A 245560-nucleotide genomic window follows, 5' to 3' on the forward strand; every position below is an offset into this window, starting at 1 on the left:
TTCCTAGGAAAACCTTTCTCATGGGAAATTTATGCCCTGCTTTTAGGTAGAAATGGGAAGAGCAGACAGCCCTTTCTGAATCTGCTGTTTTTCAGTTCCCTTCAGATCAAAATAATGAACATGCTTAAGTGGCATATTTTGGTGTGGCGTGTTCAGATGCCCATGCCTTTCAATCTCAAGAATGAGTTCTGTACAAAACTCTCATGCACTTTTGGTGAGAATGTAAAATATTACAACCAGTTTATTATTAGTATTATTTTAGAGACAGAGTCTTGTTCTGTTGCCCCGGGGTGGAGTGCAGTGGTGCCATCATAGCTCACTGCAGCTTCCAACTCCAGAGCTCAAGCCATATTACTGTTTCAGCTTCCCAAGTAGCTGAAACTACAGGCACGCACCATCACACTGAACTCATTGATCTGACAGTTTCTTGTAAAGTTAAGCACTCCCTGTCCTATGACTTAGCCATTCCATGCCTAGGTATTTACCCCAGAAGAAAGAAAACATACGTCTTCACAAAGAATTCTACACAAACGTTCCAAAGAGCGTTATTCATAACAGTTGAAAATCTGAAACAAATCAAGTATTCATCAACAAGTGAGTGGAAAAACAAGTTATAGTACATTCATACAATAAAATATTACTCAGCGATGAACCATTTGATAGACACAATGCATTGATAAATTTTACAATTGTATTGTGTGAAAGGAGCAGACACAAAGAATTCAAGTTGTTTCCTAGCTGCTGGTTGTAAAAAAAAAAAAGAATTCAAATTTTATTATTCCATTTATATGAAATTCTACAATAGGAAAACTAGTCTGTCATAATGCAGAGCAGTGGTTGCCCATGGCCAGGTATGACATGGGGTACTACAAAGGAGCCCATGGCACTTTTGGAGTGAGGAAATGTTCCATGTCTTGACTGTGGTGGTGGATACATAGGCCAAGACTTTCTCGACACTCACTAAACTCTACACTTTTTTTTTTTTTTGAGACAGAGTCTCACTCTGTCACCCAAGCTGGAGTGCAATAGCACGATCTCAGCTCACTGCAACCTCCGCCTCCCGGGTTCAAGTGATTCTCCTGCCTCAATCTCCTAAGTAGCTAGGATTATAGGCATGTGCCACCACACCTGAGTAATTTTTGTATTTTTAGTGGAGACGGGGTTTCACCATGTTGGCCAGGCTGATCTTGAACTCCTGACCTCAGGTAATCCGCCTGTCTCGGCCTCCCAAATTGCTGGGATTACAGGTGTAAACCACCACGCCCAGCCTGAACTATACACTTTAAATGGAGGCAGTTTGTTGTATTATAAATTATACCTCAGTATATATCCAAAGGATTATAAATCATGCTGCTATAAAGACACATGCACAAGTATGTTTATTGCGGCACTATTCACAATAGCAAAGACTTGGAACTAACCCAAATGTCCAACAATGATAGACTGGATTAAGAAAATGTGGCACATATACCCCATGGAATACTATGCAGCCATAAAAAATGGTGAGTTCATGTCCTTTGTAAGGACATGGATGAAGCTGGAAACCATGATTCTCAGCCAACTATCGCAAGGACAAAAAAACCAAACACTGCATGTTCTCACTCATAAGTGGGAAGTGAACAATGAGAATACATGGACACAGGAAGGGGAACATTACACACTGGGGACTGTTGTGGGGTGGGGGGAAGGGGAGAGGGATAGCATTAGGAGATATACCTAATGCTAAATGACGAGTTAATGGGTGCAGCACACCAACATGGCACATGTATACATATGTAACAAACCTGCACGTTGTGCACATGTACCCTAAAACTTAAAGTATAATAATAATAAAATTTAAAATATATATATTAGTCAGTGATTGAGCTAGAACTCAAACCTAATTCTACTCTATACTGCATATTGTTTCAGTTTACAATAAAAATATTTATGCTTAAAAAAATAAATAAATTATACCTCAGTAATGTTGATTAATTAAAAAAAGAATGAGCTCTGATAACTAAACTGTTAATCTTACAAACCTAAGAGAAGTCTGCAAGGACCACTTACTCCCGCAACCAAACAGATAATTGTGAGCTAGTCCTGGAATGTGCAAGGCCAGTAGAGAGGAGACACACCTCTTCATGGATAGGAATCAGGGAGGGACCACACAGGAGCCTGGGAAGGAATGTCCTTGCCAGGGTGAGGTGGCCAGGAGCTGAGCCTGCAGAGAGGGGGAACCTGGGGGCTGAAAACAGGGTAGCAGGCAGCCAGCTTTGCAGGGAGGGAAGAAGGGAGAGGAGAGGTGCCCCTGAGGCCAGAGTTCTCTAGCAACACTGATGTGGGTATCAGAACTTCAGAACTGCAGAGAAGTCGTAAAGCTAAGCATGACCACCCTTTCTTAGTCAAAGTCTTCTAAAAAGTCTAAAGTGACTCCATCCAAGAGAAGAAAGAGAAGCAAACTGTCTCTGGGGGAAAGCCTCCCCAATTTAGGCCTCAACAACTATCGCTCAAAAACCAAGAAATGAACTCATAGCCTTGAAAGTCTGAATAAGAATAAATAAAAACAAGAAACATAGATTCAGGCCAGGCAAGGTGGCTCACGCCTGTAATCCCAGCACTTTGGGAGGCCAAGGCAGGTGGATCACTTAAGCTCAGGAGTTCAAGACCAACCTGGGCAACATGGTGAAGGCTCATCTCTACAAAAATTAGCCAGGCGTGATGACACATGCCTGTAGTCTCAGCTACTCAGGAGGCTGAGGTGAGATGATCACTTGAGCCTGGGAGGTCCAGGCTACAGTGAGCCGAGATCATGCCACTGCGCTCCAGCCTCGGCAAGAGTGAAACCCTGTCTCAAAAAAAAAAAAAAAAGAAAAGAAAAGAAAGAAAGAAAGAAGAGACACAGATTCAGACCACTAAGAATTATAGATGTTACATTTATCAGCTTCGTATGAAAATGTTTTTAAAATTTAAGGATGTAATTACAAAAATAAGCTTATAAGAAATAAGAAAAAATAGATTTGTTTTAAAAATCCTTTTATATGAAAAAGAAAGAAAATAAAATAGAACTTCTACAGATGAAGAATATAATTATTGAAATCTAAAATTCAATATACAGAACAGATAGCAGCTGAAGTCAGAATTAGAGAGCTGAAGCTATGGCCAAAGAATTTATCCAGACAGCAGCATAAACGGATAGCAGATTGAAAATATGAAAGCTTAAGAGACATGGAGAATAAGGTCAGGAGAGGCAATATTAAGAGCAAATGGGCCGGGCGCAATGGCTGATGCCTGTAATCCTAGCACTCTGGGAGGTCAAGGCAGGTGGATCACTCGAGGTCAGGAGTTCGAGAGCAGCTTGGCCAACATGGCTAAACCCTGTCTCTACTAAAAGTACAAAAATTAGCCAGGCATGGTGGTGCATGTCTGTAATCCCAGCTATTCAGGAGACTGAGGTGGGAGACTTGCTTGAACCCAGGGAGCAGAGGTTGCAGTGAGCTGAGATCACACCACTGCACTCCAGCCTGGCAACAGAAACTCTGTCTCAAAAAAAAAAAAAAAAAAGCAAATGGCTGTAAATTTCCCGAACCAAAAAAAAAAAACAAAACCACGAATCTATAGATCCAAGAAGAACAATTTATCCCAAGCAGAATACATAAAAAGAAAGCCACCTTAAAATACATCACAATGGAACAGCAGACTCTAAAGACAAACAGATCTTGAAGCATCCAGAAAGAAAGGACCACAAAGAAACAACAAAGCAAAAAAGAAGCCAGAGATGGCAGAATGTTTTGAAAGTACTAAGATATTATAACTGCTAATTTAGAATTGTACATCCAGGAAAACTGTTTTTCAAAAATGAAATCAAGCCAGGCACAGTGGCATGTGCATGTAATTCCAGCTACTCAGGAGGCTGGGGCGGGAGGTTCCCTTGAGCCCAGGCAATACAGCGAAAACTTGTCCCTTAAAAAAAAAAAAAAAATGAATGAATGAATGAAAGCAAACCACTTTCACAGTTTTTAAAAATGTGGACTACCAAGGGAACTGCTCTAAAAAAAAAAGAGAGAAAAAGCTTTACTTCAAGTAGGTGAAAAGATTTCAGAAGAAAGTCTTAGAACAGGCTGTGCATGGTGGCTCACGCCTGTAATCCCAGCACTTTGGGAGGCTGAGGTGGGCGGATCATGAGGTCAGGAGATCAAGACCATCCTGGTCAACATGGTGAAACCCTGTCTCTACTAAAATAAAAAATAAAAAAAATTAGCTGGGCATGGTGTGTACCTGTAGTCCCAGCTACTCAGGAGGCTGAGGCATGAGAATGGCTTGAACCCAGGAGGCTGAGGTTGCAGTGAGCCAAGATCGCCCCACTGCACTCCAGCCTAGTGACAGAGTGAGACTCCATCTCAAAAAAAAAAAAAAAAAAAAGGTCTTAGAATAAAGTCTTGTCCTAGAAAGACAAGAAGAAATAGTGTACAGAGAAAGTGGTAAACAGGTAAGCAAATTGAAACATACTGGGTGTTAGCCTTATAAATATAATACTAATAGTGTTTACATCATGTGGCTAGTTCCTCCACCCACGGGAAATAATGAACAACAGTGTATAAATCAGAACGGGAAATACCAAAGTGAAAGCATTTTAAAGTCCTTTTAACATCATCGGTGCCGTTCTTTAAACAGAGTTAATGCATTAAAAATGCATAATAACTTCTGCACCTGCATGCAGCTGGTGCAATAGCAATGCCTATTTCTCTGTCCATCTGGAAGGAACTTGCAGAGGATGATGCAATACCATGACTATCATAGCTTCCAGTGCCTTGATGAAACCTCAAGGTTTTTGGCCTTTTGGCCAAGCATCTGCCATTTCATACTGTTGCAGCATTTGTTGTGTCCTAGGAGTTGCAACTATCTATAAGTTTGTTGTGGCTAAACCATGAAATAAGGCATATATAGATTTCTGCAGAAATTATAATTCTACAAATGATTTTGAAGAGATGAAAAAGGTTGGTATCTTTTGGAATGCAAAGTGATATTGGAATGTAAAGAATTTCTGGGGATTGTGTTCCATGGAAGTTTGTCACTGGCCTACGTTCCTGAACTGTGAAACATGAATATGTGGGCAAAGGAATAGTTTGTTTTGATAGATTAACAAATATGAAAAAAATGCATGATAAAATCAAGAGCTATAATTAAAACACTAAAATTGGAATATGTGCTTCCTAAGTAGTAGAGAAACAGGAAAAATAAGAACATGCAATCAATCAATAACCCCATTTAAAGGCCAAATATAAGGAATGGAGACAACACAGGGGCTGGGCACAGTGGCTCACATCTGTAATCCCAGCATTTTGGGAGGCCAAGTTGGGTGGATCACTTGAGGTCAGGAGTTTGAGACCAGCCTGGACAACATGGTGAAACCACATCTCCACTAAAAATACAAAAATTAAAAATTAAAAAGAACACAGAAAAGTGAACCAAATAAAAATCAAAAATTAAATGTAAGAAATTAGTCCAAATACTCAACATAGAAAATGCTAATGGACTAGACTTGCCAATGCAAAGAGAGAAACAGATCAAATTGTTTAAATATTTAGCTATATGTGTTTATAAGAGTTACACCTCAAGCATAAAGATATGGAATGGTTGAAAGTAAAAAAAAATATGAGGAAAATATATGTGAGAAAATGCTAATCAAGGGAAATCTAGTGTAGCTATATATATTTTTATTTATTTACTTTTAAATAAATAAACTATGAGGTAGGTACTAGAAGGTCAAATATGAAAACAACGTGATCCATGCCTGAAAAGATGTAGAGTTTAGTAAGGATAACAAACAAAGAAATGGATCATTTATTCCACTTTAGAACCAGACAAAAGAGGAAATTCACATTTTAGGAAGAATGTATAGTCCTGAAATATAACCAGTCTATTTTTATTTATTTTTCAAGACAGGGTAACCCTGTTGCCCAGGCTGGAGTGCAGTGGTGCAATCATAGCTCACTGCAGCCTCAAACACCTAGGCTCAAGCCCTCCTTCCACCTCAGCCTGTGAGTAGCTGGGTCTACAGGTACACACCACTACACGTGACTATGATGTAGCTATACTAATTTCAGCAAAATAGATTTTAAGACAAAAGCATCGGCCGGGCACAATGGCTCATGCCTGTAATCCCAGCATTTTGGGAGGCCAAGGCGGGCGGATCACGAGGTCAGGAGATCGAGACTATCCTGGCTAACACGGTGAAACCCCATCTCTACTAAAAATACAAAAAATTAGCTGGGCGTGGTGGCACGTGCCCGTAATCCTAGCTACTCGGGAGGCTGAGGCAGGAGAATTGCTTGAACCCGAGAGGCAGACGTTGCAGTGAGCCGAGATCGTACCGCTGCACTCCAGCCTGGGTGACGGAGTGAGACTCCCTCAAAAAAAAAAAAGACAAAAGCATCATTAGAGTTGAAGACAGTCAACACACAATGGTAAAGGTCCAATTCACTAGAAAATTTTAACAGTTCTAAGCATGTAATAACCTAATTAGATTCAAAATAACTCAGTATGTGGTAAAACAAAAACTGACAAAGTTACAGAGAGAAACTAACAACTCCATCATTACATTGAGAAGATACTAAACTTCCTCTCTCAATTGTTGCTAGGTCAAACAAATAAAAAAAGATCAATTATATATAGGTTAAAGATCAGAATTAGCAAGCTTTACATAACAGACTTATAGAGTTCTGTGTCCTAAATTTAAATGATAAACATTCTTCTAAGGTACACCTGGACCACTTGATAACATACTTGGCTATAAAGTAAGACAATTAATTTTTTAAAATAGGTATTGTATAGATATATTCTCTGGAAAAAAACAAAATTAAATTGGAAGTTATTAATAAAAAGATAAAGAAAGATGAATTATAGCTTTTGTTTATGAATAGGAAAACTGAATATCACAAAAATATCAGTTCAGCTCAGTACGTCTTTAGAATCAATGCAACCTAATCCATCAGGTTTCACAAACTTATTCTAAAATGTACAGGAAAGAGCAAAGGGCCAAGAATAACCAAGACTTTTTTTTTTTTTTTTTTTTTGAGACGGAGTCTTGCTCTGTCGCCCAGCCTGGAGTGCAGTGGCGCGATCTCGGCTCACTGCAAGCTCTGCCTCCCAGGTTCACGCCATTCCCCTGCCTCAGTCTCCCAAGTAGCTGGGACTACAGGCGCCCGCCACCACGCCCGGCTAATTTTTTGTATTTTTAGTGGAGACCGGGTTTCACCGTGTTAGCCAGGATGGTCTGATTTCCTGACCTCGTGATCCACCCTCCTCAGCCTCCCAGAGTGCTGGGATTACAGGCATGAGCCACCGCCTGGCCTAACCAAGACACTTTTGAAGAAAAAGATGGTAGACAAGAGGGAGAGGCTGCCCTGGATATATTCTAAAACTAAGGTAATTAAGACAACATAATATTGCACCTGCTCTACCACGTTTCAAAACTAATTCTAAAACTAGAGATGTGGGCGGATCACGAGGTCAGGAGATGGAGACCCTCCTGGCTAACACAGTGAAACCCCATCTCTACTAAAAATACAAAAAAAAAAAAAAACTTAGCCAGGCGTGGTGGTGGGCGCCTGTAGTCCCAGGTACTCGGGAGGCTGAGGCAGGAGAATGGCGCGAATCTGAGAGGCGGAGCTTGCAGTGAGCTGAGATCGAGCCACTGCACTCCAGCCTGGGTGACAGAGCAAGACTCTGTCTCAAAAAAAAAAAAAAAATTAAAATTAAACTAGAGATGTAGCCATTAATATGGCACAGCAATGGTTCAGAGTGGACAAAATAGAAACAAGAGCCAGAAACACTACCAGACACTATGAAACTGTGATACACTGTCATGCATTGCCTAATGATGGTGATACATTCTGAGATATTCATTATTAGGTAATTTTGTTGTTGTGTGAACATCATAGAGTACTTTCGCAGACCTAGATGGTATAGCCTACCACACACCTAGACTTTATGGCATAGCCTATTGCTCCCACGCTACAAACCTGTACAGCATGTTACAGGAAAGAGCAAAGGGCCAAGAATAACCAAGACTTTTTTTTTTTTTGAGACAGAGTCTTGCTCTGTCGTCCAGGCTGGAGTGCAGTGGCTCGATCTCGGCTCACTGCAAGCTCCGCCTCCTGGGTTCACGCCATTCTCCTGCCTCGGCCTCCCGAGTAGCTGGGACTAGAGGTGCCCACCACCACGCCCGGCTAATTTTTTTGTATTTTTAGTAGAGACGGGGTTTTACCATGTTAGCCAGGATGGCCTCAATCTCCTGGCCTCATGATCCGCCCACCTCGGCCTCCCAAAGTGCTGGGATTACAGGCATGAGCCACCACGCCCAGTCCATCATTGACCTAAACATCACTATGTGGTGAACAATTGTATTTTTCTTTTAATGGCACGGTAGATGAATAGGGAAAGGAAGGACAATTCAAAAAATAGAATTTAAAAATCCCACATAGATTGAAGGATAAAAACAATACTTTAAAAAACATCAAAAATACGTAGATAAAATGCCTGTCTCTGGTATTCATATAGGAAGAATTTCTTAAACAAGACCCATAAAAGTCCTAGCCATAAGATAAAGGATTGGTAAATTTAACTACATTAAAATTAAGATCTGTTCTTCAAAATACACCTTAAGGAAAGTGAAAGGAAAAGCTGAAAAGTTAGAGCATATATTTGTAACATTTATGACTGATAAAGGATTGGTATAAAAATATGTACTGAAGTCTTTAAAAAAAAAAGTCCCTCTCAAAAATAAATAATAAATAGAAAACAACCTATAGAACCTAGTAGAAAACAACCTAATAGTAAAGCATATGGAGAGATTTTTTTTAACAGGATTCAAATACATATGGCCACTAAACATATGAAGTGATTTCAACCTCATTAGTAATCAGGAAAATGCAAATTAAGCACACAAATAGATACCATTAACTATCCATCCATTTTTTACAGTTGAGGGAAAAACTAAAACATGACAGAGTTTATTCATCAATGGGAACTTTTATATACTGTTAGAAGGCATGTAAATTGGAACAGCCTCTTTGGAAAACAAGTCTGCATTATCTTGTAAGTATGAATATTCACATATCTTACAACCCAGTTGTCTTAGTCTGTTCAGACTGACACATTGAAATGAGACACAAAATATCACTGACTGGGTGATTTAAACAACAGAAGTTTATTTTCCCACAGTTCTGGAAGGTGGAAGTCTGGCAGCAGTTGACAGCATGGTCAGGTTCAGTGAGGGCTCTGTTCCTGCCTTGCACATGGCCACCTTCTCATCGTGTCCTCACATGAGACACACAGAAAGACTCTTCTTATAAGGCCACAGGCTTATTGGATTAGGGCCCCACTCTTAACAACCTCATTTAACCTTAATTACCTCCTAAAGACCCTATCTCAGATACAGTCATATTGGGGGTTAGAACTCAACACAGAATTTTGAGGAGACAAAATTCAGCCCATACCACTAACTCCCAGGTGCCCAAGAATACATATATAAAAGGATGTTTAAAGCACCAATTTTCATAATATCAACAAATTTAAGCAAGCCACATGTCCACCAACAATAAAATGGAAAATAAATTGTGGTATATTTATACAAAATACTATTATACATCAGTGAAAATGAAGAATGAGCTGCAGTTCTATGCAACAACATGAATACACATCAGTAAACTAAGGTTGAAAAGAAAAAAGAAAGTTCAAAAAATTACTACTTTCAGTATGATACACTTTTTATTGAGCTCAAAAACTAGCAAAATTCAACAATGTATTGTTTAGTCATGCATATATATTTGAAATAAAACTATCATTTTTATGCAAATGATGGATACAAAATTCAGGTGAGTAGTTATTTCTAGGGGTGGGGCAGTAAGGCAGTGAAATATTGATGGATATAACTCATAGTGTCTCAAAAGCCAATTGTTAAATTTTTTAGGACTTTCAAGAGCCCCTTGTCAAACCACTGGTAGCCTGAAATCAGCCATGGTGGGAGTATTTACACCATGGAAACTGGCAAATACTGAAACCAAGAGGCTGGTTGTTAAACATTTACCAGTATACCACTGAATGTAAGCTGTTGCTAGTGTTCCAGTTCTTGGTTTGAGTAGTAAGTTCTGTTCATTATTTTTTAAATGAACAAGGTTCTTAGTTTAGGTAGTAATGTCTGCTCATTATATTATTTAAAAAGAATGAATGAATGTAAACAAAGAGGTTCATGACTGGACCCAAAAAGTCAGCATATCACGAACCAAGGTGTATGATTGTTACAACTGTGTGCACCTACAGTAGGAAAAAAACAAAAAAAGCATTAAGTTCCCTCCATCTGGGCATATCAAGTGTCAAAAGAATCTCTACTAATAAATGAGGTCAATATATACCTGGAAGGTACTATCCCACTCTCTGAGAGCAACACACAGGCTTCCAGGAATGAGAGGATGGGCCCATCCAGTCCCATGGAGGTGAGTCTCCCTAGTTCCCTCACCAAGCAAGCCTCTCAATGATCAGGCTCTAGGCCAGAAAAACTAGATGGTATAACCCATGCGACAGTCACAGAAGGAGCTGGGGCCACACTATCAGCACCCACAATGTGGTCATGGTTCTTGAGCCAAACTGGGTCCAGCCTCTAAAGTAGCTCAGGCAAGAGGGGAAGCTAACACCAGTAACTCACGTTGTTTTCCACCCCACCTTGCCATAACGTCAAGGAGGCTGGCCAGGCCCTCTGCTGTTAGAATCGAAGGAACCTGAAGGGGAAACAGTTAGGGATAGACTAAAGTTAGCAAGCCAGAGAAAGAAGCAGCAGTGACTAGCAAAACAAGGGGAAGGGAGGAAAGGCTAGAAGTGGGTGTAGAAACGAACATATGGAGGTCAGAAATCAGAGAGCTGAGAGAAGGGAATCTCATGCCAAGTCAGCCAGAATGAGAGTGGTCTCGGGGACCCTGGCTCTTGGCAGCCCTGGAGACGGACAGATGCTACATGTGACAGGTAGCCTGGTCAGGTTGGCTCCCTCAAAAGGGGCATCGGACAGGGTGGCCAACTAGTTGGTGGGGCCAGGTTCCCTTGATAACATATACCACGCAGAAAGCAGGTCTGAAGCTTGAGGTCTGTGACACTGTTGCTTTCAAGTTGTGTGGCAGCCGTTCCTTACCACCCTGGTCTGAAAGAGCCTCCAGGCAGAGGGGCCTTAATTGTGCTAAATTCCACGTAGAAAAGGAGTGAGACTCATAAAGCCTAAGTAAGGTGCTCGGCTTCCTGAAAACAGCTGACATTGCCAGAGAAAAACTGTGGGAGGCAGCCCACAAGCCTGCCCATGCCAGGCCATCTGCAGAAGGATGGGGCGGCAGCATCAGAGGGTGGGCGGCAGCATCACAGTGCATGCGGCAGCTCTGCCCCATGAGGGAAGCCTTAGTAAGTTCCAAGTCACACTTGCTGCAGAGTTATGGTAGTGTGGGCTCCCCTTGGTGGTCCCCCCACAGTTTAAGCTGTAGCTGAGCTACCCTCATGCCAGCTGATCACCGAGGAGGTGGGATGGATACATCAAACTGCAGGTCTCAACTTTAATATGACCCTGGCATATGTGGCCCTGGTCTTTTCAGGCAGGACTGTCAAGCATGTTGCCAGGACAGCCAGGAACCCACATGTGAAGGTTAATCCTATGGGTCAACTTGACTGGGCCACAGGGTGCCCAGACATTTGGTCAAACATTATTCTGGGATTGTGAGGGTATTTGGAGATGAGATTAACATTTGAATGAGTAAACTGGGTAAAGTGATTGCCTTCCCTAAGAGTGGCCTCATCCAATCAGTTGAGAACCTGAATAGAACAAAAAGGCTGACCCTCCTGTGAATAACAGGGACCTCTTCTTGCCTAACTGCTTCGAACTGGGACATAGGCCTTTTCCAGCCTTTTGACTTGAATGGAAACATCAGCTCTTCTTGGGGTCTCAAGCCTGTCAGCTTTCAGTCTGGAACTTACACCACTGGCTCTCCTGGGTCTCCAGATTGTTCACTGCAGATCTTGAGACTTCTTCCATAATTACAAAAGCCAATTCCTTATAATAAATCTCTTTCTATATATATCCTGTTGGTTCTGTTTTTCTGTAGAACCCTAATACACTCGTACAATACATTGCCCATCTACATGGGTACAGTCTATTTTCTCTCTTCCCATACCTCTGCCCTTTCCCTGATGAACCCAGGCCCCAGATATCTCTCAGACAGCCACTGAAAAGCCAGCATTTGGGATATACACACTCTCATCCTGGCCAGTCAGCCTCCCAGAAAGACCACACCAACCATCTGTACTCTCCTGCTCCTGGGCTATGTTGCTAGAGAAAAACCACAAGAGTTGGCCAGATTCTCGAGCTCTCCAGGCTCAGGGGGTGCTCCCATAATTGATCAATGCCTTCAATAGCTCACTCTCAGACCCTCCTCCAAACACTGTCCATTCCCCCGAGGCTTATCCCTGCCCTTGCATTGCCATTCACAGCAGATCACCTTGCCTCAACTTACCTGAGAAAAATGTCATTTGCAGGAGGTCCTGCAACTTCCCTCTCTCCCCAATTCATCTCTGCTTCTTCATCCATCCCCTTCTCTTTTCTCCCAGAGAGAAATGTCTTTAAGACATCAATATAAAGGCAAAGTTATTGAAGGCAAAGTGTCCACACCAACCCAGATTAACACATAGATAGGAGGTCTCAAAGGTGTGCATGGTCAGTTGGGGGCAGCAACACTTCTTCAACTGGGTTCTGTCCTCTGGCCTTTTTCCCATGAGATGATCTCAATGGACTGACCTTGACTCAGGCAGACCCCTACTAAGCACCCAAAAGGGAGGCCAGGGCCCTGGGCAGTCTCTCCAGCATGCCTCTCAGCCTGTGCAAGACCATCTAGGCTTCTCAGTGTGGGTCCACCTTTTGCCCGTTTCATTAGATATTTTTTCACACTTGTATATTTAATATTTCTCTCTCGTCTATATTCTTATCCTCAGTTTAAAATATACTTGAAACACTGCCATCCTAAATTGGCTGCCTCTCAATCCTGCTGTTTCCCTGGCTATTTCCTTAAATGTCTCCTTTCCTTCCCAGAAAACTTCCTGAAAGAAAAGCTGGCACTTGCTGCTTTCAGTTCAGACTGGCCATTCTCTCACACCAGATTTCTAGTTTCTGTGCCCACCCCACCCTCAGTCCCACTGACGTTGCTCTACTAGGGTTGCTAAAGACTCCAGGTCATCAAATCCAAGAGTTACTTTTCAATCTTCTTCTGTTTGGCTGTTCACCTTTGTTTTGGTGAAAGAAAGAATGCATGTCTACACAGAGCATTTACAGGGGAGCAGCGTCATGTGAATTCTAATAATGGAAGATTTCTCCAAGGAGAAATCAACTCTTGGGCACAGAATCAGGGATAAGAAGTTCAACCTCACCTATCCACTTGCCAGCTGGACACTAGGACTTGACCTAATTAAGGGAGTTGACAGTTTTTTTGGTGTTTTGTTTTGTCTTTACAAGCAGATGTTATCACCCCATTATACCAAGAAGGAAATTGAGGCTCAGAAAAAACTTGTAGATTGCCCCAAGTTACACAGTGGGTTATGGTCAGAGCTCCCTCCATCACATAGTGATAATAGCTATGACTTAATAACTACTGTATATCAGGCATGTGCTAAGAGCTTTACAAGGCAATACCTCATATAATCCTCTCCTAAAGTACAGACTAGTTTATACACCTTATTACAACTCCACTTGAATGTGTAATGGACATCTCAAAGGTGACACATTCAGAAATGAAATCAGGATCTTTTCCCCAAAACCTGCTCTACCTACAGCTTTTGCTATCTCAATTGATGGTGACTTCATCCTACTAATCGCTCAGTACAAAAAAAAAAAAAAAAAATTGCAGTCCTCCTTGACTCCTCTCTTTCACACCTCATATACAATTTCTCAGGAAACCCTATTGAAACTACCTTCAAAATATATCCATAATCTTCCCACTTCTCAGAACTTCTACTGCTACCAGCCTGGTCCCAGCCACCATCATCTCTCACTTAGATTACCTAGTGGCCTCCCAGCAGGTCTCCCTGCTTTTCCCTCTCTCGCCTCCCTCTCCTCACCTCCCCTCACCCTCCAGTCTCTTCTCAAAGCAGCAGGAGAAATCCAGCTAAGTTCTCCTTCTCGCCCATTGCAGCCTCGAGCTTCTGGGCTCAAACGATCCTTCCGCCTCGGTCTCCCGAAGTGCTGAGATTACAGGCGTGAGCCACCGCGCCTGGCCTTAAAATCCTTTTTAAAGGCACTTTGACATCCATTATCTCATTTAAGTCTAAAACACGAATTTCGACCTCCGCGCTGCTTTCTGGTTCCACCTGGCGGCAGCTGCACAAAGTGTTTCTCTTCGAACGCCGTCCCAAGTTTTACCCGGAACTACTTAGCCCAGGGTTTCCTGAGTGCTCCTCGGGCCAAAAGCAGAGCGCACAAATTCCAGAAGAAATTACCAACGGCGGGACTATTTCAGTGCTCCGAGAAGTATCACCAGTAACCAATCAGCAAAAAGCTCTAGCTCACGTGGTGTATATTCAGCCTATCAAGCTCCTGATATTCATGAATGCTGTCATTTCCGCTTCCGCCTCCTTCTTTCTCGACAAGATGGCCACACCGGCGGTACCAGTAAGTGCTCCTCCGGCCACGCCAACCCCAGTCCCGGCGGCGGCCCCAGCCTCAGTTCCAGCGCCAACGCCAGCACCGGCTGCGGCTCCGGTTCCCGCTGCGGCTCCAGCCTCATCCTCAGACCCTGCGGCAGCAGCGGCTGCAACTGCGGCTCCTGGCCAGACCCCGGCCTCAGCGCAAGCTCCAGCGCAGACCCCAGCGCCCGCTCTGCCTGGTCCTGCTCTTCCAGGGCCCTTCCCCGGCGGCCGCGTGGTCAGGCTGCACCCAGTCATTTTGGCCTCCATTGTGGACAGCTACGAGAGACGCAACGAGGGTGCTGCCCGAGTTATCGGGACCCTGTTGGGTGAGTGGTCAGAGAAAGTTAACATTCTTTTCTTCCTCCCACTTCTCATTTATCTCACTCCCCTAACTCATTAATTCTTTAATTCCTGGTGTCCTACCGTCCTTTCCTCCCATCCCCAATGACCTCTTAATCTATATCTGCATCCTACCTTTTGCTGTGACTTATCTTCTCAAGCACTTGCATCTCTCCTCTCTCTCCTGCCGGATTGCTGTCACTTTAAGCGACATAAAATACACAAGGAGTAGTTGTGTCATTTACTGAATATTTTATGCCAGTGGTTTACATTTATGCCAGTGGTTTACATTTTACATAAACAGCAGTTTATGGCAAGTATGATGGGCTGCATCTACCAAAAATGAGTTCACACGCCGAGTGGGAAGTCAGGAACCCTTGACTCCCTATACCAGTGACCACATATTTCTCCCTTATCCACTGACTAAATGTCATCGTTTTCCAGGTATTGACAAAGTTTTCTAACCAGTTGTCAAAGGAGTGGGGACGTTTGTAAAAAAACATTCCTCCCAACAAGTAAACCGGTTTGGTTGGAACCCGCTTGGGATTTTATAGTGTTCTGCTGTCCTAAACGTCTGAGCCTGATCTGTGTCCCTCAGTGTCCCCTAATATTAGTACCTAATGTGAGAAACCCTGTTCCCCCATTTTGCATTTGGACGCAAACAGTTGTATTATCTGTTTATATTTCTGCCCTTAACCTTCAGGTCGAAAAATGACCCATTCTCTGCCTGTGTTCCAAATTTGGGGAATAGATATTTTATGTTAAAGTAGTTTGTAAAATGGAAAAGCACTAAAGAGGGATTGTTGATAATAAATTCCTTTCTGGAGACTATGCTGGTCCCATGAAATTCGTTTCCATTCCATCTTAGTGCCAGATTTTAAATAGCTTTGTGAATCCACTTTATTTACAAGCATTCTTTCTCTTTCATACTCTTGAACATCTACTAGTTCTTACACCATAGAAGACAGTTGGTATATTGCAAAGCAGACAAGATTTGTAAGCAGACCTCACAAAACATTTGCCATGTGACTTGGGGCAGATTACCTAAAATCTGTTCTGTCAGGAGCTACTTTAGACTTAGTCTTTGTGAGAGCTAAATTAAAAACTTCTGACTATGCTGGCACACATTAGGTACAGCTGTTAGTTGCCATTCACATCAGGCCTGGACCACCCCAATGCATACAGACACACATTTTCTCTCCTTTATCTATCTTTGACGGTATAGCATTTTACAGAAACTTAAATTCATATCTTCTGAACATTGCTTGTCTTTTCTCAGACCAAGCTTTTGCGTTCTCTTTGCCACAAGTGCTTTTCCTGCTGTCCTTCATTTGTTTAAGCTCTACCTACCTTCCACGTTCCCAGCAACAGCATTAAGTGCCGGTCCTCCATCCCATACCCGGACCCTCACTCCATTCTTAACCTTCCACAGCATGATGGTGTTCTGTAACTGTGCCCTGCTCTGAGCTTCTGTAATAAATTATTTTTGCATCACTGACTTGACACTCAGCAAATACTTACTCTTTTGGCTGCACTTTCTAATTTTCCAAGCTCGCTAAAGCTATTTAAAGAAACTAATTCATTACCCATGATTTATGCTTTAGCGCCCCAAATATTCCAGTGATCCAGTCAGACCAGGTATAATCTAATCTACATCCTCAGATCCTCTTCCAGACTGGAATCATGGTACAGTGCTATAGGTGTTATAGAGGCAATACTTACAGAAGAATAAAGAATAGATTCTGCTTGCTATGAACTTATTTCCTTAGATATACACAAAACATTTCATTTGTCTAAATGAAGTCATTGGTGCTTTTTTTGTACCATAAAACTGTTAAGGTATTTAGAATTCAAAGTGTAATAAAGTGAGCTCTCCTGTAACCTTAAACTCAAGATAGAAGTGTACTCTTAAATGCAAATAATTAGAATGTAATATGATAAATGTTCCAATAGAAGGGTGTCATGGTGGCATGGAAATGCAGAAGACTTAACTATTTCAGAAGGTTGGGGAAAAGTTCACAAAAAAGATGACGTTTGAGCTGGGCATTAAAGCAACTACAAGAAGTATAAAAAAGCCTGGTAAATCCACTGTCTGAAACATTCAGTATTACAGGAATGTAGGTGACAGGAGGTAGAGCAGGAAATGAAGCTAGCAGAGGGCAGAGCCCTAAGAAGTATTAAATAATTACAAATGTAAAGTGCTGTGAAGGGAATTACCTGGATCCCTGAGAAGACAAAATGAAAGTCTAACCTCATTTGAAGCTCTTTGGGGAAGCTCCTGAGCATTTCAGCTAACACTGAATAGGAATTAAAAATCACTCTGGAATGAGTGAGTTGAGAGATAGGAAATAAAGTTGACAGGACATGGTGTGATCAGAAGTGAGGGATTAGAAGAAAATATCAGGGATGACTTCTACATCTTTGGTTAAGTGTGAAAGAAGAAAGGGAAGGTAGGGGTTGACTAAAGGTCTGGAGTGCAAAAGAGATGTGGGCAAGTATGTCAGGTTAGGAATTATGTCATTGGAATATAGAAGGTAATTGAACCCATAAAATTGGATGAGATCACCTAAAGCAGGGGTTGGCAAACTTTCTATAAAGGTCCAGACGGTAAATATTTTAGGCTTTGTGTGCAGTCTCTATCACAACTACTTAATTCTGCCTTTGTAGCAAGAAAGCAGCCATAAAAAAATTGGCGTGTAAACTTTATTCACAAAAAACATTTCTAGATCAGGGCCTGGCCTAGAAAAGGAACATTGAATAAAAAGACAAGAGAACAGAGACAAAACCCTAAAAACCTAAAAAGTCAGGAAGAAGTAGCCAACAAGATTAGAAAGGTAGGAAGAAAACTAGAAGGAAAGTTTTAAGATGGGAAGTAAGTGGTCAAGTCTGTTCAACGCTGATGAGAGGTCAAATAAGATAAAGGATATATGTGCATTTGGTTTAGGGACATAGTTTCAGTGAAGGGAGCAGAAACCATAGTGAGTTGGAATTAGATAAACACTGGTAGATATAGACAACACTGTGGTTTCTGGTGGAGAGGGAAACTTTTAAATCCTGGGGTAGGAGGTTCCAATAGATTAGAAGAGAATGGAAAACTCAACGTAGTGGTCTTAGGTCAAGAAACAAATGTAGTGGGAATAAATAAATAAATAAATAAATAAATAAATAAATAAAAGAAATACAGCCTGGGCACCATGGCTCACACTTGTAATCCCAGCACTTTGGGAGGCTGAGGCAGGCAGATCACTTGAGGTCAGTAGTTCAAGACCAGCCTGGCCAACATGGTGAAACCCCGTCTCTAGTAAAAATACAAAAATTAGCTGGGCGTGGTGATGCGCACCTGTAGTCTCAGCTACTCGGGAAGCTGAGGCAGGAGAATCACTTGAACCCTGGAGGCAGAGGTTGCAGTGAGCCGAGATTGCACCACTGCACTCTAGCCTGGGCGACAGCAAGATTTCGTCTCAGAAAAAAAAAAAAGAAAAAAAGAAATATGGAAGTAAAGGTATCAGAACTAGAACAAAAGTTTGTGGTAAAAGACTGACTTCTAAGGTTCGCAGATAGATTTCTGGATGATGATAAGGTTAAGACTGACCATGGGACCAGATGGCTAAAGGGAGGTACAGATGAAGCTCCTGACGTCTCAGTGTCTGAAACTTGGCCACTATATTAGCAGTCTATGTAACCATTAAAATATTCCAGGTAGCTCTGCAGATTAAATTACAGGGAGAAAGTGTAGAGGCTGAAAAAAAAGGCCGTAGAGTGAAGGTCTGGAATAGGCTAGTAGTGGAGAGTAACAGGCAAAAGGAGACCTTGTAAAGGAAGAATAAACCCTATTTGGTGATGATTAGAGGGAGAAGTTGGCGATCACACCACAGTTTCAGTTCCCTGGAGAATTCTGGTCCCATCGATGCACCGGACTAAACTTGGAGCTAATGAGTTCAGTTAGGTGTTCATTGACATTGAAGAGATCATCAAAAGCATTTCAAAAGTAGTCAGAGGTTGTTGGGAGCCCTAGGATTATATAACACATGGACGATTCTCTCTTTCACAGGAACTGTCGACAAACACTCAGTGGAGGTCACCAATTGCTTTTCAGTGCCGCACAATGAGTCAGAAGATGAAGTGAGTGGGAATCCAAGCTGTCCCTCTGCAGTTTTTAGCTGTTCATTTGCTCGGCTCCCCTCACGGTCCCTCCCACACTCATAACTAGAGCTCCTGTAGCCAAGGAGCTTCTTCCCATTTGTACGTACTTCCTGGGCCTCTTCTGTTTATTGGGGGTGGCCTCTTGTCCTTTTTAACCAATTTTTCTTTGGACTTCTGGCTTCTTAGCTTGCTTTCCTGCCTTCCCTCTTAGGTGGCTGTTGACATGGAATTTGCTAAGAATATGTATGAACTGCATAAAAAAGTTTCTCCAAATGAGCTCATCCTGGGCTGGTAAGTTGGGGAGGTGGGGGCTGGGGTTAATGGAAGGTCTCTTCGTGATTGCCGGTGTCTTTTGCTACTGGACTGGATCTTATACTCTTCCTTTTGGAGGCAAGAGTATTGCAAGTGTATTACTGACTGTGAGCAGTGGCTCAATGCCTGTAATCCCAGCTGGGAGGCTGAGGCAGGAGGATCACTTGAGCCCAGTAGTTCAAGATCAGCCTGAACAAAATAGTGAGACCCTGTCTCTACAAAAACATTTTTTAAAAACTTAGCCAGGCATGATGACACACACCTATAGTCCTAGCTATTCAGGAGGCTGAGGCTAGAGGATCACTTGAGGCCAGGAATTTGAAGTTGCAGTGAGCTATGATCATGCCTTGCCACTGCATTCCAGCCTGAGTGACAGAGTGCGACCCTGTCTCTAAAAAACAAAAGGAAAGTGTGTTACCTGTAGGAACTGTGAATTCAGTGGGTTTTGCTGGTGGTTCTGATCCTGTGGGGCCAGGATATTTCGAATTACCTTGTAAGTGACTTGGAATTTTTCATCAGCACTAAGTCAGCCTTTGATTTTATTTGACATAGTTTTCGGTGTGTGTATTGCTCTTGGCAGTTGGTGTCACTAGGTGTCCTACCGTAGAAGTGTCCGGTACCCTGAAGACACCCATGCCACTGTTGTGTTTGATATTGACGCCACATATAGACAGGAGTCCACCACTGTGTTCCATTTCACAGGTACGCTACGGGCCATGACATCACAGAGCACTCTGTGCTGATCCACGAGTACTACAGCCGAGAGGCCCCCAACCCCATCCACCTCACTGTGGACACAAGTCTCCAGAACGGCCGCATGAGCATCAAAGCCTACGTCAGGTGACCACAGTCTTGGGCTACAAGGGCATAAAACCATGCCCAGATGCCATCCCTCCCCCACCCCAAGCAAGGTTAATTCCTTCCATGTGTAACTTGCTGTGTCCTTAGGAAGCCTGTTCCTCTCTCTCAACAGTTATTCTAAAGGTTTCACTCTGAAACAAAATCTGTTCCTGTAATTTCTACCGCTGATCCTAGTTGTACTCCAGTTTCTACTCATTGCCCTTTTAAGTATTTGAGCAAGCTGTCAAGTCATCTTTTGTAGGACCTAACTATTCCATAGTTCCTACAGCCAATCATCACATGGTATTCTTGTCATGATCCTTCACCACATTCATTACTTTTCTGAATTACCCATTAGTTTGTCATTATCTCTAGAACTCAGCACAGCGCTCAGGGTAATACAGATTATAAGGATGACTGTCCTTATTTTGAACACATTTATTAACCCAGGATTGAGTGCAGTTTTAATGACAATGACATTACAGTGAACACGTTGAGCTTGCAGGTGGTTAAAATGCCAGTTATGGGGGATGTTGGGAAAGGCCCTGGTGGCATGCTGAGGAAGCAGCTGTGGTAGTTGGAAAGACCATGGTCAAAGGGAAGGCAGCTGTTAGTGCATCTGTCAGGCTGTTGATTTTGTGCTGGTTCTGTGTCTGACACTGACATAGCCAGTTAACTCTTACACAGTACACAGTAAGACAAAGATGGTGGATGCCAAGTCTTTATGAGCCAGTTGGCATACCACTAAGCACTAGCCATTGCCTGACTTCTTAACCTTCCCAGGTATTTCAGACTCCTCAAGATCCAGTATATATATATATATGGATCCAGTATATACAATATATATATAAGATCCAACTATATATATGTATATATATGTAGATAGAGAAAGATATATATAGTTGACATAGTAAAGTATAGATCCAGGTATATAATTGACATAGTAAAAAGAATACCTTTAGTGAGATGACTTATAGCACCCAATGTAATTTGGTGGGCAGGAGTTGGTTTCCTTTTTCAATGCTGATGAAGGGCGTAGTCCCCGAAAAGATTTGTCTCTGTCTCCTTTCCATGGTAGGTAGCTGTCTAGACAGCCAGCTCTACGGGGTAATTGAGTCCTGTCCTCTCGTCACTGACACTGCACCGTGTGTGAAGTAATCCTCTAAAGGGACCAGGCCAAATGCAAAGGCCCCCCTTACAGATCAAGGGTTTGGTATGTGGGAAAAGCTAAGGGGAGAAAGTAACTTTTGCTCCCATGAGACCTCTGGGGTTCATTTGGTCCCACCCTTTCTATCAGAACCTTGAGAGCCATATTCCTGCTGTATCTGCTTTCTCAGCCCAGAATAGACATGGAAACCCTCTCCCAAGGCCATCTGTTTACTTTGGCTTCTCCTTCCGCAGCACTTTAATGGGAGTCCCTGGGAGGACCATGGGAGTGATGTTCACGCCTCTGACAGTGAAATACGCGTACTACGACACTGAACGCATCGGAGGTGAGTAACCTTTCCATACACTCGCGAGAGGCCATAGGCATTTTCAGGGAAGGGGGCTGCTAGTCTGCAACATGGACGGAGGCCTTGGGTGGTTTGAAAAGGGACTATTGATCTAAGGTTTGTGAAGACTAGAAGTCACAGTCATCTCTTGTATAAATGGGATTTAAGGAGTTATTTGAGAAACTGTTAAAGGTGGGAAATGATCAGCACCAGAGGCCACATACCATTCACATGAGATCAAAACCGGTGATGAGCATACCAGGTAAAAGGAGTTGAGCTCTATTAGGAGGAAGAAAAGCTGATAAGGGCACAGCAGGAAGTGTGACTGAGCAGACTGAGTCTAAGGGGAGTTGGGAAACAGAGTTAGTAGGACGTTAAGACCATCTCTTTCCTGGTGGGATGACTGAATTCTCTCTCTTACTGCCCACCACTGCCGCTGCCACCCTGCCAACCAACTTCCATAGTTGACCTGATCATGAAGACCTGCTTTAGCCCCAACAGAGTGATTGGACTCTCAAGTGACTTGCAGCAAGTAGGAGGGGCATCAGCTCGCATCCAGGATGCCCTGAGTACAGTGTTGCAATATGCAGAGGATGTACTGGTGAGAGGGGAAAGAAAAAACAAAGGGGGAGGACATAGTTCTCTATCCTGGGATCACTGAGGCATGTGCTGATGAAATGGTAGGGCTCAGTGGTTATAATTAACTGCCTCATCGAGTCTTTGTTTTGGTACTCAGTCTGGAAAGGTGTCAGCTGACAATACTGTGGGCCGCTTCCTGATGAGCCTGGTTAACCAAGTACCGAAAATAGTTCCCGATGACTTTGAGACCATGCTCAACAGCAACATCAATGTGAGTGCCCTTCCTGAGCCCCTTCTTGCCTGGTTTCTTCCCCCACCTCAGCACATACACTCAAATGTGAAAAGAGTTGGGTGAGGTGACCTGGAGTAGGATAGAGACAGGGCTTCACCTATAGCCCCACTGAAGTCCAGGTTGGGAGGAAGGAAGAGGTGTGTTATGCGTGGTTGGAGACTTCCTTCCTTCTCCCATGATTCCATTGTCTCATTTACTGCTGATACTACTGTGACTTACTGTCTAAATTCGTGATGGAAAGAAACACTAAAATTCAGAGGTTAATGAAAATGCAATTACTTATTTCCCCCATCTGAGTTCACAGACCCCCTATATTCCATCCATGGGTTTCAGCTAAGGCACCCCTAGTCTATAAGTGTATCAGTAGAGATAAGAAAGCCTTCTCAAGCATTTCCTTTCTGTCTTCTACCTTTTTGACTTTTATTCAGTCTCTCCTAGCTGTCATTTATCCACAGCTGTCCTCATACCCAGTGTCTACCATAGAGCTGGCCAAAGCCAGCCTTTTTGCTCCCTTTCCACCCAACCCCCCACTCATTGTGTATTCTTTGTCTTCCAGGACCTTTTGATGGTGACCTACCTGGCCAACCTCACACAGTCACAGATTGCACTCAATGAAAAACTTGTAAACCTGTGAATGGACCCCAAGCAGTACACTTGCTGGTCTAGGTATTAACCCCAGGACTCAGAAGTGAAGGAGAAATGGGTTTTTTGTGGTCTTGAGTCACACTGAGATAGTCAGTTGTGTGTGACTCTAATAAACGGAGCCTACCTTTTGTAAATTAATTTCATCTTATGTGAGTTTATTGCCGGGTGGAAGGGAGGAAAATGTTTTAGATCACACAGAAACTAGGAAGTGAATATTGTAGGTAGAGAAGTTGGTTATGTGTTTGGCATGTTACTGTTTTACCAAACTGTTCTTTTGGTTTTCAATATGGAAAGGTGTCCATTGGCAAAACAACCTTTTCTTGAGGATTCATGTGATTTCTACAGGAAATGAAAATAAGAATCCATGGAGAAAAAATAGCTAAGAAAATTGGATGCTTAATCTGAACTAAAAGAGTAGAGTGTGTAGTCACTATCTTAAAATACATTAATAGTAAGATGGAGCTCTTTGCCACTTTGGTTCGGGGAGGCAGAATTAAGATCTGTGGGTTAAAGATTAAAGAGGTTTCCCCAAAACTTCAGAAAATTCTTAGGTGCTATCTGTAACTCGAGGATAGAGCCTTGAGTTATACTGAGGTCTGCCAGTGGCTCAATTTAAGCAAAGACTAGATGGCATTTCCCAGAGGCCTTGTAGGCTAGAGTACTTGCCTGTGTAACTTCAGACATCCATTTCCTCTGGTATCCTGGAGTTCCGCCTCGCCACTGTGTGTCTTAGAAATAAGTCATTATTCAAGAACTCAGGAAATTATACGTTGGAGTGAAAAGGTGAGTGAAGGCAATGGGGAATCAAAAAGGCCTGGATCCTAGTTCTGAGGTATGTGTAGCCTTAGGAAAGATAAATTATAAGAGTCATAAGATATGGATCATAAACATACATAGTCCATTAGGGTATTATGAGGATTCCATGAATTAATAAATGTCAGGTTAATCAACACTTGTGGAGAATATCACCTGGTATGTAGTAAGCACAGATAAGTGGTAGATACTATGATGCCTAAAGGTGAATAGTTTGAAAGTAATAAGCAACATGAACCCCAGCCTGGAACTCAGTTCTGAGATATGTACCTCAGGAAATATAAGTTATGGGAGTCATAAAGTGTGGATAGTAATGATAGATAATTTCTTACAGGTAGGGAAATGTAAACAGATCTTATCGGCAAAATGATAATGACAGGCCAAATTGTTAAAGGTAGGTTAAAAGTAGACAGCATGGTGGGAAGGTTAATCAGAGTCAAAATGTTTCAGTGTTCTTACATTTTTGGGAGTAGCCAGTTAATATCAACTTAGTCTTTTTAAGTATGCATGATAAAATTCCGAGGTTAATTGCTAGAAGTATATATAATCTCTCAATGAATAGTGATGAGAGATGGTGGGATAATAGGGAAGAAACAAAATTTTAAATTTGAGAAATAAGCATAGAAAAGGTGGATAAAACAAAAGATGGCAAAACAAGTCCAAATAGATCAGTAATTACAATAAATGTATAAGTATTAAACTAGCCCAAGGAAAAATTGAATATTAAAACAAACCCCAATCATATGCTGTTTACAGGAGACACATCTAAAACAAGGACATAAAGTTGTCCTGCAGCTGTGAGTAACAATATAGGTGAATGTTAATAATAATGTTGAATGAAAAAAGCTGGTGTCAGAAGACATGTACATTATGATACTCCAGAAGTTCAAAAACAAGTGAAACTTGTTTAGACATGCGGTTGGCTGTCTGTATATGTGGGTTCCACATCTATGGACTCAACCAACTACAGGTTGAAAATATTGAGGGGGAAAATTGTGTCTGGACTAAACCTGTACAGACATTTTTCCTTGTCATTTTTCCCTAAACAATACAAAGTATTAGATGGTGTTTATACTGTATTCGGTATTATAAGTAATCTAGAGATGACTTAAAAGTATATGAGAAGGTATGCACAGGTTATATCCAAATACTTCATATTAGGGACTTGAGCATCAGAGGATTTTTATATCCAAGGAAGGTTCTGGAACCAATCCTCCACGGATACTAAACGGTGACTGTGTGTGTATATATATATGTATAGTCTGTTCTCATTATCTATAGTAGTTATGTTTTATAAAGTCACCATGAACACTGAATTAGAGAGTACTGAACCATTATTCCCAAGGGAAATACAGGGTTGGGTTCCTATGAACCTCTGGGCACAGTTTCATCAACCCATCAGTACATAAACTTGTTACATGTGTTTCTGTTTGAAGACACCTTAGTATATATGGTTGACCCATTAACACTGAACTTAGCCCACGACACTTATTCCTGAATGAAGCTTACCTCAGTTTCTCCAGGCGGCACATCACAGTCTTCTTGCACTTAGGAACACTTGGCACTGTGCGTGGGGGTCACTTTAAGCAGCAAAATCCACAAAAATGCAAAAGACATGGCACTAAATAGACTGAAAAGGATACTTGTTTATAAGAACTGAAACAAGAAGGCCTTGTTCCACCTCAGCTGGGAACATGGAGAGCAGGCAATTCAAATTTTTTCACATGCTGCATGTCCGCAAATGGCTGCAAAAGCCCAGCAAGTACTGATACTGGAGTTAGAAATAAATTTTAGCAAGAGGTAAATTCACACATACGGAGTCTGCAAAAAATGAGAATTGACTATTATGTGTGTGTATATTATATATATGATAAAAAACAAAAGAATGATAAAAATTCCCAATAATGTTTACTTTGGTGGTGAGAAGAGGATGGCAAGTAAAATAAGTCTGTATTGTTATCAGCAATTATCTAGTTTGAGGTTGGACAGTGGTTTCATCATAGGTATTGATTATATTATAAATAGCCCAACCTGAACTCATGACCATAGTGTGGTGTTATTACTTAGCGTTATTCTAGACTTATTAGCCATTGTATTTAAACAAGAGGAAATAGAGACATTGAAGATAAAGTGGAGCCAGGCACAGTGGCTCATGCCTGTAATCCCAGCACTTTGGCAGGCTGAGATGGGTTAATCAAGACCAGAAGTTCAAGACCAGCGTGGCCAACATGGCAAAACCCCGTCTCTACTAAAAAAAAACAAAAAATACAAAAATTAGCCAGGCGTGGTGGCACGCACCTGTAGTCCCAGCTACTTGGGAAGCTGAGGCAGGAGAATCTCGAACCCAGGAGGTAGGGGTTGCAGTGAGCTGAGATCGCACCACTGCACCCCAGCCTGGGTGACAGCAAGATCCTTTCTCAAGAAAAAAAGTGAAAAGGAGGAGGGTTTTTAAAAAATTAGTACTACCCAGTTGATACGGTGGAAGAAAACTTGAAAATGCTAATGAGAAACATGAGATGTAATCACTTGAAGGCATATCATGTTCTTGAATAAGAAGACTCAACATTATTTTAACAGGTGTTAATTTTCCCTGTTAAACTACATATTTGTCATAATTACAATAAAATACAAAGAGCTATTTTGGAACTGGGCAAGCTGTTTCTAAATGTATATGGAAAAATAAAAATGTCTCCAAAAAATCCCTGCAGAGGGAAACTAGCCCTTCCAGATATAAAATATATTATAGAACTGTGTAATTAAAGCAATATGGTACTGGTCCATAAAAGAACATAAAACCAAATAGTTCAGTAGACTCAAAATGCAAGCGTTGGTGAGGGTATGGAGAAAAGGGAACCCTTTTACACTTGGTGTGAATGTAAATTAGTACAGACATTGTGGAAAACAGTTTGTAGAGCTTCCTCAATAAAAACACATATGATCCAGCAATCCCACTACTGGGTATATATCCAAAGGAAATGAAATCAGTATGTTGAAGAGATACTTCCACGTTCACTGAAGCATTGTTCACAATCGCCAAGACATCAACCTAAGTGTCCATCAACAGAAGATAGATAGGGCTGAGCGCGGTGGCCCACGCCTGTAATCCCAGCACTTTGGGAGGCCAAGGCAGGTGGATCATTTGAGGTCAGAAGTTCTTGACCAGCCTGGCCAACATGATGAAACCCCGTCTCTACAAAAGATACAAAAATTAGCCAGGCATCTTGGAGGGCGCCTGTAATCCCACCTACTCGGGCTGAAGTGAGAATGGCTTGAACCCAGGAAGTGGAGATTTCAGTGAGCTGAGATTCCGCCACTGCAGTCCAGCCTGAGCGACAAGAGTGAGAAGAGTGAGACTTCATCTCAAAAAAAAAAAAGGTACATCTACACAATGGAATATTATTAACCTTAAAAGAAGGAAATAACTGATTTACAACAACATGGATGGACCTGGAGGACACTATGCTAGTGAAATAAGCCATGATCTCACTTGGATATGGAATCACAAAATTGAACTCACAAGCAGAGTGTAGAAAGGTGGTTTCATGGACTGGAGGGAGGGGATAAATGGGGAGATGTTGGTCAAGGGTACAAAGTTTCAGTTAAACAGGAGTAGTACGTTCCGGAGACCTGTTGTGCAGCAGGGTGACTAGTTAATGTATACTTGAAAATTGCTAGGAGTAGATCTCACCAGGAGAAATGAATATGTGAGGTGATGGATGTAACTAGCTTGATTGTGGTAATCAATTTCGCAATGTGTACATATATCAAAACATCACATTGTACAAAATACATACAGTTTTTGTCAATTTAAAGATATCAGAATTCTAGAATATGATAAAGTTGTGTTTTCAAGCAAGTAAAGATAGATTACTTAAGAGCGAATGAGTGGTAATTTGGAAACAATGTTGGATTCCTACTTCGTTACCTGCACCAAAATAAGTTGCTCATGGAATAAAAACTTGTCTGAAAAAAAAACCATAAATATGAGGGAAAAAACACAGCAATGTGTTTTTAATGATTTATGAGTGAGGAAGAACTTTCTAAGAACTGAGAATCCAGGAGTTATTTTAAAAGACTGACAAATTTAGCAACATTTTTAAAATCTGAGTGTCAAATTACACACATACACAAATAGTCAATACAAATATAAAACTGGGAAAATATTTGCAGTTCATATCAAAAAAAGGGCTAATATTCTTGTCCCAGAATTCCTACAGTTTTTTAAGGCCAGTAATTTGATACATTAGTGTGTAAAGGATATGACCAGACAGCTCACACACAGACACACAAATGTGAAAAGATGCTTGATCTCACTGATAAAGCATAAATTAAAACGATGTCATTTTTAAAAATCAGATTCGCAAATTTTAAAAGTTGCTAACACTGGAATGGCCAGAGTAAGAGGAAACGTGACACAGGCACAGATTGCTGGTAGACATATAAGTTGGTACAGCCCTCTCTATGTAATTTTGTGTTTGTCAAAATTACAAATATGCATGCCCTTAACCCAGGAATTCCACTCCTCATTATATATCCTACAAATAAACTGGTCTCGTTATGACACAATGTAATGAATACATAGATAAGTACTGAAATACTTGGTTATCATAGCGTAAAGATGGTAATCAACCCAAATGACTATTACCAGAATAGAAATTAAACAAAGTATGATATATCCATAAAACACAATACTATGCAGCTGTTAAGCAGAATGAGACAGTCCTCTATATATCAATATGGATAAAGAGTAAGTGAAAAAAGCCAGGAGAGAATGTTGTCTATAATATGCTGTTGTTGTGTACGGGAAAATAAATAATATAAATACCTAGAATATTTGTGAAGGTACAGCCAAGAAACTACTATCACTGATTGTCTTAAGGTACTAGATGGGGCACAGGACAGGACGAAAGATTTACTTCTTATTGTTTCTTCTGTATAACTTTTGAATTTTATGCTGTTAATGTAATTTTTCAAAAAAATATATAAAAATATAAAAACATGAAAAACATGAAACAATACCTTATATTTTTACATATACTATAAAAAGTAGGAAATATTGGGAGGCCGAGGTGGGCAGATCACCTGAGGTCAGGAGTTTGAGACCAGCCTGACCAACATGGAGAAACCCCATCTCTACTAAAAATACAAAAATTAGCCAGGTGTGGTGGCGCATGCCTGTACTCTCAGCTACTTGGGAGGCTGAGGCAGGAGAATCGTTTGAACCCAGGAGGTGGAGGTTGCGGTGAGCCAAGATCACGCCACTGCACTCCAGCCTGGGCAACAAGGGCAAAACTCCGTCTCAAAAAAAAAGTAGGAAACATGCGAAAAATGATAAAATCAAATTTAAGATACTACTTCTGGAGAGTAAAAGAGGAAGAGAGGGAACAGTATTGGCAAGGGATGCAGACGTGGTTTCAATTATATCTGTAATGGCTTTCCTTTAAAAAATAAGATATGGCCAGGAGCAGTGGTGCACACCTGTAGTCCCAGAGACTGGGGAGGCTGAGGACGGAGGATCCTTTGAGCCCAGGAGTTCAAGGCTGTGGTGCACAATGTTTACGCCTGTGAATAGCCACTGCACTCCAACCTAGGCCACTTAGCAAGACCCTGTCTATAAAAAATAAGATATGAAGTAAATATGACGTAATATTAAGTACATAAGTACTTGTTATTATTTATAATTTTCTGTAAGCATATATAATATTTCATTAAAAATTAGAGGGTAGACCTTTATCTTGGGAAGATGTACATACTAATTTACCATGTGCCCAGAAAATTAGGCCTCCACATGGGTTTTCATTTGTATATGAAATGGCTCAGAAATGAACAAGAACTAGGAGTCACCCAATTTATCTGCTTCCAGAGTGCCCCATGCTCCATCATGGGGCTGCTCCCAGGCCTCAACCCCTCCACTTCACAGCTCTTTACCCTGCCTCCTCCACTCCCTGTTCAACCTCCTGAGTAACACTTCAGGGCCCCAGTGCAAAATCCAACCCTGCCTTCTTTCCTTAGAGGCTGCTCAGAGCCTGGAGGCTTTGACCCTCTTCTGAGAAGTGAAGGACAGAAGAACTGAGACCCTGACCACCTCTCAGGAAGCTTAACTTGTTCAAGTCAAAGCCAAAAGCAGGACGTCTTTTCTGGAACTGAGATTGTAAACTGCTATAAGAGCCTAGAGAAGGCATTTCACTGAGGAAATGGAACCAGAGCCCTGGAATAGAGCTTACAGGATGCCCAAGAGGTATACCTGGAAGTGAGACTAGGCTGAACAAGGCAGAGGTAAGCTGTGGCCCAGACACAATGAAGAGACCAAGAGAATGGTCTGTGAAGACATGTTGGTACCAAGATAGCTGAAGGAGCATCCAGAAGCTTCAGAAGAGAGGGCAGGGGTGCCTTTCAGGGTGATCACACCACTGGCAGTCTGAAAGATGGATTGGAGTCGTCCAAATGAGCAGTAAAGGTGTCCTAGGGCGGGATGAGGCCCAGGAAATGGAGAGGCAGAAACACACAAGAGAAACTGGCCCAGTGCTCCTGAGACAGGCTGTCCCACCACCTGCCCGACCTGGAGTACAGGCTGAGCAGGAAGTGAAGTGGAAGCAGTGACCATTGACAGCGCTTAGGAAGTTACGGCTGAGATGGAATTTCCACAGTATATGGAAAATTAGAACAAGCCCACAACACCTATAACTAAGGTATCGTTTCAAAGTTCCCCGCCCCCAGCTGCCTGCCCACCCTACCACAGTAATTTCCCTTTTTGAGGCTGTCGACAATTTTACCCAAATCTCTTTCTACCCAGCCCTTCAAACAGCTTCCCAAGAACTCCCTAGCCGATCATTTTCCTGACTAGAACCCTCAAATTACTAATCCATTTTATTCCTAAAATTATATCACATCATTCTACTGACCAGAGCCACCTAAATTAACTGATCCTTTCAACCAGTCCCACATACCATGCCAACCACCCTGCCCTACTAAGCCATGGGCCCACCACCCCACCATTTCTCACTTACTCTCTATTCCCCTGAGAATCTGTTCAGCACCAGTTACCCAGTGGTAGTGAACTTGGTTTTGATGGTTGCTTTGACAGAGAACATTAGCTTCATAGGCATAAATTGTATGTTCCTGTACCTTCTCAGATGGGCTTCAATTTACACTGAGATCATGAGCATTTTTACCTTAGGGGAATCTTTATCCAGTGGACAACCTGACACCAAACCCATGGATGCACTGATCCTATGGAACCCCAACCTCAAGGGCACCTTGATCACTTGACTCAGAAGGGAACATGGCAACCCCGAGGGAACACATCATCCCCAGGAACACTGACTCTCTGTGCATACTGGCTGTGTAAGAACTCTGTCTCTGTGGGCCCCCTGACCCAGCAAGCAGATTAATCTCAGGTGGCAATGAGTCCCTAAAGCATCTCACTGGCCCGCTGACCCCAGGTACACTAACAGCATTTGCTCCATAGGCATCATTCATTCATTTAGCATTCACTGGGCTTCTATTATTTGCCAAATATTATGTTAGCATTGAATGAAGAAATATACACTTTATGATAACTGGGGGGTAGAGGAGAAGGGGAAACAGGCAGTTTTGGAGGCTGTGTCTATCTCCAGCTGGTGGGCGGAGGGAGGGATTGAGGCCCCTTTCCTCTTAGCGGCAGCTCAGGAGGGATCCCAGGATCTGTGCTTCCATCTGGATCAGGTGAAGCACACACAGTGAGACTGTCTTTTTGCTCTCTGCAGGGGTGGGCACAGGATCCCTCTGTTCCTGTTGCTAAATTGGTCTGCTGGAGGACTGCACTATATTCTGACCACCTCTGTAAGGGACAAGGGATATGTATGACCTTACAATGACTTTGGTGTGCTCTCTATTAGGGCCAGACAGGGAGGGCAAACCAGCTCACAAAAATCTCAGTCTCCTTTTTTGAACAATGATATTTTTATTGTTATGAGTAACATTTATCTTTAAGGATTGGAAAATATAGAAAAAAGAGAAAGAAAAAAATAGAAATAATTCAAATTTGCCCTCAACGATCATTATTGTTAACATGTTGTGCCAATCCCTTTTCTCTACAAACAACTTTTTTTAAAACAGTGTTTTGAATTTTCTATTTTGGCTTTTTTTAAACTAAACATTTTAGAATGATTATTATCCAGGTCATTAAATCTTCAAAAACCTTATTTTAAATAGTTTTATAGGTTCCTGTTATACGGGTAAACTATGATTTACTTAAGTGATTTTTTAGTGTTGGGCATATGGGTTCTTTCTGATTTTGTGCTAATAGATATCTTCCATGGTCGACAACTGTGTGCAGACATAAATGTCTGAGTTTCTGCTTCTTTAGGTCAATCTCTCTTCCCTGCTGTGTGTCATACTTTGTGTCCTGGGAAGCCCATGTCGTGCTGCTCAACTTCTGGGTTTGAAGGAGACCATCAGGAAAATGCACCTGTGGCTCTGCATGCCCCCTTTCCACAGGATTCAGACACTACGGACGGAGGGCATGGGAAACTGAGAAGGGACCAGAGACAATATTATTCCACTTTTTGCCCTCCAAGGCCCATACCATAAACCTCCCCAACTCCTCCATTGCCCAAGCCAGAGCCCTCATGAAAATGAACTCAATCAAATTAACTTTTGAAGAGTAAACGAGATTCTAGGGACGTGGGAACCTGATCGCACTTCCTTTTTCCCACCCACAATCTATGGCCACTCCTGAGCCTGTGGGCTGCTTGAAGGCAAGTGAGGCCTTGACCTCTGCTGGAATCCTAAGAGAGAGAATTATTTAGAGTCTCATGGGTCAGGAGAGTCCTGGGAGGCCAGTACAGAGGGTTTCTAGCAAGGACCAGAAAGCTATAAAGCTGGGAAGAATGTGGCCCACAGAGATCTTTGGACCCATGAAGGGAAGCAAGTGTGGGGGTCTTGCTGGATTCTTGCTCTGGCAAGAAGGATTGAACAGGTAAACTGAGTCTTCCCTGCCCTGACACAGGACAGTGTAATGAGACAAGGGCTTCAGCAGGGCACTGGTGTCTTACCTGGTTCTGCCCCATCCATCCCAGATAGACTATTTCCCCTCCCAGCACCCACAGAGCTGCCAACAACAGCCAGACTCAACCCCAACAAGCTTCACTCCACTCTCCTTAGAACATCGAGGAATCAGTTCTTACTGAAAGTTTACTTGGTGCAGCCTATAACTGTGACTTCAGGTTCTGAGCATATCTGATGAAGAAATTAGCATTTTCCCCACATACTAGATATAGTCAGCATTTCCAGGAGTGTTCAAAGAGAACCCAGGTTGTTTAAGATAGAAATCTAATTGCCAGCACTGACTTGCTTCTCGTTGCAGAGTCTAGGAATCCATGCATGCTCAGTAATGCAAGTACTTGCAAGCTGACAAAATTCCATTTGTTTGTCCCCCTTATTCCCCTTATCACCAGCGAAGTCTCCCAGAAGGCAAGCAGTTGCCTATGGCGATGATCTAAGCTGTGAATTAGATGTTTGTCCCACAATAGTTTGTCTGATCCATCTTGTCTGTCAGTCCTGTGAAGGTATTTTCTGTCTCATTAGGGTCTTCCAGTACTTTGCTTAAGTTTTGTCCCATGATGATGGTCATCAATTTTATAATGGTCTCTGTCCCACAATGTTGGTCCCAACTATAACAGGCCACCAGTCTCAGGAGCATTGCTCTATGCCAGAGGCTTTCTGAGTCATGGCCACTAGAGGACACCCTTACACCACTTAAAGGCCAAAGGTTGCCAGTGGCATTCCCTTAGTTCCTGAGCTGTTTTCTGAGGGCCTGCCCAGAGAAAGCACCTTCTGCTTTGGAGAGGTCAGGATGGTGCCAAAAAAGTGACCAAAGCTTTTGGAGCTGCTTCCCTTGGCCACCTTTGAGCCACAGAGTGATGAAACCAAACCATCTTCCTCTATCCCCACCCCCAAAATCACTCCAAATAAACACATAGTATTTCTAAACTTGGTTTGATAACACAGTTTCAAGTAAATCTATGGCCCACTCCCCTTCCAATCAGATTATAATCTGCAAACCCCTCTATACAGAAATTCTGGAGCTGCTGTTGCCCAGGAGAAACCCTAGCTCAGGACCTGACAACCAAAATGAGGTTCCTGGAGCTTTCCTTCCAGGGAAAGGGTGATGCTTATAAGAGAACCTGGACTTTCCACATGGTACTAGAGTTCTGGACAGGAAAGTGAGGGACTCTTGCCAAATTCTGGAGGTTAGAGAAGTGAGAGGTACAAGATAGGATCCTGTCCAATGGTCCCAGTAAAATTGCTTTGTTGATTGGAAGTGCAAGGGATAGACAGAGGTAATGGTTAGCTGACAATGGGAGCCCCAGATTTAGATATAAAAATTCAGCTGGAGGGAGGACATAGTTTGGGTCCCCTTGCAACAGAACATGTGGCAAAGACTTGGGGAAAAATAGTTTACGTGTGAGGTGATCTGCATTTGATTCCTATGGTTACCATAATAAGTACAACAGTTCACCCTTATCCATGCGGGATACATTCCAAGACCCCCAGTGGATACCTGAAGCCATGGATGGTATCGAACTCTATATATACTGTGTTTTTTCATAAACATACATACCTATGATAAAGTTTAATTTATAAATTAGGCACAGTAAGACATTAACAACAATAACTAATATAAAACAGAACAATTATAACAATATACTGTAATAAAAGTTATGTGGATGTAGTGTCTCTCTTTCTCCCCCCCCCCCAGCCTCTCAAAATAACTGTACTGTACTGCATGTAACTGAAACTGCAGAAAGCAAAACCATGGATAAAACCATGAATAAGAGGGGGCTGTTGTATCATAAATTTGGTGGCTTAAGACAACAGAAATCTATTTTTTCAGTCTTGGAGGCTAGAAGTCTGAGATCAAGGAACGGTCTTTGATACTGCCCCCAAAGCCTTTATTTTTTTTTATTTTATCTATTTATTTTTTTGAGATGGAGTTTCACTCTTGTTGCCCAGGCTGGAGTGCAATGGCACAATCTCAGCTCACCACAACCTCTGCCTCCTGGGTTCAAGCGATTCTCCTGGCTCAGCCTCCTGAGTAGCTGGGATTACAGGCATGTGTCACCATGCCTGGCTAATTTCTTGTGTTTTTAGTAGGGATGGGGTTTCTCCATGTTGGTCAGGCTGGTCTCAAACTCCCAACCTCAGGTGATCCGCCCGCCTCAGCCTCCCAAAGTGCTGGGATTATAGGCATGAGCCACCGCGCCCAGCCAGGACTTCAACATATCTTTTAAGGGGGACAAAACTAACCCATAATATGATCTTAGAAGTAAAAGCAAATGGAGACTAGGATGGGAAGAACTTAATGCAACTGAAGGTATCAAGCTGGTTATTTCTGCAGCAACAGGGACTCAGTCCCACTGAGGAACCTCCAAGGAGCCATGTGACATACCCCTCAGAATTCTCCCACTGAGGGACTGGAAGGCTGGGGAATTTAGCCTGTTACCCCACTGGCTGAAGAATTCTCCTGGGAGGCTGGCTAACTTCCTCATATTTAGAGGCTACAACTACAGTAGGGCTGCATCCTTCCCTAGCTAATTAAGAGAGATTGAGGTGCGATGTGAGCCCTGCGTGTGGGGCTGTCCACCGCCACAGTGCTGAAATCAAGGAGGCACCCCCAGTGTTAGAGAGGGTACCCCCCTTACACTGCTCAGATCTGCTCCTCCCCCACAGCAAGTCCACACTATCACTGACTCTTTTAGAGTGTGGACTCTTTACGAGTATGCAAGCTCTTAAAAAAAGAAAAGGGACTTTCAGGAGTAGAATTAGTGGAATAAACTATAGTCGCCTGTGGCAGCTGGTCCTCAGCCACAATTAATATTCATCATCTCCCCGCTCCCCCTCCAACCCACCAATTCCAGATTTCTTTCATGCCTGGTCAACACTAAAGTTGGTCTGGGCTGCTCTTCCTGAGGGCCTGGGCCCTTGACTGTCTTGCCACTACCCTACTTTGTTGGCTGTGGTTGGCTATGCACCATTATCCCTCAGCATGAAGGCACCAAAAGACACTCCAGCGACCAAGTTTCAGATGAATCCTCCCTGCCTCATTATGCAACAGCCACTTTAGCTTCTCAGAATGGGGGTTGATTGCCAGCTCCAATATGGTAACTTTTCTTATCTGATGGTCCACTCGCAGGAGGAGCCCAAAGTGACCCAGCAATAGAGTCAATGGAAAACTTCTCATGTTAACCAGTGGAAGATTTCTTCCTGAGAATCAGGACCTCTGTTGCAATGAAGCCTGCTGCAGAAATGGGAAGCACAGTTTCTGCAAGGAGCTGGCTGGGGTGATGATGAAAGGGGCCAGTACTATTTCTACCTGTTGGTTACTCTGGCCCTGTGTGTTCCAACACAGCACTGTATATCATCTGATAGTTTAGTGCATATACTACAACTTGGAGGACAGTGACCCAACCCACAGGGTGTCATCCCAAAGCTGGCTCCTTCCCTGGGCTTTAATAAGCCACTCCCACTTTCTACCCCTTGTTTACAAATAATCCAATATATTAGAAGACTCATTTTTTTTTTACAAGACCATTTTCATGATCCTTTATCATAAAATAGACACTTGAGCTGAGACTTCATTATGCAGGATCCCATGCCGATAAATTAGATACTCTATAGCCGGGCGCAGTGGCTCACGCCTGTAATCCCAGCACTTTGGGAGGCCGAGGCGGGTGAATCACGAGGTCGGAAGATCGAGACCATCCTGGCTAACACGGTGAAACCCCGTCTTTACTAAAAATACAAAAAATTAGCCGGGCGTGGTGGCGGGCGCCTGTAGTCCCAGCTACTCAGGAGGCTGAGGCAGGAGAATGGCATGAACCCGGGAGGCGGAGCTTGCAGTGAGCCGAGACGGTGCCACTGCACTTCAGCCTGGGCGACAGAGTGAGACTCCGTCTCAAAAAAAAAAAAAAAAAAAATTAGACACTCTATAAACCACTAGTGAAGCACAACAAGAAAGGAAGATAAATCAGAAAAGGTGTCCATCTTTTCTTTGTCAATAAGGACAAACTGTGCCCCCTCAGGGTGGAAGGAATCTGATGTCATTAACTTATCACCAAGTGCTGGGGCAGTCCCATCAAGGAATGACACCATAACCAGGATCCAGTCTCTCTGCTGCATTCAGCAGCAATGGCAGGTAAATAAGCCTTGGTAAGAGGGAGTCCCTGTGGCTGGGCCTGTACAGAGCTTTCATCTCTGCCTTGTTCCCGCTGCGTTCATGGGCCCAAGCTCTTAGTTGGTTGAGAATTGAAACTGACTGATAATCACCAGACAAATCCTTCTTCCTACCTGCTCATTGAGTGCCCCCTGCACAGCCGATGCTCTCTGATGGGCATTGACAGGAGGCATAAAGCTCTGCACAGTCTTGTCCCACTCCCATTAGTCCATCCACTTGCATCTCCCCTATACCTCCTTCTCCAATATTCCAGTCTTGCTTCGTACAGGCCTGTGACCTCCCAAGTGAGTTGTTCTCCAGTGCCTAGAAGTCCATGTGTACTATTGCCTCAGGCCATGCCTCCCTACATACAAAGTGGATGGCCAAGTGTACTGCCCAAGTCTCTTCCCCCAGGAGGATGTCCCTCTCCACTCAGCTTAAGAACCTCTCCTGAGTGGGTGTGTGGTACAGCTGGAATTCATTTTTGTTTCACACTACCGTATCCAGCCAACCCCTCCATACATCAGGCTCAGAGTTTTTCCTCCTACAGCAGTGGTGGTATGGGACACTCCCACAGGAAGGAGGTTGGAGCAACAGGGATAGATGACAGAGTTTGAATCGTGTCTTCATATAGTTTACTTGTGCCTTCGGCACCTGTCTGGATCCAACACCAAATCATTGTCATCATACAATCATACAATGAATTGCTAGTTTCTGACTGGTGAACTGGTAAACATAAAACACCCAGTTCATGCCTGGGTGAATTTATGACTGGTGTCCCAGATTACTATGTGCAGATCTAGTCACATAGTGTCTTGATGTCCCACATCAGGTATTCAAGCTCTATTAGGGCCCAGGAGCACACTAGAAGCTCTCTCTTTGCAAATATGAGTAGTTCTCTGCTGCAGAAGGCAGGGTCCAGCTCCAAACCTAAAAGCTCCACATGACCTTCCAGAGACTCAGCACAGGGCTGTTATCTAACACAGATACGTCTGGCACTATTGGACTTGCAGGTCATCAAGCCCAAGAGTCAGAGCAGCCGGCACCTCAGCTTCAATCCATTGAAGGTGCCTTTCTTGCCTTAGTCCACTTAGAAATCAAATAAATAGTGGATCATCTGGCCTCATATAATAAATATATTTCAACCTACGTCTCTGAGCCTCCTGACTCTCAAAAAACTGCCAAGGTAGTTTCTTTCTTAGGTTGGGTTTGCAGAAGTAGACACTGAAACAAACATTCATATTCAAGTGATTTATTAAGGAAGTGCTCAGTGGTGTGATAGTAAATGAGTAACAACTGGCTTTATGGAAAGAAAATAAATAAGCTTGATAAATAAATCAAGCATTCAACAATTTCCACAAATACTCTATAGTGAGTACTTCCACCATGACCAGTTTAAAGCTACCAACAGGATATCTCTGAATATGGAGTTGGGAAGAGTTGCTAACAATCAGCTTTTGGAACTAGCCAGTGTCAGCACATCACTGAATGCTGCTAGGGAGACCAGTAAAAGAGTGGGTGTAGGAGGACAAGAAAAAAAAAGGAAGTCAAGCAAGAGAGTGATTTCAGGCAAAGTCTCATAGAGGTCAGAGTTAACACTATCCTACAGGGAAACCCTGGAATACAAGCTACACCTCAACGTTGTCTACACACAAGGCAAGGTTGCTTCGCTCTTTCACTCCTGCACCTGTCAGGCTTAGGCAAGGGCCATCCCAGCATGGAGGCAGATCCTAGGTACCTATGGCTCTTTTTAAAGGTGAGCAAAGTGGTTCCAGCTGTGTGAAGGCAGTCCTTGGAGAAGAGGTGCAGGTGCTTGAGTTTTGGGGGCCCTTGGAATATTCTGACTGATGAATGTTTTTGTATCCCTGGGGCCTTGGGAGAGGCTATATCAGTTTGACCCAATAAGTTTATCCTAATAAAATGACTTAAGATGAACTCTTAGTTTGGCTCTGGGGGTGGGGGAGAGGGAGTTATTGGGGCAGCGAGGCCAGTTACACAGGCTTTGTATGTCTCCATGACTGACTCCTCATTAAGAGCTTTGGACAACAAGGCTTGGGTGAGCTTTTCCAATTGGCAACACCACCATGGGTTGTCACACACTGTTGCTGGGAGAATGAAGTGAGTCCTCATGCAACTCCACCGGGAGGGTTCACTTGGAAGCCTGTGGTTTCTCCTGGCTTTGCTCCAAAGCCTTTCTTCTTTGCTGACTTTACTCTGTATCCTTTCACTGTAATAAGAGATAATGGTGAGTATAACAGCCGCTTCTGAGACCTATGAGTTATTCTAGTGAATCATGGAGCCTGAGCTGGATCTTGGAGACACTGACACAGAATCCTTTCACCATAATAAATCACAGTCATGAATACAATTCTGTGCTGAGCCCTGCGAGTCCTCCTAGTGAATCATCAAATCTAGGGATGGTTTGGGGGACCCCTGACACTTCATTTCCTAAACTCCTGATAAAGAGGGATTTCTGTGTCATCCTGCTACCTAGAGAAAGGAAAGTATCTGATCCCTGATCATCTTCTCCATAAGAACTACCTTGTCTCACCTGGTCCTCGTTGGCATGCCATATACCTCTACTCATGTTTGCCATCCCGGCATCATCTCTCTACTCACCTGGCTCATGTGCTTTGCATCTTCCTCACCCAAACATTGAAGCCCATTTGGGTCCATCTGTCCTCTTAGCCCTTTAATCGGCCTCAAGGGGAGCCCAGAACTTTCTATGGCATTTTCTGACACCAAGCTAAGGAAATGAAACACTGTGAGGACCCTGCCTTCAGGACCATTAGCATTGGTTGACTGGCCCACTTCTGGCTCCAAGCAGGGATGCCCACTGACTTCCCTCGGGCTTCTATTATCCCAGCTCTTCCTATTTGCTGCCTTTTATTATTTACATCATTATAAATATTTGTGGCTTCAGAAAGAATGTGATGTTCTTTCTAAAGTTACCTGGGTAACTCTCTCTTAATACTTACTTGAATTAACTGCCCATCTATTTTCAGATTTAACTGTTTGAAAATTCTTAATAATACATTAAATTAAAAACTCACAATTATACAGACTGCAGCATACAGTCATGCAACTATAAATAGATATGGTAGAATTTCAACTTGCAAAGCACAAAAGGCATTTTTTTTCCTCCAAATTCTACCTAAAATATGCTTGCTTGGCCTGGCATGGTGGCTCACGCCTGTAATCCCAGCACTTTGGGAGGCCAAGGCAGGCGGATCACCTGAGGTCAGGAGTTCAAGACCAGCCTGACCAACATGGAGAAATCCCATCTCTACTGAAAATACAAAATTAGCCAGGGGTGGTGGTGCATGCCTGTAATTCCACCTACTCGGGAGGCTGAGGCAGGAGAATCGCTTGAACCCGGGAGGCAGAGGTTGTGGTGAGCAGAGATTGCGCCATTGCACTCCAGCCTGGGCAACAAGAGCAAAACTCCATCTCAAAAAAAAAAAAAAAAAAAAAGGTTGCCTATATTTGAGAGCAAATATTCAAATATTAATAATAAATTTAAATAACATACCTAATTCATGCTGTGGCAGTTGTACACAGGTTAGAGATGATAGTAACTCACATGATCATATGATCATTGGTCATTCACAAGTTCAGGGATGCCAGAAATGGCATTTAGTGACCTGAACTGAAACCAAATTATAGTTTATAGTTTCTGTCTCTTCTGTCTACAGTAGGAAAAAAAAAAAAACACAGAACAACAACAACAAAAAGCATATAAGTAAATCTTTTTCCAAATTTTTTAAACGCCAGAACCTTAACTCCTGATACTCAATAAACCTTTTCACTGCATAAACAGTCCCACTCTTGCGATTGTCCTTAAAATCTATGGCTTTCAAAAATGGTTGATTCTACCATGAATTTTAAGAGCTTCCCCCACCCCACCCCATCTTAGGAACAAATGGCTGAACATTCACACTGATGACTATCTTTGCCCACGCAGCTTCCAGCTCCCCCCGCCCCTTGCTCAGACTTCCAAATAGCCCACAGCAGGCATCTCCACCATTCACTGAGAGCTGGAGCTATCGAGTGTGGTGCTACATACCTATCTACGATATATGAAGGCCTGCTCCTTCCTCTGGCAGCAGAGTGAGGGATGTTAAGAAAAGTTACCTGTCACTTCTCAGAACTTCTCAGATCCCTATCTGTACTCCTTTCTTCACTTGCAGAAAGACTTGAGGACTCATAGAAGGGCTGAGAGGGTGCTCTATGTGAAGAATCTCCTGCCACTGTGTGTTTGGCAGGCAGAGATAGGAGTGGGGGTTGTCTTAGTCTAGTTAGGCTGCTATAACAAAAATACCATAAACTGGTTGGCTTAAAAACAACAGAAACGGCTGTAATCCCAGCACTTTGGGAGGCCAAGGCAGGTGGATCACCTGAGCTCAGGAGTTCGAGACCAGCCTGGCCAACATGGTGAAACCTTGTCTCTACTAATAATACAAAAATTAGCTGGGCGTGGTGGCGGGCATCTGTAATCCCAGCTACTTGGGAGGCTGAGGCAGGAGAATTGCTTGAACCCAGGAGGTGGAGGTTGCAGTGAACTGAGATCGCGCCATTGCACTCCAGCCTGGGTGACAAGGGCGAAACTCTGTCTCAACAACAACAAAAAACTCAAAAAACCAGAAATTGACTTCTCACAGTGTAGAGGCTGGGAAGTCCAAGATCAAGGTGCCAGCACCATTCAGTGTCTGGTGAAGGCCTGCTTCCTGGTTCATAGATGTTGATCTTCTCACTGTATCCTCACTTGGTGGAAGGGGATTCTCAGGCCTCTTTTATAAAGGGGACTAATCCCATTTCCACCCTCATGACCTAATCACCTCCCACAGGCCCCACCTCCTAATACCATCGCTTTGGGATTTAGGTTTCAACATGTCACTCCGGAGGAGACACAAACATTCAGTCCATAGCAGGAGTGATTTGATTGCAATGTGGTTATTCAGCTGGGCTTCTGAAGATGAAGCCACGCTCTGTGAGTGTGAGAGTAGGGACGGACCATTGGTTGGTGAGGTTATTCAAGGTGCTAGTCATCTGGACGTGAAGCCTGTCTCTCAGAACAGAAATGAGCTTCTTCACCTCTTGACTTTGGGGATTGTCAGGATGTCTAGGAAAGAAATCCGGTAGCAAGTCCACCTTTTGGAATCAGAGTATAGATATCTGCAGATGGCCAGTGGAATGGTGCAGGGTCCCGGGCCCTGCATTTATACATTGCATGTGATAACTCTTTATTTTCCTGAATCTTTCCTCTAAAATTAATGAAGCTAGTCCTTCCTAGCTGCAGTAGAGGATCACAGGGATTGTGCTAATGGGAATGTTAAACACAGAATGTTAAAGGGAAACCATTGCTGCTTGGGGTAAAATGTGGTGGCAGTGGGAATGGAAACTAAAGGGAAAGGGTGGGTCTTAGGAGCACATTGGTTCTAGCTAGCAGAATTTTTTTTCCAGAGTTTTACTCTGGAGATAATGGACCATGTTTTAGCCTGGGAAGTGGTTTCTCTTTATAACTCTCCATCTCTGCTGCAACAAGGGATCTTTCCTTCCAGGTTTTATTCTCTGAGGACATACATTCCCAGGTCCCTGTTCCCCGTTTTGCCATGGTAAGCCCTTGGTCCTAGGTCCTGGTTTTGGGTTTCTTCATTGCTTGCTTGCTTACTGCAGAGTAGCCAGACCCCTAGTTCCAGGACCACTGGCCACACATCTTCACAGTCTGAAGCTTCCAGCCTTCTAAGGTTACAATTTCCTTTAAAATCCAGATAGACTATCTCTAGTCTGTCACCTTTCATCTGGGGAAGTCTAGTATGCTCACTGACATGCCCAGGGATTCTTGGGAAGGGGCATGCCCTCCTGGTCTCCTCTGCATGTGCATTCCTGCTCCTAACTTCTCAGTCTCCAACAAGCTGCCAGGGTTGCCGTCCTCCCACTACACTTTATCCCACAAAGTGTCCCACTGTGGACAGTGCCCCACCTTCTGCATTCCCTAAGCATCATTCATAGGAGGTGGTGGTATATACATACCAGACTTTTTCTGAAAGTTTCGAGGTAATAGAGCAGCACCAAGGAGCAGGAACCAACTTAAAATAGAACATTAGACATCTCCATTCCTCGAGTTCCTTGGCCATCCGTCAGAATTTCTCACCAGTTACTTTCCTTCTTAGAGTCCAGCTTTCTACCATTTCACCTTCTTTTTACTCAAGCTTTTCTCCTGTATCCTCTCTTCTCCCAGTTCCAATCTTACCCCTACAACTCATCATTTAGCTACAAGAAGACAACTCCTGAATTCCTATCGCTCCTCTGTGCAGAGCAGCTCATCTCTGCAGATGAACTGGGACCCTTCCTGCCATAACCAAAGGGCCATGAATCAGCTTTCAAGGAAAAAGAACCAGTTCCTCGGAGATGAATTCTGCCTGCCTGGTTATCTACGGTGTAAAACAACAACCGTTTCACAGTGTTCACAGATTCTCTGGGTCAGGTCAGGGCGGAGCAAGGATGACTTGTCTCTCCTTTGTGATGTATAGGGCTCAGCTGGAAGGCTCAAGCAGTTGGGGATGACTTAAAGGGCTAGGGGCTGTAATCATCTGAAGGCTTCTTCAGTCCTATGTCTGGTGCCTGGCTGTGGGGACTTGAAGGCTGGGCTCAGCTGGGACTGTCAATTGAAGCACCCACATATGACCTTTCCTTGTAGCTTGGGCTTTCTCACAGCATGGCAGCATCACAGTAGTCAGACTTCTAACATGTCAGCCCAGGGGTCCAGTGAACAGGGGATGTTGAAGGGCCTTTCATTACTTAACCTCAGAAGTTACATAGCATCCAGATTAAAGGGGAGGTAACATAGAACTTGTTTCTCAACGAGAGGAATGGAAAGATTTTGTGGCCATGCTTTCATATTGCCAAACGTCCTCCTCCTACAGATTGCTGACGCACCGCTCCTGGCATTGATAAGGCTCAAAAGGTCCTACCTCTACAGCTTCGTTGGGCTTCTCCATCTGCTTAGCCCAGAGTTCTCCTAAGGATGTCTGGGGTGTAGCTTCTCTACAGCTTTCAGCCTTGGTTCAGGACACCTGGCCTTGGGCTTCTTGTTTGTACTTCTAGAGGGTATCAGGATTCGGAAGCGGGGGCTATAAGAGCCAATAGCAGGTTTACTGGCTTTTGTAGCTACAGTGGCCTCACCAAGGCAGGCTGCAGGGGGCTGGCAGCCAGTGCCTAAATGTCAGCCTCAGGAGGCCTCTGTGACTGCTGGTTCTGAGCCAGCATGGATTGGGATGGGGTAGCCAGTCCTTTGGAGAAGGGACATCCTTAGGACTTGTCTTATGACATATGGATCAGGAGCAGTAGCCTCTGGTCCTGCAGTTTCTGTGGGGGACCCCACAAACTCCCACACATTCTCCAGAGGGGGAAGCTCACCTCTGACCCCTACCCCTAAACAATGAAATAACTGTGTTCAAACAGTTGCAACAAGTTGATTCTGGAGTTCCAATCCACTACTGCTGAGGTCATGGGTATGCCAAGAGCCTCACTATCAAGATGTGGTTCAGGAATACTGGCTTTTTGGGGGAGTCAGTCCTTGCACACCAGTCTGTAAACTCCACGAGAGACAGTAACAGTGTCTACCTGGTACATAAAGCATTTTGCTCAGTACCTGGCCCTTGGTAAATATTGGTTAATGATGCGTTTGGGTAGCTCTATGAGCAAGTTGGGTACTTCAGTGGTTATAGAGATGGCTGTATTGCACAGAAATGGTAAACTTAAAAGCTATAAGGACCAAGCAAGTCATGTAAGAGAAAAGCTGGCCAGCTAGGGCCAGAGGCTTATAGAACAACATATTCCCTGCTCCCGGTGCAGAGGACAGCCACTACTGCGCTCTATGCCTGCCATGCTGAAGACAGGCCCAGCACTGGCAGACATTCTTAGTTTTCAAGAGAGGATAAAAAGCTAGATCTATTAAATCTCCCAATTTTTAAGTGTTGTCCATTTATTCAGTGAAAAGCATTTTTTCCCTGTGATTGTGGGCTGGATGCAACAGGTGCACTGCCAGTTGCAACCTCTGTAACCCATAGGGTTAGCTCTAGTTCACAGGAGTTGTCAGGATCCTTGGATTAGCGTAGCGCAAACCCTACCTCCCCCTCCTCGCGCTCCAGCCTCCTGGCACCTCCACCCCACCCTGACCCTGGCGTGAAGTTAGCCAGCCACCCCACAGCAACTGCCCGAAAGGTCCTTCTTAGGCTCTTGTGACCTCTGCAAGAAGATTATACCTGTAAATCCCTAAAGCCATCAGCCTAAGATGGGGGATGGGAAGGGACTGGGGGCCCGGGGCAGACAAGAAGGCGCGAGCTGGCTCTCCCTGCCCCACCCCTCCCCACCCCGCCCCACCCAGGCGGGCTTTCTCGCCATAGCCTTCCCTGGGTCACTGTCAGACAAGCTCTTCCCTGGCTGAGCCAAGACACTTGGACTTTTTCCAAAGGATTTTTAGTAGTAATGAAGAGAAAGCACAAGGGACATAAACAGAACAAGGTGGCCTAGAAATGGGAGTGTTTACAGAGCTTGGTCTTCGGAACCCAAGAGGGCCGTAATAGACCAGATAGCAGGGCCGAGGGAATCCACCCGGGAGAGAGGGAGGGAGTAGTGGATTTCCATTCTCAGTAAGGAGGGAGGCAGTTGGAAGAGAGGAGGGGACGGTGGTTTCAAGACTTCCACCCTGGGGAAGAAGGGACGGGGAGACGGCGGGAATCTAGGAAATTGGGGGATGGCTATTTCCATTCCTGAGAAGGGGGGAACTTGATTGTGGGAGGTTGGCTGAAGACTCCCACGCCGGAAAGGAGGGCGCCTCTGCGGAAGGGCCCCGAGTGGCGACAGCGGATCCGGGACTCCCAAGCAAGCAGGAGCCGGAGCAGCCTCTTAGCAACCCCTGTCCCGGGAAGGTTTGAAAGCAGCGGTGCCCTAGTGACGCCGGAAAAGATGGAGCGGTTGTCATGGCGACGCGGAGCACACCTCGGAAATAAATAAATAAGCGCCCAGGCTGCCGCAGCCGCGCCCCCGCGGGACCCGAGCGAGGGGGAGGGGGCCTCACGGGCCCGGGTCCCCGCAGTCGCGCGTCCCCGCCATTGGCAGAGCCGGAGGGGGTCACCCCCCGGGGGGCGAATGGTACAGTCCTCCGCCCGCGCCTCGGCCGGGCCCGCAGCCTGCGAGCCAGCCCCAAGCCCAGCGCCGCCGCCGCCCGCGGAGCCCCGAGCGGAGCCGGAGGCGGCGATGGAGGGAGTCAGCAGCCACCGGACCCTGTCTTACAGCCGCTGGAGCTATGACAGGTAGGGCGCCCGAAGGGTGGCCCTGCGTGAGCGCCTGCTGACCCTCGATCTCCTGCGGGAGAAGCGGGCCTCCGGGGGCTAGGACTGGCGCGAGCGCCCGACCCCCAGGGTGGGCTTGGGCACCCGGACCCTCGGGCATCCGGGACCCAGAGCCTCGGGTACGGCGCAGCGGAGCTCCAGCGAGGGTAGTGTCCCCACACCCACGGGGCAGAGCTGTCGGAGGAGGGCACGCGGCCACTGGGACTAGCGAGCTGGCACCTCTGCCCCCACCCCAGCTGCCCCGCCAGGGTCGCTCCGCCGGGGGACCCCGAGAAAGGGCGCGGAGGGGGCGCCGGGAGGGGCGGGGCAGGGGCCGGGGTGGGCCCCTGGCGGGCGGGGCGAGGAGGGGGCGCCTTCGGCTCTGGGATGCGCCCGCCGGCGTCTGCGCCCCGCCGGCCCTCCGCAGGGACCGAGGCTGGCCCCGGGCGGAGTGTCCCGCTGGCTGCCGGGGACCCGCGAGTCGCTGCCTGTTCCGCGGGGCGAGATGGCAGCCTGGGCCGGCTGTCTGGGCGCAGGAGCGGCGCTCTCGAGTTGCCAGGCTCCGCGCCCGCCCCGCGGGGATGGCGAGCGGCTGCCGGCGTGGGCGGTTTGGAGCTGCGCTCCCCACGCACTCGTCCTGGAGGAAGGAGTCATCCTCCCAGGCGAAATGAAAAAAATAAGAACGGAGTGAGTTGGTCATAAAGCCGAGTACATTTATTCCTAGGTTATGCCTGTTCTACCTTTTGTTGGTGTGTTAAATGCCACCCTTGTATTTAAAATGAAACCATGATGATAGTAGATAGTAGTTTGTTTGTTTGTTGTTTTTAAGTTTCGTAACCCCAAGTCCATCTGCAGAATTCTGGAGTTAAATTTCCTGACCCATGACCCTAGATGGTGAGGGCTGGAAGACAAACTTCATTTACTGGGCTGCTCTCATCTCCGTGAAGTCCTGCTTCCTGTGCTCTCCTTCCCTTAACTCTGCCAAAAACCTCCCTGCATCTTCGACAGCCCTTGTTTGCCTAGATTCAGAGGAACAGGTGTCCCTCCTGCCTAAGGCTAGTTTGCCTAGGACCCCTCCTCACCTTCCCTGAGTCTCGCCCCGTATTAATCCCATCTGTCTCCTCCATCTGCACCTTCGCCTCTTTACTAGTGATCTCTCTTCAGCCTGTAAACTTATTCACCTGTGTCTTGTTTACCTCCTCGAGATGGGCGCAACTGATCCACGTCTGTTTTTTTCCTTTCATTGCCTTCTTTGGGGAAATATATCGTCTGAATTGGTTAATTCTGTTTCTTCATCAGCCCTTCCTTGCACAGCCCCAGCAAATCTCCTGTCCACCTCATGATTCCAGTGCACCTGCCTTTTTGAAAAGTGGTGCTCTCCACGGAGAAGAACTCTATTATTGGAGTATTAAACTTAAAATAACAAAACCTACAAACTTTGGTTCAGATCCCAAATTCACACATTCATTCATTTATTCAACAAACATGTATTGAGTGCGAACTATATCCTGGGCCCTGGAAATAAGGCGATAAAAAGATAGAATTTCCTCCGGGAGATGAGCTCACAGTCTAGATTATATTAGAAATAAGCAGTGACATATTCTGGGAGAAAAACTTAAAGTTGAGCTAATTCCATATAGTAAATAATTTTTCCCTGCAAAAGCAAACCTATAAAAGCAGAAAGACTTTGGAATTAGATAACCTGCATTCAAATCCTGACTCCACCTAGCTAACTTTGGACAAATTACTTCTCCCTGGGCCACAGTTTCTTGGGGAAGTGTTGTGAGTATTAAATGAGGTAATAGGCCTGGCGCAGTGGCTCACACCTGTAATCCCAGTACTTTGGGAAGCTGAGGTGGGCAGATCACTTGAGATCAGTTTGAGACCAGCCTGGCCAACATGGTGAAACCCCGTCTGTACTACAAATACAAAAAACAAAAACCATTAGCTGGGCATGGAGGTGCACGCCTGTAATCCCAGCTACTTGGGAGGCTGAGGCTGGAGGATTGCTTGAGCCGGGGAGGCGGAGCTTGCAGTGAGCCGAGATTGTGTCACTGCACTCCAGCCTGGACGACAGAGCTAGACTCTGTCTCAAAAAATAAAAATAAATAAATGAGGTAATAAATATAAAGGGCCTATCATATTGCCTGGGACTTAGTAATCATGCAACAAGTGGTATAAATTGCTGTTTTATTAATGCATATTGTAAACGTTTCTGGAACTCTAGTCTTCCACAGAAGCTTGGTTTGAAAATCTTGGCCAGGCGTGGTGGCTCACGCCTGTAATCCCAACACTTTGGGAGGCTGAGGCAAGCAGATCACGAGGTCAGGAGATCGAGATCCTCCTGGCTAACACGGTGAAACCCCGTCTCTAATAAAAATACAAAAAAATTAGCTGGGCGTGGTGTCGGGCGCCTGTAGTCCCAGCTACTCAGGAGGCTGAGGCAGGAGAATGGCGTGAACCCGGCAGGTGGAGCTTGCAGTGAGCCGAGATCACGCCACTGGACTCTAGCCTGGGCAACAGAGCGAGACTCCAGCTCAAAAAAAAAAAAAAAAAGAAAATTATTTTTCTGCTTTCAGACCCCTACATAAAGACATTTACTGGGTTTCTGTCTTCAGAACTCTTTTCTTCTCACCCTGACAATCTCAGTACCTGGGGAGCTATGTGAAGAAAACAACTCACCTGGCCCTTGACCAAACTAACTGAATCAGAATATCCAGGGGTAGGACCTGGGCTCAATGTTTGTTTAAAACTTCGCAGTTGATTGTGCTGCAGCTGGTTTGTCTACTCTCCAAAAGCACTAGTCCACACCACCTCCTCTATGTTCTCATCAGTACTTGTTTTTTAAGACATAAATATTGAATTATTCAAAAATTACACAATACTCAATCAAGCTGTTAAAACCATTACACAAGCAACACATACATTGGGTACATAGCATTAAAAGTGAAAATCTGTGTTCTGCTGACCTCATCCCCATCCTAACTCTATAAGGAACCATTGTTAATAGTTAACTTTCACTTTCCAGCACTGTTCTCTGGTTGCTGCCCCCATCACATCTTTGAACCTGGCAAACACCTTTCCTTCAAGTCCTCACCCAAGTTGACCTCTCCTCCGTGTGTTTATGTAAGCTGTTGTCCGCCTTGCTTCTGGGCCATGTGCATGTCAGTTATCTATTGCCATGTTAACAAGTGACTCCTAAATTTAGTGACTTAAAATAACAACTGTTTTGGCCAGGCGCGGTGGCTCAGGCCTGTAATCCCAGCACTTTATGAGGCCAAGGCGGGCGGATTACCTGAAGTCAGGAGTTCAAAACCAGCCTGGCCAACATGGTGAAACCCTGTCTCTACTAAAAATACAAAAATTAGCCAGGTGTGGTGGCACATACCTGTAATCCTAGCTACTCGGGAGGCTGAGGCAGGAGAATTGCTTGAACCCGGGAGACGGAGGTTGCAGTCAGTGCAGTGGAGATCGTGCCACTGCACTCCAGCCTGGCCGACAGAGCAAGACTGTGTCTCAAAAACAAAACAAAACAAAACAAAAAACACACAAACAAAAACAAAACAACAACAACAAAACAACTGTTTGAGTTAGCACAAGATTCTGTGGATCAGCAATTTGGGCTGGGCTTAGCTGGGCAGTTTTGTGGTCTGGGCCAGGCTCAGCTTTTCTGGGTTGGGCTTGCTCACATATCTGGTGCTCCGGCTGGGAAGGCTAGAGCAGCTGGGCCTTCTCTCCACGTGCCTTCTCATCTTGCAGCAGTCTCACTCAGGTTGGCACACATGGTGGTGGAAGGGATTCCAGTGAGACAGCAGAAGCTGCAGGGTCTCTTGAGGCCTAGGTTTAGAACTTGCACATCACTCTGCTGCCTTGTATTAGTCAAAGTCAGTCAAAATGCCAGCCCACATTTCAGGGGTGGGGAAACAGGCCTTACCTCTTGGAGGCAGGAGCTGAAAATCTATGGCCATTTTTCCAACCTACCAAAATATGATGCCTACATTTTTACAATTTCTGGCTCCTCTTAGGTCCCCACTGTCCACATCTGAGCACATGCCAAAGTGCTCCTCTTTTCCAGTTCACTCTATTCCATTCTATTCTCAGGCTACACCCTGGTCTCAGTTATCAACGCAATGCTTCTAACACAGAAATCTATATCTTCAACTCCAGCCTTTTTGCCAAGACTTAGTCCCACATCTCTAAATGCCTGTAGACGTCTCCATCTAGACATTCAGCCAACAGCTTTAACGCAATAGGTTTAAAATCAGACCTTTCACTGATAACTGTATTCTCTAGTCAGCATCCACAAGCCAAACGGACTCCTCAAAACTTGGACATTGACCTTGACCTCTCCAAATCTCCTTATCTATACCACTGATTGTGATGAAGATAAAAGGAAAAGATCTATGTAAAATGACTGGCACAAAGTGGGTATCATGAAGTCCATTTTTTTCCACAGCTTGGCACCCCATTAACCATTTTGTCTCCACTCAAGCTTCAGTCGTTATCCTCAAAGGCTTCAGTGCCCATATCAGTGACCAAACTAGCACTCTTCACTCCCAATTTCTGGACCTTCCCATTCTAGACCCTTCTCTTCAGTTATTCACAGGATAAATTCCTAGATGATGACAGCTGGAATTGCTTCACTTCTAATCTCATACACATGAATTGCCAGCTCTCTGACCTCAGGCATGTTCCTTATACATTACTCCTGCCATAACACGAAGGTGTCTGCCTTCATGGCCTACCAGCCTTTTCCCGGCCTCTCTTCTCTTCCCAGCTTGTATTACATGGTAGATTATTTCAGTCACTCACTCCAGCACTTTTTATTCCCTCACGTATGCTCAGCACGACTCTAGCCCGGCGTGGATCAATGTTAAAATCTCTATCCCCTTTCTTCTTATAACACTAGAATCCTACAACAAAAATGACTTGCCTGTGCAGGATGTCACCACTTTCATGGTCTTCATCTTCGGCCGGGCCACCAATGCCATCTCTCAGTCTTTCTGCTTCTCCCTGATGAACTTCACTCCCATTGCCCACAACAGCCCTTCCAAACCTTCCGCACTCTCAAGACCCCTCTCTGCTTGACCCTTATCTGCACCCCGTGTGTTATGTAAATGGCCCTGCCTCCTGCTCCTTGGAGAAAAATTGATCACATCAGGCATCATCTTCTGTCACGTCCTGACTCCACTTCATTTCCACTCTACTTCAATCACTCCCTTGTGGGGACTTTGTTGTTCTTCCCAGTTCTTTGCTATTATAAATAATTTTGTGTTGAACATCTTGTATATATGACATTCTCCCCTCATGTTTGATTATTCAATTAAAACAAACTTCTGAAGAAGGATTGTTAGTTTCCAATGTTGGCTACTGTCAGATTGTCCTCCAGGAGGGGTGAATTGATTTCTTTTTCCACAGGCAGTCACTGACTGCATTGTTTTGCAATTATGTTTGTGTGTGTGAGTGTGACCTCTCAGACTCTGAGACAAAGTAGCATCACTGCGCAGAACTTGGATTTTGGGGTCAAAGTGACCTGGCTTTGCAGCCCAGGTCCTTAAATTATTGCTTATATGGCTTTAGACAAGTGACTTAACCTCCATCAGCAAATAGACAATAATAATGGTAGCTACGTCTTAAGGTGGGTCCATTCACTCAATATGCATTTACTGAACACCTTCTAAATGCCAGGCAACATTTTAGGCAGTGGAGACAGAATGAAACAAAGTCTGTGGTCTCGTAGTTCTTACCATCTAGTTGGGGGAGATATGGACAAATATATTTAATGTATCAGTGCTAAGAGGCTTATATAATATGATAAAGTGCAAAGCAGAAAAAGCAGAGTCTGGAGGAGAGAGTCTGACAGCATGGGCATGCTGGGGGTGGTGTGTGTGCTGTGTCATATAGTGTGGTCAGGGAAACTCTGAGGAGGGGGTATTTCATCCAAGAGCTGAAAGAGGCGAGGGAATGAGTCATGTGGTTAATGGGAAGAATGTTCCATGGAAAGGAGCAGCAAGTGACAACGTCCTGAGGTAGGAGTGTGCCTAGTGTGTTTGGGAACAGCATGGAAACCTGTGTGTCCTCTGCCTCTTTGTAAAACTTCCTTATTGCTCTTCTCCCAACTCCCCGCACCCACTCCACCCATCCTCAGGGAACCACTGATCTGATTCGTTTCCTAGAGTTTTGTATAAATGGAATAATCAGTATGAACCTTTTATTGTTTGGCCGTTTTCAGACAGTGTAATTATTGTGATATTCTTCAATACTGTTGCATAAATTAGTAGAGCATTTCCTTTTATTGCTGAGTAGTATTCATGGATATATCACAGTTTGTTTATCCCATCACCTGTTGATGTTCCCACTTTTTGGCTATTACAAATAAAGCTTTTGTGAATATTCATGTACAGGTCTTTGTATGGACGTATACTTTTGTTTCTCTTAGGCAAATACCTAGCAAAGCAGTGGAATGGCTGAATCATATAATAGGTCTACATTTAATCTTTTAAGAAACTGCCCAACTTTTCCAAAGAGGTTGGACCATTTTATATTCTCATGAGCATTGTATGAGAGTTCCAATTCCTCTGCGTTTTTGTGACAGTTGGCACAGCCAGTCTTTTTCATTTAAGCATTCTAACAGTTATGCAGTGGTATGCCATTGTGGTTTCATTTTGCATTGCCTTGATGACTAATGATGTCGAGCATCTTTTCATGTGCTTATTTGCTATCCATATCTCTTCTTTGGAGAAGTTTCTGTTAAAATATTTCCCCATCTTTAAGTTGGATTGTTTTCTTTTTGAGTTTTGAGAGTTCTTTGTATGCTGTGGATGCATCTCCTTTATCAGATATATGACTTGCAATATTTTCTCCAAGTCTGTGGCTTTCTTTTCATTTTCTTATGTATTTTCAAGAGAAGTTTTTGCTTTTGATGAAATCCAGTTTATCAGTTTTTTTATAGATTGTTCTTCTGATGTTGTATCTAAGAAATCATTGCCTACTTTGCGGTGACAAAGGTTTTTCTAGGAATTTTCTAATTTTACATTTTAAATTTAGATCTTTGCTACATTTTGAGTTAACTTTTTGCATATGGTATGAGATTCATTAAAAAAAAAAATGGGTATCTAATTGTTCCAGCAGCATTCATTGAAAAAAACCTTTCTTTTTTCTGCTAAATTGCCTTTGTACCTTTATGGAAAATCAGTTGATTATTGTTTGTAAGTTTATACTCTCTACTCTGTTATCTTGATCTATGTGTCTTTATTGATGCCAATAACAAAAAATACTTATAAGTATTGAAATCTGGCAGTTCAGGACTTTCAGCCTTGTCTTTCTTTTACAAAGTTGTTTTGACTATTCTAGGGCCTTTTCAATTTCACATTAATTTAACAATCAGTTTTTCAAGTTCTAACCCCCATCCCCCCAAAAAACCTGCTGGAATTTTGATTGGGATTTTGTTGACTTTATAGATCAATTTGGGGAGAGTTACATCTTAGTAACATCGGGCCTTCCAATTCATGAACATGGTATCTATATATTTATATCTGTTGAGGGGATAGATCATCTTAATTTCTCTCAGTCATATTTGTAGCTTTCAGTGTATAGGTCTTTAACCTCTTTTGTAAGATGTATCCCTAAATTCTGCATATTTTTCAATGATATTATAAAAGGGTTTATAAAATTCAGTTTCTGATTTTTCATTCCTAGTGTATAGCCTGTATTGGGATTCTTAATTGTGGTAAAATGTGTATGACATAAAATGAGCTATTTCAATGATTTCTGAGTATACAAGTCCGTGGCATCAGTTACATTCACAGTATTGTGCAACCATCACCACTATCTATTTTCAGAGCCTTTTTATTATCCTAAACTGAAACTCTCTACCCATTAAGAAATAATTTCTAATTCATCACCATCCTGGCCCCTGGTAACCTCTAATCTACTTTCTGTCTCTATAAATTGCCTATTTTAGATATTTCGTATAACGAAATCATACAGTATTTTTCCTTTTGTGTCTGGCTTATTTTGCTTAGCATAATGTTTTCAAGATTCATTCATGTTGTAGCATATATTTTTTGGCTGAATAATTCCATTGTTTGCATAAACCACATTTTGTTTATTTTTAAAATTTTTTAAATTTAAATTTTATTGATTTATTTATTTTTGAGATGGAGTCTTGCTCTGTCTCCCAGGCTGGAGGGCAGTGGCGCGACCTCAGCTCACTGCAACCTCTGCCTCTCGGGTTCAAGCAATTCTCCTGCCTCAGCCTCCCCAGTAGCTGGGATTACAGGTACCCACCACAACGCCTGGCTATTTTTTGTATTTTTAGTAGAGACGGGGTTTCTCCATGTTGGCCAGGCTGGTCTTGAACTCCTGACCTCAAGTGATCCGCCCATCTCAGCCTCCCCAGGTGCTGGGATTACAGGCGTGAGCCACTGTGCACAGCCAGCATTTTGTTTATACATTCATCTGTTGATGGACACTTGGATTGTTTCTACCTTTTGGCTATTGTGAAAATGCTCCAGTGAACATTGGTGCGCGCATATCTATTTGAGTCCGTCTTAGATTCTTTTGGGTAGTATAAACCTAGGAGTAGAATTGCTGTTTGGTAATGATAATTCTATCTTTAGCTTTTTGAGAAACCGTGAAACTGTTTTCTACAAAGACTGCACCATTTTACATTTCCACCAGCAATGTACAAGGGTTCCCATTTCTTCACCTTCTCACCAATAACCTGTTAATTTCTGGGTTGTTATTATAATTATTATTATAGCCATCCTAGTATAGTCTAGGAAGTGGTATCTTATCATGGTTTTGATTTGCATTTCCTCAGTGACAAATGATTAGTATTATTTCTTGTGCTTATCTGACCATTTATGTCTTAGAGAAATGTCTAAGTTCTTATCATTTTTAATTAGGTTGTTTGTCTTTTTGTTGTTGAGTTATAGGAGTTCTTTACATATTTTCAATATTAAATTCTTCTCAGATGTATGATTTGCAAATGTTTTTCCCCATTGTTGTCTTCTCACTTTCTTGATAAGGTCCTTTGAAGCACAAGCTTTAATTTTGATGAAGTCCAATTTGTCTTTTTTCTGTTGGTTATGCTTATAGTGTCATATCTAAGAATCCATTGCCAAATCCAGGACCATGAAGATTTACCTGTTTTCTTCAGTGTTTTGTAGTTTTAGAGCTTGTATCTATGTCAGTGATCCATTTTGAGTTAATTTCTGTATATAGTATGAGTTGTGGTCCAATTTCATTCTTTTGCATGAAAGAAAATCCAGTTGTCTCAGCACTATTTGTTTCTACTTTTTCTCTCACTGAATGGACTTGGCACCCTGGTCAAAAATCAACTGGTGAGTCGGGCACAGTGGCTCATGCCTGTAATCCCAGCATTTTGGGAGGCTCGGGTAGGAGGATTGCTTGGAGTCTAGGAGTTTGAGACCAGCCTGGACAACGTAGTGAGACCCTGTCTCCATAAAATTTATTTTTTAATTAGCTGGGCGTTGTGGCACATGCCTATAGTACCAGCTGCTTGGGAGGCTGAGGTGAGAAGATCACCTGAGCCTGGAAGGTTGAGGTTGCAGTGAACCGTGATCACACCACTGCATGCCAGCCTGGGCAACAGACCAAGACCTGTCTCAAGAAACAAAAACAAAACAAAACAAAAAACAAACCCCAAAATTAGCCATAAATGTATGGGTTTATTTCTGGACTCTTGACTCTTGTTTTACACTATATCTGTGACCAAAGGTGGATTCTGGCCCACACTGGTCTCTTCTGCAACATATCTTCTTGTGGCTTTTTTCTGGCCCCGGGTTCCCAAACAAAGCATGCAGTTGCTGGTGATATTCTCTGCACAGTTAGGTTTTTGTTGAGTTGAAGAAGTAGCCAAATTCTTATTGTAAAAGTAGCCTTTCGTACTAAGCTGACTTTACCTTTCGAGGAGAACTTAACAAAATATGTGCTTCTTCCACTTTTAAAGTTTGGGCCCTCAGGTTCTTTTCTTTTTCTTTCTTTCTTTTTTTTTTTTTTTTTTGAGACAGAGTCTCGCTCTTTCTCCCAGGCTGGAGTGCAGTGGTGCGACCTCGGCTCACTGCAACCTCTGCCTCTCAGGTTCAGGTAATTCTCCTGCCTCAGCCTCCTGAGTAGCTGGGATGACAGGTGCCCACCACAATGCCTGGCTAATCTTTGTATTTTTGGTATTGACGAGTTTTCACCAATTTGGTCAGGCTGGTCTCAAACTCCTGACCTCAGGTGATCTGCCCGCCTCAGCCTCCCAAAGTGCTGGGATTACAGGTATGAGCCACCACACCCAGCCTGTCTGAGCACTCTCTAGTTCTGACATTCTGTGAGTATATGACCTATGGCCTCGGTGTGTGTTCTGTGATAGGAAAGGCCAGGGTGGAGGGATGAGAACAGGACAGCTGGGATTGGAGGTCCTGGCCGTGGCAGTGCCAGCTTAGGGGTTGCTGGCCAGAGGAGTCGGGTGGCTACCAGAGGCAGGGGGCTGGAGGCTCTGCTTTGTTTTAGAACTTTTTGAGTGCAGCTACTTCTCTTTTGATGGATTTATAGCAGTACAGTACCAAGACAGCTGGACTGGATGGGGCAAATGAGGGCAGTGTACAGAGGGTCGATGAGGAATGGCGTTAGAGGGCAGTGAGTGGGGGGTGGTCTGTTTCCCATCCAGCTGGTGTAACTGGGGCTCAGGGTGATTTATGGTGGAGAGGGGAGTCGGGTATGGAGGTGGGGCATGGACTTTTCAGATCCCTTGGGACTTGCCCGCGCTGAAGTTTGACATCATCAGGCACTGTGGTTTTCCAGATAGGGTCACTGGATGCAGTCCAACAAATGCAAAAAGACCTTGGGCAGGGACATTGTATCTGTGACCAAAAGTGGAAGGAAGCTCCAGCTATGCCTACAGTCTGGAGAACAGTTGCCAAGTAGGGGCTCATGGGTATCTGTTGATACTTACTGCCTTCACTCTGGAAAATCCTGAGCCTGAGTCTCAGCTGGGAGATTCTGGCCCAGCATGTGCTTGGGGGAGATTCACACCTTTGCTGTCTATCCTAAGCCATGTAGTTTGTCCTGAAGGTGCAGCAGTTAGATCTCTGGGCTCAGGTGTGTGTTCCTCTGCAGCCTTGGGCAGGTGTCCTGGTCTTCTGATCTGAATATGAACAAAGACAACCCTAGATATGTATGTGTGTTGGGGAGTGGGGTTCAGAAGTCAGCAGGCCTTAGGGAACAGCCTGTCCATGCTTTTGTCCTGGGGAGAGGCAGATTTCTGCAGGTGAACAATGCTAGAGAACTGTGCCAGCAGATGGGACCCTAGTGTCAGAATGAGGAGCACAGAGCTGAGGTCCGGGGGAAGCGGTCCCTGGATCTGGGGAGGCTTTGGAGTCAGGGAGGGCTGGCACCAGGATAACAGCAGCCTAGGATTATCTCTTTGCAAGGTCACGTTCCTCTACAAAGATTCAATCCCAGCCTGGCTCTGCCTCCATGCCCCCTTAGACACTGCAGACCAACTAAATACCATGCCAGGAACACCACAGTGTCCCGAAAGGACACTGTCTCCTGACACCAGCCCCTCTTTCCACAGTCTGACATTTTGGGTGTTATTTCGTCCTCTCCATCACCAAGTGTTCAGACAACAGAGGCAATGACGGGTTGGGCTCTGAGAGAAGGCGTCTGTGTGCACATCTGAGTGTGTGCATCAGTAAGAGTGTATCTGGGTGGGGTGTGTGCACAGGGGTGTGCCTGCCACCAAGGGCAGCCATGTAGATGTGTCCCAGTTGTGTGTGCTTCTATGGAAGCAGGTATGTATGGTGGAATTGACTGTGTGAACGGGGTGGGACTGGGGGGATCCTCTCTTTTGCCCTGCATTTGGTGGGGTCAAGAGGTAGGATTGGGAAGTGGAAGGAGGTCAGGTACACTGGCCCTTTCCTGGGCCCAAGATTACACTTAATGGGGGGCCACAGGCCTGCTTTCACAGGCACCTTGCCTGGGCAGTTTCTGGGAGGCTGGTGAGCTCTAAAAGCCCTAAAAGCACTCAAGGATTAAGCAGGAGCCCCTGTGCCTAGAGCTCCGCTTAGGTCGCTGAGCCAAAGAGACCCTGTGTGACCCTGGGCAGTGAGCTGTGGTGGGGTAGAGGACCCTTCCCTCCCTGCCAGGCCCAACCCATGGGAGTTGAGAGCGGGGACCTCGGTCTGCCGTGAGGTGAGGGGCTGTGGGGCAATCCGGGGCCGCATCAATGTTGGATGAGCCTGCACCTCCTCGATACCATCTTCCTTGGTCTCACTTTTAGTGTAACTGGAGAGCCCAGGGACCAGTCCGAGCTGGCCATGCGCGATCTGCTGGCAGTGGCCGCACCTGCGAGGGGACAGGAGCTGGGGTAGGGAGGCTGGCGCAGGCCCACGGCGTGTCCTGGAACAGCTTGGGGGCCACAGGGCCAGTCTCGCAGGGCAGGGGTCGATTCCAGTCTGGCCTCTGCTCGGGCCCTGGGTCCCGGTGCAGGGTTACTCCCCCGCCCCCCTCGGGCCACTTCGCCTTCCGCGGGGTGTCATCTGTCTGGCGGCGTGTCCTTGGGCCAGTTCGGTCCCATCCCCCTGCCTAGCTCTGGGAGTTTCCTGCTCGGGAAGGGGCTGGAGGGGCAGCAGCTGGACAGAGAGAGACCCCCTGGGGTAAGGAAGGGGAGCAGCCGCGACTGCACAGAGCCTCCCACTGCAGGTGAGTGTCCCGCCTGGGGAAAGGCCGGGAGCGCCTGGGGAAAGGCCTGGGGAAAGGCCGGGAGCGCAGGAGTGAGATTGGGGGTCCACAGTGGCCAAGCTTCTCCCCACCCTGGACTTTCCTACTCCAGTCCTGACCCTTTATAGCCTTGTGACACCACAAGTGCCGCCCCCACCCCCAACTACCACCAAGTATCGCCCTACAAGGCAGCAGTGAAGTAGGCTCGTAGCCGGTGAACACCTGGTACTTGTTGGCAGATGTTGGGATGAAGTTATTACTGCACTGTGGCCTCCATGATCAGCATGGACGGACACTCCTGTGGGCAGCAAGTTTGGATTGGATCAGTGAGCCATGGCGAGTGGGCAGCAGCCTGTTTTAAAAAACTGTTTATTGGAAAACAGACACATCTATCGGCTTAAATGTTGTCTATGGCTGCTTTCACACTACAACCTCAGATCTGGCCCTTCAAGAAAAAATTTTGCCGATGCCTGAGATATTCTCCCAGGGCATACTTCCCTTTAACCTACACGTGTTCATTCTCTTCCTCTCCCTCACACCTGGGCACCTATCCTCCCTCCTCCCTTTGCACCTCCCGCACATCTGGCTCACGCCAGGCTCTCCACACCTGGGAACATTTCTTTGGGGACCATTCACCTCACATCTGGTCACTATTCCTTCCTCTGGCAAGAGAGGAAATGACTGGGGCAACAATTTCAGAATCTAACAGGACAGCCGAGGGCTGAGGGAGGACCTTTGCCTGACCCCAAGTTGTCAGTGAGCCCCTCCCTAGGCTACAGGAGCAAGGCGAGTTAACTGCCGATGAGCACAGCTGCTCTGGGCCCCCAAATCTGTTTTGTCACCCGAGAGACTAAGCAGGCCAGTTCTGGGCATGGGCTTTCTGTCACTCCCTCTGTTGGCTGGTGACAGTGCTGAGGTCCCGATAGAGTGGTAGGGAGACCCTGCCGAACAGATAATTAGAGGGTGCCAATATGATCTGGGGGGGAACCTGGGAGACAGGGAGCTCCAGAGGCACCGCCCCTCGCCTGCCCGCTTCCCTGTCGCTTCCACACCCTGGGGCCCATCGTGCCCCACTTCCTCCAAGCCCCAAGCCTTTGCAAACAGAACAAAAGCCGTTTCCTTGGTTCCCTTTTGTACGTCTGAGTTCAGGGGTCCGTTTCAGGGCCTGGACTCCGGGAGACTCCGGGAAACTCCGGCGCCCGAAGACAGAGCTGCATTCCTGCTGTGCCGCCACAAGATGGCACTCTCTAGGTGTCCGCCCCAGTTTGAGCACTCCGGGAGTTTCTGACACTTGCTGGCCTTTCGCCCAGTTTCAGCCTGAAGATTGTGGTCAGACACACTCTGAATCCCACCAGGCTTGATTAGCTTTGCCTGCCCCCTGAGGCAGCTCATGGACTTCTTCAGACTCTGTAGTTCAGGACATATTGACCCCTTCTGAAGGGGCCCTCAGGAACTGCCTGCAGTGTAATTACCTGCCTGCTTATACTCCTCCCCACCAGGCACTCCTGAGAGCGGGACCGTCTTATTCTCCTCGGGGCCACCTGCCCCAACCCAGGGCCTGGCACGGCAGAGATGGCAGAGGTGTTTGGTGGGGTGTAATGTGTAAACAGCAGAGTGCTGCTGTCGTCATTCATCCCACCATAGTTTGTCTGGTGAATGCATTTTTAGTGTCAAGCTGCCTGAAGGAGAAGCCAGGGATAAAGACCCAAGCTCAGAATGTATCCTGGGGAGAGGGATTGGTTCACAGAGAGAAGCTGTCTTGCAGCCTTTCCCCCTCTGGCCTGGTTCTGGCTGTTGCCAGCATTCTAGGAGTTCTCTAGACGGGCTGAAACGCACCGCAGGGATACAGGGAGGGCCGGAGAATAGGCGTTTGTTTCCAGGTAGAATTTTGGGGCATACCCGGCCTTGTCTGGGAGCAATCAGGGACCAGAGGCAAGGGCTGCGATGGGCTCTGGGGCCTACTGTGGCCTCATCCCTCTCACCTGGCCCCAGCTCAGGCCATTCCAAGAGCCTCCCAGCCTAACAGCAACGTGTGGCTATCCAAGGGTCCCAGACAGAGGATTGGAGGGCTGCACCTGTGTTTAGGGGACAGCCACCCCTCCCCCTAAGCACCTGCTCTGACAGCATGGGATGATGTCAACAAGGGACTTCCATGAAGCCCAAGGGGGAAGGACAGTGGGAGTGGGGTCTGAGGTCTGGACTCTGCTTGAAGATTGACAATGATGGGTGGGAGTCCCTCACCCACTGTAAGCTCTAGGAAGAGGGTGAGCATTCCTGTTGATACTGTGGCCCATTGTGTTGGCAGAGTCCAGGCCAGTTTGTGCTCTTGGTGTGACCCCAGGAGGGAGTCCTTTGCTGGATCATCTACCTCATGGGCTGGTACTGACATGCAGGTGCGATTTCCCTGCCTAAAACAGGCTCCAGAGTAAGACTGGCATCGCTCACCAGGGTAATTATTGGTTTGGGTTCAATTTCCATTCAAAACAGTAATCCCAGCCTGAGCTGGGTGTCAGATCTGAAGGTTGATTATTAGTAACATTTATCAACAGCCTCTCTCAGCTTCAGGCAATTACAGCTCATCTGCCATTCCTGCTCCCAGTCATGCAAACTTGCCAGCTTCTTCCCTGCCCACCCCCTCCATTCCCCTCTCCCCTTCTTCTCCCATCTCCTCCCCTTAGCAGACAACCTGACGGAGGGCAGGAGGTGGGTGCCACCTTATGACTCACTATCACCCTGTATGGAGGGGGTCCATGTGCATGCTAGGCACCTGTGCTCCCCAGCAGCAATATTCATGTTGCAGTCTTGTGAAATCTGAATCTGATTCTATCAGAACTGAGGAGAATCTGTGAAGGGGACAGATGGGAACCCATGTCTCCCGGCTCCTTGTCGCATGATGCGTTTTCAATGGCACTGTGCTCCTTCCTGCTCCTGACTCAGTCTGTCCCTCCCCTCCAGGGCTGAGACTAGGGTGAGGCTAGAAAGACATTGACCTCAAGTGCAACATTCAAAGGACCTCGAACAAGCTCAGTAATTAAGATAAATGATATTTCAATATAGTATTTTTTTAAATCAAAATGAATGCAAAGCACATACAACAAAATCAAACCTTTAATAAAGACAAGATACAACACTGGATTTGCGGGCCTTGTATTGGCCTCACTTGCCTTACCCTAACTCCAGTCTTGTTTATCATGGACAGTTTTGCTTTGATTTGCTGGAAGTATTAAATTTCTTGGCTGCTGAGTTTTTTGGCAAATCTTTAAATTCTGCGCCTCAGGCGAGAGCTTTATTCAGCTTACCCTGGTGCTGGCCCCACTGCTCTCACTTCCCGCTGGGCCCTAACCTCCTGCTCCCTTCAGCTCTTACTGCCTACTGCCTCAGGCAGGGTGGCTCAGCTTCTCTCTTCGCAGGTGCCCAGGGCAGCAGGGGACCCAAAGGGCCCCTCCATGGGCTGTCTTCCAGGGTGCCCATCCTTCATTCCATCCCACTGGACCCTGCTTCAGCCGTCAGACACCTCAGGGAGGGCCTGCAGGTTGCCAGAGTAACTGCTGTGATAACTGGAGGACAGAACATGCTGGTCTTGCTCTGCTCGTAGAATCACATCCAGCCAGGGCTGGATGAGTGCAAGCAGGCACGCCTGACAGCGTCCCTGACACGCTGATCCAAAACGTCACTGGACATGCATGGAGGTGGAGAACATTCCATGTACCCACATTCCTCTAGGGGGAGGACAGCATGAGGCTGGAGGAAAACTGTGGTGATCTGTTTGTGACAGGGAGGTGAGACGCTGAAGTAGACATGGATGCTTCCTAACCAGCCTTCCGCAGAGGGTAGGTCTCATTCGCTGAAGGGCTTCTGTTCTGCTGAGCAGGGTCTGTCAGTAGGGGGGCACACCTGTCTCCAGAGAATACCCTCCTCCTGTCCTCCCCTGGCTGTGCTCCACTAGCCTAAAAGGTAAACAGACATTTTAGAAAGATCAGTGTTGAAGGGGTACCCAAGATGCCAAATTATATCTGGGACTTGAGACACTGTTATGTCGAGGTCCAGGCCTAGGCCAGCTGGTCACAGTGTCCAGATGCCTGTCACGGTGGGAGGCCTGAGGGTCTCAGGGGACATGTATCAGAAGCACCTCTGCCCTGCCTGTTCCACTCTGTAATCTCCCTTCTGAGCCCCTACTGCAGCACAGAGCCAGCTGGTCATCTAGCCTGGCAGTAGTAAGTCATTCTATTTTCCTGCAGATAGGAATACATGGTTCCTGTTCCTCCTATGCACTCTGCCACTTAAATTCCCCTCTCTGAGTCCTAGGTTCCCCTTTTGTGAAATATCAATGATAGCATCCTTCTTAGAAGGCTGTGCTCACCATTCAGTGCACTAATGCAAAGCACTGTGACCGACTGAAGAGTCATGTTCTGTGGGGCCATGGAGGACAGAACTAGGACTGAAGGGAGGTGTGTTTGAGCTTTAGGTGAAGCAGCAATGGCCAACTACAAAGATGGAGGGACCGCTCTGGGAAGAGCAAACACCCTGATGCTCAGAGTGTGCATGAGGAGGTTTCATAATCACCATCCAGCAGCTTAGCCTCAAAAGGGCTGCCTGCCCCAGGGAGCTATGACCCTTGAGAGATGCAGTTTATCCAGCCCTGAGGTTCTGTTTGACCATCTTTCCCCGGTTGTCCTCCAGGGGGTCATGGCACAAGTCTCAGTAGCACGGGCCCCATGGTCCAGCCTTAAGGTAAGAATGGACCTCCCTGGAGGAAGCTGGCTTCATCTACAGTTGATAAGTTCACCTTTTTTCCTGGTCCACTTTCCTTGGTTTAACCCTGTGACCAAACCTGAGAGCTTTGGCAGGAAGGAAACCAGGGAGGATGTTGTGCTTGAGAAAGTGCTGGCCTGAGCATTGGCTTTGAGATGTCCTTTTACTCTGACTGGAGGGTCTCATTCCACCTGTAGCAAGACTAAAGACACCTGAAAGAGAGTTTCTGGGAGATGGAGGATGAGGTCTCCAGTTGCAGGTGCATGCACACGTCCACTTCCCCACCTGGCAGGTGCCGGCATGCAGGATGTCTGTGCGTGTGCCCCTTGCACTGACTCCCTTGAGGCTGGCTGTGCAGCTTTGGGGCATGTGTCCAAGCAGAGAGAATGGAAGACTCCATATTGGGAGCCTTGGCTTTGACCTTTCCTTTCTCTGAGCCTGATTTTCCCAACAGTGTTATGGGAGGGGAAGGATGAGATGCGCTTCTCAGCTGATGTCCGTGATTCTTCTGTTTTCTGGAGGCCATGAGTGTTAACAGAATGTGTTCACTTTTGCACCCTTCTTCCATGACCACTTACAGTCTGTCTGCTTAGCAGATGAGGGGTCTGGGTCTCCAGCGTCCATTTGGGGTGGGGTCAGCAATGTCCAGCTTTGCATCTGGGTATCACTTTTCCTTCTGATACTTGAAATTGGATTCTGAAGATTCCTAATTATTGTTCCAAGTTCTCATTGAAAATCTGGGTGTAATTTTTACAAGAGCATGGCTGAGGATGGACATGGAGGGGAAGTAGTGGGGCTGGAGGGAGGGAAGGGACAGACAGAAGGTGATGTTGTCATTAGGAGTTAAAGCCAGGGCCTGGTAGTAGATAAGGCTGGACAGTTGGCAGGATCATCGGGCGGACTAAAGTAGCTTAGATTCTGTCCAGAGGAAGTGGGGGTCTTCTGAAGGGTTTAAGTAGGCTGGGAGGACATGATCTTAGGAAGCTCACTCTGGTGTCAGTTGCAGGATGGATTTGAGAGGAGCAAGTTAGGTGTAGATGCCCATGATGATGCCAAGATCTGGGCAACAGACAGGAAGGCCCTAGCTCAGAAGTGGCTCTAGGGAAGGTGAGGTGCATAGAATTGAGAGATGCTCAGTAGATGGCATGAGCAGTGCTTGATGATTGTCTGGGTTGGTGGAGGAAGGTGGACAGGGAAAAGCAGAAAGCTACGATGGTGCCTCAAGGGGCTGAGTGATGTCACTCACAGAGACAGAATGTATAGAGTGAATGTTCAGACTCACAGGAAGTCCAAAACTACATACCCCAACGTGAGGTGCTGTGGGACATCCGGGGTGCAGGGTCCAGAGAGCAGGTAGGTAGAGTTTAGAAGAGGGCTGGGTCCACAATGCAGCCTTGGATGTTCTCAATGTAAGAGTTGTGGGAGATGAAGCCTTGTGAGTGGATGGGAACACCCAGGTGCATTTCAGGTGAAGCAAGGGGACAAGAGGCTGAGGACACAGACAAGCAAATCCTAGATCTTCCATCAGTCCCTAGAAGGCACGATGTGTGCCCCTCCCAGCACACAGCCTGAGCCCTAGCACAGAGCTGGCCGCAGAGAGGGCAGCAGTGAATGTGTCCTCGGTGGTTCCTCCAGATGGGGCCTTTGTCCGCAGTGCACTTGTCTCTGCCTGGGTTGCTATAGTAACCCACAGATGCAGAGAGACTTGGCCTCCGTGTTGCCATGGAAACCAGCAATTGGGTGTCCCTGTGTGGCATGGCCACTGAGACCTTGAGGATTCAGTCTGGTCCTGAAGGGTTTGGGGGGAGACTGCGACCAGAAGATGTTTCCATGTCCTAATTAATGGGTGATGGTGGTTGTTAGTCTGACTGTTGCCACGGTGATGAAGGGAGACATCCAAGTGCTGGTTTCAGTACTGAGGCGAATACAGGGAATTTCAACAGGCTCCAGGTCTTACTATGCAGCCTGAAGTGGGACCATCCCTTAAACCCACTCCATCCTGTGGCCACGATGGGGGCCAGGACACCTTTGCCTTCTTTCTGGGTTTCTTTCTTTGCCGAGACAGGGATTTTGTTCCCAGGAGGCACTCCCTGGCCCATGGGATCTCAGCATTCAAAGCAGCACAGGAAACCTGGGCCCCTGAAACGGGGCCACCGAAGAGATCGGTAAGCTTTCAACATCCTGCCTTTAGCCCATGGGCCCAACCATTGCGTCAGCTCCACCCACCCACCCTCACTGACCTCAACCCTTTACAGTCCCAAGGCCTCCCCTTCCTGATGGTGCTGCTCCCCTATCACCACGTGGAGCCCCACAGGTATATCCCCGCAAACCCCTCTTGCTCCAGACAGGTGATCAGGGAGGCTTCATTACTCCAGGAGCTGCCCAGGACCTCAGGGAGGTCCCCCACCATGGGAGTAAGGGCCTCTCCCCCAGCCTCCAGGGCTCCGGCAGCTCCACACTCCGGCCCTCTGCCTCTTCTGGAGGGCTCCTCCTTCCAGCTTCTGCCTGTCTCCCCACCCCCCAGTGCTTCATTCCCATGGCTCAGGTCATCACTGCCCTCATCTGGACTGCCTGCCTGCCTGCCTGCCATCCGGGGCCCACAGAGTGAGCACTCTATGGAAGTCCCTCTACCCTGATCCATCACGTAACTCACCTACTGAGGCAGCTGAGACCAGGGCACTGAAGGAGGCCTTGAGTGACCAGGTGTGGCCAGGCAGCAGGCAGGGATGATGAGGTGAGGCTGCAAGGATGTGGAGAGTCACCCCTTCTTTTCCTCCTCAGGAGAACAACCAGGAGGAAGTACTGGAAGGAAGGAAGGGAGATCGCTCGGTGAGCTGGAGGGGAGGAGGGCGTGCCGGCCCTGGGAAAGGGCCAACCACAGGAGACTGTGAGGGAGGTGGGCGGAAGACGTGGGTGGCTCAGGGGCCATGAACCCCATATGCGCCTGGGAGTGTGTGTGTGAAATGGGGTTTAGGGGAGGGTGTGACCACTGGACAAAGCCTGCTCTTATTGTGTGTGACTATTGTGGCCTTGGGTTTGTCCCTCTTGGATCCTCCTGTGGTCTTTTTGCCTTGACTCTAACCGGGTGATGCTGATGAGCAGGTCCAGAGGCCTGGGCTCTGTTCACTAGCCTGTGCTGGGACTCTCAGCCAAGCCTTCTCAGAAAGGAGGTGTCCTCTACATGTGGTCACACCATAGCCTAGGACCACAGAGGGAATCATGGTGGCAGAGCCTCCAGCCCCCCTGCCCTCCCATTGCCCAAACACCCAGATGTGGAGATGCCCTGCCCCGGGGTGCCGTCCCAAGCCTGCTTTCTAACATCAGGAGGTGGGTCTTGCCTAAGGCTCCTAACCAGGACCTCATTTGTTGTTTACACATGTTGGGGTCCCAAGGATATGTTTCTTGGCCCACAGAATGGTCATAAACAACTGCCCTGTGAAGGAGGGGGTGCTGTCTTGTGTACAGATGAGGCAAAATGACAGGATCCTGTCCCCAGCTGCAGAGTGTCTGCTGGGCGTCCCCAACACCTGGGAAGTCTGTCTGTCCTTCCAAGGGACCAGGCCAGAGAAATGGGGGGCACCTGGGGCTCTGCTTTGCCTCCTCATGGATGTCAGTCCCGGGTTTCTGATGGGGTTTGTGATGATGGCGCCCTAAAGGGAAGCTCTGTGGAGAGCCAGGGGTCTCGAGTATGGCCTTCATGGCAGGGACCCCATTGCTCTCCTTTTTTACACATGGCCTCAAACCAGGTTGACTTTTTAGCCTAAAGAAAATCTCATGAAGAGAAAGACAGTGGTGTGGGGGAGGGTGTATCACTTGAGCCTACTTCACAGGCTCTTGGGAAGGAGCAGTAGGAGGAGGAGGGGTGCAAGTAGTGAACCCCAGAGGGATGACTCTGCTGTGATGACTGTTAATGAGGCTTGAGACTTCAGCTCATTTGTCATGTGCAGCTGGTGTATTTTGAGTGATATAAGTTGATGACAGCCTCCTTCCTGAACCCACTGTCAAGGCTGCAAGAAATTTTTGAGATCCCACATCCAACCCCTTGTGTAACAGGCAAAACAGGCCTCAGGTTCTGAACCAAGGTCACACTGCAAGTTTGTGGTAGACTCAGAATTAGAACGCAGGCCACCTGCTCAGGGTTCTTTCTCTGTACTGCAGGAGAGGGAACCAGCATCACTGTGTGGGAGTCAAGGGGCTTCTCAGGAGTGAGTAGTCCTTTGGCCATGACCTTGCCTTATGTGAATGGAAGTTCTGAGCATAGTGTGAACTGTATGTCTACAGCTGATGGCTGCCTGGCAGGGACTCTTGGCCATACTGGGTTTCTGGGCTGGCTCATTTCTGGTGTTTGGTATCTCTCTACTTCACGTTGAATGGCTCTTCCCTGTTGAAAGGCTCTGCCAGTATCCCTTAATATCAGGTAAAACTGCACAATTCAAGATGGTGCCAGCAAGCATGATGTTTCCCCCATGGTGACACAGGGCTGTAAGTAGGGAGATGAGGAGCCAGGCATCTTTGGAATTGAGGGCTGACTTATAGGGCTGACTTATCTCCGTAGGTTTGGAATAGTCATAATTAATGGCAAAGTTAATGGTCCAGCCACTTAGGGATATAGCAAAGCAAGAGAATCTTGGCTTGTTGTCTTCAACTTGTTGAAGAATATCATCTCCATTTCATCCACCCATTACTTGGCATCTTGGGATCATTTGAAACTGTTCCACCTGTGAAACCTTAATCTTTGTGTACCTCGTATGCATTCTGCCTCCCATATCTCCACCATGTCTGTTCATAGAGACCTCAGGCCCCTGAGCCCTAGTTTTTCTCCTCACTCTGAATCAACTCTTGTTCCTATTCTATCTGAGCTCTGTTGCTTGTCACTTCAACTGCCCACCATTCACCACCTGGCCTCTTAGTCTCCTACCTCAACCTTAGAGCAGGGTCACTGCCTGCTTTCTCTAGTCCTGGTTTAAAGGTGTGGGGGGAATTCCTTCGTGAATTGACATTGGTCCAAATTCATGGCCCGCAGCCTCCAGCGAGCCCCCAGCAATGCCCAGCAGTCCTGTGACCTGGGCCTGCTCCAATTCCTCCACAACTATTTCAAAGCTCTCACATTACCCACTTATTGGGATATAATTCATATACCATACAAGTTGCCTGTTTATAGTGTACAGTTCAATGGTTTTAAGTTGTATGACCATCACTACAATTTATTTTAGAACATTTTCATTACTCCCCCCAATGAAAACCCATACCCATTTGCAGTCTCCCCCTTTTCCTACACCCCCCAGCCTTAGGCAGCCACTAATCTATTTTCTATCTTTATAGATTTGCCTATTCTGGACATTTCATGTAAATGGAATCACATAATATGTGGTCTTTTGTAACTGGCTTCTTTCCTTAGTATAATATTTTCTAGGTTCATCTGTGTCATAGCATTTATCAATACTTCATTTCTTTTTATTGCTGAATAATATTCAATTGTATGGATATACCACATTTTCTTTATCTATTCATCAATTGATGAACATTTGGGTGTTTCCACATTTTAGCTATTATAAATAATGCTGATATAAACTCTTGTGTCCAGGTTTTTATAGGGACATATGTTTTCACTCCTTGGGTATATGCCTAGGATCTATGTTCAACCTTTTGAGGAACTGTCAGAGTGTTTTCCCAAGTGGTTGCTGCATTTTACATCCCCACCAGTAGTATATGAGGGTCTCAGTTTTTTCATATTCTTGCCAATACATGTTATTATCTGCAATTTTAAGTATAGTCATCCTAGTAAGTGTGAAGTAGTATCTCATTGTGGTTTGGCTTACATTTCCCTGATCACTAATGATGACTAACAATGTGCTTATGGACCATTTGTATATCTTCCTTGGAAAAATGTCTATTCATATCTCTTATCCATTTTTTAAATTGGGTTGCCTTTTTATTATTGAGTTGAAGCATTCTTTATATATTCTAGGTAAAAACAAGACCCTTATCAGATATATGGTTTGCAGATATTTTATTCTATTCTGTGGTTGTCTTCACTTTCTTGATGGTGTCTTTTGCAACACCAATATTTTACATTTTTATGAAGTCTAATTTATCTAGTTTCCTTTTGTTGCTTGTGCTTTTGGTGTCACATGTAAGAAACTGTAGGATTTTTTACAAAGATTTTTGCCTATGTTTTCTTCTAAGAGCTTTATAGTTTTGGCTCTTTCATTTAGGTCTTTGAATCATTTTGAGTTAATTTTGTTATTGGTGTGAGGTAGGGGTCCCAACTCATTCATTTGAATATGGATATTCAGTTGTCCCAGCACCATTTGGTGAAAAAACCATTTTACCTCCATTGAATGGTCTCGCTATCCTGTTGTAAATCAGTTGACTGTAAATGTAAGTTTATTTCTGGGCTCTCAATTCCACTGCTTTGACCTATATGTCTATCTTTATACCAGTACCACATTACCTTGATTACTGGAGCTTTGTGGTAAGTTTTGAGATCAGGATGAGTTCTCCACCTTTGTTCTTTTTCAAGGTTGTTTGGCTATTCTGTATCCCTTAATTTTTTCTTACAAATTTTAGAATCTGCTTGTCAATTTCCACAAAGAAGCCAGCCAGTATTCTAATGGAGATTGGACCGAATCTGTAGATCAGTTTGGAGAGTATTGCCATCTTAATAGTATATAGTCTTTTGATCCATAAATACAGGATGTCTTCTTGTTTATTATTTAGGTCTTCTTTAATTTCTTTCAAAGAAGTTTATAGTTTTCAATGTATAATATTGCACTTATTTTTAGCAGTTTATTCCTCAGTGTTTTATTCTTCTTGATGCTTTTGTAAATTGAATTGCTTTCTTAATGCAAGTGTATAGAACTATGTATAACTGATTTTGTGTAATGATCTTGTATCCTGCAAACTTGCTGAACTTGTTTATTAGTTACAATCATTTTTTAGTGGATAACTTAGATTTTTATTACACAAGATTATGTCTTGTATGAGTAGAGATAGTTTTATTTGTTCCTTTCTAATCTGGATGCCTTTTGTTTCATTTTCTTGCCTAATCATCTTGGCTAAAACCTCCAGTACAATGTTGAATACATTTGTCTAGAATGAGCATCTGCCCCACCCCACCCCCCTTCTTCTGGCTGCTCTTAAGATTTTTCTCTTTATCGTTGGCTTTCAACAATTGATTATGTGATGTCTTGGTATAGTTTTCTTCACGTTTCTTCCACTGAATGTCTTTTGAGTTTCTTGGATATATGGGTATATGGTGTTCATTAAATTTGAAGAAACATTGGGCATTATTTCTTCTAATATTTTTTCTGACTTTTCCCCTGAAACTCCAACTATGTGTATGTTAGCTTGCTTAATATTGTTCCAGAGTTTTTCATTTTTCAGTATTTTTCTGTGTTTTATTTTGAAATATTTCTACCTATGCCTTTGAATTTACGAATCTTTGCTTTGCAGTGTCTAATTCCATGAAGTATATATTTTATTTTAGATACTATGTTTTTCATCTCTTGAAGCTTGACTTGCATCTTAATTATGTATTTCATTTCTCTCCTCATCATAGTCATATTTTTCTCTATCTTTTTTACGTGGAGTGAGTTTATCATAGCTCTTTTAACATTTATGTCTGCTAATTCTGTCATCTGTGTCTTCCTACTTGTACTGTTTTTACCCACAACACTTCTAACACTAAATGTGTGGTTTCTTTCCACACCAACAACCAATTTGGCAACTCTCTAGATGCCAACTGAGGGTCCTGCAATTTAATTTGATTCTGGTACTAATTATTATAACTGAAGTTAATGCAGACCCCACAGTTTAAGGGCTCAGTCCCGCAAGACTTCCCCCATTTCATAAGTCCCAGGTTGTCACCTATACTTCTGGCCAACCAGCTATAAATTGGGGGTTCCTAGGACCCCTGCTCAGGTATGAACATTTGCTAGAATGGCTAACAGAACTCAGGAAAGCACTTTATTTACTCTTTACTGATTTATTATAAAGGATACAACTCAGGAACAGCCAAATGGAAGAGACACCTAGGGCAAGGTATGCAATGGCGTGGAGCTTCCATGACTTCTCCAGGTGTGCCACCTCCCCAGCACCCCGATATGTTTACCTGCCAGGAACTCTCCAAACTCTGTCATTTAGGGTTTTATGGAGGTCCTGTTACATAGGTACAACTGATTAAATCATTGACCATTGGTGAGTGAACTCAATCTCTAGCCCTTCTCCTTTCCCCAGTGGCTTAGGGGTGAGCTGCAAGTTCTAATCCTCTAATCACATGGTTGGTTCCTTTGGCAGCCAGCCTCCATCATTAAGCTATCTAGGAGCCCACCAAGAGTCACCTCATTAGAATAAACTCAGGTATGGTTGAAAGTGGCTTATTGAGAATAAAAAAGATGTTCCTATCATGCAAGAATTTCCAAGGGTTTTAGAAGCTCTGTGTCAAGAACTGGGGACAAAGACCAAATATATATTTCTTCTTGTGTGCACTGGTGATTGATTTTTCTCCTAGTTATGCATCTTCTCCTCCTCCTTTTTTGAATGCCTGGGTAATTTTTGATTAGATGATAAATGTTTTGGATTTTACAATGTTGGGCTTTGTTTTATCCTTTAATAGTTAATGGTGGGCTTTGTTCTGACAAACAATTAAGTTACAGGTTGAGTATCCGGAATATCCGAAACCTGAAACGCTCCAAAATCTGAAACTTTTTGAGAGCCAAATGACACTCAAAGGAAGGGCTCATTGGAGCATTTCAGATTAGGGATGCTGAACCAGTAAGTATAATACAAATATTCCAAAACTTGAAAAAATCCAAAATCTGAAACACTTCTGGTCTCAGGCATTTTGGATAAGGGATATTCATCCTATACTTGGAATCAGTTGGATCCTTCTGGGGTTTTCTTTTAGGCTTTGTTAGGGCAGGTCCAGAGCAGCCCTTGGCCGAGGGCTAAGTTGGCCTCACTACTAAAGAGTGCTCTTCTGAGGACCCTCCCTGATCTGATGTTCTGTGTATTAGGAGGTCTTTCTGCTCGGACTGGTGGGAACACAGAGTATTTCCACCCTTCTGTGAATTTCTGAGATTGCTCTGCTTACTTCTCTCTGTGGTTCATTCCCCAGCCTTGGGTCGTTTTCTCACAAGCATGTGCAGATCAGTACTCAGCCAGAGATAAGGGAAGCCCTCTACAGGCCTCCGAAGCACATTTGTGCGTTATCTCCCTCCCCTCCCTCCATCCCTCCTTCTCTTTCTCAGTCTCTTGCTCTCTCACTCTCTAGCTCTTCCTTCTGGAAACCCTTTCCAGGGAATAATCAGGGCACTTGCAGGGTTCACTTTGTTTGTTCTCTTTCCTCAGGATCATTGCCTTGCACCACCTTTTGTCCAATGTCTGAACTGTCGTTTCATCTATTTCACCGGTTTTTAAATGTTAAGGCAGAAATGTAAATCTAGGCCCTGTTACTCCATTGTGACTGAAGGCAGAAGTCTCTCCTTAGTTTTAGGCTCACCATTTTAAGTGCTTACTCTACATTCCCAACTGGATATCACACAGACCCCTCAAACTCAATGCATCCAAACTAACATCTTCTCTCACCAACCTGTCCCTCGTCTTCTATTTCCTATCTCCTGGGGGAAACCCAGCCCCAAATCTTAAAGGCCACTGTGACCTCTTTTTCACCATTCCCTGATATTTAATTAAATAAAATCCTTTCAATTTCATATTCTTTGTTAGGCCCAAATCTGTGCATCTCTTTCTTTTCTCTCTGACCACCAGATTACCTAGGTCCTCACGGTATTTAGTCTAAGTGACTATATAGCAGCCTGCAAACTGCCTCTTTGCCTCCAGCCTATCTTACTCCAAGCCATGGGCCACACTGAAGCCAGAGTCAGTTTTCCAAAGCATAGATAGGATCCTATCATCCCCCACTTAATGTATTTCAGTGGATTCTCTGAAGCAGGGCTGTCCAATTTTTTGGCTTCCTTGGGCCACATTGGAAGAAGAAAAATTGTCTTGGGCCACACATAAAATACACTAGCACTAACGACAGCTGCTTCACTTTTTTAAAATTCGCAAAAAATTTTCATAATATTTTAAGAAAGTTTACAAATTTATGTTGGGCCACACTCAAAGCCATCCTGGGCTACGTGCAGCCTGCAGGCTGCAGGGTGGACAAGCTTGCTCTAAAGCTTTAGCACAGAGCACTGCATTCTTAGTGGAGACAAAAGGCTGTTTACTATCTGGTTCCTGTTATATTCTCCAGCATCGTCTCCTCTCCTGCCTCTCCCCACTGCCAGCTGCACCAGCCCCCCAAACTCATGTACTCTTTTCCATTTCTGGGCTTCACCTGTGACTCCTTCCATATGTAGTGCTCTTCCCTGTCTTCACCTGGTAGACTTCTCACCAGCCTTCAAGACTTGGTATCACCTCCTCCAGGAAGCCTACTCAGATGTCCTCAATCACATGCAGTGCTAAACTCTATCACAAGTCTTAGTAAATTTATATCAATCATGATTCCATCCAAATCTACTACTGGGCTGTGATCTCTCTGAGGGTAAGAACGTATCTTGCTTAGCTCAGTACCCTCAGTGGAAAGCCATGCACAGAATAGGTACTCATTATAAGTGCACTGGATGAAGGAATGGAGGTGTGGAGCCATGGCTGGTGGAAATGAGATCCAAGGCCAGATGCCCTCGAGTGGCCTGGAGTCCCAATAGCAGAAGGGCTCTGTGCAGCAGGGCCTTCCTCCTAGATTCAGGCAATATTGAGCTTGAGGGTTTGTGCTGCCTCCCTGCTCTACTGCACAGGGGCTAGACTTAAGGAACTTGCCATTGCTGCATTTATACCTTTTGTTTCAAAGGGATCCCTGATGAATCATCCAAACCTGCACGGAGCCTGAGCCCCAGGGAGGGTCCTTGGGGTGGCTGGGCCATCTCCTGCATGTGACTTAGAAACTGTGCCACAAAGAGCCTGATGCATCACAGGACATTTTTCTTGAAAAGAGATTTTAGAATAGGATGTGATGAAGGTCTTTGATGACTGTGATGTGCCACCATGCAATATAACTCTGCTAGAAAGGGTCCCATTTGCTCATCCATTTTAATAATTATTTATATCCTTCACTGTCATTTGATTACAAGCACCATGAAGGCAGGGCTGTATCTTTTTTTTTTCATTGTTGTGTCCTCAGCCTACAGTGCATGTACACAGTGAGCACTCAGTAAATAATTTTCAAATGAATAATAATAGCTAACATTTGTTGAGGACTTATACCACACATGAGTCTAGGCCATTTACACACATTAACTCATTTCATAGTCACAGTAACCCTATGAGGTGAGTACTGTTATCATTCTCATTTTGTGGAAGAAAAATTAGACACATAGTGGTTAAGTAAATTGCCTGAGGTCACATAGTTAATAACTGGTGAGGAAAGCTTTCAAAGACTTCATGAATGAATGAATAAGTGAATGAATGTTTTAATTTAGAGTGTCCACAAAAAGGGACTACAATAGATGAAGGTGCTTTTTGTTTTGTTTGTTTTCTTTTTTAGATTTTTTTAATGAGATGAGGTCTTGTTCTGTCACTCAGGCTGGAACATGGTGATGCGATCATGGCTCACTGCAGCCCAGAAGTCCTGGGCTCAAGTGATCCTCCCACCTCAATCTACTGAGGACCTGGAACTGTAGGAATATGCTGCCAGACCCAGCTAAATCTTTGTTTTCTTTTTTGTGGAGACAGGGCCTCATTATGTTGCCCAGGCCAGTCTGGAACTCCTGGTCTCAAGCAATCCTCCCAACTTGGCCTCCTAAAGTGCTGGGATTACAGGCATGAGCCACTATGCCTGGCTGAAAGCTGTATTTTTTAAAACAATCATCAGAGCATCAGACTTTCCATAATTTGGACTATTCATACTCAATATCAATTAATATATTTCTCTATATAATATGTAATGTTGTAATGTTATGTAATTATATGTAAGATTAAATATATGCAATTAAGTATAATATTACATATAGCATATATCATTTGACATTACTGCATGCCAGACTCTGTATTGTTTTACATAAATTATCATATTTAATATTCGTAATTCTGTCAAAGAGATATGAGAATCCCTATGAATTCCCATGGTACAGCTAAAGCTCAAAGTGGTTAACCTCAAACATAGAGAGCTTACTGCAAGGCAGGATTTGAACCCAAGTCTATTTGACTCCATATTCGTGCTCTTACCTGCTTTGCCATCCTCTCTCTTCTGTAGTCGGCCCAAAGCATGGGCTACCTTGTGCTTTCCAAACCCTTGCCCTTCTAGGAAGCTACCAAACCCTATGGCATAGTCTTCATTTCACAGCCTAACCCAAGGGGACTTTCAGTGCCCCAGGCAGGTTTTCCCAACCCCCATCCAGTAGGAAGAGCTGAGGCTTCCACAGCTCAGACCCCATGGTGTGTCATCCTGCTATTTTAGAACTTGAAGGGTGCCGTATTGGAGGCCATCCTAGACCAACTAAATCAGAGTCATTGAGAGTAGGGCCCAAGAATCTGAATTTTAAATAGATCTCCAGGTGATTCTGATGTCCAGGCAGATTTGAGAACCACTGGCCGAGGCCCAGCAAAGAGACAATGCATACCCCTCAGGAAAAGAAGTAGTGGCTTATTGCCCAGGCCACCTTCACAGCACCTTTTAGAACCATGGTGGTATTATGTGGTATATATATATATATATATAGATAGATAGATAGATAGATAGATACACACACACATACATATAAAATAAAATCACATTACTTTTATTGTGTAATTTTATTATGTAATTTTATTATATAACCATAATAACATATGTATGTAATCACTACATATTCATTGTAGTAAATTTGGAATACATAAAACAATATAAGGAAGAAAAATAAGATGACCTATAGTTCCAACACCCAGAGGTAATTCCTACTGACATTTTGATTAATTTTCATCTTTAAATTTTTAATTGAAGTATATATAGTAACATGGAAATACACAAATTATAAGTGGACAGCTTATGATGAATTTGCACAGCTGAACACAGACAGTCATGTTAACACTACCCAGACCAAGAAACACAACATTTGCCAGCCCCCTAGAAGCCCACGTTGAGCCCTTTTCTGATAAATGCACCCTCCCAAAGTAGTGATCCCGACTTTTAACATCATAGATTAATTTTGCCTGTGTTTGACATTTATATAAGTGGGATAATTTATTATCTACTCTTTGAGGCTGGTTTATTTTGTTCAATATTAATTTGCAAGATGCATGTATGTCAGGTATGTAGTTATACGGTAGTTCATTTATTATTGCTGTATAGTATTCAATTGTGTGACTGTTGTAGTTTGTATATGCATTCTACCGTTCATGGACATTTGGAAAGTTTAAAGTATTTGGCAGTTACGAATAGTGCTGCTATAAGCATTCTTGTACATATCTTTTGGTGCATGCGTCTGTGTTTCCATGAGGTGCGTACCTAGGAGTGGAACTGCTGAATCTTATGTTCCATTCTAGTGGATGCTGCCAAAGTTTTCCAGAATTGTTGTACCAGTACACTTTCACCAGCAATATATGAATCCCAGCTGTCCCATATCTCCACCAACACTTGGTCTTTTCTGTCTTTTTATTTTAGCTGTTCTGGTGAGTGTGTTGCATGTGGTCTTGTGGTTTTACTTTACATTTTCCTGGTGAATAATGAAGTTGAGCATCTTTTCATTCATGTATTTCTTTTTAATCTTTTACTTATTCACCCACTCCTGGTAATCCTTAATTCATTTTTTTTAAAAAAGTGAATAAGGCCAAAAAGCTTTCCATAAATAAAACGGCCTGGTTAAAGTACTATTTTATTTTTCCCTTCAGCGAAGTCTGTCATCTTAAAAATAAGTGCCATCTAACTAGAAGATATTAAAGAAAATGTGTTTTCTGCTCTTCTGTCTCTTAGCTCTTTTTTCCTATGCTTTCAATAATCTTTTAACTTTTACTGGTTCCACAATAAAATTGCATCCTTTTGAGGGATGTAATCTTATGAGACAATTGCACACATATTCTCCAAAGAAAGACTAGTAGGACCATTAAAACAGAGGAAAAGCTTAAAGTCAAGGTGAGACAGGAAGCTTTCAAGTAGCTAACGGCCAGGACCAGTTGTTCCACTGGGAACCGTCAGGAGGGGAGCCCGGGGAGTGGAGTAGTGAGCATCTCAGAGTGGATGCTGAAAATGAAGTTGTTTCTTTTATTTGCTTTGTGTTTTGCTCTTTGTTACTGAAAAAAAAATGGGCTTAAATTCTTAGGTGCTACTTTGAAAATGATCTCGGGTGTTACCTGAAAAAAATGTGCAGTATGAGTTTGTTCACAAGTGGCAATTACATATGTTTGTGTGTGCCTATATCCTAATGACATTGTGTAAACTGTTTTGTCATCTAAATTTTTCATGTAACATACTTTCCCATATTGTTAAATATTATCGGGAAAATACTGTTTTTAATGGCTATATAATAGCTCTTTTATGGATTTGTTGAAATTTAATCATTCCTTTATTTTGGTTATTTCCATAATTTCTAAATTCTCAATGATGAATATATTTGTACATAAATCTCTGTACTCTTGTGATCACTTTCTTAGAATAGCTTCAGAGAAATGAAATTAATGGCTCAAAAAGAATGAATCTCTTTAAAGTTCTTTGATACATTCATATTATCACATTTCTTTCCAGAAAGGCTATCAATCCACTCTCTCCGCACAGTATCTGAAGGGCCACCCTCACTGCATATTCGCCAGCTTTGCACTCACTTCAATTACAGTGTCTCTTGCCATATAGAAGACGGTGATTTTTACCTAATAAACTTTTATGGCTTCTGGATTTAGGAACATGCTTAGAAAAGCTCCCCCACTCCCTGCACATGACTAGAAGAATACTCTCTAACATGTTCTACTTAACAGTTTTCTTTTTTGTAATAAACCTTTAATCCTCTGTTATTTGTTTTTGTATGTGATGTGAAATAGGGATATAGCTTTATTTGCCCCAAATGGATAGCAAGTTGATCTCTAAGCCACTTACTAAATAATCCAATGTTTCTTCAGTATTTTGAAAGGCCATCTTTATTGTAAACCAATTTCCTCTATATACATGGTACTATTTCTGTACTGCATTGGTCCATTGGTCATTCTCACGTCGATACCACTGTTTTTGGTACAGTTTCCTAGTACAGATGATTTATTGGAGATTCATAGCACAGTTTGATAACTGGCATGGCAAATGCCTCCTCATTCTTTTACGGTTACAAAATTGTCTTGGCTAACTTGGAAAACTGGCTTATTTCTCCAGATGAATTTTGGAATAAATTTGTCCAGTTGAAAAAAAATTCTGCTGCATTTATGATTAGAATGGGATCACACCTGTCAATTTATTTGACAAAATTGCAGTTCCATACAGGAACAGGGGATGCATCTCCTTTTATCAAGGATGTTAATATAAGTAAAATTTTATAGTTTGTTTTATTATTAATAGAATTGTAGTTTGTTTTCATGTATGTCGAAGGCATTTCTTGTGAAGCTTCCCTAGATAGGTTATTTTTTCTATTGCTTGTGTGAATAGGACCTTTTTTTTTTTTTTTTTTTTTTGAGACGGAGTCTCGCTCTGTCTCCCAGGCTGGAGTGCAGTGGTGCAATCTCGGCTCACTGCAAGCTCTGCCTCCTGGGTTCATGCCATTCTCCTGCCTCAGCCTCTCATGTAGCCGGGACTACAGGTGCCCACCACCACGCCCTGCTAATTTTTTGTTTTTGTATTTTTAGTAGAGATGAGGTTTCACCGTGTTAGCCAGGATGATCTCGATCTCCTGACCTCGTGATCCGGCCACCTTGGCCTCACAAAGTGCTGGGATTACAGGCGTGAGCCACTGTGCCCGGCCGGACCTTTTTAATTATATTTTTAAATTGGATGTTTCTGATATGTAGAAAAGCCATTTATTTACAGGTAGTTATTCTGTATTAATCAATGCCACTGACTTATTTATTAATTCTAATAGTTTTTCAGTTAATTTTCTTAGATTTTGCTAGGTAGACAGTTGGATATGCAAATAATGATCAGTTTATCTTCTTTTCTAATAATTATGTGAAAAAATAAATTATTGCATTGGCTAGAACTTATAAAACAATGCTTAGTTATATTCTTTATCCTGTCAACTATACTTCTGTTCCTAGTTTACTAATAAATTTCTTTTAACCAAAAATGAGTGCTGAGTTTTATCCAAGACCTCTTTGGTATCTGTTAAAACTTACGACATTTATCATTAGGCTTATTAATGTGATGTATTAGATTAATAGGGTTACTCATATATAAACCATCTTTCCATTTCCGGAAATGGAATGAGCTCTATATGGTGCATGTTACATTTTTCATTCAACTTACTTCTAGGTTTGATTTGTTAATCTTTTATTGAGAATGCTAAATATATTTTTAATAAGTAAGGCTATTAAGTATTGGAGTTTTAGGTTTCTGGGGAGTTAGATTTTTATATCAGGGTTTGATTAACCTTGCAGAATTAGTTGGTTGCATCTCATCTTTTTTTATGTATTGCTGAGTGATTCCTCTAACTCAATAATTGTCTGTTTTTATTTATTTATCTTTATTTATTAATTTATCTATTTATTTTGAGACAGAGTCTCGCTCTGTCGCCCAGGCTGGAGTGCAGTTGCACGATCTCGGCTCACTGCAAGCTCCGCCTCCTGAGTTCACGCCATTCTCCTGCCTCAGTCTCCGGAGTAGCTGGGACTACCGGCGCCCGCCACGACGCCCGGCGAATTTTTTTGTATTTTTAATAGAGACGGGGTTTCACCGTGTTAGCCAGGATGGTCTCGATCTCCTGACCTCGCGATCCGCCTGCCTTGGCCTCCCAAAGTGCTGGGATTACAGGCGTGAGCCACCGTGCCCGGCCAATAATTGTCGTTTTTAAAAGTTTGAAATACTTGGCCGGGCGCAGTGGCTCACGCCTGTAATCCCAGCACTTTGGGAGGCCAAGGCAGGCAGATCAAGAGGTCAGGAGATCGAGACCATCCTGGCTAACACGGTGAAACCCCGTCTCTACTAAAAATACAAAAATATTAGCCAGACGTGGTGGCGGGCCCTGTAGTCCCAGCTACTCGGGAGGCTGAGGCAGGAGAATGGTGTGAACCCGGGAGGCGGAGCTTGCAGTGAGCCGAGATCTCACCACTGTACTCCAGCCGGGGCGACAGAGCGAGACTCTGTCTCAAAAAGAAAAAAAAGTTTGAAATACTTGTCCCAAAATTCATCTTGGTCTGGCACCTTTCTTGTCTGGAGCTGTTTAGCAACATTTCCAGTTTCTTCTATGGTTATTAATCTAATCAACTTTTCTACTTCTTTTTAAGTTTAGAGATTTATATTTTCTAGAAAGTTCATTGTGTTGAGATTTTTAATTTATTAGTCTAGAAATATAGTAAGATTCAGATGTGTACAGTCTCATCTGTATCTTTGATTACAGCCCTTTCTTAAGGGTTTGATTCTTTTATGGTCCTCTGACTTTCCACATGCCCCTCCTTGGGCCTGGCAGGGGCAAGGGCTGGAGAGAGAGAGAGAGAGAGAGACAGAGAGAGAGCACAAGTGGGAGTAGGGAACAGTTGTGGGCCCATGTCCATTTCCATCAATTGGAATGGATATGTGTGAGCCTGTAGACATGTCCTCACCTGCATGCCATGTCATCTCCCAGCCCGAATGTCTGTTGTGGCATATCTATGCATACACCTTGATGTGTGTCCTGGCATATGTATGTGTGTATGTGTTCCTCCATATATGTGTCAGCATGCATGCACACATGGTCTCTGCAGCCATGGAGATTTCCACTTTGTGTGAATATTGTGTACATGTTCCTGTGTGTACTGTACCTGTGTTCATACATGTGCATGGGTGTATGTTCCTGTGTTACTGTCACTGGGAGGCACATGGCACATCTGGCTAAAGGGATGGTAGAGTAGCTCAGCACAGCCTTGGTGCTTACATGGCTTATTCTCTGCCATTTTAAACAATCTCTCAAAGGGCCAGAAGGTGAAGAGGAGGTGGGCTTGGGCAAGATGGGGTGTGGAGGCTGGCCCGTCCTAGAGTCACTCTGTCATGACTAACCCAAGTCTGGAGCCCAGGCCTAGATGCTCAGCCTGTGTCCCCTGGAAACCCCCTCAGCTAGACAGAGAGGAGAGGGTTTACTGTAACTCATCAGTCAGGGCAGCTGTCTGCTGTTGCCATGGAAATCTGAAGGCAGCATCTTCTGCAAGGACCAGGATGTAGAGTCTAGAGAGGACAGGCTGCATCAGCCTGGTGGGATCAGTCTGGAGTGGCCTGTGTGTGTGCGTGTGTGAGAGAGAGAGAGGTGGGAGGAGAATGCAAGATAGTGAGTGAGCTTTCTGAAGTGGGTGGCGCATACCTCACCATTGCTCTCTAAGGCCTCAGCCATTACTCTGGATTATCGCTGGGTGGCGCTGTAAGAAGGGGTGTACCCCTGAGATGGCTTCCCTGTGCCCATCAGGACCCGGTCTGGCCTGAGGCTGCTCTTAGAGTGTCCTGGGACCACCTAGACAGATGTGCTGGCATCTGCCCATCATGGGCCCCAGAGCCCACCCAGCATCTGCTGCACACTGGCTCCTCCTTGCTCAGATGATGGGGTGGTCCAGGAGGCAGGCCCTTACCCTGGCCGCACAGATGCTGGGTGATGGGAGCAGACAGACAGAGGCCCCTCACCCCAGGACTCAGCTCTGCTGCTGATGGGCTGGGGGTGGGGGCAAGGACAGGGCAAGAGTACAGGATGATGACTGGGGGACAGGATAGAGTCCAACCTTCAGGTGGAGCTGAGGGCTGGGACAGCCAATGACAGTGTGTGCCTCTGCCACCGCCTCAGTCTGGCAAGGCATAGGAAAGGAGCACCCCCTTGGAGTCCTGACAGCACCTGTGGAGTTGGAAGCAGGAGCCCTGGCCTCCCTGCTCACCTTCCCACTAGCCCCTTCGCTCAGGGCCCTGTGACTTCTGATCCCTCCCTGTGACAGGGGAGCCTGGGCTCAGCGTTCACTGCAGCCTGGGCAAGGCCCTTAAGCCCCCAAGAGTCCCGCTCTCACAGGGCATGGGAGGAGCTTCCAGAAGCAGATGGGTGTCCTTGTTTGGGTTGGGGGTGCTGGGGAGAGCAGGAAGGAGCTGGCTGCTGGAGCCGCCTGAGGCTGGATCTGGAGGACACAGAGGTGTTTAGCCAACAGTTCTGTCCTATCCCTTCTCAGCTCTCTGAAGTCCTCCCTGCACCTCAAGCCAGGGCCTGACCTCCAGGGAAGCAAGCTGTCACCACGAGGAAGTGCACCCTAGCTTTCCCACCTCGTGCTACCAGGATGCCCCTCACTCTCCTTAATCCAGGGCATGGGCTCAGAGGGCTGGCTGGGGTCTCCTGTCCTGGAATGTGCGGCCATATGGGAATGCCTTGAGTGTGTGAGGGCCATATGGGAATGCCTGTGCGTGGGGGTGGCATGAGTGTGTGCTGTGAGGTGTGAGTTTGGAGAGAAGTATAAATAAATGATGGGCACATGTGTGTGGTGCGCATGCTTGTGCTGACAGGGGAAGGCAGGGGGACGTCTGGAGTGTCAGTGGGTTGTGGTGGGCAGGGTGAGGCATCCATTTCTGTGAAATGCCTGGGGGGAGGGAAAAGGTATTTGGCACAGTACATGTGGGTACAAAGCACACGAAGGAATTTTGGGTACATATGCGCATGGGAGCCTTTGTGGGGTGTGGTTTGGGTATGCAGGTAGGCTGTGTGTGAGGTAGAGCTGGAGGAAAATCTATCTGTGGAGTGTCTGAGGTGATGTGTGGGAGGCAGCTGTCTACAGGTGAGCTTGTCTCTGAGTGGTATATGGGGTGACATGTTGTTGTGTGTGATGTGGTTTGGGAGGGTGAGGGGTGTGCAGGCATGTCCCCAAAACAAGCACATGGTGTGTCTCAAGTAAGGTGTGGGGGCAGTGATGGGAACGAACTACAGTATGTAGGCCAAGTGTGTGGGGGAAGGGCAAGTGGGCGTTTCATTCTCTCCACACGTCACGAGTTAGGAGGCACCATTTTCCCCCTCAAAGTTGAGGAAACTGAGGCCCACAGAGTGGAAACAAGCTGGCTGGATCACACAGCAGGGTCTGTTAGACTCTCAGGATCCCAGCTCTGGCAGCTCACAAGCTAGGCTCTGGAGGGCTGGGGAGGGGACTGGCCCTCTGGGTAATGGCAGTAATGGAGGGTCCCATTCAGTTCTTTAGGGTGACTCTCCTGGAACTGGCCCACAGACAGCTCATGAGAATCGATTGCGCAATAAAGGAAAATGTTTGTAAGCCCTTTGCTCAACATAGCTGTTATTAAGCATCAAACTGGCCGGGCACAGTTACTCGCGCCTGTAATCCCAGTGTTCCTGGACCAAACCGAGGGTCAGCTGCTTATTCTCAAGGCCCAGTAACGAGATGCAGATGAACTGGGAGAGAGGGGAGTTTTTATTTCTGTAACCGGTCACAGGGAGAAGGCCTGGAAATTATTGCCAGACCAACTCAAAATTACAAAGTTTTCCAGAGCTTATATATCTTCTAAACTATATGTCTATGTGTAAGTGTGCATTCGTCTAAAGACATAAGTGATTAACTTCTTTTAATCTATAACTAAGATTCGAGTCCTGAAGACCTTCCTCTGGGGCCTCAGTAAATTTACTTAATCTAGATGGGTCCAGGTGCCAGGGGTAATTACCCTCCTTATCTTGTCCCCTGCGAAGTCACGGAGGTTTGGGGAGTTCCTTCAGCCCTCCAATAAAACTTATTTGTGGAGGCCTGGGGAGTTTCTTCAGACCCCCAATAAAACTTGTTTAACCTTAAACGAGGCCTGTTAAGAATTCCTTCATTATTTTGTCATGCTTTAAGGCCCAGGAAAGGCCTAGGCAAAACTCTTGGTGGGCTTTTGTTACATCCCAGCCTTTGTATAAGGGCACTGGTTCTGTCAGCTTTTAATATTTGACTTAACCACTCAGTCAGTACTGAAACAGTTGTTATGGAGGCCTGTGTTAGTGATGCCTGGCCTGCCGCACCAGCACTTTGGGAGGCCGAGGCAGGAGGATTGCTTGAGGCCAGGAGTTCGAGACCAGCCTGGGCAACATGGTGAGACCCCCATCTCTACAAAAAAATACAAAAATTAGCCAGGCATGGTGGTACATGCCTGTAGTCCCAGCTACTCAGGAGGCTGAGGTGGGAGGATCACTTGAGCCTAGGAGGTCAAGGCCACAGTGAGCCGAGATCACACCACTGCACTCCAGCCTGGGCTACAGAGCAAGATCCTCTCTCTCAAAAATTAAAAAAAAAAAAAAAAAGAAGCGGTATAAATTTAACATTAAACAAGTTATGTTTACAAAGGTAATATACTGAAAACTCACCACTTCGTATTCATTTTACTGCCTTTCCCTGCGCTTGTCTGTTGTGTCTGCGGGGTGGAACTGCCACGTGACCGTGCACTGCTGAGCATCTCCTCGCACTTCGATGCTCAGTCACATCACAGATTGGCCATGGCGAGGGTGGCTAGACCAGGGGAGTCAACAGGTGCTGCACATTAAGACCTGGTTTATTGTTTTGTTGATTGTCTAGACCTGAGAAAGTGATGGGAAAAAATACTACTAATGCAGATTACATTTTAAAGGGTGTCATGTTTATAGTTGCTCCATGGTGAATAGCAGAAAACAAAGATTTTTCCAGTATTCAGAAACTATTAACCTATTCAGCAAAGAAGTCACTCCGACCACCAGTGAAGGAGTGAAGTTCTGACATGTCTTTGTTGTTTCACTTTCAACTTACTTGTTAACATAAATGAAAATATCAAGCAGCATTAAGCTGGAACTACAGTAATTTGTCATTGCAACCGTAGGTTGGCTACAGATAAAGAGTTAGGCGAAACTCATTGAATGGGTTGATTTCTGGGACAGTCATCTGGCTATATGGAATTTACAATAAAGAATATTGGATATTTCATTAGTATTTGTAAATTATGTGCTATACATCCTTTGTGTCAGTAAAATTTATAATAAACTTATTGAGTCTACGCATGCAGACATTTTCTGGAGAGCTTGTTGTTAAATGTCACTGTTAACACCCCGTAGGCCCTCCATTACACATAGTCCCAACATGTCTCCTTACTGTGCAGACGGTGAGGTAGGGTGGGGTGGAGGGACAGATGTAACTTGCAGAGACCCTGGGAGCAGTGTCTTAGGTTTCCAGACAAGCTGTGGCTTGTCACTAGATCAGCCTGACCTCCTCCTGGCCGGGGGCACTGGGGCTCAGGTGGGGGTCCCGTTCATTGGTCCCTTCTCTGTAGCAGGCTCAGGGATTTACAGGTCAGAGGAAGAAGACGTGGTCACTGCCTGTATGGAGCTCACAGCCCAGCAGAGGAGACATCCAGTCGCAGTTAGTTACACCCTGGAGAGTACAGGGGCAAAAAAAGAAGAAATTGCCCAGCTGAGGCAGGAGCGAGGCTGGGACAAGAGGAGCTGCTCAGCGGAACAGTGCCTCTCGACATTTAGTGTGCAGCATCCACAGATTTGTGTTAAAAATGCGGAGATTCTCTTTTGGCAGGTCTGGGCAGGGTGGTGCCCGGGAGTATGCTAGGGGATGGTGAAGCAGGTACCCAAGGGCACACTGGGAAAAGCCTTGATCTGAGGAGACGAGAGGGTGTGTGCTGAGGCAGGAGATGAGAAAGAAGTTCTGCGGGGAGATCTGCCGGGAGTTTAGGAGTGGCTGGAGCTAAGCCAGCCTGGAGGGGAGACAGCAGAGCAAGGCAGGAGAGGGGTCAGGGGGCAGGTCCTGCAGCCTCGTAAGCCTCATGGAAGAGCTTGGTTTGTATCCTTTGGAACGAGGAGCAGTGGAAAGAGCCTTGTCAGCAGACAAGTGACATGCTCGGGTTGGCTTTTAAAAGTGTAATGTTCCTGGAGCAGGCAGAACTGCAGTCAAGGAGACCAGAAGGAGGCTGGGGACATGTGAGGCCTCGATCCGGGCAGAGGCACTGGGGACAGGGGAGGGGACCGATAGGAGGGCTTCATGGGTGGAGCCACAGGCGAGATGAGGAGGGTTAGGGTGGGGCCTGGGTTTCTGGGGTGATGACTGAGCGAATGGCAGGACTATGCACATTGCCAGAAAACAGGAGGAAGAGCAGGTCTGGAGTAAGGTGAGTTGCTTTGAACCTGGAGACTTAGAGGTATCCCTGGAGGGGCCCAGAGGCATTTGGGGCTCAGGGGAGCCATCAGGAAGTAGATTTGGGAGCCCCATGGATAGGTGGGAAAGCCAAGAGAGTGAAGAGGTCACCTGCGGAGAACACAGTCACAAGGGTCCAGAACTAGTGCTGAAGGGCCAAGAACTCAGGCCTGCCTGGACCTTGTTTCTGGAAGGGGTGCCAGATGCCAGGTCCCTCCGTACAGGAAAACCAGAGAGTGGGCAGGAGAAGGTTGGAGGAGGTCAGAACCATGGGTCGGGTTGCTGGCCACCTCTGACTTAGGAGTTGGAGGCCACAGTGGTTAGGAGTCATGGGGCCTCAGTTCTAGCTCCAGCCCTGGCTCTGCTACCAACTTGCTGTGTGACCTTTGGCAGATCTCTACCCACTCTGGGCCTCAGCTTCTTCATCTGAAAATAAGAAAGCTGGACCATACCAGTGATTTTCAAATGACATTTGGAGCCCCAGGGTCACCCAGAAGCATCTCCAGGAAGCAGGAGTTGAGGGTGATGGGGAGGGAGAGACTGAGAGTGTGGAAATCTAGTCCCACCCTGTCCCCAGCTTCATCCAGAGCCACTTGCATTTATGTTTTCTGTTAGCCTCTTCATGAAAGGATGTTTTCCAACTGATAACTACTGGGCCAGAGGATCCCTTATACTGTTGTACGTATTTGGGGTCTGTGAATCCTTGCCAACATAGAAGCTGATGGAGTCTGAGGAATGACACACACTGAGAAAACCAAGCATCATCATTACAGACACTGTGTGAACTCCCTGCCTGCCACCCACACAGCACAGTCATGGTTATGTCCATGCTTATGTAGGCCTGGGCTCTGCCTAGCTGCGGGTGATTTCATCAGTGGATGCCGCTCAGTTTGCCCCTGCCTGCTGGCTGGCTCGTCCCCAGCCCCAGGCATCAGGGTGCCCCATGGTGGGGCCTGTGTGGCCCTGGCCCTTCTCTGCTGCCCCAGGGCTGTGAAGCCACAGGTCGGCCCCCTCGTTCCTTGATGCTCTCTGTCCATTGTCTCTACAAATACAAAGAGAGTCTCTGAACAGGACAAAGCACATTTCCTCCTTCCTTGGGCCTGGCATCAGCGACGATGCCACCTGTGTGGGGGAGGACTCAGTGGGTAGTGTCCTGGCTTCCCTTCAGCCCCACAGAGCTTCCCTCAAACCTTGCTGACAGCTGGGCGCTCTCAGTAAACTGAGGCAAGCCTGGGCCTAGACCAGTGTGTGGGGGCGTGTGCTGTGGGCAGGGAGGATGAGAGAGCTGGCCTCAGGATGGGGGTGGAAACACCCTGCGGTGCCTCTACAGGGAAAACCAGGTCCTTCAAGTCTGTGTGACCTCAGATCCCAAATAAGTCAATGCCGGCCTCCCCTCCCCGTCCCTCAGAGCAGGGCCTAGGAGTTGGGGAGGGGCAGCTTTGCACACCCCTTGCCCTGGGATCCTGGGGTGCAAGAGTAGGACGAGGACAGTCGGCTCAGAGGGGACAGAGATCTTGCTAGTTTGCTCTGTGCCCCTTTAGCCCACACTCATGTCCCTGCATACACTGGACCCTCCTATTGCCTGGAAGTTGTCCTGCCTCCTGCCGCTGCCCCTACCCGCTAAGAGATCCAGATCCCCAAATAAAGCCACACTGGACCCCAGGATCCCAGGCTTGGAGACAGTGCTTTTGGGGAACTCCAAGGTCCCCCAGCTCTCTTGCTACTTCAGGAACAGTTTGGAGGGGGGCCCAGTAGAAGTGACCCCCTCCCTGTCACCTACTCAACATCCCAGATAGGGCTCAGAAAGTTGCTCCAAAACTCCTGGGAAGAGACCCCACCCCTGGAGTTCCTTCCTGCTCCTCCTCCTCTGTTCTCGCTCCCCCAGGACTATGGAGGCTTCAGCCCGTTCTCACTCGGCAGGGTGGTTGGTGGGGCAGGGTGACGACTCTCGGTGTTTCCTGACAACAGGCTGGGGGACTCAAGCGCCAATGTGAAGCTGAAGAGCGTCCTGGAGACAGGGGGCGGTGAGACGGAGTCTGCCCAGGCCACACCAGTGGCCGGGGTTTGGACCTGGGCCTGGGGAGGGTCGCTGTTTGAGAGGAGGACGCAGCTTTATAAAATGACTCCGTAAGTATGGCCTGGGCAGGTGGGGGCCGCGGGCCCCCACTGCCCCACCTGGGACCACGGGCATGGACCAAGAGCTCCTGCAGCAGGAGACCCTGCCACAGGACGTGGGGAACCAGAAAGCTTGGGAGGTTGCAGTCCTGGGGAGATACACATGCTTGGGCTGAGGCGGAGGCTGGCTCTTGGCCTCTAGGGATCTAGGGAGCCAGGCGCTGTCAGGGGCCTGTGGAGGGCTCTCCCAGATGCTCTAGGCTACTGGGCAGGGCCTTCCTCTGAAGGTTTGTGTGCGTGTGTGTGTGTGTGTGTGTGTGTACACATGAGGGGTTGCAGTTTCTACCATGGCTGCTGGCTCATGATAAGAGCCTTTTGAACCCAAGACCCCAGGAAGGCAGGCTCACAACCTTCTTTCTTAGGCATCAAAGGCTCTAGAACAGTGGTTTGCATCATGAGAAGCCCTAGGAATATTTTTAAAATGCACATTCCCAGGCTCTGCCCACAGGGACTCTAGGGCAGGGCCCAGGAATCTTTATTTTAGAAAGCTCCCTGGGTGATTCTGACAGGCTGCAGCTGGGGGAGGAAACCACTGCTCTTGGCGGACACCTACCCGGGGCCAGGAAGCCCAGGCTCTGCCTACAGGGCCACCTTAGACACTCAGACGTTGTCTCTGGAAGGTGTTCAGGTCATCTGCACTCTCGTGGGAAGGAGAGGCCGACATACTCTTCGGTAACCTTTTCCTGAGGCACAGGAGAAAGCATGGAGCACAGAGTGGGCCCCAGAGGAAGGAAGGCTCAGGAAGGGGTGCGACAGAGCATCAGGGCCAGGGACTGCCCCATCACAGTGTCTGGGCCTGCTGAGGCCGGGGACCCTCACATCTGTCTCAGGGCCCAGCGCCTCCGGTCCACAGCAGCCCCTGTCCAGCCACGTGTGTGAGCCCAGGTCCTCCTGCATAGACACGAGGAAAGAGAGATGAGATGTCAGAAAGGACTCCCTGGAGATGAGCGCACACAAGGACAGTTATGAAATCTCCTCCACGGAGTTCCTTGTGAGCATTTTAAATGTCTTCTTAAAAAAGAATTCAGTTAATTCAAAATGACCTTTAGAAAAAGAAAGTAAAATAAATGACCTTTAAAACCCTCATAATTGACATGAAGTTTACTGACTTAACTGAATTAACATGAAGGCAGCATGAAGTAGCCGACTGCACGTTTGCTTCCATGGTTGAAGCTGGAGTCAGGCCATCTGATTCGGTTTATTTCCCGTCTTGCCGGCCCAAGGATGCACATTCATTTTGCCCCAGACTGCACATGTCCACACCTCCTGGCTGTAAAGCATCCGGGAGTGTTCACTCGACCCAGTTTGCTTTAGTCAATCCCCAAGTGCTGAACCTTTGGGCTCCTTCCAATTTCTTGCTATTATAAATATCATGGCTATGAATATCTCTGTACAAATTACTTTCTTAGTATTTTACTGGGAGGCATTCCCCAAGTGGAACTACTAGGTTAAAGGGCATGAACAATTTTATAGTTCTTGTCACATATTACTAGATGGTTCTCCAGAAATATTGAGCCCGTTTACTGTGACACCAATTATGTATAGCTGTCCCCACAGCCCTCCAGTATAAAGGTTCATCATTTTTATTTATTTATAGCTGTTTTATTTACTTTCTTTTTTCTCATTTTGCGATTTTGGTCAGGAGTGGTGTGGCGAGTTGTTTTAATGCCGTTGTTTCAATGATTGGTGACATTGGACATTCTCTGAAGGACTTTGAGAACCTCATAGGCGTCATTTGTCCCACAGGGATATGGCAGGATCGGTTCTGAGTCTAAGAGCTGGATCAGGACTGGAAAATGGATAGCTCTGAGTTTTCAGACTTACTCAGTTCTCAGTCTCCCACCAATAGGCCAGAATGTACGTCAGGGCCATAGTTTCCAAAGCTCTGAGGCTGAACGATGAATATGGTTTTAAAACAGCATCACTTGCCCCAGGGAGAAGACTGAGATGAAGGGGAGAAGGAGAACCCGTGGCCCCATGCTTGTCCCCACCTTGATGGACTGTGCCTGAGCTCCACTGGACAGGCTGCACAGCCTCTTACCCCAGATGTGACCTTCTGGGTACACAGATTACCATGTTATGCTTGTGGCTGTGGCCATAGGGATAAACCAAATTTGGGGCTTGTAGTACACTTGCCTGTTGATCCTAATGAGCATCCAGGAGCTGCACCAAGAGTTTACCCAGTACCTGTAAAACCAGGGCTCTGATGGTGGCTAGAGAGGCCTGGCTGGGTAAGATCAGTAACATTTGCTGGGGTCTGGGCCCTCATGTCTTGGCTGAGGTCTAAGCATGGGGAGTTGTGGAAAAGGAGACTGTTAGGGAACTTTGACGTAAGTGGGGTCGAAGACTGTGGCCTTCAGATAATGACAGGGGCCTCCTCAGTGATACCAGGAACTCAAGGCAGAGACAGTGAGGGTCAGGGGCATGAAACCCAGTGATAGAAACTAGGTGCCATGGCTGTTGCAGACAGGGCCACAGGGCCTCCTGGGATCTCAGAGCAAAGAGGCCAGATGATGAGGACAGTAAGTCAGGGCAGACATGGCTGGTGGGGCAGGAGGAACTAGCATAGGATTTGAAGTCAGCAATTTAAATCGTGGTATCAAAGGACTCCGCAAACTTGGGAACAAATAAGCAGTTATGGATACTCAAAGATATTGTTGGTAGGAGCAGAAGAGTGATTTGTGCAACCAAAGGAGGTCTTGGAGTCCCAGGGGCCTCTCCATGTTGAAGCAGGATGCTAGGGGATGAGAGGACACAGGGCCAATGTATAATATAGGTAGCAAGGCCCAGCCTCTTGGAGGAGAATTGGTGGAAGCTGGCTGGGGGATCATCACTCCAGACTACACCTGGACTTGGGAAGGACCCTGTCTACAGAGGCCAAGCCAGGATCATGACCATCAGGCTAAGGAGGAAGTGTGCATGTTGCTGGGGTAGCAGGTGTCTTGGGCCCACTAAGGTCCTCCAGGCTTTGGGAAGGAAGCAGACTCCCTTTCCCTCTCATTCCTGGCCTGCTCCCCATGGGGCCAGGGCATTGGTGGTGCTGGAGCGGGTGGTAATGGACAGAGGAGACATGGTGTGTGCCCCAGGTTCAACAATGGGAGTGACACAGAGTTAAGAAGTGGTTTCGTGTGAGTCTTAGATTCAGGTAGACCTATACCTTACTGTGTGACCTCAGTTCTTGAGCCTCACTTTCTTTTCTCTAAAATGGGGATAGTCGTACCTGCCTTATAGGGCAGTCAAGAAGATTGAATGAGAAAATAATACATGACAGCACTCAGCAAGAATAGTTGTTAACAAATGTCAGTTTCTTTCCATTTGCCTCTTTTAGTACCTAGAGCAGAGTTGAGTGTATCTGTGGGCCCAAATAGGCCTCCACTCTAGACGAGGTGGAGGGTAAAGGAAGGGGCAGCATGCCCTCTGGTAAGCCTAGGAGCAGAGCTGGAAGAGCAGCTCTGCTTCAGGGTTTATCTGACCCAAGGGTAATGATGAATTTGGTGACGTGGAATAGTTAAAGTCTGGCAAGTTTCTGAGCCTCGATTTCCTTATCTGAAAAATAAGTTGTGTGTGGCCTTGTGACAGTGCATGGAAAGCCCCTAGCACCACTCCTGCACATAGTAGGAGGTCCACACATACATGACAGTGTGGATTCTGTGGTTGCAGACACTCCTCTTGCCCTCAGAGTCATATCGCGGTGAAGCGTTTCTCTCTGTGAGCTCAGAGTCCAGCCTGGGATTGGTCAGACATGAAATAGGTTGTGCATGGTGGTCAGTGCTTGGGCGGTGGCTAATCATGTCACCCCAGAGTTGGCCGAGGAGGAAGGGGCCCGGGGGGAGGCTGCCCTGAGGCTGTGGGGGCTCCAAGGGTACTGCCAGGGGAAGAATGGGCACTCTGCAGTTCTCTCCTCTAGCCCAGGGTGTTCTGAGAGTGTCCAGAACCAACAGGTCTGCTCAGACGCTGGACATGAGGTTCCACTTGGCACACAGCATGACAGCCTTTTCCCCTGCAGGAGCGTTACCAGAGGCAGGCAGGCAGCATGGAGGTGAAGGGAATTGGAAGGGCCTGGCATGAGTCAGGAATGAGTGAGGATGGGGGCGAAAGCAACTCCGTGCAGTCCAGAGGGAGCTGGCTCTGGGTTCAGCCCCTGTACAGCTCCACAGCCTGTGCCCTGACCCGGATCCCAGTCCCAGCCAGTTACTGTGCACAGGGGACTAAGTGATGAACCTCGTTCTCTGGAGGCAGCAGGGCTGTACAGAGGGTCCAGACAACCTGGAGAGAGAGAGGCTGAAGCTGCCTCAGACTTCCCTGGGCAGCCACCCTGCTTGGGGCAACACCGCTCAGCAGCTAGAGGAGTTCAGGGTTCTGAATCCCAATCTGTCGCCTGCGAGCTGGAGACCTGGGGCAAGCCTAGCCTGTCTGACTCCTCCTGCCCTCTTCAGAGCTCACGTCTAGGAGAGGTGTAATAACTGCGGGTGTTTGACGACTTCAGCACTGGTTATGGAAGCAGGTTGAAGAGTTGTGACGAGACCTGCATGAACAGCCTACCAGGCGTGCAGCCCCTGCACTTTGCAAATGACCTCTAGTCCTTGTCACCCTGGGACAACCCTGGATCTTTCTGGACCTGCCTGAATCCTCTGGATAACCTTTGCAGCCCATTACCTCCCCCAAATGCACACACATTCACACACACAGCCATCACCGTGTACAGATGGAGCTCCTTCCTCTCAGTAAGTTTCTGACCTCCATCCTGCCCCTCCCGCTCCAGGCAGCTCCACTCCCGGCTCCTGATCTGCTCCCATTCCTCCACCGTCTGGCCTCACCAAATACTGGTCTGTGAATGGCCTCACTCCGTAAGTCTGACGCCAATGAGGTCCAGCTTCTCCAGCTCATTCTTCTGGCTCCCCACCTCCTCCAGCAAGATTTAAAAATACTGCGCATATGAGAGCCGGCACAGGGCATTGTTGCTCCCCGTTTCCTTTCTTGCTGAGTCAGGGTCTAGGAGAGCACCCACAGGGAGTCCTGCAGCCCCAGGTTTGGCCCCTGGCTCTGCTCCTCATGAGGTGTGTGAACTCAGCCAGTTGTTTTACCTTTTGAGACCTGCTTCCTGATCTATAAACTGGAAATAATAATAGTACCTTCCCTCCAGGCTGTCGTAAAGATTAAATGGGACCCTATATGCTGTTAGCATGGTGCCTGGCACAGGGTAAGCATTTAATAAATGTTAGCTACTGTTATTATTTTGTGCCTAACAAAATACTTAGAGTGAATGACAGGAAAAATTCTCCTCATGTATTCACCCGACAAATATTTATTAAACTCCTGTTTTCTTCCAGGCACTGTACTAGGCACTGGGGATACAGCAGGGAGCAAAACAGTGAAAACCCCTGTCCTCAAGGAGCTTCTATGCTGGATTCCACAGCCACACACTCAAGTCTTTGTTGTCAGCCCTCCTCTCCCTTAGTCTGCACCCTCCCCTGAGCCTCTGCCTCAGCCTCCTCCCGGGCTCAGGATTCCCTGAATTTCCCTCTCCTCACACATCCTGTCTCTAAGCTCCAGATGCGCTTTTCCAGTCACTTGCAATGGGGTGACCTGCAGACGCTCAAACCTGGCACATCTGAATAGTAACTCACAATGCCCAACCCCTTCTCAAACCTGCTATTCCCACTGGGTTCCCTGAGGAGCCACTGTCCAGACCCCTCTTCCTCCAACATGCAGCTCTTCTATCGCCATCGCCACCATGAATAGAGCACTTAGTGCAGGCACCATGCTAAAAGCTTTTATTTATTAAATCATGGAATCCCCTGACGTCCCTAAAAACCATTCCACTTGTTTGCAGATAAGAAAACCGAGGCGGAAATCGTTAAACAGCCTTAGGTTACACAGTTAGGCAGAGCCCGGACAAAGAGCCCAGGCTGTCTGGCCTCAGTTGTGCTTTTCCTGCCGCTGTGCTGTCCTGCCTCGGGTCCCATGGGCTTGCCTCAGCTGTACCACTGACCTCAGGCCCCTCCTGGGCCGCATCTAGCTCTGCCCTGGGCTATTGAAGAGCCTGCTCACTGGTATCTCTAATTCCCTCTGGCTTCACCACAGACCCTGCTGCCAGGGCTGCCTATGATCCCCTCCCTTACAGGCGGGATCACTTCCCCAGCACCACCACACCCCTGCACCCCTGCAATTTTCCATTGTTTACAGGCAGCCTGGCCCTGTTCCAGACCAACTTCCCCAGTCCCATATAACCTCTCCAAGACCCTTCTTCTCCCTACTCATTCCCCACGTGTTACAGCCAGGCAGGCCGTCCACCCCAATGCTTTCCTAACTCCCGTGGCTTCCTCACCCCGTCTACCTTTACTGAGCTCTGTATCCTTTAATACCCAGCCTCAAAGGCCGTCTCTGCTGCAAAGCCCTGCCTGGTTCCCTGTCAGACTCCTCTGGCTCTCTCTGCTGTGCCCCCACGGGTCTTCACCTCTGGCTGGGTTGACTTCATACCACCTGGGATTATTGTTTGTTATCTGTGTCCATCTGTGTCCTCCAGTAACCCATGATCTTCACAGGCCAGTGCCCTGTGTTAGTCATCTCTGGGTCCCCGTGACTGACGGGGCTGGGTGCAGTGCGAGCCTCAGTACTGAAATGAACAGGGCCGGCCTACGAGGTCACTCCGCGATTTGGGGCAGGAAAGATCTGAGTTTCTTTCTGCACTCCCGTCGAGTCCTGCTGTAGAAACCACAAATGGGGAATGATCGTTGAATCCCAGAAGACTGAGCAGGAAGGGCCGCTGCAGGTCATCTGTGTTAATTCTTTATCTTTGAAATGTTGGAGTGAGGCCCAGAAATGAGAAAGACCTAGCCCACGATCACTCCACAGGGAGGAGTTGTGGTTGGAATTCAGACCCCTGGCTTCTAGCCCAGTGTGCTTTCTGCTTTGCTGAACCATTCCATCTTTGCTTTTTCTCTACACAAACCACCTACTACAATAACAACAATTGCTTATGCTGAAAATCAGCCCAGTCTCATAGCTCTGGAACCTCTCTTTGTCCCCTTCCAGATAACCACAGGACACTTTATTTTACACTTTTGTCATAATGATTTTACACTCTCATTTTTAAATTTAGTATTCTTTGTATTCTTTCGGGGGGGGGGGGTAATTAACCCTAAATTCTTGTAGAGAAATTAAGTTCTTAGAGTAGATTTCTGGGTTGCTTGTTTTCTTCCATTGACGTTTCACATGACATTCCTGTCCACCGTCACACTGCTTCAGTTGTTGCAGATGTGTATTTTCCTATCTAATGGGATTGGTGCTCCTCTCATTAGCCGTCATCAGAAATGTCTTTTATTTTCCTATCTAATGGGATTGGCGCTCCTCTCATTAGCCGTCATCGGAAATGTCTTTGCTTTTCTTACCTGTTTTGTTTGTTTTTGTTTTTTGCTGTTGTTTTTTTTTCCTTCCAGATAATCTATACCTGGGTTATCTAGAGGAATTAGGGGCAGACGAGTAGCTTATCCCAGTCTGCCCTAATCATGGGCATCCACACAGGTCAGCTGAATTGGCCACTCTTAATTCATGGCTCTGAAAATGGTAAAAACGGCCATTGATTGAGAGAAACAGGCAAAAAAGAGAGTAGTGGGGGCACCAATGCCCTGACTACCCCAAACTCTCACTGCTGCCCACTAATCTGCCATCCTGGGATGTGGGGCAGGATGGCCGCACCGTGTGGGCATGCTCTCACGGGAAAATGGAGGTGGTGTTGCTGATCGACACTAGCCAGCGAGGCAACATGGCCACACTGGCTTTCTTATCACAGAGCCCACGTTCACAAACCATCTTGGGGCTCGCCCTCCTTTCCTTAAATCATCACCACAGGGAAGCATAAAAAAATCTCTGTACATTATCAAGTTTCAGAATCCCCTTGGAATTTTGCTTTGAACTAAATGAAGTCTCATTTAGGAAGAATGACTGTCTTTAAAACAGTCTTCCTATCATATAGAAATACATTAGGAATCTCCATTTCTTCAAGTTCTTTTTATAAATCTCAGTTGCATTTTATAATCTTCTTTATATGAATCACAAATCAGTCTCATTGGTATTATTTTAAAACTTTTCATATGTAGTCTTGTACCACTGTAAATGAGATCTTTTTCATTCTCATTTTGCAAATGATAATTTTTTTATAGAAATGTTCTTGGCTATTTTTCCATCTTTTTATCTGGCAACTTTACTCAACTTTCTGATTCTGGGGGTTTTCTTGTTGATTCCCTTACATTTTCTCAGGTCCAGTACAGTAATCATGTGCAATAATATAAACCATGAGTCCTTTCTAACATAGTAGACTAATAACTGTTCATCAATGCCCCCCTCAGGAACTTTAAAGAAATACAAGTAGTTGGGCCCTCCTCGGTCCCCACTGAACCATAACTTCAGTCTCAGCCATAGGGCTTTGGCTTGCGGGGCAGGGATGGGAAGTGGATTCCAGACCCAAAAGTCTGCAAAGGTGGAGAAAGCCTGGCTTCTCTAAAAGCATACCAGTATAGCTACAGACCAGAAACTTCATTGCTTTGTAGGAACTTTTTAAAATTTTGGTCTGTGAGCAAGGGAAGTGAGTGAAGGATTTGAAGCAGCAGGTGCAAGGATAGATTTGCATTATGAAAAAATCACTCTCACTGCCATGTGAGAACAGACTGCAGGGGGGCTGGAGGGAAAGGGGGTGCAGATCATTATGTAACCACAGCTAACTCTTACCGCCTGTTTTAAGTGGTTTATATATATTAACTATTAAGTCCCCAGGACAGCCCAAGGCATACAGGTGGTTCATGGCAGAGCACATTTGAATTGTTCCTAAGCACTCATCACCTCGACTCTTTTTCACGGAGAGGGTGGGAGGGACTTCAGACCCACTTACGGAGTGCATCCTGCGCTGCCATCTGTCTTCTGGGTGTGTGACTGGGTGAGGGTGGGTCTGTACTCACCGTGCCTTTTTCATAGGGGTAGGTCTAGCCTGAGTGTTCTGTACACTGCTCTCCCAGGGAAGTGGGAGCGGGAGGTGAGAAATGTGTATCCTTTTAACATAAATTATCAGATGGGGCCCATGATGATGGAGCTCTAGTGATGTTGGGTGCCTTGGACCTTATCTAATCCAACCCCCTCATCTTATACACTGACACACTAAGGCCAAGGAAATTGGGAAGGCACTTCTTTATGGTCATATAGGAGGCTGGGGACTTAGGCCTAAACTTGGGATTCCTGACATCCAAGACACTAATGGTGTTTTTAGATCAAGTGAGAACATGGGCCTACAACATCAGCAAATGTCTGGTCACCTGTAAGGAGCAAGGGAAGTTTTATATGAGATTCATGTCCTTCACCAAACCGCTTCAGTTGTCTGTCAGAGCCAGGAGGATGGGGTGGAATACAGTTCAGAATAGGCAGGCTGAGATGCAGATATGGGGAGCCACAGCATGACAGAGAGAGCTGGGGTGTGTGCGGTGCAGGGCCAGGAGGCTGGGGCCAAGCAGAGGATGACCTGAGCTAGAGGAACACACAGTGGCCCGAGGCCCCTCCCACTGGGGAAGAGAGACCTCTGAAGTCCATCTGAGGGCCAACCCAACTTGCCTGTCTCCAGGGAGACCCCAGAAATCCTCAGAAGTGTAAGGGCTGGGACAGGGCCACCTGGCATGAGATGCCCAGCTCAGAATCCCAGGGCCTCGTCCTGCTAAGCTGAGCCCCCATCCTCAGAGCTCCCACCTGTGCCTTCCTCAGGATGGAGGTACAGGAAGGGGCCACTCTGCAGCAGCGGAGAGGGTGGTGACAGCTCAGCAGACACAGAGACATGGAGAGCAGGTGGGCTGTGATCGGACCAGGAGTCGGGAGAGAGACACAGTGATGCAAAGGACGCAGAGGGGGAAGGAGGCAGAGGCGGGTACTGCCCCACAGCCCCACCACCCCTGGGCGTGATCTCACCTGAGGAAGCCTAGAAGGAGTCTTCACGCGTCGCCTCCTCCAGGCCAGAGCTCAGCTTGGAGATGCAGAGGGGGAAGGGACCCTCTCCCTTCCTTCCCTTCCTCCCTCCTAGAGCCTAGGCAGGGCAGCAGTGGTGGGACCACCTGTTCTCACCCTCATCTGCGGTGGGCGGCGGAGGCCCCATGCCACAGGCTTGGTGAGGCTGAGTAAATCCTTGCTGCTGTGACCACCCACAGTGCTTCTGCTTCCTTCTGTATAATAGCTCCTCGGGGAGCTGCCAGCAATCAATGAGACAATACAAGCGAGCACTTAGCACAGTGCTGGCCCTGTGTGAGGGCTCAGTGAGTGGGAGCTCTAAGTACTAAATGTTGTCCCATCTCCGTGGTGCTTTGGACTTCCAGCACAGCATTCACAGACACACGTCCCTTCTCAGTTCATCCTCACACACTATGTGCAGTAGGCAAGGAATACGTTGTCTCCAATCAACAGATGAGGAAACTGAGGCGAGCCTGGGGAAAGTGGTCTCTGGTCACCCAGTGAGTTAGCAGCAGAGAGGATAAGAATTCAGCTCCCCTCAGTCTTGTGTGTTTTCACAGCTGTGTTTCTTACATAAAATACAAGAATGCTAACACAAAAAACAATAAAGCGAGAATTCTCACCTTATTTCAGAGTTGAGTAAACTATAATCATCTTCTTTTGTCTCCTAACAGCCCTGCTTTAAAGAGTCAAAGTATCAGAGAACGTTTAGTGCTAAAAGGAGCCTTAGAGACAGTCCCACTCTCTTTCATGAAGCACAGAGAGAGGACATCCTCACTTAAGGTCACACAGCACATTAGCAACTTAGCCAGGATTGGAACCTGGCACTGGTGTTCTTTCCTCTATAGCTGCTGCCTCCATAGGTCTTGGAACTTTTATCCCCACTTCAGAGTCTGGAAAACTCAGCTCACAGCTTGACTCCAATCCCATAGCACCACCTTTTTTGGGACTCTGCCTCCTCAGTGGTGGCTCTAGAGTCTGATATTTAGAATCAGCAGCAGCAAAAGGGAAGGGCCATGGAGCAAAAAGGTGGTGTGTTGGGAGTAATAAATTTTCAAAGAGTTTAAATTGCATTTCAGGGACTGATTCCTCTTGTTGGAGAGATTGGTTTGTGAATTCAGAATAGGATTGTTTAATATGCATTTCACATTTTAAATAATCATGGTTTTCTTAGAGCAGGGAGAAAAACAGGTCAAAAACACAAACTCATAGGCTTTTCTGAAAGGTTACAAAATAAAATGTTCTTTGCTGGAGGATATAAAGGAAATGGCTCTTGTTTGACAAAGGAGAGGGCTCTGCTAGATAAATTCTGCATTTATGAATAAATGAAAGCTCTCTCCCGCTCTTCCTGATCACCTTAATTCCTTGTTGCCTATCTGCAAATCCAATAATGCTGGTGAAACAAACCCCTCCTGGAGGCTGAGCACAGGGGCCTGAGCGCTCAGCCTCAGAACCACTCTTTCTATTTATAATCTCAGCCTGTGCTCCCCAGAGAGCTGGGCTTAGATGCCCCCTGGGCAAGTGGGCAAGAGGACTTGCTGGGAACAGAACCTTCCCCGGGTCAGAGACCCTGTACTCCAGCCCTGGGTCTCCCTGCCTAGGAAGCACTCAGCAAATGCCTCAGAATAGGTAAAGAGCAGGTAAAGAGCAGAACCGTAGTTCAGCATCATCCTTCCTGCACTTCCTCTGCTCCCTTCCAAGATAAATAACCAGGCTAAGAATTGCAGGTGTTTCTTGCAGCCAGTTGGCTATTGTCTTAGTGACACACCATATTACACTAGGCAACTGAGGATATGTCAACTCGTAAGGCGTTACTATATATATGGGTTTTTGTGGTTTTTTTTTTTACCAAATCTATTTTGTACCAATAGTGTGTGTTTATCGTCTGTCTTCTCTTAACATTGGGGGTGGGGATGTTGTCTGCACTGTTCAGGGATCACTAGGAGGTCTTAGGGGCCAAAGCTGGAGCTAAGAGGAGGTTCAAACACCTGGAAGAAGGGGCCACCTGGAATGGAGGATGTGGCCCCTAGGGTGGCAAAGCTGAGACACTGGACTGTGTCTCTCACTCTAGGCATCTTTGTATGAAACCACATATGTGTCAGCTGGTGGGGCTTTTTTATAGAGCATTATACTCACCTAAAATATTGTATTCCATCTGATAAATCCATTACTTTGTCATTAAAAATTCTCTATAAGGCTGGGTGCGATGGCTCACACCTGTAATCCTAATGCTGTGGGAGGCTGAGGCAGGAGGGTTGTTTGACTGAGGAGTCCAAGACCAGCCTGGGAGACATAGCAATACTCAATCTCTACAAAAGATTTTTTAAAATTAGCCAGGTGTGGTGGTTCACACCTGTAGTCCCAGCTACTCTGGAGGCTGAGGCAGGAGGATCACTTGAGCCCAGGAGTTCAAGGCTGCAGTGAGCTACAATAGCGCCACTTATACTCCAGCCTGGGTGATAGAGTGAGACCTCGTGTCTTTTTTTTTTTTTTTTTTTTTTTTTGAGACGGAGTCTCGCTCTGTCACCGAGACTGGAGTGCAGTGGCACAATCTTGGCTCACTACAACCTCCGCCTCCCGGGTTCAAGTGATTCTCCTGCCTCAGCCTCCCAAGTAGCTGGGATTACAGGTGCCCACCACCACGCCCAGCTAATTTTTGTAATTTTAGTAGAGACGGGTTTGCCATGTTGCCCAGGCTGCTCTTGAACTCCTGGCCTCATGTGATCCACCCACCTCAGCCTCCCAAAGTGCTGGGGTTACAGGCAGGAGCCACTGTGCCAGGCCAACCCTGTCTCATAAAAACAAAAATTCCCCATAAAGGATGCTTAGTGATCCATCCTATGAACACTGAATTATTTACTTAAAGGAGTCCTAATTAATAGACATTTTGTTTATCTTCCCCCAGCCAATTTCCCCTATTAGCAATAAAGTTTCCATCAGTATCTTTGTACATAAACTTTTGACTTCGTTTTCAATTTCCTTTGACTAGTTTTCTAGAATAGGAATTAATGAGTCAAAGGGCTAAGGCGCCCATCATCTGGTTTTCTCTGGAGGAAGGTAGTTCTCTGGGCTCTACAATGCTCATCTGCCTGAATCTGAATTTGAACTCTATCACTTCTTATCAGTGTGACTTTCAGCAGATTATATATAACCTTTTAGTTGCTTCATTTGTAAAATGGGGATTATAATAGTACCTACCTTGAAGTGTTGCTCTGAGGATTAAATGGGAGAAGTGATGTGTAATTGTTAAGTTGAATAGGCATAGGCATGACTCATGAGATGTAATCATAAAGCAAACTTTATTTTTGTCTCCCACAGTCTCTTTAAATTTATTCTATAGGGCTGTTTTCCCTTCTAAAATTATATTAAATTTAGGGTAAGTCCCATGACTTTTCTGACCATTTTCAGGTAACCAGAGGTTGTCTTGTCAGTAATTAATGCATCCTGTCTGCTGTAATAAAAAAAAAAATCTTGAAACGTCAGAGTTACACCATCTCTTTCCCAGCACGGTCTGCTGTAGGCCAGCTGCCTGTGGGGACCTTGCACATGACAGTCCTGACCCTTTCCAGGGTCCAAGGTGGAGGGGCAGGTAGGTAGGAGAGGAGATGGTTGGGAAAGGTCTTCAACGACTGTACTCTGATGAGTTGCTGTCCCGTTGTTCTCTGGGCCCTTTCTCTCACTGGGCTGTTTTTGTGGGTTGGTGGAGACCACCCCATCGCTGGAGTCTCACCCTGCACCTCCCTTGATGAGGGTGATACTTTCTCCCCGTAGCCGATCCTATGGTTTCTTTCTCAGGCTCTGGGAAACCTGGTCTCCCTCAGTGTCACCTCCTCCCTTGGAGGAGCCCTCTTGTCCTGGATCTAAGACAGTCACATCTGGCTCTCTTGCTGGGTGCTACCTCTGTCCACAAGAGACACTCATGTGTGCTTTGCCCTGCAAACCAGGGAGCACAGGCTGGTCCTGAAGCAGCAGCACTCTTGCTGCTCTTTGGATTTCTCCACTGTGGCACCAAGACCATTTTGGCCACATATCAACTGACTTAGGGGTCTCCTCAAGGCCCCACTGTCTGGCTTTGAGGTGAAGGTGATAGCACCCTGTACCCCTCCCATTTATTTGGGATCACTGGACCCCAAAGGCTGTCTCTGAAATTCATTCTAAACCTCCAACAACCTTTTTTCAACCTCTCTCCCATTTTGTATGCATTAGAGATGGGTGTCAGCTAATGGCATGGACCCAGGTTTTCGCCACCTCTTTTCCAAGAGGTGTATCCCACTTCACTTTGGAATGTGGTATCTGTTCATTTGGAGCCCCAAGTGGATCCTAGACTGGAAGCATCCCATCTCATCCTCCCATTGCCATATTTGTCTTTATGAAACACACAGAGGAGCACCTGGCATAGAGCATGCACTCAACAAATGATAGCTGTGTATGATCCAGGCTCACGGACTCTCTAGTTACATTCACCTCATAACCATTCGATCTGGTTTTATTCCTATTACTTTGTTTTATGCCCTATGCATTTTATGTTTCCTGTAGATTATGCTTTTGTGTGTTTGTGTGTGTGGAAATGATTTGCTATTATTTTCAGCAGTGATTTGGAAAATAGACATTGCTTTTAATTTTACTAGTGGTTGACCTACATTTTTTTTCAGACATTGTAAGCCTATTTATCTCAATCATCAACAGTGGTGCAATGGTCTTTGTATATTCTGCAGTTATTTAAATGGGAATTACAGAGGGCTTTATCTGGCCACCCATAGTTATGCTACCATCTTGCCATGATGTCTACCCACAGCTTCAAAATGGCACTTGACTCTGTTTTAGGGCTGGCTCATCTTTGTCCTGGACTTTACTCATAGCTGTCTAGCAGTTTGCCATACCACTAGCCTTTCTCCCGCAATCCTCCATTCTGCTCCCAATTATTTCTTTCTAAAGGTTACATCTGGGCAGATTATTCTTGGCTTAAAACCCTCTAGTGGTCCCCCACTGGGAACCACATCCTTAGAACAGAGTCTATAGGATATTTCCAAATTATAGGATAATTGCAAACGCCCTAGCTTGATGTTCAGGATGACATATGACCTGGCCCTGCCTTAACTTTCTAGGCCCATTTCCTGCCACACCGAACCATTCACCTATTGGTTGAATGCTGCCATGCTGGTTTGCACCTTGGTTTTCAAGTGCATTGGGCATGTACTCTCATGTCTGCGTAACTTTGCTCATGTCATCCTCTGTCTGTATGGCCCTTTGGTAAAAGACCCTAGCACAGTGCCCGGTCAATTGTAGAATCTCAGTAACTGTTACGTTTCCCTCTTCCTTTGTTATCAGCTTATCAATATCCTATTCATCTTTCAGGGCCCAACACAACTATCATCCTTTTCCACTCTTGGGAAGGCTTGTCCTAACCTTATCTCCCCCCTTCTAGGGACTTCCATTGACTGCCTCTTTTCTGTGTCCCCTTGCCCCCAGCACATTGTACACTTGTGTTGTAACACCAACACCTTAATGTAGGGTACAGTCATTATTTCTTCCTATCTCCCTTGCCAGACCGAAAGCTCCCTGAGAGCAGCCATGCACCTGACCCCCACTAAGGCCACTGCAGCCCTGCATCAGCCTTTGAGGGGCTAGTTGATGTTTGATTGATTTGAATTGCCTTCCTCAGACTGCAAGGTCACAATGCCAAGCCAACAGACAGGGCCCAATTTGAATGGATATCATTTATCATTCATATCCCTTTGCTTCCAAAATTGACTAGAGATGGCCCACACTCAATAAAAATGTCACCTTAAGTATAGCACATATAAGACTCCATATAGGTGGCTAAGTCCCAAAATGCTAACCTTCTTCCCTGGGTGAACTGATTCTGCTTGGGAGAGGGGGTGGCCCTGGGGTCCTCAAGCTCAGGTGGCAGATGTGAGGGTCTCTGTTGGGCTGCTTCACTCCCCATGCATTCCTTCACTCCCCCTCACAAACATTTCATCACCACGTTTGAAAATGCCTAAAATGCAAACAGGATGATTTAAATTCATAGCAAATATCTTACCCTTGCAGGATTTGGGCAGGTGGTGAGGGAGGCATGTTGGGATTGCTGTGTGGTGGTGTTTCAGTCCAGATAACCTTGTTCCTGGGGCTAAATTTGAAAAGCTTATGCCCTTCTTCGAGGGTCATGGTTATAGTGCAGTTGTAAAAATATAACTTTTGATCATGGCCTAGTATAATATACATCATATGACTTTCTGGAGTAGCTTTTTGATGGAAGCCAAGGACGTAAACTTAAAATGTCAACCACGGAAGTCATTTGAGTGGAAAAAGCCATCATGCATTCTGAGTAGAATGTTAACACTCATGCACTCCATAGAACTCGAAGAAGCACACACGTCATTCTCCTGCACGCGTACCATCCAACAAATGTTCTTGTGCAGTCCTGTTCAGACTGCAGGGCCATCTCTCACACACATACACACATTGCTGCGTACACTGAAACAGTCCTGCTGCCCCCAACTTCCCATGCACACACACACTCAAGGCATACACTGGCACACAGTCCCTTGTGTGCCAGTGTATGGGACTCACACAACCCATGTGCATACACACATGTACACACATACACACTCATATTCATGCGTACACTGGCGCTCAGTCCCACTGGCTCCCCCACATGTACACACACTCACACTCATGCATACACTGGCGCTCAGTCCCATGGTTCCCCCACATCCCATGTACCTATGTAACTTCTGCAGAAAGAGACTTGGAAAGCCATCTTACTTCTGCACCTCACTCTGCCTCCAGATTTTGCTCCCTTAGGACAGAGCCTAAACTGTCTATTTAATAGATTCAATTACTCCAGGCTCCTGAGACCTTCCAACTAAATTCTGATTGCTTTAAGGTGTCAGGTAATTTGGGAATAAAGGGAGGAAAACAGCTTCAAATTCTTGAAGGGAAAGTCTTTTAGACTCTAGCTGTCTCTGACATGGTAGCTACTAATTGCAACTCAGGAAGGGGTGGCCTGGAGGGCGCGGCCTCCAGGGGTCAAAGCTTCTGATCTCTAGGCAAGGTTCTGCCCTGAAGGACAGAGGCCTCTGGGGCAATGCTTTGCTGCTCTGCTGCGGTCTCCAGGGTAGGGACCAATCTCTGCTGCCCTTCCTGGAAGGCCAGCAGAGTCCAGGCCAAGCATCCCAGCAGGCAACAAAACAGCCCTGCTTTCTGCCTTCTGCACCCCACTCCCAGGTGTTTTATTTTGTCTGCTCTCTGTCCCCAGTGACAGTGACAGCTCTTGGAGGTTGATAAATAATCAGAGGTCATAGTGTTCAGAGAGCATCAATGTTGTGCCCGACAGAGATGGATCTGACCTGTCCTGAGCTCCAGAAGCCTGGAGAGAGAGGCCATGTGTGTGTGCATGCATGTGTGTAGGTGTGTGTAGGTGTGCGTGTGTGTGTGCATGTGTGTAGGGGTGTGTGTGTGTGCACTACATGAACTGTGATTGGCCAAAAGGAGGCTGAGGGTAAGTGCTGTAGACCCAGACCTTTTGTGTGTGAATGCTAGCTTCATCATTGACCAGCTGTGTGACTTTGGGCAAGATCCTTGCCTTCTCTGTGACTCAGTTCCTCTGCTGTGAAATGGGTATGCTAATGGTGCCTACCTTCTAGGGTGGCTATGAGGATTAAACGAATTATAATATGTACGTAGCACCTAACACAGCTCCTGACGCCCAGCAAATAATCCAAATATTGTGGGTTATTGTGTTTTATAATTAATGGGCAAGAGAAGGCAAGGCTGAAGGGCTGGGAGAGCCCTGGGGTGGGGGTCTGGCTGTAGCCCCAGGGCAGCAGGATGAGCCCCCTCCCTCAGCCCCCTTGGCTGTTCTCACACTCTCTGCGGGGCAGTCCTGACCGCCTATTTATCATCAGAAGATCCCCGCACAACACTCTTCTGGCGCGGTTGGCGCGGCAGAATCCAGGATGCACACGAGGACGCCCACGGGGCGTGTGGGGACCGTGCCCCTCCGCAGACCTCTCCCGGATCACCTGCTCCACACGCAGGCCTTGGTGACCCCTCAGCCTGCTGCTCCTTGCTTCCGCCCGCCCTGCTGTGGGTCCCGCACCTTCTCAGTGTGCCATGCCTTGCATTCAAGCTGGTCCTAGTCACAGCCAGGACCTCCTCAGCGCGCAGAGACTTTCAGATGATCTTTGTAGGGGTTTTTGCCTCCGGTCAACTGCGCCCCTTAGGAAGGGCTTTGGAGGACACAGATCACAGAACAGTTTCAGCTCCACCACTTCCTAGCTTTACGGCCTTGGGCATCTCAGCATTCCTATTCTCTGGGTTATAGGGATATGATGTTTGTCTCTCAAGGCTACTGTGGAGATTACATACTAGAAATTTGCAAGGGCTGGGAATGCAATAGACCGTAAATGTTCCCCTTCCCTTGACGCTATAGCTTAGATGGGAGGGAGCCACTGCTGAGGAAACACCTCCTTAACCCAAAGACAGAGGGTTCCCCAGGCGGGGGTGTGGGAACTCGGAGGTGGGGGTGAGGGAAGGCCAACCTCCACGCTTCGGCCCGGAGGTTCCCCCGCCTCTTCCTGCACGACTGGATTCCTTCTCCATCCGCGCCTCCGGCCCGGTCCCTGCCCCGCCAAATCCGCGCATCGGTTTCCCATCCCATAGCGCAGATAGGTAGGGCAGGTACACAGGGAGGTGTTCGAATGATCCCCGTTTCACAGAAGACGAAACTGAGGCTGGGAGGCCTGGGGACTGGCCCGGCTGCAGCGCCGCCGTTAGCCGAAGGTGGGAGCCGGCGCGGTCACGCGCATGGAGCGTGGATCGCGACGATTTCGGGGGAGGGGGCAAGGGCGCTCCGCAGGCCCTGAGCCGGCCGGGGGGTGGGGTCTCTGCGGGGCGGGGCGGGGCGGGGCGAGGGAGAAGGGGCAGGCCGCCGCTGCCACGCAGTACTCCCGCCTTGGCGCCAGAGGGGCGCGGGACGGTGCGGTCGGCCTCCCCGCCTCCACGCGCGCGCACGACCCGCGCACTCCCGGAGCTTCGCCCATCTCGCCTCGCCGCGCCGCGCAGGCAGCCGCTCGCAGAGCCAGCAGCCGGGGCCCTGGCGTGCAGCGCGGGCCTCGGCGGGGCCCAGCGCCCCGGCCCGGGAGGATGCGGCCCGGGGCGGCCCGGGAGCTGAGCAGGGCCCCCGCGCCGGCCCCTCCGGGCCCCGGCCTCCAGAGCCGCAGCCACCGCCCCGCCCCCGAGAGACATGACTTCCAAGCCGCATTCCGACTGGATTCCCTACAGGTACGCGGGCGCCGGGCCGGGGCGCCCACCACTCCCGACTCGGGACGTGAGCTGGCTGGGGATACGCGGCCGGGGCGCAGGGCACCGCTGCCCTCCCCACCTATCCCAGCACTGGGGCGCGGGTTGGAGTCGCTGGTCCTTCCTCCCTCAACTTTGAGGGCCCCTGCGGACTGCTCCCGCCTGCCCCGCTCCACCCCCTTATCTGCCAGGGTTGCTGGAAGGGGCCTGTGTGGGCCTTGTTGGGTCAGGCAGCACCATGTGGCCGCCTGGGGAAGGAGTCCACACTGCTCTGAGCCCCCTCCTAGGCCCAGAACCCCAGTCACACGCCTGTGCAGGGTGCGCGCACACGCTCATACATCTGCACGCATGCACCCACAGGACGTCCCTGCCTTGGGCCAAAGACGCTCCTGCTGGTCGGTTCACACTCTCAAAGCATGGATCCGTGAAGACAGTTATTCTGAACCAAGAGCACACCAGTGGTCATGTGGACATGCACCCGTATATTCTACACACAAGAATTCTTGGGCTCACAAAGACACATGCCTGCATATCTGTGCACGTCCACCTCCTGTATCTGGAGAATAACTGACACCTGCTTCTCACTCACAAGTGCTACTCAGTCTCTTTCAGACACTGAATAATCTACTTGCTAGCAGGTCTATACCTAGACACACACCAGCTCACAGTACATAGAACTGCCCTCACATGCAGAAAGGCACTCAAGAATCCAGGCACACTCAGGGAAGCCCCCCACCCTCTGCTGCCAGGCACTGTGGTCTATCTCAAGGATGGCTGGGCTTTCCCATTTGCCTGGGAAGGGGGCGGGGAGGTGGTCTCTGGGGGGCCCCTCACAGGTGCAGGTCTTTCCCTATCCACTCTACTCCATTCTATTACCAGGGAAGGGAGCTCATCGCCATGGCAGCGCCAGATTCTTGGCCACCCATTGGCTCCTTGGTTGCCATGGGCTACGGGGCTGTCTCTGTGGAAAATGGGTGCTGGACTCCTAAGGCCCACTGTGTTATTGTCGACCCAGGTGCACGTGCTAGCGGACGGCAGGATGAGATCCTCAGGTCCCGCCTTGTAACACAGCTTGCTCTCTGTTAGAGCCTCATACCAGTCACTGATAGAAAATAGTTCTGACAGGGCTCTTCTCTGAGTCTGTCCAGACAGCGTCCCAAATGGAAACCAGCTGAAACCGCCCAAGGCTTCTTAAAAGCAGATCCTTCTGAAAACAGGCACGTGGCCTGGGAACTCAGGGTTTCTCTTGAGAATTGTTACCTCTAATCTCAGCTCCTGTGGGGGATTCAGGGGTTTCCAGGTTATTTTGTGTCTCTCCCCACAACCACCAGCAACACCCTCACACGTGCGCACATACAGGTCACCCACAGGCTCTCCTGCAGACACATGTAGTCACACTTCAGTCTCACATGGATTAGGGAGCTGTTTCCATCATGGAACCAGGGACTGGGGCTGTGCTGACTGAGAAGAGCTGCTGCGCCAGACAGACGTCCAGGCTGGGGCACAGGTAGTTTCTGGAGGATCCTGGCCTTTCTTGGCACATGTGGGCTGAGGACCTTCTAGAAGACAGTGCAGCCCCATGGAGCGTCATCAACCTTTTCTAGCCACGCGGCAGAGGTGCCTGGGCGGTGCTTGTGGGCTGAGTGGACTCCGGTGCTGTGGAAGTACCTGTGTGCGGGGGTCCAGATGGCAGGGTGGTGGCCATGGACCGAGGAGGGTGGGAGGGGCAGCACTTACGGCTGTGGAGATTATGACGTGGTTAGGATCTGGCAAACTGGAGGTTGGGCCAGGCCAAGACATGGTTCTAGAAAGCTTCTCCCAGGGAGCCAGGGACTAAAGCCACTTGTAGAGAGTGTGCAGGGGTCTTAGAGAAAATATGCCTCAAACGGAATGGCTTAAGCCTGTTCCTGGGAAAGGTGGCCCAGGAAGGTAGAACTGTCTCTAGGAAATGATCCTGTTCTAGCAAGTGCCTAGGGCCCTGGCATCCTGCAAGGAGTGATTTGGCACTTGCCTCAGCCCAGGTCCAACTACTATCTCCCCTCCACCGCCACCCCTCCAATTCCTTTCCTGGGCCGCAGACTCAGCCCTGAAGCATAGAATCCTGCCTCCCTGGAAGCCTGGCCCCGAGGAGCGTCTCAACACCCTTATAGCCCTGCACTGCTTGCTTTCCCCATGCCTGTCACTCCACCTCCTCGTTCTGTTGTAGAGAGGGGGGTGTGTAGCTGGAGGCAGGCTATGTCAGCAGTTGCCAGGATCCCCCCTGCCCTGCTGGGGTCTTTCTGGGCACGCACTGAGTGTGGCAAAGTACTGGAACTGGGGTGCAGACTTCCAAAATGGGAGACTTGGGCTGAGAGGAGGAGATTCAAATTGCCTCTTGCATTAACTGGGCTGCTGATTGCAGTCAAAGCCACATGCTGTCTGATCACAGAGAAAACTGGGGCAGAAGACAGACAAAGCATTTTACTTGCAGATGGGAGTGGGGGCAGGGGGTGGCATGCACGTGCTTTGACTGGTGTGAGGTTTCCCTAATGTCACAGCATGTCAGAGCTGGAATGTGGCATTTGGTTTGGGAGAGAGGGGTTGGCTGGCTTCTTGCTGGTTCTGCTGGTGAGGGTTTTACTCCCTCTCTAATGGTTACACCTTGCATTCCCTGGGCCCAGCTTATTTTCTTTAGAGAAATGATAGTTGGTGATAATCTTCTTATGGGTAATTTTGGCTCAGTGTATAATGATCATGGATTAATCTCACATTCTGAGTTCAAAGGGAGCCATTGAGTTTATAAAGTTTAACAATTGGAATGTTTTTGTCTTTTGTTTCTGTTAGTACTAATAATTTCTAATTCTGCCAGTTTCTCTTTACCTGTGTTCTTGAGGAATATTAAATGCCCTTAGTACATTTACAGCCTTTTATAAGTTGTAAGTGGAGCAGTGAGAGTCAGGAAGGACTGCGGCCCACGGCGTATTGGAGGACTATGCTGGGTGGGATTGGGGTGGCCCCGTCCTCAGTGCCCTTGTCCTCATGGTCCTGAGGCCATTGCCTGGTGTTTCTCTCACTTGGTCATGAACTAATTGAGATCAGGGAACTTATCTGGTTCCTGGTCATGTCCCCAGCACAGACAAGACGTCCACTTCTTTGAATCAAAGTGGCATCCCGGGATAGCCTCTAGGGCTTCCTTGGCTTTCCCAGCCCCACACCTGGGTTCTAAGCACACCTGAGGGATACAGTACTCTCACATCACCATGGGACCTCCTGGAGCACTGCTTGAAAAGCATTCTGTAGGTCACAGAAAGAGAATCTCAGACTGGAAGAGCCTTTACAGGTCATCTAGTTCTCCGTGTGGATGCTCCCTGTAGCATCCCTGCCACACGGCCTCCCATCAGATGGCTGTGATTTCTTTCAAGTTCTTCCTTAGGTTGAACCTAAGCAAGTCTCCGGGTTCCCCCTCCTCCTGGCCCTTGTTAGGATCCTCCCACCACTTCCTTTGTTTTGTAGGGAGTAGTGGGACTCCTGACGCCTTCCGTTCTGCTGCTAGGTTCGGCCTCCGAGGTGCCCTGGGCACTTGGACCCACCACTTTACTTCTGGCAGCCTTATAACGACTCCCTGATTTTCTTGTTGTTCTTTAGAGATCACCAGCTGTGGCTCGTGGTCGCATTTGCATGGCTGAGCATTAGAATCACCCATGGCACTTGCTTTTACAAAGAGAGAGAGGAGTGGGTTGATTCTGGGGGATGTTCCCCAGCAGTTCTGAATGACCAAGTCAGGGCTTAGTCCCGCCAGCAGTTTGAATGCACCTGATACATTTGGGAACTGCTGGCTGGAATGGGGACGGCACATCCTGGGAGGCTGGAACTCCTGTGAGCAGTGTGGTCCTCTGCCTTCTGGAGCTGCACTGGTTCCCACTGTGTCCCAGTAAGCTGCCAGGCGACAGAAGCCACAGATCTGGACTTGCCGGGGGTCCAGGGTTGCAGCCAGGGGCACAGGGTTGCAGCCAGATGCCCTGGTGGCCTTTCCTCTCCTGACAGCCCACATCTGTGATTTCCTGGGTCCAGCAGGGGTAGCTTCCACTGTGACTGAGGGGAAAGAATGAGGGCAGGAAGAGGAGAAGGTGAAGTCAACATGGAAAGTGTGGCCAGAGGGTTGGGTCTGTCCCTAGATTCCCTGACCCCTGGGCCTCTGGTTAGCACTGATGGAGTAGCTGGAGCATGTAAGGTAGAGTCTCTGAAGAGAGGGAGTTCGGAAACAGGCTAGAGGATGTTGGCTGTGTGTGCTTTTCCAGGGCACAGAATTGTCCTTGTGTCCTTGCCCCTTGTTGTCAATCGTGGATGACTGCTCTGATATCTGTGGGGTGCCTTGGGGGAAGTGAGTGGATGTAGAGGGGCAGGTTCCCTGGGAGGTGAAGCTGCCACCTCGTTGGTGCTGGACTGAGCAGATGGATTGGTGGACACTGAAGCCTGGGTTTCTCTGCCCTCATGAGCCAGTGGCTTTCCTGAGCCTCCCTGTTCAGGCCCCCAGCAGGAGGTGCCCGTGATGTAGGAGACTCCAGGGTCAGCTGAAAGACCTATCCATCAGCGCCCTGTCTCTTGTCTGAGTCTCCTGGCGGGGCTGCAGCTGGCAGCCTGGGCTTGGCAGTTATTCCATAATTGGAGCTGAAGTCATTAAAAAACCATTACTGTCTCCTTGTGTGGTTATCGTTTAGGTCAGCCTAGAACAGGGCCCATCAGAAACAGGCAGGCTGGGGAAGCGTCGGTGAGAAAGGAAGATGCCTTAGGAATGGTGCTGGGGTGGAGATGAGGAGGAAGGGCCATCTGGGTGGGGGCGGAGAAGGGAACTGGGCCTATTGAGGAAGCCAGGGGAGCTTTTGGTGCTGCTCTTCCTGGAGACAGCCATCGCAGTTGCCCTTGGTCTCCACAACAGCTGCTGTTGGCTGGGGATTCTTTGTTATTCACCAGGGAGAGTTGTTGCGCACTTGTCGTTAGCTAGGAACACCCACCTGGTACAAGCTTGTCACTGCTAGGTAATCGTGGTCCCATCTCGTCCCCTTGCAGCTCTTCTAGAACACTGCTTTACCAGGAATCGTGCCCACTCTCAGAGCCTCCCCATTTTAGTAGATTTAGTGTAGACCCTCCTAGCTGGGTCTTGCTCAGCCAGGCACAGGTGGCTTCTCCCCGGTGGCCGCCCCCCAGCTGTGCATGCTCCTTTCCTTCTGTGTGCTTGCACATGCCCGCTGGTGGGTGAGGTGGTAGGTGGCTCTCTAGGTACTTTGGGGATGTCTGAGGTTTCTGGAGCCTCTTCAGTAGCCTAGCCCTTGTGTTCATCCATATTTCTCTGAAGGCCAGTGGTTAAGTCCTTTCTCCCTGTTATCTTACCTAGTAATCAGGGTCACCGAAGCCTGTGGCTCTTTATCATTCTCCCCCATCAGGAAATGGAGGTGGAGGCAGAGGAGGAGAAAGGAATGTTTTCATGGAAAGCAGCCTCCTGCCTCTGGCATAACTGTGCATAGTCCATGGCAAGTGGGATGGTGGCCTCTGGTAGGGAAATGTGCCCCCTGCATGGATGAGAGCATTAAAAGGCACTGGGCAGTGAGGCCACTATGGCTGGAAATACCTTTAGTCAGTTGAGCAGCTGCTGTGACCCAGCATTTCCGGAGGTGGCATTGCTGATGTGAGTCTTACCTCTCAGCTGGATGTCCCCTTTTCTAAATGACTCTAGATGTGAGCGTCAGCACCATGGAAGTCATCTTCTTTGTCTTGCTCAGCCAAGCCCAGGGCTGGGGATGGCCCAGGTGACTGCCCAGTCCCTGCCCTCTGAAAGTGTGAGTGGCTTGCGACAACCTAGAAAACTGTGGAATGGCCCCTCCTGCTGGCACAAAGGGAAGCCAGCACTGTCTTGTGGAGGTTGCACAGGGGCCAGGCCACTGGCTTATGACAGTGGGGTTTATAGCTGCCCTGTGCCCAGGCACAGAGCTTGGCAAGCGGAGGGAGCACAGTTGGATTCCAGACCCTGTTGCTCCTGTCAGCCAGGGGCCACTGTACAGAGCTTAGACTGCATTTTTCACGTGTGTCCTGAAAGTTGTGATGTGTATGCACTGTGCGTGTGGCTGACCACGGGGGACACTGGTGTTCGGGTCTGACCCTTTCAAGTCCGTCTGTGGGCAAATGCTTTGACTTTGCTTATTCAGTCAGGCTGTTGGCTTGAGCTGTAGAGATGGGAGGGTTGTAGCCTCTCAGGCCTGGCAGGGCCCTCAGGCATTTTGCGCTCTGGTCCTGAACCCTTTCTTCAGAAGTCTTCACTGCAGTCCTCCAGCCTGGGTGTGTGCCTTCCACAATGGGATGCCCAGCCTCTCAGCCAGCTGGAATATTTAGGGACCTGGTTGCATCCTGTGGTCCTGGCAATGCCCTCAGGGAGCCCCAAATGCAGCTGTGCCCTCTTAGGCAGATGGGCTGTTTCAAGAAGACCAAGGCCTAGAAGTATGGCTCTTGAGCGGTGTTTTCTCCTGTGCTCTGGCAGCTGAGGGTTTGGTGAATGAGGCTGTTGTGCACACAGCCCCAGATCACAGCTGGGGCTCCTCTGACATGCAGAGCAGCTCGTGGGTACAAGGAAAGACCTTCCCAGATGTCAAGTAGGCAGGACACCTGCTAGTTAAAAAACATGCATAGTCCTCATAGATCGTGGCCAAGGTGGTGGGCAGTCTGTGTTATGGGGGCTTCCTTCTACCCTCTGACTGGCTCCCTTGGAGGTGCAAGTAGTTGAAGGCTCATGTAGGTGGTCAATGATTGTTCCAGCTAGAAAGGGCTAGCCATCAGGAGGAGGTGAAAGTGGCTTCACTTTGTCCTCAGGGTGATGTGACCTCCTGTTTCCCCTTTGCACGCACACTGCGCTCACCTTCACACGAGCACACCCACTTCTTCACAGGTGTCTGCATGCACATGTGCACACACATGAGATATTCACACACTTCCTTATGGCCTCACACAAACCTAATGCACTCGGGCACGCCTGTGCAGGAACCTGGACACAGTCTGGTTCAGGGGCAGCTTCAGAATAACTGGGCCAGGGCCGCCTGGGGCTTCCCCAGAGCTCAGATCCTCAGGCTCCAACCTCACCTCATGCAGCTGTCCACACCTTGGCCTTTATAGCATTTGGGCCTAGGTCTCATGCATGTGTCTCTGGCTAGCAAAAAGCTAAGTGATTTGAGTTACCAGTTCCCTACTTGTGCCCTGCCTTCCTCAGAGGCATGGCCAGTGCGGGTGAGATGAGGCTCCCTGTCCCAAGACTGGTGGGGCTCAAGAATTTGATGTCCCCAGGGCTGCCTGTGCCATGTCTGCAGCCCGGGAAGGACCTGGTAGCTGGTTGCTGGGCTGTACATTGATGTGTTGTGTCCACCCTGCAGACACCTCTGTGTGGCCCAAACCCTGTAGGCTGAGGGACTGGTTGGTCTCTTAGCTTCATTCTCTCAAATGAGAAGGAGGACCCTCTGCCCTCTTTAAGTGGGGAAGGGGAGTAGACAAAGTCAGGACTCTACTCTGCCCACCTGGAAAGCTAGGAGTTTGCTTTCAACGGATGGGGAAAGGGTCTGCCCCAGAGGACGCAGCCTCCTCTAGAATGGTGGGAAGGAAGGAAAAGGCTGGGGCTGGTGAGATCCCAGTAGGGAGCTGGAGGGAGCAGCCCCCTGGGTTTGTTTGAAGCCTGGCCTCGGGCCTGGCTTGTTGCTGGGATGCCTCTGGATAGTTCTCTTGGATCTCAGTCAGGCCCGGCCCTGCTCAGGGATCTGAGGGGAGGGTCTCATCCGGTATTTACTGGGGAGTCCCTGGGGAAACAGGGGTCCTAGCAGGCTTCCAAAGTGGCAGCTCGAGCCCTTTTGGTTCAAGCTGGTTTCAAGATGGCAGGCTCCACCCTTCCTCCTTCTACCATGTGGGCTCACTGAGTCCCAGCAGCCGTGATGGGATGGGTTTAACGGGCCCAGATATGCTGGGGGTGGGCTCTGGGCTGTATATCCTGGCACCTCACGGGCAAGCCCTGAAAACCCCTCTTTCGCTCTGCAGTGTCTTAGATGATGAGGGCAGAAACCTGAGGCAGCAGAAGCTTGATCGGCAGGTGAGTAGGCCTGGGGCCGGGTAGAAGGGAAGAGTCTGGGCTGGGATCTCTGAGGGCAGAGGGGCAGGGCTGTCCATCTTCCCTGGATGATCCCGTCTGATTGGGGGATGGGATTCCCATGTGGAAGAAGAGAGGTGCACTCTCTCCCAGCTCAGCACTAACCCTGCCGCGGCACATGGGCTCCTGCCTTCAGGCAGCTGGGTGACTGCAGTTGGAGGGCTGGCTGTGCTGTGATCCTGCCAGGGCAGCCACCTGGGCCCTGTTTTGCCTCCCTTTCCTGGACCCCAAGTGTTGGGGTGCCAAGGACATGGGGCCTTGGCCCAAGGTGGGCTGTGGACCCCCCGATAACTGGGAGCCCGCCCTTCCTGGTGGAGGCAGTGGGTCAGCCAACCTCTGTGCCTCCATAGCGGGCCCTGCTGGAGCAGAAGCAGAAGAAGAAGCGCCAGGAGCCCCTGATGGTGCAGGCCAATGCAGATGGGCGGCCCCGGAGCCGGCGGGCCCGGCAGTCAGAGGAACAAGCCCCCCTGGTGGAGTCCTACCTCAGCAGCAGTGGCAGCACCAGCTACCAAGGTATACCTTGCCTGCTGCCCCACATCCCGTCACTGCTTCGGGGAGCCCGTCACTTCCTGCCCACCTAGGCAGGTGCGGACTGGTCCTGACGGGGGATGCCCAGGCTGTGTATGGCTTCCAGCCCAGGCAGACAGCTGAGTAGGGAGGGCAGAGGGAAGGTGGACCTGTAGCCTTGGGCGCCTGTGTATGCTCCAGCTGACACCTCCTGAATCAGGCACTGAGGCCAGAAGCCTAAACCTTTTATGAGGCCAGGAGTTCAGAAGTCCAAGTTTTGATCTGGAGCATTTCACTGAGTGCAGGAGGTAGCTTCTAAGAGTAGATGACCTGCTCCCCACCAGTATTCTACATTCTGAGAGGAATCCGTCTCACTGTCCTGCCCCATATCAACCAGTGTCTCAGTACAAACACCTTTTTCCTTCCCTCTCTGCACCGTGTCTGCCTGGCTTCTGACTTGCAGATCCCTCTCTCTGGCTCACAACTCCTTAAGAGCTGTAGTGACCTGGAGCCTGCAGCTCCCATCCTTAAATGTTCCAGGTCTCGGCAGAGCCCAGTTGGGAGAAATTCTCTGCAGCTCATCCTGGAGAGAGCACATCTCCAGAGATGGCTGCAGCACATCTCTGTTCTCAGGACCCTCCTTCCTGCTTGGGTTAGGTGAAGAGTAGGCCAGGCCAGACTGAGGGGTTGGGGGTCTCTGAGCTTGAAAGGAGGACTCAGACTCAGTCTCCACTGCCCCCTGCTGGTGCTAGTAATCCAGGCTGCTACTTCATCAAATAGTAATTCTAAAAAGGTTGCAGGCATCTGGCTTTTGCGGTTAGGAAGAACCTTAGCAGTCGTGGTGCTCCCCTCCTTCTGTGGCTTCGTTATGACCTGGAGCCTCCAGATACATCGAACTACTGGTAGTTGCCTCACCTCAGGGCTGAGCTTCTTCATCTAACTGCTGGCCCATACCCTGCCTCGCAGTATTTTAGGTTCTTCTCTGGGTTCCACTGACCCATAGCTCCCTGAGCCCTTTGTCTGCACATTGGAGGGCAGCAGGTGGGTCTCACTTGCCTGGTGCCCAGTTTGTGGCTGGGCACACCATACAGGCTCGGTCCCCTGTGTGCATGTGTACCCTCCGAGGAAGCCTACTCCGTTTCTTCTAACAAAGGCTGGCTGTACATCTGCCAGTGGCTAAGTACAGTGCTAGAGGCTTTACCTGCATTATCTTGTTTCATCCTCACAGGAACTCATTATCCTCACATCATCAGTAAGGATGTGGGCTCTGAGGGGCTCAGTGACCTGCTCATAGTACTCTGCTAGTGAGCAGCAGGGCTAGAATTTGAACCCAGACCTAACAGACGCCAAATGGTCTCTCCTCCATATTATGTTGCCTCCCTGATGAAAAGCTCCTTCATGCTAATTCCCCTGTGTGTGTGTCAGTTCAGCACCCTGGCCATACCTGGTATGCCTGTACTCTACTTGAGAGGCCTTCAGAAAAGGGGACCAGGGACCTCAGCCCAGCTGTCTCACAGAGGCAGCCCCAGCTGCTCCTCACAGAGCTGGCCCCAGCCCCACCCTTTGCTGGCAGCCAGCTCCTCCACTTCCTTTGTGAGTGCCATCCCAAGGGTGGTAGTGGTACCCTGCCAGGAAGGTGGCCAATGTTCTGGGTCATATGGCGTGTGGCCTGTGGCTGTGTGGCATCACAGCCCCAGCTCTGCCAAGCCTGGCACCTGGGCGAGTGAGGCTGCATACAGAATAGGGGCCTGCACCCAGGATTGTGGGCCCTGCCAATTTGTGCCAGAGGCCAACATCGTGAGAGGTCATTGACGTGCAGTCGTTTTGGAAGGTATTTCTTGGCAGCTGTGTTCCAGATGATGTCAGGACATCAGAAAGACTGTGGTACAACTAGCGCCTCTGGCGTAAGTGCAGGACTGAAGTCAAAAGACAGTTTCTGTGCTAGGTGGCTCACACCTGTAATCCCAACACTTTGGGAGGCCAAGGCAGGAGGATTGCTTGAGGGCGGAAGTTCAGGACTAGCCTGGGTAACATAGTGAGACCCCATCTTTAAAAAAAGTGAGCAGGGTGTGGTGACACCTGCCTGTAGTCCCAGCTACGTAGGAGGATCACTTGAGCCCAGGAGTTCAAGACTGCAGTGAGCTATGATCGTGCCACTGCAATCCAGCAAGAAAAAAAAAAGAAAAAGATAGTTTCTGGTCGTGCCACTACCAGTTAGTTACCTGCTCGCTTGTGACTGGGGCAAGCCATTTACCCTCTCTGGATCTGTTTCCTCCATTATAAAATGGGGAAACTTCTCTGTCTTAGGGCTTTGGAACTCGAAGGAGCCACGGTGTGTTCCAAGGTCCAAAATCAGGGAATTGCTATTCCCTGACATTCCAGAGTGGGCTGGGCCTCCACGACCTTTTTCACAGAGGACATTTGAACATGTGACATTTGATTTCTGGGAGGTGCCTACTGCTTCTCTAGGGGCCCAGTCTTTGTCCAGGTTCAAATGGTGGACAAAGCTCTGGGGAGGCTGCTGCACACACGCGTGGCCTACCCAGGAACTGGTGTTTCCAGGCCACTCCCACCCCGCCTACAGCATTAGTTGCCTCCCTGTCTGCCCTCTACTGGCTACAGGCGTTAAATTCAGGGGATCATTCCAAGAGGAAAAGGAGGGAGTCTGATACACATCAGACCTCACAGTTTATCCTGGTTTTTGACCTGCTGGCTATACTCATTCATGTTACACATTCATTCAGTTCTTAAATATTTATTGAGGTTTGTGTCAGGCTCTGGATTAGAGGCTGTAGGTCCCAAGTGAGCACAAATGGGTGTGGTCCCTGCTTTCACGGACCTTACAGTCTAGGTGGAGAGACAATGTTAAACAGATGGTCACGGGGTTGCTTTGTGGAAGGAAGCCAAATTCTGTGAGTAGATGACAACACCTGCTCTGACGAGGGAGGCAGGCACAGCGTCCCTCGGGAGGTGACATCCAAGCTGAAATCTGCAGGATGAGTGGGAGTTGATCACTGAGGGGGGCGAGGGGGAGGGCAGTGCAGGCAGCAGGAGCAAGGGCCCTGTGGCAAGAGGGAGTGCAGTGCATGTGAGGCAACAGACCAGCCTGGTGTGGCTGCAACTCTTGGTGCCCCAGAGGTGGGGAGTATGTGTTTATTTTAGACCTAGGGGAAGGGAGAGAATGTTGGTCTTCAGCTTAAGAGCAATCAGAAACCATTCAAGGATTTTGAGCAGATTGGGGTTCTGCAGTATGGAGAATTTGGAGGCCACCAGCTGGGACCCTTCTGAGACCTCACTGTTGGTGCCTGTAGCTTCTTGTGTCCCAGAGTTGTTGTTCTGAGCACTCCTACACCCCAGCCTCCCATGGGCTCATCCCCGCAGAGCCCCCTCGTAGGCTCCCTGGAGTGCTTGCCCTGGTTGTGGTCTCTTCCAGAAGATGCAGCCTTTGTTCTTTCTTCCCCGTCTTCAATGGCCATATCCTCTCAGACATTCTCCCTGCCCCTGTTCAGGCTCAGTATGGTTTGGTGGCCCAGAACTTTTGAGTGCGCACTTTGTTGGCTGATCACAGGTTTTGGTCTGGCTGTTGACTTGATTACACTGGGCTGGGGGTGCCGCCTCCTTCCAGCTGGGCCTGCCCTGGAATCTTTGCCTAGTAGAGATGAGTGGGCCTGATCCTGTGGGCTGTAGAAGTGGTACAGGGGCCCTGGTGGGACTCGGGGTGCAGTCAAAAATGCTGTGCTGGGGACTGTGTTCAGGTGGGAGCTCTGGTCTCACCCACTGCCTGTTTCTCTCTCTCCATCTGGGGATGTTTCCTGAGCAGTTCAAGAGGCCGACTCACTCGCCAGTGTGCAGCTGGGAGCCACGCGCCCAACAGCACCAGCTTCAGCCAAGAGAACCAAGGCGGCAGCTACAGCAGGGGGCCAGGGTGGCGCCGCTAGGAAGGAGAAGAAGGGAAAGCACAAAGGTCAGCTCACATTCTCTACAGCCCTCCCCAGCAGGCCTGGCCTCCACTGTAGGGCTGGGGAAGGTTTGTCCTCCTGACTTGGAGGGGAGGGATAGGATGAACAGCCTCAGGGAAGACACAGACTGCCACTCTGGGCACCCCCTCAGGTGGCTCACAGGCCTCATCTAGCTTGGGAGGTGCCTGGGCTGCCTCTGGGTGTGGGCATGCCTACCACACTGCCAGGAAGTGAAGTCCTGCTCAGCTGTGGCCCAGAACCACCGTCCCCCACCTCAGCTACCTTGGCCTGAGCACCCTTTATCATGACCCCTCAAGGAGGATCTCACCCAGCCTGGACTAGGACACTCACTGCACTGGGGGCTGACTGCTTCCCAGGCAGCTTGCCCCATCCTTATGCAGCCCTCGCCGTCAGCTCTTCGTATAATGTGGACTTCCCTTGACTCCATATTCTAGTCCAGGTTCCACCCTCTGGACCACAGACCAGCCTGTTCCCTCTGCTCCTCTTTCTCCAGAAAAGACCCCTAAAGATTAAGGACAGTGATTGGCGGTACCTGCCCCAGGTCCTGTCTCTTGGCTACACACCCCGTTTCCTCAACTTTTGTTCACGGACAGTGGTTTCCAGGCCACTGCGTCACGGTTGGACAGTGATGTGTCACAGGCCATGGGCTTCTGGAGCTGGCCGAGCACTCTGGGCATAGCTCAGTAGGCGGGCAGGGTGGCTGCCACCTGTGTGGGTCAGGCCTTGCTTCTGTTGCTGAAGCTCTGTGGTAACGGGCAGGAAAGCTGACGTAGGATGGGAGATGCTCCATTTGGGAAGGCGAGTGTATGCCAATTGCAATCTTTCTCAAGGGGCCCACGTTTTTAATGATGTATGTGAGTTACTGCACGTGTGTATGTTGTGTCTGTTTGTGGAAGAAAACACCAGCATTGATGGCTTGTAGCTGGTCGTGTCCATGAATGATTGCTGGCCTTGCCTATGGTCTGGATCAGTCCTTGTTCTCCATCTTGTTTTTCCACTGTGCAGTTGGTTTTGTAGATGGCTGCCGTCTGCTTTAAGGACGTGAGGTGTTGTAAACCAACCCTCGGCAATTAATTTGGGGGAAGAGCAGAAGAAATGAAGCCCACATCCCTTACTAGCTTACCAGTTGTTAACAGGCTGGTGCAATCATTAGTTTTATAAAAATCACTTTTGCAAATAAAGTTTTGCAGAGGGTTTCCCCACTCTTCCCTCATCCCCTTCATGGACGTCTGAGAATCCAGGCCCTCCTCTCCTCCTCCTGGATGTAACTCAGGCGTGTCCGTGGCCTGCAGGCACCAGCGGGCCAGCAGCACTGGCAGAAGACAAGTCTGAGGCCCAAGGCCCAGTGCAGATTCTGACTGTGGGCCAGTCAGACCACGCCCAGGACGCAGGGGAGACGGCAGCTGGTGGGGGCGAACGGCCCAGCGGGCAGGATCTCCGTGCCACGATGCAGAGGAAGGGTGAGCCCCATGGGGACCCAGTGATACCCCCAAAACTCAGTCCCAGGTTCTCAGATGCACCTTTCTCTGGGAGCATGGCCTTCCTGTGTCCAAACCCCTCCCTGGCAATGGTGGGTGAGGGTGGGGCACACTTCGGAGACAAATGAGAAACTCTTAGGCAGGGCCCCTGCTAAGGCCCCAGGGAGGCCCTGATTTGGGGGCAGATTTCCTTTTCCTTTTGCTCCTTAGAAAAAGCTCCTTTTGCAAGAAGTTTCCCATATGTTTGCTGAGCTACTGGGAGCAGGGCCAGGATACCAAGAGACGGGGTAGATCCTCCGTGGAAACCTGCTGTTCAGTTTTCCCACCACAAGCCCTGCCCTAGGGAGCCCCTGGTGCAGGGTGGCAGAGGGAAGAAGCCTGGCAGTGCCACACATTGTGAGGAATCTAATCAAGGATGGCTTCCTGTACAAAGGACTTTGAGACAACTTGAGGATGGGGATGGCATTCCCAGGGAATGGCAGGCGGGAGGACAGCTGAGATAGAAGCTCAGGGCAAAGATGAGGAGTCAGTGGGTCCCCTCCACATTGGGCTGAGGAAGGAGCTGAGGCCTGTGCCCTGGCAGATTCCGTGGTCTATGCCAGCCAAGGCCTCTAATAGGCCTGAGGTCAGAAATGGAGATTCCCAGTTCAAGGTGAGCTCAGTGCAGGCCTTGATACACAAGAGACAGTGGTAGGGTGGCTGCTAGGTAGTGGGGTAATGTAGGGACTGAGCTGAAACTGGGTGGTGGGGATATATCCTGAGGATTGTGGCCAGCCCCGGCTCATGTGTGTACCTGAGAGAATATCCTTTTATATCTGGACATGTGTGGGAATATATGTGTGAATGGGAGTCTATATGTGTAGATATGGCTAAGAGTGTGTGCATAAGTTTGTGGGGGTACAGGTGAGTCAGTGTCTGAACATGAGTATGTGACCATGTGTATTTCAGGGGCAGCGTAGACTTCTCCTCCTTCATCCCTTCTTCTTCTCTCCTTGGCCCAGGCATCTCCAGCAGCATGAGCTTTGACGAGGATGAGGAGGATGAGGAGGAGAATAGCTCCAGCTCCTCCCAGCTAAATAGTAACACCCGCCCCAGCTCTGCTACTAGCAGGAAGTCCGTCAGGGTGAGTGAGTGAGTCTGCATCCACAGCAGTTTTTGGAGGACTGCTCATCCGTTAGAGGTGGACTGCATGTGAAGAGATGGACTCGTATGCCTTTAGGAGCTTCTCTGCTGGCCTCTTATGTCCCTCTACCTTGCCTCCTAACCTCTTCAGCTAGGCCAGCAGGGTGATGTATGGGGGGAGATGCAGTTGGACAGGATGACCTCTGAGGACCTCCCGTATCTCCCATCTCCACCTCTAGGAACTGTTGAGGGCAGGGCTGGGAAGATAGCTTCTGACCCCAGGCCCAGGCTGGCCAGGCCCCAATCCCAGGATCCTTCCCTCTCTCCCACCGCCACGTTAGGAGGCAGATTTGGATCCCAGACCACCAATTTGGGCTGCTTAGGGTCCTTGGGGCTCAGGCACCTATTCTGCATCCCCATAGGAGGCAGCCTCAGCCCCTAGCCCAACAGCTCCAGAGCAACCAGTGGACGTTGAGGTCCAGGATCTTGAGGAGTTTGCACTGAGGCCGGCCCCCCAGGGTATCACCATCAAATGCCGCATCACTCGGGACAAGAAAGGGATGGACCGGGGCATGTACCCCACCTACTTTCTGCACCTGGACCGTGAGGATGGGAAGAAGGTAAGGTTGGTCTGGGCATGTTATCATCTAGGCTTTACAGCCCTTTGAAATCCTAGGGGCTGAAATGTGACTGGAAGTCTCATATCTACCACTGACCTCTCAGTTCCTCAAAGAAACTGCCTTCGTGTCTGGTCTGTGCACATCTTTGTGTTTTCCAGTGCATTTGTGTGTGTGCACATATGTGCGTTTGGGAGCTGACGCAACGGAGAGAGTCTGTGTGAGTGGCTCTCATGACTGTGTGCAGACCAGAGGCTGAGTCTGGAATATGACCTCATTCCACTCCCCAAGGTGTTCCTCCTGGCGGGAAGGAAGAGAAAGAAGAGTAAAACTTCCAATTACCTCATCTCTGTGGACCCAACAGACTTGTCTCGAGGAGGGGACAGCTATATCGGGAAACTGCGGTACTAGCATTCCCCCAGGAAGCAGGCGGGAGTGGGAGGGAGGGGCAGGGGCAAGCTGTCTGTAGAGGGCCTGAATCTTCCTGAAGGAGATCTAGGCCAGGGATGGATACTCTCCCAGGATCCTCTCTGATAATCACATCCAACTGGAGGCCTATGTCTATGCCAGCCTAGAGCCAGACTTGGAGATGGGAATCACACACCCGACCCCAAGCTGTTCCCAGGAGGTGGGTGCAGGCCCACCAAGAGTGATGGATCCAACCCCAGGGTGTCACTGATAACGCAGGCCACCATGGAAGAGTTGCCTTGGCTCCATGGTCAATGCCAAGGGACAGGGCTGAGAGTGAGCTCTTGAGGGAAGAGACACACAGCAATCTTGGGGGTGGGGGGCAGTGGTGAAGGGGCAGGAAGGCTCTGAGCCTAGGCCTCCAGGTGGGGGCAGTGGGGAGGTAGGGTTTGCTGAGGAACTGAGTACCAGATTTGGGGAGCATAAATAAAGATGAGAGGTCAGGAGCTAAAGCTGGAGATGGGGCTGGACTGAGACTTAGGCTGGCTGCGACAGAGGAGATCTCATCCTCTCTCCACGGGTGCTAAGCCTCTTCCACTGTCTTATCAGATGCCATTCTGTTTGCTCACCTCCCATGAGGAGAACTCCCATGTTCCCCCAGATAAATCTTCTGAAGAATCCTGATTGACCTCCCTGAATTGCTCTCACTGAACTGAAATGCACTTTGAGTCAACTCAGAGCAAGTCCAGGCCTTCTGCCCACGAAGTGTCTTCAAAGATGTGGATTCAGTGAGCAGTATGCCTCCCTGGGCCTGCTCCTGTTCCAGCCCAGAATGTTTTGCAGGCTCCTCATAGGACAGACGATGAGCTGTTCCCTGCTCTGGGGCAGAGGGTGCATGACTCTATACTGATTGTGCCTTTATTTCAGGTCCAACTTGATGGGCACCAAGTTCACTGTTTATGACAATGGAGTCAACCCTCAGAAGGCCTCATCCTCCACTTTGGAAAGTGGAACCTTACGTCAGGAGCTGGCAGCTGTGTGCTACGTGAGTCCTAGGTTCGGGGGTCTCTGATTTCCAAGGTAGATATGAAATCCAGGACTTGATGCCTGATCTAGGGGCTATCCCATCCATCTTAGTGGGTAGACAAGGCTGTGTGGAGAGGGGCTGTCCTCTGTGGAGTGTTCCTGGCCTAGGACAGGGGCTCTGGCTCTCTCCTCCTGACTTCAGAGCTCACACCACAGCCGGCCATCTGCTTGGGGAGCTCAGAAAACCAGGCCTGGCTCTCTGCAGTCCAGGCCAGGAGTCTCTTAGACAGAAGGAGACGGTCGCCCTGGGTTCTTGTCTGTGCATTTCCCAGATCATCCCTCTGGCATGCCAGGTTCTACATGGATTACACGGCACTTTGTCATCTCACTGAACGTTCAACCTAAGAGGTAGATCCTATTTTCTTTATAGATGAGGAAACTGAAGCTCAGCTGCAGATGTCACACAGCTCAAAAACGACCAAACTGGAATATAAATATAGGGGATTACTCTACCCCTTTGAACCTTTTTCTTCATTTTTAAAATCAGGGGTGGGTATCTCATCAACCTGGGCATGGGCACTTCTTGGAGGCCATCAGTAAGTAATCCACAGCTACTTTGTATGATCCTGTGGTGCCACCTGCTGACCAGTTTTGGGGAGGCAGCCTGAGTCTTCAAGTTCTTACTGAGCTCCAACTAAGCATATTGTTTGAGGCACTAAGGATATAGTAATGAACAGACATAAATGTATACCTTTATGGGACTTAAAGCCCTAGCAGGGCAGACAAGCTATGAAACAGATCTATCAGTGAAGTAAGTATGTTCTTTATAAACACTAAGAAGAAAAAGTAGGGGAGGGGAGATAAGAAATGTCAAGGTATGTGTGAGAATTTCAGAATGGCAGGGAGGGCGTCACTGAGGTAGCTCTTGAGTAAAGACCAGAAGGAAGTGAAAAACAGCAGTGTACGTGTCTAGGGGACACAGTGAGGACAAAAGTCCTGAATGCCTGGCATGAAGAAGGAATGGAGTGGATACCAGGCAGTAAATGGTGAGGAGAGGAAGGTCATGGGGCCACGTGCAGGTGAAGTCACATCTCCAGCTTTAACTTGGAGTGAGCTGGAGAGCCACTGGAGAGTTCTGAGCAGAGGAGAAAGATCATCTGACTTAATGTGCCTGAGCACTGGCTGCTGTGTTGAGAACAGATGGTGGGAAGGAGGAATAGGAGGGCCAACAACAGAAACCAGGAGTCCAGGCAAAGGCTGTTAGAATGATCTTGGTGAGAGAAGCTAGTGGTGAAAAGTGGTGGAAGTCTGGGTATAATTGGAAGGTGGAGCTGACAGAAACTGCTGATGGATTAGACGTAGGATGTAGAAGAGAGGACTCGAGTGTGACCAAGTAGTTTGCCGGAGCGAGTGGAAGAACAGCATTGCCGTGAGCAGAAGCAAGGATGACGCATAAGAGGAGCTAGTTCTGGCAGGGTAGAGACCCAGGGGCTCAGTTCTGGCCGTGTTAGGTTTAGAGGGATGTGTGTTAGACTTCGGAGTGGAGATGGTGGGAACTAGCTCTTCCTCTTTATTCCCGTCCCCCCCACCTTCTCCAGTAGGTAAATAGACGCCTCAGGTGGCCAGTGTTGCGTTCTCTTTCCCAGGAGACAAACGTCTTAGGCTTCAAGGGGCCTCGGAAGATGAGCGTGATTGTCCCAGGCATGAACATGGTTCATGAGAGAGTCTCTATCCGCCCCCGCAACGTGAGTGTCTACCCCTTCCTCCCCTCTTTCCCCATCATCCTAGTCTCTGCATGAGCTTCTAAGGGCAGAACTCCAGCTGATGTGTGTATGTGGAGGGGTACCATGTGAGAAAGCCCTGGAGGTCTAGGGAAATCCAAGGACCCCCATTCCCGGGATAGATCCCTTTCTGGGGTGGTCATGGTGCCAAAGGCCTGGGCCTGGCTCAGGTGAGGCTGCCCTCCCAGGAGCATGAGACACTGCTAGCACGCTGGCAGAATAAGAACACGGAGAGTATCATCGAGCTGCAAAACAAGACACCTGTCTGGAATGATGACACACAGTCCTATGTACTCAACTTCCATGGGCGCGTCACACAGGCCTCCGTGAAGAACTTCCAGATCATCCATGGCAATGACCGTGAGTGTTTCTGTCCCTACTCATTATGGTCCGTAGGATACCCAAGGCCCTTAGCGTAGGGTTCAGCCCACCTAGCCCTGCCTACACTGGCTAGAGTTTAAGAATGTGAGCTATACAGCTAAGGTTAGATGTATGGAACTTTCTAACCCTAATGACTGGGAGGTCCTGGAAGAACCTTCTTTGCAGCCCTGGTCCTAGATTCTGTGTATTCAACGGAGTCTCAGGCACGGGAACACCCTTTAAAAGGACTTTTCCTCTTTTCTGTCCCCTGGTGTTCACATGCATCTTACTTTGTCCTTTGCCATCTGCCACCTCTTTCCTGCCACTTCTCCCAATTGGCCTTTGTTTTACTTCCCTTTGTGATTCCCCTGGCATCTCTGCTTCTCACTTGTTCTTCCCTCATGTGGTTTGGGTGTCTGTCTATCCTTCCCTGGCTCTACCATTCCTGTCCTGTCCTTTTCTCTGTCTGTGCCTGTGCTTGGCCCCAGCGGACTACATCGTGATGCAGTTTGGCCGGGTAGCAGAGGATGTGTTCACCATGGATTACAACTACCCGCTGTGTGCACTGCAGGCCTTTGCCATTGCCCTGTCCAGCTTCGACAGCAAGCTGGCGTGCGAGTAGAGGCCTCTTCGTGCCCTTTGGGGTTGCCCAGCCTGGAGCGGAGCTTGCCTGCCTGCCTGTGGAGACAGCCCTGCCTATCCTCTGTATATAGGCCTTCCGCCAGATGAAGCTTTGGCCCTCAGTGGGCTCCCTGGCCCAGCCAGCCAGGAACTGGCTCCTTTGCCTCTGCTACTGAGGCAGGGGAGTAGTGGAGAGCGGGTGGGTGGGTGTGAAGGGATGAGAATAATTCTTTCCATGCCACGAGATCAACACACACTCCCACCCTTGGGGTAGTAGTGTGTTGTAGTCGTACTTACCAAGCTGAGCAACCTCTTCAGCTGGGAAGGCCGCAAGAGGCATAGAGGGAGAGGAAGCACACTGCAGGGCTGCTGTGGCCCAGTCGTCCGCTCAGCCAAGGAGTCAGATGGCAATGGGTACTCCAGCAGGTAGGGGCACAGTGAATGTGTGTATGTATGAAGGCCACATCAACTTTATGTAGCAAAGGGCTTGGTGGCCAAGCCTGGCCCTTAAACAACTGCAGAAAGCCCTTCAACTTCAGAAGGCCTCACTCAAGCCTGAGAGAAGTTGGGAGGGTGGTGGGGACAGGTAAGTGGCAGGACCCTGTCAGGATTGCAGGTGCCTGGCTTGCTGTGGCTATGGGAATCAGCTGGTGGCTAGGTTTCTAGCGCATTTGATTTCTCCAGGTTTGCTGTGTCTCACAGAGGCAGTAGGAACCCAGCTCTCAGGGCTGTCTTGGTGGATGGGCCCTGCAAGACACAGGCTCAGCATGCAGAAGTGCATGAACAGGGTCCCTGGATCAGGGTTGTTCTGGGAGTCCTGTCAGCTTCCCCAGGAGCTCTCTGCTGAGCAGCCCAGCACAACCCCCAGGAAACACAAATGGGGTCCAGGTCACCAGCCTGACTGCACACAGCTAGGCATGCCTGGGAATCCTGCTGCCAGAGAACCATTCCCAAGCCATGGCATGCTCCTTGAAGAATCTCTCCTCTCTCTCTCTCTCTGGAAAGACCCAACTTTCTCACTGCTGTCAGCCAAGTCATGGTTGGTAACCATGTAGGTTCTTGGGAGGGAATGGGACAGGGTGAATAAAGCAGGGAATATTTTAGAACCACAAGAGATCAGCAGTGGCAGGACCCTTAGGAATCTAGTACAACCTTGTTGCTTTAGGTGAGTCACACTCAGAAAATGGGGCTTGCCCTGGGTCACCTAGCTGGTTAATGGCAGCATTCAGAACTTCAAGTTCTCTTGATTTCTTTGTTCCCACTGTCCCCCAAGAAACTAGTATCTCTGGCCTCCTGGGGGCCCATTCTGCATGCCCTCCCCACTTCCCCCGATTCAGAGACTTAGAAGCATCAGAGTTGATAAATTAGATTGAAACCATTCCAGTAGGAAATCAGGCAGTTCCCTGTTGAAAGTTGTCTGGCTTTTTGCACGTGAGTATGATCCAGGATTGGCCTGTGTCTGGCCCCTCCGCGAGGGCTACTCAGCAGTAAGCAGGCCTTAGTACGGCTGCTGCACACTTCTCGGTCTAGGTGGGAGAGAGTGCATAAAGGTTCTGGGGCTGGGCCTGAGCCTAACTCCCTCCACTACCGCTATTTCTCCTTGGATGGCACCATCCACCCTGCAGGCTTGGGAACTGTAAGCTCAAGCTTTTGCTCATTTGTCATTTACCCTGGTGGAGGCTTCTTGCCCAGATAGAGATCTGAAATTGGTGGGAAGCAAGCAGGGGTCGTACCTTGCTTTAGAGTAGATGTTTGGAAAAGCTAAGTAGAAATTTTTTAAAATAGAAGTTGTATTTTAAACGTGTTAGGCTTTATAGGTGAAGGACTTGTTTTGACTTAAGTAGAAGTAATATGCTCTCATTTCTTTGTAATCTAGATTTTCCTATGTTGAATGCTTAAAGCAAGGCATACCTGTCCTAGCAGGATCTGCCCACACCTCGGCCGTACATCTCTGTGAGAGACCCCCTCCAACGATTAGCTTTTGCAACATGGTCCAGTTTCTAGAGGGCACTAGAACTTTGTGCCAGCGCTGGCGAGATACCATGGTGCCATCCTCCTTTCTATAGTTCCAGTTTAGCCCTTCCCTGCCTTTAAGGAGAAGAGATCTTCATGGTGACATTTGAGATGATGGAAACTAGATCGTCTCTAATGTTAGGTCAAGCTATTTCTCTGGATCTATGATTTTAAGATAGAACAGGCTGGTTCTGAGTTCTGGTGAGACGGAGACCCCGGTGGCAGTGGAAAAATCAGAAGCACAAAGGAAAACTCTTGGCCTCTGCTTTCTCCTGTAGCACAAAGAGGGAGTTGGCTGGATCTTTTGGTGGAGTCAGGAAAGACAGGCTGAGCTTTCTAGCCTAAGTGTGGAGAAGGATAGCCTCAGCCACAAAACTCTGTCAGGCATTGAATGACAAGCATCAGTAGCTGAGTGCACTCCTGGTGATCCTGGTTTTCCTTGACCACTGGCCCTGGGGCCATGGGTGCATGGACTCGTAAAGCTGCTAGGGCCCCTAGAAACCACCTGGGTTCAGCCTCTCCCACAATAAGAGTTCTTGCCCTTCATACCCTCTACCTGGATGGATGGTCTTTGGGCAGGGAATTAATGACAGAATGAGCAGTCCCTAATGGTATTGGGCAGTTGGGAGTGAGTTTAGGCAGCTTCTCTGTAACCGCTTCTGGGGCCACACCCCAAAACTCTACACCCTCTGCCCCAGAACAATTCTGCAGAGTGGTGAAGTTCACTTCCCCAACTCTTCTCCAAGTCTAGCTTTCCTTTCCTTCTGGCTCCAAGGTGCTCTGTGTCCGTCTGTGTATGTGTGTGTCTGTGCGTCTGTGTGTTTATTTGGGGAAAAGGGCAATCAGCAATCAACTGAGGTTTCTTAATTGTGATTATATTCCTGAGAATGAATGAGTAGGAAAGGAATAAGGATGTTGTTATGATCGCCTGTGGATTTTGTCCATTCATCTCATGCTCTCTGAACAGAAGGTATACCTGGGAAGATACCAGCTTTTTCTCTCAGGGTTCTGAGTCAGAGGACACCATCCAAGAATGTTGTTAGCTTTTCAGTTCCCGCTCTGCATTGCCTGAAAAAACTGGTATGTTGCACGTATGCTTTTGGTTGAAATTGAACATACTCTAGTGAATGTGCCTTAAAAATCAAGACACTAGTTCAGAGGAAGCACATAATGTCCAGATCTATGGCGAACACAGGTGTTGGAAGCCAGGACTGTGATAATCAGAAGCTATAAGAGAACTTTCGGAGCCTGCCTCCTTCAGTGACAAGTAGGGCACAAAATTCTAGAAGCAGAAGGTTGTTTTTTTTTTTTTTTCTCCATTCTGAAAATAGCAGGACATTTACCTCTTAAATAAACTTAGCATTTAGAGGTAATTCTAAATTTAACAAGTGACAGGGTTGGTTTCAAAGAAAAAGGTCCATGCTTTGCTTACAATGGAGTCTGCAGTGAGGGGAGATGCTGGGATAGCCATTTCCATGGCTCTGTTATGCAAGCACAAATTTCATCTCCTAGATGGACTTCCTGGTTTTCTCTTACTGCAGTAACACTGGCCTTCCCTTCTCTAATTCCTTACCCCAGCTGCGGCATCCCTGTGTTAACTCAGGATGCCAAGTGGCCCTCAGATTACACTTCTCCAGATAGCTGAATGAGTCTGCTTTCACTGTGACTGGGACCTGAATGACCTGCAGTCAGGGCCCAGAGTTGGGACTCTATACTACCCTGGGCTCTGGTCTGTAGGTTTGTAGTAGCCACCGGTAATAAGCCAAGGGCTAGGCTCTTGTTTGAGTTTATGGCCACCTGGAATTTTCAGTCATCTCATGATACAGGCGGGAGGGGCAGAACAGATAGATTACGACAGGTTTGGTTTTTAAATTTTCCAACCAAGTGGAAAGGCAAGTTGGTCTTATAGAAAGCACTACTGCACTTAGTAGCTATGTGATTTTGAGCAAACCACATAATCTCTCTAGGTCCATTTTCCTAACCACAAGATAAAGATGTTACATTGTCAAAGCTTGCCGTAGGATTTGGGGTGAATGAAAATTATTCCTTGCTTTCATCACTACCTTTATAGCTCTCATCACTACCTTTATAGCTCATCACTGTGCCTTTTTTTCTTTCCTAAGAAAGACATCACATCCCTCTCCTCTCCTCCTCTGTGCTCCTGTCCCTCCCTCCCCCTAGCAAGGTCCAGGCAAAGCTGGAGATGAGGCTGAGATCCAGAGTTTCCTAGAACGCAACTTAGGATGGCTAGGAAAGGGAAGCCTGACTGCTCGGTCAGGAGGGTGCAGTATCTCTTGCTGGGAACACAGCCAGTTTTCACAATGCCTAGACTGTGTATGTCTATTTGCACAAGATTGTCTTTTCCTATTTTGGAGTGGTCAGACATTTTATTTTTGTTCAAGATTATCTGGCGTTTTAGACAAATTTGCAAAACTGTGCTTTTATTGACTTTTTGAATAAACTTTGGTATTCTGGAGCAAATGTATTTATTTATTGGTATGTGCAATGACAAACTTGGTATTTTCCCATGTTGACATTATGTATGTTGTAGAATTTAGTGTTTGTCTAAGTACACACATATATCAACAAATTAAACTTGAATCGTTTCAACACTTCTGTGTACTTTTTTCATAAAGGGGAAAAAAGCCCTGTTTACTTCCTAATTTTTTTCTATACCTTTCATTCATTGTTTCCTAGGAGCCTCAGGTGGGTAAGTAGGTGATAATAGCAAAGAGATCATAACCTCACCAATGACATGTGGGTCAACACTGTCCTTCCTCTGGCCTGTGCCTTTCAAGTTTAAGGTTCATCAGAACCACACCCAGAGGCTGGAAAAATGGTGAAGTCAGAAGGTACTTAAGTTAGAGCAGTTCTCTTCAGGGTCTGCTGTGCCGCCTGAAGGGGCTGGTGGTTCCTCAGTATCCCCTGTGGGCCTGGCCTTAGGAAGAGAACAGGGCTGTAGAGATGAAAAAGGTATAAAAGACCCAACCACTTGATGTCTCAGGGCTTGCTTGGACCCTAACCCATTTAAACAGGACCTCGAGATGCTTAGGAATCTTTTTTTGTTGCCGGGCAGCTGTGGCAGATTTGAAGGCAAAAGGAAGGGAGGCTACAGTTGTAGCTAGAAGCAGACATGAAAGCTAATGGTCTGACCCAGACAAGAGGTTATAACTAAAGGCACCCGGAGACTGCAGAAGGGCCCTGGGCCACTCCTGGCAATCAGGGTAGCCTTAGAGGGTGTCAGGTGTGACATCTCAGCAACACTGGACTTGACAGAGTGGTGACAGGGATCATGCTGTCACCAAGCACCTACCACATGCTTTGCCCTGGCACAGACACTTTATAAACAGCATCTTATTTAATCCAAACAGCCCTGTAAATAGAGCATTATTCCCAATTCATGGGGAAACTGGTTCTCTGAGAGGTTAAGGAATGACCTAAGAGGAGAAATTTGGGCTATTTTCTTTGTATAAAAAAAGGGAAATAAAGGAAAAGGAAGCACATTTTAGAAAAGTCAATGGTCAAGGCAAAGTCATAAATGTGTTCATGTTTTTTCTCAATATTGCTGAATAGCTAAAGCACTAAATTTTTCTTTGGAATACAAATAGTCCAGATTGAAGAGAACTTTGAGAGTGTGGTAATAATTCGGGTTTGTTTATTCCCCCAGATCTAGAGTTCTGATGTGACCAAGAGCATTTCCTACCTGAACCATGGCCTATCTCCTGTGGCCTCTGCCTCTGGTGGGAAATAGCGCATACAGGATATTCTAAAAAGGAAAGAGGGTTTTGTTTGTTTAGTCATCAGGTTCAAAAATCTTAAATGGCTATAGACAGGGGTGACCCTACGTCCAGGACAGTCTTAGTTTATGCCTATCACCTTGGCATAATTATATTAAAGCTCCCTTTTTCCAAAGTGTTTGAATTTGGACCTTAAGTTATTTGATCACCCAAGCCATATAAGGTGCATTGTATGGTTCTCAAAGGCCGTTGATTCTACAGGCCAAATACACCTCCACTCCTCATCACGACTCCCTGGGCCCAGCTTCTGGAGCTAGTCATGGAGATAATGGTTTCTTTGTGCTCCTGTTGTGACCAGGAAAGGGGATCTCCTGGCTGCACCACCCACCTGATTTACCAAGAGTGATCCCAGATTATGCAGTTGTTTTGTGAGCTAACTGTCCATAAAGGTATGACTTGTGTACTCTGCCACAGTGCCAAAAGGCCAGGGGACTGATCAAGTTCCCAGCACCCTCGTGAGAAATGAAGACCGCAAGAAAAGAGACAGCAGCCCTGGCAACAAAAACCGGACCCATGATTTTGTCATCCTGGGTTGTATATACACATATAACTGTCATCCCCGAAGGATAAAATAATTCTGGAAAATCCAAAAAGAATTTTCTAAATCCTAAATAACTGAAAGGTACATCCAAATGTCTGATATATAAATACACAAATATATTCCTTATATATAAACCAACCAAGAGCTAGGGCAGGAAGAACCACCATAAGGGCTTAGTACTTCTGGCAGGAATTTCCATAAGCCAATTTTCCCCAAAGACCAACAACACTTTACATAACAGCCTCACCAAAATACTTGAACATCCATGTATTTTCACACCCTACTGCTTTTTTCAACAACTCTTTCTGCCAAGAGTGTCCTCTCTTCTTTGCCTACCTGAAGAAGTTCTTTGCATGCCTCAAGGCCCACCTCCCAAGAAACTGTGAAGTTTCTTGGCAATACTTTAGCAAAAACAATTTATCTTTCCTGTAGTTTTGGGCCCATGTCTGAATTACAGCATAGCCCTTATAATAAAAACATAATTACCACTTAATGAGTGGTTATCATGTATGAGCTAGAACCAATGCTGTTTTACACACACTGATGATTTCATTTAACCAGGACCTTTAATACCCCTCCCTTTACTACCCTGAAGCCAAAGCTCAGACCAGTTAAGGAGCTGACCCAAGATTCCACAGCTAGAAAATGCAGGGACAGATTATGGCTCATGTTTCTCTGCCTGCAGGATTCACGATCCTGAGCCCTCTTACAGGGTCATAGTTCATTTTATCTGTCAGGCTCTCTCTCGTCACACTGAGTTTTCTGAGGGTAGAGATTGAGCCTCTGTTCCTAGCACCTGGCACTGAGCAATTGACTGCTAAATGAATGAATGAGCTAGAAGAGAACAGCAGTATTTATCTCTAATAAGGGAATCCTATCCTAAGGCCAAAAGTAAACCTGAGCCAGGAACCCAGGGCTCTCCTCATGAATCAACCCCTCACAGTGAACGAAGGGAAATAACACAGAAAACAATTTATCTAAACAGTAAAGAGCACCTGTTATTTTTCACCTTTCGTGTACAATACATCTAGATTGCATTCAGTATATTTTAAACTGCATTCTTCACAATGTGAATCAAATGTTCTACACAGAGATAGATGCAATATGCTTTCTATAAACTCAGTCTTGAATGACTTTCTGTAACTCAATTAACAATAAATGCCTAGTAGTAGCTGACAGATTATCTTAATATGATCCCATACCTTCTAACAGCAGTCTGTATGCTGATGTATAATTTTAAACTGTTTTCCTGGCACCTTATTCATGCCAAGCATAATGTAACTCTAAAAGCCATATCTACCTTTACATAATGTCTTAATTTTCCAGTCTTCTACATTTCATGACTGGGAATGTCTTTGGGAATGTGCCCTCTTCGAACTCTCAGGTCTTACATGTAAACTGAATTCACACATACCTCATGATGTAATTCATGGGTGCTATCTTGTCTCAAGAAGACACACGTCAGATGCAGTAAGGAGAAAAGGCCTTTAGTTTGGTCAAAATCCTCCCAGTCTTAATCTAGTTGCTGCTACTTTCCCCAGCTCTCTCAAAAAGACCCAAATATCCGAGTATGGAACACATGGTCTCTACCCCTGGGCACTGCTATATTGGTTCTCTGCAACAGACATACTCCAACTTCCCTCTTGAGTTGGCACTTTGTATACAAGATCAGTCCTCATTTGTTTCAATTTATGGTTCTGAGAAGAAATTTCTCAAAGGGTGCAACATTCAGAAACAGCTTTAGGTAAGGACTGTCCATAAGCACACAGATTCTCTCCCCTATTGCTGGCTTCCTGGCCTTCTGAGCTCCTCATGGCAGGAGCAGAATTCACAATCTTGAGCCCTCTTATAGGGTTGCAGCCTCCTCATGGCAGGACCATCCCTGGGCAGGGCTTCCTGCAGCTTCAATGGCCTCAAGTCTTGACTCTGCAGGGCAGGGTCTAAAGTCTCTATCTAAAGCTTCCTCTGTCCACTGAAAACCAGGAGTGCAAAGGTACTTCTGGGCTTGGCAGTTCTGTTAAGCAGAACAGGGGTAAAGGAAGCTAGATATCCAGGTAGTATCAGAGTAAAACAGTCCCCAAACAAGCCTCTGGGCTCATTCTCAGATCAGTGGGAGTCTTCCCTACTCTGGAGAAAAGAGGATGTCTGAGGCAGCATCAATGTTCCTAGGAAGACCCTCGCTGCGAGGAAGAGGCTTCAGCTTAGACAGCAGAGTCTTACCCTCCTCTGGGCCCATTAGCCCCACAAACAAAATGTTCTCTTCTCACCAGGGGACTACTAACCTGCTCAAGGCCCAAAGAATAAGGGATCTTGGAGTCTGAAATCTTCATTCTTGCAACCTTAAGTCCTCATCATCTGTAAGCTGATGTTCGTTCACAGGTGAACTATCTGTTACACCTACCAGGAAGAGTCAGACCTTTGCCCCTGAGTGGTCCCATCTGTAATTACAATAGACCAAACATAATTACTTAATGGATCAACTTCTCTGATAGAGGAAAGGCAGGAAGAGAAAGAGCGAAGCTGTCCTGTGTTCACACTAATGTCCGTGTTTTACAAGGTGACAGGTGTGTGAGCACCAGGAAGGATACATGATATCCATGATAGTGGCCTGATAGCTATGACACTTGAACACAGTGAAGAAAGTGCAGGGCACAGGGCCAAGAAGGAAATCTGAGGAGAGAGAGGTCACCTTGGGACTTGAGTAATGGATACTTCAGACTGGCTGTTTTCACTCTAAACCCTGGGGGTTACGCTTCCTCAGCATGCTGCCTGTATATGCTTTATCGGTGCTGATGCCCAACCCTTCATCTTTAAAGTCTTGGGACCACTCTTCTTTGGTGGTTTCCTCTTGCTCAGGGTAGCTATCTGCACTGAATCCAGCATTCTCTGCCAAGACAGCAGGATCCTCGTCTTCATGAAAACAGCAGGAACATGTTTCTGGCTTTGGATCACACGAGGTAACAGAATTATCTTCCTGGGCTCTGGGGTCAGTGGGCAGACTTTCCCAACCCAAATGATCTGATTCTTCCTCTTCTATCATTCCCATTCTTTCAGCTATTTCTTCAGCAGAAAGTTCTTTTGGGTCAGGGTAATCCACCAAGATTGTTTCTTGCCTACGCTTGATACAGTCTGAAAGGTCATAAATTGGGTAAGTCTCTTCAGGGTAACCTAGAGAGAAAAGTAGCACAAAGTATTACAAAGAATGTCTCCTCAAAAAAAAAAAAAATAGTGTCAGGTTCAAAGAGGATTCTCAGGCAGCAGCCATCCTATCCTAACAAATCCATTCAAGACATCTCTAAGATTCCAATAGTTCTAAAGTTTTACTTGAGCAAATTCTTAGCAATCTGGCTATCCCAGTGCTCTTTGAAATACAAACTAATTCAGATGAAAATCCCTTCTTATGTGTAGGGTGCTTGGGGCAGAGTTAAGTCTTATACCATGTGTTTTTGCAGTACTGATGAAGATTAAACAAACAACATGAGCCTTTAGTTAAAACAAAAAAAGCATCAAAACCAGACAGAGACAGCACAGCTCCAGGCTAATGTTTATAATTTCTATTTGGAACAATTTCCAAATCTTCCTTGGTGGAGTGGGGAGAGGAAAGGAATGCTAAGCTCTTTGAAAAATACACCATGAAGCTTTCTATTTATCCAAACAATTGAAATGGCTTGCAAGTGTCAAAAATAGAGAGCACTTTAGCAAGGCATGCCCAAGATCCCGAAAGGACAAGCACTGCATTTTCGGAAGACAGAATTCCTGTTGTTGGCTTCTTCATCTTCACAAAATGGAACAAAAGAAAACAACAAACTGGCAAACAAAATGAGTAACACTGGTACTGAATCCCAGCTAGGATAATGAGAAAAGAGAAACTGTTGCCAAATTACCAAACTAAATGAAATAAATCTGTGTCCGCCAAGCAAGCCTGAGCAGCAGATGGGCCGTGCTGGAGCTCACACACCAGTACTGGCACCAGCGGCCGTAATCACGATACAGTGCAGAAAGCTGGAGGATTCAGAACCCATTTGCCCATTATGATAATTGGCAAATTCAACCCTAACGTAAACCATTTTTTGCCTACAACTGTGACAAATAAGTCTTTTTTGGTGCAATGTAGGGTGTGTGTGGAGACATTTCTACATTTACTGCTTTTTCTGACTATAAAAATCATACAGACTCATTTGTAGAAAATTTGAAAAAAATACAGGCTAGTTTAAAAAAGAAAACACAAATCACCCATAATATCTTCACTCATAATAATTTGCTTTTTTCTGGTCTTTTTTTAACCGTATATACACATATATTTTCTTTTCTTTTCTTTTCTTTTCTTTTTTTTTTTTTGAGACGGAGTCTCGCTCTGTCGCCTGCCCAGGCTGGAGTGCAGTGGTGCAATCTCGGTTCACTGCAACCTCTGCCTCCCCGATTCAAGTGATTCTCCTGCCTCAGCCTCCTGAGTAGCTGGGATTACAGGTGCATGCCACCACACCTAGCTAATTTTTTGTATTTTTAGCAGAGACGGGGTTTCACTATGTTGGCCAGGCTGGTCTCAAACTCCTGACCTCAGGTGATCCACCCACCTCGGTCTTCCAAATTGTTGGGATTACAGGCATGAGCCACCGCGCCCGGCCAACATGTATTTTCTTATTCCCCTTTTTTAAAAAGAAGGATCATATTTGTGTATAAAAGGTTATATCCTGATGTTTTTCAATTCAACATTATATCATGAGCATCTCTCCATGTCATTAGGCATTTGAAAGTTGGTTGCAAAATATCTCATCATATAGCTACATAACTGACATGATTTACTAGTCCTCTTTTCTAGGGCATTTAGATTCTTTCCAATTTTCCCCTATTATAAGTAGTATACAAGTTAAGATTTCTTAATATAAATCTATGTCCACTTCCCTAGTTCTTTAAGATAGACTTCTATAAATATGAAAACTAGACCAAAGGGAATGGACATTATAAAAGCCTTTTTTATACTGTGCCAAATTACTTTCCAGAAGAGTGGTATAAATTTTCAATCCTACCAGTGATATAAAGACTGTCCATCTTATGACACCCTCACCAGCACTCACAGTAGTATGTTAAGAATTTTGCCAATGCAGTCTTTATTCCAAGGCTTAACTTACTGCGGATGGAATGCTAGGTAAAGTGGAGCTTAGCTAACCCAAGACCCTCAGCCACCATGGTCAAGGATAGGATCTGGAGAAGCTGCTTGCTAGTCAGCTCCCAGCCACTGAATGCTTAAAAGAAGTCCATTTGCTGGCATGTCCCTGTCTTCCCACACTTAGAACAAAGCTTATCTTTGAATTTTCATGACTATCTGCTTTAAGAGGGAAGGTCACCCAGACTCAGGCTCTCAGCCTACCCCAACACCAGGCCTCAGTCCAGCTCTGCATCCCTAGTCATAATGCCTGCACCCACAGACCCAGCCTCCATGCTGGCCCCTGCAGATACAGACTCCGGGCCCACCCAGCATCAGGCCAGCAACTATGGCCCCAGAATCCAGTCCCACCCTAGGTTCCAGACAAAACCAGAGCCAGGTCTGCCCACATAGCCCAGTGCCAAATTGGCACCCCAATGGCACCCAAATTGGAGCCTGCAGACACAGGCTCCAGGCCTGCCCAGTGCCAGGCTAGTCTCTATGACCACCCCCACCTTCAGGTTGGCCCCTGCATTCCCACAATCCAGCAGACCCTGGGTCTAGCCCAACCCAGTAGACCCCAGCATTGGGCCGGCCCTCAGAACCCCAGGACTGCCCCTATGGACCTAGGTTCTAGGCTGAGGCCTGTGGCCCCAGGACCCAAGCCAGCCCTAATGAACCTAGCCTTCAGACACATCCATCAGACTCAGCCTCCAGGCCCATTTCAGTGGACCCGGGCACCAGGTTCATCCTAGCACCTGGCCAATCTCTGAAGACCCAGGCTCAAGGCCCAGTCCAGCCCCAGGTCAGCCCTTGTGGACCTAGGCTTTGGGATAGCCTCTCTGCACAAGATACAAGCACCAGGTCCATGCCTGAGGATCCAATCAACAGGTACACCCCAGTGGATCCAGGCTTCAACCCCAACCCCACGGACTCAACACCAGGCCACCCTGCCTAAGGACTCTACCAGCAAGTCTACCTGCAGATCACACCAAATGGCCTACCCAGAATCTCTGGGCAGGCTGACTGGTGAATGGCTTTTCCGGACAAAGCCAGAATGCAAAAACCATTCACCAGCAAAAGTCCCTGCTTCTTCAAATGCACAGATACCAATGCATAGCCATGAGGATCAAGAACAATCAAGGAAACATGTTGCCACCAATGAACAAAATAAAGCACCAGGAACAGACTCTAAAGAAATGAAGATACGGCCGGGCGTGATGGCTCACGCTTGTAATCTCACACACTTTAGGAGGCCAAGACAAATGGATCACCTGAGGTTAGGAGTTCAAAACCAACCTGGCCAACATGGTAAAATCCTATCTCTACTAAAAATACAAAAAATTAGCCGGGCGTGGTGGCAGGCGCCTGTAATTCCAGCTACTCAGGAGGCTGAGGCAGAAGAATCGCTTGAACCCAGGAGGCAGAGGTTCCAGTGAGCCAAGATCAAGCCATTGCACTCCAGCCTGGGCAACAAGAACAAAACTCCATCTCAAAAAAAAAAAAAGAAAGAAAGAAAGAAAAAGAAGACACATGAACTGCCTGACAAAGAATTCAAGATAACTGTTTTAAGGAAACTCAGCGAACTTCAAGAAAATACAGAGAAACAATTAAAGGAAACCAGGAAAACAATAAATAACTAAAACAAAAAATTTACGAGAGATTGAAATTATATTAAAAAAATCAAACAGAAATTCTACAGCTGAAAAATACGAGAATTGAAATGAAAAATGCAATAGAGAGTATCAACAGCAGAACTGATTGAGCAAAAGAATGAACCTTTGAATCTAAAGACAGATTATTTGACAATATACAGTTGGATGAGAAAAAAAGAATGAAAAGAAAGCAAGCTTATGGGATTTATGGGAACTGGAGTTCAAGAAGGAGGAGACGGACACAAAGGGATAGAAAGCTTAAAGAAATAATAGCAGAAAACTATACAAATCTGGGGAAAGTTATAAATATCTGGGTACAAGAAGGTCAAAAGTCTCCAATCAGACTGAACTCAAGTAAGACTATATCAAGAAGTATTATAATCAAACTATCAAAAATCAAAGACAGAGAGGATGCTGGAAGCAGCAAAAGAAAAAAAGTACATCACATTATAAGGGAGTTCTAACAGATTTATCAGCAGAAACCTTAAAGGCCAGAAAAGAGTGGGATAATATATTCAAAATGCTTACGGAAAACAAAAACAAAAACAAAAAAAAAAAAGGTCAACCAAGAATATTGTAGTTGGCAAAGCTCTCCTTCAGAAATGAGGAAAAAACAAAGACTCTGCCAGACAAAAGCTGAAGGAGCTTATCCCCACAAGATCTATCTTATAAAAAATGCTCAAGGGTGTTCTTCAAGTAGAGAGCAAGGGACACTATTCAGTAACACAAATATACATATATATATATATGAAAGTATAGGCTAGGTGCGGTGGCTAACGCCTGTAATCCCAGCACTTTGGGAGGCTGTGACAGGTGGATCACCTGAGGTCAGGAGTTCGAGACCAGCCTGACCAACATGGTGAAACTCCACCTCTACTAAAAATACAAAATTAGCTCGGCATGGTGGTGCATGCCTGTAATCCCAGCTACTTGGGAGGCTGAAATGAAAACTATAAAACATTGATGAAAGAAATTGAAGAAGACACAAATAAAATGAAAAGATGTCCCGTTTATGGATTGGAAGAATTGATACTGCTATAATGTCCATACTATACAAAGCAATCTACAGATTTAATACAATCCCTATCAAAATTTCAATGACAATTTTCACAGAAATAGAAGAAACAATTCTAAAATTCATATGGAACCACAAAAGACCCCAAATGGCCAAAGCAATTGTGAACAAAAAGAACAAAGCCAGAGGCATCACAGTACCTGATTCCCAAATCTACTACAAAGCTATAGTAATCAAAACAGTATGTTACTGGCATAAAAACAGACACACAGACTGATGGAACAGAATAAAAGCCCAGAAATAAATCCACATATTTATGGTCAATTTTTTTAAACAAAGATGCCAAAAAATAAAACACACACACACACAGGTCAAAGGACAAACACAAAAAGGTCAAAGGACAATCTCTTCAATAAATGGTGTGGGGAAACTAGATATCCACATGCAAAACAGTGAAATTAGACCCTCATCTCACACCTCACATTTACAAAAATCAACTCAAAATGCACTGAAGACTTAAACATAAGACCTGAAGCTGTAAAACTACTAGAAGAAAACCTAGGGAAAAAGCTCCATGACATTGGTCTGGACAATGATATTTTTGGATATGACACCAAAAGCCCATGCAACAAAAGTGAAAATAGACAAATGGGATTACTGAAAGTTTCTGTACAGCAAAGGAAACAACAGTAAAGAGACAATCTATGTAATGGGAGAAAATATTTGCAAACCATATATTTGATAATGGGTTAATATGCAAAATATATAAGGAACTCAACTCCACAGCAAAAGAAAACCCAATTTAAAAATGGGCAAAGGATATAAATAGACACTTCTCAAGAGAAGACAGAAAAATAGTCAACAGGCATATGAGAAAGTGCTCAACATCATTAAACATTCAAGAAATGAAAATTTAAACCACAATATCACCACATCTGTTAGAATGGCTATTATCAAAAAGACAAAAGGCAATAATAAGTGTCAGCAAGGATGTAGAGAAAAGGGAACCCTTATATACTATTGCTGGGAATGTAAACTAGTACAGTCACTATGGAAAACAGTATACTGGCTCCTCAACAAATTAAAAATAGAACTATCATATGATCCAGTAATCCCACTACTGGATATATATCCAAAAGATAAGAAATCAGTATGTCAAAAAGATATCTGCACTCCCATGTTCACTGCAGCATTATTCACAATAGCCACACTATAGCATCAATCTGAACATCCATGAATGGATGAATAAAGAAAATGTGGCACATATACACAACAGAATAGTACTTAGCATTTTTTTGTTTTTGGAGACGAGGTCTCACACTGTCACCCAGGCTGGAGTGCAGTGGCACAATCTCAGCTCACTGCAGTCTCCACCTCTTGGACTCATCTCAGCCTCCCACCTCAGCCTCCCAAGTTGCTGGGACTAGACACATGCCACCATGCCTAGCAAATTTTTGTATTTTGTGGAGACAGGGTTTCACCGTGTTGCCCAGGCTGGTCTTGAACTCCTAGGCTCAAGCAATCCACCTGCCTCGGCCTCCCAAAGTGTTGGGATTACAGGCGTGAGCCACCATACCTGGCCTACTGAGCTTTCAAAAAGGAAATCCTGTTATTTATGACAACCTAGATGAACTTGGAGGACATTATGTTAACTGAAATAAGCCAGGCACAGAAAGACAGATACAGCGTGATTTCACTTACATATGGAGTGTAAAAAGGTCAAGCTCATTAAGAAAATAAAATGGTGGTTATCAGAAGCTAGGGGGATCAGGGAAATGCTAGTCAAAGGACATAAAATTTCAGCTGGATAGGAGGAATAAATAAGTTCAAGAGATCTATTATACATTATACAGACTATAGTTAATAACAGTATGTTGTATATTTGAAAATTGCTAACAGAGTACATTTTAAGTGTTCTCACCACAAAAATCCTTAAGTATGTGAGGTAATGTGTATGTTAAATAGCTTGATTTAGCCATTTCACAGTGTATACATATATCAAAACATCAATATATATAATTTTATGTATTAATTAAAATAAATAATTTTCTTTTTAAAAGAGGAAGAGGCCCACTGAGGAAAATCAAATAATAACTCATAAAACTGCTGAGGTAGCCTATGTAAGCCATCATTACTGGTTACTCAAAAACATCATTAAGGCTGGGCACGGTCGCTCACGCCTGTAATCCCAGCACTTTGGGAGGCCGAGGCGGGCAGATCACGAGGTCAGGAGATCAAGACCATCCTGGCTAACACGGTGAAACCCCATCTCTACTAAAAATTAAAAAAAATTAGCCAGGCGTGGTGGCAGGCGCCTGTAGTCCCAGCTACTTGGGAGGCTGAGGCAGGAGAATGACGTGAACCTGGGAAGTGGAGCTTGTAGTGAGCCAAGACCCTGCCACTGCACTCAAGCCTGGGCATGACAGAGCAAGGTTCCATCTCAAAAAAAAAAAAAAAAAAAGACCATCATTAAAAATATAAGCAAGCAACAAAAATTCACTGCTCCTATGAGGAAACCAGCAGTTCAAAATGAGGGAACAAAACTAACCAAAACAAACAATGCCAATAGTCTCTAATAAAATAGTTAGTGCAGGAGATAAAGGCGTTAACATCAACCAATTTATGATTGATATTCCTAATAATATTCAAGAAGATACTGCATTGATAAAACCTAGCCAGGCTTCAATTTAAAAAGGTAGCAAACAAGAAATAAAAAGGAGCTATTGAATAGAAAGCCATAATTGTAAAAAAAAAAAAAAAAAAAAAAAAAAAATTAATGCTCAGGCAAGAAAACAGCAGATTGGGCTGGGCGCAGTGGCTCACGCCTGTAATCCTAACAGTTTGGGAGGCTTAGGCAGTTGGATCACCTGAGGTCAAGAGTTCGAGACCAGCCTGACCAACATGGCAAAACCCTGTCTCTACTAAAAATACAAAAAAAATTAGCCAGGAGTGATGGCGGGCACCTGTAGTCCCAGCTACTTAGGAGGCTGAAGCATGAGAATCACTTGAACCCAGGCAGCGAAGGTTGCAGTGAGCTGAGATCACACCATTGCACTCTAGCCTGGGAGACGGAGTGAGACTCCATCTCAAAAAAAAAAAAGAAAAAATAGCAGATTGAAATGGACATGGCTGAAAACCAAATTAGTATATTAAAAGTCCAAGTTGAGGAATTCTCCCAGCACAAAGATAAAATGATAAAGAAATGGAAATTATGAGGAAAAAAGATAAGCTACATGGCAAACTATCAACAATATCCAATCTCAGAATTACTGGAATTCTAGAATGAGAGAACAAAATAAGGTAAATGGGAACAATAATCAAAGAGATTATAAAAGAAAATACCCTTTAGCTGAAGAAAGCCTTGAGTCTTCAGATGGGAAGGACTCGCTAAATGCTTGGCAAAAATACTATGAAAAATCCACACATTCGTACACGCTCAGACACATGCAGATTATCCAACCAAATTCAGATTTTTAAAAGCTGGAGGCATCATGCTACCTGACTTCAAACTATACTACAAGGCTACAGTAACCAAAACAGCATGGTACTGGTACCAAAATAGAGATATAGACCAATGGAACAGAACAGAGGCCTCAGAAATAACACCACACATCTACAACTATCTGATCTTTGACAAACCTGACAAAAACAAGAAACGGGGAAAGCATTCCCTATTTAATAAATGGTGCTGGGAAAACTGGCTAGCCATATGAAGAAAGCTGAAACTGGATCCCTTCCTTGCACCTTATACAAAAATTAATTCAAGATGGATTAAAGACTTAAATGTTAGACCTAAAACCATAAAAACCCTAGAAGAAAACCTAGGCAATACCATTCAGGACATAGGCATAGGCAAGGACTTCATGACTAAGACACCAAAAGCAATGACAACAAAAGCCAAAACAGACAAATAGGATCTAATTAAACTAAAGAGCTTCTGCACAGCAAAAGAAACTACCATCAGAGTGAACAGGCAACCTACAGAATGGGAGAAAATTTTTGCAATCTACCCATCTGACAAAGGGCTAATATCTAGAATCTACAAAAAACTCAAATTTATAAGAAAAGAACAAACAACCCCATCGAAAAGTGGGCAAAGGATTATGAACAGACACTTCTCAAAAGAAGACATGTATGCAGCCAACAGACATATGAAAAAATGCTCATCACTGGCCATCAGAGAAATGCAAATCAAAACCACAATGAGATACCATCTCACGCCAGTTAGAATGGCAATCGTTAAAAAGTAAGGAAATAACAGATGCTAGAGAGGATGTGGAGAAATAGGAAGGCTTTTACACTGTTGGTGGGAGTGCAAATTAGTTCAACCATTGTGGAAGACAGTGTGGCAATTCTTCAAGGATCTAGAACTGGAATTACTATTTGACCTGGCAATCCCATTACTGGGTATATACCCAAAGGATTATAAATCATGCTACTATAAAGACACATGCACACGTACATTTACTGCAGCACTATTCACAATAGCAAAGACTTGGAACCAACCCAAATGTCCATCAATGATAGAATGGATTAAGAAAATGTGGCATATATACACCATGGAATACTATGCATCCATAAAAAAGGATGAGTTCATGTCCCTTGCAGGGACATGGATGAAGCTGGAAACCATCATTCTCAGTAAACTATGACAAGGACAAAAAACCAAACACTCATAGGTGGGAACTGAACAATGAGATCACTTGGACACAGGGTGAGGAACATCATACACCGGGACCTGTCGGAGGATGGAGGGCTAGGAGAGGGATAGCATTAGGAGAAATACCTAATGTAAATGATGAGTTGATGGGTGGAGCAAACCAACATGGCACATGTATACCTATGTAACAAACCTGCACGTTGTACACATGTACCCTAGAACTTAAAGTATAATAATAAAAAAGACACCAATACCCCAAATATAATTTAAAAAAAAAAGAAAGAAAATAAAACAAATTTCCAGACAGAAAACAAACAAGCTACCTAACTAAAAACAGGTAACCTATTGAGAAAAAGAAGCAGACCAGGATAAGATTTCTCATTTTCAATATCAAATTAAAGTAGAGAATGAAGCAATATTTTCAAACTTTTTAGGGAAAATGGCATAATCAACGATTTTATACCCAGCCAAACAATTTGTGTACAGGTGAAAAATATGTACAGATATCCAAGTATTCAGTACACAATACTATATGGGAAAAATATAAAGGTATTCTTGACAAATACAAAAATTAGTCAAAATTTAAATTCAAGAAAGATGATGCTATATATGAGACAGTGGTTAAGAATGAAATCTGTAAGAATTATCAACATAAAATAAGTATTGATAATGTGGCCTAGGAATTTAATGCTGCCGTTAAGAAATGACACTTAAAACAGAAAAGGTTAATATCTTTAAAAATTAATATCACTTGTAGTTAAAATTCCATATAATTTCAACAAAACCTAAAAGGTAGGTAGAGGGGGAACAACGAAAACTGCAATTTGGAGGAAAAACTGAATTTCATTTCATTAATTACTTGTGAGATTAAAATACTTTTTTATATGTTTCATAGCTGGTTGCATTTTTTTCTCTTTGTGAACTGCTTATCTGTAAGGATATCAGTGTTTTCTAAATTAGTTCTAGAACTTTTTAATATATTAAATATATCCACCAGGCGCAGTGGCTCACGTCTGTAATCCCAGCACTTTGGGAGGTTGTGGTGGGCAGATCGCTTGAGGCCAGGAGTTCAAGACCAGCCTGGTCAACATGGCAAAACCGTGTCTCTACTAAAACTAAAAAAATTAGCTGGGCATGGTGGCACATGACTGTAGTCCCAGCTATTTGGGAGGCTGAGGCACGAGAATCACTTGAACCCAGGAGGCAGAGGTTGCAGGGAGCAGATATCAAGCTACAGCACTCCAACTTGGGCAAAAAAGCAAGCAAGCCTCTGTCTCAAAAAAAATAATAATAACTTTTTTCAATCATATTTGTTATAAATATTTTTCCAGTTTATTCTTGTCTTTTAAACTGTGTGATATTCTCTGATCTGCAGAAGGTAAAAGTTTTATGTATTTAAGCTACACAATCTTTTCCCTTAGAATTTGTGTTGCTTTTAAAAAAATTAACCTTTTTTATTTTGAGATAATTATAGATTCACAGGCAGCATATAAGAAATAATACAAGCCAGGCACAGTGGCATGCACCTGGAGTCCCAGCTACTCAGGAGGCTGAGGTGGGAGGATCGCCTGAGTCCCAGCATGGGCAACATGGTTAAGACTCTATCCCTTTAAAAAATACTACTACTAGTAATACAGAAATCCCATGTACCCTTTATCCAGTTTCTCCCAAAGGCAACATCTAGCAAAACTGTACTACAATATAACAACCAGGATATTAATATTGATATAGTCAGTATACAGAACATTTTCCATCACCACAAGGACCCCTTATGTTGCCCTTTCATGGCACACTCACTCTTCCCTACTCCTATTCCCCTCTTAACTCCTAGCAACAACTAATCAGTCCTCTATTTCTATAATATTGCCACGTCAATTATAAATGGAATCATATAGTATGTAACCTTTGGGAATTAGTTTTTTCCCCCTACTCAGCATAATTCTCTGGAAATTCATCTAGGTTGTTGTATATATAGTTCATTCCTTTTTATTGCTAAGTGTATACCACAGTGTGTATATATATATGTACCACAGTTTATTCACCTCCTAAAAGACATATGGGTTGTTTCCAGTTCTTGGCTATTGAAATTAAGCTGCTATAAATATTCACAAAGACTCATATGCAAAAGTTCATAGCTACTTGAGTCATAAGAGTGCAAAGCTAGGAACAACCCAAATGTTCCTCAACTGGTGAATGGACAAATTATGGTATAAGCATATAACTAAATAATTAGCCCTAGAATAAAGGCTGTTCTGGACCCAAACTAAAAAATGTTAAAGCTTTAAAGGATTCAACTATTTTCTACTAACCTAAATGCTAACCTAATAAATCCAACACTATTTAAAGTACTAAAACAAAATCCAGCACCTAACAATGCAAAATTTGTAATATCCATCATCCAATCAAAACCTACCAGGTATGCAAAAAAAAAAAAAAAAAAAAAAGGGAAATTAGGACCCATTACCAGGAGAAAAATTAGTCAACAGAAACATTCCCAGAAATGGCATGGATGATGAAATTAGCAATTAAAACAGTCAAGAAAGCTATTACAGATATGAATCATACGTTTAAGAGAGTAAAATATGAATAAATGAGACATAAAAAAGACCCAAATGAAACTTCTAGAGATGATAATGTCTGAAATTAAAAAACACTGAATAAGATTAACAGTGGGTTAGATACAGTAGAAGAAGACATCAATAAACCTGAAGACATAGCAAGAAAAACTATTCAAAACTAAGCATGGTAAGAAAAAAAAAAGTGAACAGAACTCACATGACCTGTGGGGCAATATCAAACATATATGCAACTGGAGAGCCAGAAGGAAATAAAAGAGAGACAAAAAGACACAGATCATTAATAAAATAATGGCCAAAAATATAGATCATGGGTCTAAGCTTCCACCTTGAGAAACTAGAGAAAGGCAAATTAAACCAAAAGTACCAGAAAGAAAGAAACACAAGTCAATGAAATAAGAAACAAACAAACAAAAAGAAACCAAATTACAGTTCTCTGAAAAGATCAACAAGGATGATAAACCTCTGGGCAGCTTGATCAGGAAAAGAAACAAATTACCAGGATCAAGAATAGAAGAGGGTGCACCCTACAGATCTTACGTATATTAAATGGATAATTAGACTATATTATGAACAACTTTATACTAACAATAAAGTTGACAATATGGATGAACTATGTAAATTCCTTGAAAGATACAAACTATCAAAAGTTCACTCAAGAAGTGAATGAACGAATAGCACTATATCCATAAAATACATTAAATTCATAGACATCTTCCCACAAATAAAACTCCAGGCCAACTGGGCACAGTGGCTCATGCCTATAATCCCAGCATTTTGGAGGCCAAGACCAGAAGATTGCTTAAGAGCAGGAGTTCAAGACCAGGCATGAGTAGCTGGGCCTACAGGCATGCACCACCACGCCTGGCTAATTTTTTAAATTTAAAAAATTGAAAAATTAAAAAATTAGCCAGGCATGGTAGTGCATGCCTGTAGGCTCAGCTACTGAGGCTGAGGTGGGAGGGTTGCTTGAGCCCAGGAGATCAAACAGTGAGCCATGATCACGTGCCACTGTACTCCAGCCTGGGCAACAGGGCAAGACCCTGAAAAAAAAAAGAAAGAAAGAAAGAAAAAGAAAAAGAAAAAGAGAAAGCAAGCAAGCAAGCAAGCAAGCAAGCAAGCAACTCCAGACCAAGATAATATCACTGGAGAATTCCACATAACTTTTATGGAATAAATAACAGTAACTCTATGAAACTTTTCCAGAAAATAGAAAAAGGAACACATCCCAATGCATTTTATGAGGCCAGGATTACCCTGAAATCAAAACCAAAGAAATTACAGGAAAAGAAAATCACAGACCAATATCCCTCACATATGCAAGACCTATACACTGGAAACTACAACACACTGCTGAGAGAACTTTTAAAAGATCTAAATAAATGGTGAGATATAAGACGTTCATGAACTAGAAGATTCAATATCGTTACAGTATTGATTCTTCCAAATTGATCTAAAGATTCAAAGCAGTACCAATCAAAATCCCATCAGGCTTTTTCATAAAAACTGACAAACTGATTGTAAATTTATCTGAAATTGTGAAGGAAATAGCCAAAATAATCTTGGGAAAAAAAATCTGAACAACTTGAACTACCCAAAATAAAGACTTACTATAAAGACATAGTAATAAGGACCGTGTGCTATTGGTACAAGTAGAGACATACAGATCAATGGAACAGAATAGAGCCCAGAAGAGACAAGCACACGCATGGTCAACTGGTTTGTCAAGCAAATGTCAAGCTAATTAAATGTAACAAAAGAAGCTGAACAATTGGGTATTTGATATGGAAAAAAATAAACCTCAGTCCTGACACCTCAGATCATCTATAAAGGTTAACTCAAAATAGATCACAGGCCTAAATGTAAAAGCTAAAACTGTAGAATTTCTAGAAAACATGGGAATTGGGAAACCTTGGGTTAGCCAAATATTTCTTAAACAGAACATAAAAAATGGGCTGGGCACGGCGGCTCACACCTGTAATCCCAGCACTTTGGGATGCCGAAGTGGGTGGATCACAAGGTCAGGAGATCAAGACCATCCTGGCTAACATGGTGAAACCCCGTCTCTACTAAAAATACAAAAAAATTAGCCAGGCATGGTGGCAGGCGCCTGTAGTCCCAGCTACTAGGGAGGCTGAGGCAGGAGGATGGCATGAACCTGGGAGGTGGAGCTTACAGTGAGCCGAGATGGCACCACTGCACTCCGGCCTGGGTGACAGAGCAAGACTCTGTCTCAAAAAAAAAAAAAAAGTAAATCGTAAAGAAAAAAATGGTTAAGTTGGACTTCATCAAAATTTAAAACTTCTACTCTTTGAAAGATGCTGTTAAGAAAATATAAAGGCAAGCTACAGAAAATATTTGCAAAATACAGAAATGATAAAGAATTTGTACTCGGAATATATACAGAACTCTTGCAACCCAACAAGAACCTAATCAACCCAATTTAAAAATTGGCAAACTACTTGAACAGACACTTCAAAGATATGCAGATGGCAAATAAGCACATGAAAAAATGTTCATCATCATTAGTCACTGGAGAAAGGTAAATTAAAGTCACAATTAAGGTATCATTTTACACTCACTAGAATGGATAAAATTAAAAAGACTGACAAGACAAAGTGTTACCAAGGATGTGGAGGAACTTTAATTGCCATACACCGCTGGTGGGAAGGGAAAAAGTAGACCTACTTAGGAAAGCAGGTTGACAGTTTCTAATAAAGTTAAACAGGTGGCCGGGCGCGGTGGCCCACAGGCCCACACCTATAATCCCAGCACTTTGAGGGGCTGAGGCAGGCAGATCACTTGAGGTCAGGAGTTTGAGACCAGCCTGGCCAACATGGTGAAACTCCGTCTCTACTAAAAATACAAAAATTATTCAGGTGTGGTGCCAGGCACCTGTAATCTCAGCTACTTGGGAGGCTGAGGCAGGAGAATCACTTGAACCCACGAGGTAGAGGTTGCAGCGAGCTGAGATTGCTCTGCAAACTCCAGCCTGGGCGACAAAGTGAGACTGTCTTGAAAAACAAAAACAAAGTTAAATATACAATTACCTTAAACCCAAAAATCTCACTCCTAGGTATAGACTCAAAAGAAATACAAATATATGTTCAAACAAAGACTCATATGCAAAAGTTCATAGCTGCTTGAGTCATAAGAGTGCAAAGCTAGGAATAACCCAAACGCTCCTCAACTGGTGAATGGACAAACAAATTATGGTATAAGTATATAACTGACTACTACTCAGCAAGAAAAAAATTTCAGATACACTCAATAACAAACATGAATGTCAAAAGTATTACGCTAAATCAAAGAAGCCAATGAGTATATGCAGTATGATCACTTACATAGAAAAGGCAAAACTAAAGGCACAGAAAGCACTTCAGTTGTTTCCAGGGGCAGGAGAAGGGCATTAGCTACAAAGGGGGAGCTTTCTGGAGTAATGGAAATGTTCTTTATCAAAATTACGGTGTGATTACACAAACTCTATATATTTGTCAAAACTCATCCAACCGTACATTTAAAACTGGTTAATATTACTGTTTATATATTATACCTCAATAATGAAGCTGATTTTTTAAAAATCTGTAACATCTCTTTTCTGGGCTGACAGCTAACAAAAAAATGAGAAGACACTGTTTACCTTCCCAGTCCTCCATGTAAGGGGCCTCCTCAGCTTCTTTCTCTGGAGAAAATCTGTCAATGAATTTTCCTTCTTTCATGACCCTGGTGATTTCTCGGAGCTGATGTAGCAACCGTTTCTCTTGGTCAGAAGTCACAGTCTGTGCTCTGCTTAGAAATATCAGACAATCCAACCATTTAGTGGTAAATACTCCTAGGCAATGGACGTAAACATCACTATGGTCTGTCTGGGTACTGGAATAGAAAGTGCAATTGCAGCAGATAATTATTCTAGGAATTGATCCTCCAACTGCATAGCTGGGAACTAGAGATGTTAGTTCAATGCTTTGATTTTATAAATGGGAAAATTAAAGCCCAGAATAGATCAAGTGATTGCCCAAGGTCCCGAAATTAGTTAATGTCAATACTAGGACCAGACCCCAGATGTCTCAGCTTTTAGTTCAGTGTTTTTTCAGGGTATGTCAATGCCCTGATTCTCTAATCGCCTAACAATTTCACTGCTACTCACATTACTCCATTTACTACAAGCCACTTTTCTCTGAAGCAAGGTCATCAAAGGAAAACGTTCTGGGCCATTAGCATCAACCGGGGAAAATTTATGCTACTAGAATCACCAGGCTTAATTTACGTGTGCAGGTATAAGGATATATTCTAAAATTTCAGAGGTGGGTGATTTTGAAAATTCAATCATCTAGACTAGAGAAATTGAGGAAACTGGGGTCCACAGAGGAGAAATATTGTTTATATATTCATACTGCCACTTAATGAAGCACTATAACTAAAACCACCCAGGCTTCTGATTGCATTCTGCGCAATTCTTGAAGCACAGTGCTCAAGTTCCACATTTTGGAAAACCTGGTTTGAATCCCAACTTACTTGTGTGGTTCTGGCAAATATCTGCAAAAATAACATGAGACTCAAGGATAACAGTTTGATTGTTTTCTTCTAGAGGAAAGCACTGCATCACACTGACAGGCAAACAAGGTCCTACTTAGAAGACTGATAACTATCTGCTTTGAGACCAGTTTTATCTAGCAGCAGGATTTAATGGAGGCTACTTATTCTCTTCTTAAAACCCAGACACAAGTTAATACAACACTTACAAAGGAAAAATGATGTACTATGTACTAGCCTGTGGAGATGGTCGTCTATTTTTCTAACAGCCAGTTCTGAGCCTGCATTCATTTCTCTGCTCAGCCTAACTTTAGCCTTAATGACTAATAAGGAAAATGAAAAGAGTATTTCTCCTTTCAACATGAAGATAGTAACTGAGGAAAATGAACATTACCAGAGACCTCAGTGAAAGGAAAATGGAAAACACCACGAGCTCCACTTCTTCCACACCAAGCAGCTTCAAAGCCATGAACTACTAAAGATGCCTGTCTGTTCCACATTCAGCTAAAATCCTATACTTACAGGGCCTCTGATAGCTCTATTCTTCCCATCAGTACAGGAGTCCTGACTCTCCACAACTGCTCGTGTGTCCCACATAACCCCTATTTCTTACTGTTAAAACAACCCACTTTGTGTGAGGCTTCTGGGGCAGACTAGAAGAGCTTACCTGCTTATCACAAACTCTTGTCTCTTCAGGCGGCACATGTTACTTTTCCAGACTGTACGCAGGGCATTCTGATCTTCAATGAATGAAACAGTCTTAATTCTGTTTCCTAAGTCATGGGAAATCAGAAGCCCTTATCCTAAAAGAGGATGGGTAGACTACAGGAAGCAGGAACAGACAAGAGCTTTCCCAGAGAACTCCAAACCAAAGCATCCTCATTTCACTCTTAACAAGTATACTTTTATTGTCCATATCATGCATTATGCATTAATCATGGTCTACCTTATGACATCTTCTGAATTTATTGCAATGAATATTTTCATGGATTCCTTATCATCTCAACTTGGTTTGATACTCCTAGAGGGCAGTAATAATTAAGTTGACAACAGTATAGACACAATGCCATGATCACTGTTAAGAGCTCAATAATTACGTGTTAGTTTGATTGATCCCCATTTCCTCACCATCCATTATTTTCTTCCACCTCCCTGAATTCTGGATTCCGTTCTATCATTTTATGAAAAGTTGCAAAAACTTTTTTTTTTTTTTTTTTTTTTTTGAGATGGAGTCTCGCTGTCGCCCAGGCTGGAGTGCAGTGGCGCCACCTCAGCTCACTGCAAGCTCCGCCTCCCGGGTTCACGCCATTCTCCTGCCTCAGCCTCCCGCATAGCTGGGACTACAGGCGCCAGCCACCTCGCCTGGCTAATTTTTTGTATTTTTAGTAGAGACGGGGTTTCACCGTGTTAGCCAGGATGGTCTCAATCTCCTGACCTCGTGATCCGCCCGCCTCGGCCTCCCAAAGTGCTGGGATTACAGGCGTGAGCCACAGCGCCCGGCCAAAAACTTTTACTCCTAAGTGATTTTTCACTTTACTAAGTCCAAGGGTCTTTTTCTCACATTTCATTCTTCTTGACTTCTCTATACCATAGACCATCCTCTGCTTGAAACCTCCTCCTCCCTTAGCTATTGAGACATTTGTATTCTCCCACTTCTTTAAACATTCCTTTTATCTATGATCCTGACTCACTTTTTTCCACCCACCTCCCAAAACAATTTTCCCAAGGCTCAATCCTAGGACTCTCATTTCTCCATTCTTATAATCATGCCCTCAGGAAGTTGACCCAGTATTACAGATTAGACCATCACCTCTATAGAAAAGATGTCCTAATGCTACTATTAATCTTGACTTTCCACACAAATTCCTGTCTCACAACTCCAGTTATTTCCTGGGCATTTCCACTTGGAGGCCTTGGAACTATGTTAAAGTTAACCTTAAATTCACCTCTTGAAACCAGGTCCCAGTTGGCTCAGGATCGTGAGCAACTGCATGAACAGGAAGACCAGAAGAGGCTGAGTATGGAAGATTCTAAGATGATAGAAAAATAAAAGGTCACAGTTGGGAAACACCCTCACCAGAATTTTGAATTCTATAAGCCCAGCAGAATCATCAAGTTCCAAATGCAAGAGTTAAGTACAGAGAATTAAATAGATGTTAATACCATTCATGGTTAGAACAGAACTCAGACCAGTAAAAGATTTCAGGATACTGCAGCAGAGTCTGATATGCCTCAAAGATTTGGTGATCTCACCTTTCTCCATGGAGATTTTCTCCATCTCTCACTCCCAGCCAATGACTTCCAAACCTGAGCCCTTTGCTCTGACCTCAAGAACCAAATTTCCTATTGCTGTTTCATATTATACATGGATGTTCTGATGGCATCTCAGACACACTCAGTGCTGAACTTATGATCCCAACTCCAAAGCCTTATGTACTTTCCCTTCTTTTGTATTTTATCTTAGTTAATGCCATAATCTTCCTTCCAGTTTGGCTGTAAATCTCCAATGCATCTTTATTTATTTATTCTTCTCCATTACTCTTATCTGGTTAGTAGTTTTCTTTTGGGGAACCAACTCCTCTTCCATTCATAGTGCAAAGATTAACGTGAGCCATCCATCCCCTACCTCTCCTTCAAGGGTGGCCATGTGACCCACTACTAATTATCACATTCCATCCCCTTGACTGCAGGGATTGATTCAGGGATAGATATAGGACCCAAGTTGGGCCAACTGTACTTTTGGACCTTGAACACAGTGAAGCCTGAACTGAATACTTTTGACATTAAATTCATCCAGGCAACAGTCCATGAGGAGACTTTCCCTTTGTTCCTGCTCCCTAAATGCCCAAAGCTGCTCTGGTTACCACCCTTCCTGAAACCTGCATGTTCAGCTGTTCCTTTGATATTATGAGCTACCCCACATTCTTCCAATAAATTCTGCCTCCTCGTACTCCAAATTTTTTGCTAGCCAGAGTTGGCTGTCTGCAACCAAGGAACCCTGATAAAGCCTGTGATTTTTTTTCTTCCATTAGGTCCCCTTAACTTGCCCCCACTTTTCCACTCTCACTGGCCTATTACCATTTGCTGAAACCTTTTCAATAGCCTTCTAGTATGTAGTCACTCTATATATTACTGTAAGAGTTATTTTTCTAAAGCACAGCAAATCATGACATTTCTCCTCAAAAGCCTTCAGAGTCAAAATAAGTGTGTGTTGTGGGGGGGAGAGAGGACCCAGGCAAACGAAAAAGTATATGCCAAGTCCAGAGGCAAAAAGGTACAGGTATTTTAGAGGAACAGCAAGTGGTCAGTGTGGCTGGACCACAGAGAGAGTGATGAAGAAAGATAAAGCAAGAGAGGTACACAAGGCCAGGTCACTCAGGACCACGTAAGCTACGTTAAAGATTCTGTGCTTTTTCAAAATCAAAAGGGACCTGTTGAAGGATTAAAACAAAAGAGATAATCTGTTTGGAAAACAGAAAGAAAACCGAAAGGAGGCAAAATCAGAGAAATCACATGAGATAGTTATGACCTGTATCAAAAATAGGCATTCATTCATTCACTCACTCACTCACTCACTCACTCACTCACTCACTCTTCTACTTCATCTAACACTTTTTTGGAGCCTTTTATGTGCCTGTGCTAAGCTCTACAGCTAAGAAGGATAATCCCTGACCTCACGGAGCCTACAGTCTTTTGCAGCAAGACAGACTTATTAATTAAAAAGAAATGACAAGACATGGTGATTGATGAGATATGGGAAGTAAAATAAAAGGTCAATCAAGGATAACATCTAATTTCTGCTTTGGGCAACCAAGTGGATGGTGGAGCCATTTGCTGAGATGGAAATTAAAGGTAGAATAGGTTCAGTTGGGGGATAGATGACAAATGCCATCTTGGACATTCATTCATTCAACAGATATTTATTATATGATGAGGCTAAAGGTAGGTATCTATGAGATATGTCCAGTGGGCTCTATATATAGAGGTCAGGAAATGAAGTAAAGGAATGGTCATGATTTCCTCTTCTACCACAAAAACATACAAATGCTTAATCAAAAGTGAATAGGGGCCAGGTGCGGTGGCTCACGACTGTAATCCCAGCACTTTGGGAGGCCAAGGTGGGCAGATCACCTGAGGTCAGGAGTTCGAGTCAAGCCTGGCCAACATGGTGAAACCTTGTCTCTACTAAAAATACAAAAATTAGCCAGGCGTGGTGGCACATGCCTGTAGTCCCAGCTACTCAGGAGGCTGAGGCAGGAGAATCACTTGAACCTGGGAGGTGGAGGTTGCAGTGACCTGAGATTGCACCACAGCACTGCAGCCTGGGTGACAGAGAGAGACTCCATCTCAAAAAAAAAAAAAAAAAAAAAAAAAAAGAATAGGTATTCTAATTCAATAAGTATTTCCTTAGTACCGACTATACAAACACAGTGAACAAAATAGGCTAAGTCTAGCCTCAAAGAGTTTACATTCCAGGAATTCATGGCAAAAATCTGTAGTCCCACATACATAGTTGACATGCCTGCCAGGGCCCTTTGCTGCCAGAGGTTGCACCCTCCCTGCTTTTCTCATGGACTGCTTGACCATACCATGCTTCTAGCAGGTAAATTGTTACAACTTGGCATGCTATTCCAGAAAGGAATACAGCCTGTGATTTTTTTCTTCCATTAGGTCCCCTTAATTTATCCCCACTTTTCCACTCTCACTGGCCTATTTATTACCATTTACTGAAACCTTTTCAATAATCTTCTAGCATGTAGTCACTCTATGTATTACTATAAGAGTTATTTTTCTAAAGCACAGCAAATCGTTACATTCCTCCTCAAAAGCCTTCAGAGTCAAAATATGTGTGTGTTGTGGGGGAAGAGAGGACCAAAATCGTAAGGACAGAAATCAGGACACCTCACTTCTGATTCCTAGACCCTTTCCTTAGTCTCAGTGTCCTTGAGTTAAACACTGTGCTTAATATCAGACAGAACATGGCACAAGACTGACATTCTAGGTTTCATTATTTAAATATGTGTACAGACCTACATCCCTCACAAGTAAAAGCTTTCTGAAAAGTTTGATTAGATAATATCAAAAACTTTCCCCATATTTCTGTTCTTACTTAAGCATTAAGGTAAAGTTTCAGAAACTGCAGAGTTTTCTAATTTTAAGCCAACATCCTGCAGTTATGGAATATTATATAAAAGGACTTAAGAGGCTGTAAATGAATGTATCTTTTGCTTTACCCCCAGAAACCCAGAGATGTGATACAATTTTGATCTGACAGAACAAATACTGGAATATTTTGGGCTTTTCTAATAATCATAGGAGCACAGACTTGTAAAAGAACAAATGCCACAGAAAATGAGGTTAAAGGACACAAACTGTAAGTATAAAAGGGAAAACATGTAGAAACATGGTGCTATGGTTTGAATATTTGTCTCCTCCTATACTCATGTTGAAACTTAATTGACATTGCAACAGTATTAAGAGGTGGCACCTTTATGAAGTGATTAGGACATGAGAGCAGAGCCCTCATGAACAGATTAATGCCATTATCTCAGTGGGTTAGTTATCCCAAGATGGGCTGTTATAAAGTGGGCTGGCCTCTGGTGCCTCCCTCTTTTGTATGTGCTTGCTTGCCCTTCCGCCTTTCCACCATATGATGATGCAGCAAGAAGACCCTCAACAGATACCTGCCTGTAAACCTTGGACTTCACAGCCTCCAGAACTGTGAGCTAAATAAACCTCTGTTCTTTATAAATTACCCAGTCTGTGGTATTCAGTTATACCAACAGAAAACATACGAACATATGGGCTGCCTAGCCCTTACAGTCTTTAGGGCATAAGTCCCATAGGGCCTACCTGTAAGGATAAAAGGTGTTGGATTAAGGAGTGTCAGAGAGAAAAATCACATCTGAGAACTAAAAAATGAGAGATTTGGTAAAGAGCCAGGAGCCATGCTCTTTCTTCAGTGGGAAGAGTTGCTCCCCAGTTCCTAAGAGGTAGGGTGGAAAAAGTATTACACAACCTTTGCCATGCTGCAGGCTTCAATCAATATGTTCCCAAGAAGTCCACAACTCAGCATCTTATAAAAAGTAAACATTCTGGGCTAGAACCTGTGGCCCCTGAAATGAGACAGTACAACTCCAGATGTAGTACAGTGACAGCTTCTCTGCCTTTGCACATAAAAAAGGAGACATAAATCTGGGATGAAGAGGACAGACAGTAGTTAGAGGTTATAGTATTGCATCCCTGGCTTGGGCTATAGATAGATGATGTACATGGACTGAATGGTGGAGTAATTTGAGTTAAGGGAGTCTGTTACTCAACAGTAAATAATAATGAGAAAATATCTTCATGTTGTCTCTTACCCCAAGCTCCAGGAGTTGGGTCTCCCAAGTGAGGGGCCCTGCCCACAGAGGTTTCATCTATGGTTTTCTTTTTTTTTTTAATATATATATTTTTTATTATACTTTAAGTTCTAGGGTACATGTGCACAATGTGCTGGTTTGTTACATACGTATACACGTGCCATGTTGGTGTGCTGCACCCATCAACTCGTCATTTACATTAGGTATATCTCCTAATGCTATCCCTCCCCACTCCCCTCAGCCCACAACAGGCCCCAGTGTGTGATGTTCCCCTTCCTGTGTCCAAGTGTTCTCATTGTTCAATTCCCACCTATGAGTGAGAACATGCGGTGTTTGGTTTTTTATCCTTGCAATAGTTTGCTGAGAATGATGGTTTCCAGTTTCATCCATGTCCCTACAAAGGACATGAACTCATCATTTTTTATGGCTGCATAGTATTCCATGGTATATATGTGCCACATTTTCTTAATCCAGTCTATCATTGATGGACATCTGGGTTGGTTCCAAGTCTTTGCTATTGTGAATAGTGCCTCAGTAAACATATGTGTGCATGTGTCTTTATAGCAGCATGATTTGTAATCCTTTCTGTATATACCCAGTAATGGCATGGCTGGGTCAAATGGTATTTCTAGTTCTGGATCCCTGAGGAATCGTCACACTGTCTTCCACAATGGTTGAACTAGTTTATAGTCCCATCAACAGTGTAAAAGTGTTCCTATTTCTCCACATCCTCTCCAGCACCTGTTATTTCCTGACTTTTTAATGATCGCCATTCTAACTGGTGTGAGGTGGTATCTCACTGTGGTTTTGATTTGCATTTCTCTGATGGCCAGTGATGATGAGCATTTTTTCATGTGTCTTTTGGCTGCATAAATGTCTTCTTTTGAGAAGTGTCTGTTTATATCCTTTGCCCGCTTGTTGATGGGGTTGTTTTTTTCTTGTAAATTTGTTTGAGTTCATCGTAGATTCCGGATATTAGCCCTTTGTCAGATGAGTAGATTGCAACAATTTTTTCCCATTCTGTAGGTTGCCTGTTCACTCTGACGGTAGTTTCTTTTGCTGTGCAGAAGCTCTTTAGTTTAATTAGATCCCATTTGTCAATTTTGGTTTTGTTGCCATTGCTTTTGGTGTCTTAGACATGAAGTCCTTGTCCACGCCTATGGTATTGCCTAGGTTTTCTTCTAGGGTTTTTATGGTTTTAGGTCTAACATTTAAGTCTTTAAACCATCTTGAATTAATTTTTGTATAAGGTGTAAGGAAGGGATCCAGTTTCAGCTTTCTACATATGGCTAGCCAGTTTTCCCAAAGCCTTTTATTAAATAGGGAATCCTTTCCCCATTTCTTGTTTTTGTCAGGTTTGTCAAAGATCAGATAGTTGTAGATGTGTGATATTACTTCTGAGGGCTCTGTTCTGTTCCATTGGTCTATATCTCTGTTTTGGTACCAGTACCATGCTGTTTTGGTTACTGTAGCCTTGTAGTATAGTTTGAAGTCAGGTAGCATGATGCCTCCAGCTTTGTTCTTTTGGCTTAGGACTGACTTGGCAATGTGGGCTCCTTTTTGGTTCCATATGAACTTTAAAGTAGTTTTTTCCAATTCTGTGAAGAAAGTCATTGGTAGCTTGATGGGGATGGCGTTGAATCTATAAATTACCTTGGGCAGTATGGCCATTTTCACGATATTGATTCTTCCTATCCATGAGCATGGAATGTTCTTCCATTTGTTTGTATCCTCTTTTATTTCATTGAGCAGTGGTTTGTAGTTCTCCTTGAAGAGGTCCTTCACATCCCTTGTAAGTTGGATTCCTGGTTTTCATGACCCTTAGGTGTGGCCTGGGGTTGCCAATGGCCCAGGTGAGTGTAAAGATATTTTTTCAGACATAACTGTCTATAATAGCCTGGGTAGTTCTCCACCCAGACTGTAGGTGGCAGCTACAGGGTTAGGGCAGAAAAGGCCAGAAAAGTATAATTGCACAAATTGGTTTAGTCACACTCATACAAATAGTCATATGTTAGATAATGTATATAAAGCATTTAGTTCAGAGTGTGGTCCTTAGTAATTGTTCAATAAATATCAATTATTATTGTACACTCACACAGATATATTAATGTATCTATACAACTTTGGGGAACATTCCAGATAGTAACTCTGCTTTCCAGGCAAAAAGAAGGTCAAGGCTCCTGGGCCCACACAGGCAAGGTTCATCCTCACAAATGTCATTTCAACAGCACTGCAGACGTTGCAGGGAAATGCCAGGTCAGGAGGCTGCAATCTGAGGATACCCACTCTCTCATATCCAGCCAAAGACAGGCAAGGCCGAAGCCAGTGAACAAAGGGCACAGCGTACTAGTACTATAAAGGATGGCAAATAGAGGCTAAGGTAGAGCAACGATTTCCTGGGGCAAAAACTACAGTGTGCTCACAAAGATGCAGGAGGGACATTTCAACACTTCCTTCTGCATGGGATTCTGCCACTCCCCCTAATATTCTTCCTCCATCCTTGCCAGAAGACCTAGCTGAAACTGAACCCTTCTTTGTCCTCCATCTTACATTCTGGTTTTTCCTTCTTGGCCTTTCTATATCCACGTTTTCTTGGTTGTTGTCCACTTCTATCAACCTCCTGAAGCCACCCTTTCAGATCCTCAGCCAGCCTGGTAGCAAGAGGAGTGTCTTCCCTTTGGGACATTCTAAACGGCCAGTTTGGCTCTTAACATCTAATTTACATGTAATTCTGTGCTGGCACAGTCGACACAAACATGAATGCCTAATCTGATCACACTTGCTCTCTTCTCTCATTTTGTCTCAAGTAGAAAGCATCATGTTCAATAACCTGGTTTTACTTAAAATTATACCTATTTTAGACAGCTAGGAAATTTTCTTTCTTAAATCATAGTTATTTCACCCTGTAGGAATTACTCACAAATTTATTCACTTTCACAATAATTTGCACATTAAACTTTTGAAAACTGAGGTTGCTTGACAGTATGTGAATGAAAAATGTTAAATGATAAAGAATACGTAAATGACATATTTACAATTTAAAAACTGACAGTACATAAAATGAAAATAAGTGGTCTATTTATCAAAAAAAAAGCATAATTTTGAATTTTCTTTCCTTTTCTTTTTTTGAGATAGAATTTCGCTCTCATTGCCCAGGCTGGAGTGCAAGGGCACAATCTTGGCTCACTGCAACCTCCGCCTCCCAGGTTCAAGCGATTCTCCTGCCTCAGCCTCCCGAGTAGCTGGGATTGCAGGTGTGCACCACCACACCTGGCTAATTTTGTATTTTTAGTAGAGACAGGGTTTCATCATGTTGGTCAGGATGGTCTCAAACTCCTGACCTCAGATGATCCACCCACCTCGGCCTCCCAAAGTGCTGGGATTAGAGGCCTCGGCCACTGCACCCAGCCTGAATTTATTTTCTAAATGAGAAATAGTCTGAGTCCCGTTACATGAAAACCTACCTCTCACCATTAGGTCCCACTCTGTTGATTAATTTTTCCATGGCTGCTTCTGTCTCCTTCAGTTTTTCTTGCAGTTGAGCAAGCTCAAAACTGGCTAAAAAATAAGCAACAATCTAAGAACCATCAGAGACAACTCCCTAAACCTGTTAAAGAGACCACAAATTTTTAAAAAGCTATTGTACTGTCTAACTTCCCATTACTATCTCATTGAAGAACACCGCAGTTTTATTAAAGGATTCTGTGAATATTTAAGATTTCCAAAAAGGATGCAAAGTGTGACTGGGATATTTAGTTCCATAGAAAATCCAGAAGTAAATCCAAAAAGCAGTTACAGCCCAGATAAACATGATTTCCTGCAATGCTTTTGCCAAGTCTCTTACTTGCGGGTGGTAAATTTTTCATAGGTTATTTTTCCTGACATACATTCTAGTCTATAAATTCTTGAGGAAAGAGCCATGTTGTATAAATTTAATTTCCCTAGAGAACACAGAATATTCTAGTTGTATAATAAGTATCTGATGGCCATGTTTCAACAGTCAGAAGTGTTAAACTCTTTCCCTAGATCTAAAAACTGATTTTGGCAATGATATGATTTCTCTGCCTCCATTTTGCTCTCTGCTACCAATATTTTGAAGTCTGAAAATGAGAAGTCATTCCAAACGTGAAATATTAATTTGCTAATATATTAAAAAGTGAACTGGTGGTTTTGTACTTTTTGTAGTACATCAATATAAAAACTTTTGAGAATTCCCAGAACTAAGGCAAAAATGGCATCAGATTAATTTGGAGCAACTTTTGAGAAATGCTTTTAAGACATACCCACAGACTGTCCCTGTGGCTATAAAACTGTTTGACTCAATAATACCTGTGAATATACTGAGAAGGGGCACTTACTAATTTTCCTGTGGGTGTTTCCAGGCATGGCAGTATAGCATTTCCCATCCTCTGCAGTTGTTTTCCCCTTTGAGAGCTGAGAATTGAAGGAGGTATAGCACATCAACAGCAGCTCAGAACCTCAGTCACGGAACCCCTCATATCAAACAAAAAAAAAAGGTTGGGAAACAAAAATGAAGGTCAGAAATTAAATCAAATAGCAACACTAGAGAAATAGCTCAAAAAAAAAAACGCCAAAAGATGAGGTTTCCAAGTAAAAAATTATCAAAGCACAAGTGTAAAAAGTAAAGTAGAGATTCCTCTTCAAAGAGACTTTACTCCCCATATAATTAGGAATAGTAACTTCTCTTAGAAGCAAAATTTATTCAAGAACCTGTGCTAACATGCTTAGATATCTGCTAGCCATAATAAAGAAATCAACTGTTCTTAGCTCCCACAGTTTAGCCTAAATATTTGCCCTGGCATGCTTATACTTGTCAAAGCAAGCATGAGGTCATAGCCTGTTCCTCTTCCTTATATGAAGGTGTTTTTACCTTTCTCAGCATTCCACAAGTTAGTTCCTCCTTCCTTTGTTCTCCTCTGCCTTTGCCTCTTTTAAAAAGTTCTAAGTCGCTAGCCAATCAGCACAAATACAGAATGTGAGGTCCCGTTCCAGCCAATGGAAACCGGACACAGCAGTAAGGTGGATGCGTCAGGTTATAAATGACCCTGTCTCCTTTGTTCGGTGTACTCTCACGGCAAAACCGCTGGTGAGTGTACCCTTTCTGCAGAAAGTAAAAATGGCCTTGCTGAGGAAATTAAATGTACGTCCAAGTGCTGCTTCTTTATGGCACCAGAGAACAAGCATTTCTAACACAAGGGAAAAAAAATCTCCCTACAGGTCATCTTCCTTGCTCATGCTCATCTAAAAGGGATGTGTGGCACCCTATGGGCATTCTTACAGACTCAACTCAGACTGCCTGCAGAATTCCTGGGCGAGAAAGAACTCATCTTATTTAAGCTTACTCTAGACAGGAGGGCAAAGTGAGTCTTCTGCCTCTAATTCACAGTACAGGGGCCAGGGGCCTGCAAAGGCCTGCCTGGAGGTGGAACTCAACTGGGGGTCTGCTTTAAAGAACCTACACCCATGTCTCCCCAGAGCTAGGAAATATCAGGCTTAATTTCAGGAGGGACAGTTCTGTCTCAGGAGAATTATTGGAGATAATATTAAAAACAGCATCTCAAATTCCTGTGGAGAAACAAGCAGGATAAAGTGGTGTCATTATTTGGCCTTACAATGGCTATTTGGAAATCACTGTGCCAATCCCAATAATAAAAGCTCTTCTTAGAAAATCTTTATTCCTTTTCGGCCTGTAAAGATGTTAATTTTTTTTTTTTTTTTTTTTTTTTTGGCAGGGGAGTGCATTGAATTGTATCACTCACTGGATTAAGAACCAAAAGATCCATGTTCAAGTCCTAGTTCTGCCTTGTTAGTTGTGAATTTTGGGGCAAAACACTTAAACATTGAGTAAACATTTCTTATGTGAAACTGAAATAATGGCTATCCTAAGTACCTCATGAAGAGGAGGCAGGATTTAAAGAGATGATGGATTTGAAATAATTTTATGAACTATAAGAAGTTTTAATGTAGACAATGATTTTTATTGCCATATTAGATTTTCATTGATGTAATATGATTAGGATGATTCTACTTACCTTAAATAGAATGTACAGTATATATAAAAAAATCCCAAAACCGTAGATTGGAATAATCTGCCCCATCAGACCTCTTCCACTACCTCCTCCTCCAGCACCTCCACCTGATCCTTTGGCCTTTGCAAATGCCTCGGCAAGGTGAGACCTCTGGAAACGAGCCCCAGGAGTCTGGCCATCTGAGGGTGCCTGGTGATGATGCATCATAGGTGGAAATCGGCCCAATTTTCCTGAGAAAATAATAATCACTTTTTATCTCTTCTACTATTTTAAAGATGGCTATCATGAAAACACCAAATCATTAAGGTATAAAAGAGGCCAACACAAACAAGTAGAAGAAAAAAATGGCAACTTAATTAAAAGGATACAGAGGTATCACACATATCCTAAATATGATGTGATCATCTCTAGCTGTTCACCAAACCCATTTTCTCTTCCCTCTGGGTCCTTAGCTGGACCACATTTTTCAGACTCCCATACAGTTAAATGTGGCCATATAAACTGAGTTCCAACCAAGGAATGTGACTAGGACTGTGCTAGCTCAAGGCCTGGTCTATAAAATCTCCCTTGTTATTCAACTCCGTGATCATTTCTTTTCTGCAGCATGGATGCTAACACCCACGGGGACCTTGGAAGCCACGGGTAGAAACAGCAAAGCCTCCATCAACCTGATTCCTAAATAATTATGTAGTGCAGAGCCCTCCACTGCTGCCACCTCACTAACTTAGAGTCATCTGGACCTGTCTGTAAGAGTGAGAAATCAACTTCTATTGTGTTAGGGTCATTATACACTGTGGAATCTATTTGTTACAGCAGTTAGCCACCCCTAACTAATACAGATAAGAAAATACAGACTAACAGCGGATCTCTCGGCAGAAACCCTACAAGCCAGAAGAGAGTGGGGGCCAATATTCAACATTCTTAAAGAAAAGAATTTTCAACCCAGAATTTCATATCCAGCCAAACTAAGCTTCATAAGTGAAGGAGAAATAAAATACTTTACAGACAAGCAAATGCTGAGAGATTTTGTCACCACCAGGCCTGCCCTAAAAGAGCTCCTGAAGGAAGCGCTAAACATGGAAAGGAACAACCGGTACCAGCCGCTGCAAAATCATGCCAAAATGTAAAGACCATCGAGACTAGGAAGAAACTGCATCAACTAACGAGCAAAATCACCAGCTAACATCATAATGACAGGATCAAATTCACACATAACAATACTAACTTTAAATGTAAATGGACTAAATGCTCCAATTAAAATACACAGACTGGCAAATTGGATAAAGTCAAGACCCAACAGTGTGCTGTATTCAGGAAACCCATCTCACGTGCAGAGACACACATAGGCTCAAAATAAAAGGATGGAGGAAGATCTACCAAGCAAATGGAAAATAAAAAAAGGCAGGGGTTGCAGTCCTAGTTTCTGATAAAACAGACTTTAAACCAACAAGATCAAAAGAGACAAAGAAGGCCATTACATAATGGTAAAGGATCAATTCAACAAGAGGAGCTAACTATCCTAAATATATATGCACCCAATACAGGAGCACCCAGATTCATAAAGCAAGTCCTGAGTGACCTACAAAGAGACTTAGACTCCCACACATTAATAATGGGAGACTTTAACACCCCACTGTCAACATTAGACAGATCAACGAGACAGAAAGTCAACAAGGATACCCAGGAATTGAACTCAGCTCTGCACCAAGTGGACCTAATAGACACCTACAGAACTCTCCACCCCAAATCAACAGAATATACATTTTTTTCAGCACCACACCACAACTATTCCAAAATTGACCACATACTTGGAAGTAAAGCTCTCCTCAGCAAATGTAAAAGAACAGAGATTATAACAAACTCTCTCAGACCACAGTGCAATCAAACTAGAACTCAGGATTAAGAATCTCACTCAAAACCGCTCAACTACATGGAAACTGAACAACCTGCTCCTGAATGACTACTGGATACATAACGAAACGAAGGCAGAAATAAAGATGTTCTTTGAAACCAACGAGAACAAAGACACAACATACCAGAATCTCTGGGACGCATTCAAAGCAGTGTGTAGAGGGAAATTTATAGCACTAAATGCCCACAGGAGAAAGCAGGAAAGATCCAAAATTGACACCCTAACATCACAATTAAAAGAACTAGAAAAGCAAGAGCAAACACATTCAAAAGCTAGCAGAAGGCAAGAAATAACTAAAATCAGAGCAGAACTGAAGGAAATAGAGACACAAAAAACCCTTCAAAAAATTAATGAATCCAGGAGCTGGTTTTTTGAAAGGATCAACAAAATTGATAGACCGCTAGCAACACTAATAAAGAAAAAAAGAGAGAAGAATCAAATAGACACAATAAAAAATGATAAAGGGGATATCACCACCTATCCCACAGAAATACAAACTACCATCAGAGAATACTACAAACACCTCTACGCAAAAAAACTAGAAAATCTAGAAGAAATGGATAAATTCCTCAACACATACACTCTCCCAAGACTAAACCAGGAAGAAGTTGAATCTCTGAATAGACCAGTAACAGGAGCTGAAATTGTGGCAATAATCAATAGTTTACCAACCAAAAAGAGTCCAGGACCAGATGGATTCACAGCCGAATTCTATCAGAGGTACAAGGAGGAACTGGTACCATTCCTTCTGAAACTACTCCAATCAATAGAAAAAGAGGGAATCCTCCCTAACTCATTTTATGAGGCCAGCATCATTCTGATACCAAAGCCGGGCAGAGACACAACCAAAAAAGAGAATTTTAGACCAATATCCTTGATGAACATTGATGCAAAAATCCTCAATAAAATACTGGCAAAACGAATCCAGCAGCACATCAAAAAGCTTATCCACCATGATCAAGTGGGCTTCATCCCTGGGATGCAAGGCTGGTTCAATATACGCAAATCAATAAATGTAATCCAGCATATAAACAGAGCCAAAGACAAAAACCACAGGATTATCTCAATAGATGCAGAAAAAGCCTTTGACAAAATTCAACAACCCTTCATGCTAAAAACTCTCAATAAATTAGGTATTGATGGGACGTATTTCAAAATAATAAGATCTATCTATGACAAACCCATAGCCAATATCATACTGAATGGGCAAAAACTGGAAGCATTCCCTTTGAAAACTGGCACAAGACAGGGATGCCCTCTCTCACCACTCCTATTCAACATAGTGTTGGAAGTTCTGGCCAGGGCAATTAGGCAGGAGAAGGAAATAAAGGGTATTCAATTAGGAAAAGAGGAAGTCAAATTGTCTCTGTTTGCAGACGACATGACTGTATATCTAGAAAACCCCATTGTCTCAGCCCAAAATCTCCTTAAGCTGATAAGCAACTTCAGCAAAGTCTCAGGATACAAAATCAATGTACAAAAATCACAAGCATTCTTATACACCAATAACAGACAAACAGAGAGTCAAATCATGAGTGAACTCCCATTCACAATTGCTTCAAAGAGAATAAAATACCTAGGAATCCAACTTACAAGGGATGTGAAGGACCTCTTCAAGGAGAACTACAAACCACTGCTCAAGGAAATAAAAGAGGATACAAACAAACGGAAGAACATTCCATGCTCATGGGTAGGAAGAATCAGTATCGTGAAAATGGCCATACTGCCCAAGGTAATTTACAGATTCAATGCCATCCCCATAAAGCTACCAATGACTTTCTTCACAGAATTGGAAAAAACTACTTTAAAGTTCATATGGAACCAAAAAAGAGCCCGCATCGCCAAGGCAATCCTAAGCCAAAAGAACAAAGCTGGAGGCATCATGCTACCTGACTTCAAACTATACTACAAGGCTACAGTAACCAAAACAGCATGGTACTGGTACCAAAACAGAGATATAGATCAATGGAACAGAACAGAGCCCTCAGAAATAACGCCGCATATCTACAACGATCAGACCTTTGACAAACCTGAGAAAAACAAGCAATGGGGAAAGGATTCCCTATTTAATAAATGGTGCTGGGATAACTGGCTAGCCATATGTAGAAAGCTGAAACTGGATCCCTTCCTTACACCTTATACAAAAATCAATTCAAGATGGATTAAAGCCTTAAACCTTAGACCTAAAACCATAAAAACCCTAGAAGAAAACCTAGGCATTACCATTCAGGACACAGGCATGGGCAAGGACTTCATGTCCAGAACACCAAAAGCGATGGCAACAAAAGACAAAATTGTCAAATGGGATCTAATGAAACTAAAGAGCTTCTGCACAGCAAAAGAAACTACCATCAGAGTGAACAGGCAACCTACAAAATGGGAGAAAATTTTCGCAACCTACTCATCTGACAAAGGGCTAATATCCAGAATCTACGATGAACTCAAACAAATTTACAAGAAAAAAACAAACAACCCCATCAAAAAGTGGGTGAAGGACATGAACAGACACTTCTCAAAAGAAGACATTTATGCAGCCAAAAAACACATGAAAAAATGCTCATCATCACTGGCCATCAGAGAAATGCAAATCAAAACCACAATGAGATACCATCTCACACCAGTTAGAATGGCAATCATTAAAAAGTCAGGAAACAACAGGTGCTGGAGAGGATGTGGAGAAATAGGAACACTTTTACACTGTTGGTGGGACTGTAAACTAGTTCAACCATTGTGGAAGTCAGTGTGGTGATTCCTCAGGGATCTAGAACTAGAAATACCATTTGACCTAGCCATCCCATTACTGGGTATATACCCAAAGGACTATAAATTATGCTGCTATAAAGACACATGCACACGTATGTTTATTGCGGCATTATTCACAATAGCAAAGACTTGGAACCAACCCAAATGTCCAACAATGATAGACTAGATTAAGAAAATGTGGCACATATATACCATGGAATACTATGCAGCCATAAAAAATGAAGAGTTCATGTCCTTTGTAGGGACATGGATGAAATTGGAAATCATCATTCTCAGTAAACTATCGCAAGAACAAAAAACCAAACACCGCATATTCTCACTCATAGGTGGGAATTGAACAATGAGATCACATGGACACAGGAAGGGGAATATCACACTCTGGGGACTGTGGTGGGGTGGGGGGAGGGGGGAGGGATAGCATTGGGAGATATACCTAATGCTAGATGACGAGTTAGTGGGTGCAGCGCACCAGCATGGCACATGTATACATATGTAACTAACCTGCACAATGTGCACATGTACCCTAAAACTTAAAGTATAATAAAAAAAAATTAAAAAAAAATTAAAAAAAAAAAAGAAAGAAAATACAATGTGGTCTCAGGAGAAAAGAGAACTAGAAACTGGAAAGCCATCAGGATCCAGGACAGGTACTTTCACATTCTAGCTCAATCTCTCTCCTTCTCTATGGGGCCATAAGGTTTTTTCTTTGTTTTTCTGTGCACATCTTCTTTATTCTTTCTCTGCAGACCATTTCTCTAGCTCCTTTGTGCACACAGGGGAAGATGGTCGCCCCAGCCCCTCAATTTGCATGTTCTTCAACAGGCTAGCTGAGACATCCTAATTTCAAATTCCTTGGAGGAGGACTTTAAGTACTCAGCTTGGGTAGGTATACATCTCTTTCCAATCAGCTATAGCTGAACAGACAGGATGGATATAGCACAAACAGGGTGAAAAAGGGACTCTTGAAAAAGGGGATCTTGTGAGTGGAAGAGCAGGGCTTGTGGGGAGGGGCAGAGGCAGGGGGAGGTGTTACATCAATTTTCTTGCATTTTTTTTTTCTCCATCAAGAGCAGTCAAAAGTTAACACCAACTACCAGAAAGGAATCTCAAATGGCCAAATAAACAGGCATGTATGAAAAACCACCAGGAGATAACATTATAGAACAGAAAATACTAGAGAGCATAAATAACACTCTAAATAAATAACACTCTAAAAATAGAAATAAAAAAATTGTTGGATTTGACTTGAACAAAATTGACAAAGATGTGGAGAGGCATGAATCCTCATGCACTGTGGGTAAGTGATACAGATATTCTGCCTAGTGATCTGGCTGTACTTCGTGATATTACATATGTACACACCCTATGATCCAATGATCCCACTCTGGTGAATAAATCCCACAGAAAATCTCAAATAAGGTTATATATATGTGAACTACAGACTTTATAGACCTATGTAAGAATGTTTGCTGTGACAATAGTGTAGTAGGGAGTTTGAAGTTAACTCTGATTTCCTTAACTGGAAGAATGGAAAATCAAAATGGAGTGAATACTAATATGGAATTCTACATAGCTTTGGAAACCACACTTTAGACATACCTACAGCAACATGAATACATCTTTAAAAACATACCGTTAGGTTAAGAAAAAGCAAATAACATTATGCAGGTTGAAAACACACACATAACGATATTAATCTTTCAAGCAAATATGTGGATATAAAGACATAAACATAAACACATCAGAGTAGGTGCATATGAATAGGAAAGGGAACTGGAATGTGGGTTGAGGATAAAGAACTAAAAGAATAAAACAAGAAAGTAAACTTGCACTAACAAAGTTAATAAAATGCTATGAACTGAGAACTGCCTTTAAGTTGTCGATGAAGAGTCAAACTAAAACATTTCAAGAGATTTATTCTGAGCCAAATATAAGTGACCATGGCACATGACACAGCCCTCAGGAGGTCCTGAGAACACGTACCCAAGGCGGTTAGGGTGCAGCTTGGTTTTACACATTTTAGAGAGACATGAGACTTCAATCAAATACATTGGTTTGGTCCAGAAAGGCAGGATAATTTGAAAGGCGGGGCGGGGTGGCAGGGGGCGGGGTGCTTCTAGCCTACAGGTAGATTTTAAAATTTTCTGGTTGACAATTGGTTGAGTTTATCTAAAGACCTGGGATCAACAGACAGGAAATGTTTAGATTAAGATAAAGGGTCCTGGCGACCAGGTTTTTCAATTTTACTGTGTAAAGGAAGCTCTCAGATAGCAGACTTCTGAGGGAGTAGATTGTAAAATGTTTCTTACATGAAAGGAAAATATCATGGGCCCCTTCAAGGTGGGGAATTGGTCCTGGCAAATCTGCCTCCCATTTTTATTCAAAGTCATCTTCCTGCTCACTGAGACAGATGCATATCTGATTGCCTCCTTTGGAAAGGCTAATCAGAAATTCAAAAGAATGCAACCATTCCTCTCTCACCTATCTGTGACCTGGAAGCCCCTTCACCACTTTGAGTCTTCCTGCCTTTGCTTTAAGTTATCCCGCCTTTCCAGACCAAACCAATGTACTTCTTACACATATTGATTGATGTCTCATGTCTCCCTAAAATGTATAAAACTAAGCTGTGCCCTGACCACCCTGGGCACATGTCGTCAGGACTTCTTGAGGCCGTGTCATGGGCGTATGTCCTGAACCTTGGCAAAATAAACGTTCTAAATTAACTGAGATCTGTCTCAAATTTTGGGTGTTCACACTTATCAGACTTAAAAGGGTACCTTAGTTGATTGTCTCCTGGGTCTGGAAAGAAAGAAAGAAAAAAAAAAGTGGGTGGAAAGGAGATTCTCTATAGAATGTGGATCTTTCCCACAAGAGACAACCTTGCAGGGCAATTTCAAGATACGGCAAAGAAATATATTTGGAGTTAAAATATTTTTATTTCTTTTCTTATTTGTTATGTGAAGTTATGCCAGAGTCAGGTGGGAAAGCAGGCTAGATTATATGGGGTGAAATAAAACCCCTCTGATGAGACTTCACTGTTTGTAGGGTGTGCCTCCCTAGGCCTGTTAGGTAGAACTTGCGTAAGATTTTTTTTTTTTTTTTTTTTTTGAGAGGGAGTCTTGCTCTGTCACCAGGCTGGAGTGCAGTGGCGCGATCTCGGCTCATTGCAACCTCCGACTCCCTGGTTCAAGTGATTCTCCTGCCTCAGCCTCCCAAGTAGCTGGGATTACAGGCATGTGCCACCACGCCCAACTAATTTTTGTGTTTTTAGTAGAAATGGGGTTTCACCATGTTGGCCAGGATGGTCTTATCTCCTGACCTCATGATCTGCCCCCCTTGGTCTCCCAAAGTGCTGGGATTACAGGCATGAGCCGAATTTGGGTAAGACTTAAAAAATCAGAATTTAGTTCTCAAAGTCAACTCTGCTCCTGAGGTAAGAAAGAAGGTAGGTGGGCAGGTAGGCTTGGAAGTTGCCTTCTGCCTTGTATCCTTTCTCAGCCAAGCTCCACTCCAGTGATACTCCTTTTCCTCTCAGTATTGACTTTAAATGATATGGAAAATTTTGAAAAGAAATGCTTCTTTTAGAGACTGGGTCAGCAACAGAAGCACAGCTTTAGACAGTAAAAGGAAATCACCATGTCACCACCCTTTATTCTGGATGCTGGTGACTATGCCCCTTTTAAATTTTCAAGGATCTTAGTAAATTAAATGATGAGTACTGGCTTTGGCTATTATGCACCTTCAAAAGCATGCCTAGCCAGCATTCAGGAAGCTAACTTTTCTCTTGAGAGAATCTATCAGGTGGCTAATGTTCAATAAACTGGATCTAATATTTGTAGTATTATGTTGTGGAACTTCACCTTACTGTGTTGAGAATACTATCTTCAAATCTGGCATAAAACAAAAAAATTAAAAATTAAAAACAGGTAATTACAGAAAAGCATTATTTTGCATCTCTAAAATTTAAGAATGACATTACACATCTCCCCCAAAACTTTTATAGATCTGTCAGCCAGGAAAATTTTAGGATCCTATTATGTTCAAGATTCTGCCATATGCAAGAAAAGAAGAGAGCGATAAAGGTAATAGAAACAATAGTTCCCACATGGAACAATGCCTTCAAAACCAGAATATCTAAAACAAAGACATAAATAACAGCAGCAGCAGCAGCAGCAGGGTATCAAGGACCTTTTTACTAGATAAACTAAATATTCAAGTTTTGAAAAGATGCAAAATCTTTCTTTAAAAAAAAGAGGAGTTGGCTGGGCGCAGTGGCTCACACCTGTAATCCCAGCACTTTGGGAGGCTTAGGCGGGCAGATCACGAGGTCAGGAGATCAAGACCATCCTGGCTAACACGGTGACACCCTGTCTCTACTAAAAATACAAAAAAAAAAAAAAAAAAATTAGCCGGGTATGGTGGCGGGCACCTGTAGTCCCAGCTATTCGGGAGGCTGAGGCAGGAGAATGACATGAATCCGGGAGGCGGAGCTTGCAGTGTGCCAAGATCGCACCACTGCACTCCAGCCTGGGTGACAGAGCGAGACTCTTGTCTCAAAAATAAATAAATAAATAATATAATAAAAAATAATAAAAAAAACAGGAGGCAAATGGAGTCAATTACTGAAGGGAATGAAAGAATAGGAGAGAAGCAAAAGCACACCAGGAGGAAAGAAGACTGTGTATATGAGATTGAGAACAAAGAAACCATTAAGTAGGACTTACTACCAAATTAGTTTGGCTCCATTTAGGGAAGTAAGAAGAGATAAGAAGTAAAGATGGGGAGGAGTTAAAATGCTAACTTGTGTGATATATAAATTTGATACAGTGGACCTTGATGAGAAGGGTACTTGATGGGGATTAATCCAGCAGCAGAATATAGGCTCTAATATAGACAGAAACTAGGGTCTGGGAAAACGTCAAAAAGGCTATTACAGTAACTTAGCACTGAGATGCAAATCACTGAGGTGGTGGCTAGAGCTATAAAAAGGAAAGGATAGGTCTATAAACTAAAAATAAAATTCTAAGCCCACCAACTGACTGATGGGTCATCTCTTGGCCAACGGGACCCCAAAGTAACCTTGAAAACTAAATTCTTGGCTATGACGGGATGGGGGGTTCAAACCCACCTCATTATACCCCTTCCCTCGCAAACCACGATTAGCCTTTCTTCTCTAACTACCAAACAGAAACTAGCCATTTCAAAAAAATCCACCACTGCTATCAACCAACCACCTGATACTGTCCCTCCTTTTTTGCCTGATAAGAGACTACCAACCACAGAATGGTTCTGGCTGGTCTACAGAGAATGTACAGTAAGGGCTTTCATGTCTTCTGCTTCACCTTTTGATGTCAGAGGGCTGAAAACTCCACTCTCTGACCACGCTATTACTGCCATTTTGTGTGTATAAGACCCATGAAGGACGTGTTTCTCCTTTCATAAATATTCATGACTCCCCCTACAGCTTATTGAATATGTATATACGGCCACCCTGCTCAGCATGAATTCCTGTTCCCTTTGCCCATCCCTCCAAGTGTATGTTTTTGCTTCTGGCTGGAGGCTACACTTCCCAGCCTGTCAGAATGGCCACCCTGAAGGTTGTAACCCTTTATAAGAAATAAAGTCTCCTCTTCTCTTCTCAATTTATAAATCATATTTTTTAAGTTAACATGTCCAAGGTTTATTACCATGTAATCAGTGCCATTTAACACTGAACAAAAATAGAGCTCATGGAGGAGTTGTCAGAAAACTCCAAGATCAAGAGTTTAAGATAGAGAAGATAATGAAGAAACTTGGAAGGCTTACTGTTAGGGAACAACTGAATATACATTTTTCACACATTATATTCCAGTTGTTGATGGAATACAGAATTTTTTTTTTATTAGACTGCAGTTAGGCTTAAGAGGAAACTCTAAGCTACCTAAATGACAAAGCTAATTAAAATTGAGTGAATGGTTCCCAATACCAAAAGGCTGGAAGAATATTGTATTTATGTGGAAAAAAGAGAAAGAAAAGAAAAATGCGCTAGCCAAAGATGACTAGAAACAAACTAATACCATAAAAGTCAGAGGAGGATGAAATTGAAGGCAACTGAGAAGCCTGGAAACACATAAACTAATGGCAATCCTTGTTTTCAGACACAATATATTCTTGAGAAATGGATGGCCATAACATGAAATCCTGACTGTCCACCTGTTTAGACAATAACAGAAACCAAAGTACTACAAAGCCTCAGAGTCAAAGGGGGCCTTAAAAGTCATCCAGTCTTAATAAGTGGTGTGGGGACAGGTAGATATTCACATGTAAAAGAATAAAATTGGACCCCTATCTCATACCATATACAGAAATTAACTCAAAATGGATGAAAGACCTAATTATAAGAGCTGAAACTTTAAAATCTTACAGGAAAACATAGACATAAATCCTTGTGACTGTGGATTAGGTGACAGTTTCTTAGACAGGACACCAAAAGCACAAACAACAAAACAAAAGGTAGGCAAAGTTGATGTCATCAAAATTTTAAACTCTGGTGCTGCAAATGACACCATTAAGAAAGTGAAGACAACCCACTGAGTGGGAGAAAATATTTGCTAATCATGTATCTGAAAAGGGTTAGTATCCAAAATATATAAAGAATTCTTACCACGCAACATTAAAAAGACAAATAGGCCGGGCGCGGTGGCTCACGCCTGTAATCCCAGCACTTTGGGAGGCCGAGACGGGCGGATCACGAGGTCAGGAGATCGAGACCATCCTGGCTAACACGGTGAAACCCCGTCTCTACTAAAAATACAAAAATTAGCCGGGCATGGTGGCGCGTGCCTGTAGTCCCAGCTACACGGGAGGCTGAGGCAGGAGAATGGCGTGAACCCGGGAGGCGGAGCTTGCAGTGAGTCGAGATCGCGCCACTGCACTCCAGCCTGGGCGACAGAGTGAAACTCCGTCTCAAAAAAAAAAAAAAGACAAATAAACCAAGTAAAAATAAACAACTGTGGCCAGGTGTGGGGGCTCATGCTTGTAATCCCATCACTTTGGGAGGCTGAGGTGGGCAGATCATTTGAGGTCAGGAGTTCAAGACCAGCCTGGCCAACATGGTGAAACCTCGTCTCTACTAAAAATACAAAAAAATTACATGGGCGTGGTGGTGCATGCCTGTAATTCCAGCTACTTGGGAGGCTGAGGCAGGAGAATCGCTTGAACCCAGGAGACAAAGGTTGCGATGAGCAGAGATCACACCACTGCACTCCAGCCTGGGGGACAGAAGTGAGACTCGGTCTCAAAAAAAAAAAAAAAAGAGCAAGGGATCTGAATAGACATTTCTCCAAGGAAGACAAACAAATGTCCAATAAGCACAGGAAAGGATGCTTAACACCATTCGCCACCAAGGAAATGCAAATCAAACTCACGAGGAGATACCACTTCACACTAACTAGGATGGCTATAATGAAAAAGATAATAGCAAGTGTTTGAGGGATGTAAAGAAAAAGGAACTCTCATACGCTGCTAGTGGGAATGTAAAATGGTGCAGCTGCTTTGGAAAACAGTCTGGCAGTTTCTCAAAAGGTTAAACATAGAGGACCATGTGACCCAGAAATTCCACTCTTAGGTATACAGCCAGGAATATGCTCACACAAAAACTTGTACACAAATGTTCACAGCAGCATTATTCATAGTATCTAAATGTCCATCAACTTATGAATAGATCAACAAAATGTAGTATATCCACACAACACAGTATTATCCAGCCATAAAAAGGAATAAAGTACTGATCCATACTACAACATGGATGAACTCCGAAAATATTATAAGTGAATACAGCCAGTCATGGAAAACCACATATTATATGGTTCCATTAATAAGAAATATCCAGGATAGTCAAGTCTATAGGACAGAAAGTAGACTAGTGATTACCTAGAGCTGGGGTTTGGAGGGGTGCAGAGGAAGGAAAAAGTGACTGCCTAATGTGTATGAGGTTTTTGGTGGGGAGGTGTGTGATTTAAAAAGTTCTAAAATTGACTGTAGTGATAGTTGCACAACTCTACGAATATACTAAAAACTACAGTGACTGTACATCTTAAATAGGTGAATTGCATATGTAAATTACGTCTCAATAAAGCTTTTTTTTTTTAAAGACAGCTAGTCTAACCACCTGTGTTTGATACTCTCATATGCTTCAAATTGTGGTCCTAATTCTGCTGAATACCTCAGGATAGAAAACAATGCTTTCTCCAGGAAGCTCATCCTACCTCTACACAGCTCTGACTGATAGGACTGTCTTTATATAGAGTTGATGAGTGAGTAACAGGAGAAAGAAAGAAAACAAAAAATAGGGTTTCAAAAAGCAATGCTGAATAAAACATGATGAGGTCCAAAGAAACCTATGTTAGAACTGATTAAAGAAGTTAATTGATAAGGAAACCTGTATTAGAATTAAGGTTATTGATAACATCAAAGAGATGTTGAAAAAGTAAAAAATACTATTTTCAAAGACAGAAGAGGGATTTGGAGAGCAATGGAACATATAGACTAGATAGCAAAAAATATGTTTTATATCCTAGAAGAAATCTGAGTACTTTACATGCGGTATTATTGTTCACATATTTACTGCTGAGCACTTAACAATGTGACAGACACTATGTCAGGCTCTGAGATTAGAATGACAAATAGAACAGAATCTCTGTCTTTAAAAAGAGTTTACAGACAGGGAGCATAGTTACAATGACATGGTAACTCTACCTTAACCGTCAAATCCAATGGCTTTTTGTCAGTTCTCACTCTTAGTTTTCTGCAATACAAAAAAGTAATTATCACATAGTGGTCATTCAATAAATATTGGATTAATCTGAATAAATCCTTGTCAAATTTTCCTGCCTTAATCTCTATGGCACATTACTCTTCTCTTTTTCCACTGGTCCTTCAACCTATTCCTTCTCAATCTCTTTCACTGGTTCTTCTTTAATCCCCTTCCCCAATACTTTGTCTCAGCCTGTTCTTTCTTTATACTTTCCTTCAGCAAACTCATTTATTCAAGGAATACACTGTAATTTCCAAAATGTGTACTTCTAGTTCTGACTTTTCCCCCAAGCTCTTGTCTCTTATTTCTTAATACAATCAGTATATATGTCTTCTTGTATGTCTACCACCTCAAGCCTAAAAATGAACTCATTTTCACCTCCTAAAACCTGCTCTCCTCTTGTATTTCCTTTCTTTGTAGATTCATTCTCTCCAAACTTCAGGCTTGAGACCTACAACCTCTGCTACCTGTGACACTTAAGACGGTAGGCAACAATGACAATGCTGCATTTGGCAAAGATTTCTCTTCTCGTAAAGTTAACAGGCCTCTACAGGTAGCAACCTCACCTCTTGGATCTTGGTACCACCATGTTTCTTAAAACTGAATAGCCCAGAATCTATAAAAAGTCAATGATTATAAAACATTTGGAAATTTCTAGTGGGAATTTTTTTTTTACAAAAGAAAAATTTGAAACTATGAAATATGCCAGGTATATAAAAGTATACATACTTTATGAACATTTGTATATCCACTGCCCAAATATAACTGAAGTCCCTTGTGTACTTTTCCCCCACACCCTCTCTGAGATAAACACCATTCTGATTTTGGTGCTTATTATCAGAATGCGTGCTTTTAGATTTTATTGCATTAACTATGCATCTATAAACAATATATAAGCATCTATAAACAACATATAATATTGCCTTGAATGTTTTAAAACTTCATATTGTGTATAGGCAGTGGTGACGGTTGCACAACAGTGTGAATGTACTTAATGCTACTGAACTGTTTACCTAAAAATGGTTACCACAATTTTAAAAAGTCCTTTATATTATGGGATTATATTGGACACATGCTTCTCCAACTTTCCTTTTCTGCCTTTTTTTCCAGGTGGGGAATGAACACTTTGGCCAACAAATGTATCCATGTTGACATGTATAGCTCTAGTTGATTCATTTAAACTGCAATATAGCATCACATTGTATGACCATATTATAATTTATTTACCCCTTTTTCTGCTGATAAACATTTAGATTATTTTCAATTTTTCTCTATTACAAATGTTCTAGTTCACAGTTACATTACAAATAAGATTTGTGTTTTTTTAAGTTTGCTTTATTAAAAACAGCTAAAGAGATCAGAATAAAGATATCAGAACATAAAACTGTAGGTTTTCTAATCTAGAAAACAAAACAGCTATGTGACTATCTCTATAGGTACTTAAGTATTCTGTAAAAGGGAACATGACTAAATCCTAATTGTTTATTGAAAGCTTTGCCCATATTCAGGTTTCCTTAATTATTAAAATTTAATCCCAGCATTTAGCAAGGCTGAGGTGGGAAAACTGCTTGAGCCCAGGAGTTCAAGACCAGTCTGGGCAAGATGGCAAGACCTCCTCTCTACGAAAAACTTTTATAAATCAGCCGGGTGTGGTGGCATGCACCTGTAGTCCCAGCTACTCAGGAGGCTGAGGCAAAAGGACTGCTCAAGCCCAGGAGTTTGAGGCTGTGGTGAGCTATGATCACACCACCGCGTGATCAGCCTGGGCAACAGGAGACCCCATCTTAAAAAAAAAAAAAAAAAAAAAATTCACTTAAGTTATCATTTAAGCTTAACTAAAAACTTAATGTCAATGGATTCTGGCCAGGTGAGGTGGCTCACGTCTGTAATCCCAGCACTTTGGGAGGCCAAGGCGGGCAGATCACCTGAGGTCAGGGGTTCAAGACCAGCTTGGCCAACACGGTGAAACTCCGTCTCTACTAAAAATACAAAAATTAGCTGGGCATGGTGGCACATGCCTATAATCCCAGCTACTCGGGAAGCTAAGGCAGGAGAATCGCTTGAACCCGGGAGGCGGAGGTTGCAGTGAGCCAAAATCGCGCCACTGCACTCCAGCGTAGGTGACAGTGAGACTCCGTTTCAAAAAAAAAGAAAAGAAAATGGATTTTACAAAGTGAAGCTCTACTTTCCTTTGTTAATAACCATACCTATTGCTAAAAACAAAAACAGAAACTTCAGCACTGTTAACAAAAGAGTTTTCTGAAAGCAACATTAACTCATCTGCAGCATTTCATTCTTGGGGCAAATAAATCTATAAAGAACTGGACATGTTTCTATTTTAATAAAAAATAGAAACAGCGGTTCAAGAAAGGTCTTAAGGGGGCCAGTTGCTTAAGATAGCCAAGCTTTTCCCTAAATATTGAGGAAGCTGTAGAAGCCATATTTGATTCAGCATTACTTGAAGTAGAAGCCAAGACAATAGCTGTTTCTTCCTCACCGGTCTCCTCCAAGGGCCCTATCTTGTTACATTTCCCTTCTACCTGATTCTGCTTTGTTCTCTACTGCTTTCACATTTTCTGCTAATTTAATCAGATTTCTTTCATCTTTTATCAACCTCTCCATTCTCAATCCATCCTATATATTACTAAAAGAGATCATTGTGTGTCTAAGTTGCTTAGCACAGGGCCCGATCCACACACTCAATACACATCAATTACCACTGTTTTGTTACCAGAATAATCTTCCTAAAGCACAATTCTAACTGGTCTTGCCAGTTCTCTGATCAAAAGCTTCTAATAGTTTCCACTGATGACAAGAGGCTGTATTACAGCAGAATGGAGGTAGCAGAGTGAAGTGGAATGAGTGCCACCTTTTCAGTCAGTTACTGGTTAAGATTATGGCTGTGCCTCCCACTATTTCAGTGGAGGTTAAATTAATCTTTCTAGGGCTCATTTTCATCATCTGTAAAATGGGCATGATATCTACTTTCCAGAGTTTACAAGAATTACAGATTAAATAATATCATATATACAAAGCACCTAGCACATATAGTAGGTATTTAACAAATTCTGATTTTCCCTCCCCACAAACTGAATTCCTAAACAACTGAATTCCATAATCTAACCCAAAAGTGCTCTTCACACTACTTTCCCATTACATACCACTCATTTAGTCAAACTAGGGTTCTCACCATGCTTTGAACCTGACTTTCACCTTCTTGCTTCTGAGCCTATGCTTATCCTCCAGTGGCTTTGCTTTCCTCTCCAACTCCACATATCTAAATCCAGCCAATCCTCCAAGGCCCAGGCCAGATACTGCCCCCATGCCCCCGAAGCATTTTCTCATGCTATTCCCCATGCCTGTAAAACACACTGCTTGAGCCTCTTTAATTGCACTTACCACACTTGGCCTTAATCAAGAGTTTTATTAATGTGTCTTATAGCCTGTACTTAAATGAACCGGGAAACAAAAACAGGTAACATTTTCCACTAAACACCATCTCTATCCAATTTTATTTGGTGTATATCATATCTGAGAACTAGAAAAGCAGCCTCTAACATCTAAAAGTTGGCCTGGTATTATCAACTAGGCATTAATACTGCTATGAGCTGGCTTGGTACTCACAGATAAGTTGTGGTGTTCTCCTGTTACACATAAGCTATTTCAGAACACCAACATTAGACAAGGCCATTCTGTGATCATGACGGATCAAGACAAAAAACAAGACCACTCAGTAATCTGTCTGAACACAGACAAAACATGAACACTGTCCAAGCCACTAAATACCTAATATCCCCCAGTGCTGAGTAATGTGAACGATGGGGCTGCTTTATCAATTACAGCTTTAGCCTTTCTCTAGTTGGCCCTCCCTTTAGATAAACTGTTAAGATACCAGTCCTAGAATTTGCCTTACTTCCTGAAAGCATCTAATTCAGAGTAAAGTACCACATCCTTAAACCATCCTCCAGATCACCTAACACAAACCCAAATCCTATAATGACTTTTTCTAACAGTGCCTTATTGAGATGCCCCACAATTCCCCATGGTGTGCATTCTCCCTTGCTGCAATGAGTAATACACTCAACTTGTTCAACTACAGGTGTGTTCCTAGTGGTCTCCGGCTGGAAGACAAACTAAGAACTTCTTGAATAAAGGCCTAGTGTTTTATTTGTTTGGGTTCCCAGGGCAGGCTCTGGATCTTGCCTACTACAATCTTTGCTGACCTGATTTGGATGAATTATACTGGGAGTGTTAGCCTTTATTAGAATCTCAAGATCCTGCCCAGTCATTTGTAGGGCTAAAAATAGTTTTTTACTTCATTATCCTGCCAGTTTTCAATTTTATAGTTTCTAGAATAGAAACTGGCAATTAGGATGACTGATCAAGCAAGGTATTCCATACCCACTTACCTGTACGTTTCTAAACTTGAAAAAATGCCTAATTTACACGCATTCATGGGCTCTCAAATTGTCTGTTGTTTTCTGTTCATTTCCATAATACATGAACAGGAAAATGACCCTCTGAAATCAAAATGATTTCCTAATCTCTGTCCTTCAAACATTCCTTCAGAGTAGATCTCTGATGCTTCATTAGGGAAAATAAATGGTAACCAACCAAAATAATATATTTGTCTTCAGGCACTTACATACCAACACATAAGAAGCTAGTTTAAGATAACACAGAACTATGTATGTATATGTATGTCATACATGTATATGTGTATATGTTTGTATGTGTATATTTATATACACATATACATGTATCTGTATATTTTCACATCTCAGAGAGATTAAGACTCAGTGGGACACAACTTACTTAGGGAGAACATCGTGACAAAGGGTCTGTGCTATTCCACAGGAACAGGGCCACTGGAGAGGGGCTACTAAGGAACCCTATTTATAAGCATTCAGGCAGGGTCAGCAGGAAAGATGCCCAGATACAGTGTTACTGTGGGAACACCAAAGGTTCCCAGCCAAGTAGAAGTAGTAGATAGGACTCTCTTGAAGCCACCTCCAACACAGAGTGGCACACTGTCATCTTGGAGTACTTCAACTACCCTGCAACCTATTCAAACTCTCATTCAGCTGACAATGGAACAACTGACAAGTTCTTGACCAAGTGTGCTGACATTTTTATGTTCCACAGGTACACAGGGAGAGCAGAAGAACTGCTACTCTGATCAAAGAAGAAGCTCTGATGAAATGAAAGGAGAACCTCAGGAGAATGAGATCTTAGTGTTTCTGACAACAAAGTAGGAATCGTGTAGCACAAACTCTAGGAAGCCAGAGTTAAGAAGTTTTTTGTTTGTTTTTTGTTTTATTTTGAGATGGAGTCTCTGTCACCCAGGCTGCATTTCAGTGGCACGATCTCAGCTCACTGCAACCTCCGCCTCCTGGGTTCAAGCAATTCTCTGCCTCAGCCTCCCGAATAGCTGGGATTACAGGCATCTGCCACCATGCCCAGAGAATTTTTGTATTTTTAGTAGAGACGGCGTTTCACCATGTTGGCCAGGCTGGTCTTGAAATCCTGACCTTGTGATCCACCCGCCTTGGCCTCCCAAAGTGCTGGGATTACAGGCGTGAGCCACCGCGCTCGGCCACAGAGCCTCCTTTCTAAGTAGGAAAAGAGACAATAAACAAGATAATGATAAATACTAAGGAGAAAAAATAAGACAGGGAGAAGGGGTAGGACCGTGTTGGAAGTTAAGATTTTAGCTGGAATGGCCAGAGAAGGCATCAGGAAATGCAGTTTGAGAGAAAACATGAAGACGAAGGGAAAGGCACATGGATATCCAAAAGAAGAGCATTTCAAACAAGGGAAACAGCAAATGCAAAGGCACTGAAGTGGGAACATGCTTGGCATATTCAAGGAACAGTGAGGAGGAAGCCAGTGTGGCCACAACAAAGTGAGACAGATAGAAAAGTAGAAGCAAATGGGGAAGAGAATTACATAGGGCCTTTTGGGTCATGTATAGACTATCTTTTCATCTAAGCCAGGAAGCCACTGTAGAGTTTTGAGGAGGGGAGAGATGTGAGTTGACTTAAGCTTCAACATAATACTATCTGGCAGCTATATTGAGAATAGACTGAAGTGGGGAAGGAGGAAGGAGGCAAACCAGGGTGACAGAGTAAGATGGAATAGAGCAACCAAATAACCAACTGGTTGAATGACCCTAAACAAAACGTTTCCATGAATACAGTGGTGGGACTCTAAAAGCAGTTTTAAATGACTAAGACATTTAAAAAAATAATTTGACCTATCAAGAAAACATGCTGAGGCTGGGCATGGTGGCTCATGTCTGTAACTCCAGCACTCTGGGAGGCCAAGGCAGGCAGATCATCTGAGGTCAAGGGTTCGATACCAGCCTGGCCAACATGGTGAAACTCCGTCTCTACTAAAAATACAAAAAAAATTAGCCAGGCGTGGTGGTGGATGCCTGTAATCCCAGCTTCTCAGGAGGATGAGGCAGGACAATTGCTTGAACTTGGGAGGCAGAGGTTGCAGTGAACTCAGATCCTGCCACTACACTCCAGCCTGAGAAAAAACAAACAAAAAGAGAAAACATGCTGATCATAATCAAAGGTAAAATTGTAAAAAAAGAAAGAAAAAAAGAAAAATTATAACATGGTGGGAAAAATTTGAACACCAACTAGATATTTAATGACATCAAGGAAGTATTGACTTTTTAGGTGTGACAATGGTATTGTGGCTACATTTTAATAAGAATCTGTTTTTAGAGATGCATACTGAAGCATTTAAGGATGAAAAATGATCCAATGTCTAGGATTTGCTTCAAAATAATCCAGTGAATGGGGGGAAAAGTGGGTGGGGATACCCATGACACAAGACTGACCATGTATTGATGGCTGCTGAAGCAGGATGATATGGATTCATTTTACTACTCTCTCAACTTTTGCTTATGTTTGAAAATGTCTTTAACAAAAAGTTTTTTAAAAATCAAGAATGGCACACAGCTAAGAAATGGTAAGCAGATACATTGAATGAAACATTGAATGCTCTGAAAAAATTTCAAGAGCTAGAATTCTTGGCCAAATTTAAACAAATAAAATGCAACAAGGAAAACTACAAATTCCTACATTTCATTCCGAAACATCAAGTGAACAGTAGAAAATGAACAAAACCTAGATGAGCAGCTCCTATTAAAAAGAAGAAAAAAAGGCTCAGAATTCTAATATACAGCAAAGTCAGCAAGGAAAATGCTAAAAACTAGAGCAATCCCCAGAAAGCATTAAGTATAGAAGAAGAAGAGTGCAGGGAAACAACAGATTGCTCTTTCATGAACTGTCTTAGATATGCTGTTATTTGCAGTTCTAAGAGCCTCTTCTGAGAGGGCTGTGTTCAAACACTTGCACCTAGGTCATACCAGGAACGGATGAGGGAGCTAGGGATGTTAACACAGGAAAGAAGACTGAAGAAAGGGACATAATACTACTTTTCCAATTCCTGGATTAATCATCTTACACCTGTAAACCAAAAAGTATCTGGGACAGGCCTCAATCAATTTAGAAGTTTATTTTGCCAACGTTAAGGACACGCCCAGGAGAGAGGTCTGTGCCTTTCTCCAAAGATGATTTTGAGGGCTTCAATATTTCAAGGGGAAAAGTGAGCTGGAGGGGAAAGAAGGGTATGGTAATCTATATGTTGCAAGAGAAAAGGAGCAGGTAGAGGAATAGTCAATTATGTATTCATCTGGTGCTCAGTAAATCGGCACTTCACGTAAGATACGGTGAACATAGAGTAGCTACCTGTAGAGATATTTAATTTTTTATCTGTAGCTACCTGCTTAGGAACAAAAGGAAAGGCAGTTTCTTGCACGACTCAGCTTTCAGCTTAATTTTTTCCTTTTGGCATAGTGAACTGGGGTCCCAAGTTTTTATTTTCTTTTCACACACCTTTAATCTACTTTTCCTCCATTCCTATTTTGGCAAAGGAAATCAACATCTATCCCTTCACCTAAACCTGAGAATAATCCAGATGTCTCCCTCTCCCTCACTTTCCCATTCTATTTTAAAATGTCTCTTAAAATTATTCTCTTCCCTCCAATCTATCCATTGATAACCTCTCTTGCTCTAATATCCATATTTTCCTTTGGGAACTCCTCTCAACTCCAGAGTGGATTCATCAGTATATTCTTTCTACCCACAGCACCACAAGTTAACTTAATTCAAGCCATTAACGTGAACGGATATGTTTGCTGGAACTTCTGGGAAAGAATCTTGGGAGTGAGGCTGGAAGGTGAGAGTGATGGAGGACTTAAAAGAAAAGAGGCCTGGAGCTGTGCCCAGCAAAGTGCTGTAATCCCAGCACGTTAGGAGGCTGAGGTGGGACAATGACTTGAGGCCAGGAGTTCCAGGCCAGCTCTACACACACACGTATATAAATGAGACACTCCCACTTTCTCCGGGCAATGGAATGTGAGGAGGTAATGTCCGAAACTGTTGCTATAAATGAGACACTCACTTTCTCCGGGCAATGGAATGTGAGGAGGTAATGTCCGAAACTGTTGCTATAAATGAGACACTCACTTTCTCCGGGCAATGGAATGTGAGGAGGTAATGTCCGAAACTGTTGCTATAAATGAGACACTCACTTTCTCCGGGCAATGGAATGTGAGGAGGTAATGTCCGAAACTGTTGCAACCATTGCTACCACCCTGAGAGGGCAGCCAGAGCACAGAACCAACTTGAGAACGAACCCAGAGTGAAAAGGACACAGAAAATAAGAGCTAGAGCCCCAGTGTGACAACTGTGAGTCTCTGGTTCAAACCATACTGCAAGACATTTCTAACACAGGGTCTTTTCATTTACACAAGTCAATAAATTCCCTGTCTTAGTCAAGCTGACTTTTCTGTCACTTGTCACAAGCACCCTAACTGGTGAACCCAATGACAATGACTTGGTGATGCTCATGATGTCTCAACTGGATGACTACAACAATCTTCTCCCTGAAGAAATCCTCACAACGCAGTGTCTACACTGCTGCCAGGGTGTCCTTTCTAAAACCAGGTTAAATGTTTCTCTTCTCCTTACACACTCAATGATGCCTCATCTGCCTTTAGAATAAAACCCAATCTCCTTAAGAATGACAGAAAAAAACCTTCACAATTTGGCCCGTGCCAACTTCTCTGGTGTCTTCTCTCACAACTCTGAGGATACTTCAAGGCTCCATGCTTCTTCTTTTTTTTTTTTTTTTTTTTTTTTTTCTTTTTTTGAGACAGAGTCTCACTCTGTCGCCCAGGCTGGAATGCAGTGGTGGGATCTCAGCTCACTGCAACCTCCAACTCCCAGGTTCAAGCAATTCTCCTGCTTCAGCCTCCCAAGTAGCTGGAATTACAGGCGTGCACCATCAGACTGGGCTAATTTTTATATTTTTAGTAGAGACGGGGTTTCTCCGTGTTGGCCAGGCTGGTCTCGAACTCCTGGCCTCAAGCAATCTGCCTGCCTTGGGCTCCCCAAGTGCTGGGATTATAGACATGAGCCACCGTGCCTGGCCCTAAGCCTCTGTGTTTCTTTGCTCAGTATTTCTTCTACCTAGAATGCCCTTCTTTTTCATCTGGATTATTTAAACACACACACACACACACACACACACACACACATACACACACACACACACCCCCCAAAACACTTTAAGAACTGCCTCCTCAATTTAGCCAAGGAAGGTAAAGCTGGGTTAACATCTAAATTTCAATTAATGTAATATGCCACATCAGTAAAGGACAAAACTCACATAATCATCTCATAATCATCTCAACAGACATAGAAAAAAAGTATTTGATAAAATTCAATACCCCTTCATAATGAAAAACACTCAGCAAACTAAGAATACAAGGGAACTTCCTCAACCTGAAAACAGGCATCTACGAAATGCCCCCAGATAACATTACATATGCTAGTAAAGCATACTTCTTAAGATCAAGGACAAGAAAGGATGTTTGTTCTTACCACTTCTATTCAACATTGCACTAAAGGTTCCAGCTAGGGCAGTTAGGCCAAAAAAAGTAAAAATAAAAATAAAAGGCATTCAGATTAAAAAAAAAAGTAAAACTATCTCTATATGCAGACAAGTTCAGCGAGGTGACAAGATACAGTATCAATATACAAAAACTAATTGTCTATACACTAAGGAACAATCTGAAAACAAAATTTATAACAACATCAAAAAGAATAAAATACTTATGAATATATTTAACAAAATAAGACTTTCACACTAAAAACTACAATCTCCTTTAAAATAAATTAAAGACCTAGATAAATAAAAAAGAAATCCTCTGTTCATAGATTGAAAGATTTAATATTGGTAAGATGGCAGTACTCTCCAAATTGCTTCAGTTCACTCTATCAAAATCCCAACTGGCATTTTTTTTTTTTTTTTTGGCAGAAACCAAAGTGATGATCCAAAATTCCTATGGAAATGCTAGGTCACAGGACCCAAAATAGCAAAACAATCTTGAAAAAGAAGAACAAAGTTTGAGGACACATTTCACGATTTCATAACTTAGAAAACTACAATAATTAAGACAGCATGGTACTGGCTAAGGATAAGTATACAGATTAATGTAATATAATTGAGAGTCCAGAAACAAACTCTTACATTTAGAGTCAACTGATTTGACATGGGTGCCAGAACAATTTAATGAGAAAAGAAGAGTCTTTTCAACAAATGGTGCTGGGGCAACTATATATCCACATGAAGTTGGACTCCTACCTTACCCATATACACAAATTAATTCAAAGGGATCAAAGACTTAACTGCAGGAGCAAAAACTATAAAACTTGAAAACATAGGCATAAATCTTCATGACCTTGGATTTGGCAATTTGTCTCAGATATGACACCAAAAGCAGGAGAAACAAAAGAAAAAAGTAGATAAATTGGACTTTGTCAGAGAAAATGTAAAACTTTTCTTATTCAAAGGGCACCATCAAGAACGTGAAGGCAACCACTGAATGGAAGAAAATATTTGCAAATCATATATCTGATAATAGATTTGTACCTAGAATATACAAAGAACTCTTACAACTCAACAATAAAGACAAGACGCCAAGTGTGGTGGCTTACACCTGTAATACCAGTGCTTCAGGAGGCCAAGGTGGGAGGATCACTTGAGGCCAGAAGTTCAAGACCAGCCTGGGAAATATAGTGAGAGCCTCATTTCTGCCAAAAAATTTAAAAATTAGCCAGCTATGGTGGCACACACCTGTAGTCCTAGTTACCTGGGAGGGTAAGGTGGGAGAATCACTTGAGCCCAGGAGTTTGGGGCTACAGTGAGCAATGATGGCACCACTGTATTCCAGCCTGTGCACCAGAGTGAGACCCTGTCTCTCTCAAAAAAAAAAAAAAAAAAAAAAAAAAGACAAGTAATCTGACTTTTAAAGAGGGTTAAAAGGACCTGAATAGACATTTCTCCAAAACAAGATATACAAATAGACAAAGAGTGAATAAACACACAAAAAATGCTCAATGTCATTAGTCATCAGGGAAATGCAAATAAAATCACAATGAGATACCATTTCATTCCTACTAGGATGGCTATCATCAAGAAGACAGATAACAAACAAGTATTGACAAGAAACCAGAAGCCCTCTTACACTGCTGGTGGTCATGTAAAATGGTACAGCTGCTTTGGAAAATGGTCTGGCAGTTCCTCAAAAGGTTAAACATGTAATAACCATACAACCTAGAAATTCCACGCTTAGTTCCAGCCACACTGGAATGCTCACATTTTCCAAATGTATACACTCAAGAGAAATGAAAACATTAAGTCTACACAAAAATTTGTACACAGATATCAGTAGCAACATTATTCATAATAGCTAAAAGGCAAAAATTCAATGTCCATCAATTGATTAATGAATAAATGAAATGTGGTATATCCACACAATGAAATATTATTCAGCCATAAAAAAAGTACTGCTACATGCTACAACATGGATGAACCTTGAAAACATTATGCTAGTTAAAAGACGTCAGTCACAAAAGATCAGATATTATATGATTTCATTTATACCAAATGTCCAGAACAGGCAAATCTATAGAGACATAAAGTAGATGAGTGGTTGCCTAGGGCTGGAGGTGGGCTGGGGGATTTGTGGAGTAATAGCTAAAAAGTACAGGGTTTCTTTGGGGGCTGAAGAAATATTCTAAAATTGGTTGTAGTGATGGTTGTACAACTCTGAATATGCTGAAACCCAATAAATTGTACACTTTAAGTGGGTGAATTGTATGATATATAAATTAGATCTCAAGAAAGCTGTTATCAAAAAAAAAAAAGACTTCCCTCCTCTATGTTCTATGAAACCTGTTTTTTGGGGTTTTTTTTTTGTTTTGTTTTGTTTTTTTTTTTGGCAGAGTCTCACTGTGTTGCCCAGGCTGCAGTGCAGTTACACAATCACACCTCACTGTAGCCTTGACCTCCAAACTTCAAACGATCCTCCCACCTCAGCCTACAGAGTAGCTGGGGCTACAGGTGCACACCACCATGCCCAGCTAATTGAAAAAAAACAAACTTATTTTGTAGAGATGGGGGTCTTGTTATGTGGCCCAAGCTGGTCTCGAACTCCCAGGCTCAAGCAATCCTTCCACCACAGCCTTTCAAAATGCTGGGATTACAGGCATGAGCTGTCACACCTGGTTTATGAAACCCTTCTTAAGTCCCAATAACACTGACCATTGCATACATGTCTCCATTGTTCCCTGCGCAGACTTGAGTAACTGTGACTGACACTCTTGCATTTATCTGCTAACATGTCTGTTTTGCATTTATCTGTTGACATGTCTACTTTCCTTTACTAAACTGTGGCCGCCTCAAAGCATGGAGTTCGCTCATTTTTTCTTGGAATACATAGTGTCTATACACTATGTGCACAGTATGTGATATGGTACATCATAAATATTTGTTAAAAGACTATCTTAAAGGCTTTCATGTGGAAAGGGAACTGTGCTTGTTTCATGCACATCAATGGGCAAAAATGGAAGACATAACAACATGTATTTTTAAGAATTTTCAAATACTCAGGGTTATTCCTTTCTTCAAAGCAGGGATTTCTGGGTTCTGAGAATTCTCTGAATTGATACTGAAATTCTGAGTACAATAAGAGTATGTACCTTTTTCTAGAGAGAACATACAGTTTTAGGCTGAGTGCAGTTGCTCAAGCCTGTAATCCCAGCACTTTGGAAGGCTGAGGCAGAAGGATCACTTGAACCCACGAGTTCGACACCAGCCTGGACAATACAATGAGACCCCCATCTCAACCAAAAACAAAAAAAATTTTTTTTAATTAGCCAGGCATGGTGGCATGTGCCTGTAGTCCCAGTTACTTGGGAGGCTGAGGTGGGAGGATCAGTTGAGCCCTAGAAGTAGAGGCTGCAGTGAGCTGTGATCATGACTCTGCACTCCAGCCTGGGTGACAGAGTGAGACCCAGGGAAAGGGAAAGAGAAAGGGAAAGGGGGCCAGGAAGAGAGGAAAGGAGGGAGGGAGGGACAGAGGGAGGAAGGAGAGAGAAAGAAAGAAAATACATAGCTTTTATAAGATTCTCAATGGTGTATGTAACCCCAAAATGGTTAAGATTTTTTGCTGCAAGTTTCAGTTACTGGAATGTACCATTCAAGGTAAGTTTTTTCCTAGGTTATACTACTTCAGTAGCTTCTCCTTGTCAAAAACAGAATTTACAGTATTGGTAGCTTAATAATCTTAAAGTATTTATTGACTGCCCATTATATGCCAGGTACTGAAGAAACAGTGGTAAACAAGACAAAGTCCCTACCCTTGCAAACTTACATTCTAGAAGGTGAAGACAAAAAAACAAACAAGTAAACACTTAAGAATATTCCATATCATATAGTGATGCCTATCATGAAGAATATAAAACATGATAAAATAGAGAATGATGGGAGAAAAGAGTTATTTTAGTTAGTGTCATCAGGGGAAGTCTCTCTGAGGAGGTTTCATTTGAGCAGAAATTTGAATGATGAGAAGGGCACTGAGGGAAAAGCACAGCACTTCAGGAATAAAGAGAACTGAAGGTACAAAGATCCTAACATGAGAACACTGAATACCAACACTTGAGTTCTCAAGGGAACAACCCATGTCTAATCTCCACTCTACATTTTCTACAACGTTCAGAAGAGTGTCTCCCACTCACAGTCAATAGTACTTGTTCAAGATAATTCACCATAATGGAAAGTAAAAAAAAAAAAAAAAAAGTTTTCGAAGAATCTTCACTGTTCAGGATCATCATGAATTGACTCTTCTTCAAAGTAGACAATATCATTAGACAAAGCAGGTAAAAATCTTTGGGATTATTGCAATAAGACAGAAAGGAAAAAAAAAGAACAAATACGCAAAGATGTTTTAGAAGTCCGTCCCAAGTGGATAGTCTTACAAGCATAAAGATTATCAGGCAAATTCTGTAAACAGAATTATGTGTTCAACCTGCCCTCCACCCCTAAAGCTTGGTGCTTTGCATTTATAGTGTGTATGATGCTCAAGAGAATGGAACTACAGTCAATGTGCATAAAGCAGACGGAAGTGGATTACAGTTCAAAAGGAGCTGTCCAGCAATCAACAGTTTAAACATTACTGGAAGTGTTCAGACACCGTAAAATCATGTCTCAAAGATATTACAAGGATAATTTACAGGAGAAAGTTACCAGTAGAACTTCATGACCTATAGAAAACTGTTCTGGTTCCTTCTCCCAGCCTTCAGCACCGTGCCTTTACACTCATTCTGTAAAAGGCCCCAGTGCAGCTAAGAGGATGAATTTTTAAACACCACATACATCATGCCAACAACGAAGAATTAACAGATAAATACTGTTTCAATAAGGGGAACGTAATAATTTGTTCATAACCACCTCAGTAACTGAAACTGGGGTTATTAAAATCTTCAAGATATATTTTTAAAGGCACAAGAAGAGCCTGAAGCAGTGAGCGCCCAGCACCAAGTTGAAAAAACATAACGACTTAAGGTTTGCTGTACCAATTCCATTTGCCTTGATTTCGTACCAAGCGGCGCGTCAGAAAGTACACGGAAAACCTAAAGAGGGAAACCCAACTGGGAACCCTTGACTCAAAGCACGTGAACAAATGGTGACGAGATGAGTTAAGCCAGCGGGGTAAGAGAGAAGGGACTGCGCCTAAACGGGAGTACGCAAGGCCACCTAGAGGATGCACAGACCTGCATGCATACGTTCCTGACCCTTCCAGCAGCAGAACCATCTGGGCCGCCACCCGCTGATAACAACGGAACCGTGGGCATTGGCCCTTCAACGCCGTCTCGCCCGCCCTCTCCAGTCAGTTTGGTGGATATTTCGGTGAAGGCTGCAGACTCTCAGAGTCACCCCTCCCTCAAGCAGCGTTCTCCGTACTCTTCGGCGCCGGGAAGCTCAGAGGGAGCTGGCCTGCTCTTACCTTCAGGTGTCGGCGGCGGCTCCTGCCGCTTCCCGCGGGACAGGAAGGCCTTGGGCAGCAGCAGCGACAGAGCCAGGACAAGCCCAGAAGCCAGAGCGACTCTCTGCACTGTGGAGTACGCCATGACTGCTCACGGTGGTCGCAGGTGCAGACGCCAGCCGGAACCGGAACCGGAACCGGAGCACGGGCTGCCGCTCCCGACCGAACCGCGGGCGGCGCGGACGGCGTCGCGCGAGGGACAAGGTGCGCGAGGCGCACGCATCTTCACCTCCACTGTCGGGAGTTGACCTGCTCCTCCCGCGTGGTTACCCGTCGCTGTAAATGGTACCCTCGCCTTCCCGTTCATACTAACTAAAAACTCCTCCCTCACTCCCCATGTTCATCTTTTACTGAGTCCTGTGCATTCTACCGCCTACACATCCGGCGGTCGTGCCCGGATCTCTATCCCCACTTACCACCACTGCCCCCCACCCACCCGTAGATCACAACATCCAGTTTCTCCTCATCTCCATGATCTCGCTGTCTTCCAGCTTCCACTCATGCCCCTCGCATTCATTATCCGTCTGCAGCCACAGGTGATAATGCTAAAACACAAGACTAATTCTCTTTCTCTCCAGCTTAAACCTTTTAACTCTCCATTATCTTCAGAACAATAGTTAAACTCCTTTCTATAACCTCAACGCCCTGCATGATCTGGTCTTACCAATGCTCCTTCCAAACTGGATGATTTGCTATTTCTTTAGCATATTGCTTGTCTTCAGGGAAGCTTTGCTTGTCCTGTTCCCACTGCCTGGAAAATTCCTGACACCATCTCCAGTTGTCAAAAACTTCTCTGAAGAACAGCTTAAAAACACTGCTCTCTCGAAACGTTTTCAGTCAGCCTCTCCTTTCTCTACAATCCCACCGTTCTTTGTTACTCTCTTCATTCGTTCATTTAACATTATTTTAGTTTTTACTATGTATTAGACCCTCAACTTGGCACTACAGGGTCTGATGAATAAAATGGATTCCCTTTGTAGGACAGATAATTATCCAAACAAAAAAAATGCAGGAAATATTCTGGATCCCCGAGCAGTCTTCTCAACTGGTACGAGGAAAAGTCAAGAAAAGCCCCTTTGAGAAGGTGAAATTGAGTTAGCTGTTGAAAAATGAGTAACTTATAGGCAGACAGGTGGGAGGGGTTAGAAAGGTATTCCGGAAAAAGGAGGCCAAAAAAATAAAGGCAAATCTGGAAGCTTCCTGGTGTGTTCAGAAAGCTATTGGTAATTCATTTTGGCAGGGCCATAGAGTAGTGACAGGACACGAAGTGCACAAATATAAGCAGGAGCTACATTGTGAAAAGCTTAGGTAGAACTTCCAGTTAAACATGACAGATGTAACATATGCATTTATCTTTGCTTTCCTGGGACAGTGCCCAAAAAGGAAAATAAAGAAATAAAGTATATAAACTACAAGACTAAATGCAATGATAGAAAACATGACAGCAGATGAGAAATGTCAATTTTGTAAGACGCACACAACACTGTCCAATAGACACATAATACCAGCCACATATGTAATTTAAATTTTTCCAGTAGCCACATTTAAAAAGTAAAAATAAGTAAAATTTATTTTAATAATATTTTAAACCAAGATAGCAAAAATATTTCAAATTTTATCAGCACGATAGTGTGGCTCGTTGGCGCCCACAGTAGACAGTGCAGGTGTAGAGCATAAAAAGTTAAATGCCTGTGGACTGAAAGCCTGTAAGGAGTGAACTAATTTGCCCCTCAGAACCCATGCTCTTAAGAATTGGAGGTACTGGGTTCCTTTAAAGCCAAGGGTGCAGAGTGGGTCTGAATGAAGGATTGGCTGGAAATCTGATTAAAAAGCAGTTGAGACTGGGCACAGTGGCTCACACCTATAATCCCAGGGCTTTGGGAGGCCAAGGCTGGAGGATGGCTTGAGGCCAAGAGTTCAAGGCCAGCCTGGGCAACATAGGGAGAGCCCTAATCTCTACCAAAAAAATGTAAAAAATTAACCAGGCATGGTGGTGTGCACCTGTAGTCCCAACTACTCAGGAAGCTGAGGTGGGAAGATCACTTGAGCCCAAGAGTTTGAGGCTGCAGTGAGCTATGATTGTGTGAAACCACAATTAATTATGATATATAAGATGATAATAATGCCTGAATGAAGCCAGTAGGGGCACCCACTCCAGCCAGGGTGACAGAGTGAGACCCTGTCTCTAAAAAAAAATTGTTTGATTTTTTTAAAGCAATGGATATCTTCTGAATCTCTTTCCTTGATTCATGCAGCCAGATGGGTGCCACTGCTGGCTTCACTCGGGCATTATTATCATTGATGTTATTAACATCACTAAAAGTTAGAGTACTAATTATGTTTTAGGCATCTTACATATCATAATTATTCCTCCCAATAACTTCAAGAGGTAAGCAATATTATTATATACCCATTTCACAGGTAAGAAAATGGAGCCCCAGAAAACATAATTTACTTGCCAACAATTACACAGTATAAACTGGATGCTATGATTTGAACACAGGCATGCTTACTCAAGAATTTGCCCTCTTAGCTACCAGGTTTACTGTCTGGGGAGGTTTAGTCAGAAAACCTCTGGACTCCTGGACTATAGATGCAGCTTAGGGAGGAGGTGACTAATGGGATGTGGTCTCTAAGAAATACAGAGGGGTCTGGAATGACCACACTCCCCCCCGCCCTCCGCCACCAAATTCTAGCTTGGGTAAATGGTAGACATTAATTCTATATAACATGATTTTAAGAATAGAAGAATCAGGTTTGTGAGAAAGATGAAGAGTTCAGATTTTGACTAGCTGAATTTGAAGTTCCATGAAATATCCAAGTAGAAATATCCAGTTGGATATATGGGCCTGGAGCTCAGAAGAGATGTTTGGGCTAGAAACAATAGGAAATCATCAGCCCATCTATAGTAAATGAAGTCTAGGAGAAGATGGCATTAGTGAGAGTGCTCATGTGAAGTTGTAAGAAGCCACAATGGAAACCTAGGTCACAACATTATGTTGAAGTTCCCATGTATGAGGACAGAAATGAGGTGGGAAATAGTGATCCAAGTGTTAAAATCTTTAATGAATGTGGAGTTACTACAAGGTTGGAAGGTGACAGGAACAGAAGAAGTAATGGGCAGCCAGATGACATGCTCTTCTAAGGAGCTGTGTTTTTTTTTAATTGTTTAAAAATTTTTATTTATTTATTTATTTATTTATTTATTTTTGAGATGGAGTCTTGCTCTGTTGCCCAGGCTGGAGTGCAGTGGTGCAATCTCGGCTCACTACAAGCTCCGCCTCCTGGCTTCACGCCATTCTCCTGCCTCAGCCTCCCAAGTAGCAGGGACCACAGGTGCCCGCCACCACGCCCGGCTAATTTTTTTGTTGTATTTTTAGTAGAGATGGGGTTTCACTATGTTAGCCAGGATGGTCTCGATCCTTGTTATGCACCCACCTCAGCCTCCCAAAGTGCTGGGATTACAGGCATGAGCCACAGCGCCTGGCCAGGAGCTATGGTTTTTAAAGGAAGAAGAGGAAGAAGCAATTTGGAAGCAGCAAGGGGAAACAAGTTGGGCATCTATTCTATTCCCAGGCTTTAAGCTGTGGGAAGAAAAATAGCTCTTACTTTGGGAGATCTGCAAGGGAAACAGAACCCAGAGGCAACAGCCTAGTTTTCATTAGAGGAAGACAGGCCGGGCGCAGTGGCTTATGTCTGTAATCCCAGCACTTTGGGAGGCCAAGGGGGGCGGATCACGAGGTCAAGAAATCAAGACCATCCTGGCCAACATGCTGAAACCCACCTCTACTAAAAATACAAAAATTAGCTGGGCGTGATGACATGCGCCTGTAATCCCAGCTACTTGGGAGGCTGAGGCAGGAGAATCGCTTGAACCCAGGAGGCAGAGGTCGCAGTGAGCTGAGATCGCGCCACTGCACTCCAGCCTGGTGACAGAGTGAGACTCCATCTCAAAATAAAAAAAAAAGAAAAAAGAAGAAGAAAGTTAAGAGAAACTTCAAAGAAGTCAAGGATATAGGAGTTTTTCTGATGATAGCTCTTGACTCTATACAGCACGGTAAGTGGAAGCTTTGGAAGTCAGAAATGGAGTCAAAGTAAAATATGAAGTGAGCAGGATGGAGATGAGGGGCAGTGTGCAAATTGATGACCTTGGGGGCTTGGAATTTAGATGGTGGCCAAGGTAAATGGGCAGAGATCGTGATCTCATTAGTCCTAGAAGTGGCCTAGAGAAAGGTGAAAACACAGTTATAGTACAGAGTATTTGGCTTGGAACATATTCATTGTTGCAGTCAGTTGGGATGTGCACCTGGAAGACATGGAAGCCTCCTTAAGGCGACAGAGCTGGTAGGCAGCTCATGGAGCTGGGGCAGCTTGGAGTGGGACCTGGGATGGCTGCTCTCTCTGGTGGCTGGTGGTATAACATCAGAGCTGGGAGTGCACTAAAATTGAAGATCTTAAGGGTTTAGGTTTTCCAATAAAGTATTGGTAGGGGGCTGGGCGTGGTGGCTTAGGCCTATAATCCTAGCACTTTGGGAGGCCTAGGTGGGTGGATCACCTGAGGTCAGGAGTTCGAGACCAGCCTGGCCAACGTGTTGAAACCCCATCTCTACTAAAAATACAAAAATTAGCCAGGCATGGTGGTGCATGCCAGTAATCCCAGCCATCCAGGAGGCTGAGGCAGGAGAACGGCTTGAACCCAGGAGGCAGAGGTTGCAGTGAGTCGAGATTATGCCACTGCACTCCAGCCTTGATGACAGAGCGAGAGTCTGCTTCAAAAAAAAAAAAAAAAAAGTAACGATAGGGAATTCAGATAAAAAATCAAAAGTCTAATGGCTATAGGCTGAAGAAGGAGCAAATGACAAGGAAGTAGAGATGGCAAGTACAGCCCACTGTATATGGAGCTGGCATGAAAAGAAGGGATAAAAGTTACAGTGATAACTTGAGGGTGACTTTTCTAAGGGAAGAGAAAAGCATGTTTACATATTTAGAGGAAAAATGTCAGAAAAGAAGTGATGGAAAATAGCAGAGCAAGGGAGACCAATGTAGGAGCAAAGCCCAGATTGTGGAGCAGACATGGGAGCCAGACATTGAGTCCCCTGGCAGTAGGGATCAGCTCAGAGAAAAGAAGATGGAGTGGGTTCAGGTGCATATATTAATAAAAGGAGTGGTGCAGGGACAGAAAGTCAAGGGGGTTCATTTCTCATTGCCTTCGTTTTCTTGGTAAAGGATATGTTTGGGCCATTATCTGAGAAAGGACTCAGGGTGCAGTGGGAGGAATTTTTGAGTGTAGTGAAGGTTTGGAAATGGGCAAAGAGGTATTCAGGAATCACTCCAGCTTTGCACAGGGGCTCCCTTTGGAGTTTAAATGCAACCAAGGATTTTCTGCTGTAAATGCAACCAAGGATTTTCTGCTCTGTCCCTGGGAACTTAAAAGTATTTTCTAACCAGTACATTCTGGGCTGAACTTGGCATCCCCAAAGCATCCTTTGAGACTGGTAGCCTCCAAGGGGCCCATTCTAGAAGACTGAAGGTGGTCAGGGGACGGGAGACCGAGAGGCCCTTAGGGATTAGTTGTCAGTTGTCTCAATTCTCTTTTTATTAGATTAAAGGGAAAACTGGGGTCTACAAAGGGGTAAAGATTTGCTATGGATCACCCTGATCATTCATGTCTGCACTGGGATTGAAACCCAGTTCTCCCAACTCCCAGAGCAGGATTCTCTACACTACTTCTGCTGTGTCTGCCAGTTCTTTTGGACAGCAAAGAGGAAATAGTCTTCAAAAACAATAGCTAAACCCTTCATTTGCTGAACTTTAGAAATCTGTTTATTCCTTGGGTCTTTTTCCTATCTGACAGCCTGTGGGAAAGTGCCCCAGAATGTTTAACATTATGAGTTGGAAGGCTTCGTTCATGAAATCACTCCTAAAGTCAAAATTTCTTTAACATCAGGGCACTTGTTGAATTCTAACATGGGGGAATGGAAATTGAGGAAACTGTGTTTCTTTTTTTTTTTTTTTAGACAGAGTCTCGCTCTATCGCCAGGCTGGAGTGCAGCGGTGCGATGTGATCTCAGCTCACTGCAACCTCCGACTCCCTGGTTCAAGCAATTCTCCTGCCTCAGTCTCCCTAGTAGCTGGGATTACAGGCACATGCCACCATGCCCAGCTAATTTTTGTATTTTTAGTAGAGATGGGGTTTCACCATGTTAGCCAGGATGGTCTCGATCTCCTGACCTCGTGATCCGCCCGCCTCAGCCTCCCAAAGTGCTGGGATTACAGACGTGAGCCACTGCACCTGGCCAGGAAACTATATTTCTAGGGCATTTACTTGTAAGTCATTGTGGAAAAGCTTCTCCCGGGATTAAGTTGACAGCCGTTTATTTCCTAAATATAAGGTCTCCCTGGAAGACAGGCCCATGAAGAGCTGAAGAAAGAAGTGGGAGGACAGAGGAGAACTCACACAAGGTATTTGGAGGAGGAAGAATTCAGATTGGAAAATAAAAATAAGGTGGGAGAGAAGCTGGGGAGGGGTGGGAAGAAAATAGAGGAAAGAGGAAGAAGACCAAGAAGGAAGAAAACGGACATGAAGTGGTTGCCTTCTTATGAACTCCCTGCAAGGGAAACAGAGCCCAGAGGCAATAGCCTAGTTTTCAAGAGACTCCATGGTCTCCTAAGTCTTATCCAGTGTGCTTTACCCTCCAGACCAGGCTGGAATCTGAGCTTGGGATCCTCTCCTGCTCAAAAGCCTTCCATGACTCCCTTTGGCTGCCATATTTAGTCTCAGCTCATTGGCCACTCTTTCAAGGACCTTCATCCTTGAAGCATAATTCATTTCTCTTGCCCAAAATCATCCCCTCCTCTCTAGGCCAGCATGAGCTCTGTGTATTCCTCCCTTAAGATGCTCCTTTACCCAATTTTCTTCCCTCCTTGCCTTTCATAGCCAATCTTCCCTAAAATATAAGGCCCAAACACTATGAACTTTTTTCAGGAGGCTCTCCCAGATTCCACCCCATGCTGACTCTTCCTTTCACTAGATTCCTGTGGACACTGTTTCTCATGGGTTTACTGGGCCTTTTCACCTAGTTGGGAGTCCCGGGAGGATAGGGTGCTCCTCCCATGGCATGACTGAGCACAGAACTTGTTCACAGCAGATACTTATTCAAGTATGAGGCTGCTAGTTTCTCAAACACATTGATTCTGCCACTGCTCTGAGCAACTAGACCTCTCTCCAGGAATCAGCAATGAGTTGCCTTGAAGAAACACCCCAGAGAGTCTCATTTCAAAAAGTCACTGACTTTGCCACCAAATTTGTCCCTGAAGTGACTGTAATGATTAATTGTGTGTTAATTTGGCTGGGTGATGGTGCCTAGATATGTGGTCATACTTAATTCTGGATGTTTCTGTGAGGGTGTTTTTGGATGAGATGAACATTTGAATCGGCAGACTTTGAGTAAAGCAGATTGCTCTTCATAATGTGAGTGGGCCTTATCCAATCAGTTGAAGGCCTGAATAGAATAAAAAACCAGTTCGCCCTGGCAAGAAGCAATTCTGTAGCCAACCGAACTTTGGATTTGAACTGCAGCATCTGTCCTTCCGGGGTCTCCAGCCTGTTGGCCCACCTTGCAGAGTCTGGATTTGCCACCTTCTAAAATCACATGAGCCAACTGCCTAAAGTAAATCTCTCTCTCTCTCCCTCTCTCCACTGTGGAGTCCCCATTGTGGAGAGTCATACACCTTACCACAGGCAGGAAATCAAGGTGGTTAGCAGGAAAATGAGACCCAGGTGCCCAAAACACTGAGCAGAAGGGAGCAAGGCCTGTAACTCCAAAGTTTAGAATGAAGAGGTTAGAGAAGGAAAGCAGGAGATGGGACAGAATGCACAGAACAGCATATGGGACCTGGACTTTGAACGATGGGTAGAATTTTGATCAGGGTTAAGGGAAATATGATGAACACCTGCCAATAGTAGACATCCACAATCTTTGAATACCCTTTCTTCATTTGACATTATCCACATTGAGAGTCTCAGGTTCTCAATGTAGAATCCAACAAACTACATTTCCTGGCCTCTCTTGCTACTAGGCAAATAGTTAACTGTTTCCCCGATCAGACATACCCGTGTCCAACTTTGGTTTGAAAGTTATCTGTGAGAGGAAACAGCAGTGCTTGCTTGGCCTACCTCTTTTGGTGGGTGAGGCGGCAGCAGAGGTGGGACGTTCCTGTGGCTGGTAGCGGCCACAACGCAGTTTCCTGACAGGCAGAGCAGAGGCCATGCAGGTCTGGGATCTGTGGCACTGGAGCTTCCTTACGAGGCCAGTTCTGTGGTGTGGTTCTGGGAGTTATTCCAAGCTCTGGGGCCCTAGTTTTCTCATCTGTGAAATGGAGACTGTTCTGCCTCCCTCCCACTGAGCTAGCAAATGTGATGGAGGCTGGAAGGCAATCACGTGTGAGACAAAAACAGCAACAGCTGCTGCCGCTCAAAGGCAAGTCTGAAGAAAGAAAATTGGAATCAGAAAAGGGAAGAGTTTTTGAGGAAAACCTTTGGGAGGAAGCCTCTAGAAGGCCCATATTTCTTATCCTAAAGCTCTACCCAAATGGGGACAGGTGGGCAAAGGTTAGGGGTACGAGGATAGAAGTTTCTTGGTGGTGAGTGGTCAAGGTGAGAATGTCCTTACTGCTTTCCTGCCAACTCTCCTCACTGGCCTCTGCCCCTGAAAGACGCAGAGCAGAGAGAAGTCACAGTCGGTTACCTTGGGCATTTCTGCCTTGAATAAGGAGAAATAGTCTTTGGTGCCAATTAATTAAGCAAACTGATAGAAATTCCCTGCTTAAGTCACACTTTGCATATCCACAATCTCTGCACTACATTTTCTGTATACTTTACCCCTGGGTAAAAATTGGTGAGTATTTAAATGCTTCCTCACATAATCTTGCTAAAGCACACTCTTGCCTATAAATATTCATGCCACTGCCAAAACATTTGCAAGCTTTCCCCAAAGGTGAAATGTGTGTAATGTACTTTGTCTTCTGGGTATAAATATTATCCAATACATTTTGGTTAATATGAATACACTAATTATTCCTGCAACCCTTTTAAAAAGGGTCATCTTCATGATGTGAATTTTTTAAAAATGTAATTACAATAATTGGATACTTAATCTAATTAAAATTTGCTTTATCTTTAATGGGAATTTGTCTAAAGAGGCAGAATGACAATTGGCTTTTTGATAATGACTGTTTTCTTTCTTCAGGGGATCAAGCTGGTGAAAACTGGAGAACCAGGCAGGTTTGTGTCTGCCAGTTCCCTGCTTACTGGGCAGAGCAAGGCCAGTCTCTCTTCTTCTTACAATTCACTACTTAAGTAGCAAACATGGGTTGTGGTTACTGGAAAAGGACTAGGGGAACCTTTTGTATTCCAACAGATGAAGCTGCTCCTCTTCCTAGGAAGCAGTCCTTTGTTCCCCTGGACCTGTGACTGATCCACAGCAGGCATGTGATCTAAGCCTGATAGATCAGGTCCCTCGCTGGGCTTGCTGCAGCTGGAGAAGAAGCAGCTCCATGCTGCTTTGGGGGGGGCATGGTGCTGGAAGGAGTTGTAGTGGATGGTATAGGTGCTCCACTCATATCCCATTGGTTCACCCTTGAGGTCATCTTCAGACAGTCCCTGCACACAAACTGAGCTCCTATGTCTCTCTGCATAAAGCTGCTTCTCTGGCCTGGGGAGCAAGCTAGGGAGAGTTACCACTCCCAGAGCAACTCTTAAACAATGAAGGAGAGGAGCTGGCAGATAAACACCTCAGCTTCCTTGTTCTTCAGGGGCTCAATTCTGAGTGGTGCTCCACACATTCTTTTTGAGGCATCCCAGTAGGATTGAGATCTACTTGCTCCAGCTGTAACCCACTCACCGAGACACCCGTTTGGGGTTTCCGCCCCTTCTTTGTCTCACTTACCTGCTCTCTCATTTTGCTTCTGGTGTCATCTTCCAAATAAAGTGGTACACCCAAACTTTTGCCTTGGAGTTTGCTTTGAGGGGAGCCCAAACTAAGATAGAGGAAAAGTTGGGGTTCCCAGGCAACTATTTTCTCTACCACATGGAGTAGGTCTGTTTGAAGAAGGTGAGAGAGAAGCTAGCAAAAATAAGGGGGGTGGAGAGCGAGCTTGGTGGTGCCGAATGGTTTCACCCCCAAGACTCCTTTTGTTCCCTCTCATTCTTTGATTCTCGAAGCTGCCCTGAACTCTTCCCAGCCATGTGAACCAATACATTCCTCCCTGTATGTGTTAAGCTTGCTTGAATTGGATTTCTGTCTCTTGCAACTGAAAGTATTAATGACTCTTACAAAGAATAAGTGAGTTCGCATGCAAAGCATTTTGAATAGAGCCTGTCACAGATTAAATACTATTACTGGTGCATATTATTATTATTTAATGTCTGACTCGCTTCCAGTGGAGACCATGGATCAAGAAGCTAGAGCCTAGAAAAGAATCACAAAAAAGTCAGTTTAATTCTACCTAATTCCTCTCTTTTGTGTTTTTCATAACTTGATTATGTTGATGGCTACCTTCTTTGCCACTGGGAGATACTTTATACAATAATTATAGCTTTAATATCTTCTTACTCATCATTAACAATGGGCAATTAAGTATTATTCTGTTGTGCTTAAAAGTCATGTTGGTTTGGCCACAACTTTGTTACCAAGATCTGAGAGACAAACCACCCAGCATGAATGACCCAGTCAGGTTCAAGACATGGCAGGCTCTGCCTGGCTTCAGGGACTCACTAAGACTGCCATGGTCCTTAGGCATTTTTATCTTCATGGACTCCCATTAATGGGGATTAATGTTTATATTATATGACCACATTGGCATAAAGATAAATATGTTAGTATTATATATTAAGACATGTTCTTTGACCTAAAAATCTATTTTTTTCCTCCTGATTTTAAGAGAAATTAAAACATGTTAGTGCTCACTGTGCCTGATGGTTAAATAGGCCCTACCTCGCTAAGTTCACAAACTGCTGCTTGGTTAGCAACTTACACCCCAGGAACCTGGGTGTGCGGTAAACAAGTAATGTGGCTCCTGGTTTATATTTTTCATAACACATAATAGTTTTAAACTGTATCAAGTATCATAGGAGCAAAATGTTGACATGTTTAGAAAAGCTGCTGGGAGATGTTTCTACTTTCTAGGGCCTGTGGAAGACTTCATCTTGGCAGAGGGAAAAGGCTTCCAAGAATCTTCCAGTTATGCAAAGGCAAGGCCCAGCGGTACATCTGGACAGAGTAGGGATTGAGACAAGGATGAAGGGGCTTTTCCGAATAAAGTTGTGTTTTCCTTTGATGAAAAGTTGTTGTGTGGTAAAATTTGGGACTTCCTCTGGTGGCCCAGAGATGGGAATTTGACAGCCTGGGGACTGAAGAAGAGAGGACAGGGTTTAAAGACCTAGGATTTTTGGAGGAGCTGGGCCTAATGGAGAGTCAGCCATGAAAGAACTCCCTAGGGTGGGAGATGGCAGGTGGGCCATGGTTTCAGTAAGATGCTATTCAGGTTTTCCTCCTGCACTGTAATCCTCTTATGGTTTCCTCAAGCCTTTAGAAAAGTCTGGGACACACCATGGGCTGTGTCAGTGGTCCTAGGGTTTAAGGAAGGGCACTCTTCCCTGTTTGGAGCAAGGGACTTCCCCCTTATAAGGCTAGGGCAGAGGCAGCAGCAGTGAATGAATGATAATGCTGATTCCGACTCCCAGTAACTAGAAACAGCGTGAATGGGGGGCGCTGTGGTGCCACCAGGTGCAAGCAGAGGAGCAGGCTGCAGTGTGTCCAGGTCAAAAATGCGCTTGAGACAAAGGCTGTTTCTCCCTAGTACACTGGAAGACATTGATCCTTGAATGGAAGGAGGCAGGGAGAGGAATTAGATCCTGTTTTTACATGGTTAATGGTCCCCAAGAAGCTGAAGTTTATAATTTCCTCACCTCTCTGAGCCCATCTCTTATTATAGTCTCTTTGCTCCCAGCTCCAGCCACATTGGGCTCCCCATTCTCACTCAAACATGCCTGGGAAGCACCCACCCTGAGCCTTTGCACTTGTGCCCTCCATCTGGGATGCTCTTACACCAAGTATGTACATGGCTCAATCTCTCACTTCCTTCAAGTCTTTGCTCAAATATCGCCTTTCTCAATGAGGCTTTCCATGACCAATGTATTTAAAATACAACACTCCTGATCTTCCTGCCCTGCTTTATATTCTTCCTTGCACTTACCACCTTCTAAAGCTTATCCCCTTCCTTGCTTGCCTGTCCCTCCCCTCTGGAGTAGAGGCTGCATTAGGGCAGGCAGTTTTGTCTACTTGCCCACTTCTGCATCTGCAGTGCCCAGAGCAGAGCCTATTATATGGTAGACTTCAGCAAATATTTATTGGGTGCATGAATGAAGATAACAGCATCTGGGTTATACAAAGTGCTTTGAATAACCTCTCTAACTGAATGTAAGCTTATAGATATGTTATATAGCAACTGAAAAGCGTAATTGGGTAAATAAGGTGGGGACAGGTTTGCATTGAGTGACTGATCATTCACAGTCTCGTTTGGCTTAGATGGTGTTTATCAAGCAGTAGGTGGCTGGTTTTAAAATGGTGTTTTGTAGAAACCTAGGTGCTGTAGGGTGTCTTTCAATGTTTGTTCTTAATTTTGTTTTCAAATATATTTTTAAATATTTTTGAGAGTAAAACGCATGCTTGAATGCATTGTATATTAAATTTGAATATATTGGCAATTCCTGAGGCACATTACTGTCAGGTTAACTCACTTTAAAAAAAATACAGCTTGGGAATAAAGATCATTCTGCCATTTCTATGAATGTATTTGGATTTCTTCTAAGTGTGTCCATAAAATGTTATTTTAAGTTTCACTCGTGACACTTTATTTCTCACAATGGATGTAAGCAGTTAATTTTGTGATTTTTTGTTGGAAAAAATAATGATTTTCTACTGTTCTCTTTCAAGCTTCTGAAACGAGTTAATTGAAGATCATCTTGAGGGTGCAAGGTGAACTGAAAATACATTGTTGTTTTCTCTATGTTTCTCTGAGTGTCTGGATTTTCTTTTTATTTTATTATTGTTTTTTATCTTATTTTAGATTCAGGGGTATGTGTGCAGGTTTGTTATATAGGCAAACTGTGTGTCACAGGGGTTTAGTGTACAGATTATTTTGTGCCCCAGGTAATAAGCATAGTGCCCGATAGGTTTCTTTTCTGATCCTCTCCCTCCTCCCACCCTTCACCCACAAGTAGGCCTCAATGTCTGTTGTTTTCCTCTTTGCGCTCATGTGTTCTCGTTGTTTAATTCCCAGCTGTAAGTGAGAGCATATGGTATTTGCTTTTCTGTTCCTGTGTTAGTTTGCTTAGGATAATGTCCTCCAGCTCCATTCATGTTGTTGCAAAGGAACTGATCTCATTCTTTTTTATGGCTGCACAATATTCCACCATGTATATGTACCACATTTTCTTTATCCAGGCTACCCCTGATGGGCATTTAGGTTAATTCCATGACTTTGCTATTGTAAATAGTGCTGTCGTGAACATACGCATGCGTGTGTCTTTATGGTAGAATGATTTAGATTCCTTTGGGTATATACCCAGTAATGGAATTGCTAAGTCAAATGCTAATTCTGTTTAAGTTCTTTGAGGAATTGCCACACTGCTTTCCATAATGGCTGAACTAATTTACACTCCACCAGCAGTATAAAAGTATTCCCTTTTCTCCACAACCTCACCAACATCTGTTATTTTTTGGCTTTTTAGTAATAGCCATTCTGACTGATGTGAGATGGTATCTCATTGTTGTTTTGATTTGCATTTCTCTAGTGATTAGCGATGCTGAGCTTTTTTTCATATGCTTGTCAGCTGCATGTATGTCTTCTTTTGAAAAATACCTGTTCGTGTTCTTTGCCCACTTTTTAATAGGGGTAGTTTGGTCTTTGTTTGTAAAATTGTTTAAGTTCCAAATAGATTCTGGATATTAGACCTTTGTTTGATGCATACTTTGCAATTATTTTCTCCCATTCTATAGATTGTCCGTTGACTCTGTTGATAATTTCTTTTGCCAGCAGAAGCTCTTTACTTTAATTAGGTCCCATTTACCAATTTTTGTTTTTGTTGCTATTGTTTTTGGCATCTTTGTCATGAAATCATTGCCAGGTCCTATGTCCAAAATGATATTTCATAGGTTACTTTCCAGGGTTTTTATCGTTTTAGGTTTTACATTAAAGGCTTTAATCCATCTTGAGTTAATTTTTGTATATGGTATAAGGAAGGGGTCCAGTTTCAATCTTCTGCATAGTTATCCAGATGGTTTTCCTAGCACTATTTATTGACTAGAGAGTTCTTTCCCCATTGCTTGTTTATGTTGGCTTTGTTGAAGATCAGATGATTCTAGGTGTGCGTCATTATTTCTGGGCTCTGCATTCCGTTCCAATGGTCTATGTAGGATTTTCTCAATACTACATGATCAAAACAAAAGGCAAAGATAAGATGGGTGCCAAACTAATACGTAGCAGAAACTCTCCTCAATAGCCTTGTTTTCAATATTTCTTCGAAGTGGTAATGTGTTATACTTTTGTATTTGTTGTACTTTGGGTGGTCTTGCTTTATTTTTGTTTTTTGTTTTCCTATGAAACTGATGCAGCTATGTAAATGAGCTCGTGTCACCATAAGGATATAATCTCATGTCTTCCTAAAGTCATGGCACCTGTAGATCCAAGTGTTGTTCTGTACCTGCTCCTCTGATCTACTTTCTGGGTTAATGTAACTTTATATCAAGAAGATTTTGAATGTGGAAAGCTAATTTTACACAGGGTGTGGGGAGGCAGTGAAGTTTTTAATTGACAAGCTGTCAAATTCACTTTTTTCTATGAGTTTTTACATTTACATAGATTCTTGTAACCAAAGCAGAAAAATTCCAATGTTCCAAAGAATCCCACCTCCTGCCCCTTTATTAAGACCCATCCTCATCACATACCCCTGGCAACCACTGATCTGTTTTCTGTTCCTATATTTTTGCCTTTTCCAGAATATCTTATAAATGTGATTATATGGTATGTAATCTTTTGAGACTGGGTTCTTTCACTTAGCATGATGCATTTGAGATTCATCCAAGTTGTTATGTGTATCAATAGTGCATAGCTTTTTATTGCTGAGTGGTATCTAGTGTATGTATACAGCACAGTTTATCTACTCACGTACTGGAGGACAATTGGGTTGTTTCCAGTTTTTGGTAATCACGAGATATTGCTATAAACATTTGAGTACAGATTTTTATGTTAACATAAGTTTTTATTTCTCTAAATACAAAAAAAATGAAATGGTTGGGACATAGGTGAACATATGTTTTGCTTTTTAGGGAAGCGCTTATGTTTTCCAGAGTGGCTGTATAATTTTGCATTTCTACCAGGACCATCTGAGAGTTCCAGTTGCTCCACATTCTCATCAGCACTTAATATTGTCAGTTTTGTTTTAGTTATTTTAGCCATGTTAGTGTATACGCTGGTGTGTCATTGTGTTTTTATTTTTTACTTACCTAATGACTAAAGATGTTGAGCATCTTTTCATATGGTTATTTGTTATCAGTATACCTTTGGTGAAGTGTCTATTTAAACCCTTTGCCATTTAAAAAAATTGAGTCGTTTTCTTATTGTTGAGTTTTGAGGGTTAGATATGTGATTTACAAATATTTTCTGCTAGTCTGTGGCCGATGTTATGTTTTGTTGTTGTTGTTTTGAGACAGGGTCTGGCTCTGTCGCCCCAGCTGTAGTACAGTGGTGCGACCTCAGCTCACTGCAACCTCTGCCTCCTGGGTTCAAGCCATCCTCCTCCATCAGCCTCCCAAGTAGCTAGGACTACAGGTGCATGCCACCATACCCAGCTAATTTTTGTATTTTTTTGTAGAGATGGGGTTTCACCATGTTGCTCAGGCTGGTCTTCAACTCCTGAGCTCAAGTGATCTGCCCACCTCGGCTGCCCAAAGTGCTGGGATTACAAGCATGAGCCACCATGCCCAGCCAATGTTTTCATTTCCTTAACCATATTCTTCACAGAAAAAATTTTTAATTTTGCTGGAGTTTAATTTATCAATACTTTATTTTATGGATTGTACTTCTAGTGTCACATCTGGAACCCTTTGGCTAACCCAAGGTCAAAATATATTCCTATCCCTGCTTCTATGAGTTTTATAGTTTTACATTTTACCTTTAGGTCTATTACCCATTTAAAGTTAATTTTTATATAAATTGCTTTTAATTCTTGACTTTTCAAAACGATTGGTTGTTTTAATTATTTGACTTTCTTTTTGAATGAAAATGACATTATCAAACTAACACATGTTTCTTATACAAGATACAAAGATGAAAGCTAATATTCACTCTCAAACATCACCATGCAGAAACGACTATCTCTAACTCTTGATGAACATCATTTCGGAAACCCCTCTGATATACACATTCATACATGCATGCAGATACAGCTAGGAAAAAAAGGTAAGTATGTGAAAGACAGGTAGGTAGCTTTTATTTTATTGGGAATATTGTCTTCTTAAGAAACACCCAGCTGGGCGCGGTGGCTCACTCCTGTAATCCCAGCACTTCGGGAGGCCGAGGTGGGCGGATCATGAGGTCAGGAGATCAAGACCATCCTGTCCAACATGGTGAAATCCTGTCCAACATGGTGAAACCCTGTCTCTACTAAAATACAAAAACTAGCTGGGCGTGGTGGTGCGGTGATTGCAGTGAGCTGAGATTGTGCCACTGCACTCCAGCTTGGCGACAGAGCGAGACTCCCTCTCAAAAAAAAAAAAAGAAAAGAAAAGGAAAAAAGAAAAAGAAACACCCATTATATATATTGGGTTTCCTTATCTACCAACTTCCTCATGATAATGTCTATTTTTAAAAATTTTTTATTCCATTTTGTCTTATGTGATTTCCTTAATTCTGACCGTAAGGACTCTGGCTGTATTTTCACTCATTTTTAAATGTTATTTGCTGTTTCTGATGTGAAGTGGATCTCTGTAATCTTCTCTCTCTCTCTCTTTTGCTTTTGCTTATTTTCTTGACTTTTGCCAGATTATTATTTCATTTTTTATAAGCTCTTCTCCATACCTTTGTGTCTGTTCTCTAAATTTTTCTTCAGAAAGAGAGATCATGTCATCTATAATTTAATGAAAGCTGTGGGAAATTATTTGTCCGAGTCCTTCCGTTGTTTGCGCGGGTAATTCCTCTTGAACTTTGTTCTTCATCTGCTTTTTCTTTATGTTCCTCTTCTTATGTTCTCCAGCCCTGACCCTTTGCTAAGGTCCTGTGTAATTTCCAGGGGATTGGTTCTCATCTTTAAATGGAGTGGGTTATTTGTTGAAGAAAAGTGTGGGGAGAGGAGATAGAAGAGTGAGTTAAGATAGTTCACAGCTTCAACTGAAGCCAGTAGTGGCAAACGGCCCCTCAGCAAATCTGTTATTTTACCTGCCCAGTGTGCCTGTCTTCCATTTGTCCTCAGTTTCAAGAGATTTATAAGGCTCATAGCAGGGATCCTAAAGTCACAGGTTCTCTGTATTATAATCTTATGACCCTCATTTAAGCCCCTTCTCCATAACCATTTCCCCTCCAGGTCAGAGTCCGGATAATAGTAATAATGGTGGTGCTGCTGCTTCTCCATCCCCTGCCCCCACAAAAAAGACTAGTTGATGAGTCAGCACCATTTATTGAACAACCAGGCTTTCAAATGTTGATTCAAAATGCTACCCTTATAGTAAATTCACATCTATGTTTTGATTTCTCTCTGGACTCTCCATTCTGTGCCAATTATCAGTCTACCATGTCAGTAGTGTACTGTTTTATTTACTATAGCTTAATAATATGTTTCGTTATCAGGTGGAGCTAACTCATTATCATTCCTCTTATCTAGAATTTTACTGCCTATACGTACAAATATCTTTTCCAGATTAACATTATAATCACTTTCTAAGCCATTGGTAGGATTGGTATCACAATTAATGTATACATCTATTTATTGATAATTACCATCTTTATAAAATTAAGTTTATTTTGTTTATAGCCAAACATTAGTTGTATCTTCATTTATTTTAGTCTTTTCACTCCTCAGTAGAGGTTTATAGGTTCTAAACACTTTTTCTCAAATGCATTTCTGGGCATTTCTGCTTTTACCACTACTGTAAATGTGAACTTTTTTCCTATACTATATTTAACCCATTTTTTATATAAGAAAAATCTGTTTTTATATTTCAGTTTTCTAATTGTCATTTACCATGTGTTGTTTCCGTTAAATTGTTTGGATTTTTTCATATCAATTACAAATAATTGTAATTTTACCTCCTCTTCCCAATTTCACGTCTTGTATTTATTTCTTCTGGCTGTTTATATTGGTCAATAACTGCGCAACAGTGTTAAATAATACTGGTGTTACAGTATACCCTGATTTTATTCCTGATGTTGATAGAAATGATTCTGAAGTTTTAACATTAAGCATAATGCTGACTTTTAGTCTGAGGACATCTAAGTGTATTAACATGGTAATTAGATTAACATTTTCCTAATTTTAAATCACTCTTGCATTTCTGGTATGAATTTTACTTGGTATTGCCAAAAATATGCTACTACGTTCTACTTGCTAATATTTTATTTAAGATTCTTGCTTTCCTATTCAAAAGTGAAATTAGACCGGTGCGGTTGTTCATGCCTATAATCCCAGCACTTTGGGAGGCCAAGGTGGTGGATCGCTCAAGGCCAGGTGTTCAAGACCAGCCTGGGCAACATGGTGAAACCCCATCTTTACCAAAAATACAAAAATTAGCCAGTCTCCTAACCCGGTCTCAAAAGAAATAAATAAATAAATATATAAAAAATTTATTTAAAAAAATGAAATTAATCTGTAGTAGTTTTCATGTCTTGTCAAGTTTTACGATCAATGTTCATGTATCTGCATGTATATATTTACTATATATACATATATAAATGTATCCATTAAAATTTATATGATATACATCTTGATTTTTTCATGTAACATGTTTTAAAGATATTCTTATGACAGCATATGTTTTTAAGCATGGATAGATCATACTTTTTATTTACGTATTTTTTTCTTCAACTTTTATTTTACGTTCCAGGGTACTTGTACAGGATGTGCAGGTTTGTTACACAGGTAAATATGTGCCATGGTGGTTTGCTGCACAGATCAACCCATCACCTAGGTATTAAGTCCAGCATCCATTATCTATTCTTCCTGATGCTCTGCCCCTCACCCCCACCGTCCCCCGACAAGCCCCAGTGTGTGTTGTTCCCTGCGATGTGTCCATGTGTTCTCATCAACATTTGTTTAACTTGTTTTGTTACAAAGACTCCTGAGATTTTCTTTCCTTTTTATGCACTGGACTAGTTCAACTTCAGAATTATTTGTTCCTCAGAGGTCTGGAAGAGGTTACATGAGAAACTATTTGTATATGTGTGCATATGCATGTATATATAAGTACTATTTCTTTTACAACTTTCTCAATATCTTCCATGATTATTAACATGTCTTTAGTCAATTTTGATAACATTTTTCTAGAAATAATTTCACACAACTTTAAAAATACATTAGCATGGAGTTATGGAAAATTTTTAAATAATAATATTTTAACTTTCTACATATTTGTGGTTATTTCCCTGTTTTGTGTATTTGTGCTTCTTTTTGATGAATTAACTACAGGTTAAGCATCTCTAATCTGAAAATCTGAAGTCTGAAATGTTCCAAAATCCACACCTTTTCTAACACTGACCTGACGCCATGTCAGGAGGCCAAAAGCCTGTCGTTGCGCGTTGTTGCTGTTTTTAACAGCTGATCCGGGTATTCTGGGAATGCTACTGTGCTGCTTAGTTACCTTGAACACATTATTTTTTCACTGTATTAAGGGTATATCATATTTTTTACTGTTAAGTACTTCTGTGTGAATAAATAGAAGAAAATGCTTATTGGTAGCATATAAATTCAAAGTCAGGAAAGATGGTGATGCCAAACAACCACAAATTGTCCACATGGTGGCTGAGACAGTGACACCTTCGCTTTCTGACGGCTCAGTGTACACAAACTTGTTTTATACACAAAATTATTTAAAATATTGTGTAAAACTACTTCCAGGCTATGTGTGTAAGGTCTATATGAAACATAAATGAATTTCATGTTTAGACTTGGGTCACATCCCAAAGAGATCTCATTATGTATATGCACATATTCCAAAATCTGAAAAAGTCTGAAGTCCAAAACACCTCTGGTCCCAAGCATTTCATATAAGGGATACTTAACATATAGTAATTTATCTACTTTATTTTAGCCTTTTCATCAATTGGGTAGTTAATAAATTGTTCTTAATGAATTAAATTATATTTTTATTATTAATTTCTTCTTACTACTTTTCTTGGGATGATTTTGTATTTTTTCTTGTTTAGTTGGATGCATGAATCAATTTAATTATTGTAATTGTTTCTTGTCTAATGTTTAATGTGTAGCTAAGCTAGGGAGCACTGGATACACACATGCTACTCTCTGTCATATCACAGGGTCCCTTGAAATTTGGTTTCGGCCATGTGAGTTGCTCTGGCCCATTTGTTGTGAGCAGAAGTGATGTGTGTTTTGTCTGAACTGAGAGGGTTAAGAGCCAGTATGTTTTCTCCCTCCTCTTTCGTCCATTTTTACCACCGCCTTATAGGCCATGAATTCCAGATGGCATAGCTACTCCATCAGCCTACATTCTTAATGACTGTTGGAAACAGGCATGGACACTGAACAAGAAATAACCTTTAATATGTTAAGCCACTGTGATTTCAGAGTTTGCCTTTGGTGCCAGCTATTAGTTACTTATCTTGTCTAACAATGTGTTTGAGACTATGACTCTTCCTCTGAGTAGAGCTTTAGACATATCCAAAAGTTTTGATATGCAATTGAAATAGTTTGGGGTTTTGTTCCCTCCATATATATACATATATATATATATATATACACACACACATAAACAGTCCCCCAAATATATATATATTTGTGTATATATACACATTGTGTATATATATAGTGTATATATACATTGTGTATATATAGTGTATATACATGTATACTATATATGTATATATTGTATATATACATTGTGCATATTGTATATATACATTGTGCGTGTATTGTATATATACATTGTGCATGTATTGTATATATACATTGTGCGTGTATTGTATATATACATTGTGTGTGTATTGTATATATACATTGTGTGTGTATTGTATATATACATTGTGTATATATATAGTGTATATATATGTATGTATATATATAGTGTGTGTATATATATATTATATATATATATATTATTCCCCCCCCACACCTGCTTCCTGAGCTGGCAAATAGGGCTGGGCTGGGGCACAAGCTGCCTGAAACCATCTGAAGGGAGTAAGTGGAATCCAAGCTAATCTATAGGAAAGCCTCAAGCCAAGAACCAGAGAGATGGATTGCAAATGCCAAGACCAAAGGGGAAGAAGGAGCTTTGTGAAGGGTGTGCGTGTGTGTGTGTGTGTGTGGTGTGTGTGTTTGTGTGTGTGTGTGTGTGTGTGTGTTCCTTTTGTTCATTCTCACAGCTGCAAGATACATCTGCTTAGGCCAGCTTTTGAAATCTCAGTCTGGCCAGAACTCCAGGCCCTCCCACCCTACTTAAGTCAGTCTATAAATGCAAACTGCAACTATCTGCCAGGCCCCTCCTAGGCCTGCTGCATTTATTCCTGACTTGCTTCTTCTCAAGTGCCGTGCCCCATTAGGTTACCAATTCTTGGCTCCATCTCTTCTTCACAAATCTGTTTCTTCTCCTTTGGTCTTGGTGTTTGCAATCTGTCTCTCTGTTTTTTGGCTTGAGGCTTTCCTATAGACTATCTTAGATACTGCTTACTCCCTTCAGATGGTTTCAGGCAGCTGGTTCCCCAACCCAGCCCTACTTGCCAGCTCAGGAAGGGGCTGCGAGGAAAATGCCATCCTTGGGTTTCCCTGCAGAGCTCCACCCTCTCTCATTCCTCCTCTGTCTCACGCTTCCTCTGCCGAAGGTCAGATGCACATGCTGCACTGAGTGGGTGCCCTGCGGCCTAGGTGGCCTCAGCTTTCAGCTTGGCATATGGGAATTTTGGAGCTTGTTGGGAGGCCCCAGGGAGGATGGAGACATAGTGCTGCCACCACTGCCGTTTTCAGAGCCTCAGAACAATCTGTATCCTTGGGCCTTTTCCATAAGAGGGAGTGTGGGAATACATATGATTTATAATGTAAACAATATATACCGACAGGATGTGAATGAATAAAAGATGAGTAAATAAAAGCACAAGAATAAATAAGCATCCTGCCTTGGCCTTGCTCTGCGCAGCAAGGGATATGGTGGAAGCATCATGGCAGGACAGGGCAGCTAGTGGCTGCTGCCTCAGCCTTCCTCCTCACTGGAAGCAGCCACTCTGCCCACCCTCTGTACCCTAACCTTGAAGCCCTCCTGACTTCAGCAGATTCTACATTAGGAGCTGACCTCTTCACACTGGGGCAGTTTGGTGCACAGAAAAAGCACAGAACAGATACTAACTAGCATTTTAACTTCACACAGATCAGTATCCCTCCCTCCTGCTATCCTCCAGGCCCTGGTTTCCCAATCTGTAAGTGAAGGGATTAGACTAGATGTCCTCTAAGTCCTTCAGGAATGTCCTTTCATAGTCCATCTTATCAGAAGGGTCAGTGTGATGCACCCTATTTCTGAGCCTCAGTTTTCTCATCCATAAAGTGGAGGTTCTGATGGGAGGTCTCAAAGGGCTTGATATGGTTTGGCTGTGTCCCCACCCAAATCTTACCTTGAATTGTAATAATCCCCATGTGTCAAGGGCAGGGCCAGGTGGAGATGATTGAATCATGTGGGTGGTTCCCCCATACTGTTCTCATGGTAGTGAATAAATCTCATGAGATCCAATGGTTTTATAAATGGGAGTTCCCCAGCACAATCTCTCCTTGCCTGCTGCCATGTGAGATGTGACTTTTGTCCTCATTTGCTTTCCACCATGATTGTGAGGCCTCCCAAGCCATGCTGAACTGTGAGTCAATTAAACCTCTTTTCTTTATAAATTACCCAGGCTCAGGTATGTCCTTATTAGCAGCGTGAGAACGCACTAATACAGGGCTCTTCCACCTCTGATGCTCTGCTAGGTGGCTCTGACTTGCTACCAGAGTTTGCGGCAGAGGCATGCGCGGACACGCGCGCGCACACACACACACACGCACGCAGGCACACACACTCCTCCAGACTTCAGGGCAGCCTGGAATGGGCTTGGTTTCTGGGCCTGCAGCCCTTAGGCAGATTGGCGGCAGCACTTCCATGTAACCTTCCCTCCAGACCTCCAACGGGTTGGACCCTGTGCCCTCTCTCTCCTGGTCCGCGCATGACAGAAGGCATAGGTATCATCTCCTGTCCCAAGGGCCCACATGCCCCAAAGCCCTCCTGCTGCAGCCCTCAGGAACTGTGTGGTGAACCCCTGTTCTGTACCTGCACCTCTGTGCTTGGAACTGAATGTGCCCTCAGGAAGCAACTGTCTAAGGTGGAGAGGTGGGGAAGAGGAACCCGAGAGAGAGAAATTGGTATCCACAGGGGACGTGAGAGAGGGCATAGGGGGCCAGAGGAAGCAGAAGGCAGGCAAGCCAAGAGGAAGGCTGGGGCATCCTCTGGAACTAGCAGGAGATGGTTTTTTCTAGGGACACGACTTCTGGCTTGAGCCTGAACTTAGTGCAGCCTCTGGGTTGCTCCTCCATCCTGCCAGCAGATGGCAGTGTGTGTATGGGAACCAAGGTGAAAACTCCTGGGATCACCAGCAGACGATTCTGCAGGCTAGAGAATAGGAGGGAAATCACTGTCCTTCTTGCCAAAGAGCTGGATGATCAGATAAAGGGTCATGTATCCTCCTGAAGAATCACCCACTACCCTCATGAGCTGCTAAGGGGAGGCTTATCCAGGAGTGCTGGGGCCATGGTGTCCCTTCTTCTTCCAGTAGTCTGGTCTACCCCACCCTGCCCAGTGCTTAGGCTCCACGTGGGTCTAGGTAGGGGTCGGGATTGGCCACAGGCCCTCAGGGCACCCTCCCACTGAGAAGCCTGCCCCTGTGTAGCCAGCTCCTGCCAGCGGCGTTGCCCCAGCTCTCAGGCTGAAGCAGCTTCTGGGCAGCTCTCCCAAGTCCACTGCAGTCTGTGTCCAGGGTCCTGCGGCAAGGATTGGGTCATGTGGGCTCTGAGCCTGTTCCCAGTGGCCCCTACAGCTCAGCCTCACTGACTTAGTCCTGTTCTCAAGGCAAAACCCCATATGTCCACTACAGTGTCCTGAAGAGGGGACCCAGAGCAGCAAACAGCCTGGGCTCCACCATCCCTGGTCTTGGGCTGGCCCCCTAGCCTGAAATGAGAGCTTCCACAGACACCAACTAGCTCTGTCCTGCCTGGGATTCAGGATGCCTGGTTTGGACTGAATCACCAGCACTATTGCAGCAGACAGGACCCCAGACGCTATGGCGACCCCGGCCTGGGCAGAGATGCTGTAGCATCTGCTGCCTTCAGCACAGTCACCAGGCACTGCTCCTCAGGAGGCCTGCAGATGCCCTTTCTTCTTCAGCAGCCTAATAGGGCCTGGGCTGTGGAGTCAGACATGGCTTCTTGTCTCCACTCCACTAGTTACCATCTGCGTGGCTCAGAGCTAATGATTTCTTCTGTGAGCCCCAGTTTCCTCTTCTGTAAAATGAAAGTTTTAATGGTACCTCCATCATAAGATGGTGGGAGTGTTGGCCAAGCCCCAGTGGATGGAAGCTGCTCTGGTTTTGGTGGACACTGCCTGAGAAATACTCTCAGTAGGGGGGAAAGGAAAGGTTAGTGACTGGATTTAAGGCTTGACTGAGCTCAGACTCCTTATTCTAGAGCAGGTCTCAGGCCAGCTGAGGCCAAATCTCTGGGACTACAGCTGAGGAAAAAGAACGCTTTCCACCTGCACTGCCAAGATGGGAAACAGAAGGCTGATCGTGGTGGGTGTCCCATATTGATAATTTTCTGGGGGCCTCTGGGGTCACTGGTATCCTGTGGTATCTGGGTTTGGGCTCTGTCATTGGCTCTGAGCTGAGCTCTGGGCTCCAGGCTCTGGGCTTGGGTTGGGTTGGTCCAAAGAGAATGTTGAAGATTATATTATTTAAGGGAATCACAGTGAGTTCAGCTTGTTAAGTACAGGGTTTGGCACACGATCACTGATCAAAACAGAATGAATGAATGCACACTATTTTTCACTGACCGCAGTTTTCCTAATAGACCCTCTCTGCTGGCTGGGGCCCTTTTCAAATAGGAAGGAGACAGGAATTAAGGGTTCCAATTCTTACACTTTCTGCTTTCTGCTTTGGTCAGCCTCTGTGACTTTGGGTCCTCATTTACAAATGAGACAGGGTAATCTCTATAGGGTCTTCCAGCTCTGGGATGACTGGGTCCTAAAGGGAGAGGGTTAGCAAGGCCTGAGAGCAGAGAGATTCCTTCCTGAGGTGGGAGAGAGGACTTCATGGGTGGTGGTGACTCCCCAGATATGAGTATACACTGGGTGTTGGAAGAATCTTGTCCAGAGAGAGAGGCATTGTGGGCTGGATCAGCAGTGACAGTAGGTCTGGGTGTTTGTGCCATAGCTGCTTCCTGATGGCACATTTTCCTTTGCTCTGCAGCCCCACACCCTGCTGACCCTGGCAGTCATTTCCCCTAGGTTTGTCTTACCAAGACCTGGGGCACAGGTGGGGACTGTTGAGAAGAAAGTTCATAGATGGGTAGTGATGGGATTTGCCTGCCTTTGGATCTGTGAGGTCATGGGTCTTGGGAGATAAGCTTCTGGTTAACTTGGGGGTCATTAGTATACAAGGAACAGAGCATCACTGGGGTCAACCCAAGTAAGGGAGACAAATAAGCCAAGAATCTGAGTCTTTCAGAAACCCAGACGGGACCCTAAAAGTGCAGGGTCTCAAGAGTCTAGGTGGAAGCTAGTTCCAGATCCCTGGTGGCTGGAGGACTTCAGTGACAGGACAGGTCCTCATACTCCTCACCGTGGTGCTGTGTCATTAACCCAACTAAGCCATGCCCAGTGTATCTGCTCCTCTGCCAGATATCACCGTTCTTCTCACAACCCTCTGTATTCTCTCTGTGTTTCCAGTTCCTTTTTACTTACGATTTCTCAATTTCAGCTTGCCATAACCTTCCACAGCCCTTCAGCACTCACGCCCCCATACTCTACTGTAAGACCTTTCTAGATGCATCTTTGTTTACCTTCTACTCCTACTACTAACTGACTTTCTCCAATTTTATAATCCAGATTTCCAAAAGCAAGAATATGATTTGCCATCACCTGGTCAGGTACCAAGTTCTTGTCCAGTGAGCTGTGTTGGGGTATAGCATAGTACAGTATTGCTGCCTAGAGAGGGCAAAAGAAGACGCTTTGATGGCATGCAAGGAGGCTGCTTGCAGTTGAGCAAGTTGTGCCATGCACAAGGGTAACTGACTGAGGGGGAAAGTAGGAGCTGTATCCTATCTGCACCACGTGGCAAGTCATGCATCTTTATGTGGGGCTGCATCAACCCAGAAGAAAGGAGAAAGGGGTGCCTTTGTCAGAAGAGAAGTGGCCCTGTGATGTGTCAGATACTATGATTAGCATATAATCTTTTTGTTACATAGGACAATGCATTTCTTATCTCTTCTCCATTTCACCCTGTGTCTGGTAGCTTTTGCTGCATAACAAACCAACCCTCCCTTAAATTAGTGGCTTAAAGTAATAACCATCTATTATTGCTTATGAGTCCAGGGGCTGGCTGGGTGGTTCTGCTAATTTGAGTCTGGTTTCGTTGCTCCAGGCTAAGCTTCTTTACGTGTGTGCCTTCAGCTGGAGGCTCAGCTAGGGGCTGGATGATCTAGGGTGGCATCGCTCACACAGCTGACAGCTCTGCTTCTGGAAGTTGACTGGACGTCACTTGGGGGTACAGGGGTAACAGGGCTACATGTCTGTCATCAATTAGCAAGCTAGCCTGGACTTGGTCACAGGACAGCTCAAGGTTCAAGGAAAGCAAATGGAAGCAGGTAAAGCCTCTTTTGGTGTAGGTTTAGAATTTGAAGTGTCTCTTCTGCCATATTCTTTCAGCCATTCACAAAAACCACCCCAGATTCAAGGGATAGGAAAAAAGACTCTTGATGGGATATGTTTCAAGTCACATTACAGAACGGAAAGTAGAAGAATAACTTACAGCCATTTTTGCAGTCTATCACACACCACCAACTCTGCCATGATGCTCCATCTGCCGGGGAAGAGGTGACCAGAGAGTGGACCTAAGCATAGCCCAAGGGAGCTCATGAGAACAGAAGTTCATGGGGGTACTCCTAAGCCTTGTATACATATCTAATAGTCTTAGATGTGGATTCAACTAGGTGTGGGTTGGGAGAAAGAAAACATGGAGCTTCTTTTTCACTAAGAGCCCCTATCTTTGCTCTTACAATTTATATAACTTGAAATTATCATAGTTGCCAATGCCTTCCTGAAACTTACGCCCCTGAGAACACTTTCTTAGCCATCATGGGTGTAGGGATAGGGATAGGAGGGATATGCAGATGAAGGAATGAGGTTGAGAAACTGGGAAGTCCAGGTTTTGGGTGGGCCAGAGATATCCCCATAGATCTCTCAGCTCCCCTTGCCTATAGGCACAAAGTTGACCTTGTTCTTACCCAAACTGCTTTGCCTGTGAAGCCTTCTTCTCTAGTATTTCTTATGACCAAAGTCTCCTATTTTTGAGATACTCACACTTCCTTATCCCTGCTTCTACTGTTCTTGTCCTTATTGTGGCAGCTCCTCAAGTCTTCCTTTTTCTAGAACTCCTTCAGACTTCTCCTGGCTTTAGTTCCTCTCTATCCTTCCACTGATCCATTACATCTACCTCTGTCTTGTCAACACACTCAGTTCCATTGACCTCTGTTTTCCTCACTGCCATTGTCAGTGATTTCCTAATCTGGCATCAATCCAAGTACCATCTTTCCTGTCCCTGCACACAGGGAGCTGAGTTGTCCTGGGCCAATTACCCAAACACAAGAAAGAGAATCCTACAAATTATGGTCTCCTTTCTTCCAGGTCCTCCATAGTTCCCACCCATCTCTCTGTCAGTACCCAGCATATCTGTCTCCTGCTTTCCACAGAAGCTATTTCAGAATTTATTTCCTCTCCTCTAACCTCCTGCTGCACCACCAGCCACTTCAGTCATGATAAAAAAAAAAACCCTAAGGAATAGAGACCTTCATATGGAAACTCCTTTCATGCCCTTCTCTATCAATAACAACTTTCAACCTCTTCCTGACTGCTGGCTCTAACTCTAAATAGTCCTCAAACTGCAGCTTCCCCTTCCTCTCCTAGGTGAGCCACTTCAAAGTTATGCCCATACCAATGGTCTATTTAGGTTTAGTTTAGAGGAGGGCACAACCACATGGCTGATACGGGGGCCTGGGTGCCATGTGGGGGCTCCCATCTAAGACAAGACAGGGGCAAGGTAACTCCTACCCCATTTTAGGAAAAATTTGAAGCTCATGCACTTGAAACACCCACAACAAAGTCCAAAGGATAGTGGCAGAATCAGTTTGAGTTTTGGGGCAAAAGTTGAGCCACATGAGATGGTATCACAGGAAAAAGCAGATGAAGAAAGAACAAAGAAGAATGGATCTAGGAGATTTCTTTCAGCAACCTTGGAACATTCAGATAGTCTTCCTTGGCCTTTGAGTGCCATATGCCAAAGGGATAAGGGAAACACTGACTTAGTGTGTGGGAAATGGAGGCCACCAGCTCCCTTCATAGGTAGGGTGAGTCCAGGTTTTCCCTGGATTTTCCCGGAGGAAATGAGGATGTTTCTGAGAAGAGAGGAGGTAGGTAAGACCCTCCTTATCTACCTCTCTTTGGGTAGCCACACTGAACACTGTAACGGTAATAGCAGTCCATGGTGATAGGAGTATACAGGAGACTTAGTGAAGTTGGAGACTGCAGATTCCAGGCTCTTTCCTTGAGGAACAGAGAGATAGGTGAATGAGTGCAAAAGGGGGAGCAGCTGGTTCCTGGAGAATGGCAAGTGATGGCCTGTCTCTCTCCTGGACACCTGCACTGAACTCTCTTTGGTATGGAAGTTCTGACTTCCCTTTTTGGTGTGACAGCCAGACTGAGGGTGAGAGGGAAGAAGAGCCAGAGACTGATGGGATGTCTTCCCCATCCGGGGTGTCCTGCAGCACAGTTCTTGGCACACAGTGGGGTCTCAGTTAATATTTATTGAATGAATGATAAATGACTCTGGATACTCTGGCCATGTTTGGAAGGTAATTTTTCCATTTGTTGCTTTCTTCCATCCAGATGATGCTGTTGGCACCCAGGCTTTATGAAGACTATGCTGTCTGAGCAGACCCCAATGGCCAGATGAGTTCTACCTTGTTAATACCACACCAGATCAATTATGGCAGAGCCAGAGTTCTCCTCCACCCCATCCCAGGAGGTGGTATGCCGTTATGGAAGGAATTCGGGACTAAGAATTAATAAGGACTGATGTTCTGGTTCCTTCATCTTCATGGACTTGTTGAATAAATTTGGAAAGGTCACCTACCCTTGAGACTTCAGTGCCCTCCAGAGATGATAATCTCTGCCCCTATAGAGTTATGGCAAGATTAAATGAGCTAACAAATTGGAAGAACTTTGCAAATCATAAAACATGGTGCATAGGCATAGGACTGTAATGATAATGATACAAAGTGTAGCATCCAAGATAAGATAACGTCTTAACGAGGCAAAATGTGAAAGCTCTTTGAGAGCAGAATACATGGGTGATTCTTCTCTGTAGCCTCATAGGGCTTAGTAAAGCATCACATAGATGCTGAGTAAGTCATTGAATAGAACTGAATTTCATTCTTTGGAGGTCCTTAGTAGTGACCCAGATCTGGAGGTTTCAGGTCCAATGAAGGTAAAGGTCTCCATCACTTGCCGTTCTCCAGGAACCAGCTGCTCCTCCTTTTGCACTCATTCACCTATCTCTCTGTTCCTCAAGGAGAGAGCCTGGAATCTGCAGTATCCAACTTCACCAAGTCTCCTGTATACTCCTATCACCATAGACTGCTATTATCATTACAGTGTGCAGAGTGGCTACCCAGAGGGAGGCAGATGCACAGCATCAGCATCTGCCAATCAATCACTCCCTTTTGGAAACTCTACTTGATGCAAAACTGAAGGCAACAATTAGGCTAACCACATCTATTTCTTGTTATTGGGAGTTATTCATAAGGGCAGCCATAATTATTGTGCATTTTTGTGTCATTTCATAGGTTTCAATGTCTTAGTTGTCTTTGACCAAAAATTCATGAATACATTAAATTATATTAAATTATATTCCAGCCCACTGGTTCATACCTTGAGTGGGATCATGGTGTGTCCTCTGGAGTGCCCACCAGTGCCCACATACCTTTTCCTCCCTCCACCGCTGGCCATTGAGGATGCTTAACCTCAGTCCCCTGGGCACTGTTACAAGATGTTAAAAGAAGAGAAGAAGCTGTGGATTTAGTTAGCTATGAGAGGGCAGGTTTGATCTGAGCCCGAGAGCAGACCTGGGCTCAAAGAGAAAGGACTCCAAGTGCTCAGGAAGTGAGGGATGTGTCACAGAGACTCTAATGCTAGTGGACATTTTACAGCCTGTTTGCAGCTGGACTGGGTGGGAGTGGGAATCCAGATTCAGAAGAGCTCTATCTCTCCCACCTGACAACAGTGGCTCATGGCATGACGGTTCTGCTCTCCATCCTCTCCCTTGTTCTGCTCCTCCAAATGACCTCCCATCCTGGGTCAATCTCCCCTTTCCCCCTACACTCCTCCGGCCATGCCTGCCCCTCACCCCCAATAGATCAATCTCCCCTTTCCCCCTACACTCCTCCAGCCATGCCTGGCCCCTGCCCCCAATATTTGTCTCAGGGAATGAGCCTGGTGTGAGGGGTCCAGACTGGAAGAGAATGTGAGGAGCCTCAGGCCAGGAATGTCTGTGGCTCAGCAGTGTCTAGTCAGCCTGTTCCTGTACACCATTCTGATATTGGAGCCTCAATCCTTTATTCACCTATTTATTTAATAAACAATAATTGAGCATACAAAATGTACCAGGTTCAGTTTAATCATGTTCACTAAAACATGTGAAGTGCTTATGGGAACTCTTTGTAAAAGGTAAACTATCAGGGCTGGATGCCTATGACATCAGAGTTCTTGGTCTTCAAAAGATGGCACCTGGCTCCACTTGCTTGCTCTGTAATTTGGAGGTTAAGTTATTTAATTTCTCTGTGCCTCATTTTCCTATTTTGTAATATGGAAAGCATAATAACAATAGTAAGGGTATGGTAAGGATTAAATGAGGTAATATTAGGTTGAACCATATGAAATTGCCACCATTCAGCTATTTTTCAACCACAGAAACACCAATGTCATATGGTTTAACTTGCCAAAGTACTTAGTACTGTGGTTGGTATAGAACAAACTGCTCAGTCAGTGGTACCTTTGCTTTGTTTTATTTAGATGCTACAAGCCTAACAGTTCTTTCAACTCAACTGTTTGTGTAATGCTAACATTTAGATAGGAAGCTCTTTCTAGCACCACCAGGAACATTTTGACTCCAGATTAACATACTCAGTGGATAGGTTTTACTCAAGACTACCCATGGGGACAATCATGTTAGAGCAGGCAGTGATTGACAACAGTTAAACACGAGCCAAGGAACTACCTAATTGTGTTTAGGAGTTGGCATTTCTTTAGCTCTTATGCAAAGCAATGTTATCCACATTATTTAAATATAAAGCTAACTATTAATGCTAACTCATGTTTTCTCCATTTTTTTTTTTTTTTTTTTTTTCTGAGACGGAGTCTCGCTCTGTCGCCCAGGCTGGAGTGCAGTGGCGCGATCTCGGCTCACTGCAAGCTCCGCCTCCCGGGTTCACGCCATTCTCCTGCCTCAGCCTCCCGAGTAGCTGGGACTACAGGCGCCTGCCACCACGCCCGGCTAATTTTTTGTATTTTTAGTAGAGGCGGGGTTTCACTGTGTTAGCCAGGATGGTCTCGATCTCCTGACCTCATGATCCGCCCGCCTCTGCCTCCCAAAGTGCTGGGATTACAGGCGTGAGCCACCGCGCCCGGCCTTCTCCATTGTTTTAACAGGGTTTTATTTATAGGAAATCATAATGAAGTGGGAATTGTCTCTATACTTAATAAGCGATAATGTGCCCATTAATCACAAATAAATATATAGATATATAAATATTATATTATATATATTATATATTTTTATATATATTATATATAATATATAATATATAATATATATAATATATATATTATATAATATATATTATATATAATATTATATATATAATATTATATATAATATATATATTTATATATATATAAATATATATACACCAGAAACAGGAAGAAGCATGAACATGTCATCTCTGAGTGCAGTCCTCAGTCCTAGAGGTACAGGAAGGGAGTAGGGAGGTGGGATAAGAGTCTGTTTTCCAGAAAGCTTGAGTCCAGGAGAAGCACAGTGTCTGGAAGCCAGGGCCCTAAACAAAGCCCTCCTTCTCATTATATCTTCTTCTGTTAAATGACCCACTCAGGCAGCACTTTCACTGGAATCAACAAAGACTCTGGTCTGCCAGAAACCAGCCAACCCAACCCTGCGCCTAGAGCTCCTCCCAGGGTAGCACTGGTCTCTGCTCCAGTGCCTAGAGGTGAAGAGCTATCTGGCATCTGTCAGCTTTCCATGGGCAACCTGTGAGCAAGGCAGGCTTCTCAGGGTTTCATGGATTTTCTCAAAGCCCCTAGGGTTCCTCTTGCATTTCCTCCAATCAGGACCCAATTCCTAGTTTTCAAGGAAATGAAGCAAGGCTGCAAGCTCTGCAGTCTCCTGGGGCCTTCTGACTTGGCAGAGCAAAATGTACCAACACCTGCTGCAGCTGCAAGCCCCTTCCTATTTTTCCTCATCTCCCTCCTCCAGCATATTCTAGTCCTTAGAAAGCGTGCTATGGGGCTCCTGAATTCCCTTTGGCTTTTAACAAAGAGGCTGTATTTTAATTTACAGAGTCAATGTGAGGAGTGGCAAGGTGAAAGCAGAACATGTGGTTTGCCAGTCATTGCTTTAGAGAAGGAAAGTCCCACCCCACGTGTTGCACAGGAGGCAATGGAAGCTCAGAAAAGAGGAGGGGCTCCCCCAAGGTCACACAGCAAGTCTCTTTTCCTTGCTCTAATAAGCTTTTCTTTCCGCAATATTGTATTAAGTGCCAAACTGTAGGCCACCCCTAAATAAGAAGAACTAGAGAGCCAATCTCAAAGTCTGCATCTCAGCCATAGAACCCTCTGTGTTACGAGGCCCTAGGGAAATGCAACCCCCCAAGTTTGAAGTGAGGAGGCTTCCTCTTGAAAAATCGGTTAAAACGCCCTCCTTTATGCACATGCCAACTTTGACTTCAAAAAGACTTTATTCCCAAGGATAAACAACCCTATGTTTGTGTAATATAATTAAGTGAAGGCATCTTTAAATGTCATACTAGCCTGTGCCCATTTCAAATTGTTATGCATCAACAGAACTTAACGAGATAGCCAAGCCTTCTCCTTGCTGTGAGACTGAGATAAGCCACAGCACTGTGGGCCCTTTAATAGATTGCCAAAATAAAGCATTTTCTATGCAAATTATTCATGCAGTGGGACAGCTAATTGCTTGCCAAGAGCCCGCCCACTGCCTCTCTGCAATTAGTCGTGAAGTTGAAGGAGCTCCAAACTCCGCAGGCGCACTCAGGGCCTCCTGCTCCTATGGCTTGTTTTCAGGTTAGCAGAAACTTTCTTTCCTCTGGTGATAGGGCCTGGTTGCCCTGGCACAGAGACTGTTGAGTAAGGGGAGTGAGGGAGTGGGCAGCAGGTAGATAACTAACGGTAAAGCGGGGAGGCCATTCCTGGACTGCCATGGCCCAGCACCTAACTCGTGTATAATGTGCACTTGGCAGCGGTTACACCCTGAGCTGCAGTTTGCTCATCTATAAAACTGGTTTGGACACTGGTCTGAGGGTCCCAATCATCTGGTGTTTTGAGAACAGGTGACAAAGGGAGTTGGGAGCAAGCTTAGCCCTCTCAAGGAAGGAGCTCAAGGAAGAACCCACTTTGAGCTCATAGGAAACCAGAGACTCAAGGTCACAATAGGAATTTGGAGTCAGAAAAATCTGCAGAGTCCCAACCTACCACCACTCCCATCCTGGCAATTGTTGTCATAGGCACAGGAAGTCTCTATGGTTGTCAAAGTAGAGTCTCAGATAATTGAACCAATGATTAGAGCTCTCCCTCACTCTCACACAAACCAACCGGCTCTCTCGAGTTCTCTTTCTGCCTCTCTCCTAAGTGTGTCTCTGAGTCTCTCAATGTCTCTCTCTCCATGTCCACGTTCTGTTGTTGCCTTTCACTCCCTCCCACCAATAGCTGGCTGTGGAAGCAACTCCAAGCATGGGCCAGCACCCAGTGGCCTCCTGAAACATGACCAGAGCAGATTTGATCTAGGAAAGGAAGACTAGGGTATCTTGCTCTTGCACCAGCTTGTGCAGGGCAATATCCATGATCTGGGATCACACATGCACCCCTCAGAGAGTTGGGGTCAGGACTCTAGCCTGGACAAGAGTACCTTTGGCCTCCGTTTCCAGGATTTGGTGAGACGGGCCAAACCCATGTTGTCCAAAGGAGCACACTTGCTCAGGGAGGGATCAAGGAGCCCCATGAGAGCCAAAGTGACATGCGTGAACATATGTGGTTGGGGAGGAAGGGCGTATTTTTGGTGTCTGGGCAGCTTTAGAAGCTAACTGCTCACGTGGTAGGTGAGGGCCTGGGCTAACCCATGGGTTCTTAGGTCAATGGTTTGCTTACTTAACAGAAGGCTATTTTCCTCATTAGAGTCTCGTGAACACATCAATATGGAAGTTATTTAACCTAGAAGAGTGATGGATAATGGTTGCTTGCCTTTGATATTCTTCAACAGCCTTTTGATACACTGAGAGCCCCGAGGAGGGCACAGATGAAAGGGCCATTTGGTTGGGACTGCAGCATCAGCTCTGCTCCTCCCCATGCTGATTGCTGGTGACTCCGACAGTCCGCACCAGTCAATCTACTTGGCTGAGCTTCCCCTGAGGCCCTGGCAGTTCTAGAAGTGCCTGGTAATCCTCCCATGCAGATGCGGGTGCACTGAAAACCCCTTGTTGCTAGAGAAGTAAATGACCCAGGAGGAACATCACATGGGGCCCTTGCTGCTGATTCACAATGGAGACGAAGGAACTGATCACATTAGCTGGGCAACTTGGGATGTGGCCCAGGAGGCAGGAAGAGCTTCAGTAGCTCTAGCCCTTCACTCTGGTCTCACTCAGAATCACATCCATCTGGTCCTTGCCTGGAACCCCAGACCTGATAACTTCATCCTAACTTGCTCTGGGGTTCAAGGCCCTGCCCAGTCATCTGCCGAGGACAACATAATCCTAAGCTTAGAGCCATCCGTTGCTTGGACCAACTTTGCCTCACTAACCCCCCATGGCCCCTGTGGCTGAGGTCCTGTCACCTGCTGATACCCAGAGTTCCCTGTACCTGGCCCTGTTCCAGGAAGAGCATGGCTCTTGAATTCCTCTCACCAAGCTCCACTGTGTTGGATGAGGGGCGCTGAGGCTGGGTGCATTATGCCTGGTGTTTGCCCCTTACCTTACGGCCTCCTTGTTCCTATTGCTTGACTGGCTCCTATTCAACACCTGAGAGAAGGTGGGGTGCAGTCAGGATGGGGGACTCTCCCTACCCACCTCATCTAAGCTAACTCCAAGTCCAGATCCCACCAAAGCTCTCCTGCCTCAGTGAAGCGGTCCTGCTCATTCATATGCAGAGGCATGACCAAGCTGGTCCCCAAAGGCTTGCGGCTGGAACATGTGGGGCTGGGTTGGGAGAAGGCAGAGCCACGGGATTCTCAGCTCTACCTGAGAGGGCAGGCCAGGAAGGGTGCAGTGATAAAGAGTGCAGTGAAGTGAGAGAAGACAGGGCAGGACGAGAATGTAGGGGACCGAAGAAACACTCAGAAAACCTGACCCCATGATTTGAGCCCTAGTAAGACAATAAAGTCCCCTCCACCTTCTTTTTCCCTAACTTCCTTTTCTTTCTTCTCCTCCCTTCTCCTTCCATTTGCTAAGGGGATGTGCTGAGACTCAGCTTTGCTATGGGTCTCACGGTATCTAGGGGCTAGCCTGGGAGCCCACCTCCCATGTGGAACGTTGTTTCTATCAAACATGCATCTGGAAGGCTCACAACTGTAATCCCAACACTTTGGGAAGCCAAGGCAAGAGGATCACTTGAGGCCAGGGTTTGAAATAAGCCTGGGTAACATAGTGAGACCCCATCTCTACAAAAAAATTCTTTTTAAATTAGCCAGACATAGTGGCATGCACCTGTAGTCCCAGCTACTTGGGAGGCTAAGGGGAGGATCACTTGAGCCCAGGAATTTAAGGCTGCAGTGAGCTATGATCACACCACTGCACTCCAGCCTAGGTGACAGAGCAAGACACTGATTCAGAAAAATAGAAAATGCATTCTAACTCCCTGTGGATTTCTGGAGCCCAAGTCCCGTATAGCCAGAACTTGTCTACACTGTTTGACATGCGCAACCTTGTTCCACCCTGGGCAGGACCCCCATGGGCACGACCATGGCAGCCGGTATCCCTGTCTCTTTGCTGGCCAGTTCTAGTGTTCCCAGAGTACCTTGTGCTCAGGGTGCGGCTGAGGGAAAATGACCCTACACCGCAGGACCCAGGAATTTGTATATTTAATTCTCCCTCTCCCAGGTGGGAGCCTGTGTTAAGACACAGCCAAGGGTGGGAACCCTGATCTCGATAACTGCATCTCAAACTTCAGCGTGCCCTTATCAGAGTCATCTAGGGCAATTAATAAAACATAGACTCCTAGACCCCATTTCCAGAGACTCAGATTCAGGAGGTCTGAAGTGGGCCTGAGCATTTGTGTTTCTAACAAGCTCGCAGATGCTGGATGCTGCAAGTCCATGGACCACACTTAGAGTAACAAGGGTCTGATGCAACCTCCCATTTTCCTGAGACAAAGACCGCACTGAGAGCAAAGCAGGGCAGGGGATACCAGCGGCCCACCCAAACGCCCAAGTCTTTGAGGGCTCAGGTTCCCACTTTAGGAGGACAACAAAACTTACGCCAAACCGAAGCGGGCCTTGTTCCTGCATGTTGGGCCTCTGGCCTGGCCCAGAAGACTGGGCCATCAAGAGTGTTAACCGCTGCCATTGGCTGGTCCTTCACTGACAGCAGAAACTTGGCCAATGGCAATCAATCAGGGGGCCCGCGCTGCCTTAAATACCAGCAGAGCAAACAGCCTCAGACAAAGCTGCGCCGTGTATCAATTACCGAGAGGCTGCGTGCTCCTCTGGGCGGAGGGAGCCGGAGCGAGCGGCCAGGGCTGCTGCCCCAGCTGATAAGGGCCCGCATTGTTCGGGGACAGCTGGCAGCCCGATAAGGGCCTGCTCGCCCGAGATAATGGCAGTGGGCAGGCGCCTCGCGGCAGTTTAGAATTTCTTGGGTCTCCAAGAAAGGTTCTATTAAGCCCACTGACCCCAATTGAATATTAATTAGCTAATTAACGGATTTATTGTTCCACGCCATTTCTGGAGAGGCCATTTTTTTTCGAGTGCCATTATTTTTGTAAATGATTTTTCGCATTGTTCATAATTGAATCTTTGCAGCTGCCAGCATCTTCTGCATGATTTGGCAAAAAAAAGGAAGCAGAAGCACTTAGGGTTTTTCCCCCCACCCTCCCTCTGAACAAATGTTTTCAGCCCCTCCTGCTAATGCTGGAGCGAGGGGGAAGTAGGGGGGCTGTCTCTGTTTCACGGGTTTGTTTTTTAAGCCGAACTGCAACGTCTGCACTCCTTTTTCCTTCCTTTTGTGGGCAGCTGAGGGCCGAGGCACTCCGTGCTGTCCCCACCAGCCCTTTGTCTGGCCGTCTTCAAAGTACTCAGACTTAGCTTTTCTCAGCCCAAACTTCTTAAAGCATTGTGCTTTCTATTAGGGAATACATAGAGGGAACAAGACCCGAGCTTGTCCCACCTCGAGCTCCCGGTGGAGGGAGGCCAGCCCTGAACTGCCAGGGGAGGAGCTCTAGCCAGCTGGGGAGCACTCCTGGTGGGCTCTGCCTGGGTTCCTGTCCCTATCTATCCCACCCTTGCCTTTCCTAGCTGGAGCCCACCCTGGGTCTGGTGGCTCTGGGGGTACAGAGCCCCCATCCCAGAGCCTCTCCGCTGCTCTTTAATAAGTCTTTGCTCCAAATTCCGCACCAGGGTTGCTTGACTCCCTGGCGCTGGCATCTGCCCACAATAAGTTGAACCAGACGGTCCCACAGGCAAATGGCTGATTGAATCAAACCCATTCCTCTGCAGAGGGTCTAGAAGAGGGAGGGTATGTGTGCTGGGATGGGGCTGGCGTGGGCGGCATAGCAATATCGTCAGGCAGCAATGGGGAGCCCCGTTGGACCTCGTAGACCCTTCTTCAGCATCATTAATGAAGCCAGGGGCAGGCAGAGGCTCCAGGAATATTAGTCAGGGCCCCCCTGTGGGCGGGTCTAAGGAAGGCTCATGCCCAGGACCTGCACCTGGCCGCCGGGGGCTGCAGAACTTTATTGGGATTTTTTATTAAGCTGCCTCTTCCTGCCGTCATCCCTGTCCCTATCCTGCTGTTTGTGCTCAAAAAGAGGAATTCCGAGGGCGTTTGTGAGCAGGGAGATGAGTCAGGAAGGAGTTCTTGAGTCTTCCTCTGTAGGCACTGGCTGGGACCACCCATTTCCTTTCCTCTGGAATAGAATCCAGCAGACAGACAGACTGTCCTGGGAATCTCCTCCAGGTGCAAAAGTTGTCGAAGAAACTATATGAGATAATCCGTATGTTAATTAGCCAGATTTAGTCACTCCACAATGTATATATTCTTCAAAACGTCATGCTGTACATGGTAAATGCATACTTTTTTTCCTGTCAATTAAAGAAAAGTTGTAGAAGGGACCCCAAAAGTCTAAGAACTGAAGGTGGCCCTTAGAGTTGGGGAGGGGAGTCATTCAGCCTCTGAACACCTCCAGGGTGGGAAGCTCACTACCATCAAAGCTTTCATATGGAGAAGGGTCGTCCTTACACAGAGTCTGTATGCTCTTCCCTATACCCCACCCATACAGTCTCCCTCTGCTCATGACACCCATTCAGCTAATAATAGTAACAACCATAATAACACCTAACGTGAAGTGAGGATCTACTACGTGCCAGACGCTGTTCTAGGTACTTTAATGCATTATCCCATGTAGTCTTCCTCATGTCTCTGTGGGATTTTTTTTTTTTTTTTTGAGATGTAGTCTGGCTGTGTCACCCAGGCTGGAGTGTAGTGGCACAATCTTAGCTCACTTGCAAGCAAGCTCTGCCTCCCAGGTTCATGTCATTCTCCTGCCTCAGCCTCATGAGTATCTGGGACTACAGGGGCCCGGCACTATGTCCGGCTTTTCTTTTTTCTTTTTTTTTTTTTTTGTATTTTTAGTAGAGATGGGGTTTCACTGTCTTAGCCAGGATGGTCTCGATCTCCTGACCTTGTGATCTGCCCACCTCCACCTCCCGAAGTGCTGGGATTACAGGCGTGAGCCACCGCGCTCGGCTGGTAGGTAGGATTCTGAGGCAGAGAGATGTGAAGTAAGCTATGCAAGGTCACTGATGAAAGTAACAGAGCCAGACACCAACCCAACGTTGCTGGATACCAGTGCCCCCACATGTGACCTCTCTGCTCCACAGTCTGGAAAGCCATGGCTCTAAGACTGCTCTGCTGCGGGGAAGACAAGCTAAGAGGCTGTAGGTGCTTCTCATCTGACAGGGTCTCCCTTCCCTTTGCTGCCTTGGACCTTCCTCCTGAAGCCCAAAGTCCATAGGCGATCTGGCTGGAAGACAGCCTGTTCCTTTCCATGTTCTAGACACTATACTCTGTTAATGCAGCCTGGGTTGGTGATAAAGTTCTTGGTGAGGGGTTGCACCCCTCTACAGCACCCCCCTTACCCTCCGAGGTTCAGACTTATTGTTTTGAAAAGGAGTCCCCCAAATCACCTTCTCCAGTCCTCAGAATTTTGGCAGAATTTGGTCTGATCCTCCCCAAGCAGGTTCTCCTACACCTCCAGAATCTGCCAGGGACTCATTTGATCCCAGTGAGCTGACAGCTGGAGCCCTCCTCTGGGAGTTACCAAGAGAGGGAGGCCTCAAGTCAGAGGCCGGCGAGGCTGCACAGACCTGGCTCTTCCCTTCTGTGAAGGTGACCCATCAGGACACCAGCACCTCCTGCTGGCCGCCCTGGGGGCTGCAAGCCACCCCTTGGGTATTTGGGAGACATTCCTTCCAGTTTCTTATTTTGCAAAGAGGACTGGGGCTCAGAGACAGGAAGAGAACTGCTCAAGTTCACCCAGTCACACTAAGGGGGCCAGACCATGCCCTGTTCTCCTCTGTCCCCAGGGAAGAGCCAGGTGAGTGTCTGATCAGGGATCCGGGAAGCCAACAGTCATACTTGGCTCAGAGGACTAATGGTATCCCTCTCAGAGCCTGATTCTCTGGAAGAGACACCTACTGGCCTACTGGCCACCCCAGTCAGGCTGCCTGAAGTCCTGCAATCCTTCCATGGCCAAGTCCTGGGAGTCAGTATTGCTTAAACCCCATCCCCTGCCTCTTGGATCTTCCTAACTCAATATACTCAAGACTCTCAACAGGAATCTTTTCATCAGACAAGACAACCCAGGCTCCAGCAAGCAAATTTCTGTCCATCTGGGAATGCCACCACTGACAGGGCTTATGGGACCTGGGCAGGAGTCCCCAGTCCATGGGTCACCACTCACAGGCTCAGCAACCTTGGGCAAGTCACATCTTTATGACCATCAATTCCTTAGCCATCAATTATCTCTCTCTCTCTCTCTCTAGAGAGAGAGAGAGAGAGAGAGATTTCTCTGTATATAGGTCTATATAGAGAGAGAGATCAAATCCTGAATCTTAAAAGAAATCTTGTTACATGTCATATATATATGAAGCTCTCGCTCTGTTGCCCAGGCTGGAGTGCAGTGATACAATCATAACTCAGTGCAGCTTTAAACTCCCAGGCTCAAGCGATCCTCCTGCCTCAGCCTCCAGAGTAGCTGGGACTACAGGAGCACACAACCACACACTTGGTTACTTTTTACGATTTTTTTGCAGAGGCAAATTCTCACTATGTTGCCCAGGCTGATCTCGAACTCCTGAGCTCAACCAATCCTCCTGCTTCAGCCTCCCAAAGTGCTGGGATTACAGGTGTGAGCCACTACACCCAGCCTGAAAAGATATATTATGAACTGGCAGGATAGAGGTTACATTTGGTAACCTGAAAGGGGGCACTGAGAAGAACTTGGGGGATATATTATAAACTGGAATACATTGATGCATATGAACTTTATTTTCTTTATTTCTTCTAAAAAAAAAAAAACGGGATACATGTGCAGAACATGCAGGTTTGTCACACAGGCATACATGTGCCATGATGGTTTGCTGCACCTACTGATGGGTCCGCTAATTTCCCTCCCCTTAACCCCCAACCCCCAACAGGCCTTAGTGTGTATTGTTCCCCTCTCTGTGTCCATGTGTTCTCATTGTTCAACTCCCACTTATGAGTGAGAACAGACGCATGTGAACTTTTAAGACAAAACCTGAATCTTAAAAATAATCTTGTAATATGGCAGACCACACTCCAACACTCTCTGATACCTCTGATCATTGGGACCCTTCAGAGAAAAACTGTGAGACTCACATATGAAATCGCTGGTGCACAATGTCAGGGGGTCCCGATGGGATAACTAATAATAGTAGAATTTTGGGCTCCAGGCAGATGGGTTGGGGGATATTCTGGGGTCTAGGGGAGCCCTGCCAGATCACAGAGAGGCTTCTGTTTTTTCTGGAGGCAGGACCAGCTGCAAGCGTCCAGCTACCAGGGGACTCATGTCTTTTCTAAGAAAAGAGAGTAGGGTGAGTAGCTTCAGGCTTGGTCTAGCAAAGCCCCGTGGCCTTTGGGTTCATTCTTCATTGAACCCAACTGTCTTACACAGGATGACTCAGATTTTACTTCAGGAAAAATGACTTAGCTACACAGAGCTTGAGGAGCAGAGAAAGGTGGATGGAGATGGGGATGGTCAGAGGGAGACAGGGGCAAAAAAGGAGGGGGAGGGAGAGAGAGAATGACAAGGAGGACACAGGGAAAGTCACAGAGGAGAGACAGAGAATATTGCCAGGGAGAGGGCTTTTCAATGGGCAAGGCTGGACATCAAAGCCACCAGCATAGGGCATCAGAGTCCCTTTCATGTGTCATCCAAGGCAGGGGAGGGAGGGGAGGACAGCTTTGATGGTTCTTGCAGTCCCAACTAGGCCATGCCTTGGGAGCCAGAACAGGCTGCACTGCACATGCTACCTTCAGGTCCTGCTTCTCAGAGCCTCTCCTAGCTGGTGCTTCAGCCCTAGAGAAAGAGGGCTTCCAGTTTTTGCCTGCCTGCCAGTTGGAGCACTGCCGTGAGGCCTCAGCTAGGCTCTGGTCCCAGTTACCACTTCCCATACTCACAGCCCCTCTCCTCAAGCAATAGGGTGAGGAGGGAAGGAGAATACAAGGTGGGTGGGGAGGAATACAGTGCTGGGTGTGGAGAGGACAGCCACTACTAATCTGCAGCGCAAGGCCCTCCCTTCTGGCCCTCAGGTGAGACAAGTGCATGATCTGCTAATATTCTCTTGAGAGGAAAACCAGAATATTGGCTATTAAACTCTCAAAGGCAGGGCCAGGGCCCCATCAGAAGTTGAAGGAAAAGGTCCTGCCCCTTTCTCTGAGTGCCACCATACCTATTTTCCCCAGGTCTAATATATGCTCAACTCCAGTGGATGGAGGCATAAGCATTTCTAATGAAGGCTTCAACTAGGCACCCATAAAATCCATACAGGAAGTTGGAAAGACCAGGGCGTGAGTTTATACAGCCAAAGTTTCCTCGTACCGCAACAAGGCATACACAACTTTACCTTTAGAGTCCTTTGTAGGGTGTATTAATAAAGAAGCTCTGAGCTGCAAGTAACAGAAACCCCAGATTCAAGGGGACTTAAACAATGCAGTCATCTGGAGGTAGGGTGGGCCCCAAGTGTATACCACCAGCAGTTTAATGAAGCCATTGAGGACATAGATTTTTCCATTCCTCCATTCCGCCTTCCTTGGTGCCATCTTCGTCTTAAGACTGGTCTCCTTTATGGTCATGATGGCTAGCAGTGACAAAAAGAACCACCTCTTTCCTTATTCACATATAGAAAGATAGGAAACCTCTCATCCTGTCATGGGATATTAGTCCTTAGTCTGATAAGAACAATTTGGATACCTACACACCCTAGACCATTAATAGGGTCCAGGTACACTTCTTTGTTTTGGACTAATCATCTGTGGACTGGAGCTTCAAAGTCCCCTAAATGTCCACTACAGAGGGTGTCTCAGGTAGATGCTGTCTTGTTCCTGTGAGTGAGGAAGGCGCTCATGCTTTGGCTCTAGTTCAACCTCTAAACCAGACGTGGATGCATTGCTTCCTCCTAGATTTACCTAACAGAAATTCACAAAATTCACAAAATTCAAAGCTAATTATTACCAGAGGAATACATATTCCTCCTGGTTACCTGATTTTAATTTCTCTCCAATAATTATTACCTGGAATTATTATGCCAAAGTAAGTGTTTACCTCATTTCTCAACCTGTTTTTATTGTAGAGGGACCTTCCACTAACAGAAAATGCCCCATATGAGCCATTTGGGATATTGGCATCATTCTCAATTCCTTTCTCAATGAGCCCCAAATACCCTGGTGGTGGGGGGCTGAGGAGGTAACCACAGTTCACTTCATTTCATCAGAAATTATTTGCCCAGTGTGAACACCTTTTCTTTGGCCATTTTATTCTCTGTGCTTGAAGATGCCTTGGGAGCAGAGAGTGGATAAAACTCAAAGCAGGCCTAGGACGCAATGACTGGATGGAAGAACTTGCCTTCTCTATCCCCAAGAGGGTTCTAGTACTTACTGAATGGAGAGAAAAACAAAAAAGTCTGGCAAAGGCTCATGAAGAGCAAGTCATGAAAAACTCATTCCTCATCTGTACAATAGAAGAAGCTGCAGGTGTCCTCACCCCTGCTGTCTGCCCTGTCCCCATTCCTGGTGTCTACTGCCAGACTGGAGTGCGGTGGTGTAATCATGGCTCACTGCAGTCTTGACCTCCTGGGCTCAAGTGATCCTCCTACCTTAGCCTCCCAACTAGCTAGGTGCACACCATCATGCCCGGCTAATTTTTAAAATTATTTTTGTAGAGACAGACTCCTGCTATGTTGCTCAGGTTTGAACTCCTGGACTCAAGCAATCCTCCCACCATAGACTCTGAAAGTGTTGGGATTACAGGCGTAAGCCACTACTTCCTGCCATGATTCACTCTTTATGTCACTGCAGAGTGATTTCCCAAAAAGTTCAGGCCTTATTGTGCCTTTGTTCCACTTACAAAGTTTTGACATTTCCTGGTTGCCTCCAGGGTAAAGGTCTATCTCCCTGGCCTGGCACGAGAGCCCCTTCCAGCAGGCTTGCTGCTTTCCTCCAAGGCCTCTGCGTTCTGGGTTGCAGGTGCATTGAGTGCTTGGTCACCCTCCAACTAAGCCCCACTGTCTCCCACTTCTGTGCCTTTACCTGCTGCCGGGCATACTCATCCTTCCACGTTTGATAGTTCAAGTGTCCTTCCCTCTGAAACCTTCCCTTCTCCCAGGCAAAGTTAGTCACCTTCTCTTCCTTCTTTCTGAAACCTCTGTTCAGAGCTCTGACATGACGCCAATCACACTGAGTTATGACTTTTTAACAGGCTGGCTCCTGACTCCCCTCCTTTCTGTGAGATTTCTTGAGGGCAGGGGCTTTGGTTCATTTGTCTTTTCACCTTTCTTGCCTTATACTACATTACACACTCGACATACCTTGGATAGACAGAAATCTGGATGGAAGGAAGAATGGCAAGAAGGATGGATGGACGGATGCGTTGATGGATGAATTAAATCAACATCACTTTTTTTTCTGCCTAGGTCACTAGACTGCTCTCAGGGATGCTTTTCAGTGTCTGGATTCTTGGTAAGTTCCTTCATAACCTCATCCACGCTTGTGATGGAAAACTGCATCTGACGTGATATTACTCAGCTGTTTGAAGAATCACTCCCAAAAGAACACCAAATAATGGTAGTATGATAGGAAGTACTGCATGGCCAGCCACAGGGTTTTGCCCCAGGCCATATCATGCTCAATTTTTAGCCAAGAGAGTGGTCACCTCCACTTGCAATGAGCATTATTACCCCTTGGCAGAGGTGTGTTTCAAAACATCACACCATTTTGCTAGACTCTGCCACCTGCTGAACCTTTCTGGTCTATCGGGCCTCAAAGTCCTCCCCAATAAACAGTGCTCTTTAACCCTAGTTCTATTCCCTGTGCCCCAGGACACAGACCATCCAATATCTCCATCAACTTTACTCCCTTTACCCATAGACCACTTCACTACTTCCAATAAGCCCCCTCACCTCCCAGCACATCTGGCTGCCTGCTCCTCCCTGAGCCCCCCTAGCACTGCTAGGTCTTACATTTGCTTTTGTCTCAGCCTGAAGTGTCCTTTCTCTGTATCTCCATGCAGATAAATCCTAGCCCCAGCTCCAATAAGCCCGTTTTGCTCCCTGGGCCCCAGCCTGAGCCACCAAAAGCATTCTTCCTTGATACTCCTGCTTCACAGCAGGTCACTGTGCCCTTACAGAGGTAGGGCTTTGCTAAGTGAGAGCCAGTAAGGTTACCTATGGTACCCACAGGAAAATACATTTTCCAAGTGTCCATAAGATTCACAACTTAGAAAACAGCAGTGGACATGTGTGCTATGCCCGGCTCATAACGCGAGCTCTCTATTGCCTACTACATAAAGGCTTAAACTCTTCTGCTCAGCTTCCAATTCCCTGTCCCCCACTTCCATTCTAGGCACACTCCACTTCCCAGTGTCCCTTCTTCTGTTTTGACAAGTCAAGATTACAGGCTTCCCTCTGTACCTGTAAGGCCGTCCCTCATATTTCTAGCTAGTCTTTCTGTAAGAAGCAGCTCAGTACTTGCCTCTTCTCAGATATTTTCTGCCACGTGGGCCATCTCCTCTTCAGAATTCTCACAACACAATATCCATGCATCCACTCTCACCATGTATTGCTTCTATTAGTGGTCTACACTAAGGTACAGAGCAGGCACCCTGTCCCAAGAGGAAGGAGAGCTGATTCCTCTTCTGTCCTCTGCATGATCTAACTACATTACAATATATTTTATGTCCTTCCCTGTAAACTGGGACTCTTAACCTGTGTACTCCCAGGGAGACTGGGAGACAAAATATAGCAATGGGAGTTATAGGGCTTTAATAAGCAGAAACATTTCTATAATGGGTTGTTGTCTTTGGCCCCACTGGGTGGGTAAGTTCCTAGAGGGTAGAAACCTGTAACCGCTAATATAAAAACGTAGATTGCCCACTAAAAGCAAGGGGCCCTTGATATTCTGCCTCTAAGGTCTCTTCAGGCCCAAGGGCATTATTTTGCTGGACAAAGGTCTACTGGTCAGTGGTGGGGAAAGGTGGAAGTGTGCATTCTAACAGGGAATAAAGACAACCAGAAGTATAATGGGGATCTGGTCCCTACCCAGATGGGATCAGGAGCCCAGAATCTGCATCTATCTTGGGACTCTGGAACCTGTGCCCCTTCCTTTATATGAAGTCTTTATCCTGGCCTAAATGTTTCTCTGCAAAGATCAGAAAGCAAAGCTTGAAGGTGTACAAGACTAGGAGAGTGTCTGAAGGGGAGTGAAGAATATGGTGTCCCATTCTTCAAAGCACTGCTGGTGTTGAGGGTCACCAGAGACAAACTCAGTGATGGAAGGCAGAGTCTATTCCTGCTTGGCCCAGGGATCACATTGGGAAGGCCTTGGGGTCCCCAACAAAATAGATCATGCCACTTTTTTGCTCTATATTACCCCTTTGACAAAGCTTGGCTGTGAGCTAAACATTGGGGTCCATCTACTGCACACCACCAATCTACAGCCCCCTACCAAAGGCGGGGTTGGGAAGAAAGCATGCAGAAACAGTCCACACCAAATGTCCCATGGAATGGGACTCACAGTTTCCAAGAATGTGGGAGAGGGATGAACCTCAAAGATTACGTTGCACAGCCCCATGCTGCATAGAGAGAGAGCAGAGCTAAATGGAGTCCAGAGCCTAGGTTAGAGGCCCTATGCTAAAGAAAAAAGATGAGAGCATCCAACCCCCTATGGGATTTAAAATAAAAATATCTAAACTGCAAAATAAAGTTATGTTTTTGAAATGAAACAAACCTTTATATATAACATATATATGACAAACATATATATATGCTGAAATTTTTAAAGTGCTCCTTTTTTGATAGCCTGAGTTTTTAATTTGGTTTTTCCACTTTGCTTGTCCCAGGCAGGGGGCAGAGGGGAAGAAGACAATTAAGGATAATGTCAGCATCATTTTCTGGAGTCTGAGGCACCTGGGCGGAGGCCCCCTTTGAAGAGCTGAGCTGCTTCTGGAGGTAATGAGTGCTGGTTTTCCAGGGAAAGGCCACGCCGTATTTGTTGGGCGTGCTTTCCACCACCTCTTCCACTCTGTGTATCTGCTGATGAGCCCAAGGGGCTCCATCTTGGAAACTCCAGGACCACAAAGAGCTCCAATGAGTCCTGAGAGCCTGACCTGGTTCTCCTTCCTGTAGGACATGCTCACGTTTTGGACTTGGTGGGGGAAGTTTTGCAGTTTTGCAGCATGACGGCCCTAGAAGGGGTGGTGCCCACCATTCAAACCTGGTTTTGTCTTTCCCCTTCTCAACATTTCTCCATCCAACCCCCACAACCTGCACGCATCCTGCCTCCGGCTGCTTTAGGCTCAGCCTTCCAGAACTTACCGGGATGTCTTCCTGGAGGGAGAAGAGCCTCTGATGCTTCCCTTGCCTCCCTTCCCAGCCTGGGGAGGCTTCTTTGGGGAGCCACTGCTGGAGGTGGGGGTGGGTGGGAGGACAAGAGCAGGCCCCTCTCAGGTGGGAAATGTTTTGTAATTAGCCTTAATGAGGAGGGAAGGGTAGTCTATTTCATTGCAGGGAAATGGGATTTTTAAATCATTTTAAGGGCTGCCTCAGCTCTAAAATGGCCGTAGTGGGGCCTCAGAGGGGCTGGTAATTAGCTCTCTTGTCTCTAATGAAAGCAGAGGGACAGGATGAGGGGTCATCTAATAAGCACGGGGATTAGCTTCCAGATAGGCCCTAAATAAGAAGGCAGGTGCAGGGGAGGGTGAAGGAGAGGTTTGGGCCAGCAGAGCTCCCGGCTGAGGGGCAGCAGCCCACGGGAACTCAGAGAAGGGGGTGCCCACCCCAACCGTACTTTGTGCAAAGTCACCCTCACTCCTTCACTGTGAGAGAGGCTAGGAATGGATGGTGGCCTGATGTGCCTGGACCAGGAGCAAGGGGCCCTACCATCACCTTGACTGATTTCAGGAACCCATAGACCTGAAAGCCCAGGTGAAGCAGGGAGGGGAGTCTACAGGACCCAGACAAAACAACCTTTCCCTCAGGGGGTGCCTAATGGGCATGTCATTGGCAGCAGACAGGAGCCACCACACCTCGGCCTGTGATGCACAGCTAAGAGAAACCCACCTGCCTCGGCCCAGCTCTCCCTGCCTTGGCCCACCTCTCCCTGCCTCGGCCCAGCTCTCCCTGCCTCGGCACACCTCTCCCTGCCTCGGCCCACCTCTCCCTGCCTCGGCCCAGCTCTCCCTGCCTCGGCACACCTCTCCCTGCCTCGGCACACCTCTCCCTGCCTCGGCCCACCTCTGGACCCCAGGAGCCAGGAAGGTCCAACAGAGGCCCCAGAGGTGAGCCTCAGCTCAGAGCTCCTCCCCCATCAGAACTAACCAGCCGGGCTGAAAGAGGCAACGGCCGGAGAAAAGGAACAGGAGAGCTGGTCCTGCCAGTTCCTGGCGTCCTGCGGCCCTTTGGGCATTGCACATTCCTGCTTTTACAGTGAATTGTTTTTTCCCCAGAACACTACTCGTGCTGAGTCTGCAGAGAATCCTGCCTTCTTAATG

The 245560-nt window shown here is 45.0% G+C and overlaps 3 protein-coding genes, 4 long non-coding RNA genes and 1 pseudogene across 51 annotated transcripts, besides 15 other annotated features; 5 read left to right on the forward strand and 3 right to left on the reverse strand.

Moving 5' to 3' along the window:
* COX6CP5 (cytochrome c oxidase subunit 6C pseudogene 5) lies at positions 4791 to 5000 on the forward strand (annotated as a pseudogene).
* Positions 14267 to 14446: an enhancer, noted in NCBI's record as "active region_4379". NCBI's record gives its function as "activates an Ori minimal core promoter by ATAC-STARR-seq in GM12878 lymphoblastoid cells {active_cell/tissue: GM12878}" and the evidence as "EXISTENCE:reporter gene assay evidence [ECO:0000049][PMID:35858748]".
* Positions 14267 to 14869: a biological region, named in NCBI's record as "H3K27ac hESC enhancer GRCh37_chr11:8008582-8009121".
* Positions 14330 to 14869: an enhancer, noted in NCBI's record as "H3K27ac hESC enhancer chr11:8008582-8009121 (GRCh37/hg19 assembly coordinates)". NCBI's record gives its function as "activates a minimal SCP1, AML or CMV promoter by ChIP-STARR-seq in naive H9 embryonic stem cells {active_cell/tissue: H9 hESC(naive)}" and the evidence as "EXISTENCE:reporter gene assay evidence [ECO:0000049][PMID:30033119]".
* Positions 14632 to 29147, forward strand: EIF3F (eukaryotic translation initiation factor 3 subunit F). The gene is made up of 8 exons (NM_003754.3): positions 14632 to 15011; positions 19076 to 19146; positions 19379 to 19458; positions 20182 to 20319; positions 21721 to 21812; positions 22277 to 22413; positions 22549 to 22662; positions 23240 to 29147. Exons 1-8 carry the CDS (start codon positions 14648 to 14650, stop codon positions 23315 to 23317), a joined length of 1074 nt encoding a protein of 357 aa, NP_003745.1. The 5' UTR covers positions 14632 to 14647; the 3' UTR covers positions 23318 to 29147.
* Positions 14870 to 15408: an enhancer, noted in NCBI's record as "H3K27ac hESC enhancer chr11:8009122-8009660 (GRCh37/hg19 assembly coordinates)". NCBI's record gives its function as "activates a minimal SCP1, AML or CMV promoter by ChIP-STARR-seq in naive H9 embryonic stem cells {active_cell/tissue: H9 hESC(naive)}" and the evidence as "EXISTENCE:reporter gene assay evidence [ECO:0000049][PMID:30033119]".
* Positions 14877 to 14926: an enhancer, noted in NCBI's record as "active region_4380". NCBI's record gives its function as "activates an Ori minimal core promoter by ATAC-STARR-seq in GM12878 lymphoblastoid cells {active_cell/tissue: GM12878}" and the evidence as "EXISTENCE:reporter gene assay evidence [ECO:0000049][PMID:35858748]".
* Positions 21979 to 23178: an enhancer, noted in NCBI's record as "CDK7 strongly-dependent group 2 enhancer chr11:8016231-8017430 (GRCh37/hg19 assembly coordinates)". NCBI's record gives its function as "activates an origin of replication core promoter dependent on BRD2, BRD4, P300/CBP, MED14 and CDK7 cofactors, with strong dependence on CDK7, by STARR-seq in HCT116 cells {active_cell/tissue: HCT116}" and the evidence as "EXISTENCE:reporter gene assay evidence [ECO:0000049][PMID:35650434]".
* A 9425-nt stretch (positions 29148 to 38572) lies between the features above and the next one.
* Positions 38573 to 43804, reverse strand: CASC23 (cancer susceptibility 23). Its single transcript, NR_125366.1, has 3 exons — positions 43370 to 43804; positions 40869 to 41025; positions 38573 to 39563 (listed from the first exon to the last, which is right to left on the reverse strand). It is a non-coding gene; the product is annotated as a cancer susceptibility 23 (long non-coding RNA).
* Positions 46492 to 46561: a silencer, noted in NCBI's record as "silent region_3112". NCBI's record gives its function as "represses an Ori minimal core promoter by ATAC-STARR-seq in GM12878 lymphoblastoid cells {active_cell/tissue: GM12878}" and the evidence as "EXISTENCE:reporter gene assay evidence [ECO:0000049][PMID:35858748]".
* TUB (TUB bipartite transcription factor) lies at positions 46540 to 133538 on the forward strand. Of its 10 annotated transcripts, NM_003320.5 has the most exons (13): positions 65928 to 66323; positions 66940 to 66987; positions 116905 to 116956; positions 117364 to 117526; positions 121341 to 121484; positions 122793 to 122960; positions 123980 to 124101; positions 124523 to 124720; positions 125009 to 125121; positions 126053 to 126170; positions 127798 to 127896; positions 128121 to 128292; positions 128781 to 133538. In NM_003320.5, the coding sequence occupies exons 1-13, from the start codon at positions 66169 to 66171 to the stop codon at positions 128912 to 128914; spliced, it is 1686 nt and encodes a 561-aa protein (NP_003311.2). In that variant the 5' UTR covers positions 65928 to 66168; the 3' UTR covers positions 128915 to 133538. The 10 variants fall into 10 exon arrangements, with proteins under 10 accessions (NP_001427467.1, NP_001427468.1, NP_001427469.1 ...); NM_001440538.1 differs by lacking the exons at positions 65928 to 66323; positions 66940 to 66987 and adding an exon at positions 46540 to 46653; NM_001440539.1 differs by lacking the exons at positions 65928 to 66323; positions 66940 to 66987 and adding an exon at positions 46540 to 46653 and having other exon boundaries at positions 130790 to 133538.
* On the reverse strand, positions 62497 to 65530 carry LOC124902627 (uncharacterized). The gene is made up of 2 exons (XR_007062581.1): positions 65462 to 65530; positions 62497 to 63353 (listed from the first exon to the last, which is right to left on the reverse strand). It is a non-coding gene; the product is annotated as an uncharacterized LOC124902627 (long non-coding RNA).
* Positions 62970 to 63534: an enhancer, noted in NCBI's record as "H3K27ac-H3K4me1 hESC enhancer chr11:8057222-8057786 (GRCh37/hg19 assembly coordinates)". NCBI's record gives its function as "activates a minimal SCP1, AML or CMV promoter by ChIP-STARR-seq in naive and primed H9 embryonic stem cells {active_cell/tissue: H9 hESC(naive and primed)}" and the evidence as "EXISTENCE:reporter gene assay evidence [ECO:0000049][PMID:30033119]".
* Positions 87333 to 96668, forward strand: TUB-AS1 (TUB antisense RNA 1). Of its 2 annotated transcripts, NR_120537.1 has the most exons (4): positions 87333 to 87373; positions 89368 to 89526; positions 94718 to 94774; positions 94905 to 96668. It is a non-coding gene; the product is annotated as a TUB antisense RNA 1 (long non-coding RNA). The 2 variants fall into 2 exon arrangements; NR_120538.1 differs by lacking the exon at positions 94718 to 94774.
* Positions 99459 to 100235: an enhancer, noted in NCBI's record as "OCT4-NANOG-H3K4me1 hESC enhancer chr11:8093711-8094487 (GRCh37/hg19 assembly coordinates)". NCBI's record gives its function as "activates a minimal SCP1, AML or CMV promoter by ChIP-STARR-seq in naive and primed H9 embryonic stem cells {active_cell/tissue: H9 hESC(naive and primed)}" and the evidence as "EXISTENCE:reporter gene assay evidence [ECO:0000049][PMID:30033119]".
* Positions 110457 to 111020: an enhancer, noted in NCBI's record as "H3K4me1 hESC enhancer chr11:8104709-8105272 (GRCh37/hg19 assembly coordinates)". NCBI's record gives its function as "activates a minimal SCP1, AML or CMV promoter by ChIP-STARR-seq in primed H9 embryonic stem cells {active_cell/tissue: H9 hESC(primed)}" and the evidence as "EXISTENCE:reporter gene assay evidence [ECO:0000049][PMID:30033119]".
* Positions 117389 to 117889: an enhancer, noted in NCBI's record as "H3K4me1 hESC enhancer chr11:8111641-8112141 (GRCh37/hg19 assembly coordinates)". NCBI's record gives its function as "activates a minimal SCP1, AML or CMV promoter by ChIP-STARR-seq in primed H9 embryonic stem cells {active_cell/tissue: H9 hESC(primed)}" and the evidence as "EXISTENCE:reporter gene assay evidence [ECO:0000049][PMID:30033119]".
* Positions 120260 to 196320, reverse strand: RIC3 (RIC3 acetylcholine receptor chaperone). Of its 35 annotated transcripts, none has more exons than XR_007062499.1 (10): positions 196161 to 196320; positions 167262 to 167488; positions 165567 to 165642; positions 164673 to 164766; positions 153954 to 154186; positions 137954 to 138432; positions 137547 to 137702; positions 134630 to 134692; positions 125755 to 126634; positions 120260 to 125017 (listed from the first exon to the last, which is right to left on the reverse strand). XR_007062499.1 is itself a non-coding variant. In NM_001346690.2 (7 exons), exons 5-7 carry the CDS (start codon positions 155549 to 155551, stop codon positions 137993 to 137995), a joined length of 624 nt encoding a protein of 207 aa, NP_001333619.1. In that variant the 5' UTR covers positions 155552 to 155649; positions 164673 to 164766; positions 165567 to 165642; positions 167262 to 167488; positions 196161 to 196320; the 3' UTR covers positions 133351 to 137992. The 35 variants fall into 35 exon arrangements, 14 of the variants coding, with proteins under 14 accessions (NP_001333619.1, NP_001333621.1, NP_001333623.1 ...); NR_144485.2 differs by lacking the exon at positions 125755 to 126634 and adding an exon at positions 180670 to 180718 and having other exon boundaries at positions 120260 to 121454; positions 153954 to 154099; XR_007062500.1 differs by lacking the exon at positions 125755 to 126634 and having other exon boundaries at positions 120260 to 121454; positions 153954 to 154099.
* RIC3-DT (RIC3 divergent transcript) lies at positions 196365 to 207542 on the forward strand. Its single transcript, NR_187234.1, has 5 exons — positions 196365 to 196484; positions 197180 to 197283; positions 202592 to 202661; positions 205448 to 205482; positions 207386 to 207542. It is a non-coding gene; the product is annotated as an RIC3 divergent transcript (long non-coding RNA).
* Positions 219897 to 220191: an enhancer, noted in NCBI's record as "tiled region #8819; K562 Activating non-DNase unmatched - State 12:CtcfO". NCBI's record gives its function as "activates a minimal TATA promoter and a strong SV40 promoter by Sharpr-MPRA in K562 cells {active_cell/tissue: K562}" and the evidence as "EXISTENCE:reporter gene assay evidence [ECO:0000049][PMID:27701403]".
* Positions 220235 to 220284: an enhancer, noted in NCBI's record as "active region_4381". NCBI's record gives its function as "activates an Ori minimal core promoter by ATAC-STARR-seq in GM12878 lymphoblastoid cells {active_cell/tissue: GM12878}" and the evidence as "EXISTENCE:reporter gene assay evidence [ECO:0000049][PMID:35858748]".
* Positions 220461 to 221031: an enhancer, noted in NCBI's record as "H3K4me1 hESC enhancer chr11:8214713-8215283 (GRCh37/hg19 assembly coordinates)". NCBI's record gives its function as "activates a minimal SCP1, AML or CMV promoter by ChIP-STARR-seq in naive H9 embryonic stem cells {active_cell/tissue: H9 hESC(naive)}" and the evidence as "EXISTENCE:reporter gene assay evidence [ECO:0000049][PMID:30033119]".
* Positions 231794 to 236431: an enhancer, noted in NCBI's record as "VISTA enhancer hs1859". NCBI's record gives its function as "enhancer in: neural tube[8/8] | hindbrain (rhombencephalon)[5/8] | midbrain (mesencephalon)[8/8] | forebrain[8/8] | heart[7/8] | blood vessels[5/8] | liver[4/8]" and the evidence as "EXISTENCE:transgenic organism evidence [ECO:0001131][PMID:17130149]".

Source organism: Homo sapiens, chromosome 11, assembly GCF_000001405.40.
Source record: "Homo sapiens chromosome 11, GRCh38.p14 Primary Assembly".
Taxonomy (NCBI): Eukaryota; Metazoa; Chordata; class Mammalia; order Primates; family Hominidae; genus Homo; species Homo sapiens.

Excerpts from the sequence above, each read along its gene's own strand:
- EIF3F (NM_003754.3), top strand. The coding sequence starts at position 14,648 with ATGGCCACACCGGCGGTACCAGTAAGTGCTCCTCCGGCCACGCCAACC. Across the intron at positions 21,813-22,276 it reads CGACACTGAACGCATCGGAG|TTGACCTGATCATGAAGACC; the intron begins GTGAGTAACCTT and ends CAACTTCCATAG. Across the intron at positions 22,414-22,548 it reads AATATGCAGAGGATGTACTG|TCTGGAAAGGTGTCAGCTGA; the intron begins GTGAGAGGGGAA and ends TTTGGTACTCAG.
- TUB (NM_003320.5), top strand. The coding sequence starts at position 66,169 with ATGGGGGCCAGGACACCTTTGCCTTCTTTCTGGGTTTCTTTCTTTGCC. Across the intron at positions 116,957-117,363 it reads AGCAGAAGCTTGATCGGCAG|CGGGCCCTGCTGGAGCAGAA; the intron begins GTGAGTAGGCCT and ends GTGCCTCCATAG. Across the intron at positions 121,485-122,792 it reads GAAGAAGGGAAAGCACAAAG|GCACCAGCGGGCCAGCAGCA; the intron begins GTCAGCTCACAT and ends CGTGGCCTGCAG.
- RIC3 (XM_006718317.5), bottom strand. The coding sequence starts at position 196,284 with ATGGCGTACTCCACAGTGCAGAGAGTCGCTCTGGCTTCTGGGCTTGTC. Across the intron at positions 154,187-164,672 it reads GTGGGACCTAATGGTGAGAG|TACCCAGACAGACCATAGTG; the intron begins GTAGGTTTTCAT and ends TTTCTATTCCAG. Across the intron at positions 138,433-153,953 it reads TTACATGGAGGACTGGGAAG|GTTACCCTGAAGAGACTTAC; the intron begins GTAAACAGTGTC and ends TTTTCTCTCTAG.